This window comes from Mustelus asterias, chromosome 17 (assembly GCF_964213995.1).
Source record: "Mustelus asterias chromosome 17, sMusAst1.hap1.1, whole genome shotgun sequence".
NCBI classification, from domain to species: Eukaryota; Metazoa; Chordata; class Chondrichthyes; order Carcharhiniformes; family Triakidae; genus Mustelus; species Mustelus asterias.
Window position 1 is genome coordinate 29980020 of NC_135817.1, and position 288358 is coordinate 30268377.

The 288358-nt window shown below is 40.9% G+C and overlaps 5 protein-coding genes across 18 annotated transcripts in view; 2 read left to right on the forward strand and 3 right to left on the reverse strand.

Annotated features, from left to right (window-relative positions):
• Positions 1–1343: 1343 nt before the first annotated feature.
• On the reverse strand, positions 1344–122530 carry ltn1 (listerin E3 ubiquitin protein ligase 1). The gene is made up of 30 exons (XM_078232462.1): positions 122405–122530; positions 120506–120709; positions 113682–113780; positions 110141–110371; positions 107433–107485; positions 102914–103094; positions 101878–102051; positions 100020–100210; positions 96471–96618; positions 93663–94454; positions 91339–91380; positions 89911–90097; positions 84193–84438; positions 60244–60397; positions 57367–57517; positions 56236–56437; positions 47570–47726; positions 45293–45400; positions 39300–39442; positions 34614–34764; positions 32132–32276; positions 28614–28827; positions 18238–18475; positions 17896–17976; positions 17020–17206; positions 15307–15478; positions 13915–14135; positions 12649–12843; positions 9101–9268; positions 1344–3581 (listed from the first exon to the last, which is right to left on the reverse strand). Exons 1-30 carry the CDS (start codon positions 122444–122446, stop codon positions 3519–3521), a joined length of 5340 nt encoding a protein of 1779 aa, XP_078088588.1. The 5' UTR covers positions 122447–122530; the 3' UTR covers positions 1344–3518.
• A 1158-nt stretch (positions 122531–123688) lies between these two features.
• On the reverse strand, positions 123689–132279 carry rwdd2b (RWD domain containing 2B). The gene is made up of 5 exons (XM_078232475.1): positions 132169–132279; positions 128492–128727; positions 128316–128383; positions 126815–127177; positions 123689–124922 (listed from the first exon to the last, which is right to left on the reverse strand). The coding sequence occupies exons 2-5, from the start codon at positions 128681–128683 to the stop codon at positions 124670–124672; spliced, it is 876 nt and encodes a 291-aa protein (XP_078088601.1). The 5' UTR covers positions 128684–128727; positions 132169–132279; the 3' UTR covers positions 123689–124669.
• A 2-nt stretch (positions 132280–132281) lies between these two features.
• Positions 132282–174429, forward strand: usp16 (ubiquitin specific peptidase 16). 10 transcript variants are annotated; one of them, XM_078232463.1, is made up of 18 exons: positions 132282–132399; positions 137460–137607; positions 144096–144268; positions 146551–146654; positions 149063–149166; positions 149533–149696; positions 150138–150233; positions 152643–152773; positions 153842–153929; positions 159062–159143; positions 160263–160354; positions 162665–162730; positions 163919–164092; positions 167324–168077; positions 168734–168825; positions 170130–170216; positions 172560–172716; positions 173630–174429. In XM_078232463.1, exons 2-18 carry the CDS (start codon positions 137547–137549, stop codon positions 173752–173754), a joined length of 2550 nt encoding a protein of 849 aa, XP_078088589.1. In that variant the 5' UTR covers positions 132282–132399; positions 137460–137546; the 3' UTR covers positions 173755–174429. The 10 variants fall into 10 exon arrangements, with proteins under 10 accessions (XP_078088589.1, XP_078088593.1, XP_078088590.1 ...); XM_078232467.1 differs by having other exon boundaries at positions 132289–132369; positions 162665–162721; XM_078232464.1 differs by having other exon boundaries at positions 132302–132369.
• Positions 174430–177435: 3006 nt separating this feature from the next.
• On the reverse strand, positions 177436–191010 carry cct8 (chaperonin containing TCP1, subunit 8 (theta)). Its single transcript, XM_078232474.1, has 15 exons — positions 190746–191010; positions 188057–188147; positions 187881–187960; positions 186678–186827; positions 185841–186021; positions 185666–185727; positions 184545–184682; positions 183373–183551; positions 182631–182697; positions 182464–182551; positions 180646–180761; positions 180069–180140; positions 179822–179986; positions 178880–178999; positions 177436–177717 (listed from the first exon to the last, which is right to left on the reverse strand). Exons 1-15 carry the CDS (start codon positions 190803–190805, stop codon positions 177640–177642), a joined length of 1647 nt encoding a protein of 548 aa, XP_078088600.1. The 5' UTR covers positions 190806–191010; the 3' UTR covers positions 177436–177639.
• A 7263-nt stretch (positions 191011–198273) lies between these two features.
• The window catches only part of map3k7cl (map3k7 C-terminal like), a 97114-nt gene continuing 7029 nt past the window's right edge, over positions 198274–288358 (forward strand). Inside the window, exons 1-7 of one of the 5 annotated variants that reach the window (XM_078232486.1) lie at positions 198289–198393; positions 211588–211655; positions 211761–211825; positions 212264–212378; positions 257349–257410; positions 269781–269840; positions 271234–271349. In XM_078232486.1, the coding sequence (XP_078088612.1) occupies positions 211643–211655; positions 211761–211825; positions 212264–212378; positions 257349–257410; positions 269781–269840; positions 271234–271349 (431 nt within the window). In that variant the 5' untranslated portion in view covers positions 198289–198393; positions 211588–211642. Of the gene's footprint in view, positions 198394–211283; positions 211308–211357; positions 211656–211760; positions 211826–212263; positions 212379–257348; positions 257411–269780; positions 269841–271233; positions 271350–288358 lie in introns of those variants that run through there. The other 4 variants (XM_078232488.1, XM_078232490.1, XM_078232491.1 and 1 more) reach the window with 4 other exon arrangements.

The following is a 288358-nucleotide window of genomic DNA, read 5'->3' on the forward strand; positions in this document are numbered from 1 at the left end:
AATCCCACCCAGGCCCTATCCCCACATATTTACCCACTAATCCCTCTAACCTACGCATCCCAGGACTCTAAGGGGCAATTTTTAACCTGGCCAATCAACCTAACCCGCACATCTTTGGACTTCTGGAACTATGGCAAATTGCATTGTCAGTATCTGATGCCATGATGAACTTTCAATAAACCAATCATTATTATCCATCCACAACTTCACTCCATCCTCATCCATCCAACCGTTGTCGTGGACGTGCACAAAAATCCCTGCAGGGAACTTGATTTTCAACATGGTTTTACATTTGAAAATTACCATAGGTTTTAATTGCGCTCTGTTGGCCAAATGGCTTGCACTACAGTGAATCTTGTCTTCTCATGTCCTGTGGTTTTCATTAGAACTGTTTTCAAATCTTCCCATTTCATAGTTTGGTTGCTAGGCATATAGAAATTCATGGCCATTTCATTCATGTTGCCGATGTGGCATAAAGTGTCGTATGATGAATGACTGGAAACTGGTAATTTTGGTATTGCGATTTTTGGTCGTCCCAGTGACCTTGGTCATCTGCTGCAACACTAAACCTTTTAGTTCTGTAAAACAGCTACACCAACTAGCTATTGCTCTGGATCATTCAGAGTTTGATTTGGCCTTATGTATATACACACACATTGTATTTCTGGTGAAGATGTAACCATTCTGATGACTCTCAAGGATTCATTCCAATGCATACTTCTCAAGATCAGGCCAGTGGCTGGTCCCTGTTCTCATGGCGCATTATTCTTGGGCAGTTTCCTCCTTCTATTCTCAAACCAGTTTTTCACTAACACCAAATTCCCTCGCTGTAGCGCAGTTATTTGATGAGTTAGCAAATGTTACAACTTTCAGCTTGAAACCAGCTAGGTACTTCATTCTTTTTGCCAGGAGACCCTTTTTCTGTTCATTTGCCATACGCAATCTGCTCTGTGTGAGAGTGTCTTAAACTCCTGTGCAACGTCTTGGCAACACAGCCTGCATTGCCTGTGTCATCTCATACACTGACTTACAAGGGTAAAAGCATGTATTTCTGAGGTAAAAAAATTGAGGCCCACTCCTCATTTGAGAATAGCATTTCTGAGAATAAAATGGCTATCCTATATGCAGGTTGACTTATGTGCCTATGATAAATGAATGAGAGTTGTTTAATTTTCCATTTGACTGTAGTAAAATTTCCCTTTTATTAATAGAGAATTTGCTATGGTGTCTTCATTCCAGGTAGCAATTGTGATTTATTTTTGAATAGTTTATTTGAGCTATTGTTAAAGGATTTGAGAGTAAATAATTACCATTAATGTATTAGTCCGCCGACACAAATATTTGAGTAACAATACACAACTTTATATGATTCCTCAGTAAGCAGCCAGTGTTACAAGTTTGTCCGAGTAGTTTTTATAAAGCCAGGTTCATTTGAATTAGTCTTGTTTTATCACTCTCTGTAAATACTAGTTTTAGTCTCAATTAATATTCACATATTCACTTGTCATAATTCATACTTTTAATATCACAAAAATCATTTCAAGCACAATGCAATGCTTTATATCATAAAAGTTTATGGTACAGATTCTAGTAGCTCTCTCGCTCCTTTACCAGTGATGACCAGAAATCTGGCCCAGCAGTGGATATGCAGAAGTTAGCTAGCGTCTTATGGGAGATTTCATGGAAGCTTGGACGCTCAATTCACAAATTTAAAAATGGCAAATACTGTGGCAGCTTAGCTCTGTTGATACTCTTTTGCTATTTGTGTCAGATAATTATGTATTCCAGTCCCAGGCCAAGACTTGGGCACACAATCTAGGCCGACCTTTCAAAGTAATATTGAGCAATGCTGCTATATTAAAAGATGAGATGTTAAAACTGTAGCTGGAGGTACTCGAAAGAGCAGTTGTGAATCCTTGTGTTTTGGTCAGCATGTCTCTGGTAACTGGACATAGGTACAATTGTTGTTCATGGGATTTTGCCACATGCAAGTTGTCTGCCAAATTGTCAACATAATGAATTAATTCTGAAGTGAAATTATTTGTGTGAAATGTTTTGGAATATCTGAGAGATTTGAATAGCACTATTTAAATTCAACTTTTGATTCTAAAATCCCAAAATTATTCTAAGAAATAAAGATTTAAAAATATTTTCATGGGATTTCAACACATAGTAGCTTAAAGTATGCATCTTAAGGCAGCATGATGGCACAGTGGTTAGCATTGCTGCCTCACAGCGCCAGGGACCCGGGTTCGATTCCCAGTTTGAATCACTGTCTGTGCGGAGATTGCACATTCTCCATGTGTCTGCATGGGTTTCCTCCAGGTGCTCCGGTTTCCTCCCACAGTACGAAGGACGTGCTGGTTAGGTGCATCGGCTATGCTAAATTCTCCCTCAGTGTACCCGAACAGGCGCCATAGCGTGGCGACTAGGGGATTTTCACAGTAACTTCATTGCAGTGTTAATGACACCTACTTGCGACAATAATAAATAAACTTTAAACCTTTTACCTTTCTCTCTGTGCTAGTTGAAACGCTAATGCATTTAAAATGAGTTAACACTTCTGTTGGAATAGTAGAGGAATTTTAGATGAAAGTTTTAAGCATGTGTAGCCTCACACCCCAGTTTTACCTACAGCCTCATGAAATAGGAGATTGCGCTTGTAAAGTGGCAGTCCTATATATAAACAGGTTATCATGTTGGTGCAGATTCCAACTGACATTTCCACTGATCTGCATGAAAAAGGCTGGGCAGTTTGTTCAGCAATAATCATTAATAGAAATTGGTGGCCATAATTTTAGAATGAGCAACACTCAATATAGATGAATATTGTATGAGGTTGAATAGAGAATTAAAACTACAGGTAAAACAAAATTGACTGGTGCAAGAATTACTCAGTCACATTATGCAGTACTAGTTATTACATTTAAAAAAAAAATGTACTATTGAACACGATTCAGGTCACAGAATATTTTAAATTGCAAGGAAATTATCAGTAAAAGATTTAAAATCACCTTGCTTAATTGGGTGGGTGCGATAGTTTGCATGTTTGATCACCTTCTGCAGAGTTAAAACCAGGCACTATCCCAAAATATGGGAGGAGAAAAAAGGAGAGTATTTCTAAAGTCACTCTCAATCATTTATTTTCCAGTAGCTGATCCACAAAACACCAACAGAGACACAGAAAGAAGTTGCCACACATCCTGAAGACAAATTGGAGCATGGGGGTGGATAGAAGAGGGGCTTTATCTTCAACAATTATATTTATTGCCATTTGTTTCATTGATAAATTTGATTACGGAAAGTTACTGATGCTTTTTATTGAATGTTGACACAAATACTCCAAGATTACAGTTTTGTATTAGAAGTGAACCATAAAAAAAATTTCTGCTGTGATATTCAAATATTGTCAGTTTCTGACCATCATAAAGCCCTTGATTGATGCACTCTGCTTCATGACTGCAATTCTCCTAGACTCCACTACGCAGTGACAATATGAGAAGAAAAGTAAAACTGTTTCAAAAGAATGTCTCTCGACATAGTGGGCACGAAGACTTGTTGCTGGAAGTAAACCATCGGTACTGTAAACATAAAAATTTTAAAAATTAGAAAATGCTGTTAAAGAAAAACAAAATAGAAAAACATTGCCAGAGATTTACTCAGAACTTAAAAACAAGTATTTTGCATGTAAGCGCACAAATTTTTCCCAGTTTTTACCTTTAATTGAAAATTGAAGCTAACTCAGTCAAAAGCAAGAAATTAAGTTTCAGCAACATAATTGTCCATACATGAAAATTCCAGAATGTTCTCAGCAAAGTAGAGGTCAAAGACCATAAGACAGAGGAGCAGAATTAGTCCACTCGGCCCATCAAGTCTGCTCCGCCATTCAATCCTGGCTGATATTTTTTCATCCCCATTCTTCTGCCTTTTCCCCATAACCCCTGATCCCTTTATTAATCAAGAATCTATCTATCTCTGTCTTAAAGACCCTCAATGACTTGGCCTCCACAGCCTTCTGCGACAAAGAGTTCCACAGATTCACTACTCTCTAGCTGAAGAAATTACTTCACATCTCTGTTTTAAAGGATCGTCCCTTTAGCCTGAGGTTGTGCCCTCTGGTTCTAGTTTTTCCTACTAGTGGAAACATCCTCTCCACGTTCACTCTATCCAGGCCTTGCAGTATCCTGTAAGTTTCAATAAGGTCCCCTCTCATCCTTCTAAACTCCGAGTACAGATCTAGAGTCCTCAACCGTTCCTCATATGACAAGCTCTTCATTCCAGGGATCATTCTTGTGAACCTCCTCTGGACCCTTTCCAAGACCAGCACATCCTTCCTTAAATATGGGGCCCAAAACTGCTCACAATACTCCAAATGGGGTCTGACCAGAGCCTTACACAGCCTCAGAAGTACATCCCTGCTCTTGTGTTCTAGCCCTCTAGACAATAAAAGCACTGCTCAATCACCTCTCAATTAACTAGTGTTGTTGCTTTGTGTGCGCACACAGTTCCTCCAGTGGCAGGTAATGTTCATAAATATCAAATGTTTCCTGGAGCAGATTTTGTATATGAATGTCAGAAGAAAAAAATAACTAAGATAACTGGTCAAACATGTCCTTGCTCCCATTACTATCCAGATTTTAGTGATACTTGTCCATGTTCGAAAATTACAACCTCTTTGTAGAAATCAGTGTAATCTTATTCATTTGCTGCAGTATTCCAATCTGAAAAAATGATTTTACCATTATACTGAGCAGTATCAATCAGCTGTAATACTGAATATTACTCACTGATTTTAATTTTAGACAAAACAGTTTGATAACAGTGAAATTGACTTGTTATATTTCAAAACTATTTTAGAAAATGAGAAAGATTAGAAAACAAAACTGAAGGCATATCTACTAAAAAAGTAGGCTATAAGGACAAAAGGCAAAATAAGTTCCAAGGGACATTAGGAAATGTAATAATTAATTAGTGATATTCATCGTGGTTAAGGAACAAGTGGAGCTCCTTAAGGCATTACATTTACACAAAATTTGCACTTTCATAACACTGTTATGGGAGAAAAAGTTAATTTTGTGGTAATTAGTTGGGCATACAGCTGAATTAATGCAGTAGCAGAGCTATGCAATGAAATGATCATTTAAAACTTTCGTATTTTAATATTCATGAGGTATAATAATGCAATAGCCTAAATGAATACCTTTTTTGCCTTAATCTTGACTATCATTAACTTCTTGATACACCTTACAAATCAACCTTTTTACTAGTTAAAATTGAGAACATTATTCACCTTCCAAAACAATAGGCAAGATGGGAGCACTATCTGGAGTTATTTGATATCAAAACCTTTTACATATGAATAAATGTCAAAGGATTTATCAATGTTGTGGAGCAGTTCAAACAGGCGAAATTCAATTTATTGAGAATTTCTCTCACCTCTAAAGCAGGTGATGGAGCAAAAAGGAAGAAGAAATAAGTAGATTTTTGTGTTAGTGAAGATTAAAAAAATAAATTTAAACTTAAAAAATTAGGGCAAGTATATGATGGAGATAGGGGACAACATGGTGCAAGGTTTTTAGTCTTTTTAAAATTAAAATAGCATTTTAAATGTTAAAGTTAAAATAAAGTGGTCATTATTATGATAAAACTACTGATGCTTTTGAGTAACTTTGCTATTATAATATATTTCTGTGTGAACTGAAAGCTTATTAACTCAGCATGAATGTCATTTCTCTGGTTTGCAGCAGTCTAAGGGTTAATAGTTTGCGAGAACATTACAGGCGGTTTTTAAAAATATATCACGAATATCTCCAGTGGACAAGTAACCAGCGATGAGTACTTCTGTTTTCACAAGTTACATGATCATTGCAACTTGGGTTAAAGCACTCACTTACATAATCAAAATTATGCCTCACTAGTCCCAAGGTGAAAAAGCAGTCACAATTAATGAAGTGGTTGTGGGTCAATATCTATAACAATGCTTCTGGAGATTTTAGGATGTAATCCTCAAAGGAAAGCAGTTTTTAAAAAATCATTCGTAGGATGTGAATGTCACTGGCTAGGCCAGCATTTTTTGCCTATCCCTAATTGCCCTTAAAGGTGGTGGTAAGCTGCCTTCTTAAACTGCTGCAGTCCACAGTGCTGTTTGGGAGCGAATTCCAAGATTCTGACCCAGCAACCATGAAGGAACCGCAATATATTTCCAAGTCAAAATGGTGAGTGCCTTGGAGGGGAACCTCCAAGTGGTGGTGTTCCCATGCATCTGCTTCCCTCATCCTTCTAGATGGTAGCAGTCATGGGTTTTGAAGATGTTGTCAAAGGAGCCTTGGTCAGTTCCTCCATCTTGTCGATGGTACATATGGTTGTCATTGTGCATTGGTGGTGGAGGATGTGAATGTTTGTGGATATGGTGTCAATCAAGCGGGTTGCTTTATCCTGGATGGTGTCAAGCTTCTGGAGTGTTGTTAGAGGTGCAATCATCCAGGCAAGTGGAGAGTATTCGTGACCTGTGCCTTGTAGATAGTGGACAGGCTTTGGGGAGTAAAGAGGCAAGTTACTTGTCACAGGATTCCAAGCCTCTGACCTGCTCTTGCAGCCGCAGTAGAAAGAAAGAAGTCATATAGAAACCCTACAGCACAGAAAGAGGCCATTCAGCCCATCGAGTCTGCACAGACCACAATCCCACCCAGGCCCTACCCCCATATCCCTACATATTTTACCCACTAATCCCTCTAACCTACGCATCTCAGGGCACTAAGGGCAATTTTAGCATGGCCAATCAACCTAACCCGCACATCTTTGGACTGTGGGAGGAAACCGGAGCACCCGGAGGAAACCTACGCAGACACGAGGAAAACGTGCAAACTCCACACAGACAGTGACCCAAGCCGGGAATCGAACCCAGGTCCCTGGAGCTGTGAAGCAGCAGTGCTAACCACTGTGCTACCGTGCCGCCCTTATTTACAAGGTTGGTCCACTTCAGCTTCTGCTCAATGGTAAGCCCAGAATGTTGATATGAATGTTAAATGAAAAGTTCTCTTAAAATACCACTGTTGAAAAATAGCTTTCCACTTCCATTTCTGCTATGCTCCTTAATGCTTTAAAGTGACAATTTTTGTGAGGGAGCAAGGAAATGTAATGGTTTGGTTTCAAAAGCTCACGGGAGCAGCTTTCATACTTGCACACAGTCAGATGGTGAAGTTCATGTTTATGAGAGATTAAAAACAATGGGAGGAATCTTGAGCCCTCATTCTCATCTGCGTGATCGCTGGCGGATCTCAAGATCCAGCAAAACCTAGAAATCATGAATCTCACCAGTGAGATTGAGATATCTGATTTTCCCCGCCCCTGGCTGGTGACACAATCAGATTCATGCTGAGAATGGGCGAGAACCAGATTTGTATTCATTTGAATAAATTTCAATCTCATTAAACACTCCCACTGCCAGAGCTTCCCCTCTCACTAGATTTTCAAACTCAGTCGGTGGGATTTATAACAGGTTCGTCCAGACGTGAACCGCCATGGTGGAATTAATTTTTTGTCCAGTAATCCTTTAAAAATGGCGTCCCAATCTCAGTGGAAACGGTTCCTGGCTCTAAGAGTCCCCACTTTGCTAGACTGACGGCACTAACCATGCCCAGCCTTTTTTATGGCAGTTAAAGTGACAGGATCTGGAGAGAAAACTGGCCAGTGGAGCTCGAGATTTCCACGCCAGTTTTCTCGCCAGAACTGACACCAAATTCTCACAAGATTCCATCCTTTGAATAAATTTCAAAACCCAACTGGTTCATTAAGAGCCTCCAAGAAAGGGAAAGTGCCACCCGTATCTGGTCTTGTCTACAAAGGACCCGAGTCCCATATACTGGTTGCCTCTTAATTCCCTCAAAGGCAATGAGGCTGAAGAATAAATGCTGTTCTTTGCATCCTGAGAATCAACGTAAAAAGAAATTCTTGAGCTCTATTCAGTTGCTCCCTATCTTCTCAACCCTTTGTAGCAAACATCAATAATTTTGCTTAGAAGAAAACTAATAATCTCGTTAGTGTTTGAGATGCAATTCATTGCAATAACACAGAAGGTGAAGCACAGCAGATGCTTGCCCCAATAATGGACTATACATAATATTAAGTGATCTGTGAAGCATTATCAGTGAGAGTACTCAGAATTTTAAAAAAAATTCAAAGATATTTCATTGTCCACTGCCCTGTCCATTTTGGACCAAAAAAGAATAGATCAGGGTCCTTTCTATTCGGTACGGAGTTAAATACAGTGGATATCCAAAGACTTGGGGGTTCAGGTGCATAGATCTTTAAAATGCCACAAACAGGTACAAAAATTAATCAAGAAGGCTAATGGAATGCTGGCCTTTATACGTAAAGGACTGGAGTATAAGATGTAGAGGTTATGCTGCAGCTATACCCCACTGGCTAGACCCCATTTGGAAAACTGTGAGCAGATCTGGGCACCACACCTTAGGAAGGATATATTGGCCTTGGAGGAAGTACAGTGTAGGTTTACAAGAATGATACCTGGACTTCAGGGGTTAAGCTTTGAGGAGAGATTATCAGGCTTGTTTTCTCTAGAATTTAGAAGGTTAAGGGATGATTTGATCAAAGTCTTCAAGATATTAACAGGAAAAGACAGGATAGATAAAGATAAACCATTTCCATTGTTTGGAGATTCTAGAACTAGGGCCAGATCATTCAGGAGAGATGTTGGGAAGGACTTCTACACACAAAGGGTGGCAAAGGTTTGCAACTCTCTTCCACAAAGGCAGTTGATGCTAGATCAGTTGCTAATTTTAAATCTAAGATAGATACATTTTTGTTAAACAAAGGTATTGAAGGATATGGGCCAAAAGCAGGTATATGGATTTAGGCTACAGATCAGCAATGATCTCATTGAATGGCATAACGGGCTCGGGGGTCTGAATGGCCTATTCCTGTTCCTAGGTTCCTCCTGATAGCAATATGGAATCTACAATTTTTAAACATAGTTTGAGGGACTAAATGTCCTGACATCAAAATGGATTTGCTCATTTAATCTGCTTACTGACATTGCCTGACAATTCTAAAAATTGTTTTCCTGGTTTAAACTGCTTACCAAACAGGCTGAGTGGAACTTTTTCTTGCAGGTTCTGCAGGCTTTCTTTGGAAGTGAATAGTTAGAACCGTGAATTACTGAAAAGCAGATCATGCATTCCTCAGTTCCTTCAAAACGTTTATCCACATTGCTCTTCCATAACGCAAGTCCTTCCATGATGCTGCCGTTCTATAAAAACAGCAACACAAAACAATAAAATGTGCATAGTTAATTATGAATGTTACAGCAACTACAATAAGTTTAATTTGTATCCAAGTTTTTACACCATTTTAAATAGTTATATTAACATAAAAGTAACCGTTACTACAAATAAGTACTACACTGGCTGATAGATAACCGACAAATTATGTAATTAATTGGGAATTGTCTCATGTTGATCAATTATGTTGATCTTACTTTGCCTTCATTTGGCAGTCAGTTTGCACTGCTTCAACTAAACCAGGCAGAAAATTACATGAAATAAAAATAAAAAATGTTGTAAAAATTTACCATGACAATAACTGATAGATTTGGTTCAGGTGGCTGAGTAAAAAGGTTAGAAATAAGAATCCTAACACTGACCCATCTACACCTGATTTTAATTGAGATGGGAATGGGCAATTGGGGGTGACATATGAGGGCAGTTGATTAGTTGACCAACCTGCTTCAAGAAAATGGGTTGGTCTTTCAAATGTTATGAGGATACAACATTTTGAATTTAACTGTGGATGGCTGGGTTTCCTGAACCTCAGGAAACATGGCAAATATACCAAGGTGTAGACTATCGGACCCAAGAGGGTAAATGCCTTTCTACTTAAATGCTGGATTCTATGTGCTAGCCTAGTCAACCTTCCCAGGCTCCGACAAAACCCCCCACTACTACCCTTACCCCCCTTACAATCCCACCCTGATCTTCCCCCCAGCCCACAACACAGAGGCCTTCCATGGATCTTTCCCATCATAGATCAATTTGCTTTGTTAAGTTTGATCATGGATATATAGCTGATACAGTGCTGCACCAGAAGGTCTCCAAAGAACAGTGCATTGAACAGGCAGTCCTTTATCACAGCATAAGCAGCGTCAACTGAGACCATTATGTCCCCTTTTCCTCCTGACTGTTTTTGGGGCACAATTACATGGATGGCAGCAGCCTTCTTGTATATTGTCTAAAAAGCCTATCTTCGTGTGAGAACCTCAACAGTGAATGTTGGCAAACTGTTTGACTGAGGATCAATCCTGGTCCCATCTGAAGTTTCGAAACTCACACTTTGGAATTAGGGTCAGTGAATAGTAATTAAAACTGCAGCCCCAGTTTATCTTCCCCATCTCTACTTCAAGAGCACTGAGCCAAATACAAATATCTGCAGTGCCATAATGTCTGAGATCTGTTAATTCACCATGGAACCTAATAGCAAAGAAATGTCAATACAATGACACCACAAGGAAATCTGCTTTAATCTCAGAACACATTTTTACTAAAATTATTGAACAGAGTGAAACAACTCAATTTCTCTGTTAAGTGCCTTTACTGAGAAGACCATCTGGGAAGCTAAAGGTCTTTCTTCCATAATTGTCCCAGCACATTATCCAGATGAAAGAAATAGCCTATTTTACAAGCAAACTGTTCCTAAGGAAACACAGGCACTTAGACCAATTAAAAAAAATTAAGTAGGAACAAAGTGTACTGGGGAGGTTGGGGTGAGGAGAAATTTTAAAGCTATGAACAAGTGCTCAAATACATGTTGGCTGCTCACAAAATGCTAAGTGTAGAATACTTATGGGGTGACAGATAGAAATATTTAAAATATTTTTCAAAGAAACTGGTATACAAAGATGAAAATTTTATATTAGACATAAATTAAAGGTTAAAAGAATGCAAGCTCATGTTGGGAAAATGGGCAAGACAGAATGAACAGATGCAATCATCAATGGCATTTTAGCATTACTGAAAATTGATGGACTCTGGAAAATTATTTTTCCAAAGTTGTCAACAATTTAAGGGAAGACTATGAGAGAGGATCCAGATAGGCTTTAATGATTACTTCTTGGTTCTTTTCCTGGAGTTTCCACTTGTTGTTTATCATGAACAGAGGAACTTTTCCCTCCAACCTGTTACCTGAGTGGGTTTATAATTTACTTAATACCCTACAAAAGGTATTTTTCGATCTACTCTGGATCACAATGCATCAGAAGTGTCAAGCCAAACAGCAACAAGGAATGCAAATACTCAGACTTGTCTCTTTTGGGAGGCACTGAAAAAGCTTACACGGCAAAATGGCAAAATTAAACTTTTACTCCTTTTGGGGAGGAGGAATGTTTTCAATATGTTGTTTGATAAATCCAGTTTATTCTGGTGCTTTGCAATAGACATTTGTGCTGAAAGGAAACAAAATAAACCATTTTTCACCCATCTGACTGCACCCAGCAAAGGTAACAAGAGGTGTATTGAACATATACTAAATTCTATTGCAAAATTTCAAGATTTTTCTTCCCTCTATTATAATCTACTAATAGAAAAACATCAACCTATATCTGACTCTCTGATGCACGAGTAACTCCATTAAAAACTCAAGTTTTTGCATTGAAATCAACTGAAATGTACACATTCAGTTCACATAAAAGCTATTCATTTATTCATAAGACAATTATTAATGAAACATAAACTGAAACCCAACGCCAATTGCCTTTAAGACAGTTTTACTATTCACTAGTGTCCCTGCCTCATGCTTCAGTGAATAATCCCCAAAAAACTACTGCAGATAACAGCAAGCCCCAGAGCTGATGTGATAAAATGCACATGCTGCCCATGGAGGTTTGGTCACTGGAGAAAAATGTTAATAACTGAGACAAAAAAATTAACATTCATTTTTAGTAAATTCTCAACATAGTTTCAATACTGATAAATTATTTATTGTAAATCATTTTTTCATGTAACTGTAAAGTTCTGGCATGCTTTCTCATGGTATGATTGAAATCATAGTCACACTAGATTTCAACATTTTAAAAATTTATACTTTCCAAACTGGTATAATCCATGTAGACTGAGGAAATTTATTAGCAGAAAAGTGGTGGGGGGGTAGGTTGATTTACATGTTGAATATAGGCCTAAACGTCCCGTTCTGAGGTGAAAATATGGGGTCGTCACACATGCCTTGTCTACTTATATTTATATAGTGCTATTTAATTTCCTAACAGAAAACAAACGTGTGTGTTACAAGATCCTAAAACAAAAGTTCAGTTGAGATTTTAGGGCCCTCTAAAGTTTCAGGTTTGTTTCAGCCAGCTAAAAGTGGAAAACAAATTCAAGAAAAGCTAACTTTCACCCTGCTTGTACATCTGCAGTGCCCAATTTAGATAAATTAAAATAAACTGAACATAAGAACATGTCTTCTGTCTCATCTCTGAGCAAAACAGATGCAAGCCATAGGAGAAAACAATTCTAAAATATTTAGTGAAACGGGAAGAAATTCTGAAACCAATTTACAGTAAAGTTTATCTGGTTACATAATGTAGGTTAGTGTTTAACAAATGCTGATTATAATATCCCATTGTGTTTAATCTTACAGTACCTGAAGATTAAGAAACGTATTTAACTGCATCATCCAGTTGCGCCACTGCTGAACAGCCACACCAACTCGTTTTCCACTTTCTACAGTAACTGACCCAAGAGGATAGTTTGTTGGTAAATGTATAACAAGCTCAATGAATATGTCATCCACAGAATAGGTAGCAAGTACCTCTCGGGCCACAGGACGGGCTTTCACCTAATATGAAACCAAAGGAAAATGGCTGAAAACATCTGAACAGTGCAATGCCAAGCTTTGCAGCTTTCAGAACAGAGAATTTTGTTACAATAAATTAGTTGCTGCAAATATACCACATGTTCCAATCATGTAATCAATCTTATAAATGTACATGGTAATTGAAAACAAAGGTGTTGCTTTATTGTGCAGCAGGAGCATTACTTGCAATAGTAACTAGAATTATAATAGCAATAACACAGATTTGTGATTTTCATGTGTTTCGAAGCACAAATAATAGGATTAAGAAAGCCTGGATTGGATGGAGTTTGATAAGTGATACTAGCAATGAATATCCCCAAACCTGCGGAAGTACGATTTGTGAAAAAGACAGGACCAGTGTGATACTGTTTTTTGTAACACTGCCAAGAAGGTCTCTTGACATAAGGTATTTTGCAGTACTGAACGTGGTTCTACTGCTGTGCGGATGGCTTATAAAACATTAAATATGATGTTAAACATGATATTAAAAGTGAGAGTGTATACAGTCAAAATCAACATTAGTTGTTCTCTTGTTGCCACAGTGTGTGGTTATTGGGCAAATATTAGAATATAAATTTATTTCAGTGTCAGAGAAATTAGAACTTAATGAAGATAACAATGATAAAAGCAGTATCACGGTATTTAAACAGCTGAGTCTGAGAGAGATAGCTATTATAGTCAGTATCTTAGTAATTGATATCTATGGTTACTGTTAATTGTCCAACATAGACTGTCACCCACTCTAACCATGAGGAATGTAAGAGGTGGAGGCTGTGTCAAGTAGGCTTTCAACAATATGCAGAATCTTTGAAGATATCTGGGAATTAATAATTTTAAATTATATCATTTATTTAACTTCAAATCATATTAACCAAGAAATTGAATAATCTTTCCAAATTTAGCTCAAGCACAAGAATTTCTCCAGTGTTTGTTCTTTACAATTTACTGAAACTAACCCTGCGGAATAAAAGCCATTATTTCTCAAAACAAAATGTGGTAACGAGTTTTCATGCTGCAAAATAGGATTCTGAATACATCAAAATGATCACTAACCACCATGCTCTTGAATGTTTGTGTACTGGCTTGCACAGCTGAAATTTCCTGTGATGAAAGAATGCTGCTGACATATCTGCTGGTGTATTTATCCACTGTGCTGGACACACGCTTGTCTTGATTATTCCACCAAAGGCGAACTGTGGCTGGCAAATCTTCCAAAACGCTATAATATACAGCACAAGCCAACTTGGAAACCTCTGTGTTTAAGGTTTCTGTCTCTAGTAAAAAAAATTTGCATTACTTAATTTGATATTTATTAAAAATTGTCGTCATGACCAAACTTCAAAAATCTAAGTATCAAAAAAGCTCATGTTTTTTAATGAGTACACAATATCATTAAAGCTTCATCAGTAAAATTGACTTTTCAATAGTTGTTTGTAGGCGATGGGAAATAACATATAAAAATACAAAAGTACAAAAAAGTACATTTAAACTTTTTAAAAAATTAATTTCATTTCTGGAACAAAGTTTAAAACTGGGTTACATAGAACCATAGAATCTCTATGAACTCTCCGAAAGAGCATCCCACCTAAGTGCTCCCTTCCTTCCTATCCCCGCAGCCCTGCACATTTATCATGGCTAATCCACTGAACTTGCACATCTTTAGACTGTGGGAGGAAACTGGAGCACTTGGAGGGAATCCATGCAGAATGGGGAGAAGGTACAGATTCCACACAGACAGTCCCCCAAGGCCGGAATTGAATCCAGGTCCATGACGCTGTGAGACAGCTGCGATAACCACTGTGCTACCGTGCTGCCCACAAGTACATCTTTGGTGCAGCAATATTAATACAGAGTTTACTGTGTCAAAGTCTACTGCAGATTGGTTAGATGCAACAACAATTTGCATTTATGTAGCACCTTTACTATGGTAAAACATCCCAAATGGCTTCATAGTTGTGAGATCAGACTAAACAACAGTCACCACGCCAAAGAAACATTAAGATAGGTGACCTAAGGTTTGGTAAAAGGTAACTTTTAAGGAATATCTTAAACAAAAGAAAGAAGAGGGGAAACTGTGTGGGGAATTAGGGAGCTTAGGGCCTATACACCTGAATATTAATAAAACTTTGAGTTAAGGCAGAGGTGAAGAAAAAGATTTGTTGCAGTGTTATGTGACTGTTTAAAATAAATTGAGGATAAAAGTGAGCGTCACAAAATGGAAACAAAAGATGGAGGATAAACTAAGGGCAAAGGAAAAGCATTCACACCAAAGCTCCACAATGCTATCAGCAGTCCAAGTAAAACTAAACAATTCATTCCTCCATATTTATTTAAACATCAACTTTTAGGAAAATCAGAAGAAAATGTCAGTGAGTATGCCAAAGCCAGTGCAGGTTTAAGTGACTCAAGAATAAATTTCTAAATAATCTTCATTTATTTTTATACCTTGGAAAAGAATGACATGTTTCTCACTGAATAGCGTCCGTAGCCCTTTACTAGCAGAATCAGCAATTTGTCCAGGAATAGTTGGATTTTCTGGCATCAGTCTGAAGAGATGTTGCAGTAATCTGTGCAAGCATTTACTCTGACGAAGATAAGTTGCATACACAGCCCGCAACTAGAGAACAGGAAAAACAAAAAAAGGTCATCCCATATACGATATGTGCTATTTTGTTTCCATCATCTTGCTATATAAAGATGCAGTTACAATCATTTCAAGTATGTTAAATTTTCCATTTTATAAAAGTGGTAATGTTCACATTAATTTTTTTACTGGATCATGCTATTTAACCTAAATGACAATGAATATTTTTGTCATTTCAGAGAAATCTCACAGTGATTCAAAAATATTATGCTGCACACTCACAAATATCAACACATATTACAGTCAATAGCCCTTCTGAGAGGGAAGTCAAAAGATTGATTTTTGGAAAGATAATCTTTTGAAATAAAACTCCAAGTTATGGGGAGTGTCTTGGAAATTAGCATTTACTATGCATTGAAGAGTAGAGGAGGCAAATTTAAACTTTTAGCATACTGAAAAGTGTAGACAGTTAAGTTTTAATTTAAAAAAAATTATGAACATTAACAAGTGCCGTAAAATTGGTAAGTCTCTAGCTAAAGATTAGGAAAAATATTGACACCTATTAAAATAAGTTACTGCTACATCAAGTGAAATTAATATATCTTCTTTGCTCAATATACTGCCCATCATGTCCAATTAATTATTTCCAGTTTTTTTTGAAGTGTAGTTACTGTTGTAATGCAAGGAAACATGGTAGATAAGAGATGTACCTCAAGGTTCGAAAAACAGTAATGAGATAATCTTTTTGATTCGTGATGATGATTATGGGATAAATACTGATCAACATTCTGGGAGAACTCTTCTCCCCATCTTCAAAAGTGTCATGATTTTTTTTTGTGTCCACTTGATAGATGGGGCCTTGATTGAATAGCTTATCTGAAAGATGACCCATCTGACAATGGGGCCTTGATTGAATAGCTTATCTGAAAGATGACCCATCTGACAATGCACTGCTCTCTTGGTATTTCACTAAGCCACTTGACTGGGACCTGAACCGATCACCTCTTCAAAGGCATTAATTCTACCACTGATTCAAAGCTGACAACTAAAGGAACATTGTTGTAATACTTCTGTTTTTGGACGTTTTCAATTTTACACCAAAGTATTTTACTTTTATTGGTAAGAAGATCTCAGCTATGTCAATTATTTCATGTGCAATGCACTAACATCAGCATATTCCCAGGTTAACACCTATAAAAATTTGGATGGTGTCAAAGTGTGGTAGGAGTTTTCTTTTCCAGACCAGTTCCTTTGGAGCATACAAAAGTAATCAAATTATAAAAATTATAAACAAAGATAAGATAAAGATGAAAAAACAGGTCAGTCAACAACTAAGAAGAAACAGTTTGGTCACATACTCTTCCAGGCATTATCCTGACACATAGCTCTCTTCATAGATACTGACTGGCCTGGTGTTGGTTCCAGTTTTTCTTCCTCTTCGTTTAATAACTGTTTTTGTAGGACAAATTTTCCATTATCTGTTGTTGCGTGTGTGATTTGTAATTATAAATAATAATAATCTATTGATAAAACATGGTAAACACTAAAAGGCACTCCAATCCACACATATCTACCTCAGATGGTGATGCTTTGAAAAATATGAGAAGCAGCTTCCATGCAAGCAGGTATCCCAGAATGGAATAGTACGCTTCACTTAGTGGCTCAATATCGGTGTACTCTCCAACTGGAATGTTACAGAACATATTCTCCAACTCTGCTTCCTGAGTACCAATTACTGACATAAGTGCTGCAGGTGGTGATCTGAAGGATGAAAAGAAAAGTCTTAAAATAACATACAAGATTGACATGACTGCTACATTGGAAAAACTGTCAATTTGTTCATATGTTCCTTGGTTATTTTTAAATACTTCAAGAGTAATTCCAGTTTAAAAACTTTCATAAGAAAGTAAGGAGTACCTCCAAATTCAATGGACTGGTGCTTTATTTTCACCAGGATTTATATCCTGATTTATTTATAGAATTGAAATTGTAGGCAACAAACTGGTTAGCAGATTCATATGCCTTTGGAAAGCTCTCCAAGACAAGTACACTTGGAAGGTTTATGTATATTAATTCAATGTTCATAAACAAATAGCCAAAATATCTTGTTTCTTTGGATTATCCTTGGCCATAAATTTGATGGCTATTCTTAGTGTTGACAGACAATAATGAGCACGATAGTGAAGCCAATGTGAAACTCTAAGTGAAGAAATATTACAAAGCAGGTTTCACACAGTATAGAAGCAAACTCAATAGCAGTTGTGTCAATGACTAAGATTTGTAGTAATTCAAAGTAGCTCTAGAATAGACCAGGATAAATGGAATGATTTAATACTCAACGGCACTTGCAGTCTAAGCTTTATCTTAATCTATGAGTAGAATGAAGAACAATGAAAGGCATTCAGGAGGTCAAAGTTACTTTGATTAAGAGTTCTTAGGCAATTACTTACAAAATGTGCTCTTCGTCATTCCCATTATCATCATAAGATTTCAGATGTTCATTATCAAAGGCAGGTAACTCCGACATTAACCTGATGGTTACAAATCAGAAGCAATATGGTCACAATGTTTCTTATTTATCCTCAGAAAATATATCGAGGTAGATTATCATCTTCATCACTTGGGCAATAATCTGGCAAGTATTGCAAGTTCTTTATCGTTCCATACAATGAAACTCAGGCAGGTTCTTTACAGGTTATGCAAACAGCCGCTTCACATTACCAAAATTAAAGATGAAAATCTACCCCATAATTCCTATATTTTAGTCTTGTTTAGTCTGTTAATTTTCTTACTTGTGCAATATATGGTAGGTTGTAATTTGCACAGGCCTCGCCTTGCAGAGCAGCAGTGGAGCCAATGTATTCAGAGCTGTCTGAAGTTTGTCAGGTAAATTAGTTTTCTGACCAGCAATGAATTTAGCTGGTAAATTGTGATTCATTAACTGCTTCAATGGAATAAGTGCAGAAGCTTCACCCAAGGCTGTTAACAGACACATCGAGGAGGGGAGAAGAATGGTTCCTTTGCATTCAGCTGTGGAGAAAGTAAAAAAAAATTAGGGGTGTTTTTGAGGAAGCGTATCTTGCAAATTGATTTTCTCTTACTATGGGCAGAATTCTCCCCAAAAAATTCTAAGTGTTGAATTCGTGTGAAAACTGGAGTGGTTCATGCTGTTGTTTTCAGTGGGAGTTCAGAGAAGAATCTCCCACACTCTGTGCACTGCAGAGGCCACCAGCGTGAATATCATTAAATGTCAAGGGGCGGGGCCTATTCCTGCTGGAGAGGCTGAAATCAGTGCGCTGAGTGGGACACTGTGTATGTGCCGATCTGTGCCGGCCGAGATCAGCACATGTGCAGTGCCGGCACATCACGATCTCCAGCCTCCCGCCCGACAGTAACTCACCACCATTCCCCCCCGCAGTCCCGACCTGCCCAGCAGACTGACCCCGCCCCCAGTCCACCCCAATTGCTAGCCTCTCTGCCTCTCCCACCAATCCCTATGCAGAGTGGCAGTGAGACCCGCTATCCCCACCAATCGTCCCATAGGCCCCACTCCCACCAGTCCCTGTCCCCATGTGTCCCGCCCCATGCTCGATGGGCAGCGCCAAGATGCCCCCTGGGCTTTGGCACTTTGCCCCCCCCCCCCCCCCCCAGGGCACAGGCTGGTACTGTCAGGGTACCAATGCCCAGGGCTCCCCCCCCACTGTCATTGGGGGGGGATTGTCCCCATTCACTCCAGTGGGGTTGGGCCGCTAGCTCCCCGAAAGTGGGAAGCTACTGTAATCCCTGCTGAAATGAAATACTCTGGGAGATGCTAGCTGGCCCGGAGACTTCCGGCGCAGGGAGACACAAGCAGGGCACGAACCCCGCGCATCAGCTAATGTGACAATCTCCCAGCTCGCCACGTTAAAAAATTAGCACAGCAGGATGGGAGAATTGCGGCCAATACCTTAAACAGAACAATCTACTGCATGGATGGACAACATACACGGCATGTTTTTGCGGGTTCAGAATTACTGATCACTCTTATAGCTGCAGCTTGCATCTTTTATGATCGCAAATACATATTTTTTCTGTCCAGTTTCGAAGATGAATGATAGAGCACCATTTGCATACATTGTCTACTGGAATATATCACACATCACATTGATTCTCCTTTCTCTTCAGGTATTTGACTGAACAAACAATCTAAACACTCTAATTGTTTTGAGACACAGGATTTTAACCAATAAACAGTTTTACATAAATAAAATAGAATAGGAGACATTTTAATGTTGCATAATGCATTTTCGAACACTGCTTGATATATAAAAGCAGCAAAGATGCAGCTTGCTCTCTCTCTCTAGCTTGTGATCCATGCTTCAAGAGAGAGAGAGACAGTCACTTGCAGTAAACTTGTATTAGCATGACTCTTTCCAATTAACCTGGCTCACCTGGTGGCAAGGCCATGACAGAGGTCTTAAATGAATATTTTGCATCTGTCTTTACTAAAGAGAAAGATACTACCCAGAACATGGTGACATTGGAGAAAACTCTTTCACTAGGAGGGTTCAAAATTGATACGGTGGAGGTATTGGATAGACCATCGGTACTTAAAGTTGATAAAACCGAGATGCATCCAAGGATATTAAACTAAATGAAAGTGGGAATTGCAGGGGAACTGGTCATAACCTTTCAGTCCTTGCTGGACTCAAATGACCAAGGTGACTTTGATTGCCTATTTCTGAAGCCAATGCTATCTTGGTCTCTCCAAATCAGTTGGCAACTGTTGGTAATGATTCCGCATTTTCCCATTAACATCTTGTTGGGACACATCTTTTATTTCTATTCTTGTACCAATACCAATTCCATTGTTGCCTTGCACCCACATTTAATCTCTCCTATTTTACACTCTAAAACTTTCCTTTTGTTCTTTTCCTCCCCGTCCCTACTTTAAACCTGCTACATCTCAAACTTCTTCAAGTTCTGATGAAATGACATCAGCTCAAACTATTTCTATCTCCACAGCTTTTGTCAGACCTGCATTTTCTGTTTGTATTTCAGGTTTCCAGCATTTGCAGTTTTTTAATTAAACTTCTGAAAGTCTCAGTCCAACATGAGGGCCCAACAATGTCCTAGAAACCACTCGGTATTATGAGGTCAGAGGTCACATATTCTGCAGTGAGTAACTCACCTCCTGACTTCCCAAAGCCTTTCCACCATCCACAAGCCAGTCGTGATCACATTGAATGACAAAGCAGGCTTGAAGCGCCAAAGGAACTATCTCTGCTCCTATCTTCTATGCATTTATGTTTCTATGTGATGACATACTCTCCACTTGCTTGGACGAATGCAAGAACATTCAAGCAACTCAACACCAACCAAGACAAAGCAGCCCACAATATTGGCACCCGTCCATTGCACCTTACACATTAATCCCTTCCACCAACAGTGCATCACCTGGTACCATCCAGAAGGTGCACCTCAACAACTTAACTTCTTCAATAGCACTTTCCAAACCCATGATCACCATTGCCGAGAATAACAAAGGCACTAGATGCATAGAATCACCCAAGTTCCCCTCCAAGTCACACACCATCCTAACTTGGAAATATATTGCCATTCCTTCATCATCACTGGGTCAGAATCCTTGAACGTTCTTCCTGACAGCACTGTGAAAATACCTATACCATGCCTTAACCCCATGCAACCTGCAGGGGTTAAGCAGCGGCTCACCATCACATTCTCAAGGACAATTAGGGATGGGCTATAATTGTTGGCTTTGTGATGTCTCTATTCCATGAATGAATAAAAACACTCACTAACTCATGACTGTACTTGCTTACATTATCTCCAATGGGGCAGCAATAGTAAATAGAATATGTGTCCTATAATATAGGACGCTTTGGCTTTCAACACATCTTGCCACATCTTTACAGAGCTTGTTGATACAGACAATAGAACATGTGCATAGAAATTATACACAATCTTTTAAGAAGAGAATGACATGTAGCCAGTACAAGTGAGGTGAATTATGCACTCCAGCTTACAAAGTTTGGACTTCAGCCAAGGCAGACACAGCACTGTTAGTTTCCAATAATTGAAAACATTAAAACTGGGACAAACCTGCTGGGACATGGGAACATAGTAATTATAACCTTTGGCTATATAAAAATTATACACTTCAATTTCTTCTTCAACAAAAAAACCTGTCCACTTTATTTAAATTAAGCCCACTAAATCCAGACTTTGCAGTATCGGTTGTAATTTATTTCATAAATTAACCACCCTCAGGAAGAAAAACACAATTCCCTTTGAGATTCCAGCCTCCGGTATTTCATTTCAGATTAAGTACAAGGTAGCTCTATAATGTTAATACTTTTTTTTAAAAATAGTATATTTCCAATTGTAAGGATAATTGGAAGTTTGTCAGCAGCCCTTTAAAATGCAGCGAATCCACTTTTGCAATAAATTGAATTTTCCAATTTTTACACTTGAAAATACCCTGCACAAGAAAAAAAAATTACAACATGGAAACAGGCTATTTGGTCCAATAAGTCCATGGTAGTTGTTATTCTTCGAGTGAGCAAACAGTTCTAATCACATTCACGCACCCTGTCCCTGTATTCCTTCAACCTCTTTCTCTTCATCCACTTAATTTTGAATGCTGATATTGTTTTTGCTTCAACCCTGGAAGCGAATTTCACATACCCATAACCCTCTGAAATGACAGCTGATAACCATGAAAAACATACAAAGGTCCATGAAAGTTTATTTTCCTTGGTGCCCCTTCATATCAATATGGCATTTCCCAACCAATGAACCAGTTTGCTGCTTTCCACTATTGCTATACTATATCTGGTTTCATTCAGTTATATGACAGAAGCAATTCCTTACTTGGCATGCCTAATGTGTTCCTGAAAAATGGCGCTCAAATTGGGAACATGCTAACCAGAATAACTTGCCCAAAAGAAAGCATGCAATAAGGGTGGCTTACATTCTGGACCTGTAATTTTTAGATTAAAAAACTTATTTTTTGTGTATGAATTGAATGCACTTAGGGTAATTTATTTATTAAACACAAACGCTTGAACATGTAACAAGTGATGCCTTACCAAATGTGCATCAATTCAGGAACTTAGGTTGTTAGTTTCAGGATGACACATCAAATTGCTTCTTAACTGCAGAGACCAAAATTCTTTGGCTGTAATGAAACACTGAAGATGGAAGTTGAACTCCAAGAGACCTGTTGAGTTGTGACTTCACAGGGCCAAGGAATGCTGAGTCTAGCTCGTAATCCTATCTGCAGACATTTTGCACAGAGACCCTGGGCGAGTGTAAATTTTATTCACCATAAAAATGTCAGAAAGGGTGCAGTGGCAGACCTGGTACCTACTTCAGAGTCCAAGTTTGGACCTCTCATCAGAAAACCAACATCAAACCTCTCATCAGAACACCAACATCATTGCCCAACATTTGGGTAACAAACTAATATTGTGGAGGTGGTTTAAAGAGCATCTTGCCTGTGTCATAACACCCACTCTCTCAAGATACTATCCAAATAAGGTGACTGAGCCATGACTCCAGATACTGTAGTGAGATCAAAAGTATGTAAGTAATGACTGCCCAAATGCATTTCTTGGCACACGTGCAGTAAACATGCTACATGAAAAATTGAGGTCATGGTCCGCAGCATCATTTGGGAAAGTTTCCTTATTTGAAAACCACTGAAATGAAAATGCGTTATTACAATGCAGTGTGAATAAGAAAGAGTTGTGCAGATAACTCAGTTCCTTCAGAAATATCGAGACACTGCCCACTCTTTCAGATAAAACCTTAAACAGAAGTCCCATCTTCTCTTTCAAGAAGACTTAAAAGATCCTATTTAACACCCAAAGAAGAGCTGGGGGCCACTCCCAGCACAATGGTTAATATTTAGTCCTCAACCAACTGAGTCAACAAATTAAGAAGTCATTTATCGTGTTATTTTGGGGGCTTTACTCTGCTGAAACTGGCTGCCTCATTTCCCTACATTATAAGAACATAAGAACATAAGAAATAGGAGCAGGAGTAGGCCATCTAGCCCCTCGAGCCTGCCCCGCCATTCAACAAGATCATGGCTGATCTGAAGCGAATCAGTTTCACTTACCCGCCTGCTCCCCATATCTCTTAATTCCCTTATCGATCAGAAATCTATCTACCCGTGATTTAAACATGTTTAACGAGGTAGCCTCCACCACTTCAATGGGCAGAGAATTCCAGAGATTCACTACCCTCTGAGAGAAGAAGTTCCCCCTCAACTCTGTTCTGAACCAGCCCCCACTTATTTTGAGGCTGTGCCCTCTAGTTCTGGTTTCCCTTCTAAGTGGAAAGAATCTCTTTACCTCTACCCTATCCAGCCCCTTCATTATCTTATATGTCTCTATAAGATCACCCCTCAGCCTTCTAAACTCCAACGAGTACAGACCCAATCTGTTCAATCTCTCCTCATAAGCTACACCCCTCATCTCCGGTTTCAACCTGGTGAATCTTCTCGGCACTCCCTCCAAGGCCAATATATCCTTTCGCAAATAAGGGGACCAAAACTGCACACAGTACTCCAGTTGCGGCCTCACCAGTGCCTTGTATAGTTGCAGCAAGACCTCCCTGCTTTTATATTCTATCCCCCTCGCGATAAAGGCCAACATTCCATTCGTCTTCTTGATCACCTGCTGCACCTGCAGACTGAGTTTTTGTGATTCGTGCACAAGGACCCCCAGGTCCCTCTGCACAGTAGCATGATGTAATTTTTCTCCATTTAAATAATATTCCAATTTACTATTATTTCTTCCAAAATGGATAACCTCACATTTGCCAACGTTATATTCCATCTGCCAGATCCTCGCCCACTCGCTCAGCCTATCCAAATCTCTCTGCAGACTTTCCGCGTCCTCCACGCAATTCGCTTTCCCACTCATCTTCGTGTCATCAGCAAACTTGGTTACCCTACACTCAATCCCCTCCTCCAGATCATCTATGTAAATGGTAAACAGTTGAGGCCCCAGCACCGATCCCTGCGGCATGCCACTGGTCACCAACTGCCAACCAGAAAAGCATCCATTTATTCCAACTCTCTGCTTCCTGTTAGATAGCCAATCCCCAATCCACGCCAACACCTTACCCCCAACTCCGTGTACCCCAATCTTCTGCAGCAACCTTTTGTGAGGCACCTTATCGAATGTCTTCTGGAAATCTAAAAACACCACATCCACCGGTTCCCCTCTGTCAACTGCACTAGTCAAATCTTCATAAAAATCCAGTAAATTCGTCAAACACGACTTTCCCTTCGTGAATCCATGCTGCGTCTGCTTGATCGAACCATTCTTATCCAGGTGCTCTGCTATTTCCTCTTTAATGATGGACTCCAGCATCTTCCCAACTATGGATGTTAAGCTAACCGGCCTGCAGTTACCCGCCTTTTGTCTACTTCCTTTTTTAAACAGCGGCGTAACAGTAGCTGTTTTCCAATCAGCCGGCACTACCCCAGAGTCCAGCGAATTTTGATAAAAACTACTAACGCATCTGCTATTACCTCAGCCATTTCTTTCAGTACCCTGGGATGCATTTCATCCGGGCCCGGGGTCTTGTCCACCTTCAGTCCCATTAGTCTACCAAGCACTACCTCTTTACTAACTGTAATTGTATTAAGGACCTCACCTCCCACCAACTCTCGATCTCTAATATTCGGTAAACTATTTGTGTCTTCCACCGTGAAGACCGACACAAAGAACTTATTTAAAGTCTCAGCCATTTCCTCGTTTTCCACTATTAAATCCCCCCTCTTGTCCTCCAAGGGTCCAACATTCACTCGAGCCACTCTATTCCTTTTTATATATTTGTAAAAACTTCTACTATAATTTTTTATATTTTGAGCTAGTTAAGTTTCATAATCTATCTTTCCTTTCTTAATCGCTTTCTTAGTCGTTCTTTGTTGTTTTTTAAAGCTTTCCCAATCCACTAATTCTCCACTATTTTTGGCACATCTGTTTTTATTTTAATACTCTCCTTTATTTCCTTATATTGTTGACCAAGTACTTACTTGACTGTAAAGCACTTTGTGATGTCCTGAGATGGTGAAAGGTGCGACATGATTTTTCTTTTTGTCTTGTAACTAAAAGACAGCTTTGTGACCACTGAAGATTTCAAACAGTCTGAATATTTCATACGAATGATACACCTCAAAAGGCCATTTGACCCGTTGTTCCTGTGCCAGCTCTTTAAATGAGCCATCCAATTAGTCTCACTACCCTGCTCTTTCCACATAGCCCTGAAAATCTTCCCACTTTCCCACTCCACAGAGTGCCTCAGAGGGATTCACACCAGTAACTGGTGGGGTGGGGCCTCATCCTGCTGGAGAGGCTGGAATCAGTGCACTAAGCAGGCCAATGTGTATGTGCCGATTAGTCAGTGAGGAGATCAACGCATACGCACTGGCCCCCTCGTCGCTGGCCTCCTGAATGCCAGTCTGCTTCTCCCGATTGCCAGATTACCAAACCCCCCCACTCCCAGACCTATCTGATCACCCCCCCCCTCAATCGCCGGCCTACCCGACTCCCTTTCCCCTATTGCCAGCCTACATGAGCCCCCCCCCCCCGCCCCCCCAATCGCCAGCCCCCCTGCCCCATGGCACCTCCTAGCTCCCTCTCCCATCAATCCTATCACAGAGTGCGGTGTGGGTCCCCCCCTCCCATGACCACCGATTAGCCCTGTCCCCTCTGGGCCTACCCCTTTGGTGGTCAGTGTCAGGATGCCAGGCTGGCACTGCCCATGGGGCACACCCACTCCCCCCAACCTCCTGTGTGAGTGTGTGTGTGTGTGTGGGGGGGGGGGGGGGGGGGGGGTGCTAACTGGCCTCTGTCCCCGTCAGCAGAGTGATCATGCCTGGCCCCTGTTGATAGGGACCAGTTGTAATCCCTGCTGGTGGGAACCGCTCCTGAAGCGGGGGTAAGGAGAGAGAGAGACAGACACTAGCATCCCGGGCTCACTAATCATATTGAAATCGGAATTTCAATATTATAATGAGTCTCATGCCAATTTCCAGCACAAAGCTGTTACATGGAAGAACATTACCAGGGAATTTTGCAATCGGCCGGATGCCGGTCATGAGTCCTGCTACAGGCCCCCCCACTGATCTGGCCCGCTGCGCTACGCAAGCAGCATTTTTTGAGTGAGTTGATTATTCTCACACACTGCCAAACCAAGGGAAAAAGAAAATGTCTGACAGGGTTCCCACTCCTGATCACTGTTGAGGAATAATTGCTAGAGGCACATATGACTGTCAGGGTACAGTGTTGAACTGGATTATAATTCAACCACTGTCAAAAAAAAAAATCAAGATCCACATAAATTATATTCATTATGGCAAGACATCCATGGGAACATTATCCCCAAAAGCAGTCAATAGCTGGGATTCTCCCCCAAAAAACTAAGTGACCAACGGGCGGGAACATAAGAGAATTTCCTGCTCATTTTTTGGGTGTACTTATCTGAACGAATTTCCGGCACTCTGTGCATCAGAGTGCCTAAGAGAGATTCACACCAGAAATGGGGGGGGGGGCGGGGCCTCATCCCACCCGAGAGGCCGGCAGCATAGTGCTGAGCGGGCCACTGCGGGTGTCCCGATCAGTGGGGAGGTCGACACTTGCTCACTGGCTCCCATATCGCCTGGCTCCTGTTATTCCTGGACCCCCACACTGATCTCTGCCTCCCCTTCCTGATCACTGGCCTCCTAACAATTCCCTGATTGCCAGCCTTCCCGAACCATCCCCCAATTGCAGGCTTACCGGACCCCCTCCTCCTCGGGCCAGCCCCGATCTTCCCACCACCACCACCCACCACCCCACCCCCCGCAAAAAGGTCAGCCTTGACCCCACCTCTCCAGCCTCGATCGCGAGCCCTGACAACTTCCCACCCCTCAATGGCCAGCCCCGACCATCCCCCCATAACCAGCCCCAACCACCCCCCACACTGACGACCAGCCCCGATTGCCTTCCTTTTCCCACTTATCCCAGTGCAGTGGCAGTGGGTCCCCCCCGCTCAACCACCGATCACGCCCCCTCTGCCTCCGCCTCCTTGGCACTGCCTGGTGCCCAGTGGGCAGTGCCAAGGTACCCCTTGGGCAGTGCAGGGTGCTATGCTGGCGCTGCCCAAGGGGAACCCCCCCCATACCCCTGACCTCCTGGGGGGTGGGGGAGGCCTCAATGGCCTCTGCACCAACCAGTGGGATGAGGATGCCTATTCCCCGTTAGTGGGGAACAGTTGTAAACCCTGCTGGTGGGAACCTCTCATGGACGAATGTGGAGATGCTAGCAGGCTCGGAGGCTACCGCCCTGGGCCCACTAATCATATTGAAATTCAGATTTCTGGCACGGAGCTGATACCCTGAAGAAAAAAGGGCCCCGGAGACTTCCAATATCCTGCTAAAGGCCCCCCGCTGTTGTCTCCTGGCCCGCTGTGCTACTTGAGCAACGCAGTGGACTGGAAGAATCCTGGCCAACGTATTTGGGGAAAATGGGGAGAATGCGGCACAAGAAAATAAAAATTCTAAGCACAATTGACACAGGAGAAAAAAAACCCTTTCGTTATGCTATTTAATAGAAAACTTGGTTTTGAGGATAAAATTAGATTGACATGAATATCATTTGTAAGCAACACTCTCCTGACACCTGAAACTAAGGGTGTTATTTTCCAGCCCACCCACTGCCTGGATCATCCAGCCCAGACAAAACTCGATGGACATTTGGCTGGGCCGCTGAATCTCCCACGACAGATCCTGCCAAGTCAGGGCCGGAAAGTCCCAGCAGGACTTCCTTCTTGATCCCAATATTAAAAATGCAGGAAAAACCTGTAGCCTGTAGAAAGTGTTTTTATGTGGTGTGGAAAGAAAAATTACTTGCAAGATTGACATGAAAATTATCTTAAAATTACTGCTTCTTTGCTGGTACTGCAAAATTGTCATCTCTGCATCATGACTGCACACTGCCAACATATACTCATTCTTACGATACAATACATGGAAGAGATTAGACAAGGCAGAATCTAGTAATCCTGCATTCAGTACACTCAACATTTACATAAATCTATTGCTTATCTTTTGATTGAAGTGTTTTGAGTTCAGTCAGTAAATTTCAGAAATATGAGTAAACATCCTTACCTGCAATTTTTAAGAACAGCGGTAACAGCTGTCCATATGCTCCTTCCACAAAGAAGTTGTTCCATTCATTTAAAAGGTTAGCAGGGAGAGTCTTACTTATTTCTGGTGCTATTGTCTGAAACATATAGCAAAGGTTCGACAGCATACCGCAAATCTGGCAAACAAAATGCAGCACCAGCAGCTTGGAATCAAGTGATACAGTTTCACTCATAGTCTGAAATAAAAAGGACATATACAAAATATATATAGTATGGTGAATTGTCATTCAAATCTGAGAAGAATAAGTTTCAGAGACAAACAAATTTAGCACATTGCAAATACCAAGATAAAATAAAGTATCACTTAACAGAATGCAGGGTACTATTTAATGTACTGTATGCTATCCAGTATGAATACTACAGTCTTTATAAAGTAAACATGTGCCACTCTTGAATAGAAATTTGAGAATTCACACAAACAAATAAACATAGTTCGCATGTTTGAAACTTAAAGTGCCAAAACTGTTGATTTTTTTCTCAATTCTATGCTCAAGGTGAGGATCTTAACACTTAGAAACAGAACATATGCCCATTTCAGCGCTCAATGTTAGCATCAAATACTCTTCCAGGAAGCATGGCAAGGTCAACTAAAGCAATAAAGTTCCATCTGTGCTGCCTTAAATTCTGAAGATCATTAATGCATCAGTGTGACAATTTTCCATCTTTCAAAATCGTTCATCTTGTAGCCTTTCAAAGAAACATTTGCCAATTTAGTTTTGATTAGAATTAGTAGCAGCATTAATACAATAATTTTAAACAGGACTTTAGCAGTGGTACGGAAAAATTGTCAACTTTCTACACATCTTGCTCACTGTATAAATAGCCTTATTTTTATTTCCATTGACTTGAACTGAAGAAATTGGAACAGCCAACCTGTATTGCTAGTTTTATGCTTGAATAACAAAGTGACAACATACCCCATGTACTTAATCACAAATTCTAAGTAAGATTTGAAAGATTAGGTGAACCTTTCAGCAGGACAACAGACTTTACCATCCAAGGAGACAGCTACTTTGAATGTTCTATTTTTTCCAATGATGTTAAATCACAAGAAATGAAATGCTGCATTAATCTTTTCACAGATACAAAGGCTGTGCTCACCTTCATCAACAAGTTAAATCAGTGAGGAGAAGATTAGGCCATCAGAGATTTACTTAAATCTGATTAAGTTCAAGTTATTCCATTTTGACAAATATTTTAGATCCTGGCACTAAATGCACGTACATGCAGAAGAGAGCTATCGTGACTTGAATCAAGTGACAGAGTTTTGTTAACAGCCTGAAAGAAAAAGGACAATTCCAAAACAAATTGCTGTTCTGACACTATATGTACTTATGGGCACAGAAGAGCCACTGTGACTGGCACCACAGCAGAGCCACTGTCACTGGCACAAGCCCACTTGCCTCCTGGGACTACTTGACTATTCCTTGTGTTAGCTTTCATTGTCATCATATTGTCACATGATTTTCATGCCAATGTAAATTTGAGGTCATCCAAAACACTGCTCTCCTTGTCTCAACTTGCAGCAAATTCCCGAACACCCTGTTGCTCGCTGACCTAAAGTGGTTCCCAGTCAAGCAACATATGGATTTTAAAATTCTCATCCTCATTTTCAAATTCCTCACCCCACCCTACCTCTGTGATCTCCTCCAACCCACAATCCTCTGAGGTATCTGTGCTCCTCTAATTCTGGCCTCTTGTGCATTCCTGATTATAGTTGCCCCACTATTGGTGGCCACACTTCCAGTTGCTGAGGCCCCAAATCTTGGAATTCCCTCTCTACATCTCTCCACCTCTACCAGGCCTGCCTCCTTTAAGACACTGCTTAAAACCAACCTCTTTCACCAAATTTTTGGTCATCTGACCCAATACGCCTGATGTATCTCGATATCATACTTTGTTTATTTAATGCTCCTTTGAGGCACCTTGGAATGTTTCATTACATTAAAGGCACTATATAAATATAAGTTGTTGCTGTTGTGAATTTAAATGCGAGTGGAGGGATGCTGCACATTGCCCACTAAAATACAATTTCTTTTCCTTTAAACTGATTTACTAAGGTGAAAAATCAACGTAAATAAAATTGAATGTACTGAAAGCCAGTGGGGACAGAATAACTACGTCAGGCAGTCATAGTTAACAGTTCACGTTTATTCACAATTTGGAACCCTAAAAAAGGATGCTAGAATGGAGTTCAGGTTCAACATTCCCTCACAGCTGTTCAGTCCCATGTACCATGCAAGGGTACAGACTGCAGATGCCAGATAGAATAGAATAGAATCCCTACAGTGCGAGAGGCCATTCGGCCCATCAAGCCTGCGCCAACAACAATCCCACCCAGGCCCCATCTCGTAACCCCACGTATTTACCCTGCTTATCTCTCTGACACTAAGGGGCAATTCAGCATGGCCAATCAACCTAAGCCGCACATCTTTAGAATGTGCGAGGAAACCGGGGCACCCAGAGAAAACCCATGGAGACACTGGGGAGAACGTGCGACCCTGGACCCTTGGCGCTGTGAAGCAACAGTGCTAATCACTGTGCCATCATGCCGTTCTGAATGTCTGGAAGGGAAAGAAAGTTTGATGCAATACTTACAAAAAGCAGCTTTCTACACTACCCTACTCGCCACAAAGAGTTTAAACCAGGAAGCTGAAATTAGAATATTTAATTTCATGTAAAGAAAGTGAAGAAGCAAAATATAGGATTGAGAGAGATTTTGAGACAGAAAGAAAAACTTGCACAAAATCTCCAACACTTATTAAAATCGAAAGAAACGAGTCTCCATACTGCCAAAAGGACATTTTCAGTGCTAGAGAGGTTGTGAGGGAAGCAATTATGCTCATCAGGGGATTAAAAATTCACTTACGCTTGAATGGACAAACCCTTGTCAGCTTACTTAGTAGGCATCTCGTGCAGCATCCAGGTGCTGCAACTTCACACCTTTCATGTGTTTGTTGAGTCTTTCCGTGAGATACCATTGTAGCAAAGCTTATGGAAAACAGGACAACAACATCCCAATTTCTATGATAAAAGCAAAATACTGCTGATGCTGAAATCTGAAACAAAAAAAAATGCTGGAAAATCTCAGCAGGTCTGATAGTATCTATGGAGAGAGAATAGAGTCAACATCCTCGAAACGTTGGCTCTATTCTCTCTCCACAGATGCTGTCAGACCTGGTGAGATTTTCCAGAATTTTCTATTTTTGATCCCAATTTCTATGTTTAATTGCACATGTGTAAATGCCAGAATTTGCTGTCCAATTTACCCTTTAATAGTGGTGGGCATTGATGATTTCACCATCATTTTTACCTCAAAATCTGGGCCAGTGTTAATCAAAGTCTTCCTGATGGTTACCAAGAGGTTCGAAGTATCCAAGTCTCAGGAGATATATTTTGTAATAGCCTTGCTAAATCAACTAATGAAAATCATAATTTTCTTTTCTGAGTAGCAGTCAGTGTCCTTGTTCTAAACCTTACCTCCAACCACGTCAAAATGGAGCACATGATGAAGTCCCACTGTTCACTTGTTACTGAAGTTGACAAACGTTTGATCAGCAATCTCAGAAAGTGTAGAATTTCCACATTGAGTCCAAGCAGATAAGACTCAGGAGGCTTTAAAGTGCTGCAGAGAAATTGGAGATGTTAAAACATTCATAAAACTCTCGTTCACTAAACAATGTAAGCCACAGAGTCAAAGTTCCTCCTCATAACATTTTTAAATGATTTGATAATGCTCTCAACCCAAATATCAGGAACCTTCGGCTTGCTTTAATATGTCACTCTTACTACAAAAGCCGATAATCAGACTTTTTTAAGGTGGAATTTTGTAATTTAACAACATTTCTAGCAACATTACCTAGCCTAGAAAATGGGTGAAAGCCATCTGGAAATCTCAATCAATGCTGCTTCTTAACCAAAAGATTAAAAAAAGCATGATAACCACTTGGGTTGAACAACCACCTAGTTCCCATCTATTATGTTAAGTGTTTTTTTTCTGCTCTATGCCTCCTTCAACATTACCTTAAAGGAAAGAGGAAAAATAATTATAAAATAGAACAGAACATTGGAAAAATTAACTGAAGGAAGTTTTATTTTCAGTTGAGAGCTCAGAACTCTTTTGGCTGTTAAAGGTTTACAAAATTAATTCAGAGGATTATGAATTGTCTGACGAGGAAAGATTAAATAGACTAGCCTTTATTCTCTGGAGTTTAGAAAAAAGAGAGGTGATCTCATTCGAACATACAAAATTCTTACAGGGCTTGACAGAGTAGATGCAGAAAAGATGTTTCCTTTGGCTCGGGGGATCTTGAACCAGGAGAAAAGTCTCAGAGTAAGGGGCAGGCCATTTAGGGCTGAGATGAGAAGAAACTTCTTCACTCAGAGAATAATGAATCTTTGGAATTCTCTGCCCCAGAGATGCTGTGGAGGCTCAGTCATTGATTATATTCAAGACTGAGATGAATGAATTTCTACATATTCAAAACATCTAGGAACACGGGGATAGTGCAGGAAAATGGTGTTGAAGTAGAAGATTAGGCATGATCTCATTGAATGGTGGAGGGGGCTCGAAGGGCTGAATGGCCTACTCTTGCTCCTATTTCTTATGTTCTTAAATAGGTGCAATATCAAGATCAAACAAACATTCCGGTTTGTATTAATTTAACTGGATTTTTTAAAAATCCACCTGATGCATATATCGATCACCTAAACCTCTTCACTTTTATACTTTTTATTAGTAATTGCAGATTTTGTGGTTCTGAAAAGGTGCACATTTTCTGAATTTTGCACGTGCATGAATCTTTACTCTGGATGTTGGCAAATGTGGTTCTTTTGGCCAATAATCATGTTCTATTTTCCATCCATGTTTATAGATTACTTGAAAATTTGGTTTCTATGACCAATATAATCAATATACCACTAGTGACCTGTTCTTGCTCCGAGAGTTCTGCACACAAACCAGGCTGACACTGCAAGAAGTGCCATCATTCAGATGAAAAATTAAATTAAGTCTTGTCAGTCTTCTCTGGTGGACATTAAATATCCCAAGGCATTATTCAAAAAGGGTAGCTCTCCAGATGTCCCCAGCTTTGACAACCAAAATCATCATAAACTAAAATCTAATCAGTCATCCATTCCCAGTTGTAGCATTTGAGTGGCACAGGAAGAAAACCTGCATTTATTTGGCACCATTCAGAGCCTCAGGACATCCTAAAGTACCTCACAGTTAATTAAGTACTTCTGAAGTGTAGACATTGTGGCAATATAAAAACCTGCTGCATTCGAAACATGACAGGAGTACATCAATAGAAATCTAATTTGTGAAATACTCTGAAATAATAAATCTTATATAAAATTTCATCAGGAGATTCACTAGGCAGATCTTACATCACCCATGTAAACAGCAGATTTAATTTTCTCCTCCCATGTTTTCCAACATTCTAATCATTAAAATTATTGCTGTGTTGTGGACTAAAGCAAAGTTATACTTCAACATCAAGCTATCTATACCGTTAAGCTCTCTGGTTTTCTAACCACATGTGCTCTATAGAGGTTGAATATCAGTGGTTATTGATCAAGAGTAGCATTACACTTGGCAAAGATTTAAAATCTGTCTCAAATTAAAATTTTATCAGGAAAATACAAAACCACTGCATAACGAGGTATCTGGTATAAGATGGCTCAATTTTCCCAGTTTAACACTGTTGTTGAAATATGCTTTATCTATTTCATGTTATGCCCCTTACTAAATGCTAAATATACACGAAACACACTAACATTCGACTAAGTTCAATTAAGTATCTCAGAAAAACAAATCCATATGCAAAAAGATTGATTTTGCTACCCATAACCAGTGTTTTTTAAAGTGGCGACTATGGGAACTTAATGTTTTCAGGTAGAATATTTACGTTTTGCACAAAAAATAAAATAGAAAAAAATAACAGTTACAAGATTAACTTACCAGTCAAACAAAAATATTTCTTCTTCACAATTTCTCCATTCCATAATTGTATTTAATACATTCATAAACAACTGGTCATCCACAAGATGCTCATCCACATCAGTTTCATTCTGTAGGCAACTATTTATAATGACAAGGCTTCCAAATCCTCCTGTAAATTTAATACAAGCAGTATACATTAGATACATAATTAAGTTATATATACATATTTGTAGCTAAGTAAAATACAAAACAATTTTTGTTTCTATTTGAAACTCCTGGAATGTTCAGAATCAGGAGGAATATGGTAGTTACTCGTATTATGCAAACCTCTTACAACTATTAAATGACATACTTGGCACATAATGAGATTTCAGATCTATGGAGCATCATGAATGTGGCAGGGCCACCAGTGAAATAAACGGAGCGGAAGGAAAGAAATCTGAAACTGTTATAACAGAGGGAGCAGCAGCAGAGCCCATGGAATTTACTATTCATGTTCTCTACCTTTTAAATATAAGCCAATCAACTTTTAATAAATAATTATATAAATAAGTAATCAGAGTAATTCATTACTAATCAAATAGACATTGGATATCCAGCAGCTATGGTGTAGTTGCTGCATGTAAGAATAAGGAGGAAGGCTATAGGTAGGGTGGTCAGAATAAGTTGAGGAACAGATAACACCTTCTGCAACTGGAAATGCAAGTCCAGGAAAGTATGTTATTTATCTTGTGCCAGGGTAAAGGACATCTTGTGAGTAACTTAAAATGGGGGGTGGAAGATCCAGTCACAGCCCATGTTGGGACCAATGACATTGGGAAGAAAGGAGAGGAAGTTCAGCTCAGAGCATTAGGAGCTATGAGCTTTAAATTAAGAGGATTCTCCAGAACTGCTAATTATTACCTAAGCCATAAACTAATTGCATAAGGATAGACCAATCATGATCTGTGGATCATTGGCATATCTTCAGCAATCATGTCATCATTGGCTACATTATTCCACAAAAAGTTGTTTTTTTGTGCCGTCAAGTGCATTGGATTCCTGCATTCCTTAAATGATTTGACAACAATCTCCTGATTTCATCCCAGGCCTCGACAACCCATTCACATAGGGTTGCTAATATCGGAGCTAGTATGCTGCCTCCCTTGGTAAATGATTGCTGAAGATATGCCAATAAATACATGAAAGAGATGACGGAAATTGAGTTTTTGCAATGCGTACAGTACTCCATTCTTATCCAGTACATAATTAGCCCAACAAGAGAGGAATCGCTGATGGAACAGGAAATGAACTAGAGAAGATAAAACAAATAAGTGTTCAGGAGCATCCATCATAGACAAACACAATAAGATAAGGGCCAATGTAACAGATTTCAAAAAAGCTAATCATGACAGAATGGGGATGGCTGTGGGGAAGGTAGACTGGAAAGAATATTGACGAACAAAGAGATAGAATAATGTGGGAAATATTGGAAAAAGTGATCAGAGTTCAGGAGTAACAAAATCCTACTGAAAAACAAGAACTATCTAGCAAATAATGAAAGACTGTTGGTGAACAGAGAGATAAAGGCAAATGTTAAACTAAAGAAAAAGGCAGAACTTGATGACAGGCTTATCATATTTCAGTGGTTTATATAATCAAACATCGACAAAAGAACAGATGTAGATTGGCCTGTAACGGGAACAAGGGTGAGACTCCCCTGAATTATGACATGTTCGCCAGTCAAACTGTGAACAAAGTTGGAGGGAAAACGGTAAATTCAACTAGCCAGGAAAAGAATAGATTCACCATTGTGCTGTTGTGCATGTCGATGGGACAAAGCCTAATTCAAAAGAAAAACGTCACAAAACAACAATTCCAAAAAGGATGAGTTATCCATGTTTATAAAGGATGGATGGATGAAGGTGGTTTTGAAAATATCTCGGTGGTCTAACCAACTCTGTTCAACCTTTGGAGGCTTCTCTAAACAAGCCCTTCAAGACTAACATGAATGTCTGGAGGATTGGAGGAGAGAAGACATTTACCAAAAGAGGCAGCATTCCATCTCCGATATTAGCAACCCTATGTGAATGGGTTATCGAGGCCTGGGATGACATCAGGAGATTGTTGTCAAATCATTTAAGAAATGCAGGAATCCAATGCACTTGATGGCACAAAAAACCAATTATTTGTGGAATAGTTTAGCCAATGATGACATGATTGCTGAAGATATGCCAACAATCCACAGGATGATGCCATTCAAGAAGCAGGTTAGGACATGTTATTGGGTTCAGAAGATGAGGAGGAGGATGATTTTTCATGGATTTTAATACACATTCAGTGCATGCTCTGCTGATAAGTAATACTGTCTTCTGTGTTGTAAAATAATGAATGAAATTGTGTAAATTTGCCTACATGGCTTTTGTTTTTGATAAATTTGGGGGCATTATTTATTGATTAAAAATTCAATGATTAAAAATACTTTTTAGCTCTCTTTGCACTACTTTTGGACGCAAGGTTGATGGGAACAGTCACCGACCTGGTAATTCTGTGATAGCGAGTCAATGGGAGAGGGTGGATTTCAATCTCTCCAGAATATTCTTCATGTAAAAGTTGACTACTTATTTGTTGACTATAAAAACAATTTCCAGAAATTCAACTTTTACGCTAGTAAATGCGTGCTTGTTTCTTTCTAGAAGGTTTTCTAATCCATCAGCAATATCTAGTGAACCTAAAACATTGATTTAATGCACTGTATATCACCCTGCAGGAATTTCTTTGGCATACTGCTTTATTGATGAATTAACTGTTTTCTATGATCAGTGCTGCATTCTGATCCTGTGATGACAGGTAGTTCTGCTCACAAAATCTGCCAAGTCCGACACTGAGAAAAGACCTAGTTAAATCAGATTCTGGTTCGGATTTCTAAATTAGCTGTTTGCAGAAGGAGTCATTGGATAACTAACAGGAATGGAACCAGGGTTCATATCCCACCCTCTACCTAGACATACTGTTGTTAAATGCAGTGCCTCTTCAGTCTCTCCAATAAAAGTGAGACACTGCAGAACAGCATGGGATGAGAGCCTCAGACCTATTGGTCTGTATGGCTCTATTGCATATTGCCTTTGCTAACCACATTATCAGGGAAGCATGAGATAAAGCACTTCTTGGTCTTAATCATTTTAGTTTTTCATTAATACACCCTAATCTGACACCTGATTGTATATGTGAAATAACCAATATTTTGGTCCATATGCTTTGTAAGTATGCATGTACCAACATATCTTTGTATATATTAAAATTCTTGCTTGGTTTGAATGTCCATTGAAAACTGCAATGAGAATGTTTCCTGACAAGATTCTGATAAGGAATTGCCTGTTAAATTTCAATGCTTATTACTTGTCTGCAACAACCCTATTAAACCATCATGTGGTGTAAATTTTACCTTAAAAATGTCTGTGTTCTTCTGGTCTTTACATGGAATGTACAAAAATGCAAATAAGGGTTTAAATAAAATAATCCAAATTATTGCATATTTCATGATAGCAAGATTAAAATTCTCCAATCGGTTCTCTAATGCATTTTAATGCCTCATTAAAGTTATTATCTGAAAGCCTCAGTTTGGGTTGGAAGATGATATTGTTGTTGTGACTCAGCTGAATTTTGATTGTGTAGTCTGAACACGTGCAGTGTATCTAACCTCCCAGCATGCAGCACCACAGTCAGCTGTAATGGTGGAATAATTTCTTCAGATTCAAGGCAATTGTTTTTCAATAGTATTTGGAGGAAAGTTAGGGACATAATTTCAAACTTTTTTCAAGTACAATTTGCATGCACAGGAATATCTTTGATGCTCATTGTATTTTTTTCCTTTTAAAAGATAGAATTTTATAAACAAAGTTTCATAGATGAGAATATGTGGGTGTGCAGGAAATCAGTTGAAGGTGAGAAGTTTCTAATGTCTTGCGAACTGGAATTAGGTGGATGTAAGGAGGGACGAAAGCATTAACAGTGGGGAAGATGGGAGGATATGGAGTCGAGCATATAGTTCAAAGGGTGAAAAAATTCCATAAAGCACACAAGGACACAAATTCAATTAAATAAATAACCAGATCGTCTATTTTCAGTGATATTGGTTGAAGGATAAAGGGATATGTGCCAAGACATCAGGAGAAATCCCTTACTTTTCTTTGAATAATGCCAAAAGATCTTTTATATCCCTCTGAAAAGGCAGATGGGGCCTTGGTTTAATGTCTCATCTGAAAGATCGCTGCAGCACTTTTTCAGAACTGTACTGAAGTGTCAGCCAAGATTATGTGCTCAATTGTCTGTTGTGCAACTTGAAATTACAAACTCAGAAGAAAGTGCTACCATTGAGCCAAAACTAAGGTTGGAACCTTACCACCATTCATGTCGGCGGGATTTTTCCATCCTGTCACAGTGAATGGAGATTTGGCTGGCCGCCAAATTCTCTGACCTCGCTGAAGAGGGAGTGAGGCATGAACGGCGGGTAAGATTGTGCCCCAAAACTTTGGGTGCGACCTTACCAGCCATTCATGCCACGCTCCCATTGCAGCGAAGTCAGAGAATTTGGCGTCCAGCCAAATCTCCGTTCACTGCGGTGGAATGGAAAAATCCCAGCCGTGGCGTGGTCGGAGAATCCGGCCCTTTATTTTTTAAAATAAGGATATTTTGACATAAGAACAAATAACGCAAAACACTGACCATCAACACTGGTGATATCTGTACCCTTGCTTGTAGAAAGTTTTGCAGCGCACTGTGTCACAAGAAGATTTTTATCTTCCCGGAGAAGAAATGGAGCAATGCTCTGAATTGTGTGCAGGCTTGCCTCAGTCAAAGGGAAAAATCTGGAAACATAAATTCAAATTACTGAACAAAGATGGTAGCATACAATTGTCAGGAGATACTCACAGAACCACTTATGTCGGAGAAGGAACTTGTAGGTTTCTCAAACAAGCAAGTAAAAGTGTTACCCCAGATTGATAACTAAGGCCTTTTGATTTGATTATTGTCACATGTATTAACATACAGTGAAAAGTATTGTTTCTTGCGCGCTATACAGACAAAACATACCGTTCATAGAGAAGGAAACGAGAGAGTGCAGAATGTAATATTACAGTCATAGCTAGGGTGTAGAGAAAGATCAACTTAATGCAAGGTAAGTCCATTCAAAAGTCTGACAGCAGCAGGGAAGAAGCTGTTCTTGAGTTGGGGTTGGTACGTGACCTCAGACTTCTGTATCTTTTTCCCGAAGGAAGAAGGTAGAAGAGAGAATGCCCGGGGTGCATGGGGTCCTTAATTATGCTGGCTGTTTGCCAAGGCAGCAGGAAGTGCAGACAGGGTCAATGGATGGGAGGCTGGTTTGTGTGATGGATTGGGCTACATTCACGACTTTTTGTAGTTCCTTGCAGTTTTGGGCAGAGCAGGAGCCATACCAAGCTGTGATACAACCAGAAAGAATACTTTCTATGGTGCATCTGTAAAAGTTGGAGAGAGTCGTAGCTGACATGCCAAATTTCCTTAGTCTTCTGAGAAAGTAGAGGCGTTCTTTCTTAGCTATAGTGTCGGCATGGGGGGACCAAGACAGGTTATTGGTGATCTGGACACCTAAAAACTTGAAACTCTCGACCCTTTATTTCGTCCCCATTGATGTAGAAAGGGGCATGTTCTCCTTTACGCTTTCTGAAGTTGATGACAATCTCCTTTGTTTGGTTGACATTGAGGGAGAGATTATTGTTGCCACACCAGTTCACCAGATTCTCTATCTCATTCCTGTACTCTGTCTTGTCATTGTTTGAGATCTGACCCACTACGGTGGTGTCGTCAGCAAACTTGAAAATTGAATTGGAGGGGAATTTGGCTGCACAGTCATAGGTGTATAAGGAGTATAGTAGGGGGCTGAGAACATAGCCTTGTGGGGCACCGGTGTTGAGGATGATCGTGGAGGAGGTGTTGTTGCCTATCCTTACTGCTTGTGGTCTGTGAGTTAGGAAGTTCAGAATCCGGTCTCAGAGAGAGGAGCCGAGGCCCAGGCCACGGAATTTGGAAATGAGTTTCGTGGGAATAATAGTGTTGAAGGCTGAGCTGTAGCCAACAAATAGGAGTCTGACATAGGTGTCCTTGTTATCTAGGTGTTCCAGGGTTGAGTGCAGGGCCAGGGAAATGGCGTCTACTGTGGACCTGTTGCAGCGATTCACCTCTGCATCAATGTTCCAACACGGCAGGACTTCTGCCTGCAATGGCACCTCCATCAATGTTACACTTTAATCCAGTTTCCTATGTTAGGATTCATCCTCTATATACATTGGGTTCGTGGCCAGGAAGGAGCCCACACATTTCCTGGTCACAATCTCCTAGCCATGCTGAAGTGGGACTAAAAGTAGCCAAGCAATTAAAGGGGCAGCTGTACCCCAAAGATTGGACCAATTACATCCTCTTAGCTTGGTCCAGATTGGAGGGAGAAAAGGCCAATATTAGGCTTTCTCCCTTAATTTCAAAGTCAAATTATTACTAATGCTTCCTAGGGTCTACAACCACCAACTTCCTCATGATAGTTCCAAGAAGTGGCAATACCTATAGATAAGCAGAAAATTCACTAACGAGAATCTGTGCCTTAGGAGTCAAGAGTCATTACTGTAAAAGAGGTGGTCTTCTGCCAGCTCCCCATGAAACAATCCAATTAGTCCCAAACCCAACCCTGCAACTTTATTTTTCTCAAATTCCATCTAATTTTCTTTTTGAAATCATTCATTAGCCCCACCTCCATCAACCTCATAAGCAGCGAATTCTGGCTCAGAACTCAAACATTTTTTAAAAAACCTAAATCTGTGTTCCTTAGTTTTTGTACCATCAGCTAATGGGAACAGCTATTCTTTGTCTACTTTATTTAATCCTGTCATAATCTTGTATAATCTCGCCTCAACCTCCTTTGCTCCAAGGAGAATAATCCTAGCTTCTCCAATCTAACTATGTGTCTAAAATCCCTCAACTATGTAACCAATCTGTTCAATCTACTCTGCACCCTTTCAAGGACGCTCACACTTTTCTAAAGTGTGGTGACCAGAATTGGATGTAATACTCTACCTGTGGCCTAAATGAATAAAAAGGAATATTTATAATGGTTTAGAACACATTTTTACATTCAATATCTCTATTTATGAAGCCTACTTTTTAAAATAAATTCAAGGGATGTGGGCTTCACTGGCTAGACCAGCATTTATGGATTTTGACCCAGCGACAGTGAAGGGACTCAAGATATTTCCAAGTCAGGATGGTGAGTGGCTTGGAGGGGAAGTCCCATATGTAGTAATTAATCTTTCAGTTAGTCCTGCCAACTTCAAAAGATCAATGCATGTTAACCCCAGCACCCCTCCCCATTTGAATGCACTGTGCAGCCAGTAGCAATTCTGGAAGGAAGTAAAACATAAAATTCTAACAGTTAGATAGGGTAGATTCAGAAAGAATGTTCCCAATGGTGAGGAGTCCAAAACTAGGGGTCATAGTTTGAGGATAAGAGGTAAACTTTTTAGAACTGAGGTGAGAAGAAATTTCTTCACCCAGAGGGTGGTGAATGTGCGGAATTCACCACGACAGAATGTGATTGAGGCCAAAACCTCAAGTCTGATTTCAAGAAGAAATTAGATAAAGCTTTTGGGGCAAAGGGATCAAAGGGATAAGGGGGAAGGGGGAGGGAAAATCAGGAATTTGATGATCAGGCCATGATCAAAATGATGGGTGGAGCAGGCTGGAAGGGCCGAACGGCCTACTCCTGTTCTAGTTTCTATGTAAATACCAATTGAGACAGTGAGAGAACAGCAGGCCTCCACGCTCACATTTTTCTTTGTTCTTTGTTATGATGATAACCGGATCAGACAGGAACAGAGAAGAGAATCCTGGCTCAAGTGTTTAGTGCTCAAACAGAAGCAATTAAAATCAATAGCAATACATTAGTATGACAAAAATAGCACACTGGAAATGGGCTCAAAAGGGCAGAGTTTACCGGAACTAGGTGTTATAATTACAAGAAATGCTGTATGGGCAATATTTTTATTATAGGTAAGGAAATATAATAAATAAAAGCTTTGAGGGTGCCTTTGTTAGAAAATAAAGGCAACTTTAAAAAAAGTAGTTCTGAATCTACAACAAACTTGCCCAGAAATAGAAATTAACTAACTTGGCAAAACGATGTGATAATTGCAATTAGATCCTAATTGGCTGCAGGATATTATAACAATTAGATTTAATGGTCTTAAAGGAACAGGTACTATAAACATCAATATCTGTTTTATACTGTGCAATTTTCAAGTCTTTTTTTCTCGATCTTTTGCCCAAGATCAAGCATGAGATCAGGTGTAATGCCTATTCTTGTCAGCTTGGATCTAGTAGGTCTCTCATTGAGGGACCATGCATTGGATTCAAATTTGAATTTGAATTTGGTTTTGGAGCAAGCAAAGAGATGGATTAAGGACTTGCTCTGTCTATTCTGTGAATTGGCTTCATAACTCTGAGAAAGGAATAAATTTAAAACAGTTCAAGCAACCACCATAGAAAATCCACTTTGTGAAATATACAATTTTGAATGTGTAAGGTTTCTTCCAGGTAAATAAGACAAGACAGTATAAAACAGCTCCATCATCAAGATAACAATGTACTAATTCTGCCATGAACAATAAATGTAAGGACACAGTGCAGGAAATTTCAAATAATAATTGAACTTTAGCTTCTTGGAATGAGTATTGTTGAAAAAACTGACAAGCTGTCAAAGACTTTCAACTTGTACTAATCAGGACAGGTTCGCAAGAATATGAATTCTAAAGTGAACAACAATTTACACTTCATGAGATGAGTGCGCTGATTAGTTGGCAAGCGAACTCTGATTGGCAGAGGTGTTGTCATGGAAATGGCATTAGGGAACAGACAACTGCCAAGCTTTTGTTTAAATTCAAACCACGCAGGTCAACTCTGATTGGTCAAGGCATTGCCATGGGGAATGAATCAGGGAATAGCTATCCCCCAAGTTGGCTTGAGGAGAGACTGGGACTAGATTCATTGGAATTTAGAATAATGAGGGAGGATCTTATAGAAACATAAAATTATGAAGGGGATTAGATAAGATAGAAGCAGGGAGGTTGGTTCCACTGGTGGGTGAAACCATAACTAGGGGGCGGGAGCAGATTTAGGACTGAGCTGAGGAGGAACTTCTTCACCCAAAGGGTTATGAATCTGTGGAATTCCCTGCCCAGTGATGCAGCTGAGGCTACCTTGTTGAATATTTTAAAGGAAAAGATAGATAGATTTTTGAACAGTAAAAGAATTAAGGGTTATGGTGAGTGGGCAGGTAAGTGGAGCTGAGTCTACGAAAAGATTTGCCATGATTTTATTGAATGGCGGAACAGCCTCAAGGGGCCAAATGGCCTATTCCTGCTTCTAGTTCTTATGTTCTAAGTTTTTGTTCAGTTGAAAAAGGTGCACTGCGTGGACATGGAGGGATTTTCTGCAAAACCTGCCGCAGAGATGACCCGCCATTAGCTAGCGTCATGATCTTCTGGTCCTGTCGTCAATGGGGTTTCCTGTTGAATGCACCCCTCGCTGCCAGGAAACACGTGATTCATTGTCAGCAGGACTGGACGATCTCACTGGTGTGAAAGGCTGGACAATTCCATTTGGTATTTCTGTTTGCAAAGGACAGGGCCCTGTGTGTGAATCGATGTAGCTTATAGCACATGTAAATGAGCCACAATAAGGATAATCTTGAATTGTGCTAAGAATAATACTACTAACCAATCAGGATTTTTTTTTAAGAAGTACTGTCCAACTGCGGAATCACATCTAATGTTCTGAATTTTGTAAGCACGGACTGGTTTGGCACAGTCAGTACTTTGCCTGGCACGAACAGCTGAAGGGACATGCTGTTTGATATGATTCACCAGTTGTTGAGGCATACAGCCTACACACCAGCACCGAAATTCATACAGCACATTACTCTTTTGTGTGATAGGCAGAACATCGTATTGGCTTGACGGCAGCATGCTGTTAGTGGAGTATACCATTTGTGTTGCTACTGCATGGCAGCAATGCAAAATTACTAGCCTCAACTGTTGATCAAATGTTTGAGAAAACTCACCCTTGCTAGACTGGGCACTTTTCAGGACAGTAGCCTTAGGCCCATTCAAACGTCTGTGCGACATAAAGCAAGAAATGATCGCGGTAGCATATCCTGCAGGATAGCTTTGGTGTGCCCTATTCAGCATCAAGTTTGCACAGTGAAACGATGGCTCAAAATTGCTGGTAAGACCAATCTTTTAGCACATGGAACTGTAGGAATCCTAACATGTATATTGACCAGTGAAGGAAGGCTTGAGGTAGACAGCAGTAGAGAACCCATTGACAGATTTCTCAACCAGCATGTCGAAGAAAGGGGTTAATTTGACTGCTCCATTGCAAAGGTGAATTTGAGTACAGGATGAAGCCCATTAAGATGCTTTAAGAAATTCTTACATGCAGCTGCAGATTCAAATATAGAAAATGTATCATCTATTATCAGGAGGTTAGGTCTCATTCCAAAGCTGGGTTTCTCGTGGAAAACGACAAATCTGTTGACTGCAAGATGAAAAACTCTTTTTTACCTCTTTTTTTCAACAATACACAAGTCCTGTCTGTGCCCAAAAGGCTATTTCGTGACACGGTCAAATCCTTACCTCTCCACTGTAGTGTACAGTCGTTTTAGGTTGCAACCACCATCCACTTTTGTTTGGGTGAGAAACTGAGATGCAGTTAAAGCCCAGAGTAATCCATTCTGTAATGATCTATTTGAAAGAAGAAAAAAAGTCCTTAGAGATTTTTGTTCAGTCAGGCTTCCAAGGAATTTGGAGGAAAGGCAGATAAATTGAGGTAACTGAATGGTGGAACAGGCTCGAAGGGCTGAATGGCCTCCTCCTGTTCCCTCTTCTTTACAAAAAGGATTAAGAGAATTTCCCTCCAATAATTTAATTTTCATCCACTGTTCAAATATATTTGCCTGACATGAAGTAATTTATCAGCAAATGGGGTTTACTAAGATTTGATGCTGATTCCACGGATTTCATACAGGATCATCTAAAGTGTAGTTACTTGTCTTTATAAGGTCAATGCTCATTGTTGCTTCTATTGGGAGTTAAGTGTTACATTTTCTCCTTTCTACCCGAGATTCATTTTTGAAAATCTCATTAATATTGAAACTTCTTTTTTACTGTCAACAAAAATATTCAACAGTAGCCTTCAATAGAAATTAAATAAATCCCTGAAAGAAAAAATAATTTCAAGGATATGGGAAAAGAGCGGGGTTATGAGACTAACTGAATTGTTTTTCCAAAGAGCCACGCAGACTAGATGGGGCAAATAGCTCCAAACTGCACTGTACCATTATGTGATTCTTCTCAAGATGTTATCTCTATAAAAGTAGGAATTAACCTAATCCTATACGCTGCATCCTATATGAGTGACCAAATTATAGTCAGCACCACCACTGAAGCTTATTAAGAATATAGCCCAGTTCAATGTTTTGATTAATCTATTACAAAAATAGAATTTGAGAATGGGGAGAGGAAAGAGATGTTTCATACTAAATTTCCAGTTCCCTTAAATTCCTGTTTCCGCTTTCTCAAGGTATTGTGTAAGCAGCAATAATGTACTCAATAGATCTTTGAGGTCAATCAGACATTGCAATGTAGGATATGTGCAAATCTTGTGTCTGAAAGAAAATGTTCAGAATCATTTGCATTGGTACATGCTGATCAGGATCCAAGATTGTCATTATTTACCCCTTACTGAAGCATTGCAAAACAAAAAAGTTGTTTATTGCATAGTTACGGCTCAACTTGCACTAAAGTATTGACGTACTATACTTATTTTTAAACAATGATATACAAAATTTACAGCAGAAGTCAAGGTTAGTTTTATCTTCCAGCCACTCAATCTCTATGCCTAAGAAGGATCATCATGTAGCAGTCAACATCACATAAGCAGCAACATCATGGGATCACCATCACTTTCAAGTTCCTAAGTAAATCACACTTCATCTGATGTTGACACAGAACTGGAGTATCTTTATTGACGATGGATCAAATTCCTGGAATTCCCTAACTCGTACCATTGTTGCTGCACTTCACCACAAGGGCAGCAACAGTTCAGGGAGAAGGTTCACCATCACCTTCTCAGGGTGTCTCAGGATGGGTGATGTTGCCATCGTTAAACACAGGCAAAACAAGGGGAAAAAAAGTTCCACAAGAATCATATATTACAAAGGGGCACAGGCGTTAAAATTCCAATGAATTCACAGCCGCCCAAGTTGAGGAATACTGACAAATTGAGGTACAGGGTCATAAATATTGATAGAGTGAGTGCTCCATCACTGTAAGAGGATAGCATCGATCTCAAACGAGGTCCAAAATGTCAAGAGTGGTTCCATGGTACTCTGGTATGGCACCACTTCAGAAACCAGCCATAAAAATACTGTGGCTATAACAGCAGGTCAGAGGCTGGGAACTAAGTAGTGGGTACTCACTCTCGACTCCCCAAAGTCTATCCACTATCTACAATGCACAAGTCAGGAGTGTGTTGGATTACTCTCCCCTTTCCTAGATTAGTGCAGCTCCAACAACACTTGAAGCTTGACACCATCCAGGACAAAGTAGTCCACTTGATCGGGACCATCCATAAACATCCATTCCCTCCATGAAGAACATATATCGCTCTTCCTTCACCGTCAATAAACATGAAACTCTCTCCCTAATGGCATTGTGGGTGTACCTGCACCATGTGGACTGCAGCAGCTCAAGAAGGCAGCTCACCACCACCTTCTCAAGGTCAATTAGGATGGGCAATTAATGCTGGCTGATGCCAGCATCCCATGAATTAATTTAAAAAAATGTCATAATACAATGCAATAAGAGTTTACTGAGTTAATAAATGCTCAATCACAAAATAAGTTTGATTACCTGCTGAAAAGAGTTTCACACAGTGTGCTGCAGGCTTTCCTCAGTCTTTCATGTGTAATATCAAATTGAAGAAGCAGCTCATGGTACTTCGAAATAGTAGGACAAAAATCTTTCATTTCTTCACACCATTGCAAAGAGTACAACATCTCTGCAGCAACTAGTAAAAACAAAAACAAAATGTAAGGGTATCCTGAATATCTCCTGAAATGAAACAGAACACTCAGATGTCTCAAGTCTTTTCATTATGTTGCCACGTGTTTAATTATAAACCAAGTCAGATTTGTTTCACAAATCTAAAAAAGTGTAAAGCTAATCGGTCTATTTAATTTGTGCCCTCTAACATGAAATACATATAAATAGTGAATGGAAATTAATATTAACATATTTTTCTCCACCCCACCTCATAGGGATGCATCAGTCACTAATGTGAAGGGTGATGATAGGAGACTGATCACTGAAGCATTGGATGAGGCCAGTGGACTATGAAGGCCTCATGAAGAGTCTTACATCGGTACTTTGAAAATAAATGTAGCCAGGAAAGAAGGTCATTTAGGTTGTGTGTGCTAGATGTTGGACACAGTTGTGTGGTAGGGAAAGTAGTTGGTTGATGGCCTGCAAAATCCCACAGAAAGCATTATTAATCCTTAACATCCATTGTGATGACCATTGGGAAATCAAGAGAACAGGCTCAACACCTGAGGCAAGATACACAAGAGACAACATTACGACACTGCTTTAACAAACCTGGCACTTACTTAGTTTTCACTATAAAAACACCATTATAGAATTGAATGTGTGCTCCTAGCATTAAAATGGTTCTAATATTATTTTCATGATTCTCTTATTTACAGAATAAACATTAGCCTTATGGAAGCAGACAGAAAACAATGACAAAACAAATGAAACGCGACAGAGAGTACTTTAACAGAAGAGTTACACAATAGAATGATGTAATGCAGTATTAAAGGGACATATCTAAGAAAGTTACCATAGAATCTGCTAACTTGATCCTTATATGTTATGTTTTCTGCTTCACATAAGTTAGAAATAATCACACTTTAGATTTAAAATGCCGGAGCTTCAAGTGTATTTCTTTCAGTTTTCTCTTCTGATAGACTGATATGTTGTTACTCAGCATTTGACTGCAGTGCATCAGGAACACCCCGGGATATATACTCATATTACAATTAGCTCCTATCTCTGTACGAAATAACATAACAATGTTGAAGCAAAGAAATGAATTCTATGGGAAACAACTAGAAAGTACAATTCACGAGACAAAAAAACACTTTAACACAAGAACACCATTCAGTACAATCACTGCTGATCTTGGGCTTCAACTCCATTTTGTTGCCACTCCACAGATCCCTTAATTCACCCAGAGACCAAAATTCTGTCAATCCCTACCTTGAATGTATTCAACTATGAAATATCCATAGAATAGATTGAGAATTCCAGAAAATTACAACACTTTGCAAGAAGTAATTTCTCCTCATCTTAGTCCTAAATGATCGACCCCTTATCCCAAGACTCTGTCCCTGTGTTTTAGATTCCTTGGCCAGGAGAAAAAAAACTCTTAACATCTACTCCATCAAGCCCCTTCAGAATTTTGAGGGCTTCAATGAGATTGCCTTTGATTCTTCTAAATAGCAGAGAGTATAAGCCCAATTTATAGCCTATCATCATGGGTAACCTCCTCATTAAGAATTCTCACAACACCAGGTTAAAGTCCAACAGGTTTATTTGGTAGCACAAGCTTTTGGAGCGTCGCTCCTTCTTCAGCTGAGTGGGAGCTGAAGAAGGAGCGATACTCTGAAAGCTTGTGCTAGCAAATAACCTGTTGGACTTTAACCGGTGTTGTGAGACTTCTTACTGTGCTTACCCCAGTTCAACAGCAGCATCTCCACATCATAACCTCCTCATCCCAGGGACCAATTTAGTGAACCTTTGCTGATAATCTTAAAACATTGGAAAACCTTTTTCAAAACAATTAATTAACTGAAATAATTTGCATTTGCAAAAAATTAATTAAGACCTTAGTAAACTGATTAGCAATTTTACTGATATATCATGAGCTACATTGCTACAGGTTGGATGATTCACTTCTTCCAACATGGCAGTATCCTGTGGTTATGTCACCATGTCAACTATTGTGAAAAGGTCCCATATGGTGTAAAACAGTTATTTGATTAACATTAGCCATCACTGAGAACCAAAACTGTGCTGGTAACTTTGGCCACTTGACACATCTGCTGAGAAGCAATAGAGAAAAAAAGACAAAGTTTACTGGATTTTCAATAATCCATAAGGTTAGAAACTCAGTCTAGGCTGCATTACTGGATGTAGTCTGGGCTCTTCTGATATGAACATTTTTATATACGTTTATACCTTGTGCACAAACACAAAGCCATAATTTTAAGACATAATTGATCATGTAGCTGGAATGCTGCAATCAGTCTCAATATCACCGAGTTAAGGAGGTGCAAAAACTGCACCTTGTCCTTGCTTCTGCAATTGCCACTCAATGAATGAGGCCAAGCTGTGTTCAGTTGTAATTATAGGAGAGCCTGCTAGCAATTAAAGTTGTGGTTCACACATGAACAATAACCATGTGATCGATATAGCAGAGGATGATCAGATTTGTGAAAACCCAGCAAGGAATTAAGATAACATAAATTTCATCTGAGCAGGAAGATCAGTCTCCAGCTGTGAGAAACTAGTAGAATGCCAAAGGGAGTGTGATTAGCATCAAAAGGAGCAATTAGGACACAAGTATTTACATGTTAATTTATTTTACTGTATTTTGATTTAATTTATGGCATAAACTCAGCTTTCCATACTAGGAGTTGTTTTAAAATGGTTTATTTGGGTATTTATCTGTATCTTGAATAGGAAATAGGTTAATGAATTAGTTAAAAAGGATGTGTCATTAACTGTCATTGACTTCACCTCCTTTTGGAGATTGTCCCTCCACAACGTCCAATACCCAACCCCAAACAACCCACTTCTACCTTCTTCCCAAAACAGGACTGCCCTGGTAGACCAATCATTTCAACCTGTTCCTGCCCACTGAACTGATTCTTCCCATCTCGACACTTTCCCCTGCTCTTGCCCAGTCTCTTCACACTTTGATCTGGAAGCAATACCATAAAGAAAATTTGTAATTTATTTAGTGTCTGTAGAATGTAATTGTTTTTAAGAATGTCTGAAAAAGACTTTTACGAGTTTGAAACAATTGTAAATCAATCAATTGTAATTTTCTTGAATAATCATTAAAAACACTGGTCCAGGCGACCTGGTGATTTTTGGCCTGGAAGCAGTACCAACAGAGAGGGAGTTAAGACAGAAACTGTGTGACTAGACACAAAGGAAAGCTGCAGTAAAAAGAAAATGGAGAAGGCACAGTAAGAATTTGTGCATATGTGATACAGTTAAACAGGATAAAAAGCTGGAGACAGGGTTAGAGCAGGGATTGTGAATTGGACAATTTTAACTGCTGTTTCTTCAGTTTTGCCAGAGTCAATGAGTTTAATGAGAGTTATTAAAGGGGTCGGATAAAGGAATCTCTGGGGGAAATCTGTGCTCACAAGACTGTCATGAGTCTAGCTAAGGAGCTTTTACAGGAAATCATAGAAATCATAGAAACCCTACAGTGCAGAAGGAGGCCATTCGGCCCATGGAGTCTGCACCGACCACAATCCCACCCAGGCCCTACCCCCACATATTTTACCCGCTAATCCCTCTAACCTACACATCCCAGGACTCTAAGGGGCAATTTTTTAACCTGGCCAATCAACCTAACCCGCACATCTTTGGACTTTGAGTGTGCCACTCAGGTGACAATCATCTCCAGGGACCTTGGATGGAGTAGGGCTGCCAAGTGAATCCAATTTAAGGGCCAAATCAATTGAGTGGGAAAGTGAGAAAGCCAACCCGAGGCCAAGTTGGAAAGACTCAGATAGCAAATGGTGTCACATTGGTGCGAGGAGAGATGCAAATGCTTGTAATTTCATGAGATGGTCTTTGTTATATTTGCTATCCCATGTGCAAATTATAGTTTTTCCCAACCACAATTTATCAGTTAATTTATGTTGATTTAGATTCATGTTAAAGCTACAAAAAGTGAAATCGTGTCAGCGATTTCTATATTTGAGGGTTGTTTGGTTTATAGTTCTCCCATGGGACCATAAGAACACCTGTGACTTTTTGGTGTCCTCAGTCACCTCATCAATTTCCAGCTTTCTGGTCCTAACCTTTTCCTTTTCAACAGGTCTAATCTCCCTATACCTCCATCCTCCACAAGGATGGTCTGAGGGTTCCCTGATTCTTTCTTGACTGGAGGCACATCACCACCACCATGCTCCTCCATCCACCATCGGCTTTCTCCATCTGACTGAATTTGTTCTCACCTTGAACAACATTTCCTTTAAGTATATTCATTTCCTCCAAATAAAAAAATATTGTTATGGCAACCCATATTAGTCTGAGCTGCACCTGCCTTTTATTGTGGGCTCTTTTTCTAGCACTTTGATATACACCACTTTTTCCATACATTAATGAATTGGTGCTCTTTTCTGTTCTTAGTTGAAGTGGAAAATTTCATCAACTTTGCTTCCAATTTCCACCCATCTCTCATCTTCACACTGTACATCTTTGACTCTTCCCGTCCTCCCCCTCCCTTGAATTCTCAAACTCCATTTCTGGGGATAGGTTATCAATCAAAATTCACCACAAGACCACAGCTACCTGAACTACACTTTCCCACAACAAGCTTCTTGTAAGGATTCCATTCCATTCTTCAAGCTTCTCCGTTTCTATGCATTTCTTCTGATGATGCAACTTTCGACATCAGTCCATCCACCATGGCTTACAGGGTCCTCAAGCACGACAATGACTCTCACCCCTTCTCCTCCCTCCCAGAAATGACGTGGTTCCGTGTCCTCACATTCCACCTTAGGAGCCTCAGTTTTCAACAGATCACTTTTCACCATTTTTGGCACTCCATGATGCCACCACCAAATCTATCTTCCCCTCTCCTTTCAGCATTCTGGAGGGATCATTCCTTCTGATCCACTCCTCAATCACTCCCAATATCACTTCCCCTCCCCACAACACCTTTCAATGACTGCCCTTTTCCCTCCTTCCTTCTTACTGCCCAAGTCCCCTAGCAGTTCTTTCAAATCTAATCAATTTATATGAACACGTTTTTTTCCATTTTAATAGAGTGGCATTCATGACTCATGTTGCAACCTCCTCTACAATAGGGAAACCAAACACAGATTGGTGACTCCTTTGCAGAACACTGCTGATCAGTACACAAGTGTGACCCCAAGCTTCTGACTGCCTGCAATTTTAATTTTCCACCTTTTTCCTCATTCTGACATCTGCCCTTGGTCTCTTGAGGTGTTCCAATGAAGTACAGCTTAAAATTTGAGGAACAGTACTTCATGTTATGATTAGGCACTTAAAAGCCTTCCACACAACACGGAGTTCAACAATTTCGGGTTGCAGCCTTTGTCCATTTTGTGCGCTTTTTTGCAGGTTTTCATTTTATTGTCTTACTTTCCTTTTTTTCCTTTTACATTAGGACAGACATTCGTTAATTTGCCATTCACACCTCCTATAGACTTTCATTTCCTTAGACTTTGTACGTCATCTCTTTTGCCATTTAATCTCTCCTGCTTTCCACCCTATCGCAGACCTCCCTTTTGTCTTTTATCCCATCTTCCATCCTTTCACATACTAGGTCATTAATATAGATCAAGAAAAGCAGTGGTCCCAATACCAACCCCTGGGGAACCCCACTATGTAACATCCTCCAGTCCAAAGAACAACCTTTCACCATGACTCTGTTTCCATTCACTTAGCCAACCTCATACCACATTGCCACTGTCCCTTTTATTTCATGGTCTGTTATGTGGCACTTTATAAAACATCCTTTGGAAGTCCATGTACCACATTAACCATATTGTCTCATCAAAAAACTTAATCAAATTAGTGAAACGTGATTTGCCCTCAACAAATCCTTGCCGGCTTTTCTTAATTAACCCACATTTGTTCAAGTGCCTGTTAATTTTGTCTCAAATCATTGTTTCTAAAGTTTGCCCACCTCAGAGATTAAACTGACTGGCCTGTAGTTGCTGGGCTGATCATTATACCCTTTCTTGAACATGGGTGCAATATTTGCAATTCTTTCGTCCTCCCATACCACCTTTGTTTTGGGAAGCTATTATATTTGGACATAATGGCAGCTGCCAGTGTGAGTTTCCAAAGTCCCAGGAAAGTGTTCAGATGTCAGGTTGTAAAGAGTTGGAATTAAATGGGAAGTTTAAAGCACAAGAGGAAAGAGAGTTGGGCTCTCAAGCAGAATTTATCAGTATTTCTACCTGGATACAGAACCGAATCAATCAAATTGCCATGGTGATGGCTTTGAGGTGGAAAGGGTACAGGCATTGTGTATCGTGCATTTCCTAAACTCTCACTGATTATCACAGAGTGGTTAGTCTTCGAGTCAGGCAGAGAGAGAGAAAGGGAGAGATAGAGAGAGAGAGAGAGCGAAGCTGAAAGACTTTATGGCTCACTGTGATAGATTGCGGATGGAAACCACACTAGGATTGAAAAGACCAAATTTGTGAATGAAAAGTTCATTTAGTTTGTGTTCGAGGGAGGATCTCCAATAATACTCTCATCATAAAGGGCTTTTCTGTAGTTAAAAGTTACCAGACTGAGAAAGGAAATGAAGCAAAATCTCCAAAGCCAAGAGTTATTTTGGACAGAATCTTAAAGAATTAAATGTCTACTAAAAGGGCAGTGTAATGTATCCTGCAAAATGCTTTTTTGCTACAAGTAAAAAGGGAAAAATTCTGTTCTGTAGTTTGAAGTAGAATTTGCCAGATAGGCTTCAGTCAGTCAAACATTTCTTTTTTTTGTTACATTGAATGTCTTAAAATATGACATTTGTGTCATTCTTTCACCTATTAACTGGCCTCAATTTCTCTTTTTTTAAACAAAGGTTATCAGTCTCTCTGGGGATCTGCATTTTCCATCCTTACATCCCTCAATATCCTCGATGTCTCTGCTCTGGTCCTGGTGACCTATTAACTTTAACTACAGCTATTTTTTCCAATACTCACCAGCTTTTAGCGCATCCAATGTCTCAACTACCTCCTCTTTTGCTGTCACTTTATTGGCAGCACCTTCTTCCTTGGTAAAGGCAGATGCAAAGCTCTCATTTAGTATCTCAGCCATGCCAGCTGCATCCCATGCTATATTCTCCTTTTCAGTCCTTAATCGACCCTACTCTTCTTTCTACCAGTCTTTTGTTTCATCGCTTTTCGTTGATTGGTGATGTGGGAGTTCAGGTTAATACTATTTATACTTTGAAGTTAGAGTTAAAGGGTAGGTGCAGTACACAGGATCTTCAGTCTATAGGATAGTACAATTCCATTAATCGCTGAAAATATAATTGCTGAAGCACAGGATACAGCATAAAAGAGGGTGAGGTGTTTATGAATCTTGGCTTGCCAATCTGTGGCCACTATTAAAAAACTTGCATTTATATTGCACCTTTAACTAGCTTGGTCAAAGAGATCGGTGTCAGATATGTCATGATATGGGGATAATTTAGGAGAGAACTTAGCAACCATCTACAATGGCAGGAGAGGGAGTTAGGACTCTCAGGTATGTCAAAACCCATGTAACTGGACTGCCCAACAGGTACATAGCATTGGATACATCATCGCGCTGGATAGATTGAGAGGTAAAGAGTCAAGAGAGGAAATAGTGGAGACTCTGGCCACTATTTTTAAATTCTCTTTACTGTGCCACAGAACTGAAGAGTAGCCATCTCTGTTCACAAAGGGAGGATGATAGACCGAGTAATTATATTCTAAATGTTAACAGTAGGAAAACCCACAAATTTCATAATTTGAGCTACTTTGGTCAACATTTAGAAACACGAGGATTAACCAAGGAGAGTCATCATTTTAAGGGAAAACGGATGATGGGGTGAATAGTTATTTTTCAAAAATTCTATTTAAAGTGGTGATAAGTGGCTTCCCACAGCAGTACCCAAGATGAGAACTCCTAATTCTGTCCATTTTAGGGAGACAGATTTTATGGATGTAAAGGCGGTCTGAATATTAAGTGGACTTGTGTAGTTTAAGAACAAAAGGAATTTCATTATTGGAATTGCCTTCAAGTTCTTGTCCCAAATCTGATTCTATCCGCAAATCAAGATGCCTCAGACAGTGTGAACAGCAGTGATAATGGGCAGATTAATCGATTAGAATAAATAAATATGCAATTTAAACACAGAAAAAATAGCTATTCTATAGGGATTGTTCACTGTTAAAGCATACACATTTTCATTTTAGTTACCTTTCAAACTAAAATTCTTCCTATAAAAAAGATTTATATATTTATAACATGTATGGTTCTAGCACCATATTGACCACTGCACTGTTAGTGTTTAACCACAGAAATATCATTCCACAAGCTCCTTGCTTATTGAATTATAAATATTAAATCATTTTCTTAGCTGTGTGGGTCATAAACTATTCCACACGCATCAGTGATTTTTATTTAACAGATATTTATATCTGTAGTTAATTATCTAACAACATGACTAACACCAGTGATTTAGTTTTACTCCCAAGCAAACTTACTTTGTGATGTAGAGATGACTGAATGAATTTCTTCCTGTTCATTAAAGATATCGGCTTCTAGTATCTGTAATAGCACTTGGTTTAATAATGCCGTGGTACACAAATGATTTGGTATCTTGTCAGAAGAGTAAATATCAGTGCCAGCACACAAAGCATCTCTGTTCAGACTCAGCTGCTCCATCAGCAACACTTTACTCAGCCACTGTGAAAAAATCACATGTTAAATTTTGCAAGTTATGTATCATTAAACTTTTAGATGGCATCAAGAAATCCATTTTATTTTTAATTATAAACATTAAAATTACCAGTCATGTTAGGTCACCAAGTGATATTTAATCATTGAATACAGTGGCTGAAGTTACAATTCAATGAATGAAATTTCAAACGATATCGTATCATTGCATTAAAGGATTGCCCAGAAGAAATTCAGAAGCTTACAAATTTACAAGAGTTAAATTATAATTACCAGAAACTTAAACAACCACATAAATACTGTGGCTAAAGAACAGGTCAGAGACTGGGAATTCTGTGGCCAATAACTCATCTCCTGATTCCCAAAGCCTGTCCACCTTCTGCAAGGCACAAATCAGGTGTGTGATGGAATACACCCCACTTGCCTGGATGAGCGGAGCATCAAGACCACTAAAGAAGTCTAATACCATCTCGGATGAAGCAGCCTGCTTTATTGACACCCAATCCACCACCTTAAACATTGGCTCCCTCCACCACTGACGCACAGGGGCAGCAATGTGCACCATGCACAAGATGTACTGCAGCAACACAGTTTCTTTCAACAACACCATCCAAACCCAGATTTCTACCACCAAGAAGCACAAGCATGGGAACACCAGCATCTGCAGTTCCCCTCCAAGCTACACACCATCCTGACTTGGAACTAAATTGTCATTTCTTCACTGGGTCAAAATCCTGGAAGTTCCTTAATAGCACTCTGGATGTATCAATTACACCGGGTGAACTGCAGCAGGTTAAGAAGGTGGCTTGCCTCCATCTTCTCAAGGGCAATCAGGGATGGGGAACAAATATTGGTCTTGCCAGTGACACTCACTTTTCATGAATTAATCAAAAAATAAATGGGTGCAAGTTTACGTTAGGCTGGACATTGTATTTTACCTGTGGAGTAAGTTTCTGCCTCATATTTTCCCATTCAGAGTTGTTTGGAGCCATCCATTCAACTAATGTTATGAGATGACCAAGAGGTTGAGGTTGAGTAGCTTTCAGCTTATCAAGCAACGTGCATGTGCAGGAAAGAAGCACGTGAAGGCTTTACAGGAGAAAAAAAATGAATGAACATCAACCACAAATAATTCTCAAGGAATTAGATAATTATCAATAAAGCAAGTTTTAACACAAACATGATTTTAGATTACTTCCAGAACGAACAAAACAATACGGGCCATTTTTTATTTCAGGTGACTTTCAGCTTCCTATGAGGTCACTTCTCATTCTTCTGTATTCCAATGAATAGAGTCTCAACCTGTCCAACCTTTGCTCTCAAGACCATCCCTCCATACCGGGATCATCTGAGTGAACCTGTTCTCAACTGCCTCCAATGAAATGATTTCTTTCCTTAACTAAAGGGACCAAAACTGCTCGAAGTACTCCAGATGTGGTCTTACCATACCTTGTACAGTTGCAACAAGACTTCCCTACTCTTATACTCCAATCCCTTTGAAATAAAGGTCAACATTCCATTAGCCATCTTGATAAACTGCTGAACCTGTGAGCTAGCTTGTGTTTTGTGCACAAGTCCCCCCCCAAATCCCTTTGTGTTGCAGCTTTCTGCAATTTTTCTCCGTTTAAATAATGCTCTGTTCTTTTATTCTCCCTTCCAAAATGAACTTCACATTTTCCCACATTATTCTCCATCATCAACTTTTTGCCCACCTACTTAACCTATCAATATCTCTTTGTAAACTGTTCGTATCCCTCTTGCAACTTGGCTTTCCACCTATTTTTGTGTCATCTGCAAATTTGGCCACAGTACATTCACTTCCTTCTTCCTTCCAAATCATTAATATACATTGTAAATAGTTGCGGTCCCAGCACTAATCCCTGTGAAACTCCATTGGTTACAGGTCACCAACCTGAAAAAGAACCCCTTATCCCCACTCGCTGTTTCCTGCCCATTAGCCAATTCTTCACCTATGCCAATATACTACCTCCAACACCATGGGCATTTATGATTTAACCTTTTGTGAGGTGCTCGTCAAATGCCTTCTTGAAGTCCAAACACAACATATCCACTGGTTTCCCTCTAAATATTCTGGTTGAGACTTCCTCGAAAAACCCAAATAAATTAGTCAGACACAATTTCCTTTTCATGAAGCCATGCTGATTCTGCTTGATTAGATTGTGATTTTCCAAATGTGCTGCCAATACTTCCTTAATAATTGATTCCAACATTTTTCCAACAATAGATGTTAGGTAATCGGCCTATAGTTACCTGCTTTTTGCCTCCTTCCCTTTTTGAATAGGTGTGTCACATTGGCAGTTTTCCAAACCTCCAGTGCTTCTCCAAAATCCAAGGATTTTTGAAAAGTTACAATCAATCTTTCCACTTTCTCTGCAGCTACTTTTAGGATCCTAGGATACAAGCCATCAGGGCCAGGGGACTTATCCTGCCTTTAGACCCATTAGTTTGTCTAATACTATTTTTCTAGTGATGGTGATGGTACTTAATTCCTCTCATATTCTTTAGTATGAATGGGATGTTCAAAGTATCTTCTCTCGTAAAGACTGATGTAAAATATCTGTTTAACTCCTTTGCCATTTCATAATTATCTCCCCAGATTCGTTTTCTAAGGGGCCTGTGTTCACTTTGAACTCTCACTTCCTTTTTATATATTTAAAGCTCTTGTTTTTATATTCCTCGCTAGTTTGCGCTTATAGTTTATTTTCTCTCTCATTATCTCCTTTGCATCATTTAAAAATGAACAAAAAAATCTATTTTATCATACCTTTAGAAGTCGAGTGTTAAATCACCTGTTTAAATGTTGGAATGAATGCCAATTTTCTCCTGATGACAGAATGGGGCTTTGCGATTCTAAAATCATTGTCAGGTCATTCAGATATTGAATAGTATCAAATAATTTGCATCAGATGAAAGTGTTCTGAAATTATGGTGCAATAAACTGTTGGTTAGTTTTTAGTTTTATTCCCCAATGTGCCACCCTGCTTCCAAATTAAAAACAAAATTAAAAGTGCATTTTTCCTTTCACTTAGCTTTCCCTTGATTTGGCCACCTCACTTGACTACAGCTTCTTAACAAAAGAGGTGCACACTCTGATCTACTTCCAGAGGTATAGTTCATGCGGTTTCTGATTCAAACTTTGAAGTACTTATTTCTGTGCATCAGTCCCTTCTCTTCACTTTGGCTACATGAAAAACCACTGCCCTATTCACCTGCCTTTCCATCTTAAGTACATTTCAAAATGTCACCTGGGACTATATTTTGAATGCGACTCTCCTGATCTCTAAGGCAATGCACTAATAAACCGTATCACTGGATTACTTATTATTTGAATTATATAAATAAATATAATTTAAAACATCGATCTAAAATACTAATGTATTCAAAATCTTTTGAATATCTGACAATACGCTTGCTTGCTGACAGTTCTTTTTTCAACAAAATATTTGTATGCAATAAGAAATCACTTGGCTCTGGGCAACATTCTTATCATCGCACTGCAGCTGGACCTTTCCTACATAATTCTCATGACTGGAAGTTCAAGAAGAGTAATTACAATTGCCAGGAATACATAATGCAAAAAAGCCTCATCTCAAATTTAACTGCATGATGTAATGGTACACATGTCACAGGATATTATAAGACCAAGCGGGTATGCAATATAACCAAGTAGCTGCTTTACACAACAGGTAAACTAAAACTTATTAGGCTGGATAATGGTTAGCTTCTCACAGGAAAACATATTTAGCGGTGAACAAAATATTAGGGAAAGGGTATGTTTATTCATTAAATAATACCTCTTCGCATCCAGAGTTGATGTTTGGACTTGGCTTTTCAACCATGTTGCACAGTTATGAAAGAAGCCACAGTTTCTAAAATTTCTGTCTTGTTGATTGATCAGTGAAGTTAATCCCAGCAACCAAGTTTGTTGCAGTTTATGCAGATCAGCATCTAAAACAGGATTACAAAACTCAATCTTTCAAACAAAAGATAAAATGTATATCAACTTGCTTCAGAAACCTGCAGTCATTCATACATTTGTTCTGAGATTTGGGAATGTTTCCTCTAAAATTACTGCTTGTTTATAAAATTACTGCTTGTTTAAACTGTACAAAGGAATACTCAAGGGTGCATTAATCAAAGTTTCCACATCTGACTTAAAGTATGTGAATATGAGAAAAGAAAATTAAAATGCCACAAGGTTGAAGATTTAGACAAGTTACATATATTAAGTGCATAAGTACTAATAGAATGATCAGTATGAAATTGATATCACAGAATGCATTTTATATAGAAATTAACAATAAAATAGTCAAACTATAATTTCCTATTATTTTGACATTCTAAAAAAAAATGGTGTAATGCAATTTGCAATGAGGTGACAGTTTGTTCATACGAACATATAAATTAAAAACAGGAGTAGGCCATTTGGGCCCTCAAGCCTGCTCCACTATCTGATCGGATTGTGGCCTCAACTCCGTTTTCCTGTCTACCCCTTATAACCTTTGACTCCCGAATCAATCAAGAATTTATCCAGCTCAGCCTTAAAAATATTCAAAGACCTTGCTTCCATTGCACTGTGAGGAAGAGAATTCCACAGACAACTGACCCTCTGTGGGAAAAATCTCATCTGTCTTCAATGCAAGACCATTTATTTTTAAATTGCTTCCCCTTGTTCTAGTTCTTCTCATAAGGAGAAACATCTTATCAGTGTCTACCCTGTCATGTCCCCTCAGTATCTTATATGCTTCAATAATATCACCTCTCATTCTTCTAAACTCCAATGGATACAGGCATATCCCAACATATCTAACCTTACCTAATAAGATAACCTCTTCATCCCAGTAATCAGGTGAGCGACTTCTAAGGCAATTATATCCTTTCTTAAGGAGACCAAATTGTACACAGTACTCCAGAAGCTGGTCTCACCAATGCCCTGTACAACTGTAACATAACCTCCCCCCTTTTATAATCCATCCCCCTCGCAATAAACAACAACATTCTATTTGCCTTCCAAATCTTGCTGGAACTGCATCATACCTTTTTATGATTCAGATACCAGGTTCCTCTATATCTCAAAGTTCTACAATTTCTCACCATTTAGATAACATGCTGCTTGTCCATTCTTCCTGCCAAAACGGACATGTTCACATTTTCTCACATTATACTTCATCTGCCAAACTTTTGTCCACTCACCTAATCCATCTATATCCCTTTGTAGACTCCTTATGCCCTCTTCACAACTCACTCTTCTATCTATCTGTGTCATCAGCAAATTTTGCAACCATACATTTTGTCCCTTCATTCAAATGACTAACACAGATTGCAATTAGTTGAGGTCCCAGCACTGATCACTGTGACACTCCCCAGCTTGCCTACCTGAAAATGACCCATTTATCGCTTTCTGCTTCCTGTTAGCTAACCTATTCTCTATCCATGTTAACAAGTTACCCCCTTCACCATGAGCTCTTATTTTGTTTAGTAACCTTTGGTTTGGCACGTACAGGCTCACCTTTTCCAATGATGCTTGTTATTCCACAAAGAACACTAATAAATTAGTTCAATATGATTTCTCTTTCACAAAGCCAGGTTGACTTTGCCTGACCACATTAAGATTTTCTAAGTGCCAGTCTCTAACCTTGTTACGGAATATAGCATTTCCCCTATGACTGATGTTAGGCCAACTGGTCTGTAGATTCCTACTTTCTGTCTCCCTCCTTTCTTGAATAGTTATATTTTTAATTTTCCAATCTGAGGGGACTGTTCCTGAAACTACAACCAATGCATTTATATCTCAACAGACACTTCAGAAGCAAACCATGAGGTCCTGGGCACCTGTAAGTCTTTAATTCTAATAGTTTTCTCCATACCCTTTCCCTGGTGATGCTGACTGTATTAAGTTCCTCCCTCCCTTTCACCTCTTGATTTGCAATTATTCCTGGAATGTTATTTGTGCCTTTTCATAGAATCATAGAAACCCTACAGTGCAGAAGGAGGCCATTCGGCCCATGGAGTCTGCACCGACCACAATCCCACCCAGGCCCTACCCCCACATATTTACCTGCTAATCCCTCTAACCTACACATCTCAGAACTCTAAGGGGCAATTTTTAACCTGGCCAATCAACCTAACCCGCACATCTTTGGACTGTGGGAGGAAACCGGAGCACCCGGAGGAAACCCACGCAGACACGAGGAGAATGTGCAAATTATTGTGAAGACAGACACAAAATATCTGTTCAACACTTCTATTTACATATTTTCCATTATTAATTGCCTAGAAACTCTCTAGAGAACCAACCCTCTCATTAGTTATTCTTTTCCTTCAGGGATTTGTATTCTTAAAAAATGACTGATCAACAGAAGGGCAGATTTGATTTTTAAAAATTTAAAGTGAAAATATAATTTAATTACTCATTTCCCTTGTAATCTTCTTACCAATGTAAGTTGTATGGATAAATTTGTCATCTGTATAACTGCCTTAGACAAGATTCAAGTAAACTCATGTAATAAGAACAAAATAACATTTCCTAGTGATTGTAAAAATAGATAATGCTTCTTCACAAAAAAAAAGATTTCAAAAGATAATCCCCAGCAGTGGCAGGGTTTAATTTTTAGAAGTGGCAACCAGAATAAAAAAAATTATAGTAGACACAATGTGAACATCCAAAGTACATTAAGAAGTCCGTGTCTTCTTAAACAGCACTAGCAATGAAAAATTAGTTCTCTAGGAACACAAGAGCTGCCTTGAATTGCTCAACGCGACAATGTAAATAAGTGATTAGTATAAGTGAAGTGTAAAAAAGACAAATAGCTCCATCTCATTATAAAATCTAACAACATTGTTCAGAATACTGAAGAAAATAAATTTCCAAAAATGTAGTTACAACAACAAATGGTGAGACTCAGGACAACAGTGGAAAACTGCAGCACTAAGATAGCAATTAGTAATAAACTTGCATTATAGTATACTTAGAATTGTTCCAAAAACAACTGACTATTTTTGACAACAATGCAACTGTGAGGGCAGGTGAGGTGGCAGTGATGAGGTAGTAGGTAGGTGAACAGGTGGGTTGGGGTAATTGGGTTAGGAGGGGTTGTCAGGTTGGGTGGTAGGAGTTAGTGAAGTTGGGAGGGGCAGTTGGATTGCCGGGGAGGGGCAGTGGTCAAGTGTTCTGGGAGGGTAGTTAGGTGGTCAGGGAGAAGCCGAATGAGGGTTGGAGTCAAGGGGTCAGTGAGAGTGATTGGAGAGTCGGCCTTGTAGTTTCCGGATGTTGGACAAGATTTTAATCTGACTAACGTTTTGTGGAACTATCTGGCAAAGTCCCAAGGCCCTGTCCAAAGTCTCTGACTCTAGCTCAAAGTTGGAGATGTTCGGGGAGGGTCCCAGAGAGCAGGGGAATTGCCAAGTGGAAGATGAAACTTCTTGGGCAATGGGGTCAGCATGTCAGGATTTCTGCAGGGTCCTGACACACCGCTTGGGTCATTGGTATGGTCTCTGGCAATACAGTGACCAGATGATCTGGATCAGAGACTGCGATCCACATGAAGGAAACTGGCTGGAGCTAGAAAATGTCTTATTATTCTGAGAACAGCCTAACAAATTCAGTCTGGGACAGTCTAGGATCTCAGATGGAAGATATCTCATCCTAAAAAGCAAAGAACTCTGTCTTGAAAAATTCATAGTAAGGAGTCTGACAACACCATGTTAAACACCAGACAACACCAGACTCCTTACTGTGTTTACCCCAGTCCAACGCCGGCATCTCCACATCTTGAAAAATTCATCGCAGGCACAGAAGTGGAGATTTTCTTATACCTGCAAAATTATAGCTAGAATTGTACGCTGCACTCTCTGATGGGTTCTGAGGCAGAAGGAGCAGTGTGAATTTGTCTGGATGAGACACAAAGACTACAGGGGGTACTATCTACAAGATGCACTACAGTAATTTTTCCAGCCTCCTTTAACAGTAACTTTCAAACCTGCCACCTCTACCATCTAGAGGATCAAGGGCATGGGTACACGACTACCTGCAAATTCCCCTCCAACCCACACACCGTCCTGACTTGGAACTATGTCACAGTTCTTTCACACTCACTAGGTCAAAATCCTATTTTCCCCAGTTGAATAAATTAGATAGGATATGGGGGGGGAGGGGGGTGTCACAATTTTATATTACACAAGACTACAAGACTAAACCTAAGTTGGGTGTTAGATGGTTCTTCTTCCAGAGAATAAAGGAGCTGTCAAATACCGACTCAATGCTCTTGTGAGAGCGGAGTCAGTTTTCTACATACAAAAAGTAGATCTTGCAAGGAAATTATCCAGGGTTTCAATTACCATGGTTGGGAAGGGTCAGTAAAGAATTGCTCCGATTTTTTTCCCCTTGCAAATTGTCTGGGTTCTCACCTTTCCCAGGTTTTGGATGAAGTGGAAAATTTATATATTGTGGTACACAAAAGTTGTGTGGAATATGTTAGTTGGACGAAATAATTATATTTCCAGTTCATTGGTGTTCATATGCTCAGCATTGAATCTTTAAAGGTATTCCATCTGAGTTCTGCTGAAGTGTTTTTGAACATTCTCTACCCAATTTATTTTTAATTATTAAACATTTAAACTGCATAAAAAAATATTTTTGAAGGTGAAAATAGCACTGCAGATTATAACAGTAGTTTAAATAGTTAGAAACATTATCACTGTGACATGCAACCTACTGAAGTAGAGTGAAAATCAAGGTGAATGATACAAACATATCAATCCATTTTCTCTACAAGTGAACAGAAAAACTTTTCTAATTACAATAAAATTACTATCATGTCTAATTTTACAACATGTACAAATGTACACAAAATATAACCAAGGGATTTCTATGCAATTTAGCAACAGCATTTTGTTTCATGTTGTTATCTCAATTATCCATGTTTCATGTTATCTATAATATTTAGACAAATAAATAAGAGTAATAAGTAACAATAAGAGTAATGTTTTTAAATTTATTTTATTTAGGATAACAGAGTTCATTGCTTGTTAAAGGTGGTTTGTGGCATCGTTCTCTGAAATATAACTTAAATAACTGTTGGCATTAAGATGCATTTCCAATGCAGCAAAATCTGGCAAAGCAAAAACACAGGAGTTTTAATGGGCTGCAGTTCCAAAGAAGAACTAAGAGGCATGGTTTAATGTGCATTACACTAATTCAATAGGCTGATCTACGTGGTCTGCATGATTGGCTGCACTGCTATCCACATAATAGTGCAACTGCTTGCAGACCGTTTCAATCAAGACTCAAGTGAAATTTTCTCCTAGTGAGAAGTCACTCAGATGCATTTAAATATGAAGAATGATTTCTTACAGGATTGGTAACTAAAAATATTCATATATACAGCAAAATAATGAATGCCAAATACATCATTGTTCTTCTAATCATATTGATAGCTATGTCTTCAGTATGTGAAGGTAAGTGCTGCATTTTTACAAAGAGTACGTCGAGTGCAAATTATAATTTAGACCAAGATAAACAACATTTTAAACTATGTGCTGAAATCATTTTACTGCGTCACAAAGTAACATCAGTTTTCAATAGCAATGCTTCTTACGTTTAGCTTGCACAGGCTGTAGTTGTTATTAATATGAAGTTAAGTGAATGCCTGTAGCATTCTATTCTGTTACTCTCCGTTTTAGGCTGTAAATGTGTTCTGTTGGGCTTTCAAAGTTGAAAGCAACATATGCTTATTTTATTCTGCAGTAGTATTTAGTTTTTGTTAACATTTTCTAATGGTTGAAACTAGCTGTGTTTATATTTGTTGCTTATTGATAATACGTTTTTAAGAGTCACAGTAAGCCATCAAATCCTGAGTGATTTATTTATTCCTTTGTTAGGGCTCCAGCAGTTTGCACGTTGGGCAGAAACAGAGCCAACAGAAGATGTTAGTCAATCAGTAAACCGTATCATTCGCTGCTCAGGGTGTAAACAGTCTGCTACAAGAGAAAATAAACGCGTACGACCTAAACTCTCTCGCAAAGGTCCACTGCCTTTCTAAACCAGGTAACAACAACACAATATTTCATTTAGCTTGTCTTCCCTGGCTGCTCTTTAGCACACCTTATTACAAATATTGCTGTGTGAAAATGAACATCGGAATGGAATGATTAAATAAACTGGTTCGAAGAACACTGAAATCTCTAGAGTACAAACAGGTGTTTTTTTTTCAGGATCAGATCCATTATATTTCAGAATGAATTGATCCTCATTGACAATATCACTAAAAGCTGATAAAGAGTAGATAGATTGAAAATAAAATACTGGAAGGGTGTTGCTTCTCTCAGATAAAGATGGAGCACATTTGTAGATGTCAGGCTACAAGGGGAACCATATGCCATTTAACCTGCATTCTGATCACTGAGTGACAAGATAACAATTATACATTTGGCCAGGACTGCAAATGCAGTCACAACCACAAATTCACCGAGTCAATAAGAGTTAAAGCTCTATAAAGTAGGGCACAGAAAACATTCAAAGGCCTTTTCAACTGAAACACCCATCCACCAGCCAAAATATGCCATTTATTGTATCTTCTCTGCAAAGAAAACAGCAGAAAAGGAACAGAAATGAATGGAGTTTGAGAAAATGAGTTGAAAGTAATTGCCAATATTAAGTTGTCTATTATTTGAGCAAAGATATGGATATTTGTACTAGCTTTTAATTTTAAAAAACTTTTTAAAGGACCAATGCATGGTAATAGCTAATGTAGATGACAAATAATTTGTTCTGGATTTTAGTTGGACCATATGGAATTGGTATTGATGAGAGGAAAGGCATTTCCCAACAGGAGATGGGAAAATATTGGACACTGATACAACGAGCCCTTTTCATGCATCTCCTAACAGTCTGGTTACAGAGGGGCATACCCTCTTGACCATCTACATACCCTCTTGAACAAATTGGTACGCTATTCAGTTCACAGTGAAGGGAAAAAGTCCAGTAATGCCCGTTTATTCTTGCTTGCATCAATATACTAAATACGGTAAATTAAAATTTAACTAAAAAGTGAAAATAATGTTTGGTAATAGAATCAGAATAGCCATTCATTTTCAATCAGTAAGGTAAATCATAAAGTCTGTGCCAGGAAGACAGTTAAGCAGTGCACGAGCAAACACTCAGGCTCCATAGTAAATCAATCATTTGCCTTTTTCCATCAGAACCATAGCAACCTCTTGCAGTCATTCCTTACTTAAAAAGGAATTTGGATTTGAAATACAGGGCCAGTATTGTATCACTGGGCCTGCTGTCCAGTTTGCCACAGTAACGTAAAAACAAAGCCACTTCTATAAATTCAATATAATTTCTCTTCTGTTTATTTTTCTGCCTTACAGACACTCTACTGCACCGAACACACATTTTCTGCAAAGATCATGTCCTGTGCCATCTAGGAATAGAACTACCAAGGACAAACATCCTTTTATGATCTCTTTGAGGAATACAATCTATATTTCTGTTGGAATGCATAAGATATCAGTTTCAGCTGCTCACTACTGCTGCCACAGAAGGATCCCATTTTTTCCAGATGTGAATGTGCCACTTGAGTGAATATAATCAAAAGGTCAAAAGAAAATGCAACATGCTTTGAGACAGACTGTTCATGACAACCACCATTTTCTCCACATATTCCAGAGGAGACCAATCTATCTGTAAGCAAAAACAAACCCTGTTAACAGCTGTTTCTTCTAAACAAAATAAATGATGTGATTGAGAATTAGTTTCAAAAGTGATAACCATCTGACATTTAAAATGGCAATATTGGGATTTCAAGAAAATTTGTCATTCCAGATGATTTCAAAAGTGAAATACTGCCAATTACAGGGGGTCTACTTGAATTATTCATTGACCACATAAAGAGCTAGATAAATGCTGGCAAATCAGAGCTGAAATATTATCCAAGATTTTGTGAAAGATCTTTAGTTACATTTTAGTATTACAAGACTGTACTTCGCTATTTTCTGTTAAGGAATTTTCAAGAGGGAAAGTAAGATCTTGCCACATATACCCTGAGGACATTGCTTAATGCATCATAAAAAAGCAACAAAATTTACCAAGCATTTGAAAATTTTGTCACACATTAACATTGATGCATATAACAAAAATCAGTTTATAACTGAAGGGAGAATACATAAATGAGAATAGTTATTTCATAAAATAATTTATTTTCAATCACTAAACTGGCCTGAAGCCTTATGACAAAATTCTACAATTAAAATTAAATTTACAATTTTTCTTACTATTTTAAAGTTATTGTGCTAATTCAAATTACTCCACTTCTTAAAAAGTATATTGAATAATTAGCTCTTTCTGCTGTTTTAGACTTAAACTGTCAGTCGTTCTAAAGAATACTTTGCTCTCTGGGCTGGCTATTTCTAAATTTTCAGTTCACAGAATACATAGCAGTTAAATGATCTATTGCAAGAATAATTCAATATTGCAAGTACCTTTGTTATTAAAATATAAATAAAAATATCATATTATTTTACTAAATGAACACTGCTGGTCTCCATGCCCATTCTCGACTAACAATTAATCAGATATGAGACTCCAAAGACCAGCACCAGAGCAATATTTTTTAAAACCAGTGTCAGGGCATTATAGTTTGGCCTGATCGCAACATTAAAGCAATCATGCCAAATTTATGAGGCATTTCAGTACTATCATGGGCACTTTTGTCACATATTAACTGCCACTAACCATAAGTAAGACAAACATCAACAGATAGCTATTTATTTAGCTCTGATACAGACGTTGCCATCTCAAGCGTTTCATTCCCTTTTTGCTCCATTCTTCATTAGCTGTTACAGATTTATAACAAAATAATCCCTCATTAGTTTGCCTGTCACTTCAACCTATGGAATCAAATGATTGCCTCGGTACTCAGATTTGCGCACTTCAAGATTCTATCAAATGGTATCTAAGAACTGAACAAAATTCCCTTTAATACCAAAATAAAATTGTACTTTGATTTTGTCCCTCATGAGGTTCTGCATCAAAAATACAGAATTGTGAGTTGGTGATTTTTAGATGTTTAAATGGGAGAAGTAAAATAATTTATATAGCTATATACATGTGGTCAGAAAGTGCTGGAAAAACTCAGCAAGTTAGTCAGAACCTGTGAAGAGAACTAACAAGTTAATGTTTCAGATAACCTCCAAGAGAAAAAAAGCATAGTAGATCAGCATTTAAAAAGATAGAGAAAGGAAAAAGCACACAAATAAATAAGAAATAGAATGAATTGTAAAATGTTTAAAATGGAAGAGAGGACATGTTTAAATGGTTCAAGTTTCAGCCTCTTTGCATTCACCCATGATCACCAATATCACTGTGATAGTCAATGTTCCTTTAATTACTGCTGTTACCACTTCATGAATTACTGCCTCTGCACTATTACAGAACTGCATGCATGTTCTCTCCAGCAGCACTGTGTGTTTGTACAGGTCCTCATTTCAATAATACATCCTTCATCTCATTCAGCATTTCTTTCAAAAACAATCTGACATTTCTTCAAGCAATGAGGGCCATAATATCAACAACTCTTGGGGGCCAGCCAGGGCAATTAGAAATGGGCAATAAATGATGGTGTAGCCAGCCATTTTCACATCCCATGAACAAATTAAAAAAGCGAATCGCCTAATCCCTGGTCCTCTTCACTTTCTTACAATCCCATTTCTCCTCTATTCTCGCCCCTTGCCAGATTTACACCATCCTCTTCAATGTTCCCCTTTGACTTTAAACAATCCTTTGTCAACTTCAACCCATTCTGACCCTCGGCTTGGTGAACTCCTAGCTTGGCATGGTGCTTCGCACTTTTGCCACTTTCATCTTTATTGTTAATTTTGGTCAAAAGAATTTCCCACCCCTTCATATCTAATCCCTTCTGCTGTCTTCATCAACTTTGATCCATCATGAATCTTTTCTCTGGTCTCTTATGTTCTCAATATTTTCATCAAATACCACTGATGCGTTACGAGGCATCAGTTTTCCACTCCCCTCACTCACCCAAATCTATGTCCCACAAATTTGAAATGCTGATTCTTTCAAGTTTCACCCGTATCAAACCTGCTGCCATGGGACCACTGTTATTGCGTACCACAAAGATCCCCATCTTGATAAAGCCAAACTATATTATACACTGCACTTCTTATCTCCTTTTGGGCTAAGGCCTGTTACTGAACAAACACTCAATTTCCCAAATGGTTGCTACCTCATTTCTTCTTGCAATCCTCCTCCTCACTGCTTCCAACCTGAGTACCACAATCCCATAAGTTAGCCTTATTCTAACTACTCCTCAAGACACACAAAGAGGACATCAGTACATTGATCATTTCAACTTACTTCTGTCCCACCAAACCAATTTCCTCTCATCTTGACATTACTGTATCCTCCCCACCCACCACTGTTCTGGTCAAATTCACCAAATTGAATTCATTTCATTGAATTTGTTCAAATTGACAGATTCACATCTGTCAATCTTCTGATAGCAAAAATGATATGTTTGGGATCAGAAAACCAGTATGTTTTGTGATGAAAACTATTGATTCACAAGTTCTTTACATCATCATCCTTCCTCTGGATGGCCCAGGGTCTTTTCTTTGATAACTGGTCCAGCCAATTCCCAGCCACCATCACTCTACTCAAACCAGCTGAATATGTTCTCACCTTAAATAACTTCTTTAACTCCACTTCGACGAAATAAAAGGTATTAGGTCTAAAAGAAATAATTTGGATCGTGGCACCATCTGCCTTTTTGAAAAGACCATAATTAAAGTCACAAAGGGGACAATTCTCCCAAAACAGTTCCAAGTTCGAATTCGCATAAAAACTGGAGTAAATCCCACTGTTTTTTTTTTAAGCGGGAGTTTCAAATTGAATCTCCCACACTCTGAGCACCGCAGAGTGCATTAGCGTAAATCATGCTAAAAAGCTGTGGGTGGGGCTTATTCCTGCTGGAGAGGCCGGTAACATAGCACTGAGCGGGCCACTACGCATATCCGCCGATCTGTCAGTGCCGAGATCGGTGCGTGAGCAGTAGCCCCGCACTGTCGGCCAGCTTGATCGCTGGCCAGCCCTGCGATCCCAAATCATTGACCTACCGACTCCCCCACGGCCCGATTGTTGGCGCCCTCCCCCCACCAGACATGTCCCGCCAGACTCAATCTCCCTCCCCCAGCAGCCCCAATCTCCCAATCCTCCCCACCCAGATGGCCAGCCGTGATTGCTGGCCTCCCTCCCTCTGTTCGCGATTCCAAATGCAGAGTGGCATCGCGACCTCCCATCCTCACTAATCGCCCCAGAGGCTCCATCCCCAATAGACCCGACCCCCAAAAGACTTCACCCCCTTGGCATTGCCTGGTGTCCTGTGGGCAGAGCCAAGGTGCCCCCTTGGGCATTGCCACTCTGCCTCTTTGGGAATGCCGGGGTCAGGCTGGCATTGCCAAGGTGGCAATGCCCAGGAGACACCCCTCTTATCCATGATCCTCTAGGGGGCCTCGATTGCCTTCTTTAACTCCAGTGGAGTCGGGTCGCTAGCTTCCCGCAAGTGGGAAGCTATAGTAAACCCCGCTGGAGTGAAACACTCATGGCGGGGAGGGGGTGGTGTGTGTGTGCAGAAAAGGGAGAGGCTAACGGGACCTGAAATTTCAGTCCCAGGCCCGCTAATGATATTTAAAATAGATGTAAATGGTCATTTAAATAAATTATGCAGCTCCACGCTAGGAATTGTCACGTAGCTGATGGTGCCGGAAATCTGGCTGCTGGAGACGCGCGGAGGCCGTGGCGTCCAGCGTGAAGTCTCCGAAATGGCCTCCGCTTAAGTCTCCCGGCCTGCTGCGCTACAAAAGCAGCGCTGTGGGCTGGGAGAATCAACCCTAATATCTTCTATGACTGTGACCACATTGAACTATCCCTACTGATCCACTTCGACGTCTGGAGCCTTTGAGTTCTAAAATATTCTTCTCAAATCCTCCACCTCTCATGTAGGTTTGACAGTCTTCACTTTTGGCAACTACCAGCTTTTTACTTCTTCTCAGGTTGCCAGTTGCTCTTGCGTTTTGTTGGATTTTCTTATTTCCATTCCAAAACTGCCTCAGCTATTCACATGTCCAGTGTTTTTTAAATTTACATGTGTATGTATGTCTACCACTTCCTTCTTCTATTTATCTGTTTCTTCAAATATTTTAATCTGTAATTCTATTAAGTTCTGATGAATAAAGCAGTGGAGGAAGGGTCATTGCATTTATTTCAGATAGATTTTTTGATAGACAAGGGAGGCAAAGGCTATGGTGTGGAACGGACAGAAAAGTGGAGTTGAGACCAAAATCAGGTCAGCCGACTGAATGGCAGAGCAGGCTCAATGGGCCAAATGGCCTATTTCTGCTCCTACATCCTATGTTCCTATGAAGGGTTATACCCAAACTGTTAGCTTCTCGGTTCTCTCCATATGTTGACTAACTTGATAAATGTTCCTAGCATTTTCTATTTTGTTTCAGATTTACAGTTTTAGTTTTTGTATATGCATGTGTGGATTTGTGTGAAAAGTACTCTCTTGTACATCATATCATGCTGTATCACTAAAACTAAAGATATTTTAACCCATTTTTTGAAAGACTTTGTTGAGATGTTTTCTGTAACTGCTTTTTAATCTGTGTCACACTAGAATAAAGATTAATGTTTCAGTCTTGCGAATTGTATTAAAAACATTTACAGGAAAATCTCTTGTTATCCAACACACTCCCAAAATGGGAGATGCTCGTTAATCAATTCTGCCTATTAACTGAGATATAAGGTGAATTCTGTCTTTTCATCCAATGAGGAAGCAACAGAGTGATCAGCAGATTTTGAGGTCTCAAAAGGTGTGGGAGTACACAAATCCAGTGGCACCGAGGAGAGATGCTGCTGCACAGCAGTGAGAGGCTGAGACTGGAGTCAGGACAGGTTCTAATAATTATTACCAGTGAGTTTGACATTGCTAATCAAAAACAGACCTGACGCCGGAATTCCTGTTAATAGAGAATTCCGGTCAGCAGAGTGTCTGATGACAGAAGTTTTACTGTATATTTCACTTGTGATAAAAAAGGTCTCAACTGAGGGGGACTAAGTGGGTAAATGGACAAAATACTATTACTGAGAGATAGAATATTCAGAATATCCTTTTACAAAAACATTGGAATGAAAGGTTAATAATGCCATTAAAGTGTTCTTTAAAATGGATTTAAAGACATTAGAATAATGTACAACTAGATTGACGACCTACAGACTGCTTTTAAGAAACAATTTACTTTTTCAACAATTGAAACTTTTCTCAAATGGATTGCACATGTCAACAACGTGATGGACTTTTATAAGGATGACCATTATAGAACACTTCAGATTCACTATAATGCGCTTTTTGGAACCCAGCCAAAGACAAGCATCTCATATTAGCACTGTAATTAATAATGCATTAGGCAACACAAGTACAAATAGTCCAAATAAAATGACAGAATTATACTGTCCAAAGTATTATATTTAAACATTAAAATTTTTTTAATGAAAGCAAAAGGCCAACAGCTACTCGGGACTGCAGTATGTTAGCTTGTGCTATCTGACTCACATACGTGGAAGGCCACTCGTCTTTACTTTAAAAAATTCCAGGCAACTTCCTTTCTCTCCAAGTAATTGAACAATTACTAATGTGAGTGGGTTGCCATACAACATCAAAGCCATAACCTTGGACTGGGGAGGATGGGTTAAAGGGAAAAAGAGTGGCATTTTAATGTGCAGGAAAGACAAGCAAAGTGCCAAGCCATCAAAAGTATGTGAAACGGGTAAGAAATCTAAAGCAAGCCTAAGCGCGCAAAAAGGCATGGCTTAGTCTTTTACATGGGCTTTATGATGAGCAAGTGTCTCATGAACAAAAAAGTTTAAGCCACTCTGGTTTGTAGTATGGCATTAGCTTGTTTCATGTCACCACTCTGCTATTATAATGTTTAAAATATCCAAACGATCTTTGTGGCTTTATATTATTTATTGCATGGAGGTATGCTAATCTTAAAAAATAGTCTTCACGGTGAAGCCAAACAGAGCACAGCATATTGATGTACTAATGTATGTTATCTTGGAAGAGTAATAAAGACTGATTCCCTTGTTGCGCTGAGTTCCCTGTATTAGAGCACCAAGGCTGAGGCACTGACTGAAGTTTGGTCACATTTTTCTGAGTGGGGTAGGGTGGGATAAAAATATAAATCAATAGAAGTCAGGCATATATAACTAAGCTTCTTCACAATAACTGGCTTAACAATACTTTTGAAGCTATCTACTATGTGCTTCGTAACAAAAATTAATAAGCTTAGAGCCTCAGGCTACATCATCTAATTCTCATTCATACTACAGGAGTGCTTTGGGAGGCACAAACTTCATCAGCATCAACCCTCAAGCAGAAACAATTCAATGTTCTTGCTGTCAGGGGCAGCAACAAGCTCTTGAGACTGTTGTCAACTAACCAAACTGCTAATGATGGAAAATACAAACAACAGGTACTCTGACAGCAAATACATCAGGGCAAAGAAATGGGAGTCTGGCTGTGGGCATTACCAGCCAGTCATTTCCCCAACTCTGCAATAACTGCAGCTGCACAGGATTTGCATGGCATGTCAAGACCCACGTAAGTACCAGATAACAGCATTCAACTTCTTTCAGACACAGTAAATGTAAAGAGAAGAGTGTATTTAATAATAGCCAGTAACAATGACACAAGTCAGAAATAGCAACAGCTCTTTCAGCCTCTCTATATATGTGCAGTCACTTTCCCTGCTGTTGCCAAATCCATCAAGCAGTATTAATGTGGGCGATTCAGCTGAACATAGAAACAAGAGTAGCCCATTTAGCCCCTTGAATCTGTTCTGCCATTCACTGGGATCATGCTTAATTTGCAGCCTAACTTCATACACCTTTGCCCCATCTTCTTTGACAAACAAAAAACCCCAATCTAAGTTTTAAAATTAACAAATGATCTAATATTAATTAATGCTTGTGGAAGAGAGTTCCAAACTTCTACCAGTTTTTGTATGAAGAAATGTTTCCTAATTTCACTCCTGGAAGATTCTGATTGTGTCCCCTACTCCTAGACATATCAGAAATCGTTTCTCCCAATCTACTCTATTGGTTCCCCTTAAAATCTTCACAGAGTCATTATGGTGCATAAGGAGGCCATTTGTTGTAGCAAGTCTGCACTGGCTCGCTGAAAGAGAATTCTACCTAGTTCCACTATTCTGCCTTATCCCCTTAATCTTGCAGTCACTCTTTTCAGATAGCAATCCAATTCCCTTTTGAATATCTGATCAAACCTACATCCACAACCCTCTCAGGAAGTTCATTCCAGACTCCAACCATCCTCTGGGTGAAAATATTTTTACTCACATAACTTTTTTTTTGCCAATTATTTTGAAACTGCACCCTCTTGTTGAGGAACGGATATGTAAGGAGATTCTGGACAGGTGCAGAAAAAATAGGGTTGTTGTAGTGGGAGACTTTAATTTCCCTTGTATAGACTGGAAATCGCTTAGGGCTGGGGGCCTGGATGGGTAAGAATTTATAAAATGCATACAGGAAGGTTCCTTGGCACAATATGTTGACAGTCCAACTAGAGAGGGGGCTATACTGGACCTAGTACTGGGGAATGAGCCCGGTCAGGTCATCAAAGTTTCAGTAGGAGAACATGTGGCAAATAGTGACCACAATTCTGTAAACTTTAGGATAGTAATGGAAAAAGATGAGTGTTGTCCTATGGGTAAGGTGCTGAATTGGGGGAAGGCTAACTACAGCCGGATTAGGCAGGATTTGGTGGCTGTTGATTGGGAGAGGCTGTTCGAGGGTAAATCCACATCTGGCATGTGGGAGTCTTTTAAGGAGCAGTTGACAGGACTGCAGGACAGGTATGTGCCTGTAAAGAGGAAGGATAGGAAAGGTAGGATTCAGGAGCCGTGGATAACCGGTGAAATTGTGGGTCTAATCAAAAAGAAAAAAAGAGGCATACATGAGGTCCAGGCAGCTAAGAACAGATGGAGCACTGGAGGAATACAGAGAAAGTAGAAAAGAACTCAAACAGGGAGTTAGAAGGGCAAAAAAGGGTTACGAAATGTCCTTGGCAGACAGGATTAAGGAGAATCCCAAGACATTTCATACATACGTTAGGAACAAGAGGGCTGTTAGGGAAAGAATCGGACCTCTCAAGGACAAAGGAGGGGAATTATGCTTAGAACCAAAGGAAGTAGGAGAGATCCTAAACGAATACTTTGCATCAGTATTCACAAAGGAGAGGGACATGTTGACTGGTAGTGTCTCAGAGAGATGTGTTGACCCGTTAGAAAAAATCTCAATTACAAGGGAGGAAGTGTTAGGTTTTTTAGGAAACATTAAGACAGACCCCAGGGCCGGATGGCATCTATCCTAGACTCCTCAGGGAGGCAAGAGATGAAATTGCTGGGCCTCTAACAGAAATCTGTGTCTCTTCACTGGACACAGGTGAGGTCCCAGAGGATTGGAGGATAGCAAATGTGGTCTCGTTATTTAAGAAGGGTAACAAGGATAACCCGGGTAATTATAGGCCGGTGAGCTTGACGTCCGTGGTAGGGAAATTGTTGGAGAAGATTCTTAGAGATAGGATATATGCGCATTTAGAACTGAATAATCTCATTAGCGATAGACAGCATGGTTTTGTACGAGGGAGGTCATGCCTCACAAATTTGGTTGAGTTTTTTGAGGAGGTGACAAAAACGATTGACGAGGCAAGGGCCGTGGATGTCGTCTATATGGATTTTAGTAAAGCGTTTGACAAGGTCCCTCATGGCAGGCTGGTGCAAAAGGTTAAATCTCACGGGATAAAAGGTGAGCTAGCTAGATGGGTGGAGAACTGGCTTAGCCATAGAAGACAGAGGGTAACAGTGGAGGGGTCTTTTTCTGGTTGGAGGTCTGTGACTAGTGGTGTTCCGCAGGGCTCTGTACTGGGACCTCTGCTGTTTGTGATATATATAAATGATTTGGAGGAAGATGTAGCTGGTGTGATCAGTAAGTTTGCGGACGACACAAAGATTGCTGGAGTTGCGGATAGTGATGAACATTGTCAGAGAATACAGCAGGATATAGATAGGCTGGAACATTGGGCAGAGAAATGGCAGATGGAATTTAATCCAGATAAATGCGAAGTGATGCATTTCGGTAGATCTAATGTAAGGGGGAGCTATACAATAAATGGCAGAACCATCATAAGAACATAAGAACATAAGAATTAGGAGCAGGAGTAGGCCATCTAGCCCCTCGAGCCTGCCCCGCCATTCAATAAGATCATGGCTGATCTGACGTGGATCAGTACCACTTACCCGCCTGATCCCCATAACCCTTAATTCCCTTACCGATCAGGAATCCATCCATCCGCGCTTTAAACATATTCAGCGAGGTAGCCTCCACCACCTCAGTGGGCAGAGAATTCCAGAGATTCACCACCCTCTGGGAGAAGAAGTTCCTCCTCAACTCTGTCTTAAACTGACCCCCCTTTATTTTGAGGCTGTGTCCTCTAGTTTTAACTTCCTTACTAAGTGGAAAGAATCTCTCCGCCTCCACCCTATCCAGCCCCCGCATTATCTTATAAGTCTCCATAAGATCCCCCCTCATCCTTCTAAACTCCAACGAGTACAAACCCAATCTCCTCAGCCTCTCCTCATAATCCAAACCCCTCATCTCCGGTATCAACCTGGTGAACCTTCTCTGCACTCCCTCCAATACCAATATATCCTTCCTCATATAAGGGGACCAATACTGCACACAGTATTCCAGCTGCGGCCTCACCAATGCCCTGTACAGGTGCATCAAGACATCCCTGCTTTTATATTCTATCCCCTTCGCAATATAGGCCAACATCCCATTTGCCTTCTTGATCACCTGTTGTACCTGCAGACTGGGCTTTTGCGTCTCATGCACAAGGACCCCCAGGTCCCTTTGCACGGTAGCATGTTTTAATTTGTTTCCATTGAGATAGTAATCCCATTTGTTATTATTTCCTCCAAAGTGTATAACCTCGCATTTCTCAACGTTATACTCCATTTGCCATATCCTCGCCCACTCACTCAGCCTGTCCAAATCTCTCTGCAGATCTTCTCCGTCCTCCACACGATTCACTTTTCCACTTATCTTTGTGTCGTCTGCAAACTTCGTTACCCTACACTCCGTCCCCTCCTCCAGATCATCTATATAAATGGTAAATAGTTGTGGCCCGAGTACCGATCCCTGCGGCACGCCACTAGTTACCTTCCTCCAACCGGAAAAACACCCATTTATTCCGACTCTTTGCTTCCTGTCGGATAGCCAGTCCCCAATCCACTTTAACACACTACCCCCAACTCCGTGTGCCCTAATCTTCTTCAGCAGCCTTTTATGGGGCACCTTATCAAACGCCTTTTGGAAATCCAAAAACACCGCATCCACCGGTTCTCCTCCATCAACCGCCCTAGTCACATCTTCATAAAAATCCAACATGTTCGTCAAGCACGACTTTCCCCTCATGAATCCATGCTGCGTCTGATTGATCGAACCATTTCTATCCAGATGCCCTGCTATCTCCTCTTTAATAATGGATTCCAGCATTTTCCCTACTACAGACGTTAAGCTGACCGGCCTATAGTTACCCGCCTTTTGTCTCCTTCCTTTTTTAAACAGCGGCATAACATTAGCCGTTTTCCAATCAACCGGCACTACCCCAGAATGCAACGAGTTTTGATAAATAATCACTAACGCATCCACTATTACCTCTGACATTTCTTTCAATACCCTGGGATGCATTCCATCCGGACCCGGGGACTTGTCCACCTTCAGTCCCATTAGTCTACCCAGCACTGCCTCTCTGGTAACATTAATTGTATTAAGTATTTCTCCTGCTGCCAACCCTCTATCGTTAATATTTGGCAAACTATTTGTGTCCTCCACCATGAAGACCGACACAAAAAATTTATTTAAAGACTCAGCCATATCCTCATTTCCCACTATTAACTCCCCCCTCTCGTCCTCCAAGGGTCCAACATTCACTCTAGCCACTCTATTCCTTTTTATATATTTATAAAAACTTTTACTATCATGGAGTATAGACACACAGAAGGACCTGAGTGTACAAGTCCACAGATCCTTAAAGGTGTCAGCACAGGTGGAGAGGGTGGTCAAGAAGGCATATGGCATGCTTGCCTTTATTGGACAGGGCATAGAATATAAAAGTTGGCATATGATGTTGCAGCTGTATAGAACGTTGGTTAGGCCACATTTGGAATACTGCGTCCAGTTCTGGTCGTCACACTACCAGAAGGACGTGGAGGCATTGGAGAGAGTACAGAAAAGGTTTACCAGGATGTTGCCTGGTATGGAGGGTCTTAGCTGTGTGGAGAGATTGGGGTCGTTCTCCCTGGAAAGACGGAAGATGAGGGGCGACGTAATAGAGGTGTATAAAATTATGAAGGGCATAGATAGGGTGAATAGTGGGAAGCTTTTTCCCAGGTCGGAGGTGACGAACACAAGGGGTCACGGGTTCAAGGTGAGGGGGGCAAGGTTCAACACAGATGTCAGGGGGACATATTTTACACAGAGGGTGGTGGGGGCCTGGAATGCACTGCCAAGCAAGGTGATTGAGACGGACACGTTGGGATCGTTTAAGACTTATCTAGATAGCCACATGAACAGACTGGGAATAGAGGGATACAAACGAATGGTCCAGCTGGGCACATGAGCGGCGCAGGCTTGGAGGGCCGAAGGGCCTGTTCCTGTGCTGTATTGTTCTTTGTTCTAGATTTTTATGCTCTGAGTGGGAACAGTTCCTCACTATGTACCTGTCCAAACCCCTCAAGGTCTTGAATACCTATTAGCCTTCTCTTCTCCAAGGAAAACAGTCCCAACCTATCCTCAAAGTTACGGTTCTGTATACCCGGAATCATTCTTGTGAATCTCTTCTGTACCCTCCCCAGTGCCTTCACATCTGCCTCAAGTATGGCACCCAGAACTAGACACAGTACTCCAGACCTATACAAATATCTTATCCAATTTCAACATGACCTCCTTGCTCTTGTACTCGGTGCCCCTATTAATGAAGCCAAAGATATCATATGCTTTATTATATGCCCTGCTATCCTCAATGACTAGTGTACATATACTGCAAGGTCCCTCTGTTCCTGTACCTCCTTTAAAGTTTCTGCCTTTAATTTTTATCACCTCTCCATATTCTTCCTGCCAAAATGAATCACCTCACACTTCTTTGCACTGAATCTCATTTACCACTTGAGTGCCCAATCCACCAACTTGACTATGTACTTTTGTAGTTCAAGACTATCCTTTTCACAGTTGACAATATTTCCAATTTTCATATCATCTGCAAATTTTGAAATCAGCCCTGAACACCAATGTCTAGGTCATTAATATACATCTTGAAAACTTTGATCAAAACATAGAATAGAATCCCTCCAGAACAGGAGACGGCCATTCAGCACATGGAGTCTGTACCGACTCTCCGATGGAGTATTTTACCCAGACCCTATTCCCACAATCCATTAGATTTACCCCACTAATTCTCCTAACCTACATATCTTGAGACACTAAGGGGCAATTTAGCATGGCCAATCCACCTACCCTGCACATCTTTGGACTGTGGGAGGAAAGCGGAGCACCTGGAGAAAACCCACATAGACACAAGGAGGGCATGCAAATTCCACACAGACAATCACCTAAAGCCAGAATTGAACCCGAGTCCTTGGCACTGTGAGCTAACCACTGTGCCGCCCTTTGCCTTCTAAATTCCAAGAAAAACAATCCAGGTTTGCGTAATCACAGCTCATAATTTAACCCTTGCAGTCCAGGTATCATTCCAGTAAATATGTACTTCACCTGTTCCAAGACCAATATATTTTTCCTAAATGGAGCTTTGTGTACCTGAAGCTTGACTTCACCCCCTTATATTCTATTCTTCCAGATATAAAAGCCAACATTCCAGTAGTTTAAAAAAAAGTTATTTTCTGTACCTGTTCATGACATTTTAGTGGTGTGTGTGCCTGGAACCTCAAGTCTCTTTGGACTTTCACCGTTTCTAACATTACACCTCTTTAAAAGTATTTGTTCTATTCTTTTGCAGTCCTAAGTATACGTCCTCACATTTGTCTACACTGAAACCCATTTGCCACGGTTCTGCACATTCATTTAATCATATTAATATCCCTTTGTAATTTTATACATCTACACTATTTACAATGCTGTCTGCATTTGCACATACTACTAAGACATTTTCAGTGGAACCTTAGTTATACAAAAGTGATGGGGGTAAAGGCAATGTCCAATTTGGTACTGAATTACACAGGCTGGAGCATCCGAGTTTACTTTCTGATTTGTGCCAGGTTACCTGATCTCTCCCAGGGTTCCTGTTCCCTGGGCAAAAGGAGGTAGGAAAAAGCAGTCAGAATTCTGATTCTTGTTCACTATCATATTGGTCCCTTGTGGAAATTGTGAGGTTGGGGGATAGGTTTAACACTCTACTGAAGAATGGTATTTGGATGAGGTAACATGTAGAAGCTATGGAAACATATTTGCCATCAGTTAGCATCTTCAGGGGAGCTGGTGAGATAAGAAAGAAAAAACATTGCTGTGTTTTTGTTTCTGCTTTAAATTATTCAGGTTCACTGAACTAATTCAGTAATGCATCAGTTTGAGAACAGTACAGAAGATCACAAGAAAGGAATTGTGAGCAACTCCTGCATTTCATATTATATTCTTAGAACATACCAGGCAATAAACTCTTATTCAAGCATTAATCTCCATTTGTACTAACCATTCTCCTTTGTGCATGATAAACACATGTGCCATCTTTGGTACATTCCAACGAATAAGAAAAAGTTCAAGGCACTGATCTCTGTGGCACATAGTCATTCCATCTTGTCAACCTGAAAAGAACCCATTTGTACCTACGCTCTGCTCCCTGTCAGCCAGCCAATCTTCTATCCATGCCTTTTATTTTCCGTACTAACCTTTGATGTGCCACTTTATCAAATGCCACATAAGTCCAAGAATGGAAGCCAATCACAGATGCAGGCACACTGAATAATACAATATTTCTCAAAATAGAAAAAAGATCCAATAGAAGCTACACTATCTTTGGCTAAGCACAAACGGTAAAGAAATAACTGGACTGTTAATGCCTGAGTGGAATTGAGCTGAACTGAGGATTTACAAAAAACAAAATTCAGGAAAAATTAGAAATAGAAACTAAATAATTAATGAGGCAAGTGGTTTCCTCAGGGATTCAAATAGACTGGTGCTCAGTGCTATAGCCATATTGCTCAGAGCCAGAGCTGGCAGGAGGGGAGGGAGAAATAAGTTTGATCTCCACTTTACATTGTGAACAATTGTCATGTGAAGGTAATCACATCGCGCAGCAACAAAACTCTGCATGGTGAACTCTAACAACCTCCTGCTAGCCATCTTGTATTGTAATAACTACAGCTGCAGCTTGCATCTTTATCGCCTCCTTAGAAGAGAAAAATATTCCAACATGCTTCATAGATGCATAATCAACCAAAACTGGTCTACAATGCAATGAAGGAAGTAAGCAGGAGGGTGACCAGAAGTTTGATCAAAAATGTATGATTTAAGCATTTGTCTTAAAAGAGGGAGATGGCGAGACACAAGAGTTTAGGGAGGAAATTCCAGAGTGTGGGACCTAAACGGATGAAGACATGAATGCCAGTGGTGGAGGATATGTAAGCGGGGATTACATAGGCGGTACTTTAGGGTAAAACTGGCAGCAGCAAAGGCCCTTGTATCAAGTGAATGAAAAATTATGGATATTTTGTTTTTAAAGAAAATAAGTGTCATTTTTTAAAGTCTCAAATCAACTTCCCTCCATGCTGTAGAAAAAGTAATGAGTTAGTTACAAGTCTCGCCCAATTCCCAAAATGCTTGTGAAAACATATTGCTAGAGATCCTTCACAATGCTTAGGTGATAAAGGCATTAATCTTATTGTAGAAATCAGGCTTGTGGTTGCTCATCACCTGATTCCTGATAAATGATAATGCTTTTCAGATAGAGCATGTTAAAATGGCTTATTGCTGTAATTAAAATAGATTTCACTTAACTGCTGAGAGGGAAGTAATAGATTTGGGCAGATAAGAGCAGCTTTTGTGTGGTGTGCATATATGTGTGGTGGTTATTTATGGATGGTGGAGCTTCTCAACGCTTTTTTGTAGCCAGTTTAATTCTTCTATGCCAGAGAATGAGTTTGGTTATTAGAAGTATTAAGGCTCAGCTGGGGGACAATTAGAAAAGAGGGCAAGGGTATGCCCAATGTTCATAACTGGAGTTCAACATGTATTAAACAGTGCATTATTGCAGTTTATTGCACAAGTTCTATATATTGATTCTATTCCACTTCGCTTCAGCAAATGTAATTGGATCACATTTTAAATTTGTTTCAAACTAAAAGTGAAAATACTAAAGAACAACAATTTTGTAAGTTACTTAATTTAAAATATCCATTTCTCTGATAGAAAAGCCACAGACATGTCTCGTAACAGCATAACACCATGCTAACATGTCTAAGGAGCGTGGGTGTGCATTACGTCAATTTAACTGACATAGAAACACATATACACATCTTAAAATTGCATGAGTTTGAAAATAAAAGCTTAATTATATAACATTACACTTCACCTGCAAGATGAGTCTTCTCCTGGCTCTGGGCACAGAGCTGGAAGATTGTATAAAGAAGATCTTCAGCAGAAGACATCTGCAAACATCCCTTGATGGAGCGGAAAAAATTAGATGCCAAATCACAAATGAAGGAAAGCGATGGCTCCAGAGCTCCAGTTTTAGATGGGTCCGTCGAGAGATCCTTAGAAAGCGCATTGTGCAGTCTGTCTATTATTCTTTCAATGTACACCTCATCAATCAAGAACTCTAGATAAAAAAAAATTAAAAGATACAACATATTTCAAGACCATGTGGATTCCTTTGTGATGCTGTAGTCCAATTTTAGCTTATATATAAAATAAACATATGAACAAGGAGCTGGGGTAGACCACTCAGCCCCTCAAGCTAGCTCCACCATTTAATAGGATCATGGTTGATCTGATAGTAACCTCAGATGTGCAGCTCTGATTATGGTGCTGATTGTCTACAACCGGCAGCCGACATGCTAAGCATGCAGAAAAATAATTGCTCCTAATTAGTGGGGTGTTTGTTTTAATCTAAGTTAATGCAGTTTTGTTATTTTTTGGGTTGTCCCCTGGGGTTTCAGAGTAGGGTTGGTTGGTTGACTTGAGTGTCATGTGCTAATGGGAGGAGCTAGGCTTACAGAGAGACAAGCAGGTAGTTGTGCTTGAATTTGAAAGGTGCAACTCTTTCTCTCTGGAAATTGAAGTCTAGGACCAGCTAGAAGTCTGAAAAAAGTAAGAGGTGTTTTTTTCCTCCCTCTCTGTGGAATTCTGCTATATGAAGACAGGTTGTAGGGTCCATTCATTTGTCTGAATAGACGAGGGGATAGCAATTGATATGAGTTTTATAAATGGTTTTCTTTTATTGAACAAAACTTCAAAAATAATTAACATGACAGAAGCGAGAAGAGAGCGGACTTGGAGACTGGCTTCACAGCCAGGCCTTGTACAAAAAAATGTACTGAGATGAGCAAGATCCATTTGGGATGAAGGAGTATAATATCAAGGGTAAGATTCTTAGCAGTGTAGAGGATCAGAAGGACCTTGGGGTCCGGGTCCATAGGACTCATAAATCGGCCTCGCAGGTAGAGGTGGTGGTTAAGAAGGCGTATGGTGTGCTGGCCTTCATCAATCGAGAGATTGAGTTTAGGAGTTGGGAGATAATGATGCAGCTTTATAAGACCCTCGTCAGACCCCACTTGGAGTACTGTGCTCAGTTCTGGTCACCTCATTACAGGAGGGATGTGGAAATGATTGAAAGGGTGCAGAGAAGATTTACAAGGATGTTGCCTGGATTGGTTGGCATGCCTTATGAGGATAGGCTGAGGGAGCTCGGTCTTTTCTCTTTGGAGAAACGAAGGATGAGAGGTGACCTGATAGAGGTGTACAAGATGTTGAGAGGTATAGATCGGGTGGATTCTCGGAGGCTTTTTCCCAGGACTGAAATGGCTGCCACGAGAGGACACAGGTTTAAGGTGCTGGGGAGTAGGTACAGAGGAGATGTCAGGGGTAAGTTTTTCACTCAGAGGGTGGTGGGTGAGTGGAATCGGCTGCCATCAGTAGTGGTGGAGGCAAACTCGATAGGGTATTTTAAGAGACTTCTGGATGAGATATATGGGACTTAATAGGATTGAGGGTCATAGGTAAGCCTATATATAAGCCTAGGTAGGAAGGGACATGACCGACGCAACTTGTGGGTCGTCGGGCCTGTTTGTGCTGTATTTTTTCTATGTTCTAGCTAAGAGCTGAACTAAACATGTACTGAAATGAAAATATATTTCAATCTTTACCTCATTATCGGAAGTGTTTTTCACATGCTGTCTCTGTCTATGAAAGCAGCTCTTGCAGCTGCTATTATGAAAAGCTTGTTTTGCCTGCATTGTGTGCGCTTTAGGAATGCAGTCAACTTTTGGCTAACCCAGCATGCCTTCTGAGTTTTAAAATGTAGTCAAGTTAGCAGTGTTAGTTAACCCTACAGTCTAGCATTTAAATGTAATTGCATACGCAGAAATATCTTTAAATGAACTATTTGCATGGATGAAGCAAACAGGGTTAAGCAGACATAGGATCTCTCAAGTCTGAGAGACAGAAGACAGGTATCTCTCTGTATCCCTGTCCAGAGATGTTAAAAAGCTGGAGACTGGCAGCTCACGTAAAACTGAGAGTTTTCTCTAACTGATTCTGAAGAGGAGTTTACATTTATGAAGAATATTGCTTAAATTGGAACCAACAGAGATGGCTAGCAGTTAAGAATTATTCCTTGTCATGTTTAAGTATTTCAATTCGTAAAAGTTATGATAATTCTTTTTGCTATAGTTAAACTGCACTGTTATATAATGTTTGTTTTAATAAAATATTCCTAGTGGGTCAATAGAATCACACCTGGAGTGAAACACCTTATGCTCACACTAATGTCAAAATCAAAAACAGTTGGGGTCTAGACTAACTTGATTATATACTTTGGAGTTTCTGATCTGGTCCCTAACACTTACCAATAATCTATCCACCTCTGCCTTAAAAATATTCAAAGACTGCGGTTCAATAACCTTTTCAGGAAGAATTCCAAAGACCCTTGATCCTCAGAGAAATAAATTCGCCTAATCTCCGTTTTAAATGAGCAACCCTTGCTTTAAAATAGTTACCTCTAGTTTCTAGATTGTCCCACAAGAGGTAACATCCTCTCCACATCCACCCTGTCAAGATCCCTCAGGATCTTATATGTTTCCACCAAGTCGCCTCCTACTCTTCTAAACTCCAGCAGATAGATGTCTAGCCTGTCTAATCTTCCCTCATAAGTCATTCCCTCTATTCTAGGTATTAAGTTTGGTAAACCTTCTCTAAATTGCTTTCAATACATATACATCCTTCCTTAAATGAAGTGAACTATATTGTACATAAACTCCAAATATGGTCTCACTTGTGCTCTGTACAACTGAAGCATAACTTCCCAACGTTTGTATTTAATTCCCCTCATAATAAATAATAACATTTCATGAGCTTTCCTGACCTGCAAACTAGCCTTTTGTGAATCACACACTAGGATACCCAGATCCCTCTGCACCTCAAAGCTCTGCAATCTCTCACCATTTAGATAATATGCTTCTTTTTTATTCTTCCTGTCAAATGGACAATTTCACATTTTCTCACATTATACTCTGTTTGCTAGATCTTTGACAATTAACTTAAACTATCTATATATTTTTACAGCCTTCTTATGTCCTCCTCATAACTTACTTTCCTTGCTATCTTTGTATTATCAGAAAATTTGGCAACTATCCCTTCATCCAAGTCATTGTAAATAGTCACGGTCCTGAATCAATCTCTGTGGCACACTACTCATTACATCTTGCCAACCTAAAAAAGACCTATTCTCTCTGCTTCCTGTCCGCCAACCAATCTTCTATCCATGCCAATATGTTATCTCCTATAGCATAAGCTTTTATGGTCCGCAATAACCTTTGATGTGCCACTTTATCAAATGCCTTCTGGAAATCTAAGTGTAGTACATCCTCTGGTTTCCCTTCATCCACATCACGTTATTTCCTCAAAGGACTCCAATAAGTTGGTTAAACATGATATTGCTTTCATAAAAACATGTTGACTCTGCCTGATTATCTTGAACTTATCCAAGTACCCTGATATGACTTCTTTAATAATAGCTTCTCACATTTCCTTTGCTGTTCCTTATATTCCTTCCACCTATCTTTGCATAATTATATGCTTTTCTTTAACTCTGATGCTATCTCGAATCTTTCTAGTTAACCACTGATGGTAGGTCCATCCCTTGGACTTTTTCCTTACTCGTTGGAATGTATCTATTCTGTGCATTCTGACACATCCCCTTAAATAGTTGTCATGGCATCTCTATTGACCCATCTCTTAATGTTAAGCTAACTGGCCTATAGCTTCCCATTTTTTTTCTCCCTCCCTTTTTGAATAATGGAGTTACATTGGCTATTTTCCAATCTAAAGGAACCTTCCCCAAATTGAGGGAGTTTTGGAAAATTAAAACCTTAAACTTATCCTTTCCCTCATCCCTCGGTGGAGGAAGCACCTTGTCCCTGCCTGCCTTCACTATAACAGATCACAATATTGGTGATCAAAGCTTCTATTGGTCCTCTAATGCACAGCAAGACTCATTTTTACTACAACTTTAGAATATGCTGTGAGGAAAGTTACAACTTGTTTTCAATCATGCTTCAAAGGGAGTGACTAAAGTTTCATTCTTCAAAAATGATACGTCAGCACAGAAAAGTGACCACCAGATTCTTCAAAGAGGGAAAATACTGCAAAAAAAAATTTCACCTTGTATATTTGTGTTACAAATGTAAAGAAGTCTATGCAGGCAAGATTTTTCTGTATATCTGTATGATGAAAAGTGAAGTCTTGCTATCTCAAGATGGGAAAGGGAAATAAATTCTACACATGTTTAGAAGGGTTCAGGATTTTACAAGCTAACACTGCATACATGAAAAACAGTATTGCAAATTATCCATGAGTGATAAAAATAAAGAATTTATTCACATCAAGTCAAAATGACTCTTTCAGTACCCATTTTTGGAAACAAATTAGGACACAAATCATTGTATTAAAGAAAATTGTGAATTGTCGTCTATTGATAAGCAGGCTCGTTTAACCTTTCCATGGCTTCCAAGACCACAATCAGGAAGGTTAAGCAATCTGAGTGTTCTGTTTATGCATACACACAGAGGTGAATGTTCCAGTCCTATCTGCCACAGGACTTGGACGGTAAATTTGGCAGACCATGTAAAGGTCCGCTGACCTCAGGTGGGAATTTCTGGTCTTGGTGCAGGTATAAACAGTAAGTCCCATCCATAAACTCAAACTCAACAGCAAAACAATCGCAATAAGACTCCCATATGAACTCAAACCTAAACAAATCATTGCAAAATGTGTTTATTTAGCATCTCAATTGCAGATAAACAGTCAATTATTTTTAATATAAAAAATACACTAAGCTTTTTCAATGTTAAAGAGGAATTAATTTTCCAATAAAAGCTAATAAATAACAGAATATCAACAAGTATTTTTCCTTTCACTATTTTTACTAAAGTCAGATAGAAAGAATCCTTTGAAACAGAGTAGTCAGAATAGTGGCCTATTCAGTCCCTCAAGCATGTTCTACCATTCATTTAGATCATGGCTGATCAGTACCTGAATTCCCTTTGGCTCCCTTTGATTTACACCGTTATTACACTACCTTTACAAACATCAATCAATCCCAGACTTTAAACTGTCAACTAGCACAGCTTCCACAACCTTTTAGAGGAAGCAAGTTCCAGTTTGTCAATGCACCTTTTGGGAAAAAGGGGTTTCCTGGTTTTACTCCTAAAATGTCTAAGTTCAATTTAAAGATTGTGCCCACCTGCTCTGGATTCCTCCACCTGAGGAACTGTTTTCTGATTTTAAACTCCTCAATGAGATCATATTTCAATTCTGAGAACGTGGAACTTGCTACCACAAGGAATGGTTGAAGCGAATAGTACAGTTGCATTTAAGGAGATACTAGGCAAGCATATAAGGATAGAGAGTTACGACCTGCTAAATGTAGATGAGGAAAGATAGGAAGAGGCTTTAGCACAATGCCAACATAGATTGGTTGGGCTGAATGGCCTGTTTCGTGCCATATATCCTATGTAGTATATAATTACAAGTGGCGTTCTGAAAAGTTCTTGTATGAAACTTCTGCACGTACCATTATTGATGTGCTTGGACAGAGCTAGGCTAAGTAGCACCCAGCTCTGAGAGTGAACATCTTTTGGCCAATTGCTTGTTATTCCAGTTGTACAAAGCTTGTCGGTTAAAAAGACCAGCTTCTCTCCCAGTATTTCTCCTTTCAACCAATCAGAAATAGCAGCATATTTAACTGGATCCACACATGCCTGAAAGAAACAGGTTGGAAACGGGTAAGGATAAATATTATCATGGAATATAACTAGTGTAATTAGTTATTTTGAAAAAAGTAATGTTTATAAACATGAATATTGCTGAAGAGAGAGACATGCTGCCATTGCTTTTCATTTTGCACGCATCAGAGCAAATGTAAGTTTCAAATGATCCCAACAATTTCTACTACAGGAGAAAGGGGCAAATAAACTCTGATTGGCTGAGTTGTTGCCATGGAGAAAGGATTGAAGAACTATAGGCTTCCCAAGATCCCGGATTATGCAAAAACATGCAAGGGCTTAGAATATTCCTTTTGTTTGCAGAGAAGGGCAACTAGGGATGGGCAATAAATGTCGGCCTGGCCAGCGACGCCCATGTCCCGTAAAATGAATTTAAAGGAACTGATCCCTGCATTTCCAATCAGCACTTGTAGTATAAAATGTTGTGATCATTTGAAATTTTACATTCCAGCAATTGTCCTGATAAATATAAAGCAAAAAGCTTCAGCAATATGTCTCCTTCAGCAATTTTCCAGTTCTGTACTACCAAGCGATTGTTTATAAACTTCTGAATATCTTGTTGTAAATTAAATCAAATAGTTACTTAAGTTTAGTTTCTTGGTTTTGATGATCAAAAAACACATTACCTACGGCACCAGTTCCTTCTACCTCTAAATATTCAACATTGGCACAGAAATAATACCATCTTTTTTACGCAAGTTAAAATTGTTGAGTGCGTTGCAAGATTTCATTTCATCTCTATCAATGGGGAAAACCATAGTAAAACTGTCAACATGTGCTTGTAATACCAGTTATGTCTATAGGGATTGATGAAAATGGCCAATTTCCAACTTAAATGTGTCACATGTTAACAAATGAAGCAGATGTTGAAGACAAACAGCTTCTTCGGTCCTCAAAGTACAAACCAACTACAAAGAATTTTAATTAAAATTCCCTGAATTCAAATATTTTTACACAGTATGCTACGTACATAATCAAATGACTTAGAAATTTTCTGAACCTTACATTTTGAAAGCTGAATGAATAGCAGCAGATTCAAAATTAAATCAACATTACCCAAATATGATACTGTTGGACATGGAAGTTAAATTTATGATCATGCAAGAAAATCTGCACTTCTATTTTCAATGAAGTGAGAAATGTGTGAACTCCCAAAGAACGAGTGTTTCTGACACTCTTAAACTCTGTAAATAAACATCAACAGTATGAAAAATTACCTTTTGTATAATGAGAGACAAGATGAGCCATCCTTTTTCCATCTACAAAGAAAAAAATAATATTCTTCAGTGAAGGGGTAACATTATAACCAACTTGCATTTGTATGGCACCTTTAACACCTGAACTATACCATGGTGCTTCACAGAGATGTCAAACAAAATTAGATGTTGAGTCAAAGTATTTATTAGAAGTTGTGACTAAAAGTTTGTGGTGTCGATGTGGAGATGCCGGTGTTGGACTGGGGTGGACAAGATGAGACAAGATAACCTGGTGTCATGTGACCACATGACACCAGGTTATAGTCCAACAGGTTTATTTGAAATCATAAGTTTTTGGAGCACTGCTCCTTCGCCAGGTGAAGTGACGAAGGTGCAGCGCTCGAAAGCTTGTGATTTCAAATAAACTGGTTGGACTATAACCTGGTGTCATGTGACCTCTCACCTTGACTAAAAGTTTGTTAGATTTAAAGGAAAGTCTTGAAGGAGATGAGAGAGGCAGAGGGATGCTGAGATTTAGGGAGGGAATCCAGAACTCAAGTCCAAGGCAGCTGTGGTAGGGTGAACAAGATTGAAGAGTCCTGCCCGATATCTTCTGAATGTTTAATGAAAAGAAATAGGAGCTCATCCAAAACTCTATGTTGGACAAGCAAATTGACAACACAGAGGCAGCAGAAGGATTTAGAGGTTCTCGAGAGATTTAATTAAGTGCCTTTGTAATTTTGGTAAGTACCTTGGAAAGGAGAGAAGCGCAGAAAAAGATGATACATAAGCAGAAGCTCAGAACAGGTCACAGTACTGACTTGTCACTTGGGTACATGATAAGCACTGTGAAGAGTGGGAAATTAAATAATTCAAATAGGGTAGAGGAAGCAAATAACAATGAAGATAGAGAAATTAAAGGTCAATATTAAAGCTTTCACAACTGAGAGAAGACTTGATAGAAGAACATCCATACTGTTTCCAGCTAGAACCTCATGTCACCGTATTTGGACGAGCCAGATTTCCACTACATACAATAAGGACACTACTACATTAACATCTCCGTGGCTCTGAAAGCTCTGATCTGTACTATCCTGAAGCAATTCATTCATTGGAACTCAATCCTTCTGCATCTCTGAGCCAGAACTACAGAAGACAGGGTTTAAACTGTGACCTGTAATTTAGACTCAAATTATCAGATGCTGGGATTCCACTTTTACTTTGAATTTGATAAGATCTGGTATTACTATTGCTAATATAGTGGGCTCAATTTTACAGCTGGATTTGGGACCTCGATGTTCCCATGTGCCAGGAATTGGAATGGATCAGCAATTTTCCTGGAGGCCATTTTCTAATTAGCTGCTTTGGGGCTTGGTGTCCAATTAAGGATGGCAGGCATGATGGAGAGGCTGCAAAACCAATTTAGAAAGTTGGAAGCTCTAAAACATCTTCCCCATTAACCCAGGTGGAAGGAACTTTGCTACAAAGCTAAAAATGAAGTTGTACTGTCAACCATTAGAGAGCACAACTTGCATTTGTTGCAGTTGATTTAATCCCATGGTCCTTAATTTATAGACATGCCTCAGTGCTACGTTATTTTAGACTTGGCCAGATGGGCCACAAGACTGGGAGATCCAGGATCAACAATTTATGAACCTAAACACAGATGGTACTGCAATGTTTTTTTCCCTGTTTGACTATAAACCACAGTAATTACACATAGCTCTTATTTTATAACTCAACTTTCCACTTATTTCAAACACTCTGAGCTCCAATAGCAGCCTGTTCCTTCCCACCTCTGTTGCCCCTTTCGTTCCAACTCATTTTACTTGTACTCTATATTCACCAGTTTTCACAATTGGCACCATGAAAGCTGCAAGAAGGAAGAGGATAATTGTTGCAGAAACAAACCGATGTGAAAATAAAGGAAGTTACGGAGAAGTGGGAGAAGAACATGGCACTCTAACTGTTGCAGATGTGAAGAAGAACTTTATCCACACACTGAGTGTTCATGATCACGAAGGTGATGGAAATAGAGATTATAACTGATTTCAAAAGAAAGTTGGACGGACGCTTGAAGGAAATAAACCAGTAGAGCTTCGGGGATAGCGCTGGGGACTAGGTCTGATTGAATTGCCCTTTGGAGGGCAGACATGAAGTTGATGTGCCGAATGCCCCCCTTCAATGCTGCAGTGGCTCTATGTTATGCTGGGATCAGAGTCCATTGCAGGCAAAGCATGAACAGCTGCAAAACTGTCTTGAACATGTTTCAGAACTATTGATCGAATGCTTTAACAACAGTGGTAAACAGAATTGCCGTTTATTTATTATATTTATTCACCTACCTCAGAGATTTGATTCAGTATTATTTTCCTTTCATTGTTATTGCAGCAATGAAAAACACTGTAGAGCATATCAACCAAAAAACTTAAGTCAGTTCTAGATTCTTGCACCCAGATTAGGAGTTTGTGAATCAGAAACTGTATAGCAGGGTTACTTGCTATCGCTTTCACTTCATTATTTGTTTCAAGGAAAGATACAGCATTCGCTGGGTTGTCATTTTCCAGCAAAATAGTAAATAGCTTCCTTGATGGAAATGAGCTAACCAGTGTGGACAAGAATGTAAGATGCATTTCAGAGTTCTGTTCATTAATAAAGGTCATGCTCAGTTTGGCAAGTTCACAGACAAGGCCTTCCAAAGGCACTGTTCTGGCAGGATGGTTGTCCCCCAAATATTCAGATTCCAATGCATTCTTAGTTCCGAAAGTTAATTCTGTCAGATGATTGGTAACATTGTTATCACGATTCTCAGTTTCTTCTTCGTCAATAAATCTGATTTTTCCTTTCTTTTTCACTGATTGTTTCGTAGTGCTGTCAGGCTTTCTCAAGAACTTGAGCAAAGATGAGACTCCTTCCAACAAATTTTTGTCAGCTTCTGCACTGCCTACCCGAGACAGGCAGGCTTGAGAAAGACCAACCCAAAAATCAGATAACAGTCTTCTGTATGCATCAGCCCACTCTTCTATATCTGAATTATCAGTTCGTTTTTCCCACGAGGCAAGAGTGTCTGCGAGTTGGGAGAAAGTGCTGGCTTGCAGTTTGGGATACTTCCAAGCAGAATGTATAAGAGGTAGTAGCTGAAGGAAATAAGAAGTTCAACTTTATTCTTTCTGAAATTACACAATGTAAAACATTTTTTCTTTATTCTATATACTCTCAGCCTGTATCTGTTCATGTTCTCCTTTCCATATGTCACATACATAACTTCAACTGTTTAAAATATCTGACAAGCAAGCTATAGCTTGGCTATTTGCCAAGCTGTTGGCAATCACAAACCCGATATTCAGGCACTCTAATGTGTAAAATGTTAGCTATTAACAAATAAAAAGACTAAAAATAATGTTACAAAAACAAAAATGCTGGAAAATCTCAGCAGGTCTGACAGCATCTGTGGAGAGAGAACAGAACTAATGTTTCAAATCTGAATGACTCTTCATCAGATAGATATAATAATGTTGCTATCTCCACAAAGGCTCCTAACTTTGACAAGGATACTTAAATTTCTAGTAACTGAAAAGATCGCATGGCAAAAGTTCAAGTTTTAAAACATTCACTGTAACAAACAAACTAAAAGCAACATTGAACTAAACACTATTTGGTAGACAACTTGTACTTTAAACTACAGAAAAGATCCATGTGCTTACGGCCGAGATATCCCCGGCAATGGTTATACTGCAAGCTGTTCTTTAAACGGACACTTTATTCTTCTGGAGCCAGTCTGAAGTTATTCTCCAATCCCAATGGCCTGTTTCCATTATTTCTTTTGCAGCTTGTAACATCTAATCCCAAAACTGATTTGTACTGAGGGTTATGCTGGAAATTCCATCTCTCTACCCAAGGTGAGGCAAATCTATGAGCCTTTCTTAAATCCTCACAAACTTAGTCTCTTTAATCTGAGCGCAAGCTTCCACCTGCATTGAGAGTAGTGAACAATAGAAGCCATATTTTCCCTGCTTTCGATGCTGGAATAGCTGCTTCTATCTTCTGCTCTCTCTCAGATTCTTGCAGACTGATGTGTCCATGAGGTTCAGTGATATCTTAAGAATTCTTTGACTCAATACCATAATGGCTTTCTGTGGATTTGCCTTCCCAAAGCCCATCTCTATGACAATATAAATCACTTGGGCCTTCTATCCAGTTGGAAATGTTAATTCGCTATTGTCTAGACCGCTAACTTCGTTCTGCGCTGATACCTCAAAGTATAGCCTTTTATAAAACATGGCATTCCTAACACCTCCCTGTGATTTTACCCAGTCACTGCTCTTACCAATGTTTACAGATGTGAACATCGAACAATTTCTTCTTACTAAGACAACCTGAGCTTGCCTTTAATCTTCAATAACCAAGATTTGTTATTGGGCATAATTCAGAGCAGATCACATGACAACCTTCATTCTTCCATTTTATCTTAAAGTAAAGAGACAGTCCAAAAACATAACAATCTTGCAGCCTTTGTATTTGTAACAATAGTTAAAGTAAATGATGACTTGCATTAAAGCTAAATTCAAAAGGCATGATGGTGTTTGTTATTTCCTAAGCATGCTATACAAAAGAGTGATAGGATGAAGATTTGTGTCCACAATTCTCCACACAGCAAGTTACCAATCCCATCTTTTGAACAGAACTACCAGTGGCCAGATACTCTGAGCAGTTTTGAATCAGCAGGGAAATTAAGGGTTATAGCAAGAAGGCAAGAAATTGGACTTCGAGAGTGTTAGATCAGCCATGATCTTATTAAATGGTGGAGTAAGCCCAACGGGCTGAATGGCCTACTCCTGTTCCTATTTCTTATGGTCTTATGGTTTAATGGAAGGGAAAGATGCCATAGCCTGTTCCTTGTGTATATGCATAACTATTCTCTTAGACAAGGATATTACACAACTCAAGGAAATTCCAGAATGGGAACAGAATGAGAAAAACTCTCAAAAAAAGAAAACAAGGAAAAATCATCACTGGTGAAATGGTACCACAGTACAATAAAGTGCATAATGGTGTTGATTAATGGGCTAGATTCCCAGACTCTTTTGAGTTTTCAATTTTAGCATGCAAATTCTCAACATTTTAATGAAATGTTAGCGTAGCTTTTCATATACCTGTTCATTTATGAGCATTTGTTGGAGTTTCTGCTGATCCTCGGCCTTTCCAAGATTCTGGTGTAGAGTGAAATGCAAACATTCCATAAAAGCTGATACAATTGCTGAACTTTCAGTGCAGCTCATCAAGGCACGCTCACTCAGTATTCTAAGGAACAATAAAAGTACATTTTTTTAAATCACTTGAGAAATTAGTTCTCAAAATTATTGCTACAGAAAAATTGTAAACATTTTGTCCTCAAAAAGAGTTTATATATTCAATAATCTAAATTTTCCAAATAATTTTTTGCACCACTTTTGGGTCACATGATTAAAAGGGTAACAAAATGAGGTTTCTGAGACATGATAAGGCAGTTTTCAAACTCTGCGTCAGCATTAGAAAGGGGAAAATATTAAAAATTCACACGGTGTCCTTTGATGAATTTATTTTTGAAGCTACATTCAATTACCCTTTGATCACAATCTATTTTGACCACTTGCAGCAAGTAACAATCATACAATCTGGGGCCAAAGCCAACCTTATTGCTTTAGAAATAAGAGAGTTGGACCATTTTTAATAGAAGCAAATATAATCCTACCAAAAATATAAACCTTAAGAAAGACTTATGCAGTACAATGCAATGTTCAGAAACCAATGGAGAAGCTTTGAAATCAGAGTCACAATTTATGTGGTCAAGAAGTGTTGATTTCCAACATATAGCTCCTTTGTTATAAGAGGACTGACCATTCTTAGCAGGGGGAAGGGGTGGGAATAATACAAGTTAAATGCAGGTGACTCCAAGGTGCAAGCACAGCTACAGAAGATAGCAACACCAACTTTCTGTAATAGACCTGGTCATCTGAAACAAGCTCACAACTCAGTAATGGTAGACTTTCCACGTGAACAGGTACTTTTCTCACTTGGCTCCAGATAACCTGTAAGCTAACATTTTAACAAGTTGTGTGGTTGTATGTGTGGATCAGCAGTGGGGAAATAGTCAGTGGTATGTAGCAGTATGGTGTGTAGGTTTAGCTGATTCAATTCCAGCAGCACCCCTGCACACACTTGAAGATGCCTAAGCCTTGATTATTGTTGAAACATGCTTAAGATGACATAAGTGCAGTATATGTACTTCATACCAGATAAGCTGAAATTTTAATGTTGCAATAAAGATCTATGTAAGCTAGATAGTAATAAATATATTTAAACAATTTCTTCACCATTGTGTGCATATGCATCTTTTCACTGCATGATTTATTGTTAAAATACTTTCACTATTTCTGAAAAAGCAAAATTGCTTTAATTAGCTAAACTGGCCAGGTACTGCATTGAATTTCTATTTCACACATTTATATACTGCTCTGGAGTTTATTCCACATTAAATAAAAGTGACAGAAAAAACACTTTCAAGGCTCCATATGCTATAGAATACAGCTGAAGTATCCGTTTTAAGTAAATCCCTAATTGAAAAGATGATTTTCTGTTTTACTGTGAAGAGAAACATCCTGGAATAAAACTGTTAATTCTATATTGATCAATCAGATTCCAATCGCTCTTTCAAGATTGTTCTAGTATAATAAGCCCATTAAAAATCTGGACAGGAAAATTCCTAAAAACAGTATATGAAAGGAACAGATTGGATAGCAGTGCAAGAAAATTAGAGTTTTTTTCTATAACCTCCCCCACCTGCCCAACGTTGTTTCTATTCAGGCCACTTCCAAACACTCCATTTCTTTAACTTTGGTATTTTGTACATATCCTTTACCCTTTGTTCACAGCAGAGCTCTAAGCCAACTGGATACAACCAGCTGAAAAACCTTTCCACCACTTCAGCTTCTTCTGCTCCTTAAAAACTACTCAAAACATCTCTCTGCTACATTCCAGACATGCAAATCCATTAAGAAATTCAGGAGTGGTCAGAATGGGGGAGCATTGTCAAGTTGGCAAGCTGTGACCAGTGCAGTGCCGCAAGGATCAGTGTTGGGCACTCAGCTTTTTGAAATCTATTTTAATGACTTAGACTGAGGAGACAGAGAGTAGTAATGTATTTAAGTTCATTGGTGATACAAAGCTAGGTGGGAATACAAGCTCTGGGGAGGACACAGAGATTTAGACAGATTAAATGAGTTGACAACAAGTTGAAAGATATAATGTGGGGAAGTGAGGCTAATCATTTTGGTCACCAGAATAGAAAAACAGAATACTTTTTAAAAGGCATGAAACCCGTAAATGTTGATTTTCAGATAGATGAGTGTACTCATACAAGGAACACAAAAAGTTAACAAGGGGGTACAGCAAGCAATTAGGAAAGCAAGTAGCATGTTGGCCTTTATTGCAATGAATTAAAGTCCAAGAATAAAGAAGTTGTGCTACAATTGTACAGGGCTTCGACGAGGCCACAGCTGGAATACATTGTGCAGTTTTGGTTTCCATATTTAACAAAGAATATTGGAGGCAATATATCAAAGGTTCACTATATTCACTCTTGGGATGAAGGGGTTGTCCTGTTATCAGAGGCTGAGTAAATTGAGTTTATATTCTCATGAGTTTAGAAGAACAAGAAGTGATCTCATTGAAATATTCAAGATTAGGTGAGCACTTGAAGTGCCATAGCATACAAGTGAAGTGCTGGAAAATGGGATTAGGACAGGTGATTGATGACTGATGCAGACACGATGAACTGAAGAGCCTCTTTTCATGCTGCAAAACTCAATGGGCAGGATTTTCCGCCACATTCGCCCCAAAATCAGAAAATCCTACCTGCGGTCAACAGACATTTGCATGGTCCACTCCCTGCCCACTACGATTCCCATGGCAGGCGGGACAGGAAAATTCCACCCTTTGACCCTATGATTATGAAGGGACTTAACAAGGTTGGTACAGAGATTGTTTCCCCTGGGTAGGGAATCTAGACCAGGGGGACACAGTTTCAGGATAAGCAGTCACCATTTTGAATTGAAATGAGAATTTCCTTCAATCAAAGGGTTGTGAATCTTTGGAATTCTCTACTCCAGAGGTTTGTGGATGTACTATCATTTAACATATTTAAGGCTGCGATAGCCAGAATTTGGGACTCTCAAAGGGTCAAAGGATACGGGGAGTTAGTGGGAAATGGAGTTGAAGCCCAAGATTAGCCATGGTCATATTGAACAGCGGAGCAGTCTTGTTGTGTGGTCTTCAACTGCTCCAGTTTCTTATGCAGTCACAAAGATAATTTTGAATAGCATATATTAATCTTGTACATTCACAGTTGTCATTTTTTATACTGGGGTTGTCCTCGCCCCTTTCAGTTTGGACTCTTACAATTCAGAGTAATCAGGGTGGAATGGACTTTAACCTAGGAACTAGAAACAAAATAGCAGCATGCTATACCATTGATCCACTCAATGATCCCTTTTTAAAGATTTCTCTTGTCTTCTCTAGAAACCTGTATTCCAGGACATTATTTTTTTTAAAAATTGAAACACCAAATTATGTTATGAAAATTGCCCCAGATCACCATATTCTCATTAATAGCTAAATAACATCATAGAGTTTAATAGTGATGGAAATGATCAAACAAATCATACCCCTTGCTAAAGGTACTGAAGAACAAGGTGAAGAACTCTATCTTTGATCCAATTATTTCTTCAGGTAACCTGCTGATAAATGGTAAAAGACTTGGATAGACAAAAGTTGCCAAGCCACAGCCACCTTCTTTAAGAACTGCCCATAGTTTTGGCAAAACTCCTTTCTTCGCATTCACATGGGTCCAGCAATCCTAACAAAAACAGAAATAAAATAGATCAGTGTTACTAAAATTTACAGTACTTGATGGAAAACATGAAGTTGGTGAAACCGAAACCTCTGTATGCCAAATAAATTATGGAACCAAATTAGCTACAGTATTACGATATAGCACCAATCTTAAATGGAAGATGCTATTAGAATCTTTATGGATGCAATTTCATGATTTTTTCACAGCAACTACAGAATTTCAAAGAGTCTCTCCTATCTTCATTTATTTGTATTTCTAATAACATTTTAATAAAAACAATTATTTGTATTATGATGGTGACCATGAAAATTGTTGGTAACAAAGGACTGTGAGTAACTCAGTGGTGCAAAATCAATATAATGTTCAAATGTGCAAAATTATAAACTCTAATACAAGAGTGTAATTGAGGTTGTAAACCATTCCACTGAGCCTAAATCAGCAGCTAAGAACAAGGATAGATAGGGGCATAGGGTGTGGAGTTTTGAGTGTAAACTGAACAGATTTATACCCACAAGGCATTTCACTCGAAATGTTGTAAGATGGTGCTCATCTATCACTGCTTTCAAAAATTCTAATAAAAACCAAACCCTGCATCTGTGGCTTCAGTGTCCTCTGCTGTAAACCACTCAGTCTACTTCTTTTACTAATTGAATAGCCAGCTATGCCTTAAAAGGACTCTGACTTTTTTGACACAATTTGTTTCTATTACTCAAGACTGTCTGAGGAACATTTCCACTTCAGGCAGTGGCAGCTGGAACAGATGGAAAGCAAAAATAAATACATTTTGTTCCAGCAATTTTCCCCTGCTCCTCTTCTCACCTCCTCTAGCTGTGGTTAATGTTCACCAGACATCCTACTGCTATCTATTGAACAATAGACATCTATAAATGGCCACTGTTTATATGAGAGTTCGATTAGGTGGCAATAGCCTACGCACTCAACAGCAGTGCCACAGTTGAACACGTTACTATTGTCATCCGATACTCTCACAGATATAATTCTAGAGCAGGGGTCACAAGACAATGCTCAGAAGCAGATAGCCTGGCAAACTTCCCCTCCTTACCCAGGGGTAACTGAGGTATACAGCAGCATCTCAACTGGTATCCCAGCTGAAATCAACTGACTCAGTACAGATCAAATGGTGATGGTGGTAGCCGGGTGGGGGGGCTTCCCGTGGCTCAACTACTCAGTACTGTAACCCAGTGCCTACTGAGTGTTCCATAGATTCAGGCTGTCTATGTACCTGATTTAAAATAAAACACCAATCATAATTTAGGATGGCATGGTGGCACAGTAGTTAGCACTTCTGCCTCTCAGCACCAGGGACCCGGGTTCAATTCCAGCCTTGAGTGACTGTGTGGAGTTTGCACATTCTCCGCGTGTCTGCCTGGGTTTTCTCTGGGTGTTCCCGTTTCCTCCCACAGTCCAAAGATGTACAGGTTAAGTGGATTAACGGGGCAAACGTGTGGGGTTACGGGGATAGGACGGAGGTGGGCCTGTGTCAGATGGTCTTTTGGAGAATCGATGCAGACTCGTTGGGCCAAATGACCTCTTTCTGCACTGCAGGGATTCGATGATAACTTCACCAAAACAATACAATCAACTAACTTTCTTCAATGTTTTTTTAATCTGATTTGTGTCCGAATCGTCTATTTCAGGCTTCACTTTACCTCAATGCAGGTGAGCACGTAAAGTGCTGCTGCCCAGACTGGAGGGCAGACTACTGGATCCATATCATCTATGCTCAGTAGCACAGCGGGACACACTCTTGCAGCTTCAATCTTCATCAGCTCAGGCAAATATTGGCAAAAAGCAATAATTAATTCAAAGAAAGCTGAACGGATCTAACAAATGAAAGAACAAAAGCTGTAAGTGTTTCTGATTCTCACCATTTTGATCAAGATATTAACATTTATACTTTGCACTCAGAACAGTATGTGGTTGAATCTGATGTGCAAAGTTCAAATGATCAACAAAATGTACTGTGTAGTCATCAGGTTATATTATTTTGAATGAAGGTTAAAAAGTAAGGAACAAACTCTTCTATACAATTAATTTTCCTGTATAAAGGAATCAAATTTCCCTCAATTGTCCTACGCTCTTATTCTGCATTGAAAGTTCTAAAAGTAAAGTTTTAAGTTCGGATAAAATTAAGCATTAATTTTGGTGAGGTAAAGTCTATGCAAGACAATGTTTTGATGTCATGTTTGAGATAAAAATGTATCTATTGATAAGAAATAAAAAGTACACATTCTTCTTAAGACTCAACTAGAGTCACCATGCTTCCTCCTCCAACCAAGAGGCCCACACTGTCTGATTTGGACTTTGAACATTGGTAATTGCAGACCTGTGGGCTGAACTAATCCTGCCATTATTCATTCCTCTTCCCACAGATCCTGAAGTCTTCAAACATGACACATTCAATGAATGGACTATAATATATCTAACATAAGGTAAATTCAAAGTTAGGAACACTGATCAGAGGTCCAGTGTTTTACTGCTTTAGCTTCCCAGTATCCTCCTATCTTCAACAAAATTGTTGAAATAAGTACTTCTATGAACATTAATTCCGGTACATAATGAAAATGTGGAAAACATTTAAATTTGAAAGCTTTCACTGTTGAGGAGCTTGATTTCTTGTGTAATAGTTGAATTACTTATTGTAATATGTCTTTTTTTATATATCAGAGAGTGGTTAAGTCAAACCTGTGGAGTTTTATGTCTGCTGTATTTCCAGAACTTGGGCTGTGATACAAGTTCCATCAGTTTGTCTTTCAGGGCAGCGTTCTCATTTTCAGGGAGAAGATCAAGCAGCTTTTTCAGAGCCAATAGCGAACTTGTAACAACCCTCAAGTATTTGCCTTCCCTTTCTTCCTCAGGCACACTTCTAAGTTTCAACGACAAGTTAGAGTTGTAAATTTACAGTGGTACTGGTAGTATTAAAAGTCATTAACTCTGAAAAATAATTCAAAGATCTCCACATTTTTCAAAACGTTTTTGCAGTAGCAAAAAGAATTACAGTGGTAGTAGGCAATCCCCCTTCGGGATTCTCTATGGTTATTTGACTTCATCTTCCAACCTCCATGGCCAGTAGTCAGGGATCAAAATAATTTTATTTTCTCGAGGGTTCTTTGAGATTTTCTGGAGGCCTAATTTTTGATTTTCGGGGTCTCCTTTTTTCCTCCATTCTCATTAACTCCATTATTAAACGTTGCAGTCAAGTAATAACATCACCATCTGTATTTGTGCCTTTTTTTCTTTAGAAAGACAAGATAGCACAAATACAAAATGGAAAGAATCTACAATATATAGCAGCTCATCTAATCTAAAGCCAAAGATCAATTAGATCTAAATAATACGCTAGCCACATGTCAATGCTATTGTTATTGCCCATTGTCATGTTATTGCCCATCCCCAATTACACACAAGAACCTTGGTGAGCCACCTCCTAGAATTTAACTGAGTGCTTGCTAGGCCATTTCAGAGGGCAGTTGGAGTTAACAACACTGATATGGGTTTGGAATTACATATAGGCCAAGCAGGGTAAGGATAATTTCTTTCCCTAAAAATCATCAGTGCATCAGATGTTTTTTATTACAACAATCCAGATTAATTAACTGAATCTAAGTTCCCTTGTGGGAAGGGAGTTCCTGCCTTCCTTTCATTAATTCAGGTTTCTGTATTACTAGTTGAATAAGGTGACCTACTCTGCTACCGCTCCCTGTCATGAACTGAACTAGTGTCAAATGTAAAAGCATCTTAGCACATTCTTATCTTCACTACTCCAGGTCATATGTCCTGATACCCACTTACTTTAATGCCATATCAAATCAGGACCCAGGAGCCATTTACTCTTCAGTACTCTCCCCAAACATAGGCTTCATTCACAGTGCAAACTGGAGTCAACTTGAAGGGATTTGGACACGAGTCACAGCGCAAGATATAGCTCAAAGTTGAGCTGACACTGGCACAAAGTGTGGTGAAGCATTCTGCAGGAGGGAGTTTTGCTCCCCATTCAATCTGGAGGCAATGTGGACTGCAGATTTTAATCCATTGAAAAATGGAAACTGCTTTCCAAAAATATTACAGTAGTAAATACAAATACAATTTTAGCAGCAACATAACTAAGGCCAGTAACACGCTTAGGGGTTAATGTAACAGGTATAAATAAAAAAGTTTAGTGGTTTAAAGAATGTAATCTGCAAGCATTTCAAATTAACAGTTCGAAATGATGGGGCTGAAAGCTTTGAAACAGTTCCCTGACAGGAATTGTGATGTGGGTGTATTGCTCACATAAGCTCTTAATCTTCGTGGCCTCTCACTTTCTTCCCTGCTCAAGCTTGGACTCATGACTGCCGTAAGTTCCATAATGAAATCTGTTTACCAGGAACTGGGCCTCACGTGTGTGCCATCCTTGTTCTGTCTCTCTCATATAAGAGGGCGACCTTTTTTTCATTTAGAATCTTAGAAACCCGACAGCATAGCACAGTCACCCCTTTTCCAAGGGTTTTGATGGCAATTTGCATGTTGTCTCCATATATTTTGAACCCTGCCACTAGTGTACTAAGCAAAGGCATTTGCAATTATCAAGTGATGTATTTCTGAAATTAGATACCTTTGAATAATTCCAACAAATATCTGATTTGGTGGCTTATAATGGTCCACCAGAGAAAATAAAAGCTCAATGAATTAAAAATGTGGTTATTGTAGCAAACCTGTCCAAGGGGTCACTGCATCTCAAAGTCCATCATACAAACAGGAGAGGCAGTGGCATAGTGGTATTGTCACTGGACTAGTGATCCAGAGACCCAGAGCAATGCTCTGGAGACCTGGGTTCAAATCCCACCATAGTAGATAGTGAAATTTAAATTCAATAAAAATCTGGGAAAATTAGGGATGGGCAATAAATGCTGGTCCAGCCAGTAATGCCCACATCCCTGAACAAATAACATAGCCGCAGAGGTGTGGGTGAAGTAAGGTGTATAACCCACAGGATAAAATGTAATTGTCTCGATTAGACAGATTTTTAATCTAAAATGCAAATTGGAATATGTTTTAATTTTAGTCTATAGATTACTATATAAAATTCATCACAATAATGTTTTTTAACATAAGAAACTGGAATTAGGCCATTTGATCTGTTGGGTCTGCTCCACCATTCAATAAGATCATGGCTGATCGGATTGTGGCTTTAATACCATTTTCTTTCCTGTCTGCCAGAACCCTTGTTTCCCACATGTACCAAATATCTGTCTAATTCAGCCTCAAATCAATAACCCAGCCTCCACAGACGAACAGCTCTTGGAGAATAAATTCCTCATCTCCATTTGTATGGGAGATTTTTTTAAAAAACTGTGTCACCATGTTCTAGCTTGTTCCACGAGGGGAAACATCCTTCCAGCATCTACTGTGTCAATCCCCTCAGAATCTTACGTGTTTTAATTAGGTCATAAATAATTGCAACCTCAGCACTGTTCCTTGTGGCATTTCACCAGTTGCAATTTGCCAAGCTGAAAATGACCTATTTTTCCCAACTCTGTCTCCTGTTAATTAGCCAATCCTCAATCTATGTTAAAAATCACCCCACCACCATGATCTATTTTATGCTGCAATCTTTTATGTGACATCTGATCAAATTCTTTTTGAAATCCAAATACAATACATCTACTGGTACCCCTTTATCCAGCCTGCTTGTTACATCCTCAAAAAACTCTTAACGAACCATGTTGAATGTGCCTGATGCTATTATGATTTTCTAAATGTCCTGCTACATCCTCCTTCATAATGAATTCCAGCATTATCCCAATGACAGCTGTTAGTTAGGTTAACTGGCCTGTACCTTCCTGCTTTCTGTCACCCTCCTTTCTTGAGTAGTGGTGTTACATTTGCAGCTTTCCAGTCCTCTGGGATCTTTCCAAAATCGACAGAAATTTGGAAGATTACAACCAATTCATCCATGATCTCTGCAGCCAATTCATCTAAGATTCTTGGAAGCAGGCCATCAGGTCCAGGGGAGCAGTCTTTAGTTCCATTACTTTTACTAGTACTTCCTCGCTGGTGATTGTAGTTGTTTTAAATTCCCCTCTCCCTTTTTACCACTGATTATCTAGTATTCTTGGATGCTTTAAGTGTCTTCTACTGTGAAGGCAGATACAAAATACTTGCTCAAATCCTCTGCCATTTCTTCGTTTCCCATTATTAATTCTCCAGTCTCAATATCTATGGGCCCAATGCTCACCATTGCCACTGTTCCCTCATGAAGCTTCAATCATCTGTTTTTAAATTTCTTGTTAATTTTCTCTCATACTCCAATCTTCATTTTTTTTTAGTTATCCTTTTGTGGTTTCTCAAATATTCCCAATTTTCTGACTTACAGTTAATATTTACAGCATTGTATTACTTTTCTTTCAATTTGACACCATCTTTATTTAATATGCCATGGAAAGCATTTCTCCATGTGATATATTTTACTTGAATAATCTTAAATGTCTGCCATTGTTTTCTACCATCCTACCTGTTAACTTATTTTTCCAGTCCACTTTAGCCAACACTATGTTTATACCCTTTTAAAGGCCTTCATTGAAGTTTAAGATGCTAATTGCAGACTCAAGTTCCTCACCCTCACTGTAAAGCACTGCGGATTACACTTCGATATTGTAATCATAGAATCCCTACAGTGCAGAAGGAGGCCATTCGGCCCTTTGAGTCTGCACCGACTCTCCGAAAGAGTATCTTACCCAGGACCATCCTCCTCCCTCCATCCTATCTCCGTAACCCCACGTATTTACCATGGCTAGTTCACCTTACCTGCACACATTTGGATGCTAAGGGGCAATTTAGCACGGCCAATCCACCTAACTTACACATCTTTGGACTGGTGATGATCTGGTCAACAGAAATTGACATGCGCATTCACACCGATGTATTACGATCACAGATGAACCATTTGGGCAAAACATGAGATGGGTGGTACATTCTGAAGTGTATCCCAACAACGGTTCTACAGCAACATTGGTACAGACAGACTTAATGTTTTACTATAAATGTAGCAGTTGGCTTTAGCAAGAACAACACTGCAATTACGCTCAGGGAGTGTTTCTAAATCACAATAATAGAATTTAATGCATCTGGGAGACTGCTTATATAGGAATACATCTTTAATACTATTACTGCTACATTCCATGACTATTTTTTAAATAAATTGTCTGCAAGCTAAATAACCTACTGTGGATCACTGAGAGTCTCTGGAGTTTCCTTCAAGATGTAATCATATAGAATCTGTGAAACAGAAAAATTACAGCTACGTCATGCATCAAAAATAACTAAAGTACAATATCACAAACACATCAACAAAAGATTTATTGTTGGAATACAGCAAGTTTTAAAAACTAAGCTGAACAATTACATATTTATTTTACTTTCCTGCCAATAAATTTTAATTGTTTTACAACTACTAAAATGCACATACACTTAAAAACTGTGCTTAAAAGACAAGTCACTCTCCTTTGCATTTTTATTCTGAAATATCATATCCTGCTGACACTAATGACAGAATACATTTAGAGGAATTACATAGACAGATGAATTGAATGCATCCCAATTTAGTGGCATTTCTATACATGTTAACTAATGGCTTTCATATTGCTTGGCTCAATGATTTGTATCGAATAACTGTATAATAATGTAAAGATGTAAGAAGAATTTATTTCCATTTCCCATTTGAAAGCAGTATCAATAAGATTTCATTGGCAGAGGTCACTGCTGCGCAACTCATAGGACACAAGTTTGCTTTTGTAGTTCCTCACATAGCAAGTTCAGATCTCTACCATGCACCAAATGGAAAGGAGACATTTTCTCAAGACAAAAAGGAAACACAACTGGTTTAAGTTATCAATTAACAAGTAGTCATAAGCTACTAGTATAGACCTAAGCGAACAATTATATTCATAGTTAAAAACAGAAGAGATAGAAAACTTAATTTGTCTCTTTGTCTAAGCATTCATTTTTGACTAATTTAGTTACACCCCTGAAGTACATTGGGATGTTTATGTTACAGGTGTTAAAACAAATGCACGTTGTTAATGACTTGTCAATCATTGTTCAGCTGTAATATATAATTTTGCCAATAGATGGCACTGGAATCAAATGTTTTAATGATAATTAAAAGTGAAACTGGAAAAGGGAAGGAGTTTGGCATAAAAACAATCTTAAAATATGTGTACAATAGAAACATGGAATGAATCAGTAGATCTGAAAATAGTTAAGATTTCTACACAGGACATTGGGTCGGTACTGAGGAATAGTACATTTTGTAATTTTTGCCAATATGTCAGCATCAATTGCTTTCAGCTCAGCTACAGCACACTTGGATGCAGGGAAAAATTCCTGCTGCCATGAGGCTATGCCATCAGCCAAAACCACATTAGAATACTCTCAATTGCATTATAGTGATATTTTTAATTTTCCCTTTATGGATTCCCAAAGATTCATAACGTAGAGCCAATTTGTGACCTCACACCCACAAGGACTTCAGTTGTCAATACGCAAACATATTTTGCAGAGAGCTTACCAGCCAATAAAGCAAAGAGACTTTTAAGCCATTAGGGTGTGCTGGATTGAAACACAGATGTCAGAGGCTACATCAATGGACAATCCAGCGCCAACTCCCCAACTTCCCTCTCTCTCCATACACCCGCCACCCCATGTTCTGGATCAATTTTGTGATCTGACATTTTGGGATGGGTTAAAGAGATAAATGCCCAGCATTTAATAGTTCGGTCAGTTATGCTACATTAATGGGCTTATTTTTACAATATGCGACAAGGGGCGGTACGGTAGCACAGTGGTTAGCACTGCTGCTTCACAGCTCCAGGGTCCTGGGTTCGATTCCCGGCTCGGGTCACTGTCTGTGTGGAGTTTGCACATTCTCCTCGTGTCTGCGTGGGTTTCCTCCGGGTGCTCCGGTTTCCTCCCACAGTCCAAAGATGTGCGGGTTAGGTTGATTGGCCAGGTTAAAAATTGCCCCTTAGAGTCCTGAGATGCGTAGGTTAGAGGGATTAGCAAGTAAATATGTGGGGATAGGGCCTGGGTGGGATTGTGGTCGGTGCAGACTCGATGGGCCAAATGGCCTCCTTCCGCACTGTAGGGATTCTATGATCTATGCACAAGGCGGCAAGTGAAAATGAGCATAAACAGTCAGCGCAGGGTTAAATCTGGCAATTTCTGACAACTTTATATAATGAAATAAGAAAATAATTATGTGAAGTTGTACGAACTAAGGAATAGCACGATGGGGAAATTGGTCAGCTATTTGGTACAATATAAGCAAGGCTGACTCCGCATAACTTTAAGACTGTATGAGTAAATAAAACAAGATAAGGTCAGGGATGACAGAGTCACCGACCTTCTTCTGTTACATCAAAGGACAAGCTAAGGGTATGAATGATGAGACAAAGAGTTCTAGGAGGTCAGCAAGTTATGACATGATTAATGACATTGCTTATGATTCTATTACTAATCGAATTCCTGAATATGCTCTGGTCACGCAAACTGATAATGATTATGTATAAATACTGAACTGATTCTTTGTGTAATTGCGGACTTGAGGAGGAATTAGCAAGTTGTACCAACTGCTCTCTGAACTCAAGTTTTCAGCCAAAACTGCATGCAGTCTTTCATAAATAAAGACTAAGTTATTTAGTCGGAACAAATTTTGTTGAGTCTTTCTATCACAGTCAAGAAGCAGGAAAGTTTCCACTTCAACAATTGGCCTGTGGCTGCCCAGGAAAAGCACAACAATGCAGCTCATGATGTTGGCTAAAATATAGAAGCCACATCAAACTGTCAATAACACAACTTTTTATATAACTCCTAAAAGGTCGGCATGCAAAATCTAACAAGAAATACCAAAGAGAAAGTCAGTTTAAAACTTACATTCATAATTTCTTCTTTACAAAAAGCCACAGCCTCTGGCTGTTTATTTAATGGAAAAGCAACTTGAAATGCTACTTTTGCTGCAGAGGCTGCTGGATTGTAGGTATCACACTGAGCAATAAGCCAGGGCCCCATAATATTCTTCAAATAAGGTGCTAAGTTTCGCTTTACTTGAAGGATGAGTAGTTCAAATGCCTGCTGTACTGCTTCTCGAACTCGACGGTCATGGTCCTGAAGTTGAGCAAACAGGAATTAATACCAAGCAGAAATTGCCATTCCCAAGTTTAAGGATGCTGACATTTTTGATAAACAATGAATAACAGCTGGCAGTAAGCAATAAAGAGTGAATGATTTTTCTTCTGTGCCTTATGCATTATCTAACTAGTAACATGTATTCAGTACACATGGATATTGTACAAAGTTTCAACCTCACCTCACTGACCAAACTGAAAATATAAAAATGTTAATAAGTGTGGTGCTATTACTTAAACCTAACTTCCTTCCATGCACCCCTCTCAATAGGTCATCAGCAGGTTTATCCAGTAGGTAAATGAACCCAAACCAGGAACATCCCAGATGCAATCTGTGCATGGAATCATCTGAACTCAATGGAAGCATTAGGGTTGGGGATAGGGTCTTGGAGCCCTGAATTAGCAAGGGAGCAATCACCCATAGTTTCCCCTTTTGATTGCTAACCGGGCATATCTGCTCAGATATAGTGTGAATGTCAGGATTAGGATGACCAAGTTATCCCGGGGTTGAACACATTCAGTATTCAGGTTCACACGTCAAGAATATCTACTTAAAGTAAGTACTAAAAGTTACTATGGCACAGTATCATAGTAAGGAATAGAAAATTGGACGGGAAAAAATTAATGGAGCAAATTTAAGTTTTAAAAAATTATGAAGTATTCAAATATGATGAAATTATACATGGTGCCCCGGGCCCATTTAGGCCTCTCCACTTTATGCAATAGATTCAGAGAGGGCATGCAGATTACTTGTTTCAATCAACCACCAAGAAATGTGTAAGAACAGGAAAAGGATTTGCCATCCTTTTAGAAAGCAGCAAATCTCAGAGCCAAGATCGACATCCTGCTACGAATAAATTGCTGATCGACTGTACCTTGATTCAAGGTACAACATCTTAAAATTAAAGTGTATTGAAAATCTCTTCTGTATTGTATTTTTGAAAACAAATACATTGACAATCTGCGCATTTATACACAAATAGCAATAACCCTTTTAAAAAGGTTGCTACATCAATCCTTTGCATCAAGGCAAGTTAACAGACAGTGCAATCCAAGGAATCTTTCTGTTACGAGTTCAGCAAATTTGTATTTTGGAATGCATAGTAAACATTGAAAATTTCAGCATTTTAAACAAAATGACCTTTAACAAACAGTGTCAATTTCAAAGAAGAAAAATCTTACAGTAGTAAGATCCAAGATTTAAGGTAAATGGTATTTTAATTATGTTATTAAGATACACAGGTGAACGGCATTGTTTAATTAAGTACTTTGAGCACTTCTAAAGATAAACTTTTTCATTTAATTATGTAAGGTTCTTTTAAAATTCTGTTTTGTTACAATGTCCTTTAAGGGGCTATCAATTGGTTGAATTAGCTGTTTTTAATTTGTTAAATCGGTACTCAAAAAAGATGAGAGAGAAACTATTGGGATTAGTAGGTAGGAAGCAGATATATGTTGTGCTGCATTCTGTGAATAAACACATTGTCAAGAAAAGTTTGTGCGTTTGGTTTCATACTTCGCCAACTGGCTTTGGATCAATTTAACATTTATAAGTGTAAGTGCTAAATAAAGGAACAAAAGCACGCTAATTGTTTTTAAAAGGGTTATCGCTGTGCGTGTATAAAATGTACAGATTGTCGATGTATTTGTTTTCAAAAATACAATACAGAAGAGATTTTTAATACACATTAATTTTAAGGTGTTGTTTCTTAGACAGTGGTAACTTCTAAGTTTGCTGATAAAGTGATTAATGTTTAAGCATGCCAATGTGTAGAAGTGAATATTGAAACACAACGATGCAGTCAGTGATTTGTAGCAATATTAGTGGAAGCTTAAAACAAATCAATTGTCTGTACTTCTGGCTACAGATAGTGCACAGTTGTTGTTTTGAGAGAATGTCAGTTGTAAAATTGCATTTAGACCAAGAGTCAAGAATATTAAGACACTAAAAAACACAGGAGAGGAACTAAAAGAACACAACAAAAATTCTCAAAAAAATAAAATTAAGAAGCCTCCTTCTGATAAATTAAATACAATGAAGGTAGGAATTATTTTTAAAAACAGATTTATTACAGATAAAAACATCTGTATTCAAGAGACTTCAACAGAATTGTGGAGAATAAAACCCTGAAAACTCAAAATGGATCAATAAATTTTGGTCCACATTAAAAAATTGCAACTATATGACATTTACATAAAGGTTTATGAAGAGAAGTAGTTATATTCTGGAATCTTAATACACCACTAGACCCAAGTGACCACAAGATATCTAGACTTTGTTCAGTCACATGAAAACGCATGGCAGAAACTCGCAACCTCAGTAGATGTCATCCTCAAATCAAGCGACAGCCAATGACAACAATAACTAGAGTTAAATATGACAAGTATTGAGAAATGAAATATGTGAGTTACAGGTTAGTAATTAGAAACAATGTGGTTACAAACATTCTTAAATTGGGTTAAAACTCCTTTGCACGGTGGATGTGAACTATGATAATACTAGACATTATTGGTGTTGTTTTCATGTTTATTGATTTGCAGACTCTAACTACAATATTAATGGTACTCCACTCCCCACCCCCATCTAATGACAGTCTGCAGAGGGGAGGGTTAAATGTTTTAAAATGGGGAATTTATCCCCAACCTGGTTGCATATGCAACCTTTATCAATTTTACAGCAGTAGGTTTTATGTTGACTGAGCATCTCTCTCCAGGACACTTCATAAACATATTTAAATCAGGCTCCCACAGTACAATGCAAGTCAATTTAATAGTTGCTACCTGGGTTCCCAGTGCAGCAAAGAAAGAAAAATGGGAGCTTCAAACTCAAGGCGATAAATGTCTTTTAACAGCACTTCTTATAGCTCAAGAGGAGCAGTACCCTCTAGGAAGCCTTTGGCCTGCCGATAACAGCCTCTCTCTTCACCAAACTACCCTACCAAGCCCCAACTTCATACTTCCTCCCTCCTGCAAAGGCCTCCCTCCACCCCAATCTCTCACTCCCTCTCCCCTACTAATTGTCAGGAACTGGCCCCAAGGGTCCCCAGTTCTGCAACTTGTTTTTCATACTCAACAACTCACTTGGTTACTGCCAGGTGGAGAATGGGAAATAAAAAAATTATAAGGTTAAAATGCAGAAGGAACGCCACACCCCTGGCTTTGTCAGGTTTCTATTGTTACCTTGTAAATATTGAACCAAAGTCTCAGTTGTAGGCACAAGAGATATCACTTATTTGTTTGCATCCATTCAGTTTAAAACTTATGGGAATAATGAACACAAAGAAGCTTACCAAGGAAATTTTGCAGTAAATCCTTGACCAATAAGGAAGAACTCCTTTAATACTTTCAGGGTGTTTCTCTTTGCACATTGTCCCAAACTCTTGCGCAGCCTTAGAAGAAACAGTGATTGAGTATTTGATGAGTAATTCAAGCATTAGTAAAATCAAACCTACTCCACACTGAAAATAATGTTAGTGAACTTCATAATTTCACAGAATACAATTCTGTTCTATCAAATTTCACATGTTAATTGAACTCTACCTTCTATACACTGTACTTTTTAAATGATGGGTAATAAATAATTCTAGAATAGCTTGAATCAGAACACTCAATTTACATTTATCTAAATAATTCACCTTTGATGCACTGCAAGACAACTTAAACCACAAAAGTAAATACAGCATTGTTGTTTCATTCAAAACTCAACTGAATGCAAGACTAAAAAGAACATCCAATATGCAATTTAATTAAAATAAAAAGAATTAACATTAAAGAGAATATTTCATAACCTCAGGATATAGAACTTCAATTAAAGTACTTTATTAAAATGTAGCCACATTTGTAATGTCAGAAAACATGGCAGTCAATTTGCACATAGCAGGATCCCCCAAAACAGCAATGATACAAGCAGCCAGATAACCTGTGCTCTATAGATGCTGTAGGTGCTTTCCAAAGCAGAGAAAAAATACCTCCTCTTCTAATGGTGCTACAGGACATTTTACATCCAACTGAGTGAGCTGACAAGACCTCTGTTTAACATCTCATCTGAAAGATAGTATTTTAGACAGTGCAATATTCCCTCAGTGTATAGATTATGTGTTCAAGAGTCTGGAGAACATGCTGAACATGATGTGGAGATGCCGGCGTTGGACTGGGGTAAACACAGTAAGAAGTCTCACAACACCAGGTTAAAGTCCAGCAGGTTTATTTGGTAGCAAAAGCCACTAGCTTTCGGAGTGCTTGCTGCTTTCATCAGGTGAGTGGGAGTTCTGTTCACAAACAGGGCACATAGACACAAACTCAATTTACAAAATAATGGTTGGAATGCGAGTCTTTACAGATAATCAAATCTCAAAGGTACAGACAATGTGAGTGGAGAGTGCGTTAAGCACAGGTTAAAGAGATGTGTATTATCTCCGATGTGTATTGCCTCGGATGTCCCGAGGCATGGTACATTGGGGAGACCATGCAGACGCTACGACAGCGAATGAATGAACACCGCTCGACAATCACCAGGCAAGAGCGTTCTCTTCCTGTTGGGGAACATTTCAGCGGTCACGGGCATTCGGCCTCTGATCTTCGGGTAAGCGCTCTCCAAGGTGGCCTTCACGACACACGACAGCGCAGAGTCGCTGAGCAGAGACTGATAGCCAAGTTCCGCACACATGAGGACAGCCTCAACCGGGATCTTGGTTTCATGTCACACTATCTGTAACCCCTATGACTTGCCTGGGCTTGCAAAATCTCACTAACTGTTCTGTCAAGAGACAATACACATCTCTTTAACCTGTGCTTAACGCTCTCTCCACTCACATTGTCTGTACCTTTGAGACTTGATTATCTGTAAAGACTCGCATTCCAACCATTATTTTGTAAATTGAGTTTGTGTCTTTATATGCCCTGTTTGTGAACAGAACTCCCACTCACCTGACGAAGGGGCAGCACTCCGAAAGCTAGTGGATTTTGCTACCAAATAAACCTGTTGGACTTTAACCTGGTGTTGTGAGACTTCTTATTAAACATGCTGAATCCATAGTTGAATGATTGAGAAGCAAGAGTGCCACCACAAAGGGTCTTTGACAAAGGGACATCTGGATTCGAAACGTCAGTTCTTTTCTCTCCTTACAGTTGCTGCCAGACCTGCTGAGATTTTTCAGTGTTTTCTCGTTTGGTGCCACCACAAAGCCAAGTTTAAAATCCAATGCCAAGATTGAACTTGATAAAACCACACCCAAAAATCAATGTTAGCGGGTAGTCTAGCAATTGATCTTAATTGGTTTGGCATATAAAGAGGGTGGGAGGGAATGCCATCTTTGACCGGCAATTCATAAATACATTCAATCATATCAATCAGCAAGTTTGATCCCTGCCTGCAGCAGCTTGGCAATAGTGTGATTTCACCCCAAGTCACAAAGTTGTTCAATAGGTTCAAGGCCCGTTCCAGATGCTTTTGAGCGTATAATCGGAGCTCCAGTAATGAGTAAATGTATTGTTAAAGATTATATATTTTGAAGGAGAAGTTAAAGCGAAATCCTGGTTGTCTGGTTAGGTACTTGGGAACAGATATAGGTCATTCAGCCCCTCGAGCCTGCTGTGCTATTCCATTAGCTCAAAGCTGATCTGTACCTCCACTCCATTTGTTCCATATCTTCTGACAGCTTTTACAAAAAATCGATCAATTTTAGCCTTTGTCAATTTACACAACATTTTTTAGGGACCGGATTCTAAATATCCATAATACCTTGTGAAAAAGTGCCTCGTATTTCACTCGGAACTGGCATAGTTCCAATGTTAACAACATGTCCATGCCCCATTGTTTTATTTATTCTTTCATGGAATGTGGGCGTCACTGGCTAGGTCAACATTTGTTGTCCAACGCTAATTGCCCTCGAGAAGGTAGTGGTGAGCTTCCTTCTTGAACTGCTGCAGTCCATGTGGTGCGGGTACACCCACATTGCTGTCAGGAAGTGAGTTCCAGGATTTTGATCCAGCAAGAGTGAAGGAAAGGCAATATAGTTTCCTGAGGAACGCCACTTGTCACAGCCCTCCATTCAGAAATGCACCCTTCCACTACTACCCTTTGTCTTCTTTGACCGAGCCAGTTTTGTATCCACCTTGCCAGCTCACCTCTGATCCCATGCGACTTCACCTTCTGCACCAGTCTGCCATGAGGGATCTTGTCAAAGGCCTTACTGAAGTCCATGTAGACAACATCCACTGCCCTACCCTCATCAATCATCTTCGTCACTTCCTGGAAAAACTCGATCAAATTAGTGAGACACGACCTCCCCTTCAGAAAACCATGCTGCCTCTCATTAATACATCCACTTATTTCCAAGTGGGAATAAATCCTGTCTCGAAGAATCCTCTCCAATAATTTCCCTACCACTGATATAAGGCTCACCGGCCTGTAATTACTTGGACTATTCTTGCTACCCTTCTTAAACAAAGGAACAACATTGGCTATTCTCCAATCCTCTGGGACCTCCCCTGTAGCCAGTGAGGATACAAAGATTTCTCTCAAGACCCCAACAATTTCCTTCCTTGTCTCTCTCTCAGTATTCTGGGGTATATCCCATCAGGCCCTGGGGACTTGTCTACCTTAATGTTTCTCAAGAACTCCAATACCACCTCCTTTTTGATCTCAACATGACTCAAACTATCTACACACCCTTTCCCAGACTCATCATCCACCAAGTCCTTCTCTTTGATGAATACTGACGCAAAGTACTCATTTAATATCTCGCCCATTTCCTCTGGCTCCATGCATAGATTCCCTCCCTTGTCCTTGAGTGGGCCAACCCTCTCCCTGGCTACCCTCTTGCTCTTTATATGTATAAAAAGCCTTGGGATTTTCCTTAATCCTGCTGGCCAATGCTTTTTCATGACCCCTTTTAGCCCTCCTTACTCCTTGCTTAAGTTTCTTTCTACTTTCCTTGTATTCCACACTTGCTTCGTGTGTTCCCAACCTCCTAGCTTTGACAAATGCTTCCTTTTCTCTTTGAGTAGGCTCACAATATTTCTCGTTATCCAAGGTTCCCAAAACTTGCCATACTTATCCTTACTATCCTGACTTGGAAATATCTTACCGTTCTTCCACTTTTGCTGTCCTAAGATACTTTCATGTTAACTAACGTAATCGAGATACATGTTACAACTCCTTTTGCTATGCACCACACTTCTGTCAGACGTATGACTTTACAAGATCCAAACCCAATTCATTCTCAGCTTCCAGCAGGCTCATTTCTCCTTTTCATACCAGGGTCCTATGAAAATCACCCCACTCCCTCCATCTGAATAAACTGACTTCCACCAGCAAGGCCCACCATGGCAACTCCATGTTCCATAAATCGCCAAAAGTCTTGTTTGTTCTGCCTTCTTTTTGAACAGAGAATCAAGTCTCACTAGCATCCTGCTTGACAATTAACACAAGCATCATCTTTCCCTGCTCGTCACAGCAGTTGCATTGCTTCTCTCACTGTCTATCTCAAAAAGCAGCTGCACCTTTTTTGTGTCAAGGTTTGAAAACAGTCACTTGATTTTCAATAAGTTTCACTTTGGGTTTCTTTCCCATGAATAACAGATCACATGGGCCTGTCTCCGGGCAGATGCTTAGTATAGATATGATCCCTCTATTCAGAGCACTTTGTTTCACCTCAAGTGAAAATATAGTGAGATTTAAAACATAACTGTCTCATAAAGTTCCACATTTTTAGCAATATTTTTCAAAATTTATAGTATATTTACAATATATTCCAAAATTTACAATATGTTCCAAAATTTACAATATATTTACAACATATTATAAAATTTACAATAAATTTGCAATAATGTCTAACATTTTTTTTCTTTTAACTGTTTATCTCTCAGTTGAAATCTGGATTTCACTTTTGCCACCAGTGTAGTCTACATCATGAAGAACCTCAAAATCCTGTAATCTGGAATTATAACTGATTTTAAAATGCACCTGTATAGGCATGATGAGCTGAGTGGCCTTCTTCTATGTTGAACGATTCTTTGGTAACCGTATAAAATTAAGCCAAACTTAACTCCTATTAGCAGTTGCACATAGGAAGACTTACTGTAGCTTGTAATTTAGAATAGTTAAAATGAAAATCACAGGCAGGTCACCTTCAATCACAGAGTATCATCAATTCTCTGAAACTTATAGCATCATTATTGAACCACTTGTTCAGATTTACCTTTGTTTCGTCTCTATTTTAACTAGTATCATTGATTTTACCTGTTGTTAGTACAGTGCTCACTATGAGATTGCACTGATGCGTTTTTTCCCTGCAAGCTTTATGTTGGGGGAGAAGACCACCATGCACTAATCACAAAGAAATATTAAAAATTATATCACTCTTCTGTTAATTCTATGAAGATGCACCAACTCCACAGAGTTTATGAACCAGTAAATCTAATTGTGAGGGGGATTGTTGGATTGGGAGAGTTCAACAACATTAGAAAATATGTTTAATCAATCAAAATTCAGTATTCTGAATATTCATAATTTAACTATGGGCACAGCATGCATTTTGTTCACCTTATTTATTGAAGTAGATTACAAAAAAATGAGAACAATTTATTTAGTAACTTAGACATTTGTCAATACAAGTATTTAAATTGTATCTCAAAGATTATTTTCTATTTTATTTTCATGATATTGGTCAATTAAAATTACATTACAAAGCACTAATAAAACAAAACACCACCTGTTAAAAATAAAGTTAACTAAGATGCAAAAAAAACTGAAGATAAATACAATAATTATAACCTCCCAGCCATAGCTGCATCAGTATATCCTTGAATTCTCAACCAAAGGACGAGAGTTCAGATTCCAGAGCACTTGCTTTGGCAATTACTTCCTTACAGTTGTAACACAGGATGAGTTAAAAAAACTAGTCAACTAGTGATTTTTGTTCATAACAAACAAGCAGTGATGTTAAAAAAAGACACGCAACAGTCTAAACTGACCTACTCTCCTAAAAAAAAGTTATGGAAAAAAATGCCATAAACAGTAACTGCATCTCTTCCTCTCCATGTCATTGACAGTTGCAAATAAAACTGTAGAGTGTGCTTACAATGTAATGTCTTCTGCAGAAGATGATAGTGTCACAATGACATGAAATTGCAACTAAGTGAGATCTACCTATCACTTCAACAACTAGACAAAAACATACTGAACTGTTTAAAAGAGGACATGTTTTGTAAAAAAAATGCTGACCAAAGATGGTACCATCAGTCACCTGATGTCTGGTGTTGTAACTTGACTACGTAACTAGGAAGTTCTGATACAGATTGCACTGTAGAACTGCTCTAATGTGTTGCATAGCATTTCACACCTTGGAGGAGGGGGTGGTGATGGCAGTGTCAAGGTCTACTTCAAACCGGGACTTTTGAAAAGGAAAGCACTGAAAACGCAAAATGACTTTAATCAATTGTACTTCTGCCATGAAAATGGGAACTGCTAACCAGCCAGATACAATCAATAGGGATCCCAAACCCCCTGTGGAGGATGAAATAGCTCCACCTCCTGTTGGTTTCTGCTATATCAAAATATGTCAAAAGTGTCTGAGATGAAAGATCAAAAATTTGATTGTTTGACAACAACGACTGCAAATCTTGTTAATCAAATTCACAAACAGAAGGCTTAAGAATTGGTTTTGCCAAGCCAAACACAGAAAAATCAAAGTCATCTGGAAAAACTGCTGAAGGGAACAGTAAACAATCTTCTACTCTCTCTCTGAAGACAAAATTGACTCCAGTAAAGTACTATTACTGAAATTCAATTCAGCTCATAAATTTTAAGGAAACGAGCTAACTTCAGATGACTGCAACATTCAACAATCTACATCTCAAGGACAAACAAGGGACTTGATCGTATATTCTATTAACTTTTCTTAAACATATCTCAGAAGTAGGAAAAGTGTCTAATGTGTGTATCACCACGTTTCATTTTTCATCAGGTTTAGCACTCTGACTCAAAAAAGCCTGGTTTTATTGGCTCCTAATTAAAAGAAATGTAAAAAACCTTTGTTGCAATCAACCAAGGGGACTGAAAAAAAGGGGAGCCAATTCACTCTTCACCCGGTTATAAAATAGCAAAACATACTTTTAGTTTTGTGGTTGCATCTCTCTTTGACATTTTGCGTAGGACCATTCGGAAGTCAGCATCCACCAAACTGTCCACTTCTTCTAAACCTTGGACTGCAGGAACATAACCCAGTTCATTCTGGTTGGCTCCAAATCCAGTAAAGCCTGGAACTGTTCCCTTGTCTTTAGCCAGCAGCTCAGCTGCTTTACCACTGCTGGATGGCTGTAAACAAAAACCAAAGCAGATCAAATTAGTCTTATATGAACTTCCTTAGGAGCCAAACTAAGCCTGCACAGTGTTTTGACTTCAATTCATTGCAACTGTTGGAGAAGATTTTAAAACTGTATTAGGATAAAAATGGGCACTTGATTTATCAAGAAGTCTAAAAGTTTAGGGCGGTAGCACCAAGCTCTAGGCAAATACAACCTTCAATCTCTGCTCAATTCCCAACCTGTGATTTTCTAAATGCGGGCTAAAATATCTTGGGAGAACAGATTAAAGGACGGTTACTAATAAGCCAAAGCCTTGTACCCTCAAAGTAATGTGAGAATTTCTAACAAAAACATCTACAAATGGACGGACTGCAATTAGAATTGTCCAGCACTAGTGTTAGCATTCAGAAAATCAGAAGCAGGAAGTGGCAAAGACATCTGCAGGAAACAATGATGTCTATGATGGGATATGGACAATGTGGAAGTTTTCAGGGCATAAAACAGGTATACTGAAAAACAAGAAACATTCTCCCACTGACTCCCTCACGAGATGAAGTCAGTCCAACTCGAATAAAAGGGGCTGCAAATCGTCCACAATGCGCAGGGTTTTAATAACCACTTACCACAAAGCAGCCCAGTATAAATCCCAGCAAAATAGGTTCACAGTTGAAAAGTTTCCTAGTGGCTCTAAGAAATGTGCATCCATTTTTGAAAGTGGATGATGGCAGTATTTGCAGTTACTCCAGAGCCTTGAGCATATAGACTAGGCTGACATTCAGTGCAATACAATGGGAGCACTGCACAGTAGAAGTGAGACATTAAAAACGAAGGCCTGGAGAAATAATGCCCTCTCTGGTGGACATAAACAATTCCATGGTACTTTATTCAAAATGTGGAGATGCCGGCGTTGGACTGGGGTAAGCACAGTAAGAAGTCTCACAACACCAGGTTAAAGTCCAACAGGTTTATTTGGTAGCAAATACCATAAGCTTTCGGAGCAATGCTCCTTCGTCACTTAATTCAAAGGCAAGGGAGTTCTGGGCATTATTTGTCCTTCACCAACAACACTGAGACATGTTAATGGTGATTATTGCATCGTGGTGCACAGATGGACTGTGGAGTTTACTGCAGTCATAGAATCCTACAGCGCAGAAAAAAACCATTTGGCCCATTGAGTCTGTACTGACCACAATTCCATCCAGGCCCTATCCTCAATACCCCATGCAATTACCCTAGCTAGTCTCCCTGACACTAAGGGGAATTTAGCATGGCCAATCCACCTAACCCAATCCACACAGTGGCCCAAGGCGGGAATCGAACCCAAGTCCCTGGTGCTGTGAGGCAGCAATGCTAACCACCGTGCCACCCCCCCACTATTCAAATAGTGACTCTTCAAAAGTACTCCCAGGATCGTGAAAAGTGCGACAGAAACCGACACAGGAGGCCTGCGTATGGCTGGGTGACAAGGTAAGTCCTTGAAAGGGGAGAGGATTTGACAGGGTTACATTGAAAGGCTTGGGATGGCGGGGGTCAAGCGGGGCTAATTGGATAGCTCTTTCCAAAAACGCCGCGGGCCGAGTGGCCGTTTCATGTGTGATTCCATGGAGAGCAGTGCTCCTGTCCGAGGGCGTTTGGTACAGAACGGGACTGAGCCCCTCTCCCTCTGTGCCTGCCAGCCAGGCACTGGTCACATTCAGTCCCTTACCCGCACATTGCCTTTGGTTCGCTGTTTGTTTTTCCCACCCATCGCGTGCCCACTTCTCCAGCTCGAGACACTTCCGTTACTTTCAAACAGCCACGACACTCCCCGCTCACTGCGCCTGCGCTCCCTGTGTGCACTCCTCTTGAAACGACCGGCCAGAAACAACAGCCCCGTGAGGTGAGTCTTCTTTCCGGGTGTCACATCCCAAACAGAGCAAGTGCTGGCGCGCCACACACCATTCTGCAGTGATGGATTTGACCTTCTTTGAAGGCGGGTAGTGGCTGGGTAAACCTAGGTGGCACATCACGGCAAGGAATTTAGATTTTTGTCACGGTTTTGGTGCATTTTCACAGTAACTTCATTGCAGTGTTAATGTAAAAAAATAGTAATGGTCTCAACAGTAGTGAGCCCTGGAGCACCCATTCTGTACTTCTTCACCATTCCAACCCCAACATAAGTCCTTTAGCCTGTACCCTTCAGCCATGAAACAGATTTTAAAATAAGGCTAATTTCCAATTTCTAGTTCACAATGGTTCTATTTATTCTGAGTAAAAACAAGGGTATCTGCCAGTGGATATTTCTCTTCACTAAACTTATGCTTCAGTTTATTTTAGGCTATTTTCAGTAAATATGAGCTGCTCTTTCCTTTGTAATGTAAACTTGACACACAGAAAAGGAAACTTTGCTTTTAGATGTTTGAACTATTGGCATAATTGTAATTATGCTAACAGCAGTCTCACCAACACAAATTGTTGATTATTGTTGAATTGGTACATATTTACTCCCTAACTCTTTTTCCTTCCAGAATCCATCAATTACTAATATAATGTCTCTGACATTCAAGAACAGTAGCAGAAGAGGAAACCCAGAAATCCCAGGGATGCGATCATAATGCTAAATTTAATGACAGGATTTAATTAACATTTTTAAAAATCCTGTTTCCAATTCAGCAGTTGGACATGTTGACAGATTGACTTTTGTCAGTGAGAAAGACAACAGTGTAAGACTGCAGCCAAGGGTGGGAGGGTGGGAAATTGAAGCCTGGCAATTAAGAGAGAGTAAAAGATGGACTATGAAAGCAGGGTTGGGAGTCAGACCCACAATTGGGGGTGGAAGGAAGATAGATTAGGGGTTGGCTGATCTTAGGGCAGGAAGCTTAGGATCTCAGTAGATCAGGCCAGTGAGGAGGCAGATGATTTGCATGAGGGGCAATTGGGAGCACAGAAGAAACATAGTTTACTAAAATAAGTTACTTCTTGGGAAGGCTAAAAAAAGCAAATTCAATATCACCTTTGTTCCACACTATTTATTTAGAAACATAGAAAAATTTACAGCACAGAAAATGCTGGATATACTCAGCAGGTCAGGCAGAATTCTATGGAAGTTAACATTTCAATTGGTCATTCAGCTCATTGTGTACAGACCAGCCGACAAAGAGAAAAAAAGTTAATCCCATTTTCCAGCTCTTGGTCTGTAGCCCAGTAGATTACAGCATCTCAAGTGTGTATCCAAATGTTGTTAAAATATGATGACTGTTATCAATCTATAGGTTCTACAAGTGGTTTTGAAAAATAGTCCCTAAATTGATTTGTTGATAAATAATAATGTAATTATTTTATTTCAGAGTAGCATTATGTCAAATTTCTTCATAACCTAAACATGTGTTCTGGATGATGAAACTAATGGGTTTTTTAATGATCATTTGAGCTTTTCTTCTAATTGTTACTACTCACAATATTACTGTCCTCAATGTCATTTAGTTGAAGATAGAACTGGTAAAAGGTATTGAGAATCATCACTATTCACCCATTTAAGTTTGCTTTTAAGTGGTTTTCTTTGGTAGGAACCACATTTAGTGTTTTTAATACATCTAACTTCTCTGGTTAATTCATTAACCATGCACCCATTATTGTCATTGCTGGATACATCTGATCATAGGAACCTAAAGATTACAATTAGAATATTGCTAAATTGATACAAGACATATAAAAGCAACATAAAAAGTTGAGGATTGAGATTCCTAGGTGGAAAAATCAAATTATTTTAAAAGCTATTTAGCCAGCACAGACATGATGGACCAAATACCCCCTTTTCTACTGTAACCATTCTATGATTCAATACCTAAGTTTTTAATAAATCTAATTAGTTTTCTAATTTCTATAGCTGGATAGGACACTGGAGTGCACTACTGTATTGTATGACATTTAGAACGTATTTAAACATTATTTTTCTGTTACAATAAAACAATGATGTGAACACAAAAATAATTTAAGGCATTTTCCCTTCAACACCAAAGTACAATTGAAAAATGTCTCCACATTCCTTTTCATTTAAGAATTGGTACAACTGCCCCAGATCCATATGATTTCCCTTGGTACCATGTGCATCAAATATTTTTTCTTCAAAGTCTGTAAATTTGCGAAACATTTGCATTGCAGTATCAACATCAAAGTTTGGAATGTCCAAGGGAGCATCCTCTCTGTGGCGGATTAGAATCCTCTTCCAGGTCAACCGCTTTGCTCTGTAAGGAGATTAGAAAAATGTTAGAAGGACGTGGAAGAGGTGGTGCAGTGTGTCAGTACACAAAATTGCAATTTTGGTATGGTGTATGATGGCACAATGGTTAGCACTGCTGCCTCACAGCTCCAGGGACCTGGGTTCTATTCCTGGCTTAGGTCATTGTCCATGTGGAGTTTGCACATTCTCCCCGTGTCTGTGTGGGTTTCCTCCAACAGTCCAAACATGTGCGGGTTAGGTTGATTGGCCATGCTAAATTGCCCCTTAGTGTCCCGGGATCTTTAGGTTAGAGTGATTAGTGGGGTAAATATGTGGGGTTACGGGAAGAGGGGCTGGGTGGGATTGTTGTTGGTGCAGAACTGATGGGCCGAAGGGCTTCCTACAGCACTGCAGGGATCCTATGATGATGGTTTGTGCCTATGATGACCACAACACTTAGTTCCCAGTGTTAGCCATATCATTCTGGGAATGCATCAAAATTTAGGTCAGGAACTACGCTCTTTAACTTAGTCAAGTTAGTCAAGGACTATTTACCTTTACCAAATCCTTACCGAGATTCATTATTCGCCCCTAATTTTTCAAATGCCAAAAAATTTTGTCCTGGATTAAAGTCTCTAAAATGTTGTCCACCATTGTCATTGTGCTGACTTGGCCCGTTATTGACAGATTGATGCCTCAGTCATTTTTGCTTGAATTGAGCTGCAACATTTATAATCCCCCGGTCCTCTGGCATCACCCCCATATCGAAGGAGGATTAGAGTATTGTGGCTAGAGTCTCCACAATTTCCACTCATACTACCCGCAGTAAAGTAGAATGCATTCCACCTGGACTGAGTGACTTTTCTATTTTAAGGATTGTCAACATTTCAAGTCCTCTTCTTTTAGCCAATCTATTATCACTATTCCTATTCCTTTATTGCCACACCGTCAACATCCTCTCTTTGAGGGAAAGATGTAATAAAATCATTTAGCACCTCAACCATGCCTGCTACCTTGATGGGAATATATTTTGGTCAATAATTATCAACCCCCACTCTTCCTTTGAATAGCTTTTACCATTTACATATTTATAAAAGTCTTTTGAATTCCTTTTACCCTCTGAGGAAAGCAGAGGATTCTGTTCTGAGATAAAAGAGATACTACGACTGCATGGATCCTGCTGCAGTGTCAAAGGCTGCAGACAGGCCAACAAGCACAATGAAGAATAGTATGTATACCTTTGTCACAGTGGCATAGGATGTCATTGTAACTTTAATAAGAGCCATTTCAGTACTATGGCAAGGACGGAAACCAGATTAGAGAGATTGAACATGGAGTTTAGGGAAAGATAGGCATGGATTTAGGAGGTGACAACATGTACACGGGCTTTGTGGAGAAAAAATAGGTTGATGATGGGTTGGTAGTTTGCAAAGAAAATTGTGTCAAGGAGAAGGATAATTATGATAGATGTAGAAGAGAGAGGGACAAAACCTGAAGAAAGAGAACTATTAACAATATTGGCTAATGTGGGGATGAGGAAGGCACCTATCTATTCTAATCCCATTTTCCAACTCTTGGGCTGTAGCCTTGTATGCTATTGTGTTTCAAGTGCTCATCTAAATGAACTGGCAATTTCTTGGGAAGGAGTCATGGGACCTTGGAGAGGGCATAGAGGAGATAGAGATGCAAATTCAGGGCTAGGGCATATCTGATATATGTATATTGTCTGAATACAATAAAAATTAAACGCAACTTCGTGGATAGAATCCACACTGGGAAAATCTGTTGGCACCCAGGAGTGCAAATTTAATAATTACAATTCTGTTTACTTAAACAATGATGAGGAATATAAATTCACATTTTATCCTATGCTCCATGGCACTTCTTGGTGATACCAATAGTGTACAAAAGTCAAACCTTGTCCAGTATTCTTCACATGCACTCTGTGGCCCTTCCACACAAATCACTCCAGGTTTGCCAGGCATACTGAACCCAGTAAGTGAAAGCTCTTTTGCCCACTCGAGAATATTTTTTCTCTTTTCTTTGTTATAGATGTGGTGGCTGTAGATCCAGAGGCGGGTACAAATTACATCTTTGGTTCTGTTAGCAGATAGTCTCCTTTCAATTGGAACAGTTTCTCTGCTCATGTATTTTGCTGCATTGTCCTTGATCCATTCAATTGCATTCAACACGCATATCTCACCACAACAGTTCTCTCTTAGATACTCATGAAGATCCATATTTAATTGCCCTTGTTGTGTTCTGTGTATAGCATCAGATCTGTAAAAAAGAATGTCAGTACTTTGAACTGTCAGTTACTCTGCACAGAAAAATCACCTGAACGTATGCTTTCAACTCAACTCTGAGGATTTATGTTTTTTTTAATACAGAACTTCTTCTATAATTGTAGAAAATGCTGAAATAGCTGGTATAAAAACATTTGGAAAAAATAAATAATTGGATAAACATTTTGAATGTAAGTGCTTTAAATGTTTACCTCTGTTTTGGGCTTCCAGATGCTGACAATCATTAATTTTTCATCATTTTCAGTTTTTATTTCAGTACCTGCAGCTTTTCTTTTTTAAATCTTCCCCTGATGACAAAACCACTTTTGCTGTACAGTGGAAAACTGCAACTGCAAGTTCTCGTTGGAAATCAAAAAGGCAGATCAGGCAACCATCAGCATTTTTCTATTACTGGAATCCAGAGAAGCTGTCCCAAGGAGGGCTTCGCTGCTGACCTATGCAGATTGTTTATGCTACTACTCTACTACCAAGATCAACCCTTGAAGGAAAAGAGGGGGTTAAACATCGACTTTCAGCTACTGGAACATTGACAGTGTCCACATCTGATAATATGACAACACCCATGTCCCAATACTTGAATTAAGAAAGAAATTCTAGATCTATCCCACTAACTTCTGGTATCAACAATTCCCTTCCCATCAGAGACATCACAATGGTTATTGCTTCTCAATACAGACTATACACATGTACAATCAAGGCGCTGTTTTGCTGGAATTTTCCAACAATCCTATCAGCCTGAATATCTGAGGCACCAAAGTGCATGCACTTCTCCTAGAGCGGGGATTCTTTTGAGGGCAGGCCACTCACTTATTTACACACAGTTTCTAGCTACCTCCTAGCAACATTTACAATTTACTTACCCAAGGTATGGGAAGTTACAAGACAAGAACAGATAAAAGAAGAAACAAATTAAATGGTGAAATTTAAATAGCTTGTCATGTGAATTATGGCAACCCAAACATTTGACACTGAAGATTCAATTTCTAGTTATATTATAATTTGAATATGCTTTGTTTATAATGTTTCTTTTCCACCAGCTAATTAGAATGATGACTTTATTTTTGCTTAAAATAATCTATTGCACAAATCTGCCTTAAGAGCATATACTGTACCTTGTTGATATTTCTGGTATCACTGCTGGATAATTTGGAGGAAAGGCACAAGATAATGCACAAACTACCTGTAATAAAAGAAGTAATTCCATTGGAGCAAAGGAAATTACTTTCACATACAATTATTCAAAACAGTCAAAAAGATGTACATAAACATTTGCCAATGCAGTACTGACATTAGGAACATCCAGCTGGAGGTGTACAGTGAACTGAAGTCTTGAAGTTGGTGGGTCCAATAACTTCCCTTGTGTGTAGTCTCTGAGATCTGCTAAAGCCAACTGATCATCCACCTGAAGTTCATTAGGAAACATACTGAACAGAAGTTCCAGTTCAGATATCTGGGCCTCAGCATTAGCAGGACTGGTCATTTTTTAATGAATGGTTCCAAAGAGTGTGATAACCCAAAGAAAACCTAAAAAAAGAAAAGTTAACATTTGGCCCTTAATGTGCACAGTGTGTAAAACTGATATGGTTAAAATGGCATTTTGTTTACATTTCTTGAGGGAAAATTCACTAAAGTTTTTCCTGTAGAATCAGTTTGGAGATGTCCATGAGTGGTTTCCTCATTCCTGGTGGTGAATGCATATAAGTAAATTATAGGGGAATTATATAAAATACTGTATTTACAGCCTGTCATCTAAAGCATATTCTAATCCATCATAGAATCCTACAGTGCAGAAGGAGGCCATTTGGCCCATTGAGCCTGCACCGACAACAATCCCACCGAGGCCCTATTCCCGTAACCCCGTGTATTTACCCTGCTGGTCCCCCTGACATGTAGGGTAAATTTAGCATAGCCAATCAACCTAACCTGTACATCTTTGGACTGTGGGATGAAACCAGAGCACGTGGAGGAAACCCACGTAGACACAGGGAGAATAAGCAAACTCCACACAGTGACCCGAGGCCGGAATTGAATTCGGGTCTCTGGCACTGTGAGGCAGCAGTGCTAACCACTGTGCCATTGTGCTGCCACGCAAATCTTGCCTGTAATCTATAATGAACTGGAAATTTGACCAATTTGTATTCAGTTTGCCCATTGAACCTCAGGTATCAGAAATTCATCAGAATTATGCCAGGGCTTAAAGGGTTCAATTATTAAGTCAACTTTCATAAATGTGTCTCGTATTCTCTTCCATTGATAGGTTGATGGATAATTTAATCAAGTGTTTAAAATGGTAAAGGGATATGATATGGTAGATGCAAAGAAGCTATTCCCTCTGGAAGACAACTTCAAAAAGTCAGTGGCAGTTATAATGTTCCAGCTCAAAAAAAAATGTCTCGTTACACATTCGAGTCTGTCATAAATACCTTCTTAGTTACAGTAACACAAGTGGTTTGTGCATCCACTATTGAGGTCTAATCCTGATAATATTATCAGAATAACTTTTTTGATTGTATTTAATTTAATTTCAGCTCCATCATCAAGACTTACAGCTCCACAACACTGTCCAACTCTTCTGAAACATTCATCTGTGGTTTTGTTACTACTGGATCTCCTGGAGGCCTCCATCAGCCGCACATGCTTTTGTGATATCTGCCTCTAACTCTGGCTCCTTGTGCATCTCTGATTTTAACCAATACATCACAGGAGACTGTACGTTCAGCTGCCTTGACCCTAAACTCTGGAATTCCCTAACTAAACCTCTCTGCCTCTCCACCACTCTTTCTTCTAAGATGCTCCTTAAAATCCTGTCTCTTTGACCAGACATTTGGTCATCTGCTCTGATATCTCCTGTGGCTTTGGTGACTGTCTGTGTGGAGTTTGCACGTTCCCCCCGTGTCTGCGTGGGTTTCCTCCAGGTGCTTCAGTTTCCTCCCAGACTCCAAAGATGTGCGGGTTAGGTTGATTGGCCATGATAATTTGCTCCTTAGTGTCAGGGTAAATTAGCAGGATAAATATGTGAAGTTACGGGGATAGGGCCTGGGTGGGATTGTTGTCAGTGCAGGCTCGATGGGCCGAATGGCCTCCTTCTGCACTGTGGGGATTCTATGATTCCAAGAAAAATGTTTTCATTGATATTGCTTCTGTTAAGAACCTTGGAATATTTTACTATAAAAATGTGAATTGTTTGAAGGCTGCCAGTAAGAGCAGAAGAGTTACTTAGGGTTTCTGTTGCTAAACTATTTTTTTCTGGGCAAAGAGAGAGACTTTTTGGCTTACTCATAAACTGATCTGTTCCAGCAAGGAGGTTATGCTTGTGGAATGAAAAGTGATTGATTTTGTATTAAACTGCAGTGCACATTTGTTCTAAACTTGGGAAGTAGAGAATTAAGTATAAGCCTTAGCAGTGCAGTTTTAACAGGTATGTATGTCTGTCAATCCACCTTTCAAAAGCCCATCTGTTGAGAATACTGTCAAAGTTGCTGCTGCTTCTTTTACAGTTAAACTTCACCACTCAATTGGATATTCAAAATACTTTTCATTTCTCAGAGTGCTTAACGAATTTACAAATACATGTGATAATGTCATTTATACAGTAAACGGCAGAACCTTTAAGAGTATTGCCAAGCAGAAGGATCTGGGTGCACAGGTACACAGGTCACTGAAAGTGGCAACGCAAGTAGAGAAGGTAGTCAAGAAGGCATACGGCATGCTTGCCTTCACCAGCCGGGGCACTGAGTTTAAAAATTGGCAAGTCATGTTACAGCTTATAAAACCTTAGTTAGGCCGCACTTGGAATATAGCGTTCAATTCTGGTCGCCACACTACCAGAAGGATGTGGAGGCTATGGAGAGGGTACAGAAAAAGATTTACCAGGATGTTGCCTGGTATGGAGGGCATTAGCTATGAGGAGAGGTTGGAGGGAGGTTGGTTTGTTCTCACTGGAACGACGGAGGTTGAGGGGGCGACCTGATAGAAGAGTACAAGATTATGAGGGGCATGGACAGAGTGGATAGTCAGGAGCTTTTTCCCAGGATGGAAGAGTCAATTACTAGGGGGCATAGGTTTAAAGGAGATATACAAGGCAAGTTTTTTTACACAGAGGGTGGTGGGTGCCTGGAACTCGCTGCCGGGGGAGGTAGTGAAATCAGATACGACAGTGACTTTTAAGGGGCGTCTTGACAAATACATGAATAGGATGGGAACAGAGGGATATAGTCCCCGGGAGGGTAGGGGGTTTTAGTTCAGTCAGGCAGCATTGTCGGTGTAGGCTTGGACGGTCTGTGCTGTAATTTTCTTTGTTCTCACATTTTTGATTTGATTTATTATTGTCACATGTATTAGTATACAATGAAAAGTATTGTTTCTTGCGCGCTATACAAAGCATACCGTACATAGAGAAGGAAAGGAGAGGGTGCAGAATATAGTGTTACAGTCGAGTGTGGAGGTGTAGTGTCGAGAAAGATCAACTTAATAGAAAGTAGGTCCATTCAAAAGTCTGATGACAGCAGGGAGGAAGCTGTTCTTGAGTCACATAGTGAAATGTGTCATCACTTCACTTACAAGTAATAATAGCCCTTTTCATTCCACAAGCAAGACCTCCTTGCTGGAACAGGGCAGTTTGTGAGTAAGGCAAAAGTCTCTCTTCTGGCTGCCGTATTTTTTTACTCCTCAAATTCTATAATCGAGGAACAAAGCTTGGCCTGTTAGGATACTGTACACAGATGTGGACCTGAATGGAATATTATACACAAATAAATACAACAATGATGCAAAAGACAGAGGAGGCTTAAATTGATCAACATGAAACGGGTCAACATGTCAGCATAAAAGTAAAACTGCTCTAATTCGGTGGGGAGGGCTGGTGATATGAAGATAATGTCACCGAGGCCTTCCCGGCCGATTATTGGCCATTTTCTGTGGGACACATATCACATCGAGAACACAAAATTCAATGTTGTCATGTACCTGCTCTTCGGCATTTGTTCTCCACGTCCGGCTCCCACAGGCCTCTTGGTGAGAGACAGGGACAGACTGAGAGCGCGCCAACGAGCTTTGCCACCTTTCGGCCACCGTCTCCCGGGCTGAGCCACGCATGCGTGCTGCTGGACGCCATTGGTGACCTGGAGGCACGGCGCGGTGGCGGCTCCCGGGAGCGGAGAGTAGCCGGTGAGAGAGAGTCAGGCAGCGAGAACTCCGGTAGGGACTGTATGTGAGTGAGAGAAACAGGGTCTGGGTGAGGTCGGCTTCAGCAGCACTTCGGCATTCCAGTTCGGCTCATTTTTACTAAATATTTATTCACATATTTGTAAATTCGGTTCATTTGCGACGGGAACTCTCAGCAGTGCCTTCGTTACCTCCAGGCATGACTAATCCAACACACTCCTAGCTGGCCTTCCATCCTCAGTGTGTGTGTCTTACCTGGCCTTCCATCCTCCATATACATGTACTGGAGGTCATCCAAATCTCGGTTACCTGTATCTAAGTCGCACCAATTCCTGTTCATCCACCACCCTATGCTCACTAACATAGTCGAACAGCATCTTGATTTTAAAATTCTCCTCCTTGTTTTGAAACCCTCCCATGTTCTCATCGCTCCCTATTTCTTAATCGCCTCCAATTAGTCCCTTGAGATATCTATATTCATCTAACTCTGGTCTCTTCCACACAAGGGTGGCACAGTGGCTGGCACTACCTCAGTGCCAGAGATCTGGGTTTAATTCCAGCCTTGGGTGACTGCAGTTTGCATGTTCTCCCCGTATCTGCGTGGGTTCCCTCCAGGTGCTCTGGTTTCCTCCCACACTCTAAAGATGAGCAGGTTAGGTTGATTGGCTATGCTAAATTGCCAGGGGGACTAGTGGGGTAAATAGATGGGGTTATGGGGATAGGGCCTGGGTGGGATTGTTGTTGGTGCAGGCTTGATGGGCTGAATGGCCTCCTGCACTGTAGACATTCCATGATCTAATTTTCATCATTCCACCATTGGTGGCCATGCTGTCTGGGCCTCTGGAATTCCTTCCCTAAACCTCTTTGTTTCAATTAAAACACTCCTTAAACTGAACCTATTAGAACATGCTTTTGATCAACTGCCCTTTTACCTCAGGAGGTGGTCACACCTGGTAGATTAAGTACCTCTAATTTGGTCAACTGAACCCAACTGTTTGGTCAGCAGGGTGTGACTGCAAGTGAGGCAGGTAGAGGGATCCTGAATTTAGGAATGGAGGAGCCTCAGCTCTTGACCTTGTCCAACAGGTAGGAGGTATTTGCTTCCTGTGTGGATGAGGAAAAGGGCTGTACGGAGGATGAGCTAGCTGACCACTGCACAGTGGTACAGGATGCCATTCAAGACGGGAGAGCAAAAGACAAATGGTAGTTGTGGGAGATTCTATAATTGGGGGATTGATAGCATCCTTTGTCAGCAGGATCAAGAGTCCCGTATGGTATGTTGCCTTTCCGGTGCCAGGGTGAGGGACATCTCTCACCAAAAAGGATATTGAAGTGGGAGGGGGAGGATCCCATTGTTGTGGCCCATGTTGGGACAACATAGGCAAGACTAAGAGAGTTTGGGGATTATCAGGCACTAGGAACTAAATTAAAAAACAGGTCCTCAAGGATTTATATTCTCTGGATTGCTACCTATGTCATGTGTGAATTGGCGTAGGGATGAGAAAATTAGAGATGTAAACATGTGGCGAAAGGAGTGGTGCAGGAAAGAGGGGTTACCACCACATCTCTCGACTCCTCAGGCATATCTAAATTGTCATACTGACTAGATGAGCAAAAAATTTCTCCAAATAAATATCAGGAAGACTGAAGCAGTTATCTTCTGTTTCCAATACAGACTCCACTCCCTAGCCACCAATACGATCCGCCTCTCTGACAACCATCTGATGCTGAACCCAACTGTTCGCAACCTTGGGGTCATATTTGATTTTGTGAGTTCTGATCACGTATCTGCCCCATGAGCTGGAACTGCTCATTGCCATCTGTGCAACATCTCACAACTCAGAACCTGTCTCGTCTTATCTGCTGCTAAAACTCTCATTCATGCCTCCCTAATCCTCTGTCTCTCTTTCCTCCTTTAAAATGTTTGTTAAAATCTATATCTTTCACCAAACTTTCTACTCCAATATCTCGTGGCTCGGTATCATATTTTGTTTTCTAACGCTCCTGTGAAGTACCTTCTGACTTATGTTAGAAGCACTATATAAATACAAGTTGTTGTTGAAATTGAAACTCAATTTCTCACTCCACCTGCTGAGAGTTTTCTAATATTTTCTTTTTTTAGTTTCACACTTCCAGCTTTCACAGTATTTGGCTTGCTTATATGTACAACTACTCGCATTTTGGATCTTAAAAGCACAATAATTCCTCCTCTACAAAACTCTTCCATGGGAACTTTATGGATGGAAATCAGAAAAGCAAAATCTACATTATGGAAGGAGGATAAGATTATAAAATGATGAAACAAAGTGGTCTGTGAATCACACATTAAGAATTAGTCACTCATAAGTTTGAACATATAACTTACTGGCAATACCAATTGATTAAACACCACCCACATATTGAGAGGGCTGCAATCCATCTCAAGCCCTGATGACAAACTTGATGCTCTTTATTACCCAAAATCTTTTGTAAACACTTGAACAAGGCTAAATTGAATATGGATCAAAGACTTGCACACCAAGGGCACGGTAGTCCTCTGTCCCAAACCTAAACATTGGGCCAAACAACTTATACTTGTATAGAATCATAGGACCCTACAGTGCAGAAGGAGGCTATTTGGGCCATTGAGTCTGCACTGACCACAATCCCACCCAGGCACTATCCCCATGACCCCATGCATTTACCCTCGCTAGCCCCCCCCGACACTAAGTGGCAATTTAGCACTGCCAGTCCACCTAACCTGCACATCTTTGGTCTGTGGGAGGAAACCGGAGCACCCAGAGGAAACCCACGCAAACATGGGGAGAATGTGCAAACTCCACACAGACAGTGACCCAAGCCAAGAATCGGAACCCAGGGACTGGGGCTGTGAGGCAGCAGGGCAAACCACTGTGTCATCGTGCTGCCCCTGATATAGCAGAAACATTATCAAAAATTGATACTTAGCTACATGAGGAGATAAGAACATAAGAACGAGGAGCAGCAGGAGGCCATCTGGCCCCTTGAGCCTGCTCCGCCATTCAGTAAGATCATGGCTGATCTTCTTGTGAACTCAGTTTTGTCTCATCAGCATTCATGTGGAAACTAACGTACTATTTCTGGACGATGTTACCAAGGGACAGTTTTTGTTTTTGTTTCAGATTTCCAGCATTACAGTATTTTGCTTTAGGCACAATGAGCGTTCAGCAAATTAATGAAAATAGGGTTGAGAAAGCAGGAAGTAAGTCTCCTGAGCAACATGACCGGATAAGGGGAGATAGAGACTAGAGTAAGATGCAAATTTAGGGCTAGGACAGGGAAATGGAGGAAAGTGGCAGAGGCAACTGATCGGATTATCTCAAAGAAGCCCACAAACTATTTCCACATGTTGGAGATGAGGGTATAGAAGACAAGGGGGATGCACAGTGGGGAAAAAAGGGGCTGGGTGTTACATTTGCATTCCATCTTGGAGTAGTGCTCAGTTCTGGCAGATTAGAGCATGATACGTTAGTGCTTTATGTGGGTCCAACCAGATTTGGTGTTGAATGGCTAAAGCTGCTGTCTGTTCAAATCTGCATCTCTTGGACATAATGGAGTAGGATGAGGGCCATACTGGGGAAATAGCCATCTCCTCAAAGATCTTTAATATGAAATGTATATTAGCTCTGTTTCTCTCTCTCCCACAGACAGTGATTGAGTTCCTGAATCTTTCTAGCTTTTCTGTTTTTATTTCAGCTACATACACAGTTTTCAACAGTTTGAGCAGAACCGCACACATTGTCTGTCGACATGCAGATGGAAGCTGAACTTTTGAATGGGAGGGGTTTGGAAAATTACATTTAGTTATTTGTCCATCTTGTTATGATCCTTGCAGAGACCAGTAACTTTTAAAAAAGAGATGAATTTTCCAGTGGATCAAACAAGATTTCACATCTTAAGACTTTTACTGTAACAAACTAAAATCAACACCAATTAAATTACAGAAAAGTATTTCCCTTCAACTTACAATAGAAACCCCGATCATGTTTATACATTATACCGCACTCTCCATAGAGCGTAGGTTTAAGTTTAAAGTCCAACTCCTTGCAGCATTAACAAGATCCCTTCTTCATGCACTGCCAAGGTGAATCTTCCAGTATCCTTTTAAACAAGGTGGTCTTCACTCAACCCTTTGAACAGAGTCCTCAGTGCAAGGTTCCATCTGGTGATTCTGTAAACTCTTAACATTTCACAAGCCTTGTTTCCTCAAATATTGGCTCCTTCCTGACTACCTCCTCCTGCAATTCTTTGAAATTGTGTCATGGAATCTTTTGCATCCACTTGAGAGGGAGGATGGAAGCTCTGTTTAATATCTCATCCAAAAGATCTCCGTAGACTCCCTTTGCACAATTCATGTCAGCCTCAATTGTGTGCTCAAGATGTGGAGTTGGACTTGAAACTGCAATCTTCTGACTCAGAGGCAACAATATCACCACTGAGCCGCAGCTAATGTCATATTATCAGTAACCCCCACAGCTTGCCTCCTAGACTTGCAGGCTGTCCTGTCTGGAGACAATACACATCTCTTTAACCTGTGCTTAATGCTCCCTCCACCCACATTGTCTGTATCTTTAAGATCTGGCTGGCTGTAGGGATTCGCATTCTAATCAGCATTCTGTAACTTGATGTTGTGTCTCTGTGCACTGTTTGAGAGCACATTTCCACTCCATCTGACGAAGGAGCAGCGCTCCGAAAGCTAATGGTATTTGCTACCAAATCAACCTATTGGACTTTAACGTGGTGTTGTTAAAACTCTTACTGTGTTCACCCCAGTCCAACGCCGGCATCTCCACACCGTAGCTAACACACAGAGCACAGGGTGTTGGGAGTTTCGAATGAATTTGTGAGGATACTGGGGAAAAATTATTTCCCCTAGGGGATGATAAATATAGTGGGGTTTTGAAGATAATATTGCATATAAGGGAGATGGGAAGTTGGTTTAGATGCGTGCTGATTATTCAGATGTAATCAAGGTTTGTTTATTCCTGTAGATCCTATAGTCATTTTGTTCGTAATGCATGTTTGTGAAGTTAGTTTTAACACCATTGCATGTTGTTTTTATTTACTATCTTCAGGCGCACAATTTTCCAGATGCTTGGTCTTGAAGTTGCCTTTCTTTCTTTGTGGGCACTATAGTTGAAGAATACTGAGAGACCATTGAAATGGGAAAGAAAAAGGAAAGACAAAATTCTCCACAGGTCGCTGAGACCTCTGACAGCTGTGGTAAGAAAATGTTTCTTTGGTTACAAATTGTGATGTGAGGGCAAGTGAAACTAACAGGAATGTGCTTTGAATGTGCCAGCATAGATACAATGAGCTGTCTTGTGATGTACTATTCTGTGAACTACGCTTTTTCTACAAAAGTATATTCTTTCACCTCATTTCAGTTTTGTTGAGAATTTTTTTAAACTATCTTTCATATGTAGAGAGCTGTGGCTCAAATAAATTAGGGTCAAATAAATCAGTAGTCAAAACTATCAAAATAAAAGTTGATTTGATTTATTATTGTCACATGTATTAGTAAACAGTGAAAAGTATTGTTTCTTACGCGCTATACAAAGCATACTGTTCATAGAGAAGGAAAGGAGAGAGTGCAGAATGTAGTGTTACAGTCATAGCTAGGGTGTGGAGAAAGATCACCTTAATGCGAGGTAGGTCCATTCCAAAGTCTGATGGCAGCAGGGAAGAAGCTGTTCTTGAGTCAGTTGGTACGTGACCTCAGACTTCCCATGTAAAAGTTACATGGAAAAAGAAAACTGCAAATGTCTGATGGCTTTGGGTGGAACCTTTATTTTACTGTAAATGCTCAGTGTTTTCTAAATAGTTATCCATACAAGACATTTATTTTTATTAGTACCACGTAGAGCAAAATGTGTGGGAGATTGACTGCACTAGTTTTAAAGCACATTGAGGACTCCTTCATGCAACAAGCCTAATTTTGGTTGGTAAATAGACAGCTAGATGTAGCAGGGTAGATACCCGGGTGGTTCTGCATTAAGCAGGGGAGCATTATTTTATTTCTTGTGCAATATCACTTGATTTCTTTAATTGGTAGAATGCACTACCCTCCAGCTTATCGACCAGGACCCAACTGATCGCAGTTAGGTCGCTAGCCAGTTTAGAAAGTTTGAAACAAAAGATTTCTAAATTGTGGATGATGCCAACTGCAACAAATTGCAATATGGCATGAATAAATTGGTAGAATGGGCACATCGTTGTCCAATTTCAACATCATTAAGTATGAGGTATAACGTTTTGAACGAAAAAGGAGGATGTCACATATTACTTGGAAAATAAGAATCTGAACAGGGCAGAGGAACAAGGGGATCTCTGAGTAGAAATTCAAAAGTCACAACATTACAGCGTTCAATGAGGCCATCAAAAAAAGCAAACTAAGTACTAAAATTTATTTCCAGAAGGATTGAATTGAGGAATAGAGATATTATGTTTAAGTCTGTATGGAACCTTGGCTAGACCATACTTGGAGTACTGTCTTTCTTGAAGAAAACCTGAGAGGTAGCTCCAAGAAATAAAACAGAGAATTCGGAAGAAACCTCCAGAGTGGTGAGAATGTGGAACTTGTTACCACAGAGAGTAGTTGAGGTAATTAATGTAAATCAGACTTGCCCACCAAGGGTGTCCATTCAATCAGTTTTCAAAATACACTAATAAATCTATCAGCAATAAACATGGAAGGGTAACAGTGGGAAGGTGAGTGGCAGCCCTCAGCCTGAGACCTGATGACCATATCTCTGAAGGTGGGACAGAGAGAATGTTTGAGTGTTTGTCTGCTGAGGGTTGGGGGAAATGGAGTGTTTGTCGGCCAGGGATGAATTGAAACTGATCAGTTACCGTGGGAGGCAAGGGGCGAAATAGCTGGGGTCTTAACAGATATCTTCACGTCCTCTTTGACCACAGGTGAAGTCCCAGAGGACTGGAGAATAGCCAATGTTGTTCTCTTGTTTAAGAAAGCAGGCAGGGATAATCCAGGAAATTATAGGTCAATGAGCCTCACATCTGTGGTGGGAAAGCTTTTGGAGATGATACTGAAGGACAGGATATATGCACATTTGGAAGAAAATGGACTTGTTAGTGACGAGCAGCATGGTTTTGTATGGGAAGGTCATGTCTCACTAACTTGATTGAGTTTTTTTGAAGAGGTGACAAAGATAATTGAGGGATAGGTGGTGGATGTAGTTTATTTGACAAGGTCCCACATGACAGACTGGTACAAAAGCTAGAATCACATGGGATTTGGGGCGGGCTGGCTAGATGATACAGACCGAGCTTGGTTATAGAAGACAAAGAGTAGTGATAGAAGGGAACTTTTCATAATGGAGATCTGTAGCTAGTGGTATTCCACAGAGATCAGTGCTGGGACCTCTGTTGTTTGTAGTGTATATAAAGGGTGGAGTTGCTGATAGTGCCGGGGATACACAGAGAAATTCATCAGGCGAATGAGGCTGTGGGAGTTCTTCCACAAACCCCAAGAGGCCAACAGCGAACACAATGAGACAGCCAATGAACCGGAAGAGCCGACTGTGTTTACCCCAGTCCAACGCCAGCACCTCCACATCATGAGTGCCGGGGATTGTCAGAGGATACAACAGGATATAGATAGATTGGAGACTTGGGCACAGAAATGACAAATGGGGTTTAATCCGGGCAAATGCGAGGTGAAACATTTTGAAGGATCAAATTTAGGTGTGAATTATACTATAAATGACAGAACCTTTATGAACATTAACACACAAAGATCTGGGTGTGCAGGTCTACAGTTCCCTAAAAGTGGCAACACAGGTGGCCAAGGTGATTAGGAAGGCATATGGCATGCTTGATTTCATCAGCCAGGGCATTGAGTACAAGAGTTGGGAAATCATGTTGCAGCTATATAAAACCTTGGTTAGGCTGCATTTGGAGTATTGCGTACAATTCTGGTCACCACATTACCAGAAGGACGTGGAAGCTTTGGAGAGAGTGCAAAGAAGGTTCACTCGGATGTTGCCTGGTCTCGACAGTCTTTGAGAGGCATAGACAGTGTGGATAGTCAGGCTTTTTCTAAGGATGGAAGTGTCATTTACAAGGGAGTACAGGTTCAAGGTGAGAGGGGGAAAGTACAAGGGAGATGTGCTGGGGAAGTTTTTCACGCAGACATTGGTGGGTGTCTGGAACGCGCTGTCTGAGGAGATGGTGGAAGCAGACACATTAGCAACATTTAAGAGATATCTGGATGGGTATGTGAAAAGGGAGGGAATAGAGAGATACAGACCGATTAAGGGCAGGAGATTTTTTTTAGTTTAGTTAAGGCACCGTGATCAGCACAGGCTTGGAGGGCGGAAGGGCCTGTTCCTGTGCTGTACTTTTCTTTGTTTTGTTCTAGTAATTACTCTAGCAAATCTAGAATTATTCTGCCAATTTCCTGTAAGCAACAAGCACTGAATTGAAATATCGAGTGTCAGAACAGCAGGAAATTCATAGATTTGTATCAGAATTGCTGCTGTTTATGCTGTTTGCGTTGGAATTGTGTATGACTTGTGCCTTTCTTTGCTGTTAGAAAACGATGTAGGTTTGCAGCACTGACTCTGGGAGATGCTTTGGGTCTGCTGTACCATTTCCTGGCTGAATGTGCTCTCACAGATTCACAGACAGTGGTTTAGTTCTTCACCTACTTAATTCCCATTGACGGTCACTGAACGTCAGTTTGGGCTATCAGATGTAGGTCAACAACCTTGAATCAGCCTTAAAGACACACTCTAGGCAGCTGTTGCAAGTGCTAAACTTGGCAGCAGTGAGTAGGGTGTTAATACAAGATATGTCTGCTTTAGGGCAGGAGCTTCATTCCATTTTAAAAGCCCTTGAAGAATTAAGTTGGATTGCAGTTGGACTTGATTCCACTGTTAGGTTGCTTCAATCTTTAGAGCAGGAGAGAGAGAAAAAACAAGAACAATACAGAACTTGCAATCCAGCGCCTTTTACCATCTCGGGACTAACTTGTACGAATCCCATTCACCCATCACCTCCTGTGCTTGGTGACCAATATTGGTCCTTGGTCAAGCAACTCCTGTTTCTAAATTCTCAGCAAGTAAGCTAATAAATTAGTCTTCTCCTTTGAAGCATGCACATTTTTTGCTTTTATTAATAGCAAGATACATTTCTACTGTCTTATCTTTCACTCACCCTGTGAGTGAGAAAATAATTGAAATATGGCCCCTGACCTAAGAAAATTAAACACCTCTGATGTAAATGCATTTAAAGGGAACCAAGGTAAGCAAGTGGGTGAGAAGGAAATAAAGGGCTATGCTGATAGATGAGGAAGGCTTGAAGAAAACTGCAGTAGAGTTGGATGGCCCCGTTTCTGTGTTGTCATATTCTGTGTCATTCAATATAACAGTGACCAGTGATATAAATGCACAAAACACAGGGCCACTGTAAAGAAAGAAGAACATTAAGTTATATTAGAGCTTTCCACATCTTAAAAGTACTTCACTGTCAAAAAGCTACTTTAGAAGTGTCATCATTGCAGGCAAATAGAAATGCCTACTTCTGCACAGCAAGTTCCCACAATAAAATAAATGGTTTGGTAATCAGTTTTACTATTTGGGATCAGAGTATTAGGAAAACACGTTTGGCCTTCAGATAGCTACACAGGACATTTTATGTACACCTGAATAGACGAATATTGCATCTGCAAAATGGCACTCCTTATGGTGCAGCATTCTCACATGAACTGTTGGCCTAAATTTTATTTTCAATTTTTTTGGATTGGGGCTTGAATCCATGACCATGTGATTCAGGTGAAAGTGCTGCCCCTCAACGAAGACTGGAACCGACATTAATCTAATAAGACATTATAATTTAATAGAAGAGGTATTTTAGTTCCTGCAAAATCGTGATAAAAAAGTAATTGTGGCAAAAATGTGAGGCTACATAGTTTTTAATTAAAAATGTCTGCCTGACTGCCCCCAATTAGTGTTCTGTATCTCCAATCTCATAGTAAGATAAGCAGGTGACCTGCTTTCAGATTATTTAAAAGTTGCTGTAATCAACCACTTAGAGGTGCACATGATCATAGCTATATCGGCCAAGATTTGATAGTCAAAAGTGAAGTGACACTGTTTGCCACTGATCTCAAAGAATGTTGCCCACAAAGAGCTAATGATCATAGGTGTAGATTTTACCTTCTTGACATTAATTCCATTCCAGCATCAGCTCTAGCATCTAACACCAATCAGTCCAAGTAACTAATTATAGAATCTACAGTGCAGAAGGAGGCCATTTGGTCCATCGAGCCTGCACCGACAGCAATCCCAACCAGGTCCTGTCCTATCGCTATAACCCCACATATTTACCCTCCTAATCCCCTGATGTTAAGGGGCAATTTATCATGGCCAATCAACCTAACCTGCACTTGAACTGCGGGAGGAAACCGGAGCACCCGGAGGAAACCCACGCAGACACGGGAAGAATGTGAAAACTCCACACAGTCACCCGATGCCGGAATTGAACCTGGGTCCCTGGCGCTGTGAGGCAGCAGTGCTAACCACTGTACACAGTGCCGCCCCACAATCACAGACAGCAAGCGAAAGCACTGATTTTCCTTTACATTTAAATCATTTTGCAGAGAAAAGTAAAGATTGGGATATGCATGTGGGATCAAGGTAGAAGACGAAATATCATAGAAACCCTACAGTGCAGAAACAGGCCATTCGGCCCATCAAGTCTGCACCGAGCACAATCCCACCCAGGCCCTACCCCCATATCCCTACACATTTACCCGCTAATCCCTCTAACCTACACATCTCAGGACTCTAAGGGGCAATTTTAGCATGGCCAATCAACCTAACCCGCACACCTTTGGACTGTGGGAGGAAACCGGAGCACCCGGAGGAAACCCACGCAGACACGAGGAGAATGTGCAAACTCCACACAGACAGTGAGCCAAGCCGGGAATCGAACCCAGGTCCCTGGGGCTGTGAAGCAGCAGTGCTAACCACTGTGCTACCGTGCCGCCCCTACGTTATGTTGAACGTTAACAAGAAATTAAAGTCTATGGGATATTTAAATCATAATTTAGAAGTTTAACATTCCACAGATACGAAATCAGTTTTGCAGGCACAGAGAGGTTGTTCAGCAGTAATTATGGTATGATATGCTGTTTAAAAATCCAGTTACACCTCATTCAAGGTATAGGATTTTTGCAGTGCGACACATGGTGTGTAAAGTGAAAGAGCAGGTAATCATTGGCAGCAACCTCCAGATTTCCAGGTTTAAATACATATATGAATTTGCCAGGAACTGCTGTCCATTTCAGAGTTGTAATGATGAAAAACACTGACATTATAGCTGCAAACTCCAGACCAGTAATTTATGTCAACTTCATGGGGCAATATTTTCTTTATACTTGGTGCACCAACAAAGACCAAGAACTCAATGGGAATATACAGGTATCAGTCTGTCGTCCTCCTACTCCAAAGTATAACACAATGGCACTGCAGCTTTAACTTTCCGCCAATACATAGCATTACTCTATATTAATATCAGAACATGCTCATCATACGTTTTATCATGTATTTGTATTAGGCAGATAGCACCAGTTCAAGTTAAATCTTCCTTTAAACTATTTGAATTTAATCGATACCTTTGTGTGTATAACTCGATACCAAAAATGCATTTTCTAAACAACCTGTTGCTTCATTTCTGGTTTATTGCAGTGACACAATGTGCACATACTCGTAAGGGACTGAACCTAAACCAGATTAAAAAACAATTACATCAGCGCTGTTGGAATGCTTGTGAGGACTGCAAAACAAATGTCAAAACAGAGAACAAACACGAACTTGATGACCATCCAACTGTCTGGTTATGTTTAAAATGTGGGCATCAGGTAAATTGCTATTGTTTTGAACTATTACTCTGTGAAACACATTATCCTGAGATCTATGAAAACTTTTGTCCATCTATTTCAGGCTGCTAATTTCCTTTACTTGATCACGTCTTCTAAAGAACTTCAAACCTATTGAATGCATTTCATGTTTAGTTTACTTTTGTAGCTAACAGAACAACATTTTTAGAATGATCTGACAAATGCTGAAATTTATATTACATGAGGCACAGAGGTAGATAATTGATTTTTTTGTGTGCGTGTGTTGCCTACAATCATAAGATTCAGTATCTGTCATTAAAGACATGTTCAAAATGCCAACTAACTACAGGGGACTAGAATCTGAATCACAACAATAACAAATGTAACATTAAGCATCACAGCAGCACAATTGCACAGTTAAGGAGTACAATAGTGTAACTGAATAATATTCAGTGTGGAAATTCACAGTACAAAATTGTTGTGATTAAGCTCAAAGTCTATACTGTGAGGTGGCATTGATGGCCTTCCATTTTGATCCTATCCCTTATGTAACAGGATAAAGGCAAACAGACTGTATCAGGTTAATTATATAATTAACCAGTATTGTATAGCTCCATCTCTTCAGTGTTGCAACAGATCTTTTTAAAGTCACTTTTGATGGGCACTTCTATATTTTTTTTTAAAGCCTTCAGCTTTCTTCCTCTTATTTTTCTTTCTAGTTGCTGTCTTGAACATACTGTTATTTTGTACCCCTGGGTGATGAGGAAAATTGAATGAGTAGAATTTTTTGGAATATTATTCCCAATTAATACCTGCACCAAGAGGAAATTGGGTGCTGTGGTAGTTATATCCATTTTCTGTGGCACGTTACCAAGTGGTCTAGAAAAAATAGACATTAAAAATCGAACCGTTCCATCCACAAAACTATGTTGGCATTTAAAATAAACTTAATGTATAACCATTTTGTCAAAAATCTCCTGTAATTGGTGAGCCTTTCAGCAGCAATCACAGACTCTGAAAAGCTCACGTTGATGCACCCTGCAACAACAATGGAGCGGTGACTACAGGAGTAAGTCAATTTATACTACAGTTGCAATTCATAATTCTATTAACCTGCCTACCTTTATCTACCACCCTGCTATTTGACCAGTCATCATGGATGCTGGAGACCTGAAATAAAAACAAAAAATGCAAGAAATACACAGCAGATCAGACAGCATCTATAGAGTGAGAAACCATATTAACATTTCAGATTGATGACTTCCTGACAACCGCAATGCAATTCAAGTATTGACAGTGTGGTTATACATGTACATACAGTAATTTAATTCATTTCAGGACTGAGGCAAGCTGGCATCACCTTTTCTAACTATTTTCTGTTTAGAGTCTCTCGCTGTACAGTGCGATCTGGTTGCAGATATTAGCTCATTTCTCCAGACTGCTTAATACCTTTCTAGTTCAGCATTTTGTGTGTGGGAATATTGTTCAAATTACATTGTAAGTACATATTCTGGTGGGGCGGGAGCACTTGATATGCCATCAGCTGTAAGATTAGTTCAGAACAGATCCCCTTTAGATGTTCACACCCAATGTTGTTAATGTCTGCGGAGAAAACTCTTCTCTCTCTACTACCTAATCCTCTATGCAGGACTTGTATGAATTTTATATACTAAATTCTTGCAAGAAAATTGAGCTCTTCGATTCTGAAATAGAGCATTTTTAAGTTATGTCCATAATATTCGCTGGTCATATTTATTTGGTAATCAACTACAAATTATTTCTTTGAAAATTTACAATCATCATACTACAACAGTTAATTCTTCAGTGTGACATTCACTGAAGTGTCCTAACAATTTACCGCAACACACTAAACCCAAAATTGAGTAGCCCTGGAAAATTAATGTGTTGTGTTTGGACTCAGCTGAGGAAGGAGCAATGCTCCAAAAGCGCATGATTCCAAATAAACCTGTTGGACTTTAACCTGGTGTTGTGAGAATTCTTACTGTGTTTGGAAAAAACAGTTGTTCAATGTAGTACTCTAACTTCAAGGAACAGATGAAGTGTTCAAAAATCTCAAATGGTTAATAGTGCCTGAATTATTCAATTGCGCGATGCTCTTGTCATCCTCGAAGGCATTCTCCATATAACTTCAACTAAAATAATTGTTAGTCAAATTATGTGCTTGAAAATTATAATTCAGTGAAACCTTTGGCCTGCTGCATGTTTCTGTTGTTCCCTTTGTGTAGTATAAAATGATTTGTTCAGCATTATACAAATGTCCTGGCTTGCTTTGTATTTTACAGGGCTGTGGGAGGGATTCAGAAGAACAACATGCCCTTAAGCATTATGAGAAGCAGCATTCAGAATCACATTGTGTGGTTCTTAATTTAGATTCCTGGAGTGTATGGTAGGTTCAATATCTCATATACGGTAGCATATTCATGGATTATCAATGGAATAAGAGCATGGAATTTAATTAGTTTTTTGAATCAGTTTATGACGTGCTCTTGGTACTCTGATGGTGGATACTGTAATTGAGAGTCCTCATTGAACAGTCTGAAACCAAATATCCAACATTAATGAGAATTAGTTACATTTTTTGATGTCTCTAATCCCTGCTGCCTAATAAATATGATGTGGAGATGCTGGCGTTAGACTGGGGTAAACACAGTGCGAAGTCTCACAACACCAGGTTAAAGTCCAACAGGTTTATTTGGTAGCAAAAGCCACTAGCTTTCGGAGCGCTGCTCCTTCATCAGATGAGTGGGAGTTCCGTTCACAAACAGGGCATATAAAGACACGAGCTCAATTTACAAAATAATGGTTGGAATGCGAGTTTTTACAGGTAATCAAGTCTTAAAGGTACAAACAATGTGAGTGGAGAGAGGGCTAAGCACAGGTTAAAGAGATGTGTACTGTCTCCAGCCAGGACAGTTAGTGAGATTTTGCAAGCCCAGGCAAGTTATGGGGGTTACAGATAGTGTGACATGAACCCAAGATCCCCGTTGAGGCCGTCCTCGTGTGTGGAACTTGGCTATCAGTCTCTGCTCAGCGACTCTGCGTTGTCGTGTGTCGTGAAGGCTGCCTTGGAGAACGCTTACCCGAAGATCAGAGGCCGAATGCCCGTGACCGCTGAAATGTTCCCCAACAGGAAGAGAACACTTTTGCCTGGTGATTGTCGAGCGGTGTTCATTCATCCGTTGTTGTAGCGTCTGCATGGTCTCCCCAATGTACCGTGCCTCGAGACATCCTTTCCTGCAGCGTATCAGGTAGACAACGTTGGCCGAGTTGCAAGTGTATGTACCATGTACTTGGTGGATGGTGTTCTCACGTGAGATGATGGCATCCGTGTCGATGATCCGGCACGTCTTGCAGAGGTTGCTGTGGCAGGGTTGTGTGGTGTCGTGGTCACTGTTCTGAAGGCTGGGTAGTTTGCTGCGGACAATGGTCTGTTTGAGGTTGTGCGGTTGTTTGAAGACAAGAAATGGGGGTTTGGGGATGGCCTTGGTGCGATGTTCGTCTTCATCAATGACGTCTTGAAGGCTCCGGAGAAGATGTCGTAGTTTCTCCGCTCCGGGTAAGTACTGGACGACGAAGGGTACTCTGTCCGCCGTGTCCCGTGTTTGTCTTCTGAGGAGGTTGGTGCGGTTTTTCGCTGTGGGGCATCGGAACTGTCATTCGATGAGTCAAGCGCCATATCCTGTTCTTATGAGGGCATCTTTCAGCATATGGAGGCGTCTGTTGCGATCTTCCTCATCCGAGCACATCCTGTGTATACGGAAGGCTTGTCCGTAGGGGATGGCTTCTTTAACATGTTTAGGGTGGAAGCTGGAGAAGTGGAGCATCGTGAGGTTATCCGTGGGCTTGTGGTACAGTGAAGTGCTGAGGTGACCGTCCTTGATGGAGATGCGTGTGTCCAAGAATGCAACCGATTCCGGAGAGTAGTCCATAGTGAGTCTGATGGTGGGATGGAACTTGTTGATGTCATCATATAGATGTTTCAGTGATTGTTCACCATGAGTCCAAAGGAAGAAAATGTCATCGATGTATCTAGTGTATAGCATCGGTTGAAGGTCCTGTGCGGTGTAGAGGTCTTGTTCGAACCTGTGCATGAAGATGTTGGCATATTGAGGTGCGAATTTGGTCCCCATGGCTGTTCCGTGTGTCTGGATGAAGAACTGGTTGTTGAAGGTGAAGACATTGTGGTCCAGGATGAAGCGGATGAGTTGTAAAATTGCATCTGGAGCTTGGCAGTTCTGAGGCAGTTGCAGCAATGCCATCGTCGTGGGGGATGCTGGTGTAGAGTGCCGAGACATCCATTGTGACGTGGAGTGCTCCTGGTTCAACTGCTCCATGTGTGCTGAGTTTCTGTAGGAAGTCCGTAGTGTCGCAACAAAAGCTAATAAACGCACAGGGCAGGATCTTAGGGTTAACTAACATCACTGAAGTCAGATGTTTGAGCTTCAGTGTTATCTGTCACTAAATTGTTTTCCATCAACCAGTGAACCATCAAGGTACTAGATAAGAAAGTTTGTGGTATGATATTGTAAGCAGCAATGAAGTGTTGATTATGGTTTTAGGAAAAATATTGCTAATTAGAGGAGTGGGTGCAGAGATAGTAGTGGTTGTGAGGTGGGATTGAGCGAGAGGGAAGGGTGGAAGCAGCTGTATAAGAATACTTTTTTAAAAGTACTGCTGCAAGAATTTGTACAAGATTAAAAGGTAGGAGGGATTTTGGAAAGAATGGTTGTGATGGACGGAGTGTTTGCATTGATTTTTTTTTGTTTTGATTAACTCGTCATTATTTTGATACAGGTGCTACTTGTGTGATGATGAAGTGCGTTATGAAGTCAAAGATCAGTTAGGTCAATTTATAACTTATATCCAAAAAAAGACAGCTGACAAATGCGCCAAAAGAGGTGAGTTACCAAGAGGTTGTTTGAGTTAAATAGTTATATGAATATATATAAAGTATACATCATTAAGTGCTATTTAATTCTCACTTTGCTGGATGTTACAGTGCAGTTATTACATAATGCTCTAAGTTCTCCATAGATTTAACACACACCGATGTAAGAACATAAAGCTGATTTGTACAGTTCCAGTTCCAAAATTAGACTGCTTATCTGACAAAATCAACTTGAAATGTGTGCAGATATATTGGCATCTGTGGAATTTGATTAAATTGAGTGCAGTAGCAGGTGTGGTGGTACTTGATGTTCAAGTGATTAATGTGAGTAACACAGATGCATCTAGTTTAAATTGTGCTATATTTATAATTACAGCTGGACTGCCTGAAACAAATGAAAACGGTAAGGGAATGGAAGATAACACAACAGAAACTGGGAAACATGAGAAAGGAAAGACTGTGGCACAAAACAGCCAACTGATATCAGTGAAAGGACTCAGCAATCTTGGCAATACCTGCTTTTTTAATGCTGTCATGCAGGTGATTATAAAGCCTTAACATGAAACACTGTATCGCGTGGTTACAAAATATCAGCTAACTAGCTCACATTTTATTTAGTTAACATTTTAAATTGCATACTAAAAATTGCACTAATGGGAGAACTCGAGACAGTATTGTAATAAGTTGTGGATTTTAATCATAGCACAAAAAGACATTATTGCACTAAAATGTACAATAACTTGTTTCCTCTATTTTCATTAAGGGACGGGAAGACTAGCCTATAAGAGAATCATTATAAACAGTCATTTACTGCTGCTGCACTCTTCTATTTAAAGACTATTCTCTATCCTGGTGCTTTATATAGGAATATTTTTGAATGTTATCTGATTGAATTTTGCTCATTGAAGTTATTTTACTTTCTAATCACTTCTGATAATTGTAAGAAACAGACGGTATAGTTATCTTTATTCATTAATCCAGGTCTTATCACAGACTTACGTGCTGAATGAGTTGATTCAGGGGTTAAAAATGAATGAAGCTACGATGACCGTTATAACGCCTGACTCTCTAAATCTGGTAGGTGAATATTTGTGACAAAGCACTTGAAAGGCTTCTATTTTATAGTCTGTAATCTACCATTTTATGAAACTTAACCATTGTATGAAATTAATATTAAAAACTTTTAAGCTTTTATATGCTACCTGTCCTAGTATCTGGAAACCTTTGAATGATTTACTCTAAGGAACATTTTACAAAGGCTAGCAAAAATCATGATGGCGATTCTCCCCAAAAAATCCTAAGTGTCGCATTTATGTAAAAACTGGAGTAAATCCTGTTTTTTTTCAGCGGGAGTTTAAAAATGAATCTCCCACACTCTGTGCACTGCAGAGTGCCTCAGCGTGGATCATGCTGAAATTCAGTGGATGGGGCCTATTCCCGCTGGAGAGGCTTAACAGCAAAGCGCTGAGCGGGCCACTGTGCATGGGCCGATCTGTTAGCGCCGTGATCGGCGCATGTGCAGTGACCTCGTACTGTCGATTTCCCGGTCGCTGGCCCTCCAAACATGTCTGGGCTAGCCTCAACACCCCCCCCCCCCCCCCCCCGGCCGTCACTAGCCCGATAGCACAGTGGTAGCAGGGCCCCCCACCAATCTCCTCTTCCCCATCCCCACCTGAAGCACCCCATCCCTTGGTACTGCCTGATGCTCAGTGGGCAATGCCAAGGTGCCCCTGGGCATTGCCACTTTGCCCCTTGGGCAGTGCCAGGGGGCCCAGACTGGCAATGCCCAGAGGCCCACCCCCCAAGTCTAATGGGGGCCCTTGATTGCCCCCCCTTCACTCCAGTGGGGTCGGGCCGCCAGCTCCTCCCAAGTAGGGGGCTATAGTAAACCCCGCTATAATGAACCACTCCTGGGGGGGAGCACTAATGAGATTTCAATTATAGGGAAATAAAGATTACCATAATTTATTCAGCCGTGCGCCAATTTCTGGCGTGGAGCTGATGGCACTGGATATCCGGCTGCCAGAGACTTATGGGGGCCGTGGCGCCCAGCGGGGAGCCTGCAAACCCGCATCCGCTTAAGTCTCCTGGCCCGCTGCGCTACAAAAGCAGTGCAGCAGGCTGGGAGAATCGTTCGCTCCATATGTTATAAGACATGTGAATTGTAGAATTATCTGTAGAAATTGAAGTATCTTTAACCCCTTACACAACCTTAATTTCAACTTCTGGTCCAACAATGAATGGCTGTTTATTGGAGGTGACAGTCTAGTTGCACCTCAGAATTTAGTTTTTCTATAAAAACGTGTTAGTAGTTCATGCCTGAAAGTGGATGATTTTCATTTATTAACTGTTACAAAATTGTGATGTTGAATTTATTGTAAATCTGATAATTATGCAATTAACTAGTGGACAATTTAGGTTTGATTTCCAGCTTATCTCATGAGGTAGCTTTTCGGCCACTAATTTACCCATGTGTCTACGAAGGCCATGAAAATAAAGTCACTTTATCAGAAAAGAGCTCAGTCAGATCCTGGTGTAGTACCCACTAGTTGATCAGATATGCAAAATAGTAACTTCTCGAATTGTTTTTAATTCTTTTATGCTGAAGTAGTAGTCACATCATCTGATAATTATGTTAAATATGCATGTTTCAGACAATTAGCCTCTTATCCATAAACTCTATTGTTATGCTTTGGACTTCATATCGGAATTGGAAATTTTCTTGTATTCATCACAGTTGGATATGGCCAAATGTAACTTGCAAGTAATTATAGCTCAAAGGAGTGCATATGTAATAATTTTCTAAGTCTGCTCCTCCTAAGTCTCAAAAACATCATCTTTCAGCAAATGAGTTGCCATTTATTCTGGCTGTAAGCGTAGGCTCTTTCTGATGTCCTGGCTAACATTCCTTCCTCCGCCAACACAATGTCAGAGAATAATTGCAGTGTCATTTGGGGACCAAGTTGTGCAAAGTAGCTACTGCATTTGCCCACCTTATAACAACAATGGCATAATGCGATGTGAAGTGCTGAGATGTTTCTGACCAATAATTTCAGTTTTTCCTTTTTCTCTTTTTGCCTTTCAAGACTAAACATTACACTTTTTAAACCAGAAGAAATTTGCAGGGCTATGGCAAAAGAAGAGAGAAATGGAACTAATTGGATAGTTCTTTCAAAGAACATACAGATACATTGGGTTGAAGGGCCACCATCTGTTATATGATGCAATGAAAACGAAAGTAAGGGTAAAGATTTCTAGGCATCAGGCATCTTTTCTCTGAGATTATAGTGTCATGAAATAATGCAGCACAGAATTTCACTTCTTTTTTTATAGAACCATAAGACAGGTTGAATGGTCTACTTCTGCCCCTATCAAGTTTGCAAGTAATTATAGCTCAAAGGAGTGCATATGTAATAATTTTCTCATTGAGAATATATAATTTTGTTTTATATAATTTTGAATTTGAATTTTACTTTAAATTATCAGGGACACCTAGAGATTCACCTTGACCAACCAGGACCACTGTCTTCAGCAATGCGCCAATTTCTTCTTGATTTTCAAGATACAAAAAAGAATGTTCTCACCCCGAAGGAGCTGTTCACTCAGGTCTGTAAAAAGTGAGTATCCACAGTCATTGCTGTGCAGGTATGAAACCAATAGTATTCAGACTAAAACATCTGAGTTTTCAGCACAAACATGACAATTTGAAAATTGTGTTCTCGACTTGAGAAAGGTAGCCTTACACTGACTAGATAATTCATAGAATCCCTAAAGTGCAGAAGGAGGCCATTAGGCCCATTGAGTCTGCACCGACCACAATCCCACCCAGGCCCATAACCCCACATATTTACCCTGCTAATCCTCCTAACATTAGGGTCAATTTAGCATGGCCAATCCACCTGACCTGCACATCTTTGGACTGTGGAAGGAAACCGGAGCACCCGGAGGAAGCCCACGCAGACACGGGGAGAACGTGCAGTTCCACACAGACAGTGGCCCAAGGCACGGGTTCCTGGCGCTGTAAGGCAGCAGTGTTAGCCACCGTGCCACCAATTTATTCCATTTATTTAAATGCCCACACCGACTTGCAATAAATTTTGTTGTTTTGTATGTCAGTGAATGGACCTCCTTGACCTTATTGATAACGTTCCTTCATAATGACAGCATTCCACTACTATCTTATTTAATCTCTTCTACAATTGAATTATAACTAATGGTGAAAAGAACAGAAAGATTTGCATTCATTTGGCACTTCTTATATTTGTCAGTATTCCAAACTGCTAATTGAGTTTTTATTCAAATGTAGTCACTGCTGCAGGAAATGTGGCTGCCAACAAGCAGTTGAACAAGCAGCAAGGTGTAAATAACCTATTTTAGTGTTGATTGTGGGATAGTTGTTTGCCAGGAATATACTTCTCTTTTTCAAGAAGTGCTTTGGGATATTCTTTGTTTACCTGAGAGGGCCGGCAGGACCTCAGTTTAAAAGCTTATTCTGCTTATGTACTGCAACAAAGTCTTGGCGTAGATTAATGTGCTCAATTCTCGAGTAGCGCTTGAGCAAACAACCTCCTAACTCATTGGTGAGAACACTAAATCGAGCCTGATTTTTAAAAAATGAATGTTTTATCTATAGAATATCGGTGTTGCAGATCTGTAAGTTGCATTTTTTATAACTTCTTCCTCAGAGCTGTACGATTTAAAGGATTTCAACAGCAAGACAGCCAAGAATTGCTTCGTTACTTATTAGATGGAATGAGAACTGAGGAAATCAAAGTAAGTGGACTTCGACGTGTTATAAATTAAACTAGATTAGTGCGGAGGATAAATTAGACAAGCAATTTAATTTTCATCACCCAGCCAATGTAGTACCCATTTTATGAAAGCTAATGGGATGGAAGGATATGCATACAACCAGAACAGCATTTCTCCACAGATTTTTTAGTGCAATGGGAGAAGCTTCGAATTTATGGTGACTAGTTCTGACCGCTGCACCATAAAAATAGAGGAAATGGAAAGGGTACAGAAAATACAGAGAGGCTAACTACAATTGTAAAGAAAATAAGTGCTAAGAACAGTAAAATTGCGAATGGAATAACTATGAGGAAGGACTGGAAAAATAAATTTGACAGTCTAAAGAAGAAAATCATTAAGGAGAGACTGCGTTATGTGAAGTATTAACCTGGATCCACCACACTACGAAAACAAAAAGGGACGGTCAATAGGGAATTAAAGGTGCTATATTTAAATGCCCGCAGTGTCCGGAACAAGGTAGATGAGCTTGTGGCCCAGATTGTGACTGGCAGGTATGATGTGGTAGGCATCACAGAGACGTGGTTGCAGGGGGTTCAGGACTGGCAGTTAAACATCCAGGGATTCACAACCTATCGAAAAGACAGAGGGGTGGGTAGAGGGGGCGGGGTTGCCTTGTTAATTAGAAATGAAATTAAATCAATAGCACTAAACGACATAGGGTCAGACGATGTGGAGTCTGTGTGGGTAGAGTTGAGGAACCACAAAGGCAAAAAAACCATAATGGGAGTTATGTACAGGCCTCCTGACAGTGGTCAGGACCAGGGGCACAAAATGCACCACGAAATAGAAAGGGCATGTCAGAAAGGCAAGGTCACAGTGATCATGGGGGATTTCAATATGCAGGTGGACTGGGTAAATAATGTTGCCAGTGGACCCAAAGAAAGGGAATTCATTGAATGTTTACAGGATGGCTTTTTGGAACAGCTTGTGATGGAGCCCACGAGGGAACAGGCTATTCTGGACTTAGTGTTATGTAATGAGCCAGACGTGATAAAAGATCTTAAAGTAAGGGAACACTTAGGAAGCAGTGATCATAATATGGTAGAATTCAGTCTGCAATTTGAAAGAAGGAAGGCAGAATCAGATGTGAAGGTTCTACAGTTAAATAAAGGTAATTACAGGCGCATGAGGGAGGAACTGACAAAAATCGACTGGAAGCAGAGCCTAATGGGAAAGACAGTAGAACAGCAATGGCAGGAGTTTCTGGGAGTAATTGAGGACACAGTGCAGAGGTTCATCCCAAACAAAAGAAAGGTTATCAGAGGGGGGATTAGGCAGCCATGGCTGACAAAGGAAGTCAGGGAATGCATCAAGGCAAAAGAGAGAGCCTATAATGTGGCAAAGAGTAGTGGGAAGTCAGAAGATTGGGAAGGCTATAAAAACAAACAGAGGATAACAAAGAGAGAAATAAGGAAGGAGAGGATCAAATATGAAGGTAGGCTAGCCAGTAACATTAGGAATGATAGTAAAAGTTTCTTTAAATACATTAAAAACAAACGGGAGGCAAAAGTAGACATTGGGCCGCTCCAAAATGACGCTGGTAATCTAGTGATGGGAGACAAGGAAATAGCTGAGGAACTTAATAAGTACTTTGCGTCAGTCTTCACAGTAGAAGACATGAGTAATATCCCAACAATTCAGGAAAGTCAGGGGGCAGAGTTGAATATGGTTGCCATCACAAAGGAGAAAGTGCTAGATAAACTAAAAGGTCTGAAAATTGATAAATCTCCGGGCCCAGATGGGCTACATCCTAGAGTTCTAAAGGAGATAGCTGAAGAAATAGTGGAGGCGTTAGTTATGATCTTTCAAAAGTCACTGGAGTCAGGGAAAGTCCCAGAGGATTGGAAAATCGCTGTTGTAACCCCACTGTTCAAGAAGGGAACAAGAAAAAAGATGGAAAATTATAGGCCAATTAGCCTAACCTCAGTTGTTGGCAAAATTCTAGAATCCATCGTTAAGGATGAGATTTCTAAATTCTTGGAAGTGCAGGGTCGGATTAAGACAAGTCAGCATGGATTTAGTAAGGGGAGGTCGTGCCTGACAAACCTGTTAGAGTTCTTTGAAGAGATAACAAATAGGTTAGACCAAGGAGAGCCAATGGATGTTATCTATCTTGACTTCCAAAAGGCCTTTGACAAGGTGCCTCACGGGAGACTGCTGAGTAAAATAAGGGCCCATGGTATTCGAGGCAAGGTACTAACATGGATTGACGATTGGCTGTCAGACAGAAGGCAGAGAGTTGGGATAAAAGGTTCTTTCTCAGAATGGCAACCGGTGACAAGTGGTGTCCTGCAGGGTTCAGTGTTGGGGCCACAGCTGTTCTCTTTATATATTAACGATCTAGATGACGGGACTGGGAGCATTCTGGCCAAGTTTGCCGATGATACAAAGATAGGTGGAGGGGCAGGTAGTATTGAGGAGGTGGGGAGGCTGCAGAAAGATTTAGACAGTTTAGGAGAGTGGTCCAAGAAGTGGCTGATGAAATTCAACGTGGGCAAGTGCGAGGTCGTACACTTTGGAAAAAAGAATAGAGGCATGGACTATTTTCTAAACGGTGACAAAATTCATAATGCTAAAGTGCAAAGGGACTTGGGAGTCCTAGTCCAGGATTCTCTAAAGGTAAACTTGCAGGTTGAGTCCGTAATTAAGAAAGCAAATGTAATGTTGTCATTTATCTCAAGAGGCTTGGAATACAAAAGCAGGGATGTACTTCTGAGGCTTTATAAAGCACTGGTTAGGCCCCATTTGGAGTACTGTGAGCAATTTTGGGCCCCACACCTCAGGAAGGACATACTGGCACTGGAGCGGGTCCAGCGGAGATTCACACGGATGATCCCAGGAATGGTAGGCCTGACATACGATGAACGTCTGAGGATCGTGGGATTATATTCATTGGAGTTTAGGAGGTTGAGGGGAGATCTGATAGAAACTTACAAGATAATGAACGGCTTAGATAGGATGGACGTAGGGAAGTTGTTTCCATTAACAGGGGAGACTAGGACGCGGGGGCACAGCCTTAGAATAAAAGGGAGTCACTTTAGAACAGAGATGAGGAGAAATTTCTTCAGCCAGAGAGTGGTGGGTCTGTGGAATTCATTGCCACAGAGGGCTGTGGAGGCCGAGACGTTGAGCGTCTTCAAGACAGAAATTGATAAATTCTTGATTTCTCGAGGAATTAAGGGCTATGGGGAGAGAGCGGGTAAATGGAGTTGAAATCAACCATGATTGAATGGTGGAGTGGACTCGATGGGCCGAATGGCCTTACTTCCGCTCCTATGTCTTATGGTCTTATGGTCTTATGGATTTGCCTTATTTGTTACACTGAAATAAACCAGGAAAATGGGACTATCGTGAAAATTAAATTGAAAACATTCGGGGAAACTTCTTTATTCAAACAATGATAAATGTTTGGAATAATCAGCCACGTTTTATAGTAGAGGTAAATATATTGGCTTTGTTCAAAATATAATTGGATGCAGTGATGGGAGAGTTTGTGTGTTAATTTTTAATGGAAAGGAGAACTTTTGAGTGAGAAATTTGTGATGCTTCTTGCCTTTTTTATCTTTCAATATATGCTTTCTTTGAGGGTACAATAAATAGTAATTGGTACATTTAAATGGTTTGTTTTTATCTATGATGGTTTACCCATTCAGATATGCATTATAAAATAAATTATCTGAACTATTTAGTTATCTAACCAGCTTAAGTATTGCTGTTATTTTAATTTGTATGATGTTGTACAGTACCTGGACAGCTGCCTATATCAGGAAATGGGCACAAACCATTTAGCATCTCCATAGGTACCAATTACAAACGTGCCACTTGTACCATGTTAAGCAAAACTGCTTTTTCAGGTAGTTCAGCAGTTGCTAACACCTTGATAAAGTACGTTATTAAGTCTTGTGGTAGTTGGTTATTGCTGTCACACTGCACCTTATTTGACCTATTGCTCAAATTTTAAGTATTACAGAAGAAAACCACACTGATTGAAATGACAATTCTCCATCAATCTTTTTGTTAAGTTTGATGATGATTCTGGCAGACAATTCCGTGCTATTAAAATTTACTGATCTTGATGGAGTCAACCCCTTGTAATACTTGTGGCTTTCAATCTCGCTCACTATCTGCCTCCTTTCTCTTTCTACCTCTCCCTCCCTCTTTCTACCTCTCCCTCCCTCTTTCTTGCTCACTCTTGGCCCCACTTGATCTCAGATTTCTGCAGGAAGAGCGATACATGATTAATGCAAGTGGTTATTCACATTTTTGGCAATTCCACACCCAGTTCCGGCAGGTTGTAAACATTTTCAATTAAGCTTTTATCCATGTGTAGGGAGTCCTATAATGATGACACAATCATCGGCATTTCAGAATTATGTAAACTTGTTTGTCGCGTCTTTGGAACAAAAAAAGCCGGTTTCTCCAGTACACTCTTAAGGCTCCCTTTCCTTATCTTCAGTTTATTGAACATAGGTGAAGGAGAGGCAATGAGACCTGGGTAAATAATTTGAGAATCAAATTGGATTACATGGTGAAAAATCTCCTTGGTGTTTTAAATGTACAGTCCCCACTGCTTACAGTAAGCACATTCGTGTTAATGCTAGAAGGGATAAATAAGAATTTTTAAAAAGCACAAGAAAAAATTTTCATCCTCTTTGTTTCTGTTTAGCAACACCCCAGTGCTGTTGCTCACATTGCACAACTAAGTTGAAGCAAAAAGACAATTATAAAGCTCACTTTTCATAACATATAGAAGCCTGCTTTTAAATATTTATTAAGACTGTAGTTATGCAATGTGAGCAACAGCACTGGTGTGTTGTTAAACAGAAACAAAGAGGATGAACATTTTTTCTTGTACTTTTTAAAAATTCTTATTTATCCCTTATAGCATTAACACGAATGTGCTTACTGTAAGCAGTGGGGACTGTACATTTAAAACACCAAGGAGATTTTTCACCATGTAATCCAATTTGATTCTCAAATTATTTACCCATGTCTCATTGCCTCTCCTTCACCTTGGATGTTTGAAACTTTGCTGAATTGTAAAATCAAGAAATATTTTCAAAAAGCATTTTAAAAATATATTTAACTCTCAGCGTATAGGTGTCGGCATTTTAAAAGCCTTGAATTACTCTTCAGAGATGATGGAAAATGAAGAATCCAGGAAAACCATGAAAGGTAATACCATAGTATCACCACATACTTTTGCTATAGAATATGGGAACCCCCCCAGTGGTTGAATGTGTTGAATGCACTGTCAGATATGCTGCTTAAAGGGAACCCTGAATGGGTGGCAGAGCTGTTGCTGTTTGTGTTGAGGTCTTGAGGGGTGGTGGAGGAAAGATGAGATTGACCAGATTATTGAATGATCTTCAATTAAGAGTAAGCCTGGATGCACCTGTGATGCACCAGATGGTCAAACCATCTTATTATCACATGGATTAGTATACAGTGAAAAGTATTGTTTCTTGCATGCTATACGACAAAGCATACCATTCATAGAGAAGGAAAGGAGAGGGTGCAGAATGTAGTGTTAAAGTCATAGCTGGGGTGTAGAGAAAGATCAACTTAATACGTGGTGGGTTTGTGTTTTAGTTTGAGTCATCAACAGATCAACATATTATGTAAGCAACTTAATTGAATTTTTAAAAAAAAGGATCCCCTTTAGTCTCGATACATGAGTACAAAGAAATTGGATGTAACAAGTATGTGGGCACATTCACAGTATTTAAGTGTTTAACAGATTTATTTGTTTTCAGCCATCATTCTTCTTATGCTTTTTGCCCATTTCTATTTGCCTAAAATATATTAGTGAACAATAATTATTCATCACTGACTAACTTTCAATTCCAGATTAATTAATTAATTGAATTTAGTGTAATATGATTTCAATTCCACCAACTACCACGATGGTACTTGAACTGTTGTCCACAGAGCGTTAGCCCTGGTCTCCTAGTTACTAGTCCAGTAACATTACCACTATGCCACCATCTTCCTTATGCTTTCAGGTTACTCAGTCTTTGGACTGGAAAGAATTACTCAGCATCAGTGGTTGTGAATTCCTTTGGTTCGAAATCTGGATTACAGAAAGCATTTTAGTTCAACAGAGTTAATAGGTGTTACTTCCATGTTACTCACAATTTCTGCTCGGCTCATTAGCAGCCCCTTGTGGTTGAAATCAGACACTGCAGTACTGCATGGCTTAGGGCCTGTAGTTTGGCTGATTCTGAAGTTGCATGTTAATAATTCCATGCTTGTTCATGCAGAATAATTGAATACGTCGGTTTTCTTCCTCAGTGTATGAAAAAGAGGGGTCCATGTTGAACTTTGTTGACCAGGTATTTGGTGGTACATTGACAAGTACAATCATGTGCGAGGAGTGCAAAATGGTGAGATTAATTCCTGTTGATCTATTAAAAAGAATGGATGCAGAATATTAATGGAAAAGCAACTTTGTAAATGATAACATGTTAACTATTGTTAAGAACCCAGCTGATGTTAAATCTCAGGTATTCTAAATCCCAGAAGGGAAAGATGGAATGCTGGTTCCTAACGTTTTTTTTGCAATTTGGTATAATCTGAGGAAAGATCATTGAGGAAGCTTCCAGTCTTGTAATAGTTAAGCAAAATAAATGTTTATTAAACAGTAAAAGACACAACAAGAAACATACGCTTAACTACAATGATAGCTACACACAATGTAATTAAATTGACCCAGTTCCAAACTATTTTCCTAAACTCAGAGCTAAACCTCCCCAAACAACATCCCATCAGTATTAGGACTGTAAACAAAGTCCAGCAATACTTACCACACTCTGCGCTTACATCTGTTTTGAGAATTGCTTCTGGTTGAGGATAGCAACAAATGGTAGTTCAAACAGGATTTCCCAGGAGATGCCTTGTTTGGAGTGAACACAGTGTGGCTATGACCTTGGACCAGCTCTGCTTAACTCAGCTCAGCTCATAGGATGAACCCTGGCACTGATGTACTGCTTTTCCTTTTAATGTTTTCTTATATGAACTATTAATCTTAGTGGTCCCTCTTTATGACATTTCTTACATAAACTCACCCTTTTAGAATGTAAGTGTGAAATTCACCCTCATCTTCTGTTTTGAAATTTACTATCAGTGCTTTAATTCCTGAAATTCTATGTCCTATTGTTATCCATTTTGCATGGGTAAATATATGTTTATGGTGTTGCTAGACTAATCTGCATATTAAAGACCTCAGTTGCTCTGTCTCCCTAACTAATTCCCATTTATTAGTTTCCTTTATTTCATTTTAATGCAACGTCTTGACACTATTAGGGATTTTAAAATAATTTAATTTTGTTACAATGCATATTTTTGATTCAGTTAATTTGTAAACCAATGTTGTTTTGTTTCTGTATACTCAACCAGTTTTCTCCTCCCTTCCCCTTCACTCTTGTGTTGATTTCTTGTTGAGTTACAATTCCACTGTGCCAGGTATTCTCCAGTACTTTAACCATGTGTTCCCACTTGTTCGTATATGAGTCTTAATAACGAGCATCAGCAAGTTATCTGGATATAGGCGCATCACAACTGAATCTGATCCTGATCTCCAGACAGGTGAACTTCCAGTAAGCAACCTTGGGCTCTGTTCAAATTTGGCCCTTGGGCAAATTGCAGCACTTCTAGTCCTGTTCTAGCTGAGGTCACCTAATTAAAAAGAAGCTGGCAATCAAACCTTGAATTTTCCTAATCATATGATGGAACTGCCAGCAGAACATTGAAGCTCTTGTATCAGCCCTGCAAAACCTGAATTGAATAACACAGGAGAATAGTACGGTTTATAGTCCCTGTCTAATATGCCATTGTACAAAGGTGGTTTGTGCAATTTGTGTCGGCTCCTTAAATTATTTTGTTTTGAAAACAAAACTGTAGGCTTGCCTGATAGTTTAGGAACTTTATATCATGCAGACTCAGGTATGCCTGTCATTCTACGTTCTGTTCAGGTAACTACCTACCAACATGTCTGTGCATGAACTTAATGTCATCATTTCTGTATTTTGTAACTTTTTGCATGGAGCTTTCTTTGAAAAAAAAGTTTTCTAAATTCACAGTTTCCGTAGACTAGGCACTAAAATTTATTTTTTTGAAAATGATAACATTTTAACTACTGAGGTACTATTTTTGTTATTTTCAGTTTCAAGTTGATTATTTTAATTATTTTCTTCAGGCAATTTGGAGCACAGTCTATATTTAAAACATGGGTCTGACCTGATTTTACAGGATGTACACAAGTTTAAAACATTTTAAGCAGAGATGTGATTTCATAGGCTAAGTATACTCGAGGTGATCTGTAGTAGTTGTCAGGTTTTATTTAAATACAGATTTAACTCTGATCTAAACCAGCGCAGCAGTTAGAGGGTTACCATTTGTGTGCAATCTACGAACAGCAGAAAATAATTTAATGTTTATGCTCCTGGCCGCTTTGTTAAAGTGCATGTGTATACCTAGGTTAGGACCATCATCAGGCTCAGCTGTACCATCCTGACTGGTAAAATAGCCTGGTGACTCATTAAGAATAGCCACTTGGGTAACATATCAGAGAGTTTTCATTGCCAAGAAACTACTTTGGCAGTGGCAGAAGAAGGAAATATCTGTTGCTCATCTGCAAATTCAACAGTAAATTACCAAAAAAAGTAATAGAAATATTTTGTCTGCTTTGTTCTCAGATTACATTAGTAAAAGAATCTTTTTTAGACTTGTCGCTTCCTGTTTTGGATGAGCAGGTAAAAATGGTACTGTGGACTCTTTCATTGTTTACATTCTACATTTTTTCCTAGCTTTTTCCTTTCTTTTGATTCCAAGGGCAATGCTTGGAAGCTCATTGCTGCAAAGCCCAAGCTGCATAACAACTGAATTGGCACTGTTGGCAACAATGTCCCAAAACTTATTCCTGCGGAATATTGTTTGATGTGTAATGTTCTGAGTGTTAAGATAGTTGCTCAATGTGTGATTTGTTTTTCACAATGGCACAGTAATTAAGTGAGCCATGAACAGGAGGGTTCCATATTTTGCACACCGCTGTGCTCGTCATTGATCCCAACCAGAGTAGCCATAGGAGTCGTTATAATGACCTCAGCCTCTTAGCGTTGTGGAGGGAAGGTCAATCAAGGTTCCCAACCTCACTACCCAACAACCGCAGCTGGAAACATGTTTGTGTAATTGTTGTTGGGTGTTAATTTGGTAAAGGCCTATTCAGTTCGATATGGCAGTGACTGGGATTGTGGTCAAAAGTACATAAGAACAGCTTTCTCGAGTCCATTCTGCCGTTTATTTAGGTCATAACTTCTGCCTCTTAACTCCATTTGGCCATTTTCTCAAGAGCATTTTGGGGGAGGGAGTTCCAGATTTCCACTTCCCTTTCTGTGCAGAAGAACTCACTGAATGGCTGAGCTCTAATTTTAAAAAGGTTATTGACTCCCTTCTTCTGGGCTCCTCCATCACAGAAAATAATTTATCTCTACCAAATCTACACCTTTAAAATTCCCTCAATAAGACCATTACCCATCAGTAAAGCTTGCTGGACTTTGCTGCCAATATTCAAACATGAATCTTGGCCACAGAGTCAGTTTAAGAACGTTTCTTAAGACCTTGGAATTTCCCTGTCCTGAAGGAGTCAGTACTTTCTGACTGAATATACTATTTGATGTGTACATTTATTAATATAACTTTAATTGTTCTTGGAAAAATACCAGTGCTTTATCAAAGAATGACTGTTTCTGAGCAGAGATCTGTTTGGTCTGTATCAAAATCACAGCACCCAAACCTTGCAGTATTTTGATGTTTTTCTATGTTGTTCATCTGTCTCACAGTAATGTGGCAAAATGCATGTGACCTGGTTGTATTGCAGAGGCTATTTGTAAAAACTATTTTGCATTCGGGGTTATGATTGTCAGTACATTAATTGTGATGTTTAAATGCAGAGTGATAAAAAAGCCTTGGGAAAAAGTGGAAGAAAGACGAGTGAAGATAATCAGAACGATAACCATGGGAATTGTGATGGAAACTTTGTTTCCAAGAACAGAGGCGATGTCTCAACTGGTGTTACCAAATACCAACAAAAGAAAGCAAAGAAACAGGCTAAAAAGCAAGCCAAGGTAAAGCACACCTTACTGTAATCTAAACAAATGTGATCAACTAGTTTGTCATTTGAATCCCCAAAGGTTATGGCTCAGAAACAACCAGTTGGACTATTGGGTCTGTACTAACACTTTGCCCACGCAATCCAAATTAATAGCAGTGACCCATTCTCAACTCTCCCCTTAACCTTGTTCTGTTTTTCATCAACATGCTATTCCTTAGCAACATCATCCAGCAATGCGTTCTCAGGTCCCATGTGAACACCGACGACACCCAACTCTAACTCACCAGCAACCCGTCGACCTCCCCACTCTCTCTCTAAATTGTCCACTGCTGGTCTGACATCCAGTATCAAATGAACAGAAATTTCCTCCAGCTAAATGTTAGAAAGACTGAACGCATTGGTCCCCTCCACAAACTCCACTCCCAAAACATCAACAGTCTCCCCCTCCCTGATAACTATCTGAGGCTAAACCAAATCATTTATAACTTTTGCATTCTATTCAACCTCGAGATGAGTTTCTGATGCCACATCCTCTCGAACACCGAAACTGTCTATTTGCACCACCGTGACCTCATCTATTTCTACCCCTGCCTTGACTGATCCACTGTTGAAACCCTCACCCACACCTTTGTTACCAGTAGACTTCACTATTCCCCTGCTCTTCTGGCTGACCTTCCATATTTACTTTTGTTTGATATCACTTGCTCCTTTTAAGTTTTTAATCTCTATCTCAGAATTTCTTTCTTACTTTCTCCTCGGATGGAACTTTATGTTTATTTCAGCTAAGTTTTCTGCTTCTTTTCCAATAACTTTACTAATGCTGCTCTTCCTTTTACGTGTCAAACCTTAGCTTCTTCCTGTCACTATCATATTTTAAATCCCTCTTGCGTCCACCCCCTGCCTTGCCTCTGTGCAATGGTGACATTGGTGCCATTTCAGTGTTTTAGGATAAGGAAATCCCTTTTTCCAGAAGTCACTGCAATGCTACAAGGATATCATTTCTGACCACCTTATCCATACGTGGAATTTCTAATCTTTTAAAGTGCTGAGCAGCGCAGGAAGGAATGTGAAGATTGGGCTCCTGTTTTTCAAACTAGCGTCTTAACACCTTAAACCCCTTCTGCAAGACTTCAAGCGTCTGTGTCATTGGTTCCAGTGTAGATCATAATTCTTGGCTGTCATTCCCTCCTGTTTCGTTTCTAATTCTTTCCAAGATGAGTGTTCGCTGACAAGGCCACTGTTTATTGTACATCCGAGATGTTCTCTTTTTTTTATTCGTTCATGAGATGTGGGCATCGCTGGTTAGGCCAACATTTATTGCCCATCCCTAATCGCCCTTGAAGGAGCAGTTAAGAGTCAACCACGTTGCTGTGGCTCTGAGGTCACATGTAGGCCAGACCGAGTAAGATGGCAGATTTCCTTCCCTAAAGGACATTAGTGAACCAGGTGGGTTTTTAACGACAGTGGAAATTGGTTTCACGGTCATCATTAAACTTTTAAAGTCCAGATTTTTTTTATTGAATTCAAATTCCACCATCTGCCATGATGGGATTCGAACTCGGGTCCCCAGGGCATTACCCTGGGCCTCTGGATTGCTAGTCTAGTGACAATACCACTACACCACTGTCTCCCCTAAGAACTGCTAATCACAGTCAAATACAACAGGATGGCTTGCTAGTTCACTTCAAAGAAGGGTTAAGAGTCAACCACGTTGATGTGGAACTGGTGTTACGTATAGGCCAGGCTGGGTAAGGACAGTGGGTTTCTTAAAGGACATATCATTCACTCTGGTGCCAGAGATGCAAATTGCCATTCAGGATGTCTGGTCCAAACTTCAAACAAAATGCTGTTTCTTAGCACAGTAATCGTCCAATCCAAAGACTCAGCTTTCCGACACTCAGTGTAAATGTGCTTCCATTGGATATACTGAGGGTCACTGATGGTCCATGTGTTGCCACCCACACGTTTACACTCACACTCAATTGCTTCATTAAACACGTTCCTCAGTTTAAAAAAAAAATTAATTTTAGAATCCTAATGTAATGTAGAGTTTCCATTTCCAACTTCCTCAGCAAAGATAGTCAACCAAAATTCACTGGATACAATCTTTAGTTAAAATTAGCTCAAAATGAACTTTGGTTCTTCTGGTCTGTGACCATGTTTATTTGTAACTTCACCCACCAGAGTGTAAAATAACATAATTTATGAATCAACTTGGCATTCATAATGCTCACATGGCCTCTTATTCTGCAAACCGAGTGCTTTATCCAACTGAAGTAAATTCCGTTTTGTAAGTCTCTCCAAACTAAGAATCCCCAAGTTCCATAATCATTGAATCACACTATTCATCATATACATCTACCCCCTTGCAACAATATTGCAAGGAATTTATGCACGTACATTGTTACTGGTCCACTCTATATCTCCACCATTGCTGCTATATTATTCAACATCAACTTGAGTAACTTCCCATAGCTCATTATAGGCAAGCTTGAATGCACCTTGTTCATTTTGCATTTGCCTCAAGCACTGAGTCCATCAGGCTGTCCAGCTGTAACTGCTTCTTTGGGCAGGTCTTGGTCATGCATAATCTCAATGTTGTAGTAATTTTCTACCCCATGGATCATATTTCAACCCTGCACATCCCTATTCTCTCCCACCCTATCTGGGTACTCTTCTCAAACCATATATCTTAGTTCACACCCTCCACTCTGAACCAGCTCTCTTGTTCCACCATCGGAGAGTAATCCATCAGTATTTCAGCTAACTACAATTAATTTACATCTCAAAAAGTGTGCCAAATGAGTATTTATTGGCATTATTATTAGCAATTATTTATTGCTAATATATCTTACATAATTAAGCTTATACTTCAAAATCTTATCCCTGTTTGAATCTTCTATTTTATACTTTCAGCACATTGTCTCCTTTTATGCTCACTATGTCCTCACTAGGTATACTTGACAAATAGTACGATTGGATTATGGGAAAAAATCTTACTTGTGTTAATGCATTGAATTTTTGTACTGAAACATCCTAATTTGCTGATACCAGTGACTTGTTTTGCTTTGCTGCACCCTGTACAGAAAGAAATTTCCACTAACTTGATCTGCATGACATTCTTGGTCAATGTCATTGCTGTGATATTCTGAGCCATACAAAGGTAGATGTTTGATGTTTGCTGCTACTTTTGTTACTTGAATTCTCCTGAAACTGCCATTTTTTTGTTTTTGTTTATTTGTAGAACCAACGTCAACACCAAAAGCACCAGGCAAAAGTGCTTGATTTGGAGAACTCCCCTGTCAAATGTTCCATAGATGAAGTACAGAATGAAATAGATGCTGCTGCTCCAGAAAACAAGGCAGACCTAGAATCAGATAACATTGTAGAAGAGGTTTCTCCAGAAGAGGGTCTTTCTGATAGCTTGCTTACTGACCAATGTCTTGGAACCATAAGAAAAGAGTCCATGGAAGAAAATGGCCAAGAACTGAGCCAAGACAACACTGATGTAGATAATGAGGAAAAGGAGTCTAGTGAAATTTTACATAAGGAAGAGCACTCTGATCATTCCCACAGCTCGAAGAACTTTGACTCTTCAGATATATTTGAGTCAAACACGATGAATGGAAACCAATGTAATACACTTTGCTCCAGTGAAGATGAAGAAAATATTATCAATAATATGAATAAATTAAATCTGAATGCGTGCACAGTGAATCACGATGAAATAACTTTAACCCTGGAGGAGTATAAGAACTCTTCTGGAACTACAAATGATTTGCTTCCTCCCACGAAAGACAAACAGGTGGTTTTTCTGGACCCAGAAAAAGCATTTTGCACCCTGACAGACAATGAACCGTTGAGTGTAGAGGACTGTTCTATTGGGGCTTGTTTACGTCAGTTCACTCAGATAGAAAAACTCATTGGAGCAAATAAACTGCTATGCGAAGAATGTACCCAAAGGCAGCACAAAAATGGATCAAAGACCAATGCCAATGGTAGTAAAATATCAAATGCCTTGTATTATGGATGCATAGCATGGGTTTAGTATAATGTATCTTAAATCGTTTGGGATTGGTATGTTGTAGCTCTTAAATGTTGATTCCAGAATTTGAACCCAAGTTTAAACACTTGCTACCAATAATATTTGAGCGCAGTGAGAATCCCCATTTTGACCAGCATCCCAGGAAGAACTTGGATTTCTATAATGTCCTTAACATGGTAAAATTTACCAAGCTACACAGATTACACAGAAGTGTGATCAGTCAGAAATTTGATGCCAAACCAAAGGAGGAAGACCTTGAGACAGGTGACCAAAAGTTTGGTGAAAGACATAGGTTTGAAGCAGTACCTTAAAGGAAGAGAGAAGAAGAGACAAAGGTTTTGGGAGGGGAATTTCACAACTCAGAGCCTGGATGGCTGAAGGCCAGTCACAGGGTTACCACAAATCATGATCAGGGTTAAGAGATGTTTGTAGTGCTGTATATGTATCTCCTAATTCACTATGTTCAGTACAAATCTACAGCACCTACAGTTTTGCAGAGATGTTTGAGGGACAAGGTCCTCTATGACTGAAAAAAATTAAATTTCATTGGAATATAATCAGACACATTTAATCTTACCTCCTTTTAAAAATATATGTATATATTTGCAGATGAAAAGAAAGTGTACACGAATGCCAGAAAACAAATGCTTATTTCATCTCCGCCTCCAATTCTTACACTTCATTTGAAAAGATTTCAGCAGGTAATCATTCAGAATTGCTTTTCACCTGATGGGATTCTATGTTTCTACATTTTTGTTGCATTTTCCAGTGAATTGGTGTGACTTGCATAAAATGAACGTGGAACATGTCTAATGTCCGGACTTTTACAGGCTGTAAATGCAAACTTGAGTATCATCCTGTATATTAATGCATATCAAATGCATATTGGACAATAAGGTCTTTTTGTTCTGTGTGTATAAATGTAGTAACTTCCTACATTACAAGAGTGTCTAAAACTTCACGTACCTTGTTGGCTGTGAAGTGCTTTGAGACTGTGAAAGATGCTACATGTTTCAAGTTCATTTTAATGGAAAATATTTTTAAGGACTTTATTGGATACAATTGTTCAGTTTGAAAAATAAAACCTAGATATGCTCACAAATTCCATGCCTGAAATAAATCGTTTAATGATCTCTGATCGAAGTTATAAATAATTTTCAGCTGGCAACCACAATTAAAGAGCTTATCAGAATGTAGTTTCTAAAAAATTATTTCATGGAATGTGGGCATTGCTGGCAATGCCACCATTTGTTGCCCATCCATAACTGTCCTTGAACTGAGTAACTTGTTAGGCCATTTCAGTGGACAATTAAGAGGCAACCACCATTGCTGTGGGTCTGGAGCCACATGCAGGTCAGATGGGTAAGTCTGGCAGATTTCTTTCCCGAAAGACCATTAATGAACCAGGTGGATTATTACGACAATCAGTGATAGTTTCATGGTCACCATTACTGAGATTAGCTTTTTTTAATATTCTAAATTTATTAACTGAATCCAAATTCCAACAACTGCCATGGTGAGATTCGAACCCATGTCCCCATAGTATTAGCCTGGGTCTCTGAATGACTAGTCCAGTGACATTATGACTACACCACTATTTTCCCTGTTTTGAAGGACAAATAATTACTTCTGCAAAAATTGGCATAAGAAAGTAAGTTTATTAAGTTTAAATGCAATTTTTAAAAATATATTCTGACTTATATTGGCAAAGTGGTTAGTTTGTAATATAACATGGACTTTTAAGAAACCATTCTGTGGGCCTAACCATTAGTAACAGTTGAATATTTACTCTTCTATGATGAGATTAAATGAAAACCCGAATTGCTAGGATTCCTCATGGTTTATCAACTTATTATTCACTTCGTAAAATATATTTTGCAGAACTATTGCTATAAATTTTAGATTATTTTGGTACATCAGTGAAAGACCAGCTTTATTTTTTGTTATTAATGATTGAGATACGCACAAACATTGCCAAACTAAAAATGTTTTTTTCTCCCTGTAGTTAGGGTTCAATCTTCGCAAAATAAACAAGCATATCCATTTCCCAAAAGTGCTTGATCTTGCTCCGTTCTGTGCACTAAACTGCAAGGTAAGATTTTTTAAAAACATATAGTTTCACCCATTGTTATAACTTTGCAGATGAGGCAGTGTATGCTACTGGTGTCATGAAGTTTTGTTACCTTATACATCTAAACCTTTTCTGTCCCAATTTTCCTCTCTCCCTCTCCCCTTTTCCTGGCAAGTAACTTATGCTAGGAGCATTTTCCAAATGAGGTATGATATTGCTGGCAGTAGGTTTGTTTCACTGCATATCCAATAATTCTAATTTACGTAGAAAAAAGGAACTGCTGCATTCTATTTAGAATAAGTATTTCAAAGGATATATTTCCCCCTTTACCGCCGCGTTCGCCGATCCGGATCTCTGGGGGGGGGGTCAGATGGATCTCTGGTTTGGGGGGGGGTGCAGGGGGGTCTGCTGCCACTCTGCAGGCGATCGGTGGGGGGACGGGGGACGGACAGGGGTGGCGATCGGTCTGGGTAGCGGGGGGGGGGTGGATAAGGAGGACAGTGATGTGTCTGGGTAGCAGGGGGGTGGATAAGGGGGACAGTGATGTGTCTGGGTAGCGGTGGGGATGGATAAGGAGGACAGTGATGTGTCTGGATAGCGGGGGTGTGGGTGGATAAGGGGGACAGTGATGTCTGTGTGCACCATCGCTCCCGCTTTTCGCTCCCGGGCCGCTTTCTCTGCTTTTTGCGGCCCGGAAAATTCAATTTAAATGCATGCAAATCGCCGTTGTGCCTGTTTTGGGCGCGAAGCGGATCACCGCCATTCCCGGGTTTCGGTAAAGTGGCAATCTGCACGGGCGCGGATCGTGTTAATGGCCTCACACCCAACTTTACCACGTTTTTGCGCCTGAAAACGGTCACGGCGCAATGGTAAAATCGGGCCCATAATGTTTTGGCCTCAACTGTTTTCTATGGCAGCGAATTCCACAGGCCCATCACTCTTTGGGTGAAGAAATTTCTCCTCATCTCAGTCCTAAAAGGATTTTCCCCTTGTCTTTAGACTGTGACCCCTGATTCTGAACCCTATCCTAAGATAAAAGCAATTTGCTAAGGATGCTGGAATCTGAAACAGAAAATGCTGGAAAATCTCAGCAGGTCTGACAGCATCTGTGGAGAGAGAATAGAGCCAATGGCTCTTTCTTGTTTTGGTCTATCCCTATCCTCACTATTTAGAATACAGTTTTGTGTCATCCACAAATTTTGAAATTATGCTCTGCCCACCCAAGTCCAGGTCGTTAATATAGATGAAGAAAAGAGGTGTCCCTAATAACCCTGGGGAACTCCACTTTAATATTTTTCCTGTCTGAAAGACAACTGTTCACTACATTGTTTCCTGTCACCCAGTTAATCTCCATATCCATACTGCTAGCGTCCCTTTATTCCATTAGTTTTAATGTTGCTGGCAAGCCTATTATGTGGCAATTTTATCAAACACCTTTAGGAAGTTTGTGTATGTAACAATCACATTACCCTCAACAGTCAAAAGCTCAATTGAATTAAACACAATGCATGCTGGCTTTCTGTAATTAACCCACATTTGTCCAAGTGCCTGTTAAATTTGTCTTGGATTATCATTTCTAGAAGCTTTCTCACCACGAAGATTGAACTGACTGATCTGTAATTGCTGAGTTTATACTTGCATCTTTTTTGATCTCCAATCCTCTGGCACCAATCCTCTGGTATCGAAGGAGGATTGGATGATAATGACCATTGCTTCTGAAATTTCCACTCATACTTCCCCCTCAGTGTCCTTGGATGCATGTGATCTGGTCCTGGTGAGTTATCAACTTTTAAGTACTACAGCCTTTCTAATACCTGGTCTTTATCAATTTTTACCCCATCCAGGATCTCGGCTACCTCCTCTGTCACTGTGTTTTTGGCAAGGACATGCAAAGTGCTCATTTAAAACCCCAGCCATGCCCTCTGCATATGTAAATCCTCTTTTTGCTCACTAACAGCTCCACTTCTCTTTTCACCATTCATATGCCAACATGTTAAACATTTGTGATTCATGCCATATCTTCAGAATAGGAAAATCCATTTCATGTACGTGTCACGACATAAAGCCTGAAGCTGGCTACAGGATGGTGTGACAGCTGCCTGGTGATAATTTTCCTTCCCTTCTGTTGCACCTTAATTTCCTTGCTGCAGTGTGCTGCAAAACAGTCAGTCTGCACTTAATTTCTTAGCTGGCTGTTTATCCTGTTATTTAAAGGTGCGAAGATATGGCTACATTTGAATAATTGTATTCAATCATTTAATGCTAATGAGTACAACAATAAATCTTAAGAGTTTAATATTTTCCTTGCAACTCAATAGTAACTGTTTTGAGTTCATTGCCATCCCTTTGTGTTTTGTTACACAGAATGTGACAGAGGACTGTACAAATGTATTCTATAGTCTATATGGAGTTGTGGAGCACAGTGGCACTATGCGATCTGGACATTATACGGCTTATGTTAAGGTGCGAACTCCCAGCAGCCACCTTGCTGAATACGTGATGACTAGATGTACACTGCCAGGTAAGTGTTATCTATAACACGTTATGAATATCACTGCTGGCCAAGTCCATATCATAATTCTGATTATCATTGTTTGAGATAAATAATTAGAATAGATTTAAAGATTAAAAATCCATTTTTAAAATTCTTGTTTATCAAAGTAACTCTGGCCAGAATTCTCAAATGTCATTCACCCCGCCACTGCATGCCAGCGGGAACGGAGATTGTGGCGCTCAAATAATCTCCATTCACTGTAGCAGGACCAGAGAATCCCAGCTACAGTCAAGGTCCGGCCTCTTTTACTACAAAAGTAAAATTTGTAGTTGCTGAAAATTTGAAACAATGCTGGAGTTAGTCGGCCAGTCTGGCAACATCTGCAGAGAGAGACAGTGGTTTCCAACATATTCCGTTTTTAACTCTGCTACTAAATTGATCCAGATTTTAATACCTAAGCAAAGGTAGAAAGAGTACTTATTTGGGGGGGAAAGCTGCAGAAATTTTAAACTGTACTGCTTACAGGTTTGGAATTCATTTTATCATGTTTATCCATTTCACCTAAAACAATTACAGGTCTTGGCAAATTGAATTTAAAGATTGTTCCTTCTTTTAATTAGGACTTTTTAGAAACAGAAAAATAGGCACTTAGCCTATTACTCTCTTTGGTACATTAGAAGAAGGTTTACAGTCACAAATATTTTCGAGCAGTGCATTCCTAAATACAACCTTTGGATAGTCCCTGAAGTTCATTTTTAAATTGAATGTCAAAATGATACAAGCCCATGTGCAGTTAATGTATTGGAACACAGTGCAATTTAAATAAATTCTGTTTTTCAGTAACCTTGGGGGAACGCTGTCTGTAAGCCTTTAATGTAATTACCTGGCTTTTTAATTTTAACTGCATGGTAATTGACAATTCTGTTTATTTTGTTAACAGAAAGCAAAGCAGAGCCACCTATGGGTAACTGGTTCCATATAAGCGATACTCGTGTACAGGCTGTGCCAGAGATGAAAGTACTGGGTGCCCAGGCCTACTTGCTATTTTATGAGAGAATTCTCTAACTGTCACCTATGAAAGGACATGATCAATTTGTCTCATTTCTGAACAGACCACTTGTTTAATTTCTGGCAGAAAAATGGAAAACGGTTAAGGTTCTAAATCTATGCAACATTCAGTGAAATTAAATAATTGTCTACTGTTCAACAAGCTGAGGGAGGAAATGGCTTGTGTGATATAAACCCTTATGTGCTACTGTAGGTAAAAACAAATGCCTTGTATTTTGCCTGGATGTTTATTAAACAAAAAAATATAGTAATTTTGAAAGTAAGCCATACAAAAACTTGAGAATAAAATGTATTGACCCACTTTTGATAGCAAAATATACTTCTGACTACGCCATTTAAAAAAATGTTCACAGCCCTCATTTCTTATCCTAAAAACATGTGAGCATTTCAAAAATTTGAAACCCTAATATTCATGGGAGTCAAAGGGAAGATTTTTTAAAATTAAATTATTCTACTCATTTAACTGTTGTGAAATGATATTTCCAAGTTTGAAAGTGAGGAAAACTACATCTGTTGATCAGACCAATTAGCTTTCACTCAAAGCAAGCAGACACCAATAGTTAAAGTTTAAAACTGATAATTTTGAAACAAATGCATAATACAATGTTGTAAAGTTTATTGATCAAAAGTCACAGGCAATCACAACTGGAATAAAACAAGTTTTTATATTCACTTTGTAATTTTTTGTCTGGTAAATTTGGTAGCACCATAGAGAATAAGATCTTTCAAATCCAGCTTCGTGGTTTTGACAAGCTTGCCTACCCTCAAACTGTTGGCGGTGTGGTCCTTAACAGCACATCATGGTCTCCAACAAATTACCTCCCACTTTCTAAATCTGAACTGCTTAACTGTTGGCCCTCATTTCCCACAGTACTACTACAACCATCAATTGCCCACAAGATTTGTTCATGGCTGCTCTTGATGATGTCCCAGTAAAAACCATTGACCCCATCATTCCAAGTTGAAAGGGTGCAGCCTTCAGTTTTTTTAACACTAATTTTGGCATCCATGGAGCAACAGTCAAGGGTATCTTTAAATACTTACTGTTGGGTTCACTTTTATGTTTTAGATATGAAAATGTTTCAAATTCAAACAGAAGCTGTATATAATTAGTGAAATGTACAGAGGAAAAATAAACATCTCTTTGCAAGGAAACATTTTAAACTTTGGCATGCACATTTAAGACAGCAGCACTGCCCCCTGGCCGAAAGCTGTAATTACTTGAAACTAAAGCACTTGTTCAATTTGCTTTTGGTAATGCATTTAAGTCTGGGTTAAATCAATTTCTAATGCACAAAATGACAAGGAGCAAGTATTACCTTCAACTCATTCTGCCAAACGTCTCCGATTCTGGGTGACATGTAACCACGTCAAAGCTACTTAGAATGCAATGAGACCCCAGGTGTTTTTAGATCACATTGCTGTAAAGATTCACCATACAGAAGGATTACTGATTTGATTTATTATTGTCATATGTATTAACAGTGAAAAGTATTGTTTTTTGCATGCTATACAGACAAAACATACCGTTCATAGAGAAGGAAACGAGACAGTGCAGAATGTAGTGTTACAGTCATAGCTAGGGTATAGAGAAAGATCAACTTAATGCTTAAGGTAGGTCCATTCAAAAGTCTGACAGCAGTCGGGAAGAAGCTGTCTTGAGTCGGTTGGTACGTGACCTCAGACTTTTGTATCTTTTTCCCGAAGGAAGAAAGTGGAAGAGAATGTCTGGGGTGCGTGGGGCCCTTAATTATGCTGGCTGCTTTGCTGAGAGGCAGCAGGAAGTGTAAACAGAGTCAATGGATGGGAGGCTGGTTTGCGTGATTGATTGGGCTATATTCATGACCTTTTATAGTTTCTTGCGGTCTTGGGCAGAGCAGCTGTGATACAACCAGAAAGAATGCTTTCTATGGTGTAAAAGTTGGTGAGTCATAGCTGACATGCCAAATTTCCTTAGTCTTCTGAGAAAGTAGAGGCGTAGGTGGGCTTTCTTAACTAGTGTTGGCATGGGGGGAACCAGGACAGGTGGTTGGTGATCTGGACACCTGAAAACTTGAAGCTCTCAACCCTATTTCATCCCCATTGTTGACAGGGGCATATTCTCCTTTACGCTTCCTTAAGTTGATAATCTCCTTTGTTTTGTTGCCACTGAGGGAGATTATTGTTGCCACACCAGTTCACCAGACTCTGTCTCATTCCTGTACTGTCATTGTTTGAGGTCTGACCCACTAGTGTCAGCAAACTTGAAAATCGAATTGGAGGGGAATTTGGCCGCAGTCATAGGTGTACAAGGAGTATAGTAGACGACTGAGAACACAGCCTTGTGGGGCACTGGTGTTGATTATCGTGGAGGTAGTGTTGTTGCCTATCCTTATTGATTGTGGTCTGAGTTAGGAAGGTGCTGAGGCCCAGGCCACAGAGTTTGGAGACGACTTTCATGGGAATAATACTGGATTCTTCACATTTAGAATAGTTCCATAGTACACTACAGGTGGGAGTTATTAATCTTTATTAAAATGTTGTAGCAGCTGTGAAATACTTGTAGAGTTTTCATTTCATGTGCCTGGCAAAATGTTAGGTGCCATATTAAGGTAGTGTGATTTCAACTGCTAAGTAGTTAACACAGTTGAAATTGAAAGTAGAGACAATATTTGTCAAAAAAAGACAATTTCGTCTCTGACGGGCCAGAAATGTTATTAGACATATCTTGAAAGTGCATTTTGTTTTAAAACAGGAGCAAGTAGATGAAAGCAGCAACAAACTCGGGACCTCTATTTACATCAGTGAAAAGCCCAAGTCCTTTTAATACCCTTTAACACAACTGATCCCAAACCACACATCAAAACAAAGGGAATTTAAGGCTCTAAATTACTCAACTTTTGAAGATAAAGAAAACTTGGCAGTTTGTTGAAGAGGGTAATGCTGTTGTTGCGGTGTACATGGATTTGAAAAGCATTTGACAGTGCTACACAACAGACTTAAGAAAATTTATAGCTCATGAAATAAAAGGGGCAGTGGTAAGATGGATATAAAATTGACTTAAGTAATAGATAGTTTTTGGACCCTTGCTTTTTGTGATATATATATATATATAGACATTGGTGTGCAGAGAACAATTATAAGGTTTGCAGATGACAAAACTTGCAAGCATTGTAAACTGAAGAGAAGAACTTCACAAGGATAAGTGGCAGATGAAGTTCCATGAAATGTGATACATTGTTAGGAAGAACATGGATAAACAAAAATAAGGGGTATAATTCTACAGAGTACAGGAGCAGAGAACATTGCAAGTGGCAAGAGCAGTTAATAAAGCATATGATATCCTGGACTTTATTAATAGGGGCAGAGTACAAGGGCAAGAATAAGGGGGCACAAATTTAAAGTGATGAAAGGAAACAGTCGTTTGGACGTGTGGTTGAGGCAGATTCAATCAAGGCATTCAAGAGACCATTAAATAATAATTTGAATACAAAGTGTACAGGCTTGGGGGAACAGGCAGGAGAATGGCACCAAGTCATAATGCTCATTTGGAGAACCAGTGCAAACAAGATGTACCAAATGGCTTCCTTCTACACCGTAACGTGATATTTCATTTTAATACTCAAACTGAGCACTAATATTGAAGATTGATTTTCCTTATCACTTACAAATTAACAAAGTAAACAAAAGACAAGCGTATTTCGGTAGTCCAAAGTCTTTTATTAGACAGAACAGTACCAGTATTTTATGACCCTTCAGCATAATACCACAATTTTGTATCTCATAAGTAAACAAGCTGCATAAATAACAAAACTTAACAGGTCCAATTTGTACTACAAAGTAGGGCTTCTGCTCGGTACGTACATTAGTTGGTAAAAATTAATTCCTAGGTGTTAAAATTGTTCAGTCATTTTGATCATCATCCCAGTCTTTCTTCTGTGCTGGAGGTTTGGGTCCACCTGCCTGTTTTGCCATTATTATCTGTAAAGAAAAAAAAACCATCACGAGGATACTGATAAAAACCAGCAGCAGAGTTTGAATCATGCAGCTATCCAACAGAAGAGCAAATAAAAGCTTGTAGAACAGCTGATGAAAAATTGTTTTTTGGGTGGAATGCAAGATTTTTGCATGGCATACGCTGCATTAATCCAACCAGTTTATGAAGCACCTGAAAGTTTCAGATATACTTAATGAAATACAAAAGTAGAGACACATGGGAACAACACCACCTGGAAGTTCCCCACCAAGTCACTCACCATCCTGACTTGGAAATACATCACTGTTCCTTTACTGTAGCAAGGTCAAAATCCTGGAACTCCCAACAGCATTGTGATTGTACTTACACAACAGGGACAGCAGCAGCTCACCACCACTTTCTCAAGGGCAATTAGGGATGGACAACAAATGCTGGCTTAGCCAGTGATGCCCACATCTCAAATGAACAAAAGAATGTTTAGCTTTCACAGATCAGAAAATAAACCAATAGCATCTAGAATTTGCATTTGGTTCCAAAGAAAGAGTTAAAAATTAACAGATTTCCACTCCCAACTGCAATCTACTGCATCCAGCTGGAAGTCTGAATGTTAGACAAGGACACACAATAACTTGGGGACATTCTGAAAAATGGGCACTTGGGCAAAGTTCCAAAGATACCTATGGAAACTTTTTACTACAGCTAAACAAAAACTCCAATGTAATTGCACACATTATCCTTCTTCAACTTTCTCTCAGTGGAAAACCTATAAGGAAATGTTTTAAAAACATTTATAATACCTGCAAAACATGAATAAAACTGAAATAGCCATTTTGTTAAATATCTAACATGTCTTCTCCACAGAACTCTATTCGTCAACTAAGGATACATTTACACTGATGCTGTTCCATGCAATTCAGAACCATTCTGAGATACACTTAAATTATAGAGAGGTTAATATTCTCCAAACTCACAAAGTGCCGCAAAAGACTTGAATATCAGCATTTCAAAAATAGTTTATGGGATCCAGGCTTGTTTGCCACATACTTTCAAAGCTGCCAAACCCTATGACGCACAGTAAAATCTAAAACCGAATATCTGCATAACAGAAGCAACAGACATTTAAAATCTTTCAAGTAAACCAACATCATTCTGGGAGCCATTACTCACCTGGTCTACTCTCAGAACAGTTACAGCAGCATTTGTAGCAAGCTTAATACCCCAGTATTTAACCAAGTATGGGTCTAGTATTCCAGCCTCAAGCATGTCCTTTAGGCCTGAACCTTCACCCTGAAAACAAGAATATGATGGAAAAAAATCAAATCAAATCATCCACTCAACCAATTTAGGAAGATAGATAACAATTATTGGGATTTATTTCTGAAAGAAAAATAAATGATAAAACATTGACCAGGTTTAGTGCAAAAACTGTGTTAAGATATGCCCTCTGGAGCAACATCTTAGCACATATTCAGTTTTTGGCTTACAATACCAAATCAAAATGGTCACTTGGAGTAGTTTTGGTCAGTAAAAGTACTGTGACTACCTTGACTTCATGGAAAGACTGATCACAAATGTCTGGTGCCAGACACTCATCATTCTTATAATACAGAAATAGCAGTTCCCATGCATTAAAATACAGTGAATTGCTTTGAGTTAAACCACTTAAATGTAAAGTTCTGGTCAATATTTTGGAGTTAATGTTCATTAAAATGAAAAATGCAGATAAAGAAATTTAGCCACCACTTAGAGCACTACATAAAGCAGCAGTCAGGTGAAGAGTGAAACTGCTTTAAGAGAATTCACAATTGTATCATGAATTTTCCCATTATCAGCCCACTTTTCTTCAGCTCTGTTTTGGTAGATGGGAATTGGCATCATAAAATTAATTGGAATTGGATTTGTTAAAGCAGCTGAATTAAATTCACATAGGGCTTTTACACCAGAAGTGGAGATTTGTAATCCATCTATATGCGCTAGATATTAGCCAAGGTTCCAGAGGCAAAGACAATGCATCTACTTCCTGGTGAGGATGAGAGACTGAAGACATTCAATCCAGAGCATCGGTAATTGTTGCAATGATTAGACAAACTATTATTGAGGATTAATTACCTCAATATCAAATCCGATGTTTTTGTTTCCTTCCTGATGTACTGCATACAATTTTGAAATGATTTCAGTAGCTCGAACACCAGAGTTCTCAGCCAAAGCTCGTGGAATACTTTCAAAAGCTTCTGCAAATTTCTTGATGCCATATTGCTCAAGACCAGGACATGACTGAAAAGAAACAAAGAAATCAATTATTCATTCCTAACTGCAAATTTCTTTAAAATGACAAACTGCGAGTTTCCTCCCATACCTCTCCATAAGTTGTGATCCGCTTAGCCAACTCAATCTCGGTTGCTCCTGCACCTGGTACACAGCGTTTATCCTGTTGATTATATATTTGGTTAATAAGAAAGTACAACTGAACAAGTTATAGACTGTGTAATACGCATTAGGTGAAATATAAGGAACTACGGCATTACAGTCCTTTATCAGTTATAAAGGAATCATTCATCCAGTCAAAACAAGGAAGTTATAAAGTTTATACTCAGTTGCCCCCACAGCTGAAACAAAACTGGTCCAGAGATTAAAACTTAATTTGTAAACCTTAAATTCTAGAATACTTGGTCAACTCTCAAATGATACACAAGTGGAGATAGTCTTGCATGTGTTCCATACACGTATGTAGACATACAGCTGAAGACAAAGGAAATTACATGCTTGCTCGTCTCAAGTATCAATCCACCAACTTGAACAATAAGTTTCAAGTCTTCAACATATCATGTGAACCTTAGATGATCACACACTGAAAATCAATTAACAGATCCAATATCTAGAGAACCAAAAGTAATATCTTTCATTAGATTTGAAATCTAATCAGTATACAGTACCTTTGTGAGAACTTTAAAAATGTTGACACCATCATCAATTGCCCTCTCAACATCATCCATTATGTTATCTGTAGAACCACGGACTACAACTGTGGAGATTGCACCATCTTCTTTCTCTGCAATAAGGCATAATCCAGCAATTAGGGTTTATATTGCAGTAAATAATGATTTCATTTTTGCCCAGTCGAAGTAGTAAAAGACAATTTTAAGCAAATGCTTGCGTGATGTGTCCATAAAGACATTCTATTTCAGACATCGAGTCTAGAGTGGAATTTTGGACAAAAAAGATTAACTGTGCCATCGCTATACATCATCTATAAAACATGCCAGGTTATTAAAATTGGCAATGAACACAGTATCACGTCCAAGGTACAACTACATTTTGTTGAGAAAAATTTCTACAGCTCTCAAGCTGTAGTGGAATTGTAAATACACAAATAAACGAGCACGACAAAACTTAAAAATGAAAGATAATGCATGACCAACCAACAGGAACAAAAAAAACTGTTGACATTTTAACACTCCAGTGCAGTACTGGGGTGGGAGAAATAAAGAACAGCGCTGTCAGAGGTGCTATCTTTAGAATGAAATGTTCATCTGTCTGCTCAGGTGGATGCAAAAAAATTCTTCGTTACTCCTTTAAGAGGAGGGGAGTTATCCCTGGTGTCCTTGCCAATGTTTATCCCACAATCAACATCACAAAAACAGATCTGGTCGTGCCAACACTACTGTTGTTTATGGGATTTCACGGAGGTCAAATTAGTTACCGCATTTCCTACGTTACAACAGTGACTACATGTCCAAAAGTATCGCATTGGCTCTGAAGTGTATCGAGAGGTCTTCAAGTGCTATGTAAGCTCTTTTTTTGTTTTTAAGGTTAAAGTTACTGTTTCAGACTTCGCCAGAACTGAAGAAAAAAAATGGACCAGCCTTCTACAAAATCGAGAAAAAATGTTTTGGTGGGCAAGGGGGAAAGGTTTGGTAGATTCTAGCAAAGTGCCCGTTTATTTTTTCTCAGCTGTTTGTAACTGCTATGCCTGTACCACTTACCTTTTTATTTATTTACAGATTCTGACTGACTTGCTCTGCTTAACATTTGCTGTTTATGTTCCTGTTTTTCTCAGCAAAAATCTTCTGCTTCTCTACCCATTCTTTTCATAGAATTAAAGCAACCAAAGATTTTATATAGCCTGGAAAGTAGCCTCAGAGCACAGGTTACATTAAGGGCTCCCACACATCTCAACAGCCTAACACACTAATTTTTATGTCACTTGTGTTTCATCTAAAAGTATATTTCATTGCAGTTTAAGCGATATTTAAAACATTGTAGACATTTAAAACAAAGCTTTGTTACCTATTTAATTGGTTAATTTAAATCCACAAACTTGAAAAGGACGATTTAATTACCATTAAATACGTAGAATACACAATGCAGCACGTTCACTCACTTCAGAGGAAGGAGGAGGATGAACCACCTCGATGTAGACTACAGTTTAAAACAAGTTTTCATTTGAAGTGGCAAACATACAATACTAGTGACATGACAAGATGACAGAACTAAGTCTCCTGTGATTCTTTGTCCCATCAGCCTACAAGGCACTCACAGATGTGTCTGAATTAAAGAGGTCTAAAGAATATAATACTCAAGTGAGCTCATCAGGAGAACAAGCTTATTGTTGACCCAAAAACATCACCTCCCATATTTCTGCTCATAGGAAGCCCAGACTTCCACATGGAAAGATTTTTTCCCCCAGTAGATTTCAGGGAAAATTGTACTTTGAGCATATCAAACATTTATAATCCATACTAAAAACTCACCATGCTTAAATATCACCACCTGTGTGTCTCCAACTTCTGACAAATAAACACTATCACAGTACCCCATTTCTTCTGGAGTAGGTGGTGTCTGAAAAAGAAAACTAAATTTAAAAACTGTATTTAACTTTTCAATGTTGTTAAGAAATTATATTCACTATTCTACTTACCAATCTTGGAAGGGCTGTAGCTCCTACTGTTTTGCATAGTCTTCTTAAATCCCATTTAGAGTTTAACCTGGAAAAAGAAAATGGAGACCATAGATGAGGTCATGAAAATAAGCCATTTAGACTTATTTTGACTATAATTTCAAACCTTACATGAACAGACATTTTGGAATCAATAGCAAAGCTAATCCACTCATCATCAAATAAAAAGCTAATTGATAGAGTACTAATAGCCACAAAATTAAAATAACCCGATCACCTCATTCTTGAATGCTGATTTCCCCACCTCAATGTTTTCCCTCCTCTCTAAGATCAGTGGTTCCTGCCATTGTACCACCCCACAAGGGCCTTCATTTCTGATCATTCATCCAAATGGTTTTATGCATGTTAACGTGCTGCTGGCTATGCTTTTGTTATCTGACTGACAGCACTGCAGCCTTACCTAAACCCATCATTCACATGCACACACTTGCCTCAGTAGACCTTTAAAGATCCAAAAACTTCCATACTAATTGAAAATTAAAAGTTTCACCAGATAGAATTATTTCCTTGAAATACTGAATGAATGGCCTGGATGCATAATACACAATGATTGGTAATGACACACTTAGTAAGCTAAGCTGATTTTTTTTAAAAATGATCAATATTAGCAATCACTGCATCCTAATGGAACACTCAGATCAGCCTCAGCACGAAGCAAGGAGAAATTAACGTGGTCCAAAAATGAATTTATAAAGTCACTTGCCTAACCACCATCAGCTGATATTTGTTAGCATAATGCAAAGCCATGTCTGCTACTTTCCCTCCAGTTATGATTAGATTAGCACCAGCTTCTGCTATAGCCTTCACTTGAACTTCCATGAGATCCTCCTCTCCTTTGCTGAAAGTCATCAGTTCATCTGCATTCTTTAACAAAACTGTACCCTGCAAAAAAAAGTTTCATATTGGAAAAGATTGTTCACTCCTTATGCAAATTAAACTTGACTGCTTCCAGCGACAATTGTGCTCAAATGCAGCTTGGAACAGAAAATTCATACAGAATGTGTCATGGGTCTTTGCATAATGTCAGATGAAATTTAACAAATTACCCTTAAAATTGCTCCTAAGAAGGGTTTAGGTTATCCACGAATATACAATATGAATACTGCGAAATTAAAGCAAATATACTCCAGCTCTCAATTTCCAGTTTGCAAAATAACCAGAGCAGAATCAGAAGACTTTGAATGAAATTACTTGTGAAAAAACAAATCACATTCACTAAGATCACTGCTGCAACTCAAAGTTTGCAGAACCATCAGAACTATTTTCTTTTAAATGGGGAAATTATATTCCCCAAACCCAAATCCTCTTACCCGAAGAGAGATAGTGGCAGCACTGATACCCAATATAGCAATAATCAGATAAACCGTGCACAACAGATAGTAATGCAGGAAGTGACCAAAATAGGAAATATGTGTCGTACTTCATGAAGGAATAGGCTGCTGGCCACCAATGGGATTGAGCTTTTTGATGGAAGTTCTGGCTGCAGACCCCTTAACAGGTGCTATTATGAAACAACTGGAGAACATAACACCCGCACCACTATGTGTGACACAAAAGACATTCAGATAGTACAAGATTGAATCTAGGAGAAGAAGCAACAGAACTGGTGGAAATGAAAGAAACTTACTGACATCAGGTTTATTTACAGCAATTCTACTTTGACATTTAAACTTAAAAGTTCAGATTAAACAACTCACTTTCTGAGCATAACATACATGATGTAGCATCATGATCCGAACATTAAAAACTAACAGGCCGCCAATGTCCCATGAGCAGTCTTTTAAAATAACGGTATATCTTGCATCTAGTAAAGAAATGGTTTACAGTTCATAAATATATGGGGTTTGAAAGGTTATCAAACAAAATCTATGGTACCTTTGTCTCTGTTACCATGCAGTCAAAAGGACAAGAATATATCGCTATTTTGGCATCTTTGACAGAGGTAACATCCCCCTCAGTTTCTCGTTTGAAAACCATTCCATGAAGCACTGATGAAGTAAGCACACCAGATCCCTAAAAAAAAACAAAGTATACATCAACATCACACCATGCCCTTTCCAATCATGCCACTGTGATGTTGTTCAATTAAGCAAATATTTCTGCCAACAGCCATGAACGTCTCTAAAATCCATTCAAGCTTAAATTAAAAATGTTAATATTCTGCAAAATTCCAACAATTTCATTCAACAAGCTATTTACAATGTTACAGAAGCAACAACTTGCATTTGTACAGCACCTTTAAGGTAATAAAATGTCCCAAAGAACTTCACAGGAGTATTATAAAATAAAACAAAACATGAGGTTGAGCCAAATAAGAAGGTATGTCAGATGTCCAAAAGCTTTGTCAAAGAACAGGTTTTAAGGAATGTCTTAAAGCAGGAAAGCATGGTAGAGAAATGTAGAGGTGTAGGTAGGGAATTCTAAAGCTTAAAGCCTGAACAACTGAAGACACGGTCAATTAAAAATCAGGGATGCACAAGAAGCCAGAATGAGAAGTGCAAATATCTCAGATTACAGAAATAAAAATGGGCAAGACCCTAAAGTGATTTGACAATAAGGATGAAAATTTCAAAATCAAGATATTGTTTGAGTGGGAGCCAATGTAGGTCAGCAAGCACAGGGGTGATAGGACCTGGTGAGGCTTGGACCGGCAGAAGAGATTTGGGTGCCCCCAGGTATATGGAGGGCAGAATGTGGCAGACCTGCCAAGTGACAGTTGGAATAGTCAAGTCTCGAGGCAACAAAAGCATGAAAAGGGGTTTCCGCACCAGATGAACTGAGATAGGGGCAAAGTTATGGGGGTGGAAATAGGCTTAGAGAATGAATGAGGTCAGAAGCTCACCTTGAGATCAAATGTGACAAGGCTGCAACAGACTAGCCGATCTCAGACCGAGAGCAACCAAAACCTGAAAGCTTTGTTATTCCTATTTAAAATGTAAATTTTAGCAAGTTTAATGCTGGAATAATAAAAGTTCTATTTCACCCATGTGACTCACCAGAATTTTGCAGACCCGAATATTGTCCACATTAAAATGTCCAGATTCTGAATAGATAGATACTGAAAGGAAAACAAAGTAATTACTATACAGGCTTTCAACAGAATCTGATAGGGTTCCTGACATTAAATTGTTTTATTTAAATATGTATTATTGTTCCCAACCAAACACATACCACACGCTTGTGTAATTAGCTTGGACAGGAAATCGTCGCTGCCATATTGTTTGCTCATTACAGCACTTCGAATGACAGGCAATGCATCTTCTGCATCCCGCAGGTTCTTGACTGAGGAACAGATCAGGTCTGGAAGGATCTCCAGAGCCTTTTTGGCCGCTGCCTCATAGCCTTCTATTACCTGCATAATAAAAATAGCACAAAACAAATGAAAAAACTTTTTTTTCTGTCCAAGGCATTCTTAAATGCTGCATCTTCCCTCAACAAAAATAGTAATCCCACTCAATTTTAGTTAACTTCTAAATCTCTGCTTATTGGCCACAGCAGTAATCTACAGCACCTTCAAGCACAGATTCTTACACTTCCTCTGGAACAGATACTAACTGAACCAAGAAGCATAGCTTATGTGGGAGTAGGGCCTGGGTGGGATTGTGGTCGGTGCAGACTCGATGGGCTGAATGGCCTCCTTCTGCACTGTGTAGGGTTTCTATGATTTCTATGATTTTATCCAGCAAAGGCACCAATGCCTCTCGGCTAACAAAACTGAATCAAGACAAAACCGGTGAAGTAAAATTTGGACCACCCTGAACCAGACTGTCAGCAATTAGGAACTATCTCACTATTTAAGGACCCCAAACTTAGAAGGATAAATTATAGAAAGACATTCAACATGTACTTTGGCCAGAGCCAATTAGACATATTTATGACAAGTGTCCTGTGAAAAAACAACATACAAGGTTCACTGTTTAATATCCATTCCTCAAGCTTTGAACATTACAAAACATACCTCAAAACTACGAAAGGAAAGTTCCAGATTTTTTTTTAGAAACTACCCACCTCGGAGACCGAAAGACCCATTCGCAGAAGTTCCTCAGCTAGTTCCAGTAGAGCACCAGAAAAAACTAGCACAAAATTTGTTCCATCTCCAACTTCTTGTTCTTGCATATGGGAAGCCATTACCAACATCTTTGCAGCAGGGTGCTGAACCTGTATCCAACAAACACAATAATTCATTGGAAACATCAGAAGGGAGAATCACCAAAAATCGAGATGGATTCATAATTGTTTAAATAAGTTTGTATACTGTGGGAAATTAGGGTTATGAAGAATGGTTCAAGTGACTAGACTTACTATTGCGACAGAAAAAAAACTGAGGGGAATACATTTAAAAGGGTACAGAAGATGTGAAGAACAGCTTGTATTTATACTATGCCTTTAAGGTAGACCTCTCAAGATACTTCACACAAGGTGATCAAACAAAATTTCACACCATGCCACAGTGATATTCGGCAGGTTTGGTTATTGTGGCAGGTTTGGAGAGCGTGTTAAAGGAGAAAATAGTGCAAAGAGATTTAGGGAGAGAATTCAGACACTTATGACCCAGGAGAGAGAGCTGTCAAAAGTGGAGCAAACACCAGAATTGAAGGAACAGAGACATACATATGGGAAGTTACTGAGAAAGGGAGGGGATGAGAATTTTAAACAAGTGGAAGCAAGCAAATTATTTATCATGGGCTTTGATCATAGGACTAAGGAACACAAGGAACATAAACAGACCTAGTGATCAAATCTCCCCACCCGAGAGGATAGTGAATGTATAGAATGAAAAGACTGTTGATTCAGGATCAACTGACATCACCTACTGAAAAGCAGGAGAGAAGGACTCTCTTCAAATGGAAAAAGTAAATTTATATGCCTTAAAGAGAGCATCAACAGATGGAATGCTTTGGACTTGATCAAGAATTCCACATGTTCTTCTGAATGGAATGCAATGAAAACATTACTCATGCCAGCAGATATCATAATGCTACTGAAGAAAATATCCAAACTTGCAGAGATTGCAGACTCAATACACGCAGAATTCTTTCAACCAGCCTTTGGAAGAAGAACTGTCACTTTTCTAATGGTTCTCTAACTTTTGTGAATTACAGATGTACTTTGCAAACAGAAACAGCTGGTGTTAGTATGAAATTGCCAAATTGAAATTAAAATGTCATTAAACAGGCTCCACTCATTGCTAAAAGTAACTTGACCACCTACCTCTAATTCACGGAGTATGGTAGCAGCATCATTGGTGACAAAAAGCTTCTCCACGTGATTGATGACCATTTTATTCATTCCTATGAAGATATTAAGTCTATTAGTATAAAAGCATCTATAATAAAAACAACAAGGAAGCACTTTTCCTAGAATTGTATGAAGTGACATAAATGTACCGTTTGGACCATAAGCTGTACGGGTAGTCTGAGCCAGCTCCTTGCAAGCTTGAATATTCCTGTAAACAGCCTCCTCCAAGCCTGAAAAGTGCTGAAAATATACAGAGAAACAGAATTACTATATATTATGAAAGATTATGAACCTGGGTGAAGTTAAATGTAGTGAACTGGTGGTGAAATAACTTTCATAGAATGATATGAAATGAAATACAAGCACCCCACGTATTATGCATGCTGTTAGGAAAGTACTAACTTAGTTCCCCTCACTACAGATGCTGCTTGACCTGCTGAGTAATTTCCAGCAGTTTCTATATACTGTAAGCAATCATAAGTCAGCTACAAATATATAAAGTCAATAAAGGATATTAGTTCCTTGCCCATTAGTTTCTAACAAGGTCCTCTATGATTTTGCTCCCTCTACCTTACTAGCATCTCGATTTTCACCAGTCCTCGTAATCACAACCACTTCCTCAACTAGTGACAGTAGCTACATCAAGGGTTATTGACAAGATAAAGTATTCAACTGCCAACATGCCCTCATGATCTCATTAATAATTACACATCTTCCAAACACCATTTACTGTTTATATGTCTGTTATATCCAAATAGGACTGCTTCAAATCCAGCTTTGATAACCTCAATTCCAACTCTATACAATCTCCAAACATAACAAACTCTAGCCTGTATCTTGGCCCATATCCATCTATCATCCCATCGTCCTTTATCTCTATCGGTTCCCATTCCCCGACATGCTGATTTCTTCATTCGCACCCTCGCTGTAGCCAACATTGCTGTTCTCTTCTGCATTCCAATTTCCCTTAGCACCAACACTGTTGGGGTCACACCACCCTCAACACTTGAAAGGATGCAGAGGAGATTCACCAAGATGTTGCCTGGCTGGAACCTTTCAGCTATGAAGAGAGCTGGTTAGTTTGAGGTTGTTCTCCTTAGATCCAAGATGATTTGATTAAGATGTACAAAATGATGAAGGACATAGCTAGGGTAGACAAGAAGAAACCTTTTCCCCTTCGTAGATGGGTCAATAACCGGGGGTATAAAGTTAAAGTAATGGGTAGGAGATTTAGAAGGATTTGAGGAAACTTTTCTTCACCCAGAGGGTCATGAAAATCTGGAACTCACTACCTGAAAGGGTGGTAGCGACAGGAATCCTCACATTTAAGAAGCATTTAGATGAGCACTTGAAACGCCATAGCATACAAGGCTACAGACCAAGTGCTGGAAAATTAATTAGGATAGATTGGTGCTAAGATTGCATCTAAGATTGGTGCTTGATGGCCAGCAGACGCGGTAGGCCAAAGGGCCTCACTCTGTGTTATAAATCTCTATGACTCAACTCCCACTGATCCCCACTACCTTGCTACTTATTTCTCTGCTTTCACTGACCTTCTGCTCAGTGTCTGTTTATCCTCTATAAAGCAATTTACAATGTCTCTCTACAACAATATGGACAACACAAAAGTCAGTTGTTTGCATATTTTGCACAGGTACAAATGTATTTAAGATTTTTATGGCATGGGGCGGCACGGTAGCACAGTGGTTAGCACTGCTGCTTCATAGCTCCAGGGACCTGGGTTCGATTCCTGGCTTGGGTCACTGTCTGTGTGGAGTTTGCACATTCTCCTCACATCTGCGTGGGTTTCCTCCCAGTCCAAAGATATGCGGGTTAGGTTTGGCTATGCTAAAATTGCCCTTAGTGTCCTGAGATGTGTAGGTTAGAGGGATTAGTGGGTAAATATGTAGGGATTTGGGGGTAGGGCCTGGGTGGGATTGTGGTTGGTGCACTGCCGAATGGCCTCTTTCTATACTGTAGGGTTTCTATGTTGGACACAAGAAAAGTTGGTGACAGACCCCTCATGAAGAAGCTGCACCACTAATTGACAGGTTAAATCAAATGAATATCAAACCATAAACTTGCAACTAATCCAGTACCTTGCAGCCATTCCAAACTCATCCACTTCATCGCTGACAGTGCAAAAAAATTTCAAATGCAACTTACGTTGCTGTACACTCTCATCTTACAACCTAAACTAAATAACAATTCAGCAAATGCTGCCTGGCATTAGTCAGGAGGATGAACAGTACTTGTTAGTGCTTCTGACAACTAACCAACATCTCAACTTTAATAAATGAGATCAGTTATAATTCCAGCTGAAATATGATCCTAATTCACATAATAGATGAAGTGCATCCACCCATTGCTGGTGTTTTATTAAGATCCCCCGCAGTGTTCTGGTTATAAACTGGATTCACGGCTTAAGCCGTGAATTTGTCAACCCAGCACCAACACTGTCCCTTTTCCTGTTGCCTTCCCTTTCCGAGCCTCCTGGTCTCAGGGTAAAGGAGCCGCCTCCCGGCACTAGGCCGCGGGCAGCCCCGCGCACATGCAGCAGCCGCCGCCCCCCCGCCCCGGCCTCAGCCAGAGCCCCGCGGCAAGAACGGACCTCGGCTGACGATCGGCCCCGAACAGATTATGGGTCCCAGCCCGAGGGATCCCGGCTCCTGGGCGATGCGGGGGGAGGGGGTGGGGGATGAATTGCCGCCGATATTTCTCGGTCTTTCTGGAACTTTCTCAGCACGCGCTTCGCTGAAAAGGCCGGTACCCTCCCCCCCCCCCGGTACCACACCCGTCCTTTCCCCTCTCCACCCATCGACCACCTCAACAACGCACCTTCGCGCCGTCTTTTAACATCTGGGCAAAGCCCGGGGCTTTGGGTAAATGCAACGCCATTTTCAGTTACTTTGTGTCGCCCGAAACCTGACCGAATCTAGAGAAGCCGGAGAGAACCACCCAGAACACAACGCTGCTCGCCAGCCACCCCCTCTTCCTCCTGGCGGCCACTGCGTCCACACGCCCTTCTTCCCAGCAGCCACTCCGTCCACACGCCCTTCTTCCCAGCAGCCACTGCGTCCACACGCCCTTCTTCCCGGCAACCACTATGTCCACACGCCCTTCTTCCCAGCAGCCACCGCGACCGCACGCTCCCCCTTCTTCCCAGCGGTCACCGCGGTAAAGGTAGTGCTGTGACCGGGCAGGTCTCACACCATTGCCCTCTTTTTAGGTCAAACCAAACAAACAAACTCAGATTAAGTCAGGACAAAGTAAAAAGGGCAGCTCCCCCCAAAAAAGGAGGGGGAACAGCCCGAACAGAAATCAAAGTACAAAGGAAACTTAAAAACATCAAATTAAAATGTGATTATTAGGGTCGATAACGCACCCCAACCCCTGCCGTGCCCAGCGGGCAGGTCTCACCATTGCGGGAAAGGTGGACATTGTTTTTTTGCTTTCTGTTCCCCCACCCCCCGCTTCTAACCGACTGCACTTGCTGTACACTATCGAGATATCAAACGGAAGGCAAATAGCCACCTCAGCCCCCATCAGCACTCCTTGGACTATTATTCATCCCATGCACCAGGATCTTACGATTTTGGGATTAGCTTCTGCAGTCGGTGCAGAGATCATCCAAAATTAACTAGTGGCTTCGGTTTACAATTTTCGGTTTTACAAACGTACAATAGACTTGGGGACAAAACAGAAAATGCTGGAAAATCTCAGCAGGTGTGACAGCATCTGTGGAGAGAGAGAATATAACCAATTTTTCATCCAAACTCGAAACATTGGTTCTATTCTCTCCACAGATGCTGTCAGACCGGCTGAGATTTTCCAGCATTTTCTGTTTTTTTCAGATTCCAACATCTGCAGTAATTTGCTTTTATTTTAGACACTTGAAAGGATGAGCTAGTTCATCAAGCCCCTACCCTTCAATCAAATTGAAACTACAACAAATTGCATTTACCAGTAACATGATTAAAAATATTCCAAAGCATTTCACAGGAATGTCAGCAAACAAAATTGGTGACTGAGCTATGGTCACTTGGCCATAAGTTTGGTGAAAGAGATCGGTTTTAAGGAGTGTCTAACTCTAGCCATTCGTTAGGGCAGAATTGATGTTCTTAAGCTAGTGCAGACATGATGGCTGAATGGCCTCCAGCACTGTAAATCTTCTGTTGCTTAAAGCAGGAAAGTGAGGTAGCTGAAGGCATACCAGCGGTAGAATAATTAAAGTTGGAGATTCTGGAGACCAGAATTAGAAGAGTGCAGCTCTCTCTTAGGGACATGGGCTGGACAGAGATGGGGAGGGATGAGGTGATGGAGGGATTTGAAAACTATGATGAGAATTTTGAAATCAAGATATTTAATGTCAGTTTGGAACAGTGAGCACAGGGTGATAGGTGAATATGATTTGGTTAGCTTAAGGTGTATGGTGGTAGGTCAGTGAGGAGACCTTTGGCATAGTCAAGAGTAAAAAAGATTTTCTCCTTTTATAAGTTTCTCCAACCCTTAAATTTTAAATGTTCCAATCCACGATGAACAACTCACGCAGCAAACTTGAGAATAAGATAAAATTGGTTTATTTCACACACATGAAACACGGGAATGAGGTTTCACAATGTCTCCCCCTTCTGCATTCATACACTAAAAGAGGAATAAGGGAAAGAAAGGGACAGGCCACAATAATAATTCAAATTATGGTTTTACGTGAGTGTTTCCTCCAAGCTTAGGTTGATTAACTTGATAGCACAGTGGTTAGCACTTCTGCCTCACAGTGCCAGGGGCCCGGTTCAATTCCTGCCTTGGGTGACTCTGTGGAGTTTGCATGTTCTCTCCATGTCTGTGTGGGTTTCCTCCAGGTGCTCCGCTTTCCTCCCACAGTCTGAAAGACATGCTGGTTAGGTGCATTGGCCATGCCAATTCTCCCTCAGTGTGCCTGAACAGGTGGCGGAGTGTGGCGACGAAGGGATTTTCACAGTAACTTCATTGCAGTGTTAATGTAAGCCAACTTGTGACAATAATAAATAAACTTAAAATTACAGATATTGAATCTCTCTGATCATTTGAAATTCCTCTTCGATGATTCATGGCTAATCATGGAAAGCCTTGTCAATTAAAAAAAAGATAGTTTTTGCACAATAGTCTAGGTGATGTAGATTTGTATTTATTTTCCATCGTGTCTCAGCCAGGACAATAAACGAATGGGAAAAATTGTGACAATGGATTGAAATGAGAGGTCATCCACTCAAGATCTAAAAGGAAGAGCAGATCACTTTCGAAATGGTAGAAGGCTAGAAACAGTGGAGGTCCAAAGACAGAAAGTAATCAAAAAGCCTAATAGAATGCTGGATTTTATATCTAAAGGACAAGAATAAAAGAGCGTAGATGTTATGCTACAGCTGTCCAAAGCACTGGTTAGAGCACACCTAGAGTACTGTGAGCAGTCCTGGGGACTGTGTTTTAGGCATGTCTTTTGACACCAACCAAGTAAACGAACTCAAATTAACTTAGGGACAAATTAAAAGGGGCAGCTCCCCAAAAGGAAGGGGGAACAGCCCGAACCAAAAACAAAGTCGAAAGGAAACTTAAAACATCAAACCAAAAGGTGATTGTCAGGGTCGATAATACACCCCAGCCCCTGCAGTGCCCAGCGGTCGCGGAAGGCGTCAACTGCGCCCGTGGACACTGCATGCTCCCTCTCCAGAGACACCTGGCCGCGAATGTAGCCGCGGTAGAGGGGCAGACAGTCAGGATGGATGGCCCCGTCGATCGCCCGCTGCCTGGACCTATTGATGGCGCGTCTCGCCAGGAGCAGGTTCACGAGGAGGTCGGCATCCCGACCCGCCCCTCTTCGCACCAGGTGCCCGTAGATTAGGAGCGTGGGGCTGAAGTGCAAACAAAACACCAGTAAAAGGTGTTTCAGGAAACTAAAAAGGGTGTGCAATCTAAAACACAGAACGTAGACATGGTCCACGGACTCCACGAGGCCACAGAAAGGGCAGTCTCGGGAGCCCGTGAACCGGAAAAACCTACGGTTGTACGGCACTGCTGCGTGCAGCACCCTCCACTCCAGGTCCCCGAGATAATTGGGGGAGATCCCTCTGTAGAGGGACCTCCACTGGGGACCTCCGCCGCCCGGCGGCAACAAGGCCCGCCAAGGTGGTGTTTTAGGCACTTTATATTGGACATGGCGGAAGTGCAGGATAGAGTTAACAGAATGATACCTGGAGGCCAAGGGATATTATAAGGAGAGAATTTAGAAGTTTAAGGGATAATTTGAACAAAATTTTCAAGATATTGAGGGCTACAGGCAGGGTTGATAGAGTGAAACTATTTCAGTTATTTGGGAAATCTAGGATTGGGAGGGGGGGAGGAATAGTATGAAAATCAGAGCCTGTCCTTTCAGGAGTGAAATTAGGAAACACTTCTTCACAGAAAGGATGGTTGAAGTTTGGAACGCTCTTTCATAAATAGCAATTGATACAAGATCAAATGTCAATTTTAAAACTAAAATTGATAGGCTTTTGTCAGCCAAAGTTATTAAGTTGTATATGGGACAAAGGATGGAGTTAGGTCACAGATCAACCATGATCAACCAATGAATGTTGGAACCAGCTCAAGGGGCTAAATGGTCTCGTTCTGTTCTTAAGTTCCTATATTTGTTGGTAGCGAGAGGTAGAAAGCTTGCCAGGTTTTTGATTCATCCAACCAATATGTCCCTTTGCCTCCCTATTGCCCCGACTGAGATATGGCTCCACAGGCACCTCCCTCAGGTAACCATTACATCGGCTTCAGCCTTGATAATCATGATTCTTCATACTGTTATAGAAAGACATGACAGACAACTTGTATTCTGTCCCCACATATGCAACTTGGAGCCGTGGTCAATTCTTCATCACTTTAATCTAGGAATGCCAAAGTGAATTGTAAAGCACTGAAAGTCACTTGAGAAGAAATTATCCAATTCAGAGCAGATGGGTATTGAACATGGGACCTTGCAGGTCTGCATGATTCAGCAGCTCATCTAAATTTCCTGGGTTTTCAAGGTGCCACACTACATTTTTTTCACATACTATTATTCAACACTCAGTTAATTCCTTGTTTATTTGGCCAAATGACTGGGTTATTACTCCATTTGTTTACTATGTGACACTCAGGTTTTAACTAGATTGATTGAATATCTTCCATGATGTGAATAAGTTATTTGGTTTTGGCCAGTTTTGATTTGTAATAACAAATGACACAGATTATATCAATATATAGTGCACTGCTTGTCAATGTGTCATATATAGAGTTAGAGTCAGCCTATTGCACAGAAATAGGAAATCTAATCCAATTGCTTCATACTCCACATGATCATACTCTATTCCTTTTCCCTTCATGTGTTCATCTGGCTTCCCCTTAAATGCATCTATCTATTTGCTTTAATTACTCCATGTGCCGGTGCGTTCCAGATTCTCACCACTCTCTTGGTAAAAAGGTTTCTCCTGAATTCTCGATTAGATTTATTAGTAATTATCTTAGAATTATGATTCCCAAGTTTTTGTTTCTCTCACAAATTCTCCCTATCCTATCAACCTTTTCATAATCTTAAAGACCTCTATCAGGTTAGGCCTCAGCCTGTTTAGCCTTCCCTGTTAAGTCTCAATTCCTCTCAGCTATGGAATTTAACTTTGTGTAGATATTCTTTTCCTAATTGTTCTAGTTCCAACAGCATTTCCAAACTTCATTTCTCAGAAGTAAATCAAATTCTAAATCAAACAAAAGTTTGTGTCGATTAAAAACGCACATCCTGCAAGGAGATCTCCAGATCGCAGGTTGTTAGTAGTATCTGCAAGCATGCATATGAAAGGCCTCAGATTGCGATGGAAGCTACAGTGCAGCCATTATATGATAGGAATGGACCTGGCTTCAGAATCTACCTTCAAAAACACTGACCCACACAAGCCACAAACTCACCACAAAAAAACAGCGCCAGCTTTTTTTATCTCTCAAAAGTTCTAAGTCCATTTTTTTCCTTTCCTCTTTCTACTTGTTTATTTCTGCAAAACTTACATTTATTCCAAGAATTTCCATTATCCTGCTCTGACTGTGCAATCTCAAGCCTAGAGTTTGCTCAAGATGTTACATATTACAGTTGCTTAAATTCATCACCACTGTTCTATTACCCACTTGGCAAGGACCATACATACTCATGTTAAAAAGATAAATTTTGAGACCAATTTTTTGGGACTAAAAGTCATGGGATCAACATTTACATGGGTGATGTTTTCAATGGATTGACAATATATTTTCTTGATTTGGGCCCAAGTGAAATCCAAAAAAGACCATCACAATGGAATAAAGTAAAAAAAAGTAAAGAATTAATTATATTAATTATATAACATTTTATAATGTTATTTTATAACATTACAAACTATATACATTGCATTCGTATCAATTATCTAATGCTTATTCATATTGTTACATTACACACTACATACATTTCCTTCAACACAATATATAATGGATTTTCATTCATTCATAGAATTCATTGAAACCCTACAGTGCAGAAAGAGGCCATTTGGCCCATCGAGTCTGCACCGACCACAATCCCACCCAGGCCCTACTTCCATATCCCTACATATTTGCCTGCTAATCCCTCTAACCTACGCATCTCAGGACTCTAAGGGGCAATTTTTAGCATGGCCAATCAACCTAACCCACACATCTTTGGACTGTGGGAGGAAACCGGAACACCCGGAGGAAACCCGCGCAGACACGAGGAGAATGTGCAAACTCCACACAGACAGTGACCCAAGCCGGGAATCGAACCCAGGTCCCTGGAGCTGTGAAGCAGCAGTGCTAACCACTGTGCTACCTGTTTAGTCTTTTATAATGAAATCGAACCATTAATATCCTCAGGATTATAATTTGACTCTGAATTTTTTGGGTTTCGGTCACTGAAAAACTAGAGTTGACTTTTACACGAGGTATATGAAAAATTATGGATTTCAGAGTTAAAAATTATGGGTTGATCTTTACACGAGTATAGAGGGTACATTGATGTCACTTTTCCGCAGCTGAAGACTATATCTATAGAACAGCATTCCCTTGTTTTAGAACCCACCCCAATGACTGAAGACTATGGACTTTTTACTCCTGGGCTAGGCCTTTCTTCAACACACTCCAAGGAACCTGTATGTAAAGTCTCAGGTTTGACTTCTGTTCAGCAATAAATTTCTGATCTTTGTGGGAGTGGCAGCAGGAAGTATTACATATGGCAGGAACACACCCAGGTTAGTAAGCGGAAGAAACAGCAAGGCCTTTGTACTCGTGATCAGTAGCAGTGACTTTTGTTTGGAAAATGCACGCATGGACATTGGGTGGAAACAGGATTGAGCCTCGGTCCTGATCTTTCCACCAATCAAATAAAGTTTACGGCACTCAATTTCTACGATTTTGCATGAAGAATGATCACATGGGCAAATACTGAAGGGCTTCTGAGGAACCTCTCACTTTATGCACCTTAATTATGTGCCTTTAGGGCAGAATGAAAGTTAATTGATGAAATATGCACCTTATTTATTTTGTAATTTATTAATATTGTGATTCTTTTGGTTAACATTGGTTAAGTACGGCATGCTATTTGACTACAGGGAGGATCATGGATAAAACATGTTAAAAGCACCAGAGGAGTACGTGATACAATATAAAATGTACAGCACAGAAGGTTGCCATTCATCCCATCGCATATGTGTCACAAGAGAGTGGCTAATCCCACTTTCCAGCTCTTGGTACAATATTTGGCCATTGCGTTAATGGGATATTACTCTATTATTTACTGTGTCCTGAATGAGAAGAGGAAATCCTTATGTCTAAATAATAATAAATTCAAATCATATATAATCTTAAAGGGAATTAACCGGATCATGCTTCAAAAAGAAAATGGTAACAGGCCAGTTTGGGAATTAGCAGCACGGTGGCACAGCGGTTTGCACTGCTGCCTCACAGCGCCAGGGACCCGGGTTCAATTCCCAGCTTGGGTCACTGTCCGTGCACAGTCTGCACGTTTTCCCCGTGTCTGCGTGGGTTCCCTCCGGGTGCTCTGGTTTCCTCCCACAGTCTGAAAGACATGCTGGTTTAGGTGCATTGGCCATGCTAAATTCTCCCTCAGTGTACCCAAACAGGCACCGGAGTGTGGCATCTAGGGGATTTTCACAGCAACTTCATTGCAGTGTTAATGTAAGCCTACCTGTGACACTAATAAATACACACTAGTTTTGTTGAATATTGGCTGTGCAGTTTTTGGGTATGATGTTTAATCTGCCACAAGAGGGCAGCAAGCAATGATGAGCTCCCTCACCATGTGATCATTTGGTTCTCTGATTCTCTCTGGCCGTGCCCTGATTGAGACCTTTACAGCTCTGCCCTCCTAAGATCGGAATGAGAAAAAAAAGCACATGCAAGCACTGAGAACATAAAACAAAGCAGAAAAGGAAGCGAGGTAAGAAACATTAAATAACAGTGATTTATATGGGGAATTCTGTACATCTTTTACAGTATCCACAATAGAAACTGGAGTTACCATGTACAGGGGTGGCCAATATTTACTATTGGTCTTCCTCATGGTTATAATAAATCCTATAAATAGTGCATAGCTTTACTTTATGGTGAGCGATTTGCTCATGCTTTGCATGCTGTAATTGGGATTATTTACAAAATGTACTAAGCCGTGTTGAGTGGCAATGGATAGATTTCAGCATACTGAGCTCTCAATCCAACCAGTTAAATAAAAACTGAATTGCTGTTTCATAACTGGAGGTTGATGGGGGTCCAGGAAATAATTATGGACTGGTTTCAGGTCTATGCAGCTTTCAATTAATATGAGGGATAGAATCCATAGCGTGGAGAAGAAGGCCATTTGGCCCATCAAGTCTGCACCGACTCTGAAAGAGCATCTTATCAAGGCCCTCCCTGCTCTATCCCTGTAACCCTGTGTATTTACTGCGGCTAATCCACCTAGCCTGCACATTTTTAGACACTAAGGGGCAACTTAGCTTGGCCAATCCACCTAACCTGCACATCTTTGGAGTGTGGGAGGAAACTGAGGAGACCCATGCAGACACGGGGAGAACATGCAAACTCCACACAGACAGTCATCCAAGGCTGGAATCGAACGTGAATCTCTGGCACTGGCACAGTGATAACCACTGTGCCACCATGCCACACTTGAAGCCATTGGTATAGCAAACAACAATTCTTCACATTGTTAGACAAATCGCAGTGTACACTGGGCTGGATTCCTGGTCAGCCACCTGCGGAAGCAAAGGCCAATCACTGCAGTACCTTGCCAAGCATAATGCTTGACCAAAACCTGGAAGTCCATGGTCACCAACACCCTCTTAGGAAATAGTACCTGAAGAGAGAGAGAGAGGCACTGGGCTGAAGCACCTTGAGTAAACCTCAGAATATTTACACAAGAAAAACATGCACTTGTATAACACCTTCAACATAGAAAATGTCCTAAGGTGCTTTGAGCTGTGAGGAAAAGATGACACTCAGCCGAAGAAGGAAAGTTTAAGAGGGGTGAGTAAAATGTTGGGCTTTTCAGTTGATGTGTTGGGGATCTGAGAATTATTGGATGTCAGCGGGCCTGGTGATGATTGTCATGCAAGACCTTGTGCTGGATAAGGTATGGAAAACAGTTCTCTGGTGGTTTTGAAGAGTTGAGAAGGGGAGGTCCCATGTGTAGGTGGCAATGGTATGAATGAGGATAGGTTGAGGCAGTGCACATTACAGAGGTGAAAACGGCTGTTCCTGGAAAGGACTTGGGGATTGAAACTCAGCTCAGTGTTGAACAGGAAACCAAGATTGTGGACAGTCTGGTTCAGCCTAAGGCAGGGCCCGGCATGGAGGAGCCACAGTGTGTAGTGGGGGCAAAACATGATGGCTTCAGTCTTCAGATCATTTAACTGAAGGAAGTTTTGGCTTCTGCAGACGAGATGTTGGAAAAATACTGTGACAAGGAGATGGTGGAGAAATAAAGGCAGGTATCATCAGCGTATGATGTCACTAAAAGGACAGTATGCATATCCTCTGATAAAGCTTCCAGTCCTACAATCTCTACCACCAAAAAGGAGTTTAGGTAGCAATAACAAGGAACATCATAATCTCCAAATCATCCTCTGAGCCATATGGCATCCTGGCTTGGACATCAATCGATTCCTACAGAGAGAGATGATGGTTCTGAAATTGTGGGAGAGGGAATGGGGCCTATTTGTCTTATTGAGCAAGGAAAGTAGAAGTGCATTGACAGTGGGCAATGTGTGGTCTCAATCTTTATTACAGGTAAATCCAGGAGCTTCTTCAACCTATTAAAGCAGGAGTTGATAGGGAGAGAAGAATAGGAGGGTGGTTTGTTATAGTGAAAAGAAGCTTGATGTAAGATTTGCTCTCCAGTGTGTGAGATTTTGCAGGGAAGATCAATCCTGAAACCACAAGGTAATTAAGCCAGCTGTGGCATTGGATAGCTATAAGCCAGCTGTGTTTCAGGTTTGCTTGTGTGGACACGAGGGAGCAAAAAATGGACACTTAATATATCCATGACAGGACTAGCACACAGTGACAGCTTTGCAGGGAATAACATGATTAGAATAGGAATCAATCAGCCCTTTGTGTCTGCTCTGCCATTCAATGAGATCATGGCTGATCTGCAACTCCATATCCTTGCCTTTGCCCCATTTCCCTTAAAACATTTGGTTAATAAAAAGCTAACAATTTCAGTTTTACGTTTAACAATTGATCGAGCATTAATTTTTAGAAATGATGATTTAGAACAAAATTAACAGTCTCTTGGACAAATGTAGGTTCATGAAGGAATGCCAGCGTGGATTTGAGAGCAAATCATGTTTAACTGATTTCTTTGAGTTTTTTGATGAGGTGGAACAGAGGGTAGATGGGATTAACGCAATTGATGAACTTCTAAAATACATTTGACAAAGTGTCACACTGCCTATCAACAAAGTTAGAGCCCATGGCATAATAGCATGGATACAAAGTTGGCTGAGTGACAGGAAAGGGAGACCAGTGGTGAATGGTTGATGTGAATGGTGGAGTTCCTCAGGTGTTCCTCCATTGCCCTCCTCCAGCGAGTTCACTCCAGCGAGAGACTACTCACCTGCTCCACGTGTGGGAAGGGATTCACTATGCAAGAATTGCATCCTGGCATGTTTTTTGCACTAAGTGCTGCCTGCCGAGAAAACCGGCACGATTCTCTCACATCTTCTCACTCGTCCAACACTTAGGCGATGATTGTATGACTTTGTCCTGCCCAACTTTCTGTGAGGCGTGGTGGTGGGATCAGGCGGGAGACGGAAAATCAGGTTCGCGCTGGGGTTGTCATCTGCCAGCAAAATTGGCTTCCTGCCCAGAAAGGACACAAAGCTAATTTAAATGTCATTAACGAGTCCCAGATGCTATCGTCTGGGCTCACTTACCTATTCCATCTGTGATGTTAGTCTACCTTTAAGAGATGTTTTTTTTAAATCATGTTCTCTGCAGCTCAGTGTTGCCGAGTTGTCTATAGCAGCCCTTTTATTTCTCCTTCAGTGGTTTAAATGGGGTTTGTTTATTTTTACTCTGGGTTGTTTGTGACCCTGCATTGTCAGGAGGAAGATTATGCGTTCTGGACATTTTTTTTTCTTCCTAATGAATTCAAGGTTTAATTTTCTGTTTGGCTGCAGAGTTCATTTTCGCAGGGACATCAGACTGAAAGCTGTGTTTCTTTCTCTCTCCCCTTGGTTTTGGAAGTTCTGCTGGTTAGCTGAAAGTAAGGCTATTTGCTTTCCTGGAGTAGAGAACCTGCTATTGGTGGCTTGATCAGAGTCTCCCCCTAGTGTTCTGGGAAGCTGTTCTGACTTCAAATTGTTCTGAGTGTATCCAGAGGGCTGCTAGCAGTTATAAAGCTGAGAAGTCAGGATTTTCAATTCTCTAACCAAAGGACTCAATTCCAGTACTACGTGAGCATTAGTCTTTCCTATGTTAAACTCGTGGAAGGGTTTTGTGTTTGGGTTTTGTTTGATTGGAACATCTTAGATATATTTGTTGAGGGTTATACATTATGGTGGTTGTTTTGTTTTTGTTTGTAATTGATAAAAGTTAATTACAAACTTTCTTAAATAAACTTTGTTTGATAAAAGCTCCCTAGTGGGTCATTTGAATCATACCTGAGGTGAAGCATATCATTGTTATCCTAGCCAAATTCAAGATGCAAAACTTGATCCAGGTGGGTTCCATAAAACACTTTGGAGTTTCTGACCTGAACCATGACACACCTCACCGACAGATGTTCTTTCTGACAAGAATCATGTATGGTCCCCACCAATAGGGACCAGCCTGATGAGGAGACCATGCAGATGCTACGACAATGGATGAATGAACACCGCTCGACAATCACCAGCAGGAGTGTTCTCATCCTGTTGGGGAACACTTCAGCAGTCTCGGGCATTCAGCCTCTGATCTTCGGGTAAGCGTTCTCTAAGGCGGCCTTCACGACATACGACCACGCAGAATCGCTGAGCAAAAACTGATACCAAGTTCCGCACACGTGAGGACGGCCTCAACCGGGATCTTGGGTTCATGTCGCACTATCTGTAACCCCCACGACTTGCCTGAGCTTGCAAAATCTCACTAACTGTCCTGGCTGGAGACAATGCACATCTCTTTAACCTGTACTTAACCCTCTCTCCACTCACATTGTCTGTACCTTTAAGACTTGATTACCTGTAAAGACTCGCATTCCAACCATTATCTTGTAAATTGAGTTTGTATCTATATATGTCCTGTTTGTGAACAGAACTCCCACTCACCTGATGAAGGGGCAGTGCTCCGAAAGCTTGTGGCTTGTGCTACCAAATAAACCTGTTGGACTTTAACCTGATGTTGTGAGACTTCTTACTGTTCAAGTAAATGCACAGTCCTTGTATACTTGCGGTCGGACACATCACACTCTGAAACCAGGTTACCACCCAAAACAATCTCCACAGATTCCTCATCAACTTCTTCCCAGATGCTAGTCAGATTGTGAGCCACCTGGTCTCTCAGAAACTTGCACTTTTACGAAAACAATTCTAACGGCGGAATTTTACACTGAAGTTTTGAACGAATGAGAAAGTGGGAGAGTTTCAGACTCGTTCTTTGGGTGAGTTCAAAATGCAATCGTATGGCACTTACTGCAAAAAACAAGCCAGGATGCGATTCTCGCCAGCAAGGGGGAGGGGCCTCAGCTCACCGGGGAAGCCAGCTGCTGAGCTCTTGGGGTGCTATTGTGCAGGCGCCGTGATCTCCCAGTGTACTGGGATATCTCCTGCTCCCAGCCCCACCTCTCATGGTCATCAGGAACCCCTCCACCCTGCATGGATACTGGGAGCCTGCCTCACCCACGGACATCATCTCCCCCCACCCCATGCAGATTTCCCTCCCTCCCCGAGTGCAGATTGCGCGCCCCCTTGAAGAGCTCCCTCCCCGTTCACAGATCATGCCCCACCACCATGCAGAGTTCCCTCCTCCCTCTCCAATCGCTGATCACCCCCCGGCAAAGTCCTTCCTGCCCACTGTGGCAGAGTTTCCATCCCACCCCTGAGGAGCTCTCTGCATGTGTCTGCCCCCTCCCCCCCGCCATCATGGCTCCACCTTTTGGCTCTGTCCCACTCTGACTCCACCCCCTTGGTACTGCCCCAGCACAGTAATGGTGCCAGGCTGGCAGTGTCAGGATGCCAGACAGACACTGCCTATTGGGCACTTCTCACGGGTGATGATGGCATCCGTGTTGATGATCCGGCACGTCTTGGAGATGTTGCTGTGGCAGGGTTGTGTGGTGTCGTGGTCACTGTTCTCCTGAAGGCTGGGTAGTTTGCTGCGGACAATGGTCTGTTTGAGGTTGTGCGGTTGTTTGAAGGCAAGAAGTGGGGGTGTGGGGATGGCCTTGGCGAGATGTTCGTCTTCATCAATGACATGTTGAAGGCTCCGGAGAAGATGTCGTAGCTTCTCCGCTCCGGGGAAGTACTGGACGACGAAGGGTACTCTGTCCACCGTGTCCCGTGTTTGTCTTCTGAGGAGGTCGGTGCAGTTTTTTACTGTGGCGCGTTGGAACTGTCGATCGATGAGTCTAGCGCCATATTCTGTTCTTATGAGGGCATCTTTCAGGGTCTGGAGGTGTCTGGTATGATCCTCCTCTTCTGAGCAGATCCTGTGTATACGGAGGGCTTGTCCGTAGGGGATGGCTTCTTTAACGTGTTTAGGGTGGAAGCTGGAGAAGTGGAGCATCATGAGGTTATCCATGGGCTTGCAGTACAGTGAGGTGCTACGACATCTTCTCAGTGAAGTGCTATGACATCTTGGGTCCATGACATCTTTGTCAATCTCTCTTGAGCTACCACCTATTCCTGACCTCCTATTCTGCTGCACCTTCTCTACCCCCCTCCAATTATATAATTCATCACATTTTTACCCCTTTTCAGCTCTGAAGAAGTCATATGGATTCAAAAGATTAACTCTGTTTCTCTCCGCATGATGCCGCTAGACCTGCTGAGTTTATCCACCATTTTCTGTTTTTCATCCAAAAAAGCAGCCTCAGTTCTTATAAGTATGCTGATAACACCCAGTTCTACTTCATCACAACCTCTCTCAACCCCTCCACTTTCTTTAAGTTATCAGACTGCTTCTCCGATATCCAGTACTGGATAAGCAGAAATTTCCTCCAATTATATATTGGAAAAACCAGAATTAAAAGTTAAAGAATTATTGACTTTGTTCCCCACCATAAGCTCTGCTCCATAGCCCATCCCTTTCCCTGTCAACTTTCTGAGGCTGAACTATAGAATCCTACAGTGCAGAAGGAAGCCATTTGGCCCATCGAGTCTGCACTAACCACAATCCCACCCAGACCCTATCCCCATAACCCATGCATTTACCCAGCTAGACCCCCGACACTAAGGGCCAATTTAACATGGCCAATCAACTTAACCCGCACATCTTTGGACTGTGGGATGAATCCGGAGCACCCAGAGGAAACCCACGCAGACACGGGGAGAACATGCAAACTCCACACAGACAGCGACCCGAGGCCAGAATTGAACCTGGGTCCCTGGTGCTGTGAGGCAGCAGTGCTAACCATTGTGCTAGCGTGCCACCCAAAGTAGACTGTTTGCACGCTGGTGTCAATATCTGATGATGAAATGAGCTTTTAATTAAGCAATCAATCTATGCCAATGCTAAGAGCGCCAATTTCCACTACTGTAACATTGCTTGTCTCTGCCCCTATACCAACTCATCTGCTGTTAAAACCCTCACACATGCCCTTGTTACCTTGGGTCTTGACTATTTTAACACACTGTTGGCTGGTTTCCCACATTCTACCCTTTGTAAACTAGAGGTTATCCAAAACTCTGCTGCCTGTGTCCTAACTTACACTAAGTTCCATTCCCCAATCACCTCTGTGTTCGCTGACTTACATTGGCTCCTCTCAAGAAACACATTGATTTTCTCAACCTTGTTTTGAATTCCTTCCTGTCTCCATCCCTCCCTATGTAATCTCTGTAATCTCCTTCAGCCCCAATTATCTGAACTCTTTGAATTCTGCCCTTTCGCTTATCTCCCAATTGAAGTGCTTCATCACTGTTGGCCGCACCTTCCGCTCGTTGCTAAGTCTCCAAAATCGGGAATTCTCTTTCTCAACCTCTCTTTCTTCTTTTAAGAAGCAGCTTAACATCTACCACTTTGACCAAGCTCATCTGCCTTCATATCACCTTACGGGACTCGGCATAAAATTTTGTTTTGTAATTGTAATAAGTCTTCGGAGGCAGAAGTTCCTTCACCAAAATTCCTTTATTTACAATTCCAATAGCAGTATAGAGTGCTATCAGTCAGCAGTCTTCCTTTGAGAGTGCCAGAGGAACTGACACTCCTGGTTAAATACAAGGAAAAGACTCCCTGATTGGCCCATCAATTGACTCCTTAATCAGGGAGCTCATATTCCATTAGCCCAACCTCAATGGCCTGATTGAAGTCATTACAATAATGTTCTTAAGGAGTACTTTGGGACATTTTATTACATTAGAGATATTATATAAGTACAAGTTGTTATTGTCACAGAAACAAAATCCACGTTTGCTGTGATCTGGAATGCGCAGTCTGAAAGGATAGTGGAAGCAGATTCAATGAATTAAATCAGTAATATTTAATGTTCGATCATAAAAAGTCATTTGTGTGGATATCAAATTCCCAGCAAGCACTATATAATTTGGTAGCAGTTGTGGGTAGCAAGGTAGAACTTCTTACAGTGAACAAGGTCAAATTAAATAAAATCGGCACCATTTGCGTGCAACACAATAGCACTGAAATTATTCCGCCTTTTGCACTTTACCTTCCAATATAAAATGTTTGGTACCGTCGCGAGGCTTCAGCTGGCTTTATGCTCATCAGTTCTCACGCTATCATTTAAAATATATCCTGTATCAATTTATTTTTGTTTTGTGAGCAGCAGGAAACAAAAATAGCTATCAAATAAATATATTATTTAATAGGTCTCTGATCCTGTTCCAACGATGGTGACCTTGGATTATTATCACTGAATTCCTTTCATATCACCGAACACCACATATAGCCCTTGAGCACTGCCAACAGGAATTTGAGCATTATCCAAACACTAATTAATTACTGGACACTTGTACTTTTAACCTGCACATTGAAGATCCTGCATTTGACCAACATATTTTACCTGCTGATCCTTGCTGCTGAACACAACACATGCCACAGCGGTTTAATTCAGATCTGCCAGGCTGACCTCCAGTCTTCCAAAGCACACCATTCAACAGCAAGCCATGGAGCAACAGCTGTTTCACACCCTGCCCAGGCCAGCTGGAGATGAAAAGTTGTTAGTGGGAAATAGTGGAAGATTTAAAAACTAACACACAATGCTGCATCTGGTAACTTTCTGCAAATACATGACTCTTTTAGTTAAGTTGATGGAGCTTAACAGCAAAGAAATGAAATGATCCAGTGATTTACTTCATGGTGACTCTGCTCTGCTCCACTCTGCCTTTAGAACTATCATTCTCTATCATTCTTTACTGGAGTTGGGCCTCGTTCTCATGTCTCTGCTCCTAGTGTCACGTGCCTCACTGCCTACTGCTACTCAGACCATCTTCCTCACCGGCACCATCTCTTTAATGTGTTCTTCACCCTGCTCTAGTTTCCCAGTTTTTGCTAATCTTGGCTTCTGAGTTTCAGTCCCATTGCGTTGTGCCAGTATACCAGCTCTGCTAATGTACACCGTTAGCCCCTTCAGCCACTATGTGGCTGGAGATTAATGTCTCCAGTTCCTGGGTGACTCTGTCCTGAATTTTCTAATTCTGAGGTCTCAGTATGTCCAGTATGATTAGCTCACTGGAGTTGACTGCACCAGCACGTCAGCTATTTCTCCGATCCTCCCACAGCTCTCAGATTCATCACTTCCATGCTACTTGCCTTCAATCTGGTCTTTTCTCCCACATGGGTTAATGGCTGCTCCAAGCTGCCCCTATCACCTTATCAATGGATTTCAGACTTCAACTCAAGCCTATTCATTGTCCCTTCCCACTTTAACATCCAACCTTTCTCACCCTGGTCACGTCTCTTTTCTTCCCCTCTCTTTACCTGGCTCTTTACCTCCCCTCCAATCCCTAAACTATTCCTCCATCTTGCTATTGCAGACTTGAAACTGAACATGTTTATGGTTACCTACTGTGGGACGCTTTGCTTGGATCTGACCAACTGAGGCACTCATTGTTGCCTCGAAGAGCAAAAAAAAAATTCCTACTCCTCCATTTCTCCCAGCGCACATGCTGGAAGCTACACTCAGCAGCCTCCTTTAGGAGAGCAGTGGTGTAGTAGTATTATCATTGGACTAGTAATGCAGAGACCCAAGGTAATGCTCAGGGGACCCAGGTTTGAATCCCACCATGGCAGATGTTGAAATTTGAATTCAATAAAAAAGTCTGGAATTAAAAGTCTAACAAAAACCTTGAAACCATTGTCATTTGATGTAATAACTGATCTAGTTCACTAATGTCCTTTAGGTCAGGAAGTCTGACCTACACATGACTCCTGACCCACAGCAATGTGGTTGACTATTAAAATGCCTTCTGAAATGGGTCTCGCAAAGCACTCAGTTCAAGGACTATCATGGATGGACAATAAATGCCGGCCCAGCCTGCGACACCCACATTCCATAAATAAAATCACAATTACCCCATGTATCACTTTGTTCCTTGTTACTAGAAGCAATCACCGCCCCTTCATATTTTCCTCCAGGATGTTAGTTCACTCACGAGCCAGACCCTTGGCATCTGCAGATGATTGGATTGCTATCCTGGCTTTCCCTGAATCTTGGCTTATGGATGGTAACACCTTACTCCATATTGAAGCCATTCCATTTGGCTATACTTTCCACAATCTGATTTGTGTTATGAATCCAGCTGACTTTTTTTAAATTCATTCATGGGATGTGGGCTTTGTTGGCTTGGCCAGAATTTTCTGCCCATTACTAATTGTCCTATAGATGGTGGTGGTGAGCTGCCTTCTTGAACCACTGCAATCCATGTGGTATAGGTACACCCACAGTGCCGTTAGGGAGGGCGTTCCAGGATTTTGACGCAGCGACAGTGAAGGAACAGTGATATATTTCCAAGTCAGGATGGTGAGTGTCTTGGAGGGGAACTTGCAGGTGGTGGTGTTCCATGAATGTGCTGTCCTTGCTCTTCTAGATGGTAGTGGTTGAGGGTTTGGAACGTATACATTGCTGGTATACTGCTGTTACTGTGTGTTGGTGGTGGAGGGAATGAATGTTTGTGGATGGGTGTCAATCAAGCAGACTCCTTTGTTCAGGATGGTGTTGAACTTCTTCAGTGTTGTTGGAGCTGCATGCATTCAGGCAAGGGGAAAATATTCCATTACACTCCTGACTTGTGCTTTGTAGATTTTGTCAGGCTTTGGAGAGTCAAGAGGTGAGTTACTCACCACATGACCTCTAGCCTCAGATCTGCTCTTGTGGGCGTAGTATTTAAATGGCTATTCCAATTCAGTTTCTAGTCAATGGTAACCCCCAGGACGTTGATTGTTGGGGATTTAGTGATAGTAATGCTACTGAACACAGTCACAGAGGCTGCTGATGAAATAGCAACAAAAGAAAAAAACATTTATTAAACAAGAAAAGATGAACTCTATTACAATGCTCTTTCACCCACAACTACAACTTTACAGATATGTACAGCTTCATAAGGATAGTGCAAATTATAAAATCTATCTTATACTCTGATGTTCAAGTAAGTGTGATGGGAGATGCGGCGTTGGACTGGGGTAAGCACAGTAAGAAGTCTCACAAAACCAGGTTAAAGTCCAACAGGTTTATTTGGTAGCACAAGCCACTAGCTTTTGCAGCACTGCCCCTTCATCAGGTGAGTGGGAGTTCTGTTCACAAACAGGGCATACATAGATACAAACTCAATTTACAAGATAATGGTTGGAATGCGAGTCTTTACAGGTAATCAAGTCTTAAAGATACAGACAATGTGAGTGGAGGGAGGGTTAAGCACAGGTTAAAGAGATGCGTATTGTCTCCAGACAGGACAGTTAATGAGATTTTGCAAGCCCAGGCAAGTCGTAGGGATTACAGATAGTGCGACATGAACCCAAGATCCCGGTTGAGGCCGTCCTCATGTGTGCGGAACTTGGTATCAGTTTTTGCTCAGCGATTCTGTGTGGTCATATGTCGTGAAGGCCGCCTTGGAGAACGCTTACCCGAAGATCAGAGGCCGAATGCCCGTGACTGCTGAAGTGTTCCCCGACAGGAAGAGAACACTCTTGCCTGGTGATTGTCGAGCGGTGTTCATTCATCCGTTGTCGTAGCGTCTGCTACGGGGATGTTAATGGTGGAATTACGGATTGGAGAAGATTTTTGGATGATGTGGCTGGGGCATAACATGTAGATGAGAAAGTGCAAGGAAAGATCCTTAAGAACATGACAGGAAATGTTGTGGGAGTGGAAAGGAAGCACCTCTGGTTCTTTTCCCAAAATCCTTAAATCCCTGTCCTCCGGTTATTGTACCTTTCTGCCACTTGGAAGTTTCTTATTATTTACACTATTGAAGCACTTCATGATTTTGAATGCCTCTTCCAGACTTCCCATAATCTCTCTACTGCAAGGAGGACAAACCCAGTTTCAGTCTCTCAACATAACTGAAGTCCCACATCCCTGGTACCATCCTAATAAATTTCCCCTGCACCTGCTCCAAAGCCTTAATATCCTTCCTAAAATGCGATGTCAAGAATGACCAGTTTTACAAATTAATCACTAACATTTTGATATTTGATTTGAATTACGTTTAGTAAGGCATGGATCAAGGAAAAAGGAAAATTTATGATCCTATATAGTGCTTGGGCCATGTACTGAAACATCTTCTATACCATAAGAGTTGATTTGATTTGATTTATTATTGTCACATGTATTGGGATACAGTGAAAAGTATTGTTTCTTGTGCGCTGTGCAGACAAAACATACCGTTCGCAGAAGAAAAGGAGAGGGTACAGAATGTAGTGTTGCAGTCGTAGCCAGGGTGTAGAGAAAGAACAAATTAATATAAGATAGGTCCATTCAAAAGTCTGATGGCAGCAGAGGTGTGCCTTGCACCATGGGTTTTTAATATGAAGCAGTCAGGGAAGGGTGCAAGGAGATGCCAGGTGTTTCCCCATGGAGATGGAAGAAGAGTTGAAGGGCAAGTCAGACGAGGTCACTCTCATGCATTTGTTAGCAGCCAATTTCAGAATGGCATTGGGAGAAGTTTTATTGCCTGTCCAATTTGCTAGGGAATGGCACGTGGCTTGGGACAACCTAAAAGAAGAGGTGATATAATAAAAAAAGGGAGGTTATAAATAACTGCTGGGGCCCTCAGCAGATTAATTACTAATCTACCCAGCCAGCTTTAAATCTACATTTGTTTTAAATCTAAGCTAACTCCATGCCCATGTGCAGATTCTCTAGGGAAGGCATTCATTGCCAGACTCGTGTTTACTGTGAAACTCCAGCGGTCCTCCGATTCTTTTTGAAAAGAAAAGGCGTTGATTTTACTGACAAATCATGGGTGGAAGTTGACTGTCAAATTCAGCAGGCTGTGCTATAACGGACTGCTGCATCTGAAAATGTGGTTATCTGATATGAGTTGTAGAAAACATGCCAAAATATGTCGAGGATTTTCATGTCAGATGAGGCTGACACCTGTCATTACTGTCATTCAAGTGTTATTCATTTCTATTGCACATACTACCATTCTGTCATATTATGCTGAAGAATAGACACAGAGCCTCAGTTTGGAAAACTGCATCATGGTACATTTACGCACTGTTACAGCTGCAGTCCAAACTGGCTATGTAACCCTGAGCTAATTGGGGTCACAGGCATTTTTACTGACTGGAGTCATGTTGTTTAAAGGAGTTTGCTGTGGCAGACAGGGGTTGTGTGCTGACAATATTTTTTTTTCTCTAGTTTAAAGGCAGTTTGTTTGTGCTTCAGGAGTTTCTAAACTGTAAAACAAAATGCTAGGGGAGGCTTCAGAGAGAGAGAGGAATTCCACCCTGTGTGAATAAAGTTCTGTGCCTTTTTCCCTAGGAGAGGAAGGGAAAGACCGCCTGACAAAAAGGAGGCCCGGGGGAGCCCAGAGCCCATGGGAAGTGCAGGTAACAGCATGCTGTCCTAGCAGCTGTTTCAGCGTCTATTACTCTGTCAATTTGTGCATGCAGCAGATGCTTTATCTCACATTTAATCTTTAATACTCTGCAAAGGCAAAGACCAGGCAGGACACAAGTCCGTTCAGAACATTGCATCGGCAGGTGTGGAATTGTGCAAGGTAAGGCAATGGGTGCAATCTATCTGGTTTTATATCAAAAAAGTGATACATTACATTTAAGTTTGTAAAGTTTCTTTGCCTATTTGGAGTTATCCTTCTGATGACTGGCAATTAATTTTGCTCGCTGTGAACTTGTATGAAATATTAAGTTAAATAGAACACATGATCCAGTGTTCTGGATTCTGAAAGTTGTTACCCACAAGGAAGACAGAAAATCCAGTGTACTCTTCTGCTTTGTATCCCAGCCTAGTCGCTTGAGATTATTCCTTATGATATTTTTTATTTCACATTTGACATTGGAAGGGGATAGGGAGCTCATTCTGGAGTCCATTTACGAGACTTGCTTCAGTTGAACATTGCTATTTCTTTACATGTGGTGCTAAAAAGGTTTTCTGTTGGAAAATGACAATGATTCGCAATACCAATCTTTCCTCCCAGCTAAAGAACAGAAACTACAGCCGGACCTTTAGTCCCATTGACCATATGATTACCACAAGGAGGCTGCCTTCGGATAAACCTGTCCACATTTCCTTGAGCTTAGATGACCTTACAGGTAAGACAACATATATCAGTTACAAAATGTGAAGATAAATAGGTTGAGCTATAATGTGGCACCCTTTGGTTAATATTACTATTTTAATGTATCTAAACATTTGTAAAACTAACAAATTATTTTTTTAAAAGAAACAGGCTGCACAAGATTTCACTTTTAGGAAATGAAAGAAATTTGAAAATGTTAGATTTTTTTGTAGGTGTAGGGAAGAGGAAAATTATCAAATATAATTTATTTTGTTTTACTGTACTCCAATGACTGATTTACTCCAGCATTTTTTGAATACATCCCAGTGACGATAACTTTTGAAGGTGCAACAAGTAACCGTGTGTGATGTTTGACAATGAGTCCAATCATCTAAGTTTTATCTAAATTACTTTTCTTTTTCCAGAAGCTATGTACTGTATTTGTTAAGGCAATCCAGGTTAGTCATTTAATCAAAACCAGAAAATGCTGGAAAATCTCAGCAGGTCTGACAGCATCTGTGGAGAGAGAATAGAGATAAAGTATCGAGTCTGGGTGACCCTTCGTCAGAGCTGAAGACAATAGAAAATAGGATGAGATTTATACTGTGGTGGGGAGGAGGGAGCTGGGGTCGGGGTGGGGGGGGGGGGGGTGGCGGGCAGGTGGTGGTGTTTGCTTTTGGGGCTGGATAGAGAGCCAGTGGTCGGTGGAGATGGGAGAGATTGACAAAAATGTCCTAGACAAAAAGACAAAGGGGGTGTAATTGGTGGTGATCATGACTAAGAAAGGTGCGGATAGCGGCCATTAGAATATCAGAATGTGTAAAGAGCAAAACATAGGTAAGCAGTATGTTAAAGAACAACCTGAAACATGTAACAGATGGCCCTAGTGGGTGGTGGGGAAGGGAGCCAATGGTAAGGGAAAATAGATTAAAGCAAGATTTTAAAAATTATTTCATTGAAAATAAATTGATGGAAATGGGGTGAAGGTAGGGGGGAGAGTTCATGGTCTGAAGTTGTTGAAATCAATGTTATGTCCGGAAGGCTGTAAAGTGCCAATCGGAAGATGAGGCTGCATTAGGCTTCACTGGAACATTGCAACAGGCCAAGGACGGACATGAGGATACAAGAGAGCAGGATGGTGTGTTGAAATGGCAAGCAACAGGAAGGTCTGGGTCTGGCTTGTGGACGGACTGAAGGTGTTCAGCAAAGGGGTCACCCAGTCTACGTTTGGTCTTTCTGATGTAGAGTAGACCACATTGGGAGCAGTGAATGCAATAGACCAGATTACAGGAGGTGCTCATGAAGCACTGTTTCACCTGAAAAGAATGTTTGGGCCTTAGGATGGTGAGCAGGGAGGAGGTAAAGGGGCAGGTATTGCATGGAAAGGTGCCGTGGGAAGGGAGTGAGATGTTGGTTATGATGGAGGAGTGGACCAGGGTGTCCCGGAATGCTAACAGGGGAGTGAGGATATGATGTATTTGGTGGTGGCATCATGCTGGAGTTGGCGGAAATGGTGGAGGATGATCCTTTATATGCAGGGGCTGGTGAGGGGAAGAGTGAGGACAAGGGGGCCCTATCCTGGTTCTGGGAGAGAGATGAGGGGCTGAGAGCAATGGCCCGGGGGATGGGTTGGACAGGGTTGAGAGCCCTATCAAACATAGTGGGTGGGAGACCACAATTAAGGAAGATGTATCAGCAGCCATTTTGGAAAGTGGCATCATCATTGGAAGAAATGCGGTGGAGGCGAAGGAACTGAAAGAATGGGATGGAGTCCTTACAGGATGTGGGGTGTGAAGAGCTGTAGTCAAGGTAGCTGCGGGAGTTGGTGGGCTTGTAACGGATACTGGTGGACTGTCTATTACGCAAAATGGCAGCAGTGAGGTCAAGGAAAGGAAGAGACATGTCAGAGATGGACCATGTGAAGGTGATAGAAAGATGGAAATTGGAAGTGAAGTTGATAAATTTTTCCAGGTCCAGAAGAGAGAATGAAGCGGCACTGAAATAGTTGTCAATGTACTGGTAAAAGAGTTGTTGGAGGAGGCCAGAGTAGGACTGGAACAAGCAAAGTTCCTCATTCCTCATAAAAAGACAGGCATAACTAGGACTCATATGGGTGCCTGTAGACACACCTTTTATTTGGAGGAAGTGAGACAAGTTAACGGGAAAATTATTCAATGAGAGAACAAGTTCAGCCAGACGGAGGCGAGTGGTGGTGGATGGGGATTGTTCAGACCTCTGTTCAAGGGAGAAGCGGAGATGGTGGGGGCTGGAGGTAGAGGAGGGATTGGTTATCCATGGTAAAGAGGAAGCGGTTTGGGCAAGGGAATTGGAACTTGCCATCTTTGCAGCACACCATCCTTCTCTCACGTCCATCCTTGGTCTGTTGCAATATTCCAGTGAAGCCCAATGCACGCTGGAGAAATAGCCCCTGATCTTCCGTTTAGGCACTTTACAACCATCTGGAATTAACATTAAGTTCAACAACTTCAGACCATGAACTCTCTTCCCCCATATCCACCCCATTTCTATCAATTTATTTAATTTATTTTTAAAATTTATTTTCATTTCTTCCATTGTTTCATTTTCCAATTTTTAAAATCTCGTTTTCCATCTTTTTCCACTTAGCACTGGCTTCCCTCCCCTACCCCACTAGGGCCAACTGTTACCTGTTTCAGGTTGTCCTTTGACATACTGCTTACCTTTGTTCCGCCATTTACTCATTCTGATCACTTAATGTGCCGCTATCAGCACCCTTATTAGCCAAGATCACCACCATTTACATTCTCTTTGTCTTTTTGTCCATGATAGTTTTTCAATCTCTCCCATCTCCACCATCTGTTAGTTCTCTATCCAGCTCCACAGTATAAATCTCATCCTATTTTCTATTGCCTTCAATGGTCGCCACACTACCAGAAGGATGTGGAGGCTTTGGAGAGGGTACAGAAAAGATTTACCAGAATGTTGCCTGGTATGGAGGGCATTAGCTATGAGGAGAGGTTGGAGAAACTTGGTTTGTTCTCACTGGAGCGACGGAGGTTGAGGGGGGACCTGATAGAAGTCTACAAAATTATGAGAGGCATGGACAGAGTGGATAGTCAGAAGCTTTTTCCCAGGGTGGAAGAGTCAATTACTAGGGGGCATAGGTTTAAGGTGTGAGGGGCAAGTTCTAAAAGAGATGTACGAGGCAGATTTTTTACACAGAGAGTGGTGAGTGCCTGGAACTCGTTGCCAGGGGAGATAGTGGAAGCGGATACGGTAGTGACTTTTAAGGGGCATCTTGACAAGTACATGAATGAGATGGGAATAAAGGGATATGGTCCCCGGAAGCATAGGGGGTTTTAGTTAAGTCGGGCAGCATGGTCGGTGCAGGCTTGGAAGGCCGAAGGGCCTGTTCCTGTGCTGTAATTTTCTTTGTTCTTTGTTCAACTCTGATGAAGGGTCATCCAGACTCTAAACATTGGCTCAATTCTGTCTCCACAGATACAGCTCCGAAAGCTTCTGTGGCTTTTGCTACCAAATAAACCTGTTGGACTTTAACCTGGTGTTGTTAAACTTCTTACTGTGTCCACAGATACTGTCAGACCTACTGAGATTATCCAGCGTTTCCTGTTTTTGTTTCAAATTCCAACATCTGCAGTAATCTGCCTTTATCTTAGTCATTTAACCAATTCAGAATCATGCATGATCTTTTCTATTGTCTGAGGTGATGGGAGATGTGAGCATATTTTCTATTCCACATAGTTTATGGCATCAAGCACATGAAATAGTGCAGAGCTCCATAGTGCCAGATTTCTGTCCAATGTGCCCAGTACACAATCTTTCTTTCGGTTTGATCTGAAGTGTTTTTGCACAAAATGTCCAAGAGTTTCATTTCAAGCTATGGTAATTACAGAATAACCAGCATGTGCTCTGTTCCCTGATAAATGGGTGATGAAGCTTAGGCCAGTTCTGATCCAACAGCCTATGACTGATTGAAGGGAACCAGCTAGATTTTCGACAAGTTCTTTTCTGACAGTGGACTTTGAATGTTGATTTCTGAGAATTGAATTTCCATGATTTTTGCCTGCTTTTTGTTCACTTTCTTTATCAAACAGCAGATTTTTGGCAACAATGTTTTTGACTGCTGCAATTAAAAATCAGAATATGGGAAATTACTTAAGTTCTTCCATTCTGTGTTATTTGGAGACAAAAGAAGAGGATGAGAGAGATGGAACATGAGAAAGGTTTGCTTGTACTGTACCTGAGAAAAGCTGACTGTAATCGTTATCATCCATGCAGTCATGTATACAGAGCCAGGCACAAACTACCTTGATTGTCTGAGGAAAAACAGCCTCTGCAGAAGTTCTCATGTTGGTGAGGGATATAAAAGCATTCAGTTTGCTGATGTCTGAATACAAACCAGTCACTATCAAGGCCACCATAGTTCTGTGCTTCCTGCTTCCAAGTTACTGCCATGCACAGTTGCATCAAGCAGGTAATTGATGCATTCTTTACCAGCTCAAGCGACTTAATCAATTTGTCTGTGACAACCACTGGCAAAATGAGATGAAACTGCAATTTAATAAAATCTGGAGCATCATTGAGCTGACTATTTGGGGCCCAACATTGAGTTCCATTGCTTTCAAGAGCAGCAAGGATTTCCACAAATGAACAGTGATCAATGACAGCAACACAGAATGACTTATGTCAATACCTGCTTCCTAGGCAGCAGCCAGACCATTTTGACTTTTTGAGTGCTAAATTGGAGAAGGAGGAGGTTACCTGCAGCCAGTGACAGCGCAGGACTGTTTAAATGGCCTGGACAACATCTCTGCTAAATCTGCAGCTGGAGCCATATGCTAGGTTCTGACGGATAAAGATTTTAGCTCAATGCAGCGTATGTGAACGGCTTTCAGGCACATATCTTCTGCAGCAGTTGAGCTACTAAGACTTAGCTCTTACAGAAGAAAACTGTCTGGATGTAGCTGATATAAACTGTGGTCAAATCTACTATCCTGAAAGTGACGAATGTACGCACCATGTGCATTTTCCCCAGTGTTTTCCTGATTGGAATAGCCTTTATTTTCTGATGTTAGTGCAGTTCTAATCTGAATTGTCTAGTTTACACATACTGAGGTTAATTCATTGACACATCTTCACTTATGGATTTGAGTGGATAAAGAGAGCATGCTTGAGGTGGGAGCAGAAAATTCAGTGCCACAGGAACATAAGAACAGGTATATGCCATTCAGCCACTGAAACATTCCATTCGATCGTGGCTGATCTCTATCTTAATTCCAACTATTTGCCTTTGTTTTGTAGCACTTAATATCTTTGCCTAACAAGAATCTATCGGTTTAGAAATTTTAAAATGATTATTAAATCCTTTCATCAACTTAAACACCTCAGTTAGGTCATCTTTAAATCTTCTGTGAAGTTGGGAGAATTTTAAAGTCTGGAGGACAATTGGAGTACTTCTGTTTCGTTCACTGATAATTGATTCTGATCACTTTCTGGAAGGTGTACTAGGGATTTGAGAAAAGGGACCTTGTTGGTCTCAATGTTGCATTGCCCTTGCAGACATCATCCTTGTTGGTGCTTGAGCCAGTCTTAGCTGGCAGCTTCCTGCTTCTCCACTGCCTCAACTGCATGTTCCTGTTTGAAAATCCACGCAGTGCAGTCTCCTCCAAGTGAGGCTGGGTGTTTTTCAATGGATGGAGTCATTAATTGATCCAGCTCTCAGTGCAAACCCATTTGAGAGGTTTGGCCTCAAATTCCAAATTAAAGGCCCTGTTTCCCTGTGGACCAACTGAAGAATTTTGCATTGCTATTGGAACAACATGGTTTGATTTGATTTGATTTATTACTGTCACATGCATTAGCATATAGTGAAAAGTATTGTGTCTTGCGCACTATACAGACAAAGCATATCTTCATGGAGAAGGAAAGGAGTGCAGAATGTAGTGTTACAGTCATAGCTAGGGTGTAGAGAAAGATCAACTTGGCATATGCTGAGCCTGATTTTCATGAACATTGCATTTAAAAACATGTAGTGTTTTGAAATGTATGCATGACATAACAACACAAAATAAGACAGAAACTGACTGCGGCCTGTCCTAGTCCTATTCCAATTCATGGTTTGATTTGGTGCTCTCCACAATGACAGGACCTTAGTTTAGTACATGCAAGTGGCATTGAAGTTACCTACTTGATTTCTAGTGGGGAGGAGTGCTGAACACAAAGTCGAGCCCATAGCCAGGTTACCTGGAGTGTATAGCAATGCTAGGAGCCAGCCTTCAGGTCATAAAGAAGTGCAGGGATGTTGAAAACAAGCGCTCTTCAGCCACATCTCATCAGATTTGATGAATTTATTTTTCTGCTGGTGCTGTCATTCTCGTCTGCCTTGGTGTCACTTTTTCTTGTTTTTGTGTCAGAGGTAGCTCAGTTGGTAACATTTTTGCCTTTGAGTCAGAAGATTGTGAGTATGTATCCCTCAATCGACATCATAAATAGCAGATTATCTGGTCATTATCACATTGCTTTTAGTGGATGCTTCCTGTGCACAACCTGCTGCCACATTTCCTATTTAACAACAGTAACTGCAATTTAAAAATACTTTATTGGTTATATACACTTTGAGATCATGAAAGGTGCTGTAGAAATGCAATTCTTTCTTTTTCTTTTTGCTCCCAGCATTATTACTGCAGTCAATGGGTTTTCCAATGGGAATCATCTAAGCTGAGGTGTTTGGAAGAGGTACAGGAGCTGTGGCGGGATAACAAGAATGTCAGGCTGCCTAAGGGGGGCACCATGCTCTCTTGCTTATACCTGCACACCTACAGTTACAAAGTGAGATGGAATTTCCACACTTTGGCCTTGTGGAAGTTCATCTTTTAGAAGTAAATCTCTGATGGTGTTACTTCAATCTGTGAATGCCCGATTCATTGTTCTGTTGGACTGTTGTTCAGTCATTACATTATGCTTTACACAACATTGCTTTTTTTCATTCGTGGGACATGGGCGTCGCTGGCTGGCCAGCATTTATTGCCCATCCCTAGTTGCCCTTGGGAAGGTGGTGGTGACCTGCCTTCTTGAATCGCTGCAGTCCATGTTCTGTGGGTTGATCCACAATGCCATTAGGGAGGGAATTCCAGGATTTTGATCCAGCGACTACGAAGGAACAGCTTTGAAAGAACAGTGCTTAGTAGGCCACAACTCTTGACATACTACTTATCCATTTCTTTTGATACTAACTCATATGCCTGGCAAAAAAAATGGGTCGTTGAGTTTGTGTCAGTAACAAGCAAATGGAGAGATGTATGTCTGCTCCACGGACATCAGTGGCTTGCATGCAACATAGGCTGGCGTAAGTAGTGTCAGCAAGGTCAGCTTGGCCTGAAACGTTCCTGCATTTCCTTGCAGAATTGAAACATTGTTGACCCATGGGAATGGAGGCATTGAGTGGCATAGAGGAAGCTTCTCACGCCTATCTCATGTGTGCCCCTCCAACATCCATCAAACAAGGAGCCAGGTCCTTCATCACTTGTCCTCAAACTCATGCCTGCACTCACTAACTGCATCATTTGAGGTGAATGCAGGTAGATGGCATTGATCAGATGATTACTTGAGCATATATAAAGTGCTTATTGTCACAGGAATGGAGAGGAGTAAGGCGATATAAAACTGCAATGTTTCACTCTGAATAAATCCAATCTAGATGAAGACTGCCTCTGGTTTCTTCCTTCCACTGCTTATCAGGCGTACAACACACTTAGGATCCCCATCCCCTTCAATTGGTTTTATTCTTAATTACCTGTTCCTTCAGTTTTGTTGAGCATGCTAATGGTTTGAAATATCCTTTGAAGCTCTCCAAAGACTTCTGGAATCTTTGTTTCTGATATGAGGTTTTCCTTTGATTGCCATGTCCCAGTAAGTTGACTTATATGCACATTTGTTCTCCTGTCAATAGTATTGTCTCTACACTTTGTGTCTGCACCCCATCAAATAAATGATTATGTCAATGAGTTTATGTTGGAGAATTGAACTCTATTTGTAAATTATCTTTTGAGCGGGATTTGCATCAGTTCTTAACTATTTTGAGTCAACTTAGATCCGTAGGTGGAAATTGATCTCTCTGTTTCCATTTGTGCCTGTATCTTTTAGTGCTAAGAGGCAAGCTGTCATTACTGATTACTGTCTCCTAATTGTTAAAATACAGGTTATTCTAGAACCTCCATTGGAAGTTCAGCAATCAGGTTTGTAGATTGAGTAAAGGTAGAAAATATGGGCAAATAAGGAGGCAATCTTACAGAAAGTGGGGTGTGAGGAGCTGTGGTCGAGGTAGCTGTTGCTAGTGAGAGTTTGGAGTTAAAGCAAGCTTTCAAAGTGGTAGAATCAAGCTGAATATTGTGCCTGGTTCTCATTGTGCTGGATTTGGAAAGCTTTACAATGTTAAGTTACTAATCTTATGAGATTCTGCTGAGGGATTTTGAAGAGTTAGGCTCCAAATTTAAAAAAAAACGAAACCTCAAGATAATGTCTCGAGTGCTACCTGAACCATGTACAAATTTGCATAGGGTCAGACAGATCAGAGAATTGACTGCATGGCTCAGAGTGATATGCGAGACAGGAGTTTCAACTCATGGGCCATTGGAAAGAGAAAGCTGTTTCATTGGGATGGGCTGCACTTAACCTGGGCTGGGATCAGTCTGCTGCCAAATTGTACAACTAGAGCTGTAGATAGGGCTTTAAACCAGAAACGTAGGGAGAGGGTTTAAGAGAGGCTATTTTTTAAAAAAAATTTAAATAAAAAAGGCAAGGCCACAAAGCAGCACATCCCATTTTGTTTAAAGATAAGTGTGTAACAACAAGATGTTTAATAGTACATTGTGAATAAGGCCAAATGTGGGAGAAATGGTTAAAATGTTAAAATTTAAGATGTTTTCTCTGGATCCACAAAGCATTTGTAACAAAATAGAAAAAATGACGACAAACTGGTGACTAAAGTCAGGGAATGTGGAGTCAAGGAGCAGGTGGCAGAATGGTTTGCGAGATGGCTTCAAAACAGAAAGCAGAGAGTGGCAATAAAAGACAGTTATTCAGAGTGGCAGAAGGTGGGAAGTGGTGTTCCACAACGACCAGTGCTGGGACCACTGCTTTTAGTAATTTAGGAAGAAGTGGAAGAAGGGAATCGAGGGTTACAATGATGGATTTAGATGAGGAAAGATGGGAGCAGGTTAAAGTGGATGGGATGAATGGCCTATTTCTGTGGCAGGTATGTTATGTAGTTCTCTGTAAACAGAAATCAATGGGTTTAATCTGATAGACATTAAAGAGACATGGTTTCATGGTGATCATGATTGGGGAATAAATGTTAACATTTTGAAAAGACAGACAAAGTGGAAAAGTGGGTTGGTGGGGGTGCAGTGGGGGACAGGGGAGTGGGGGAAGGCTTGACAACAAAGGATGGCTCAAGAATAGTGGAAGGATCTTGGCTCTAAAGTCCAAGAAGGTGAATTAATATGGGTAGAAGTAAGGAATAACAAAGATCAGAAAAGGATGTAGGAGTTTATAGGCCCTCGAACAATAGCTACACTATTGAATAGGCAATACATCAAGAAATAAGATGGGCTTGTAACAAACACAATGCAATAATCCTGGGGAATTTAATTTTTGAATAGACTGGACAAATCTAATTGACAAAAGTAGGCTGGAGGTTGAATTCATGAAATGAATGATACACCATAGAACCAACTAGGGAAGAGGCTAATTTAGATCTTTAGTGCAATGAGGCTGGATTAATTAGTACACTTACTGTAAGTGATCGTCTGCTCGGAAAGAGTAGTCATAATAAAAAAGAAACAAACATTAAGTTTGAATGTAACGTATGTGGTCTGAAATTAGAGTATTCAACTTGAATAAAGACAATTACATAGATATGAGGGTGAGTTGGATATGGTAGATTTGGAAATTAGACTAAAAGGCACGATTACAGATGAGCAATGGTGGACATTTAAAGAAATATTTCATAATTCTCAATGAATCTACATTCCATTGAGAAATAAAATCTCCATGGAAGAAGAGAGCCATCTACGGCTGACTAAAAAGGTTAAGGAAAGTGTTAAGTTAAAAGAATAGGCTTCTGATATTGCCAAGAAGAAGACTTATGCAACCTTAGGATTGCACAATACTAACAAAGGATGACCAAAAATTCTTAAAGCGAGAGAAAATAGAACAGATAGTAAATTGCACAGAAATATAAAAAAGAATTGTAAGAGTTTCTGCAAGTATGTAAAAAGGAAAACAGTAGCCACAGTAAATGCAGGTCCCATTGTTTCCGACAGGAGAAATTATAATGGGCAGTGGCACTAAATAAATATTTTCTGTCTGTCATCACAGTAGAAGACAGAAAAACCACTCCAGAAATAGTAGGGAACCAAGGCCCAATGAGAGAGATTGATATTGGACCTTGCATGGAGACCTGTCCACTTTTTAAATTCTTAAATACGTTGAAACAAATATTGTTTGCGATATCTCATGGTAATATTTTGAAGTTGCATGTTGTTATCCCTGCAGAATGAGGAAGCTATTCAGCCTTCCCCTTTGTGTCTTTCTAATTCTTGGGATGTTGCTAATGGCACAGTGGTTAGCGCCAGGTCACGTTGCCAGAGACCTGGGTTCGATTCCCACCTCAGGTCACTGTCTGTGTGGAGTTTGCACATTCTCCCCGGGTCTGTGTGGGTTTCCTCTGGGTACTCTAGTTTCCTCCCACAGTCCAAAAGATGGATTGGCCATGCTAAATTGCCCCTTAGTGTCAGGGGGACTAGCTAGGGTAAATTCATGGGGATAGGGCCTGGGTGGGATTGTGGTTGGTGTAGACATGATGGGCCGAATGGCCTCCTTCTGCACTGTAGGATTCTATGATATTAGTAAAGGTACTGGAGGAATGAACAGGATGGAAAGCTGATAAATCCCCTGGACCTGACAGTCCTAAAAAAGGTGGCTGCAAAATTAGAGCCATGCATCCATTGCGATTTTCTACAATTCACTAGATTCTAGAATAGTCCCAGTTGGAGTTAAAGCAAGAAAATGTAATGCCGTGATTCAAGGAAAGAAGGAACAAAAACCAGGAACCACAGGCCAGTCAGCATGATGTCAGTCAATGGAAAATTACTGGAAACCATTCTTAAGCAAGTGGCAGCATTACACTTAGGAAATCATAATATGATCAGCCAGAATCAATATATTCTTATGCAAGGGAAATCACATTTGACAAATCCATTAGAATTTTTTTGAGGATATAACTGGTAAGATAGATAGATAAAGGGAATCCACTTGGTTTTAGTAAATTTGGATTTCAAAAGGCACATCATAAGGTGCCAGAAGAAATGTTGTTAATTGCATAAAACTAGAACTCATAGAATGGGGTGTGGAGGGTATAATACATTAACATATGTAAGAATTAAATAATTGGCAGAAGGACAAAAAAACAATAAGTAGTAAAAAATGGGTTATTTTTAGAATGGCATGCTGTTACTAGTAGGGTGCCACAAGGCTTAGTGCTGGGGTCTCAGCTTCTTACAGTGTACATTAATGACTTAGACAAAAGAGACAGTAAGCAATGTATCCAAGTTTGCTGTTGATATAAATCTAGGTGGTAATGCAAGATGTGAGGAGGATACCAAGAGTCTGCAAAGGGATGCAAGTCAATTAAAAGAGTACGTAAAATGATGGCAGATGGAGTATATTCTGGGGAAGTTTGAAGTTATTCACTTTGATAGGAAGAATAGAAAAATTGACTTCTTTTTTAATTGGTAAGAAACTAATAGGTGTCGGTGTTCAGAGGGATTTGGGTTTCCTTCAGAAACATGGAAAATTAACATGCACGTACACCAAACAATTAGGAAGGCAAATGGTATGTTGGCCTTCATTGCAAGTTGGATTGGAGTAAAAGAGTAGGGAAGTCTTGTTACAACTGTGCAGAACTTTAGTGGAACTGCACAGTAATACTATGCACAGTTTTGGTCTTCGTGTCTAAGGAAGGATAAACTTGTTTCGGAGCAAAAAATTTGCTAGATTGATTTCTGGGCTGAGAGAGTTGTTCTCTGACAGCGATTGATTAAAATCGGTCTATATTTTCAACAGTTTAGATGAACAGGAAGTGATCTCATTAAAACATGTATAATTCAGGGAAGGCTTCACAAGGTAGATGCTGGGAGTCTGTTTTGCTTGGCTGGAGAGTTCAGAACTAGAAGTCAGATAGTCAGGATAAGGAGCTGGCCATTTTGGACTGAGGTGAGGAGAAATTTCTTCACTCAGAGTTGCAAACCTTTGGAATTCCCTCTCGTGAGAATATTTGAGGCAGAGATCAATAATCTTTTTGGACTATAAAGGAATCAGGTGAGAACATGTAGTTGAGTTTAAGAATCAGTCACAATTTTATTGAATGCCAGAGCAAGTTCAAGAGGCTCAATGGCTTACTCCTGCTCCTATTCTTAGGTTCTTAAGTTTTTATGTCAACTTGTGCAACAGAGGAAAACAATTGTATTGGTAACACTGAGTTCTAGAGCTATCATGCAAAAACATAAAGAAATAGACATAAAAAAGGAAGATATGTAGAAGAAAATATTAATGATTCCCCATAGTGATGTCAGAACAAAATCACCAATGCCAATCCTTGTTGTCTTCCCAACTAGGTGCCCAGCTGCCTTCACTTAGTTATAAGATCTTTCTCATTCAGTGCAAAGTGGGCGGCATGGCTGCACAGTGGTTAGCACTGCTGCTTCACTGCACCAGGGAGCTGGGTTCGATTCCTGGCTTGGGTCACTGTCTTTGTGGAGTTTACACATTCTCCCCATGTATGGGTTTCCTCCGGGTGCTCTGGTTTCCTCCCACATTCTGAAACATGTGCTGGTTAGGTGCATGGACCTGAAGAGGCCGGACTGTGGCGACAAGTGGAATTTCACAGTAACTTCATTGCAGTGTTAATGTAAGCCTGACTTGTGACTAAGAAATAAACTTTAAGATCTGCCTCACTCATCACTAATTAAGTTAAATATAGATTAATTGACCACACAACTAATTCTTTGAAACCTTGCTTCTATAAAATGGCTGCTGTTTTTTCCTACCTAACAAGTCATTGCACTTAATTGTTTGCAAAGAGCTTTGGAATGTCTTGGGAGTTCTAATGAGTTTTTATTTATTGCCCTCTAGGTGCTATTGTGCCTTTCAACATCTGTGTCAGGGTCTCACTCACTCAGGGGTGTATACCGGAATTTTACCACCTTGTCTGCCTGAGGCTTGTAAGATCCCGCTCATGGCCAACGGAGAATGCCATTCTGCGAGCCTTGCCCGCCCCAATTCCGAGGTGGGTGTGCCGGTAAAATTCCGGCCATAGTTTCCCTTATTCAAAACATAGCCCTCTCTCGTTCAGTGCCAGGATTTCTCCACTTAGCATTAGTGTTTGGAAATCTTAAATTCATTGTCTGAGATTTCAATTTAACTGTTTTCTGTCACTCAATGACAGGGTGTTTCTCAATCTCAGTGTCAGGATCTCATTCACTCAATAACAGGTCTATTTCACCCAGTGGCATAGTCTTTGTTATTCAGTGTGAAGGTCTGTCTTTGTCCATGCCAGACTATTCTCCTTGAATCATCGTCAACTGACCCTAGAATCAAGGGTTTACTCAGGGTTGCAAACTTCTGGAAAATATTGGCTGATGAGGTGGATTCACTGTTGAGGAGTTGTTCAACGTGTTCTCTTAAGGGTGACAAATGGCACTGTCACCCTTAAGAAGAGAAACGCCATCTTGTGAACGAAAGGGATTTTCTTTCCATGTGACATTGGTCTATAAGTGGCCCTGGTGGCTTCAAAAAAGCTTTGCATATCATGTTGATCTGCATGTTGTTGGATCTTGTGGGATTTCTCTTTGCACTACATGTTCTTTATCTTCTAGATTTGTCTTTGGGTGTCAACCTTGAGCTGACAGAATGCTGCCTTCTGAAGTTCCGACCTTGGCTTTTTCTGCCAAGCAATGAAGGCTCTTGTTTTTCTTCCAGGAGGTCACATATTTGAGCACCATTTTCAATAATCCAGTCCTGGTGTTGACAGTGCTCGAACCCAATAGTCTGGACACAGGAGGCCAGTATGGCTGACTTTATTTGATCCCATTGTTGTGGAATAGAGTTGGATGTGTGAATGTTTTCCAGGTTGACTGTGGGCTTCACTTGGAATTCCTCTCCTTGATTGGGCTGCTTTAGACTGAAACATTGACCTTTTGAGCCTTTCAATGTCTTGGTGCTAGGTGGATATTCATCACTGATTGAACAAGTTGATAATCTGTCCAGCAGGCATTAGTCAACCTGCGTGCATCGACATGCATAGACATCACTTAGAACTTTGATTCAGACAATTACACTACCCAGGAGGTAAAAGTGCTTTGATCTAGGATGCCTTTTTAAAAAATTATCCTTCTGTTTCAATAGGGCATTTATTATAATGAGGCCATGCTGACACACTTCATCAGTGGGTGGATGCCACTTGCAATGGCTTTTCCCACCCCGTTTTTTCCAACGGTTCTGTTCACAAAACTGAATGGTAATCCAGAAACAATAAAGCAAAATGTGACTCAACAATCAGAGCACCACCATATTTGGTAAAGAAAACACAATTGTGAAGATGAAAAGGTCACATGGTGGAAAAGCCATACTTGTTCTTTTAAATCTTTAAGTAAGAAATGCAGTCTGTAGAATAACCAGAGACAAAGAAAATGAAGCAACATCTGTAGCTGAGAAAACTGTGAAATCTGTGGCTTCTCGGCCTTTTGGCTAAGATTAAGTGTAGAAGTTTGATCCTACACTTGATAGAAGTCAATGAGGTTACACTGAGGCTTCATTTGAAACAATTTTTAAAAACGCCATCTAGGCCTTTTGGTTAAGATAAAGCTCAAATCAGGAAGGTGTGTAATGCCTGCTTCTATCAGCTGGATCTTGTTGATTGAGCCCAAGACAGGAAAAGCGGGGCCTGTTTTGTCAGCTCGGATCTGTAATATCTCCCTTGTAGGGACTTTGATTGGATCAATTTGGTTTTTGATTGGATATATTAAAAAAAAATCTGTGGCTGAGAAAGATCTGAAGGCTGTAACATTTTGCAGTCTCCAAGTCTGTTTCATTTTTGGTTCACTAAAACAGCAAACTGACCCCCTGGTAATGAGGCTACAAGAAACTGGCTTCCTAAAAGGCTAAACTTGATCTTCAATTACATCAGACAAGTGATAGATGAACATTTCTATTTTTTCTATTTAAGCTGTAACAGCGCACTACTCTCTTCAGCTGTACCTTCCTTGTGTGTGCCAGCATTCAATTTTGGGAAAAGTGCTTAAATAACCAGCCCAGTCATACCTTCATTTAAACCCATTGCCACAAACTCGGTTGACATTATCTGTGGGGGTGTCCCAATTCAGAACACCGGTTCATGATGGTGGATAATTTTGTTTACTGGAATGATGTGAGAGGTCACGTGGAAAACCCAGTGAGAAAGTAATCTGCCCAATCATAGTATAACAGTAAGATTATTTATTACAATAAAGAAAAGACACATTTACACAAACAAGACCATAATGATCTATGATAGTTACGTACAGGAACTGCTAACCACATCCACGCAGTTTATATAAAAATTATTCTTTTCGTTCCAAAAAAATGAAGAAATCTGAACTTTTTCAGGACTTCCCTCTTCCCAAACAACATCTACTTCAATATATTTATAAGTAAAGGCCAGCTTATAGTTACCACACTGTACAGAATTGAGGAGTTATTCTGGGAAACTTTATTCTTGGTTTCTGATATGATTTAAACTGTCTCCACAAAGGTTTCTGCACTCTTGCTTCTTTTCTGCTTTCTCGAACTGGCTTCCAGGTTGCTAACTGGGATCTGCCTCTCTGCTTCCTCAAAGGTTGGCAATTATACTATTTTCTCTTGGATTGATCTCTCTGTGTATTTGCTGTCTGTCCCCTCAGCTTCTGTGGCTCTAGAAATTAACATATGTCTGCCTCCCCTTGATGGTTCAATCATCTAACTAAGGAACTTTCTATTAGCATGAAAATGTATTCTTCTGGTCTCTCCACAGTCTGCTAATCTCGGTATTGGGAGATGCTCATCCTGTGAAATGCCTTTTGAAATGCTGGTGGCTTCTACCTGTTAGTTTCGTTACATTCTTGGTATTGCTTATTATAGACACCCAAGAAAAGTCTGCTGCTTGCTATTCCAAATCATCCACACACACTTGGTTATTCCAGTTCATTTCAACACATACATTTTCCTCAAAAAAAGCTCACTGATTACAAACAGATGAGAAGGGGACAAGGATTTCAAAGGTTCTCTGTCACCTTGTCCCTTAACAAATTTTTCATTTATAGAATTGGAAAAGTTTGCTAGTGCATCCAAGATTCTATTTTGGATGGCAAAACCAACCCCGTGCACATGGGGGTGATTGTCAGCCTTTTCTTTTCAGTATAAGGTGTATCCCAATGCTTTGGTATGTTAGCTGCCCCTTCCCAAGAAGGCAGTCTCACTGAGGGTGGTACTGCCAATTTGAAGCCTTAATAGCTCACATGATATGATTGCAGTTATTCTTTCTGGACGGTCACTCTTGTGGTTATCCATGAGTGCTCTAACATTCCAAGTTGCAAAATTTAGGGCTTTCTTTCTTTGACTACAAAGATGGTGATCCCACAGGGTGTGGTTTCCCCAGCTAGGAGAAGGCCGGAAAGCTTACTTTTAGGGCATCTTTTCTAGCCCCCTCCCCATTTGGGGCGAGCCAAAGAGGATTGCTCAGTCAAAGATGATGCTTCCTAAAGACATCTCTATCCCAATATAGGTGTCTAATGACCTTCATGCAGCTGTCATCTATATGAAGATTCTTCAATTTTTCCAAAAGGGTGGCACGGTGGCACAGTGGTTAGCACTGCTGCCTCACAGCGCCAGGGACCCGGGCTCAATTCAGCCTTGGGTTACTGTCTGTGTGGAGTTTGCACATTCTCCCCGTGTCTGCGTGGGTTTCCTCCGGGTGCTCTGGTTTCCTCCTACACTTCAAAGATGTGCAGGTTAGGTTGATTGGCCATGCTAAATTAACCCTAGTGTCAGGGGATTTGTGGGGTAAATATGTGGGCTTATGGGCCTGGGTGGTATTGTGGTCAGTGCAGACTCAATGGGCCAAATGGCCTCCTTCTGCACTGTAGAGATTCTATGATCCTAATAAAGGGTCCCAAGCTCACAATCCCAATCCCTTCCCCAATTCTCTATCGCCACAGAACTTTGGAGGTCTTAAAAATGCACTCAGAAAACTATAGTATGACTTGAAAAAGTAAACCTGGTTTTAGTAAAGGAAATCCTCTTGGACAAATTTATTGAGGATGTAACCAGTCGGGTAGATAACAGGGAATATGTAGTAGACGTAGTCTATCTAGATTTCCAAAAGGCATTCGATAAGGTGCCACCCAAAAGGTTAACAGGCAAGATAGGGACTTATGGAGTTGGGTGTTGGGTGTAATAAATAATAATGGATAGAGGATTGGCTAACAGATAGAAAACAGAGTGGGCATAAACAGGACTTTTTCAAGTTGGCAGTGGAGTGCCACAAGGATCAGTGCTGGGAGATCAGCTATTTACAATCTATATTAATGACTTAAATTAAAAGACAGTACAATGTATCCAAGTTTGCTGATGAAACCAAGCTAGGTGAAAGATGAGCTGTGGTGAGGAGAGAGAGAGAGAGACTGCAAAGAGATGTAAACACATTCAGTGAATGGGCAACAAAATGGCAGGTGGAGTATGATGAAGGAAAATGGGAAGCTATTCAGTTTGTAAGAATAGAAAAGCAGAATATTTTTTTAAAAGTAAGAAACTTGTAAGTGTTGATCTTCAAAGAGACTTAGACATGCTCATGTAAGGAACACAGAAAGTTAGCATGCAGATGAGCAAACAATTAAGAAAGCAAACGGCATGTTGACCTTCATTGCAAGGAGTTTGGAGAATAGGAATAAAGACGTTTTGCGACAGTGCGTTTTGGTGAGACTGAACCTGTAATACTGTGTGCTGTTTTGGTTTCTATTTTTAAGAAAGGATATACTTGCATCAGAGCATCATAACAAAGGTTCACAAATTGATCCTTGGAATGAGGAAGTTGTCCTGTGATGAGAGGTTGAGTAAACTCGGCTTATTTTGACCTCTACAAGAAGGACGGGTTGCATCTAAACTGGAAGAGCATAACTATCCTGGCCGGGAAGTTTGCTAGTGTCAAACGGGAGGATTTAAACTAGTTTGGCAGGGGGGTGGGAACCAAAACAAAGGTGAATTAACTGAAGGGGAACTAGAGAGTAGGACCAGTAAGACTCAGAGAAAGAGCAGGCAGGGTCTGGTTGCTAAGAGGGTCTAGTGGACTGAATTGCATTTGTTTCAATGCGAGAAGTTTAACAGGTAAGGCAGATGAAGTTAGAGCTTGGATTAGTACTTGGAACTATGATGTTGCTATTACAGAGACTTGGTTAAGGGAAGGACAGGATTGGCAGCTTAATGTCCCAGGATACAGATGTTTCAGGCGGGATAGAGGGGAATGTAAAACGGGTGGGGGAGTAGCACGACTGGTTAAGGAGAATATCACAGCTGTACTGCGGGAGGAAACCTCAGAGGGCTCATACAATGAGGCAATATGGATAGAGCTCGGGAATAGGAAGGGTGTAGTCACAATGTTGGGTGTTTACTATAGGCTGCCCAACTGCCAGTGGGAGATAGAGGAACAGATATGTAGGCAGATTTTGGCAAGGTGTAAAAGTAACAGGGTTGTTGTGATGGGAGATTTTAACTTCTCCTATATTGGCTGGGACTTAATGCTAGGGGCATGGATGGGGCAGAGTTTGTAAGGAGCGTCCAGGAGGGCTTCTTGAAACAGCATGTAGATAGTCCAACTAGGGAAGGGGCCATGCTGGACCTGGTATTGGGGAATGAGTCTGGTCAGGTGGTCAACGTTTCAGTAGAGGAGCAGTTCGGGAACAGTGACCACAATTTTAAGGTACTGATGGATAAAGATAAGTGTAGTCCTCAAGTTAAGGGGCTAAATTGGGAGAAGGCTAATTACAACAATATTAGGCAGGAACTGAAGAATGTAGATTGGGGCAGATGTTTGAGGGCAAATCAATATCTGGCATGTGGGAGGCTTTCAAATGTAAGTTGAAAGGGATTCAGGACTGGCACATTCCTATAAGGATGAAGGATACATATGGCAAGTTTTGGGAACCTTGGATAACAAGAGATATTGTGAGCCTAGTCAAAGAGAAAAAGGAATCATTTGTCAAGGCTAGGAGGTTGTGAACACATGAAGCAAGTGTGGAATACAAGGAAAGTAGAAAGAAACACAAGCAAGGAGTAAGGAGGGCTAAAAGGAGTCACGAAAAATCATTGTCCAGCAGGATTAAGGAAAATCCCAAGGTTTTTTATACATATATAAAGAGCCAGAGGGTAGCCAGGGAGAGGGCTGGCCCACTCAAGGACAGGGGAGGGAATATATGTGTGGAGCCAGAGGAAATGGGCGAAGTATTAAATGAGTATTTTGCGCCAGTATTCACGAAAGAGAAGGGCTTGGTGGATGATGAGTCTGGGAAAGGGTGTGTAGATAGTTTGAGTCATGTTGAGATCAAAAAGGAGAGGTATTGGGGTTCTTGAGAAACATTAAGGTAGACAAGTCCCCAGGGCCTGATGGAATGTACCCTAAAATACTAAGAGAGGCAAGGGAGGAAATTGCTGAGGCCTTGAGAGAAATCTTTGTATCCTCATTGGCTACAGGGAAGGTCCCAGAGGATTGGAAAATAGCCAATGTTGCTCCTTTGTTTAAGAAGGGTAGCAAGAATAGTCCAAGTAATCCAGGCTGGTGAGCCTTACATCAGTGATAGGGAAATTATTGAAGAGAATTCTTTGAGATAGGATTTAATCCCACTTGGAAATAACTGGACATATTAGCGAGAGGCAACATGGTTTTGTGAAAGGTAGATCATGTCTCACTAACTTGATCAAATTTTTCGAGGAAGTGACGAAGATGATTGATGAGGGTAGGGCAAAGGATGTTGTCTACATGGACTTCAGTAAGGCCTTTGACAAGGTCCCTCATGGCAGACTGGTGCAGAAGGTGAAGTCACATGGGATCAGAGGTGAGCTGGCAAGGTAGATATAGAACTGGCTCGGTCAAAGAAGACAGAGAGTAGCAGTGGAAGGGTGGAATTCTGAATGGAGTGCTGTGACAAGTGGCATTCCTCAGAGATCAGTGCTGGGACCTTTGCTGTTTGTAATATATATAAATGATTTGGAGGAAAATGTAACTTGTTTGAGTTTGCAGATGACACAAAGGTTGGTGGATTTGCAGATAGCGATGAGGATCATCAGAGGATACAGCAGGACATAAATCGGTTGGAGACTTGGGCAGAGAAATGGCAGATGGAGTTTAATCCAGACAAATGTGAGGTAATGCATTTTGGAGGATCTAATACAGATAGGAAATATACAGTAAATGGCAGAACCCTTAAGAGTATTGATAGGCAGAGGGATCTGGGCGTACAGGTACACAGGTCACTGAAAGTGGCAATGCAGGTGGAGAAGGTAGTCAAGAAGGCATACGGCATGCTTGCCTTCATCGGCCAGGGCATTGAGTTTAAAAATTGGCAAGTCATGTTGCAGCTTTATAGAACCTTAGGCTGCACTTGGAATATAGTGTTCAATTCTGGTCGCCACACTACCGGAAAGATGTGGAGGCTTTGGAGAAGGTACAAAAAAGATTTACTAGGATGTTGCCTGATATGGAGGGCATTAGCTATGAGGAGAGTTGGAGAAACTTGGTTTGTTCTCACTGGAACGATGGAGGTTGAGGGGTGACCTGATAGAAGTTTACAAGATTATGAGGGGCATAGACAAAGTGGATAGTCAGAAGCTTTTTCCCAGGGTGGAAGAGTCAATTACTAGGGGGCATAGGTTTAAGGTGCGAGGGGCAAGGTTTAAAGGAGATGTACGAGGCAAATTTTTACACAGAGGATGGTGGGTGCCTGGAACGCATTGCCAGGGGAGGTAGTGGTAGCAGATATGATAGTGACTTTTAAGGGGCATCTTTACAAATACATGAATAGGATAGGAATGGAGGGACATGGCCCCCGGAAGGGTAGGGGGTTTTAGTTCAGTCGGGCAGCATGGTCGGTGCAGGTTTGGACGACTGAAGGGCCTGTTCCTGTGCTGTAATCTTTTTTGTTCTTTGTTTGGCGTTTAGAAGAATGAGAGGTGACCCCATTGAAACCTAAACAATCCTTAAAGGACTTGACAGGGTGGATGCTGGGAGATTGCTTCCATTGGTTGGGAAATCTAAAACACAGGAACAGTCTCACGATAAGGAGCCAATCATTTAGGACTTTGATGAGGAGAAATTTCATCACTCAAAGGGTGGTGAATCTTTTGGATTTCTTTACTTCAGAGAGCTGTGGATGCTTCATCTTTCAATACATTTAAGACTGGCATGGACAGGTTTTTGGTCCCTCAGCGAATCGAGGGATATGGGGAACAGACAGGAAATTGAAGTTGAAGCCCCCCAAGATCGGCTATGATCGTACTGAATGGCGGAGCAGGTTTGACAAGTCAGATGGTCTACTCCTGCTCCTACTTCTTGCGTTCTTGTGACTTGGTTGATGGACCCTGGTAGAAGCCTGCGTATGACTTCATTTAACATGGGCACATTGGAGCATGTCATTGTCCACACAATCTTAATCAGCTGGTGGTCAGATCTCAATGAAATGTCAAACCAAAAAGCCCTGAATGACAAAACAAGCAAAGGAAGACTTTGCTCCCACTCTTTCTCGCTCTCTCTCTCTCTCTATCTCTCAGTTCAAAGGTTTTATAATACAGATGCTGGAAATCTGAAATAAAAACAAGAAATGCTGGAAATATTCAAGCCTGACAGCAACAATGAAGTGAGAAACAGAGTTAACATTTCAGGTAATGACACTTCAGAACTGGGAAAGATCAGAAATGTAACCGGTTTTAACCAAGTGAAAGAGGGAAGAGTGGGGAAAAAGAACATAAGGGAAGCTCTGTGATAGAGTGATAGACAGGAGACAGTACTGAGTGAGTGAGATCCTGTCAGCAGCACATTGGCCCTATACTAGGCAGGAGATAGTAAGACAATGTTCGAAAAACAGAAAATGCTGGAAAGTCTCAGCAGGGCGGACAGCATCTGTGGAGTGAGAATAGAGCCAACGTTTTGAGTCTGGATGACCCTTCGTCAGAGCGACTTTCGTCAAGGCTCTGATGAAGGCTCATCCAGACTCGAAACATTGGTTCTATTCTCTCTCCACGGATGCTGTCAGACCTGCTGAGATTTTCCAGCATTTTCTGTTTTTGTTTCAAATTCCAGCATCCACAGTATTTTGCTTTTATAAGAGAATATTCCAATCCAAATAAGGATCTCCAAATAAAATGTGTTGCTATGGGAATCCATTTGGGTCCTAACTAATTTTGTGGATATGTGGAACAGGCTTTGTTGCAGTCCTATCCAAGTTCCCTCTCCCACCACTATTTTCAGTGTATTAATGACTGTGTCACTTCCTGCTCTCTGCCGAACTGAAAAAAATCACTAACTTTGCTTCCAATTTCCACCCTTCCCTCTGGACATGCATCTTTCGTTTCTTTACTTCATCCCATTTTGCCTTGCACCATCGACCCTTTTGTCATTTAGTTTAAAGTGAATTTATTAGTGTCATGAGTAGGTTTACAATAACACTGCAGTGAGGTTACTGTGAAAATCCCCTAATTTAATCTCTTCAGTCTCCCACCCTAGTACAAACCTTCCTGTGTGTTCTTTCCTCTCCGTCCTCCCTTCCCTGCCTCTATGCATGCTTAAAATGCACTACACCCTAACCTCTCGCAAGTCTGATAAAAGGTCATGGACCTGAAACATTAACTTGCCTTCTCCCTCCATGGATGCTGCCTGATTTGCTGTGTATTTCCAGCCTTTTTCTCTTTCTATCCCCGTGGTCACTGTCGGACAGATGTACCAGAACTCGCAGAGATGTTTATTGGCATCTTGGCGAGTGTGATCGATCAGGTAGTATTGCCTGTCAATCTTCCTGCCAGACATTCATTCTTCCATGTATTGCTGTGTTGCTCAAAGCCTTACTGTGATTGAGCATCTTCAGGATTCACCAATAAGTGTTGGGCACTCAGATATCTTAGTGATGGAATTGGATCCATTATCCCTACTTTATTATGGGAACAAGAAATTCTGCTCACACTAATCATCTGCCAAAGTGAGCTATGATGCCATTCTCCCCATATCATTGTACAGAGTCCCTCCGATGCAGCTGGTCTTGCCTGATATCCTTTATTGTTGGTCCTCTTATTCCAAACACTTTGGATATTCATGTCAATAATAGTAGTGGGGATTTGAGAACTGAAGTGTCAGCAGGAAAAAAGAAATAGTAATTTAGAAATTACCCATGACAGTGCTGTACCCTTTCCATGATTTACACAATGCTTCACCATCTACCATCCATGGCCACTAGTCTCAACTGGATATCCTGTGCAACAAAACCTCAGGAAATGACCTGCAGGGCAGACACGTTCACAAATTAAATCACGCTCGCGTCTGTTTGAGGCAGGAGCTTTGACACAAACTGGTTCTGACCACAACAAATTACGTCAATATTTTGGAGAGGTGGGACATAGTTGACTCTGCTGAGACAGATCAGGTTTCAGATGACTACACCAAATATACATCAAGTATGCGCAACTGTGTAACATTCTGACTTGAGAAAATGCAAATGGAGACTATGCCAGGGGAATGGCAAGGATGGGAGATGATGAATGGTTGAGAGGAACAAGGCTGGCAAAAGGAAGAAGTGAAGTGTTAGACTCGCACCAAATGCTCACTGTCTCACTCAGTCTTAGTGTCTGGATCTCTCAGTCATTGCTAGGAATCCCATCTTCCTTGTTTGGGCCTGAGCTCCAAAATGCATCTGGGCTCATCTGTGTTCAGGTCAGATGCATGCAAAAGGCTGAATGCCTGACATACACTGGAAAGATCAGGGAGGCGAAGTGACCATGCTACTTTAATTCAGCGCTAGTATTTTTCTCAGCCAATGCCAGCGCCAGTTCGAGTCTCACTCAGATTTTAGTGCCAGGATCTATCTGACTCTATGCCAGGCTGTCTCTGTCTCAATGCCAGTGTATCGCACAATTGCAGGGTCACCATGAATTAGTATCAATTTCTATTTGAAATAATGCCAGAGTTTCTCTCACTTGCTAAGATTTCTAGGATTTCTCTCACTGTCAGTACCAGAGTTCCTGACTTAGTGTGAGCTTGCCTCTAACTCAGTGCCAGGATCTCTCATGTTCAGGGCCTGGGCCCCTCTCAGTCAGCACCAGTGTCACTCTCACTCAGCAACCGGGTCATTACCATTCAGTAACTTTGTCAAGGGATGGGATTTTACAGCCTCCTCACAGTGGGGACGGGGCCAGGGCAGGAAAATGCAGCGAGCTGTTCAAAAGTCCATTGACTTTGGTGGGACTGGAAGATCCTGTCAGTGGGAGGTTCTGTAAAATTTCACCCATGGCCTTGTTCACTCAGCACCACAGTTTTACTCATTCCTAAGATCTGTTTTAATATCTGCTAGGATCTCTATCTTGCAGAGTGTTAAGTTTTGCCGTATCCAGGTTATCTGACTCAGCGCCAGGGTGTTTTTCACCTGGTGCAGCGCTCACACTCTGCCTGGAACTTGCCAGCTGTTCAGGCCAGCAGGATCTTCCGGTCCTGCCAATGGCGCAGTTTCCTGGCAGGGAGGGGTACATTCATTGGGAAACCCCATTGACAATGGCAGGGCCAGAAGATTCCACTGCCAGCCAATGGCAGGTCGCTTCCTGCTGCCACAAAACAGCAGGTTGTGTGGTAAATCCTGCCTACTGTGTCAGGATCGCTCCACGTCAGACTCTTTTTTTCATGTAGTGCCAGGGTGTGTGTGTGTGTGTGTTTGCCTTTTTCTTGCTGTCACTCTTTCTCATTGCCAAGTTTATTTTTGCTTAGCGCTAGATTCTTCCTCATATTGTATCAGTGTCATAGTCTTTTACTCAAGACTTATTTCTTTGGCTGCCATGGTCTGTTTCTCATCTATTGTGGCTGGTCTCTTTCTCTCAGTGCTTCTATCATAGTGTTTCTCTCTTGCTCGGTGCCAGATTTTCTCTCTCTACATCACTCTCTCAGTGCTATGGTTTCAATCAGTCAGGGTCCAAAGTTGTATCTCATTGTCTGGTCTTTATCACTTAGTGCTTCTGTCATGCACTTTCTCTCTCTCTTTCTCTCTCCCTCTCTCACATGCACACACTCAGTGCCACTTTCATTCATTGCCAGGTTTTCCCGGAGTGCCAGTTTGTGTCTCTCTCAGCAGAGTCTGTCTGTCTGTCCCTTTCTCTGACAGGAACTCTTTCACTCTGTCACTGTTGAGGGTAGCCATGATGTTGGGAGGTCTGTAGCTCTTAGGGATAAGGGTTGAGAACAAGGGGACCTGGCAAACCACTGCCACCTTAAACCTTTGAAGTCCATGTTGTGTAAGGTGCACGCCCAGTGTTGTTAGGGAGGGGATTCCAGAATTTAGATCCAGAGACTGAAGGAACGGCGATATATTTCCAAGTGATGATGGTGTGTGGCTTGAAGGTTTCCTGTGCATCGGCTGCCCTTGCCCTTCTCGGTGGTAGAGGTCATGGATTTGGAAGGATTGTAGTCGATGTTTCAACAGTAGACAAAGAATGTGTCCTTGCATTAAGTTGATCTTTCACTATACCCTAACAATGACTGTAACACTACATTCTGTATTTTCTCATTTCCTTCTCTATGAACAGTATGCTCTGTCTATGTAGCACGCAAGAAACAATACTTTTCACTGTATACTAATGCATGTGACAATAATAAATCAAATCAAATCAAAAGTAATTAAAAGACGCTTAAGCAGCACTGGGCTCTTGTCTCTTTATAACTATTAACAATTAAAGGAAGCTTAGAATTAATGTATTTGTTGAACCCATGGGTATAGGATCTTGATTAATGTTACATAGACCCACAAGTGTAACAGAACTTTTTAGATTCTTAAAACTAGTAGTACTTAGAATACTTGGGAAAGTAGATATTAAGGATGTGGAGAAATGCTTGGCAACTTTGCTTAAAAAGAGTTACGAAGGCTAACAAAGTTGCATTGGGTTTACACCAGAGAAATGGGCTATTCAGCCCATATGTTGACAAGGTTTCACATGAGCTTGCTCCCATCTCTCTTCATCTAACCCTATCAGTATACCCTTCTATTCCTTTGTTCTCCCTGTAAATGTGTCCATGCTTTTTGCTTCAACTACTCCTTGCAGTAATGCATTCCACATTCTTAGCACTCTTTTGGTGAAGGCATTTCTCCTGAATTCCCTATTGAATTTACTAATGACTATCAACAGGTGCTATCTGATGACATTGCCCCTTTAAGATTTGTAGACACGTAAGTAATTTCAACATCAAAGAAAGATTTGCATTTTTCATAACCTCAGGATGTCCCAAAGCCCTTAATAGCCAATAAAGCTATTGAGAGCAGCAGCCACTCTTGTGATGTAAGCAATACCACAGCCAGTGTGGGCAGAGGAAACTCCCACAAGCAGCCAACTGATAATGTCCAGATAATTTGTGTTTTTGTGATTACTGGTTGAGGATATTGGACCGAACCCCAGGGAAAACTCTTCGGCCATTCTTCAAAGTCACACCATCGGATCTTTTACATCCACCTAAAAAGACAGAGTCTTGCTTTAATCCCAAAGATGGCATTTCTGATAGTGCTGCACTTCTTCAGTATTGAACTGGACGGTTAGCCTATAAGTGGCAAGGTAGACTTCATATGCAAAATGGCTAAATGCTCATAGTTCTTATGCATCTTTTAAAGGAAAAGTGTTTACACATATATGAAACTAGAGAGTGAGAACAGAGCAGTGAGAGTCATTTTGGTTGTTTTAGGCAAGAGTTGGCACCATTATTATGAGCTAATTAGCTGCTTTCTGAATTGTAAACCTCTGTGATTGCATGGAAAGTTATTAAGAATCAAAATTCATATTCAGGAACTTGCAAATGAAAGGAATAAAAGTTCCATTCTTCATCATCATTTGATGTATTTGTGGACAGGCCTATCTAACCTCATGAATCCTGCTTATTCACACCAAAAGCACAGTTTGGAATTTTATATAGGGGTACACAACATCCCACCTGGCGAAGCCGTTTTGTTCACTTCTTAAAAGCTGCCTGGCTTATCAATCCCTGGTTTCAGATGGAGATGTGTGAATTTGTTCACGTCGTGTTGCTTCAAAAATTTAATTCATCTGTTTATTTTGTTTATTTGTCTTGACCATCTTCCATTCAAACCACAAAGCACAATGATTAAAGCCTCCATGTGTAGAATGTCTTTAGTCTATATGGCTGTAGTTGCAGAGGTGAGGTGAAACAAGATGGCTCGCACTTCCAGCCAATGGAAGAGGTGAACTTGGACTATTTCCAAATAAGAGATTCCAGAATAATGAGAAGTGGGGATAAAAGTTGGAAAATTGGAATCTTTGTTGACAGCGTGTTAACATGGTTTCTGGGGTATGATTCTTCTGGACACAGTTCAACATCACTTCAGAAATAGGAGAAGAATTGGGATGGCATGGTGGCACAGTGGTTAGCACTGATGCCTCACAGCGTCAGGGACCCGGGTTCGATTCCCGGCTTGGGTCACTGTCTGTGTGGAGCTTGCATGTTCTCCCCGTGTCTGCGTGGGTTTCCTCCGGGTGCTCCGGTTTCCTCCCACAGTCCAAAGATGTGCGGGTTAGGTGGATTGGCCATGCTAAATTGCCTCTTAGTGTCAGGGGGGCCTAGCTACGGTAAATGCATGGGGTTAATTCCTGGGTGGGATTGTGGTTGGTGCAGACTCGATGGGCCGAATGGTCTTCTTCTGCATTGTAGGATTCTATGATTCTAAGAGAAATACATTGTCTGTGCTGACAACACTCGAAATCCTGGGAACTTGAGAGATAAGAGATTTCCATGTTGCCTTCACTGTTTCTGGTTAAGTATATGTTAACATCTTGATTCATAAATACTTATTATTCGTATCTTGTTAGGCCAGGCACAACTGAGCAACCTTGTGTTAGAAATGAAGAGCTCAGAATTTAGGAATTTTAATTAGAAGTGTTTTATACCTCGAAATTCTAAAACCTCAATTTCACCTCTGTCTTAGCTTATATGCTGTTGTAACCTTATATATCCGTTTGTTGCCTCTAAACTCGGTTATTCCAATGCACCACTGGCTGGTCTCCCACATTCTATGCCCCTTAAATTTGAGGTCATCCAAAATTCAGCTGCCCATCTCTTAACCTGCAGCAAGTCCCTTTCCTCTATCAGCTCGGTGCTCACTGACCTATGTTGATCAGTCAAGCAACAACTTGACTTTAAAATTCTCATCCCTGGTTTCAAATTCTTCTCTGTAATCCCCTCCCAGCCTCACAACCTCCATGATATCTGTACTCCTCTAACTCTGGCCATTCATGCATTCCCAATTATAATTACTTCACCATTGGTGATCATGTCTTCAGTTGACTCCTAGTCCCAAGTTCTGGAATTCCCTTCCTATACCTCTTAGGATATTTCATAATGTTAAAAGTGCTTTATAAATATAAACTGTTGTTGCCATTCATTTTCCTGCTTTTTTATGTTTGTTTGAATCATTTCTTTGTTCCCCTGTCCCTTTCTCATGCTCCATTAATTTGTAATTCTCAAAACAGGACAAAGGGCAATGGTAAAATATAAGTAATATTAATGGATATAATAGGAACCACAGTGCCATTCTCACATATTGTTTGTCCCCTGATAAATATTTGAGGAAAGGACTTTGTTATAAGAGCTATGCCTGTATTATGTGTAAAATATTTATACCTTCCTTGTTTGCAATGAAATGCAACCTCAAAATCCAGAAAGCCTGTCTAAAGCAATAAAACGAATGAGTAATGAAATAGTACAGATCTTTCCCATCTGCAGGTCTTATTTACAGCACCCTCATTTAGAACTGACATAAAGACATTTATTAAATACATTGGCATTCTATTAAAGACTGATTTTCTATTAATAACAGTCATCTTGAAAGTGCTAGACAAGAAATAGCTGGTAATCATCCATGTGAGTGGTGGGATGCAGTAGTAAAAAAAAAACATTTATTCACCAACTTTAGTTTGAAGAGTAAAAGTCAGAACGAAAGTCTCAATCAAATGACCACATATCATTTTTGGATGTATTATATTGCAACTTCTGTACATTTCATTGAGTCAGTCTGGTACAACTTAAACATCATGTAAAAGTGTACCAGAGAACTAGCCTCAAGATGATTTATCATACCTGTGTCATTTGGTTTGGCAGTGGGTGGTTAAATAGTTAGATCATATACAAAAAATATTTTTCAATTTATTTCAATATATGATGTAAACAGAAAGCATTAAATTCCAAAATCCTCTCTGATCAAGTCTTTTGGAATCAGAAAATTCATATTGTTTAGCTGGGCTTTAATTAAAACTCATCAGGTACAGTTCTGGAGCAACACATTCTGTGACTTTTACTATAAAGATTGGGCACAGTAAGAAGTCTCACAGATACAACAGTGACTTTTAAGGGGCGTCTGGACAAATACATGAATAGGATGGGAATAGAGGGATATGGTCCCCGAAAGGGTAGGGGGTTTTAGTTCAGTCAGACAACATGGTTGGTGGAGGCTTGGAGAGCCAAAGGGCCTGTTCCTGTGTTGTAATTTTCTTTGTTCTTTGTTCTAACGCCAGGTTAAAGTCCAATAAGTTTATTTGGAATCACGAACTTTCGGAGCGCTGTTCCTTCGGCTGATGAACCTGGTGCTGTGAGATTTCTTACTGTGCTCACCCCAGTCCAATGCTGGCGTCGCCACATTATAAAGATTGCATTTTATTCTTCCCTAAATAAAGTTTAAAAACTGTTGTAACCCACATTTGCTGAGCATGTTTCAGCACTTTCTCTGGTTCTAACTCCTTACTGATAACTCCCAGCTCTGAAACAATGTGTGCCCAGCTTAGCTGTGGGAAAAGTCTTTTTATGTCAAGGTCCATAAGCCATACCAGTGCCAAATTAATTTCCTATTACCTGTATCCAGAAACCAGAATTGTCCCTTATAAGAAGTAGGCAAGCATACGTTTCAATGATCAGGCTACCTTTTCAGTTCCTTGGAAGCATCCATTAGTTTAATAACCCAGAAAGCAGAATTATTGAAGATTTCATGTCAAACATTAATCGTAATGTATTTTAGAATTGTTGCAATTGAAATAAAATAAGATTGTCATCATTAATGTAAATAAGTTAACCTTTTAAGACAAGTTCCATCCAATGTCCAACCTTCAGAGTAATTCGCTGGTCCTCAGTCTTGCACTAGTGTCGACATGTTTTACAATTAGTCTCTAACATTGCCACAGCAACTGTGGTGTTGTCATTACAGACCTTCATTATTTTCACCATACTGGCCATCTGGACTATGATTCATCCATCTGTTTTTAGACTACTGATCTATTCTCAGCATCCAGTAAGAAAATCTGTAATTAGCTAACAAGTAAACAAATTGTGTATTTGAGACTGATATTTATATAAAAAATGTGATTTATTGCTAGATATTAAGTCGGATTTGGTTTTAAAATGCTGCAAGTTCAATGGTTAGAAATCACGATGTGACAGTCTGTTGTGAACTGAAGTCAAATGCTATCCTGAATTAAATACATGCCCTAGCAGAATAGGCATCAGCTATTCATTGCTACATTGCTGTTGAGCGATGTGTGACTAACCGTTCAGAAATGACCAGCACCTGCAAAAAGTATTCCTGTAAGATGTACATCATCACCAGAACTTTTTTCTCGGGTTGGGAATTGCATCATTCTTCAGAGAACATATTTAAAAATATGTGATCTAACTTGTGTGATTAAGTGAATGGATTTCCCCTGGAGTAATGAATTCTATATGGTATGTTACTAAGGGCAATAAAATGAAAGTCTTCCCTGATGCCCAAGTACATAAGTCCAGTGCAAGGTGTGGCACTGAGCTATGGATGGCAAGAATGTCAAATGTTTGATTTCTTGTCTTTGCTGAGTTGGCTTGTCTCTGCTATCGAAGCAACAGGGACACTACAATTGGCTCAGCATTCCAGGCTGAGAAAGAGAAAACAAATCGGAAAGGATTTACACTCTTCTTTGCCATCGAGTGACGTCTGCTGGAAATGTCCCGGGCTGAGGGAAACTAGAGTTAGTCTCTGTGATGGTGCCCAAATAATTGATTGACATTGCCTGACCAGAATTAAGCATAAAGGTCATTTGACCAAGTTACTATGGAGCTGCTGTATGCGAGTCGCCCTTCCGGAGAATTGAATGAATTCAATGGTGATCGTCCTATAATTTTGTATGTGTGTGTGTGTAGTTATTTATTAACTTTAATAATTTAAACTTGAGGCAGTTTCACCCTCTTCTTTTCTCTTCACCCTACCTCCTCATACTTTCAGGAGAGACGGTGTAGATAAATTATAGAGAAAGTTTACATTCTTAGGGGTACTTAGGCTTCAGTGAACTGTAAATTGTGTATATCATTTAGTGATGACTTCAGCCAGGCTAATGAGGTTGGCTTGCTAGAGTATGAAGTACCTCCCTGTAGAGTGGGCACCTGGTGCGGAGAGGGACGGGTCGGGATGCCGACCTCCTCGTGAACCTGCTCCTGGGCCTGGCGAGATGCACCATCAATAGGTCCAGGCAGCGGGCGATCGACGGGGCCGTCCATCCTGACTGTCTGCCCCTCTACTGTGGCTACATTCACGGCCAGGTGTCCCTGGAAAGGGAGCATGCGGTGTCCACGGGTGCAGTTGACGCCTTCCGCGACCGCTGGGCACCGCAGGGGCTGGGGTGTATTATCGACCCTGATAATCACCTTTTGGTTTGATGTTTTAAGTTTCCTTTCAACTTTGTTTTTGGTTCAGGCTGTTCCTTTTGGGGAGCTGCCCCTTTTATTTGTCCCTAAGTTAATTTGAGTTCATTTACTTGGTTGGTGTGAAAAGACATACCTTCCTGCAGAGTATGAGTCCTCCCTAAGTTAATTTGAGTTTGTTTATTTGTTTGGAATGCAAAAGATATACCTGATGAGTCCTAATTGATGGTTAAATCAGGGAGCCTCATGCTCCCTATTTAAAGCAGGTGTGTCAGACTCCCAGCCTACATCCAGCAGGGAGCAACTGAAGAGCTGGCTGTGTACAGATGTATGGTGTAAATAAAGTAACTTGGTGACGGAACTTTTGCCTCCATGGAGTTATTACTGTGGCAATGAGGAAAAAGGAGTGACTTGAAGGAACTTGCTGAATCATCGCACATATTGAGGGAAGCCATTGTTGAGAAAACATGCCGCTGTTTGGAAATTGGACTCTTTTGACCCCGCAGTGGAGGACTGGGCCAATATGTGGAAAGGATGAAGTATTTGTTCAGGGCAAATGACATAACCTCAGATGAGAAGCAAAGGTTATCCTGCTGACTGCGTGTGCACCAGCAGCTTTTGCGATTATGCCCAGTTTAACTTTCCTGGAGGCATCGGACACAAAGTCCTTCCAAGAGTTGTCAAACTTAGTTCAAGAATGTTATAACCCTAAGCCACCCCTGATCCTGTGGAGGTATCTTTATAACTCCACATTTAGAGAAGCGGTGGAGTCAATCACCAGTTTCCTAACAAGACTAAGAAGTCTAGCGGAGGCTTGCGAATTCGGGGGGACACTAAATGAGATGCTCCAAGACCGGTTGGTGTGCGGAATTAATGATATGACTATACAGAAACGCCTGTTGGCGGAGGCCCAGCTGGACTGTCAGGAGGCATTACAGTTGACTTGGTCGTTAGAAAAAGTGGCAAGGTATCCCAATGGAGGTAGAGGCCAACACCAGGGAGACTGGGTTAGGGGACTACCACTACGGGGCAGGCCACTACATAGCGGCCCTCCGGAAGGATTCGGATATGAGGGAGCCCAAGACCGTGCATAGAACCGCACCTAGCCAAGGTCAGGTTAAACCCAGAGAGCTTCCTGTAGAGCCCTGCCCGACACGATATTGCTATGGTTGCCAGTGTCAGGATGCACAGAGGAAAAGCAAGTCTCCTAAACCAACATGGCCAAAAAGAACACGTAGGCCAAGGGACAGGAGAATGCACAACTTGGAAGCTCCCCCTACCTCTGACGAGGAACAGCTACTGTGCGTAGTGATGTACAAAATCAGAGCCCATCAAATTGTCAGCGAGACTGAATGGACGTCCCATTTTAATGGAGATCAACACGGGCACAGCCATATTGGTCATAGGGGAGACAGGATACGTATTGGACTCAGCCCTTAGCCCTGACCAAAACTTTGGTAAGGCTGAGGACTTATACGGGGGAAGCACTGAAAGTGATGGGTACAACCCATGTGCCAGTTGCTTACGGGAAACAATTAGTTAGGCTCCCATTAATGGTAGTGGAAGGTTCGGGACTGAGTCTATTAGGGCGAAATTGGCTAAAAGAGATCCAGCTAGATTGGACAAATATCTTCCAGCGGGAAAATGATCACCTGAGTGAGGTCCTGAGCAAATATCTGGAGGTTTTTCGGGAAGGCCTAGGGATAATCAAAGGAGTCAAGGCACGTTGATCCAGAGGCTGTCCCAAAGCTTTGCAAAGCCTGATGGTTACCATTTGCGTTAAGGGAAAAGGTCGATGCGGAAATCAAAAAATTACAGCACGAAGGAATAATAAAACCGTGGAATGGGCAGCACCCGTGGTTCCTATCTTAAAGCTGGATGGCTTGGAGCACCTTTGCGGCGATTTCAAACAGACAATAAATCATTACTCTCAGCTAGACAAATATCCAATTCCCAGGATTAAGAACCTGTTTCCAGGAGGACTCCTATTCACAAAACTGGACATGAGCCACGCATACCTGCAACTACGGCTGGACGAGGATGCGCAGAAATTTGCCACAATAAATATGCTGAAAGGCCTTTTCCAGTATAAAAGATTGCCTTTCGGCGTTTTGTCAGCTTGTGGCATATTCCAAAGGACCATGGGGAGCATCCTACAGGGGTTATCACAGGTTGCCATTTACATAGTGATGCACCATCAATCAAACAAAGACTAGTTTGTATGCAAGAACAAATAGGCTTTTATTAGCAAAAGACTTGGAGCACACCCATGCCGATGAACTGGTCCAGAGACTGAGGCACGGGGGTGGGGAGCAGTCACCTTTATACCTGGACCAGGGGGGGAGGAGTCCCAGGCAGGGCCGGCAGGGACGTGTCCAGGCATGTCACACACACAGGCAATAAGCTAACAGTGGTTTACCACACATAGACGATGTCCTCATTACGGGTAAAACAAGGATGGAACATCCGCAGAACCTGGAGGAAGTTCTCAGGAGATTTGCAGCAGCAGGAGTGTGTCTGAAAAGGGAGAAATGCATCTTTTTAGCACCACAAGTAACCTCCTCGGGTACAAAGTGGATAAGTCGGGCCTACATCCTCTGGAGGATCGGACGTGAGCAATAAAAGACGCCCAGCTCCCACAACCATCCAGGCGCTATGGTCCTTTTTAGGACTGGTAACATACTACGGGAAATTCATACAGAATAGGGCCTCCATTCTGCGCCCTCTACCAGTTGCTAAAAAAGGGACAAACTTGGGAATGGTGAGCCCACCAGGACAGGGCCTTCAAGAAAATTAAACAACAACTCTCATCCGAAAATGTATTGGTACATAATGACCCCAAGCAGGAATTGGTACTCACCTGTGACATGTCCCCATCTGGAGTGGGCACAGTCCTGGCACACAGGTGGCAGAATGGACAGGAACAGTCAATAGCGTATGCCTCCAGGACCCTGGCAATGGCAGAGCGAAGATATGAAAAGGAAGGGCTGGCGGTAATCTTTGCAGTCAAAACATTTCGCCAGTATTTATATGGGTGAAAATTTATGATCGTAACAGACCATAAACCCTTGCTGAGCCTACTGAAGGAAGACAAAGCAGTGCTGTCAATAGCGTCAGCCTGGATCCAGCGTTGGGCATTATTGCTGGTGGCATATCAGTATCGATTGGAGCACCGACCAGGGACTAGAGTGGCAAATGCCGATGCCTTAAGCTGACTACTGTTACCGGACACCCACCAGAATGGAGGAGACCGTGATGACGTTAAACTTTCTAGATACCCTCCCGGTGGATGCACACAATATACGCCAGTGGATGCAGATAGACCCTGTATTGGCCAAGGTAAAGCACCTGGTGCTAACAGGGCAGCTGGAAAGACCGGTCCATCCACAGTTCCACCCATACTGGAGCAGGAGGGAGCAGATCACGGTGGAAGACAGGATACTGCTGTGGGGAGCTGGCCAGGAGCTACATCTGGTGGCCTGGTCTGGACGCAGACATAGCGAAACTGGTAGGACAGTGCAGGACTGCCAACAGGGGCAGAAGGCACCACCGGCAGCCCTGCTGCACCCGTGGGAATGGCCAGGCAGACCATGGTCGCGACTCCATGTCGATTTTGCAGGCCTCTTTATAGGATCCATGTTCCTGTTGATAATAGATGCCCATTCCAAGCGGTTAGATGTCCATAAACTGAACTTGGCAAACACGACAGCAACCGTTGAGAAACTGCGAACCTCATTCGCTGCGCGCGGGATCCCAGAGGTATTAGTTTCCGATAGTGGTTCAGTGTTCACCAGCCTAGAGTTCACAAAATTTATGAAATCAAATGGGATCGGGCACATCAAGACGGCACCTTATCACCTGGCATCAAATGGGCTAGTGGAGAGAGCAGTCTAGACGTTAAAGGCCGGGTTGAAAAAACAGCCAGTGGCCTCATTAGAGACGAAACTCTCAAGGTGGTTATTTGACTATAGGACCACACCACACACCACCACGGGAACTGCACCAGCAGAGTTACTGATGGGCAGACAGCCTCGCACCAGACTGAGCCTGTTGTTGCCAAACCTGGGAGGAAAGGTGGAAAGACACCAGGAAGCCCAATACAGGGGCCATAACAACAGTCGCCGAGAGAGGCACTTTGAGCGGGGGAGAGAGTTTGGGTCAGAAATTATGCAAATGGACCCGCCTGGGTAACCGGAACAGTCGGGTCCAGGACCAGACTGGAATCCTACCGAGTACACGTAGGCAAGACAGTGGTAAGAAAACATCCGGACCAGGTATGGGCCTCAAGCACTCCAACCGTTCCGGAGCCGAGTCCGCCCTGCAGCCCTAGGGACGAGCAGAGTCCCTCTCGACAAGTCAGCACCGCCTCCCCTGCACCCTTAATGGGGACGTCAGGGTCCGAAATGGACACAGGGGACGAAGCTGCAGCGATTCCCCTACCACCTGAAGTGGACGAGGAACCAGACCTCCGGCGTTCGCGGCGGAAGAGACGGGCGCCCAGCCGTTACACACCGCCAACATCAGAGGCCGAGTTGGAGGATCCGGACCCGGCGCTCAAGCGGAGGAAAAGGCCCCTGAGGGAAGCAAACTGAGGGGATTCCTCAGACTTTGGGGGGGAGGAGTGTGATAACTTCATCCAGACTAATGAGGTTGCTAGAGTATAAACTACCTGATGAATCCATATATTTGGTTGGTATCAAAAGAGATACCTGATGAGTCCTAATTGATGGTTAAATCAGGGAGCCTCATGCTCCCTATTTAAAGCAGGTGTGTCAGACTCCCAGCCTGCATTCAGCAGGGAGCAACTGGAGAGCTGGCTATGTACAGATGTATGGTGTAAATAAAGTAACTTGGTGATGGGACTTTCGCCTCCATGGAGTTAATACAATTTACCACTTGTTAACTGACAAATATCTTTGCTTTTACACGTAATAAGGAAAAGAGTTTAGTGATAGACTTAAGAAGCTCACTCCACAGAATCAACTTGGGCCAGAACCTCAATCTATATTGTGACAGTTGACATAGAGAAAGTGTTACTAAAAATTCTTAAGATCAGTTATTAGACATGGAAATGTGCAGCATCCATGAGACTTGTATTAAAATATAGATATAGGTACACAATAAATGATTTAGGACACTATATAGGATGACTTCATAAAGTGCTTGATTCAATTACTGTATTATATCTCTGTTGCCAAATTTTATCTTTTGTCATATATTACTGGATCTCCTGCGACGTTGCTGACGGTGGATTGGAGGATACACTGCATTTTGAATGCTCAGAATGTGGCAAGGCCAACATTTATTTCCTATCTCTAGTCACATTAGTGAAGGTGGTGGGCGGGACTGCCATCTTGAACTTCTGCGTTGTGCATGGTGATGATGTTCTTGCAATGCTGTTCGATAGGATGTCTTGGAAATAGCCCAATAACACTTAATCAAGAATGATATACGTCTGACGCAGGATGGTCTGTGAATTAGGCATAACCATTTTCCATGCACCTATTACTCTTGTTTTTCAAGATGGTGGAAGTCGCAGGTTTGGAAGGTGCTGCTGAAGAGGCCTTAATGAATTACTGCAGTGTGTCTTGTAGATGGTACAAATTGCAGCTATTGTACACTGGAGATAGATAGAGTGGATAATATATCACATTAACCGCCCATGAAGGCTGAGCTTCAATACACGGATTCAGATAAATGCTGATTGAACTAACATGATTTTTTTTGTATTTTTCTGACTTCCTTCTTTGAGAAAATAATCTTCAATGCAATCAGATTGCAACAATCATCCTTACAAGGTTTAAAAATAGGTTCCGCCCATTTTAAGAAGGCTTCATTTCTCACGTTGCTTTCCAAAAGTTGCAATTTTAAAATTATCAATGTGAATCTGATATTAAGTTGTCATTCATACATTGCTATTTCTCTGTACAAACTCTGTAATCAGCATTTACTCAAATATGGATTCTGGAATGACAATTGTGCCAATGACACTTGTTCAGAGTTCCTGATTCAGGCAATTTGCATAATGGTGCCAGGTACCTGCATCATTATCAGCATATTCTGGTCACCCAGCAAAAGATTCAGGTACCATGTTTGGTCCCTTTATAAAAGAGTGAAGCCTATAAGCCAGAATTGTATTATTAGAATGTTTCAAGCCCAGGTCAGACCAACTGAGGTGCCATGCAACCAGTCCTGTCTGTGTTTAATACATTAACCACAACATTGTGATTGACTCTTAACAGCTCTCAAGGGCAACTAGGGATTGTCACCATCACCCATATCCCATGTAAGAATTTTCTGGGGTTCCCTGCGGCAGATGCCCCGAGCCATTCAAAGCTCCGTCGATCTCAGCAGGACTGGAAGATCCCACTGGCAGGAAGGGCTGGAAAATCCCACCCAAAATGGCTGCTCAAAGAAATTGGAAAAAAGTTGCTTGAACAATGAGGTTTGATCAGCATCTTTGTAAACGGAAGTTGAATAATTAAAAATGCTTTTGTCTGCATTCCTGGCCCATAATTAACAACAGAAGCTTTGTTATCTGAAAAGAGTTGGATATTTGAACAAATCAATATGGCTAACCAAACGGATCGTGATTATTTACACCTTTCAGAATGATGCTGCATACATATACATGTAAAATGTGATGGATTATGCTGTGATGCCCTATAGCCTAGCGTATTCTTTCTTCTGCATTTTTATAACTTGTGCTGCTTAAATTATGTGAAACTGATCATGACTACCATCCGCTTTACTGTGGAATAAAGCAGCTTATTGATGCATACTGTCTCACAAAATATTGGTTCCGTCTGCCTGCTGGGAGATTGAATCATGGGTTTAAAAGATACAAGTGCTTTTTCAGACCACAGGGCACATGGGGGTGCCATTGTGGTGTTTGTAAAGATTACATTGTAAGACAAAAAGGTCATGTCCAACATAATGACATCAAGGTCCATGACCATATCCTTGAAACAAATAATAAGCAAGGCAAACTAACACCCCAATTCACATCACTAATCTACATCCTGCTGTAGAAATTTGGGTGTACACTGTCCATTTTTCAGGTGCTAAATGGTCTCCCTGCGCTTCAGGTACAGTTGATAACCAAACGATCATTATGAGCCATTAATGTATCATTTGCCATATTGGTAGAAGTAAATAATTTGTTGTCCGGGGGCAATGCCTGAAACAGGTGTTTGACCCTTGACTTATGCAAATAAGGAGCCTGTCAGCAATGTTAGTTTGCCCTGGGACAGTTGGCACTGGCTGTATACAGGAAAAGCAAGTTCACATGTCGAACAGGTGATCCTGTTAGCAGTATGGCAAGATTCTAAAATATATTTACATGAACAGGTGCTTTCATGAAAAAATACCTCGTCACACCTGAAAGACAAATATATGTGAAATTTTGTTTTATGTTTTGCAAAATCTAGTTACTTGTTTTTGAAAAATGAAAGTACATCAAAGCGAAGGATGTAGTGCATTTATCATGAGACAGAAGCAAGGACAGTGCTGTGTTTAAATAGCATGGAGTAGCCATAAGTTTGTAAAGACAGCACCAAAATAAATAGGACAAATATTTGCCATGGTCAATGTCATTCTCCTCCAGGCTCCTTTGTTCTTGCTGTCACTGCTCTCTGTTCTTTCTTTTTATCCATTGTAATGGCACCCTCAGCTATCTTGTCTCTGTCATCCCACATTGGCTCAACTAGGGTCTTAATCTCAAGAACATTTATTTTAAACATTTGTTTGTAATAACATACAGCAAGGTAAAGAGGCAGACATACTGGTTTTATTCACAGTAAAATAAGATGAGGAAATTAATGGCAACAGTGCCAGTATTTGCGAATTTGCCAAGATTTCGTAAGCTCACAATTCATGTGGCAAACTTAAATATGTAGAAGGCAATGTTTAAGTTTTGTGTCTGAATCATGAATATTACGAAACCTTTTCAAATTGAGTGTTGCAACATGATAATTTACTGGAGGGTTGAATATCAGAGAAACAGATATCTGGTCATTATCACTTTGCACTTTGTGAGAGTTTACTGTGTGCAAATTGTGTCTTTCCTACATTACAACAGTGACTATACTTCAAAAATATTTCATTAGCTATAAAGTTGTTGTCCTTTTTTTTTTGCAAAATGACTTTTTCTCATTGATTTTCAAATTGCCTATCTCACTATTTCATGGTGTAATTCTTACAACATTGAGGGATGTACCACTGATCCTGGATATATTTAACAGAACTAAAATGTACATATCTGTGTTGAATGAAATTTGAAGATGCTGCAACTTTTAAAGTTGATGAACACCTTTAGGCAAAGAAAGGTGGTTCTTATTAAAATAATCTATCCCTATTTGTGATAAATATAAATGACCATGGAATTGATTGCAGTGTTATGACTAAATTGATTTCTTCACTGAATACAGCAGAATGAGTTGCTTTTGTTCACCCTGTGTATAATTATATCAAATGCCATTTTAAAACCTTTGTTTACTTATTTAATTGTAATGTCCTAATCTTTGTTTTCAAATCCCACACCCCTCTCTATTTCTGTAACTTCCTTCTGCAACCTCCGAAGTACTTGTACCCTTTCGATTTTGGCCTCACCCCCCCCCCCCCCCGCCCCCCCCCCCCCCCGCCCCCCATTCTAATTGCTTCACCATTGGCGGCTGTGCTTTCAGCCGCCTTGACTTTGGATTCTGAATTTTCTTCATTAAACCCCTCGACCTCCCTCTCTTCCTTTAAATGCACTGTAAAATCTACCTCTTTGACCAAGGATTTGGACATCTGTACAGATATCTTAATGTGTGTCTCCATGTCAAAAATGCTTTATTATTGTTAAATGTCTTGGGGCATTTTACTCCATTAAATCCGCTGATGCACTAAGTGAATGAAAGTTATGTTATGCCAGAACAATGCTTTTAGTTATCTAGAATAGTGAAAGGTGTTTTACTTACACTGAACTACATACATTGTATACTATGTCAGTGATGTGCAATGGCATAACTGCAATTATTCTAAATGAGTTCTGCTGCACCTGCCCCTAAAGAGGTCCCAAATTACAGAAGTAATTTAACAGAAGATATTCTTTGAAGACAGCAACTGATGAAGAGCAACCTGAGTGTTAACATGATAGAAGGAAGTAAATAGGAGAAAGAGTTTCACTATTCTTGAAATCCATCGTAAGCTTCAAAAACTGTTGTTACTCATATTAGACCAGTAAAAAGATGTGATTTATATATAAAAAGGTATTGTGGCCCTGAGTGCCTGTAATGCAAAAAGAGGGTATGTGTAATGGTGGACAATATTCCACTCCTCCAGTATTTAACATGCATTTATTGAACAGTTTTAATTGTACAGTCTGTTCAGCATTAATGTTTAAAAACGATTGCATGCTGACTGACATATGTGGTATTATTTTCAGTATCGAGGTGACAAAGGGGCAATTTGTAGTAATGAAGTTTTTGCAGGCTTCATTTTTGTTTAAAAGCTTATTTTTCTATTTTTATTTTGGGTTTCCACACCACATGGCATGCAGATGACTTGTTCTCGGGTCTGCCTTTCTTTACATTCTAGTAATCCGGGTAGCTGTACAAGAATGAACAACATTCTTCACTGCTGAGGGATTGGAGCAGGGATCAGGGATTCAGGTTCCTGGATCATTGGGACCTCTTTAGGGGCAGGTGCAACCTGGACAAAAAGGACGGATTTCACTTAAATCCCAGGGAGACCAATATCCTAGCGGGAAGGTTTGCTAAGGCTACTGGGGAGTGTTTAAACTAGAATGGTTGGGGGGGTGGGAATCAAAATGAGGTGACTGGGAGAGAGGAGGTTAGCTTAAAAATAAAAGGGGCTTGTAGACAGTGTGAGAGGGAGGATAGGCAGGTGACGGAGAAGGGGAGCGCTCAGAGCGAAGGGTTGAGATGTGTGTATTTTAACGCAAGGAGTGTAGTGAACAAAATGGATGAGCTTAGAGCGTGGATCACTACTTGGAAGTGTGATGTGGTGGCCATTACAGAGACCTAGTTATCTCAGGGACAGGACTGGATACTTCAAGTGCCGGGTTTCAGATGTTTCAGGAGGGCCAGGGAACAAGGCAAAAGAGTGGCACTGTTGATCAGGGATAGTGTCACGGCTGTAGAAAAGATGGATGCCCCAGAGGGATTGTCTACGGAATCTCTGTGGGTGGAGGTTCGCAACAGGAAGGGGTCAATAACTTTACTGGGTGTTTTCTATAGGCCGCCCAATAGTAGCAGGGACATGGAGGAGCAGATTGGGAAGCAGATCCTGGAGAGATGTGATAATAACAGAGTGGTCGTGATGGGAGATTTTAATTTCCCAAATATCGATTGGAATATCCCTAGGGTAAGGAGTTTAGATGGGGAGGAGTTTGTTAGGAAGGCTTCCTGACACAATATGTGGATAAGCCTACAAGAGGAGAGGCTGTACTTGATTTGGTATTAGGGAATGAACCTGGGCAGGTGTCAGATCTCTCAGTGGGAGAGCATTTTGGGGATAGTGATCATAACTCTACCTCCTTTACATTAGCATTGGAGAGAGATAGGATCAGTCAAGCTAGGAAAGTGTTTATTTGGAGTAAGAGCAATTATGAGGCTATTAGGCAGGAAATTAGAGGCATAAACTGGAAGGAGGTTTTCTCAGGGAAAGGTACAGAAGAAATGTGGCAAATTTCAAGGAAAATTTGTCTGGAGCTCTGCACAGCAACGTTCCAATGAGACAGGGGAGTTATGGTAGGGTACAGGAACCATGGTGCACGAAAGCTGTAACGAATTTAGTCAAGAAGAAAAGAAAAGCCTACAAAAGGTTCAGGGAGCTAGGAAATGTTAGAAATCTAGAAGAGTATACGACTAGTAGGAAGGAACTTAAGAGGGAAGTTAGAAGAGCAAGAAGGGGTCATGAGAAGGCCTTGGCAGACAGGATAAAGGAAAACCCCAAGGCATTCTACAAGTATGTTAAGAGCAAGAGGATAAGATGTGAAGGAGTAGGACCTATCAAATGTGACGGTGGGAAAGTCTGTATAGAACCGGTAGAAATGGCAGAGGTACTCAATGAATACTTTGCTTCAGTATTCACAGTGGAAAAGGATCTTGGTAGTTGCAGTGCAGACTTGCAGTGGACTGAGAAGATTGAGCATGTGGACAGTAGGAAAGAGGATGTGTTGGAGCTTTTGAAAAGCATCAAGTTAGATAAATCGCCGGGACCGGATGGGATGTACCCCAGGTTACTGTGGGAGGCGAGGGAAGAGATTGCTGAGCCTCTGGCGATGATCTTTGCGTCATCAATGGAGACGGGAGAGGTTCCGGAGGATTGGAGGATTGCGGATGTGGTTCCGTTATTCAAGAAAGGGAGAAGAGATAGCCCGGGAAATTATAGACCAGTGAGTCTAACCTCAGTGGTTGGTAAGTTGATGGAGAAGATCCTGAGAGGCAGGATTTATGGACATCTGGAGAGGAATAGTATGATCAGAAATAGCCAGCACGGCTTTGTCCAAGGCAGATCATGCCTTACGAGCCTAATTGAATTTTTTGAAGATGTAACTAGACACATAGACGAGGGAAGAGAGGTAGTTGTAGTTTATATGGATTTCAGCAAGGCGTTTGATAAGGTGCCCCATGCAAGGCTCATTGAGAAAGTGAAGGGGCATGGGATACGAGGGGACATTGCTTTGTGGATTCAGAACTGGCTTGCCCACAGAAGGCAAAGAGTGGTTGTAGATGGGTCTTTTTCAGCATGGAGGTCGGTCACTAGTGGAGTGCCCCAGGGATCTGTTCTGGGACCCTTGCTCTTTGTGATTTTTATAAATGACCTGGATGAGGAAGTGGAAAGATGGGTTGGCAAGTTTGCTGATGACACAAAGGTTGGTGGGGTTGTGGATAGTGTAGAGGGATGTCAGCAGTTGCAACGAGACATAGATAAGATGCAAGACTGGGCGGAGAAGTGGCAGATGGACTTCAACCCAGATAAGTGTGTGGTGGTTCATTTTGGCAGGCCAAATAGGATGAAAGAATATAATATTAAGGGTAAGACGCTTGGCAGTGTGGAAGATCAGAAGGATCTTGGGGTCTGGGTTCATAGGATGCTCAAAGCAGCGTCGCAGGTAGAGGCTGTGGTTAAGAAGGCGTATGGAATACTGGCCTTCATCAATAGAGGAATTGAGTTTAGAAATCGGGAGATGATGCTGCAGCTGTATAGGACCCTGGTCAGACCCCACCTGGAGTACTGTGCCCAGTTCTGGTCGCCTCATTACAGAAAGGATGTGGAAGCCATGGAAAGGGTGCAGAGGAGATTTACAAGGATGTTGTCTGGATTAGGTGGCATGCCTTATGAGGATAGGTTGAGAGAGCTAGGTCTTTTCTCCTTGGAGAGGCGAAGGATGAGAGGTGACCTGATAGAGGCGTATAAGATGTTGAGGGGTATTGATAGAGTGAATTCTCAGAGGCTTTTACCCAGGGCTGAAATGGTTGCCAAAAGAGGTCACAGGTTAAGGGTGCTGGGGAGTAGGTACAGAGGAGATGTTAGGGGTATGTTTTTCACTCAGAGGGTGGTGGGTGCGTGGAATCGGCTGCTGGTAGTGGTGGTGGAGGCGGATTCGATAGGGTCTTTTAAGAGACTTTTGGATACGTTCATGGAAGTTAGTAAGATAGAAGGTTATAGGTAAGCCTAGTAGGTAGGGACAGGTTCGGCGCAACTTGTGGGCCGAAGGGCCTGTTTGTGCTGTAGCTTTTCTGTTCTATGTTCTAACATTCCTATTCTGTCTTTCTCTATCGTGAACTGGCTAAAAATTCTACCACACCACATTGTACACTACAACACCATATGCGATTCTTTGTCTAAGTTCATTATATAAGCATTAGAATTTATAGAACTATAGTGACAATATAAATTATTTTCTTTTCTTGGTTACTTTTGTTTAAATATGACTTTATTTACCTAATATATTAATTTCTCTTTCTTTAGAACTGAATATCCCTGATGATTTTATTCCAAACGTTTACCTCCAACTTGATCAGCACCTTCAGGTAAAACATGTCGAGTTGTGTTTAATTTTAGGAGCAAGGAAAATAAAATTGTCACCTCAATAAATGACATTTATGGGCCAATTTCAATTGAAAGTACAAAATATTAGCATTTTATACTACCAAAATACTGTGGTTTGAATTCAGAATATATCTAAAATTATTAAGATTCCTTAATGTGATTACACCCTCTTTGCTGTCATGGAGAAGGCTGCAAGATTTTGACATCGTGACTATAAGGGAATGATGATGTACATTTTCAGGTTAGGGTGATATGTGGCTTGGAGGGGATCTTGCAGTTGTTGGTGTTCCCATGTTTCTGCTAGTATTGCCCTTCTGGTGGTAAAGATCAAGGAGTTTGGAAGGTCCTGTCAAAGGAGGCTTGGCACTTTGTTGCGGTGCATCTTGTGTATGCTGCACAAAGCTGTCACTGTGTGTTGATGGTGGAGGGAATGAAAGTTTAAGGTAGGAAATGGGGTGCCAGTAAAGCTGCTGCTTTAGCCTGAATAGTGTCGAGCTTCTTAGGTGTTGCTCAAACTGCACTCATCCACGCAAGGAGAGAAAAATCCACTACACTCCTTGGCTCAAGACTATAATGAGATCTGGAGTCACGTGCTCCTGGTGGAATCCAGCATTAACAGATTATGGGTGTCTAGATGCTGCTTGACTGCCCTGTCATTGACATGTTCATTACATTGCTAATGATTGAAAATAGATTGAAGGATGGTAATTAGCTGGAGTGGATTTGTCTTTTCTCGTGGACAGGACATTCATACCCAGACAATTTTCCACTTTGTTGGGTTAATGCTGGTATTGTAGTTGTACTGGGACACCGTGGCTCAGGCTGCAGCTGGTTCTGGGAAACAAGTCAGGGTGTTGCCAGGATGTTGTCGGAGCCCATAACCTTCTCTGTATCAAGTGTATTCAGCTATTTCTTTATTAATCAAATTGGCTGAAGATCCATATCTTTGATGCAGGGGACCTCAAGAGCAGGCCAAAGTGACTCATCTACTCAGCATGTTGCAGACATGTCTTTTGCAATGTGGTGCTGGACTTAGCCATCCATGGGATGGTGGTGTTCATGGAGCCTCTTCTTTCTATTGTTGACCACCACCATTTACAACAGGATACAGCAGGGTTGATCAGTTCTTTGGTTATGGTATCACTTAGCTCTGTCTAAGGCACGGTGCTGCCACTATTTTGCATGCATGTATCCTGTGGTTTCAGCAGGTTCATTTTTAAAGATGCCTGTTGATGTTCCCAGCATGCTGTTCTTTGCTCCTTATTGAACAAGGGTTGGGCCTCTTGCTTATTGGTAATGGTCAAGTGAGGCACGTGCCAGGTAATGAGGTTATTAATTGGTGGAATACAATTCTCATTTGCTGATGGCCATGGCACTCATGGATATCCAATTTCGATCTGCTAGATCTGTTCTAAACCTAACCCATTTAGCATGGCAACAGTGCCTTGCAGTACAATGGAGAGTGTCCTTGGTGTGAAAGTAGGACTTTTTCTCCACAAGGACTATGCAATCGTCACTTCTACCAATATTGTCATGGACAGCTGCATTAGCGACAGGTATATTGGTGGGGATGAGGTCAAGGAGGTTTCTCCCTCATGTTGGTGTTCTCAACATCCGTCACAGGCCCAATTGGATAGAAATGTCCGATGAGCTCAGCCAGGTTAGTCAGTATTTGAGCGACTTTTGGTGATGGAAATTGAAGTCCCCCACGCAGGAGTACGTTCTGTGCCCTTGTTACCTTCAGTGCTTCTTGTGAGTGATGTTCAACATGGAGGAGTACTGATTCATCAACTGTGAGGGGGAGTAGGTGGTAATCAACAAGATGGATCCTCTTCCCACCAGTGCTTTGTGAAGGGATCACCAACTGCTTTCATATTAGTTGTTGATTTATTTCGACTGGTTGTTACTATGATTGTACAAGGGTTTAGTGCTTTCTGAAGTTCGTTAAAGTTGCTAATGATTTATGCTGTTGGAAGGTGCTGAAGAATTTTGTCCTGACTCCCAGACATGGATCACTAGTAAGCATTTCCTTTGGAATACTGGAGCATGACTTGGAGAATGAGCTAAGGGCAAGCGACTAGAGAAAGGGAGGGGAAGAGGAGAGGGAGAAGTGTTCTCAGCAGTGGGTCTGGAGTCACACATAGACCAGACTGGGTAAGGACAGCGAATGGGTTTTACGGCAATCAATAATGGCCATCATTAGATCTTTTAATTCCAGATTTTTATTGAATTCAAAACCACTGTCTGCCGTGGTGGGATTCAAATCTGGGTCCCTCGATCATTACCCTGGAGTTCTGGATTACTAGTGACCATATCACTATGCCACTGCCTCCCACGTGGTAATTAATTTATACACATTGGTATCATTCCAGGCAAGAGAAAAATATATTTACATTGCTTTGCAGTTTACCGTCCACTGTTGTGTAAGGGAAGTCACTGACTTTAGTCGGAGGGAGATAGCTGCAGGCTTAACAAGAATGGCAGAATTCCCCATGATGCAGGTTGCCATTAACTGCAAACTTTGAATTCAGAGTTTCCATCTCCTGGATGGTTGCTGACCAAGGCTTGAAGGACCCTCCTTTCCTTTGCTATTTTACCCATTGCTAGTGTATGAACAACTATACTCCACATAATATGGTGTGGCATGCCCTTGGACCAGAGCGTTTAAGCTGCATGGAATCCTTCTGCTCTGGCCGTCATCTTGGTCAAGGAAGACATCTGCTCAGGTGGTGACATGTTGATCAGTTCTACTCACTACGTTTTGCCTGTCAGCTGAGACGGTGCCAGGGCATGGCACTTGGAACCAGCGATGAGAATTCGGTGTCAGTGAGAACCAGTCATTTCAGTCCATCTTACAAGTAGAGCGCAGCTGACTGAAAATACAAAGATAAACACCTACATACCACCCCAGCATTAACATTATTAGTACATGGACAAATATCTTATATTTCATAAGAAAATGCAGTTGAAGTAGAGAGTAACATGTGGTGTTTGGTTATAAAAATTTTAATTTATTCTGAAACATTGTTTATACATGGATAAGTACACTAAAGACTTTCATAATTAGTTTGTTAAAGTTCACTCGGTAGCTTCCCCAACCCCCGCCGCCACTCTCCTGTCACACTATCTCCTTCATCTTGGCCACTTAGTCCAATATCATCTATCTTCTGCTCCATTTGCTGCATTCCATCCCAGCAAGGTTCAACCTTCCCTACCCCCAATTTATTGACTTTCCATCCAGCACAGTGGCCTCCTCCTCCTCTTCTTTGACCCACCTCCTCTCCTCCACAGCCTGTTTTCCCTCCTCTCCTACTTTCCTCCCCTCCCCCCCTTTCTGCTCCTCCTCCCCTCTTCCTCTGCTCTTGCCTCCATTCTGATCAGACTTACCGACTTGCTATCACTATTTACAGCATTGCAGTCACTTACTCGGAGTTTCAGTTTAACTCTGGTATCTTCCACTAGTCCCTTTGATTCTCGCTCTTTTGGGATCTCTCTTTCTAATCCTGCTCTAATGCTCCCACTATCCTCTCCCAAGCCCCCCACCAACATCCACGCCCACTCATCAGGCACCCTAACCCTTTTCCTCCCTCCCCCTCTTCCTCTCCATTTCAGCTTTCAACTGGAAAGGATTCCTGGATATATCATGATGTCCCAATATAGAATAAATACAGTAAGAAGTCTCACAACACCAGGTTAAAGTCCAACAGATTTATTTGGTATCATAAGCTTTTGGAGCGCTGCTCATTCATCAGGTGAGTGTAATAAATACCTTATTAAACTCCAACTTAACCAATATTCCTGGCATTTACATGTATCCATACTGAATCTTTTTGGATATTTTGTCACAATGGAGTTTGTCACAATGTCTATAACTGTGTTAGCATAGCAGGGACCAAAATTAGTATTGAAACGGAGAAGTATTCTTTAATTCATTCCAGGAATTAGATTGACTGTTAATATTGGATTATACGCAAAATAACAATTTAATGCAAGCTATTGTTATCATTAAGCCAACTGCAAAAAGCTACTTCCTGTCACTCCTGACGCATTCATAACCATGACTCATGCATGCAGGATGGAAACAAGAACTAGAAATAGCAAAGCCCTGAATAACTTTAGAAGCTTAAAAATTGAGCTGACTGATAGCTGGATACAATAAGGCTATTCAGAATGTACCTCACTCAACATGGCTTACTCAGTATCAAGCAAAGTAAAGAAATAAAAAGCTATGCGACAGAACAAGAGAACAAAATTAATTACCAAGTATGAAGCCTCCAGGGTATGTAGCTGACATATTGGAACCATTACATTGTGGGCTCGCTTCCTAATGTTTCTCAGTAACGTTCACACTACAGATATGCACTGTCTTATGCATTCATGTAAGTTGTAGTCACAGGCGAGGCCAGCATCTGCCCTTGAGCTGTGATGCGCTTCTCAAACACGAGGCCAGATGCTCGGGAAATAAAAGGCTTTTATTTACTGTAATGAAGCAGCCAATAATTATATACACTATCCCAGACTGAAGGGGTCCCAGCCAGAGCAGGGACTTTTATACCTCTCCCAGGAGGCGGAGCCCAACTGGGATGTACCACAACACTACAGTACAAAGGTGTAACAACCCCACCCTAACCCCAACAGCAACAAGTAGCACAACCCAACAGTAACATATGTACATCCTTGTAGTACTGGCCAGCCCCTGGCTCAGTACTATCCAGTGGGAACCAACGATGGTTCACCACATTCACCCCTCCTTTGAGAACAAAGGCCGGCGGGGTACAAAACAGAATAAAGTGTCATCAGTCTATAAGTTCAGACGGTCAAGGGCACCGCACCGTTGTTGTGACCTCCTCAATGCCGGCGGTGACACCGGAGTAGGCACTTGCGGTGGCGTTCTCCCCAAGGCGGCGTCCTGCTGTTCTTCCACGGACTCACAGGCCGGTTGACCCTGAGGTGACGGTAGTCCATGGGGTCCTGACACGCCCTGCAGTGGCGACCATCTTCTGGGCTCAGGTAAGCTGTACACGGGAGTAAACGGGTTAAGCAATGGTCCCGATGCTGCCCACGCCGTGTCCGGGGGAGAAACAAGAGTTAAGGGGTTTGTAACAGGGGGTATGGGAGCAACAGGGGTTGCTACGTCCCCTGCTGGCGCCAGGTCTCGGATCGAGACCGTGTCCTCTCGCCCGTCAGGGTATGCCACATAGGCATACTGAGGGTTGGCATGGAGGAGATGGACCTGTTCGACCAACGGGTCGGACTTGCGGGCCCTTACATGTCGCCGCAGGAGGACGGGTCCTGAGTACGTCAACCAAGACGGTAATGAGGTCCCCGAGAAAGACTTCCAAGGGAATGAGAACATCCTCTCGTGGGGAGTAGCATTGGTTGCCGTACACAGGAGGGAGCGAATAGAATGGAGCGCATCAGGGAGCACCTCTTGCCAACGGGAGACTGGAAGACTTTTTGACTTCAACGCCAGTAAGACAGCCTTCCAGACTGTAGCATTCTCACGTTCCACCTGTCCGTTACCCCTAGGGTTGTAGCTCGTGGTCCTACTGGAGGCAATCCCGTATGAGAGCAGGAATTGCCTCAAGTCATCGCTCATGAACGACGAGCCCCTGTCGCTATGGATGTAGCCGGGGTACCCGAACAGGGTAAAGAGATCACGGAATGCCCTGATAACCGTGGCAGCAGATGTATCAGAGCTGGGAACAACAAAAGGGAACCGAGAGTACGCGTCAATGATATTGAGGAAGTACACATTCCGATCTGTTGAGGGAAGGGGGCCCTTAAAATCAACACTCAGTCTCTCGAAGGGACGAGTGGCCTTGACTAAATGTGCTCGGTCAGGTCGGTAAAAGTGCGGTTTGCATTCCGCGCAAACCCGACAGCTTCTTGTTACTGACCTGACGTCCTCCACCGAGTAGGGCAGGTTGCTCGCTTTTATAAAGTGGTAGAGCCGAGTGACCCCAGGATGGCATAGGTCATGATGGAGAGCCTGCAAACGGTCCTCCTGTATACTGGCGCATGTTCCACGCGAGAGGGCATCCGAGGGCTCATTGAGTTTCCCTGGACGGTACATGACATCGTAGTTATAGGTGGAGAGTTCAATTCTCCACCGTAAGATCTTGTCATTCTTGATCTTGCCCCTCAGCGTGTTATTAAACATGAACGCCACGGACCGCTGGTCCATGATCAGGGTGAACCGTTTTCCCACCAAGTAATGGCGCCAGTGCCTGACGGCCTCCACAATGGCCTGGGCCTCCTTTTCCACTGCTGAATGCCGAATTTCGGGGCCTTGGAGGGTGCGGGAAAAAAATGCGACGGGCCTGCCCGCCTGGTTAAGTGTGGCGGCCAGGGCGAAATCAGATGCATCGCTCTCCACCTGAAAGGGGATGGACTCGTCAACAGCGTGCATCGTAGCTTTCGCGATGTCGGCTTTCAATTTATCGAAGGCCAATCAGGCCTCTGACATTAGGGGAAAAGCCGTGGACTTAATGAGCGGACGGGCTTTGTCCGCGTAATTGGGAACCCACTGCGCATAATAAGAGAAGAAGCCTAAGCATCTTCTCAGTGCTTTTGCACTAGCAGGCAAGGGAAGTTCAGAAAGGGGGCGCATACGGTCTGGATCAGGGCCAATGACCCCGTTTTCCGCCACGTATCCTAGGATGGCTAAACGGCGCGTACGAAACACACACTTCTCCCTGTTGTAGGTCAGGTTCAGGCGAAATGCAGTGCGTAGGAAGTTCAGGAGATTCGTGTCGTGGTCCTGCTGGTCATGGCCGCAGATGGTGACATTATCCAGGTACGGGAAGGTAGCCCGCAGCCCGTTTTGGTCCACCATTCGGTCCATAGCACGCTGGAAGACCGAGACCCCATTGGTGACACCAAAGGGGACCCTGAGAAAGTGATACAAGTGACCATCCGCCTCAAAAGCCGTGTATTGTCGGTCCTCTGGGCGAATGGGGAGTTGGTGGTAGGCAGACTTGAGGTCTATGGTGGAGAATACCCAGTACTGCGCAATCTGATTGACCATATCAGATATGCGCGGGAGAGGATACGCATCCAGCTGCGTATATCGATTAATGGTCTGACTGTAGTCAATGACCATCCGGGGTTGTTCCCGCTCTTGACCACCACGACCTGCGCTCTCCACGGACTAGCGCTGGGCTGTATGATCCTTTCTTTGAGGAGCCGCTGAACCTCAGATCTAATGAAGATCCGATCCTCAGCGCTGTAACGCCTACTTTTAGTCGCGATGGGCTTGCAGCCTGGCACAAGATTCTGGAACAAGGAGGGTGTGGTGATCTTCAGCGTCGAGAGGCTACAGGCCTGCGTTGGGCAATTTGGAGGCTGCTGCCATTTTCCCACTGCCAGTGAACGGAGTGGCCCACCGTACTGTAGGGTTACACTCCTCAAGTGGACCATGAAGTTTAGTCCGAGAAGTATTGGCGCGCAAAGATACGGCAACACTAGGAGCTTGAAACGCTCGTAAACTGTGCCTTGCACCTTCAAGGTTACCACGCAACTCCCTAGCACGGTGACAGACCGGGACCTCGATGCCATAGAGATTGTCTGTTTGGCAGGTTGAATCCGGAGTCCACACCGCTTCACAGTGTCTGGGTGGATAAAGCTCTCAGTGCTCCCGCTGTCAAACAGACAATAAATCACATGGTCATTTACCTGGATATTCATCATAGATTTGTCAAGTCTATGAGGCTTGGCCTGGTCCAGGATGATCGACGCCACCGTTGGTTCATGAGCGCCGCCACTGCAGGCAGCTGAAATCGATGAGGAGGACCCCTGCTGGTCGTTCGCGGTCAGTGCCGACCAACATGGCCGCTCCCATGAGTCGCACGTGGGTGATGGCGCCAAACTCAGCGAGCCCTGGTGGTCACACACCTCCGACTCCGTCGACCGTAATGGCGTCGTCCTGGCCTCGCACGTGGACGAACCCCTCGATGACTTCGACGACGAAGACCCGAGCTCTGAAGAATCGCAGGCCGCACTGCCGTTCCTAGGTTTAGATCGGCACACTTTCGAATAGTGCCCTTTCTTACCGCATGCGGTGCACAACACAGCCTTACTGGGACACCGTTGCCGAGCATGCTTCGCTCCCCCACAGAAGTAGCACCGCGGGCCGCCCAGAGCTGCTGCCGTCGTCTGGCCCGAGTGTGAGCACGCCATTACGGAGCATTTCGAACCCGAGGGACGAGGAGGGATTGGCGACTGCTCCTGCCACGTTGTCTCCACATGGTCCTCCGGATATAATACTAAGCTTTTGGAGGCCGTCTCGAGCATCTCCGCTAGCTCGATTGCCTGGGTAAGGTTAAGGTTACCCTTCTCCAATAGTTTAAGTCGAATGTACGATGATCCGACTCCCGCCACAAACGCATCTTGGGCGAGGTCGTTCATGCTCTGCTCAGCCGACACAGCTTTGCAGTTACAGCCCCTGGCTAGCTGTAGGAGCTCGTTCGCATATTGCTCCATCGTTTCACCAGACTGCCGTCGTCGAGTGGCTAGGAGGTAACGAGCGTGTATTTCATTGGGTGGTTTGATATAACGCTTCTTCAGAAGCTCGAGGGCCTTAGTATAATCGGTGGCCGCACGGATCGCGAGGTAGACAGTGTCGCTTACCCTCGCATGGAGGACCCGGAGTCTGTCATCATCTGTGGTGACCGCTGCGGAGGCTGCCAGGTAGTCTTCGAAGCACTTCAGCCAGTGGTCGAAGGTGTTAGAAGCGCCCACCGCACGTGGATCTAGTGTAAGGCGTTCCGGCTTCAGGATCTGCTCCATACTCTCTTTTATTTTCTTCGACGAGAGTTTAACAACAGTAAATAAAATTGATGCGATTCTCAAACACGAGGCCAGATGCTCGGGAAATAAAAGGCTTTTATTTACTGTAATGAAGCAGCCAATAATTATATACACTATCCCAGACTGAAGGGGTCCCAGCCAGAGCAGGGACTTTTACACCTCTCCCAGGAGGCGGAGCCCGACTGGGATGTACCACAACACTACAGTACAAAGGTGTAACAACCCCACCCTAACCCCAACAGCAACAAGTAGCACAACCCAACAGTAACATATGTACATCCTTGTAGTACTGGCCAGACCCTGGCTCAGTACTATCCAGTGGGAACCAACGATTGTTCACCACAAGCTGCCTTCTTGAATCTCTGCTGTGTGTGGGGGTGTAGGTATATCCACAGTGCTGTTAGGTGGGCTGTCAAGAATTTTGACCCAGTGATGATGATGATGATGATCCAAGGCGCAATGGTGAGTGACTTGGAGGAGGATTTGTAGGTGGTAATATTCCAATGTGCATGTCTGCTCTTGTTCTTCTAGGTGGTAAAGGTGACAGGTTGGAAGGATATGTCAAAGTAACTTTGGGCGAGTTGCTGCAGTACCTTTTGTAGCTGGTGCCTACAGCTGCCATGGTGCACCAGTAGTGAAGGGAGTGAATGTTTAAGGTGATAGATGGGATTCCCATCAAGCAGGCTTCTTTGTCCTGCATAGTGTCGGCTTCTTAAATGTTAAAGGAGCAATGTTTTGACTCTTGTTTATAATAGTCTTTGCCTGCCACTTGTGTGGCATTAATTTTACTTGCCACTTAACAGCCCAAGCTTGGATCTTGCCCACGTCTTGCTGCATGTGGACATTATCTGAGTTGTGAATGAAACTGGACATTGTTTTATCATCATCAAACCCCTCACTTTTGATGAAAACAAAGTTATCAATGCAGCAGTGGAAGATGGTAAAGCCCATGACACTGCCCTGAGGAACTCCAGCAATGATTTCCTGAAACTGAGGATTGGCCTCCATAATTACAACCCTCTTCCTTTGTGCAAGGTATGACTCCAACCAGACGAAAGTTTCATTGAGTTATAGAGCTTTACAGCACAGAATGAGGCCCTTCGGCCCATCATGTCTGCACTGGCCATCAAGCATCTATCTATTCTAATCCCATTTTCCAGTAGTTGGCCCATATCTTGTATGTTTCCCTCTCATTCTCACTACCATAATTCTTGATGCCACAGGCTGTCAAATTTCTGATTTGAAGTCAAGAGCAGTCACTTTCATCTCACTTTTCAGCTCTTTTGTCCATGTTTGAACCAAAGTTATAATGAGGACTGGTACTGAGTGTTCTAGCTGGAACGGCTTACTAGACCGTTGCAGAGGGCAGTCAGCCTTATTGCTGTGGATCTGGAAACAGACCGGCTAAGGATAATAGATTTCCTTCCCTAAAGGACATTAGTTTTTAAAGTTTATTTATTAGTGTCAGAAGTAGGCTTACATTAACACTGCAATGAAGCTACTGTGAAAATCCCCTAGTCTCCACACTCCGGTGCCTTTTTGGGTACACTGAAGGAGAATTTAGCATAGCCAATGCACCTAACCAGGACTGTGGGAGGAAACCGGAGCACCCGGAGGAAACCCACGCAGACACGGGGAGAACATGCAGACTCCGCACAGACAGTGACCCAAACCGGGAATCAAACCCAGGTCCCTGGCAGTGTGAGGCAGCAGTGCTAACCATTGAGCCACCGTGCTGCCTTAGCACATTCGTGAACCAGATGGATTTTTATGACCATCCAATAGCTTCATAGTTCTCATTCTTCATACTAGCTTTTTAAAAAAATTGCTTTCATTAATTAAATTAAAATGTCCCCAGCTGCTGTAGTGGGATTTGAACTCTTCTCTTCAAATCATTGGCCCTGGCCTCTGGGAAACTAGCTCTGTAGCATGACCACTATGCTACCATAATCCTTAAAACATCTTTTTTGAACTGAAATGTGAATGGATTAGCATGTCACATGACCATTATCCTTCTTGGTATCTTGTCCTGAGATTTCTTGTTTTGCCAACAGGTTCTCCCCTTTGAAAGGGTCAAAACCACTCTTCCCCAAGTCATTCATTCAGGCTAAAAAGATAACATCAACTTTAATTATCTCCAAGTAAAGGATTCCATGGACCCAAATTAATACAATGTATCCAGCAGCCTGAAACTGTTTTGAAAAGTAATAATCCAATATTTGAAGTTTTTCTCTAAGAATATTTGAACAGAATCTCTGATGAATAAGGCATGGCCTGCTGACTTTCATTGTTCCACTTTTCATCACATTGAAACAGACAGTTAAGAGCGAGACTATAGACTCCAGGAAAATCATGTCACTCTTTGACATTTCTCCTGGATTTCCTCAGATAGTTATCTTTGATACCAAAAATAATCATGATATTAATTTCATTTGACTACCTGAGGTGGGTATGGCAGGAATAGCATTTGCCTCCCTAACTTTTGAGTAGTTTGTTCATGATGTAATATTGCATTGGATATGGGCCATGGGGCCCAGTCTGTCTGTGCTGTTGTTTATCCCGAGCACAAACAGATTCCCAAATCATTCCCCTTTCTTTCAGCCACCTGGCTGACCTATTCCTGACCCATTCCGAAATGTTCACATAGTTTCTGCTTCAATCACTCACTTCACAAAAGTGTTGTCCTACTCTTTGTCCTTCATATCTTAAGTTAATCGTACGTTCTAAGTTCTTTCATTCCAGATTCATCAAGCACTGGGAATAGGGGATATTCCATCCTTATCGATTCTATTCCATCCCTTTACAATTTTAAATATCCTCTTATAATTTTACCTATCTCTATCAAACCATGCTCTAATTTTCTCCAACAAAACAGCCAGACATCTAACCAATGCCTTTAGTAATGCATATTGAAATTTCCACTGGTCTGAAGCTTTTTTGGTGACGTAGCTTTCAAGTATAAAAGAAGTGCTGTCTTTTATGGCCTTGGGCAGCAATATTACTGTGGAGTGTTAACTCACCCAGAGAAATATGATTCTCTCCAGCCAGTTTACTATTCAGTATGTCCCAGATATCTAGACAAAGAAAATACTTTTTAAAAATGTCTATCTCTTTCTAAAGTCCCAACAGCAAAATAAAACCCTGTAATTTTAATATATGAGGCATAGCTGACCTCCGATTTCATGAGAGGGACACGATTCGATAGCAGACTAAATAACATTGAGTATGATTTGATATGACTTTTTGATATATTGTATGGCAAGCAATTTGTGACAAAAACAGATGGACAGAAGTAGAACTTGGTGCAGTCTTTAATTAGTGTGAGATATGTTAATTAAAATCACAGCCAGGCGTGACAATTTGCTGAGATGATATTTGTATATTATTCAAAACATCCTGAAACTTCAATTATGTCAAGCTGTTTATCTTTATTGGATTATTGTAAATTGCACAGAGGATAAATGCTAAATATCCAGGTTTTTTAAAAATCCTATAGAAGGAGTTAGAATTACATGTGACTTTTTGGTTGTTTCCAAGTAGGCAGATAGAAGAACTGCAATATCTGGTACATTAGATAATGGACATTGGAAGACACATGAGGTATTTTCTATTGGTACAAAGGTGCCTGACCTTAACCCACTGAAGCATGGTCATTTTAAAGTTGCTCCCCTGGAAAATATATTTGTTTCTTTCCCATGTATTTTTAAGCTCTTTGTATTGTATTTATTTACTCCTTCAGGTTTCTTTGTCTCCACCAAGAGTTGTACGAGACTTACTCCGAGATCTCTGTCAATGCCATGCTATAGTCAGTTGCCTAAGTGCGGCCTTGGGATGACTATCTTTCTGACTTGATTTTCCTTCCTACCTATTGGGAATAGCTCTGGCCTCTGTTTGGATCTTTGTTGTGACTTTGGGATCAAACGGCATGCTGGAGACCCAAAGCATGGCACTAATATGCTGCTGCACTTACTTCATTGTTGCTCTTGGCAGCCTAGGAACCTTATCCTGCCTCATGTACCATCTCTTTTATTCATTCGTGGGACATAGGCACCGCTGGCTGGCCAGCATTTATAGCCCATCCTAGTTGCCCTTGTTCAGAGGGCAGTTGAGAGTCAACCACATTGCTGTGGCTCTGGAGTTACATGTAGTCTAGACCAGGTAAGGACGGCAGATTTCCTTCCCGAAAGGGCAGTAGTGAACCAGATGGATTTTTCTGACAATCGACAATGGTTTCATCGTCATTACTAGATTCTTAATTCTAAATATTTTTTGTTGAATTCAAAATCCAGCATCTTCCGTAGCGTGATTCAAAAGCAGGTCCTCAGAACATTAGCTGAGTTTCTGAATTAATAGTCTAACGATAATACCACTAAGCCATTGCCTCCCCTAACCAAAAGAGATGGCAGATGGCCTTTCTGATTAGGAGATGCACTAGAACTGCTCAGCCTGATATTCTTTGGTTTTACCAATTTTCTTTCGAGAATTGCCCATCCTACGGGGAGCTTTTATTAAAATGAGAACTGGCAAATAGTGAACCAGAGAAATAAACCTTTAAGTTGAAGTTTATAGTGTCACAAGTAGGCTTACATTAACACTGCAATGGAGTTACTGCAAAAATCCCCTAGTCGCCACACTCTGGCGCTTGTTCGGGTACACTGAGGGAGAATTTAGCATGGCCAATGCACCTAACCAGCATGTCTTTCGGACTGTGGGAGGAAACCGGAGCACCCAGAGGAAACCCACATAGACACGGGGAGAACGTGCAGACTCCGCACAGTGACCCAAGCTGGGAATCGAACCTGGATCCCTGGTGCTGTGAGGCAATAATGCTAACTACTGTGCCACCATGCCATCCTTCTTTGATCCAAGTACATCATGGCAGACTGTGTTAGTGCAGGAAGATGCTGCAGCAGCATGATATGATTTATAACTTAACTATGCATTAAAAAAATGCATTGTTTGCATCAAAATTTTGATCTCTTTTGTTTGTTAGCCTCTGCAGCCATGCCTCAACTCCAAGGAGTCTATACTGGTGTTTCAGCAGCACTGCAGGATAGCTGAGGAGTACCACAAAGTGCGGAAAGAAATTGCGCTGCTCCAAGAACGAAAGTAAGTGAAGTTCCACAATTATAAGTTGATGCTTTGTACAAAATACCTTCATGTATTCCATTAAGGATAGTTTCTGCTCACATCTGAGGAACCAGAAAACATTGCGTTACACCCCTGACCACTTAATTCTGTGTTTAGATTACACAAACTTCAAAGCAATCATTAAAAAAAGGCTCTAAAACTTAAATCCGGTGACAATATATGTTTACCCCAGTCCAACGCCGGCATCTCCACATCATGACAATATAAGTGTCAGACCTGCTGAGATTTTCCAGCATTTCTCTGTCTTTGTTTCAGATTCCACCATCCGCAGTATTTTGCATTTACAATTTAAGTGTTTTAGGCTGGCCTGATGGCTCAGTGGGTAATTGTTGTATGGTCTTGAGCCATGCAGAACAGGAAAATCTCAGCTTTAATCCCTGATCGGTGCTGATTTCCAGATGTCCTGGAACTAAGTTCACCACCTCTTGGCTGGAGGAAGAAATCAGCCAAAGTTCTTGCCCCTGATTACTTTTCACTGATGCTTTCTGAAAAGTATATGTGATTACAGATCCAAGTTTAAATCTAATGTTCCTCCTCTGCCAAAATCCGCAAGGTACCAAAAGGCAACTAGCACCCATGGAGTCATGCTTCAGCATCAGTCCCCATCTTCAGAAATGGAGGGATAGGATAAGGAAAATAAATAAGGATTTTTCTTTCCTAACTTTCAGAATATTGCATGTTCATTTGTCTAGTTGTGAAAGTAGAGTCAATTGCTTCAATCTATGCAATGAGTATCACATGAAGTCTGATCTTTAAACTTGAAGAGTGAGCACCAGACTCGTGCACAATTGACTCTGGTGAAAACACTCTGTATGACAGTTGCAAGGAGCACATTTGCTCTTATTTTTGTTGCTAACAGGTATCTTTTGTAAGTGGAAAAATACTAATAGCACTTTTGTCAAAATGTTATTGCTACCATTTCTCTTGCCACATTTCTCTGCTCTGCTTTTTGACTCCCTGCCAAGTTATAGTTCCGTGGACATTGGCCATACTTCAATGTCTCAGCAATTACGATCCTGTTTTTTCCAAATGCGTCAAAACAAAGATAAAGGCCTGTAATTTGCATCAAGGATAACAGTGAGAATAAAGTGCTCATTGTTATTGTGGTACAAACTGAACAGGCCATTTCTGGAGTGTGCATGCAGTCAGAAATCCAGAATTTGTGACTTGAGTTATCCTGTTCTTCCCCATGGTGCCCTGAAACAGTACCTCACCAACAGAACTGATATCAATGTAAGTGCACAAGGTTGCTGCATTCACCCAGCCATTTGTAAAAGTTAGAACTGGTGCACTCTGGTGTAAGTGAATTTTTACCAGCATCACCAGTTATTGCCAAACAACTTCACTGGCTCTGTAAATTTAATTTTAACATATGTGTGGTTTGCAGCTGCAACTGTGACCAGGCAGAGAGTGGTTAGGGGGCTTCCTCAAAGATATCCTGCACCACTGTCCAACCCCACCCTCCCCATGGTCAGTCATCAGGTGGCCGGCTCCAGATAGCTGCCATACTGTTGATGCTGCAGCAATGGACGTGGTTAGCTTTTTAGTGACCTCTAATGGCTCCCTGCCCCAATTTGTCCTTTAGAAAAATGATCTGGCGGCAGAATGGTAAATAGACACGCAAGCTGAAGGTATGAAATGACATACCTGTCAGCCTCCATTCCCACCCTCATACCAGCGCCTTAAGTTCCTTCTCAAAAGCCCATGAACACACTGTGGACAGCTATCAATCTTGTGCACGGTGAGCTTCATTTCTGGAATAAAGAGACTAAGGATTTTTTGTTATTCATTCAAGGGTTGTGGGCTTCACTGGCTAGGCCAGAGTTTATTGCCCATCCTTAATTGCCCATGAGAAGATGGTGGTGAGATGCCATCATGAATTGTTGCAGTCCATGTGGTGTAGGTATACCCACAGTGCTATAATAAGAGCAAAATACTGCGAATGCTGGAACGCATCTGTGGAGAGAGAAACAGTGTTAACATTTCAAGTCATCAAGACACTTACAGGATACTGTGAGGCCTGGATAGAGTGGATGTTTCCACTAGGAGGAAAAACTAGAACCAGAGGGCACAACCTCAGGCTAAAGGGAGGATCCTTTAAAACAGAGATGAGGAGGAATTTCTTCAGCCAGAGAGTGGTGCATCTGTGGAACTCTTTGCCGCAGAAGGTTGTAGAGGCCAGATCATTGAGTGTCTTTAAGACAGAGATAGATAGGTTCTTGATTAATAAGAGGATCAGGGGTTATGGGGAAAAGGCAGGAGAATGGGGATGAGAAAAATATCAGCCATGATTGAATGGCAGAGTAGACTCGATGGGCCGAGTGGCCTAATTCTGCTCCTATGTCTTATGGTCTAAGTCCATATGACTAAAGAGAAAGAGAAATGTGACAGATTTTATACTATTAGAGAGACGGTGCAGCAAGTGGAGCAAAGGTCAGTAATAAGCGTGATCTAGGAGAGATTACACAAATATGTTTAGGGCAAAGGATGTGTTAATGGTTGTGTTAAGGACCGTAGAAGGTGCTGATAGTGACATAAAGGTAAGATAACAGAATATGTTATTATGTTATGTGAAAAAGGGTCAATGCTCAGTGGGGTTAAAACATAAGAACAAGTCACAGCCCTGTGGGGGAGGGAGGGATTGCATTGGGGACAGTGCTGTTAGGGATTTTGACCGAGCAACAGTGTGAAGGAATAGCAAGATATTTCCAAATCAGAATGCTGAGTGGCTTGCAGGGGCACTTACAGATGGTCATGTTCCCATGTGTCTACTGTCCTTGGCCTTCTTGATAGCTGTGATCAAGAGTTTAGCAGGTGCTGTCTCAGGAGGCTTGGGGTTTTGGTGTGGAGGAATTGAATGTTTGTGGATGGGGTGCCAGTCAAGCCGGCTGCTTTGTCCAGAATGGTGTCAAACTTCTTGAATGTTAGACCATAAGACCATAAGACATAGGAGCGGAAGTAAGGCCATTCGGCCCATCGAGTCCACTCCACCATTCAATCATGGTTGATTTCAACTCCATTTACCCGCTCTCTCCCCATAGCCCTTAATTCCTCGAGAAATCAAGAATTTATCAATTTCTGTCTTGAAGACGCTCAACGTCTCGGCCTCCACAGCCCTCTGTGGCAATGAATTCCACAGACCCACCACTCTCTGGCTGAAGAAATTTCTCCTCATCTCTGTTCTAAAGTGACTCCCTTTTATTCTAAGGCTGTGCCCCCGCGTCCTAGTCTCCCCTGTTAATGGAAACAACTTCCCTATGTCCATCCTATCTAAGCCGTTCATTATCTTGTAAGTTTCTATCAGATCTCCCCTCAACCTCCTAAACTCCAATGAATATAATCCCACGATCCTCAGACGTTCATCGTATGTCAGGCCTACCATTCCTGGGATCATCTGTGTGAATCTCCGCTGGACCCGCTCCAGTGCCAGTATGTCCTTCCTGAGGTGTGGGGCCCAAAATTGCTCACAGTACTCCAAATGGGGCCTAACCAGTGCTTTATAAAGCCTCAGAAGTACATCCCTGCTTTTGTATTCCAAGCCTCTTGAGATAAATGACAACATTACATTTGCTTTCCTAATTACGGACTCAACCTGCAAGTTTACCTTTAGAGAATCCTGGACTAGGACTCCCAATGTTGTTGGAGTTGCACTCATCCAGCAAAGTGGAGAGTATTCTATAATAATCCTGACTTATGCCTGTCATTGGTGGGCAGGCTTGGGGAGTCAAGGGGTAAGTTACACGCACAGGGTTCCTAGCCTTTGACCTGCTCTGGTAGCCACAGTACTTATATGACAAGTTCAGTTCAGTTTCTGGTCAATGGTAACCCCAAGAATGTCAAGGGGCAATGGTTAGATTCCCTCTTGTTGGAAATGGTCATTGCCTGGCACTTGTGTGGCATAAATGTTACTTGCCACTTGTCAGCCCCACTTCTCACCTTATGATGCAGAGAATATCATTGATGAGGCAGCTGAAGATTGTTGTGCCTAGGACACTACCCTGAGGAACTCCTGTAGTGATGCCTGAAACTGAGATGATTGACCTCCAACAACCACAACCATCTTCCGTTGTGCCAGGCATGACTCCAGAGAGGTTTTCCCCTGATTCCCATTGACTCCAGTGTTGCTCGGGCTCCTTGATGCCCCACTTGATCAATTGCTGCTTTGATGTCAAGGGCAAGCTCTCTCACCTCACCTCTTGAGTTCAGCTCTTTTGTATGAACCAAGTCTGCAATGAGATCAGGAGCTGAGTGACCCTGGTGGAATCCAAACTGAATGTCTGTGAACAGGTTATTGTTGAGCATGTGTCACTTGATAGCACTGTTGATGACCCCTTCCATCAGTTCACTGATAATCAAGAATAGACTAATGAAATGGTAATTGGCAGGGTTGGATTTGTCTGCTTTTTATGCACAGGACATACCTGGGCAATTTTCCACATTGCTGGGGTAGGTGCCAGTGCTGTAGCTGTACTGGAACAGCTTGGCTGTGGCATGGATAGTTCTGGAGCACAAGTCTTTAATACTATTGCCGGTATGTGTTAGGGTCCATAGCTTTTGCAGTATCCAGTATCTTCAGCCATTTCTTGATATCACAGCTGGAATTGGCTGAAGACTGACATCTGTGATGCTAGGGCATCAGATGGCTTCCAGAGGAGGCCAAGACGGTTTATCCACTCAACACGCCTGGCTGAAGGTTGTGTGAATCCTTCAGTCTTGTCTTTTGCACTAATGTGCTGGGCTATGGGGGATATTTGTGGAGCCCCATCCTCCAATGAGTTGTTTCATTGACCACCACAATTCACGGCAGGACTGCAGAGCTTAGATCTGTTCCATTAGCTGTCGAATAACTTGGCTCCATCTGTCACTTGCTGTTCATGCTGTTTGATCCCCTGGCTTGGTGGTAATGCTAGAGTAGGGAATATTCCAGGCCATGAGTTTACAGATTGTGGTGAAGTACAAATCTGTTGCTGCTGATGGTCCACAGCAACTTATAGTTGCCCAGTCTTGATTTGCTAGATTTGTTCAAAATCATTTACAAGGTGGTAGTGCCGCAACAGGATGGACAGTACCTTCAATGATAAGGCGGGACTTGGTTGCACAGGACTGTGCGCTAATCAGTCTTACCTGCACTGTCATGGACAGATGCATCTGTGCCAGGTAGGTTGGTGAGGATGAGATCAAGTATGTTTTCCTCCTTGTTGGTTCCCTCACCAATAGCTGCAGTCCCAGTTGAGCACCTATGTCCATTAGGACCTGACCAGTTCAGTCAGTAGACGTGATACCGAATCACTCTTGGTGATGGACATTGAAGCCTTGCCCAGAGTACATTCTGTGCCCTTCCCACCCCCAGTGCTTCCTCCAAGTGGTGTTCAACATGGAGCAGTATTGATTCGTCAGCTGAATGGGGCGGTATGTGGTAATTAGCAGCAGGTTTCCTGATGTTTGACCTGATGCCATGAGACCAGAGTTGATGTTGAGGACTCCTAGGGCAACCTTCAGCCAACTATATACCAATGTGCCATCACTTCTGCTGGATCTGTTCTGCCAGTGGGACAAGGCACACCCAGGGATAATGATGGTGGAGTCTGGGACATTATCTGTAAGGTATGATTCTGTGAGGATGATTGTCTCAGGCTGTTGCATGACTAATCTGTGAGACAGCTCTCCCAATTTTGGCACAGGCCTCCCAACGTTAGTAAGGAAGACTCTGCAGAGTGGAATGGGTTGCGTTTGCCATTGTTATTTTTGGTGCCCAGGTCAGTGCTGAGTGGACCATTCGGTTTCAGACTTTTAGACTTTGTAGCAGATTGAGTGGCTTGCTCAGCCATTTCAGAGGGCATTTAAGAGTCAACCACATTGCTGTGGATCTGGAGTCACATGTAAGCCTGTAGCAGGATTCGAACCTGGGCCCCCAGAGCATTATCCCGGGTCTCAGGATTATGAGTCTGGTAACAATTCCACTGCCTCCCCATGGTAGGATTTGAAATAGAATCAAAATCAGCAAAAAAGAGGAAGGATTAGCTCCACTTTATCTATTTGCAATACAATTAGTACAGAGTACTTTGTGAGAAGAAATGAATTAAACATTTGAGCAACAACTAATTTAAAATTTCACTTCCTGTTCCCAGGAACACAGTAGCAACGTTCTGCTGCTTAAACAATTACAGCAGTATTCACTATTTATTCAAGAAATAGAAAAGGAGTACATATTTCAAAACATTTCCTGTGCAGTCTCGATTCGCTATCTTGCTGTCATGTCCTTATCAAACTGTTTCTGCTTGTCACAGGTTTTTCTGTATTACCTCATTTGTTTTTCTATATGAAAATGTGAGTGGTAATAACAGGGAAAAATACAGGCACTAAGATAATTGGTGCTGAAAATCTAAATTAAAATTTCGATGTGCTCTTTGACATGTGGTAACTGTCTCTCTCCCTGGTGTTTCTCACATTCCCGGAGTTATTCAGCAAAATGTGCCACATTGGAGATGGAAAGTAGTTGGTGAGGACTGAAGAAATGAGGATGGCGTCTTTGCTAATGATGCCTGTATTGAAGAAATGAGGAATCGTGCCTGAAGAGAAGGAAGCACTGATAATATGGGAGCCAGGAAGGGGCGGATGGTTAGTCAGCAGCTTAGTCTAAAGAGAATTGCGGAAGCAGGAAGAATGTCTCATTGGTTAGATGACAAGTATATATCAGGAGAATGTGATTTTGTAAATTAAAAATAATCAAGACGATACTCCAAGCACAGAAATAGCACAGAATTTATGAATACCTCTACAAATTTGTGAGACTCACAATATTTTCGATGAGATTCTAACAAAATTAGTATGAACAATTCAATTCAGAGATAATCAGCAAGGCATTATTTGGTAATTTTGACTTTGAGTGAACTTGCAATGAAAATCAGCGGAGTTGTATAACAGGAAGCTGAACTGATATCATCCATTTTCCACTACCACGCAAAATGTGTCCAGTGAGTTAGGCAATAACAATATTATTGTTTCAGTGACATTTCAAAGTCATGATGAATTAACTCGAGTTAAATTGGTTTCGGCTACATTTTGATGCCTTGTTTTCCAAACACTTCTGTTCCTAAAATCGAATTGAGGTTAGTTGGGAGACTGCTATTAACAGTCGGGCATGTTTGCACACACAACTAAGGTGACTAGATTGTGAGTGAGTGCCATCTGCTGACCAAACACAAATGATGTATTCGCGGAGTATCAAAAAGCAAGTAAGTGACTTACACCAAGCAATAATTTATGTTCAAAAGTAGAAGGTTGTTGAGAAGTAGTATATTTGTGAACTTTATGTATTTTGTTCATAGATGAATTATACAGTTCACATAGACTGCAAAGAAAATTGACACAGATACAGATCAACTAGTGATGGATCCACACCTCCAGCACAAGAAATTAGTTAGCAATTAGAACTGAGAACTTTTGCTAATGTTTTTACCCATCCTTGAAACCCATTGAGATGTTCTTATTGAAGCTTAATTAAGAAGCACTTAGATGAGCACTTGATACACCATAGCATTCAAGGCCAGCATGGGCACAGTGGGCCAAAGGGTCTCTTTTTGTGCTGTAAAACTTTATGACTATGAACTGTTCATCACAGACAAGGAGTTGAATTTGGCTTGTTTCTGATCTCTGTCAGCACAACTGAAGTAGTGACGCTGTTACCTCTGAGTCAGAAGGTTGTGTGTTTGAGTCACACTCACCAACTTTAACATAAATTCTAGACTCACACTCCATTGCAGTGCTAAAGTCTTATAATAAACAGGGACCTACTTAGTGGACATAAAAGATCTTATTTCACTACTTGGAGAAAATAAGAGATTGCCAACATTCCTCCTCCAAACAGCACTATCTCAAACAAATCAATTGCTTTTTCAGATTTTTTTTGTTGGACCTTGCGATATGCAAGTTGATAATAACACTTGCCACATATTAAGATAATAATAATCCACTGTCTGAGAAGCATTTTGGAACATTTTTATAGGATAGAAGGCATTATATAAATGAAGTTTCTTTCTTTGGAAGCCATTTTAATCAGCTAAGTGATTGGAAAGAGCTTTCTGTTGAGAAACTGCTTAAAGATCCAAGGCTATACATTATCAAGGTCTTAACAAATTAGAGTAAGATGTGGGTAAGTCAACACAATGCTGGATTGGCCTTATCAAATTTAGGTTTTAAAAGTTAAGTTTTAAAGTTTATTTATTAGTGCCACAAGCTTACATTAACACTGAAATGATGTTACTGCGAAAATCCCCTAGTTGCCACACTCCACTGCCTGTTCGGGTACACTGAGGGAGATTTATCACGGCCAATGCACCTAAGCAGCATGTCTTTCGGACTGTGGGAGGAAACCGGAGCATCCAGAGGAAACCCACACAGACACGGGGAGAATGTGCAAACTCCACACAGACAGTGGCCTGAGGCTGGAATTGAACCTGGGTCCCTGGCGCTGTGAAGCAGCAGTGCTAACCACTGTGCCACCCCTAAGTTAGTAGATTAGATGAAAAAGGGAAAGCTAAAGGAAGAAATATTTTGGATAGCTCAAGAAAGATTGTGTAGGAAACAGAATAGTCCTAATTCCAACTTTGTGTTCAAGGTGATCAGAAGGATGACAAGCTATTGGAGCGTTTTCTTTCAGTGACAGTTACTTTAAAAGCACAGTGTTCCTTTTGCAAATATTCTTTTCCTCTTTCCTGAAAGCACTATTTACAATGGAATACAGTTCCAGAGATGCCAGAGATCCTTTTTGACCTCAGCTAGATAGGTGTTCTTCACTTGAACCTAGCCAGTGAGCATTGAAAGAGTCAGTTATTACAATCAGGAATAGAGTTACTCGATGAGGATTTCAACCATGCGTGCATGAATCACTGGGTTACTAGATCAGGATCATAATCATGTAAGCATGAGTCATTGTTCCATTGATGAGAACTGCAATCAGGTAAGCATGAATCACTGTTTAGTAGATGAGAATTGCATCAATATGTGTATGGATTATTCAGTGAAAGTCCATCAGCATGATACCATGATTAGCTCCACATGATGTGAGAGTCTGCAACTCAGGGACTAGAGTGCATCACCCCCAGAAATGTATTTATTTTATTTATTTGTTGCAAGTAGGCTGACATTAACATTAATTAAGTTACTGTGAAACCAAAAGGGAAAATGCTGGAAAATCTCAGCAGGTCTGGCAGCATCTGTAAGGAGAGAAAAGAGCTGACATTTCGAGTCCAGATGACCCTTTGTCAAAGCTGTTACTGTGAAAATCCCCTGGTCGCCACACTCAAGTGCCTGTTTGGGTACACTGAGGGAGAATTTAGCATGGCCATTGCACCTAACCCACACATCTATCGGACTGTGGGAGGAAACTGAAGCACCTGGAGGAAATCCATGCAAACATGGGGAGACGTGCAGACTCCACACAGATAGTGACCCAAGCCAGGAATCGAACCCAGGTCCCTGGCACTGTGAGGCAGCAGTGCTAACCACTGTGCCACCGTGCCGCCCTGCCATTTTAATCTGATTGACAAAATTTCCTTTAAGTTTTGGTTTTTTGTTGTTACAGGACATGATGCCCTTTCAAAAGGGCACTTAGTTCCTCTATATTGGCAAACCTCTGGATCAAAAGTGGTATAATTCATAAATGAGCAATCTATGAATGCCAATCATTTAGATCAAGATAAGAGGTTATAGCACTGACCTGGCAAAAGGAGTGATCCCTGCATTTGAATAGGTAGAAATAGGTGTACTCAATATTAGGCCTCATATCAAATTCAGATGAGACCAGCGAGCTTTGAATGCAATCCGAGCATCTCCATACATTGCCAATTGAGAAACTTTGAATCTTGATAAGTGGGTAAAAGGGAAGGAAGGGAAATCGGTAGGAGGAAAATTGGGGAATGAGGATCATTCCAGACATTGAGACAGGGATTGAGGTGGTAATTAAGAGGGCAAAAGTAGTAGTGGCCAGTGGTTTCAAAGGGATTGGGAGGAGTTCTGCTTCTCCTCCTGGTTCCACATTCAGCAGTTATTTTTTTTCACGCTTGCCATTCTGGTGGTGATATGCAGCAGTCCCTTTAACCTGCATGTAGACCAGCAGCCAAATTTGTACAACAAAAAAAGACAAGATGCTTGTTGTCATTGTAGGCTGTCCCTCAGTCCCACTATTCAAGCAGGACCTCAGGGTCATGAGTTTCTGCCAATGTCTTCCCGTGACTAAACAGGCCAATTCTTGACCTGCAGAACTTTGGGCACTTCCCACGAGATAATAGGACCCAGAGTGCAGGACTCACTTTCTTTCCTTTCCCTCTCATCTGCTGCTCTGCCTCACCATTAGAGCTTTTGGACTCAACACAAAGTAAGCCCATTACATGCATGCACAATTCCTATTTCAGGTGCCTAGAATGACTATATTTTTGCCGATGCAAATATGACATTCAGGGCACTTCCAGCTTAAAATCGGTGTGCTTCATGCTGGACATAGCAGAGACTTAAATGTCCATTTAAACCGGTGCATCACCATGAAGTTTCTAGGCCTATATTCTGAAGCACTGTCAACTGTACTGATAATAAACTCTTTATGGAACAAATGACCTAACTGTCCTCGGAGCAGGGGTTCAAATCCCACCATATCAGCTGGTGAAATTTAATTTCAATTAGAAAAATCTGGAATATAAAGCTAGTTATTAGTAATGGTGACCATTAGATATCATCGATTATTGCAATAATCATCTGGTTCACTAATGCCTTTTAAGGAAGGAAATCTGCCATCCTACATATGAGTCTAAGTCTACATATGACTCCAGACCCACAACAATGTGGTCGATTGTCAACGTCACTCTGAAATGACTAAGTTCAAGGGCAATTAGGGATGGGCAACAAACGCTGGCCTTGTCCACATCCCATGAAATAGTATTTTTAAAATTTCAACAATTCTGTAATCATGAAGTTAACAATCTGTTTTGAATTGTGATGTGTGACTTGACTTGAGTTTTAGTTGCGTTTACCAGCGCATTACCATTTAGCTAGTAAATGCGCAGGATTATGGGGATAGGGTGCAGGGAAGGGCCTGGGTAGGATGCTCTTTGGGAGAGTTGCCCAGTGTTTGAGATAGACAGTAGAAGCAACCCATCATGCCAAACCTAACCGCACATTGCCCCATCCATGATTCTCAGACCATTTCCTGAATTATAATTGAACTTGTACTTGGTGTGCTACTTCGGATGTGAACCTGAGCTTAGACAGACGGCTAATGTGAAAAAGAGGATCGTGATCCAGAGACTGACTGTTTCCTGTAGCTGAACTGAAACAAACATTGTAAATAGATATAAATTTAATAAAGAGGAAGTTTCTTCATTCAGGGCCCTTTTTGAAAGCAGACTGTTGAACTAAAATTAAAGGTTTTTTTTTAAGTTCTTTCAACTTTGTTTATTTTTCAAATATATGTACATTTATCATTACCTGGGTACAAAATCATAGAATGATACAGCATAAAAGGAGAGCATTCAGCCCTTCGGGTATGCAACATTAACATGAGCATCAACGCTGCCAGATTCCAGGATGCAAGTAAAACTCACTGACTGAAGTTTAGTTTCAAAACAAAACTCACATGAAGTTCCCTACAAGTCTGGTGTTCAGATGATCAGCTCTGTTTTTGAGTGGGGTGCCTGCAAATTTACATCATGTAAAGTTAGACACCGAGGGATAAATTCCCCCTATTTCTTTTACTGTGGAGTGGACGTACTGGCCTGGTGGAAAAGTACACGATGGAAAAGTGTAAGGGAGGATTCTCCCCACATAATGGAGTCAACATATTTTCTGCCCCTTTAAATAAATCCTGGGGGAAAAAAAATCTTAGAATTGGCAGCTAACACCAGAATCTAGTGGAATAAGTCAGAGTTGCGATAACCATCCCAGCTCTTCTCCACCTCACATTGTCTGTTCACCTTTGGGGGCTAGAATCAGAAAATCTATCCCATATTACATCCATTTTTAATCTTTAAAGAGATAATCTTACTCTGTGTCCATGTGTTGTCAACACCTATCCTTTTAGGCAAATATTGTTTGGATGTCTAAACAGTCATTAATGTTAGATCCCCATGATATTCCAAGACAACGTTAAAGTTCTAATTCTCCTAATGTTTTAAGCTTTAAAAATAGAATTATGAAAGTGCACAAGGGAGAAGTGTTTTGTATCATAATCACTTCCCAGTAGAATATGGTTCCTCTTTAACGGTTGACATCTTTGTGTGGCTGCAAGGGAGATGAGATCAATTCCATAGAATCCAAAGTGACTGAGCCTGTCACTGATATTAACTGATTCACAAAATGGACCTCCACCTGAACTGAACTGTAAGGTCTCCATAGGAGTTGTTGTTGGGAATGATTTCCCTCTGTTTTCTCATCAGTTATGGAGCTGAGATATAGAAAATAAATACTTTGTATGAAATTCTATTTCTTTAAGCATATTAGTGCCAGTCATTGATTTCATTACAAGGGAAATCACCAAGGAGGTGTAGCAGCAGAAAACAATAATATATCAAGTAAAATGATGAATTGAGAGTATGAATCGTTCTTACTACATTGTTTTATTATAGCGCCCCTGATGGCTCATTGAGAGGTACATCGGCGTGAGCATGAGGTCCCAAGTTCAATGTCTACACTGTGCTGGGTTGCTGATCTCAGCAAGCCAAAAGTAGGCCTTAGTCTTGCTCTTGTTTCCATACAATTGGTTTAAACATACCTAATTTATCAAAGTCTTTTCTATTTCTTATATGTATATGTTTTCTATAATTAAAATGTTCTCTTGTTAAAAAGCATATTTAGGTCTTACCTTTTCAGCATATTAATGGGAGAAGTGATGCTGCTCCTTTGATTCAAATGGGAAGAGTGCTGCTGGAATGCTGGATTTTCATATTGGTCACAAGCGCACACACGCACACACGCACACTCGCACACACCCACTCTCACGCACTCTCACACACACACTCACTCACACACACTCACTCTCACACATACTCACTCTCACACACACACACTCACTCTCGCGTGTGCACTCTCACACACACTCTCTTGCACACACACACTCTCGCACACACACACTCTCTTGCACGCACACCCACTCACTCTCACACACGCACACTCGCACACACACTCTCGCACACACACACTCTCTTGCACACACACTCATTCTCACACACACACACTCTCGCACATGCACACACACTCTCGCATATACACACTCACACACACACACACTCATTCTCGCATGTGCACTCACACACACACTTTCTCGCACACATACTCTCTCGCACGCACACACACTCACTCTCACACACGCACACTCACACACCTACACTCTCGTACACACACACTCTCGCATACACACACTCTCTCGCACACACACACTCATTCTCACACACACACACTCTCGCACATGCACACACTCTCACGCACACACACACTCTCTCGCACACACACTCTCTCGCACACACACACTCTCACACACATGCACTCATTCTCACACACGCGCACTCACTCACACGCGCACACTCTCGCATACACACACTCTCGCACACAGACACTTTCTCACACACACACACACACACTCTCTCGCACACAAACACACTCTCTCGCACACACACACACACTCGCATGCACACTCTCGCACGCACACACGCACTCACTCTCACACACACTTATTCTCACATACGCACACTCAACTCTCACACGCACACTCACACGCACTCTCTCACACACACAAACACTCTCTCGCACACAAACACACACACACACACTCTCGCATGCACACTCTCCCATGCGCACACGCACTCACTCTCACACACACTTATTCTCACACACGCACACCCACTCTCACACGCTCACTCACACGCACTCTCTCACACACACACTCTCTCTCGCACACACACACTCACTCACACGCACTCACTCTCACACACACACTCACTGTCACACACGCTCACACACATACACACGAGCTCCTATACTCTCTCTCTCACTCACTCTCTCTCTCATCTCTCTCTCTCTCTTACACACACACTTTCTTACTCTCATCTCTCACACACTCTCTCACTCTCATTTCTCACACACATTCATCTCTCGCACATTCACTTACCTTCATCTCTCTCTCTCTCACATGCACGCATTCACTTCCGTCTCACATACCCTCTCAACATCTCACACTCACTCACTCTCAACTCTCACACTCACTCTCATCTCTCATCTCACACACTTGTACACACTTACTCTCATCTATCTTACACACTCGCTTCTCTCCAAGGCCCAGCCTCTGCTCCTTGCCTGAGGCCCATCCCCACTCCTTGCTCATCCTGATTTATACAATTTGAGTTTCGTGCTGTGTCCAATTCGTCCATTCATAGGCTGGATTCAGGAGAATAGATCAGCCATGTCTGCCGTGGAACCCCTGGGATGCTCCCACAGAACCCTTGGGTTCTACAGATCTCAGTTTGGAAACCTCTGAGCTAGATCACAACTGACCATCTACCTCAATGCTGTTTTCCTGCACTGCCCCCCATAACCTTTAATGTCGTTTGCATCTATAAATCCATATGTCATTGTCTTGAACGAACTGAATGACTGATAGTCTTGATACCATGAATATGTACTTGTTGAATTATCATTCCTGCAATCTATGACAAAGCTATTTGGAGCCTGGTCTGATTTCTTATCCAAAACTTACCTTGCAATAGTTTACTTAGTGTCAGTTATGGTACAATGACAAACCATCTCATTGGTGACATATTTGATCCACATGAATATGGAAGGAAAGGCTTCAATTACTAATAGATTATGACTGGAATATCACAATAATTCTTCATATTTAAATCAGATCACTGTGTTTGTGACTGTAAAATAATTGAAATGTTTGACTTCCGAAGGAGATTGTTTAGACCATTGGATGAATGTTTGTGCTTATCAATTTGAGTGTTGAGCTGGAATCAAAAACACATTACAACCTTTGACACCCAGTATTATCATTTCCACGTGAAAACACAAATTGGTTGCAAAATGAAACTCCTTCCAAACAGTCCCATCGGTGTGACATAGAAACTTAGAAATAGAAGCAGGAGTAGGCCATTTGGTCCTTTGAGCCCGCTCCACCATTCAATATGATCAAACGGATCCTCTATCTCAGCGCCATACTCCCACGCTCTCACAATACCACTTGATGCCTTTAGAGTCTAAAAACCTAATTCCTCCTTAAGGATATTCAGTGACTTGGCCTCCACGGCCTTCTGTGGTAGAGTATTCCACAGGTTCACTGCCCTCTGAGTGAAGATGTTTCTCCTCATGAAATTGTGTCCCCCTGATTTAGACACTACAGCCAGAGGAAACAGCATCCCTGCATCCAGCCTGTCCAGCCCTGTCAGAACTTTATACGTTTCAATGAGATCCCCTCTCATTCTTCGAAATTCCAATGAATAAAGGCCTCGTTGACCCAACCTTTCCTCATGAAAAAGGCCTGTCATCCAAGGAATTAACCTTTGCTGCACATCCTACATGGCAAGTATATCCTTTCTTAGATAAGGAGACCAAAACTGCACACAATACTCCAGATGTGGTCTCACAAAGGTCCTGTACATCTGCAGTGAGACATCCTCGCTCCTGCACTCAAAACTTTTTCACAAACTTGTTACAATGCAGAAGGAGACACTCAGCCCATTGTGTCTGCACCATCTCTCCAAATGAACATTTCATTTAGAACAAAGAACAAAGAACAATACAGCACAGGAACAGGCCCTTCGGCCCTCCAAGCCTGCGCCGCTCATATGCCCACTAGACCATTCTTTTGTATCCCTCTATTCCCAGTCTGTTCATGTGGCTATCTAGATAAGTCTTAAACGATCCCAGCATGTCCGCCTCAATCACCTTGCTTGGCAGTGCATTCCAGGCCCCCACCACCCTCTGTGTAAAATACGTCCCTCTGACATCTGCGTTGAACCTTGCCCCCCTCACCTTGAACCCGTGACCCCTTGTGTTCGTCACCTCCGACCTGGGAAAAAGCTTCCCACTGTTCACCCTATCTATGCCCTTCATAGTTTTATACACCTCTATTAGGTCGCCCCTCATCCTCCGTCTTTCCAGGGAGAACAACCCCAGGTCTGAAAATTGATAAATCTCCGGGCCCAGATGGGCTACATCCTAGAGTTCTAAAGGAGATAGCTGAAGAAATAGTGGAGGCGTTAGTTATGATCTTTCAAAAGTCACTGGAGTCAGGGAAAGTCCCAGAGGATTGGAAAATCGCTGTTGTAACCCCACTGTTCAAGAAGGGAACAAGAAAAAAGATGGAAAATTATAGGCCAATTAGCCTAACCTCAGTTGTTGGCAAAATTCTACAATCCATCGTGAAGGATGAGATTTCTAAATTCTTGGAAGTACAGGGTCGGATTAGGACAAGTCAGCATGGATTTAGTAAGGGGAGGTCGTGCCTGACAAACCTGTTAGAGTTCTTTGAAGAGATAACAAATAGGTTAGACCAAGGAGAGCCAATGGATGTTATCTATCTTGACTTCCAAAAGGCCTTTGACAAGGTGCCTCACGGGAGACTGCTGAGTAAAATAAGGGCCCATGGTATTCGAGGCAAGGTACTAACATGGATTGACGATTGGCTGTCAGACAGAAGGCAGAGAGTTGGGATAAAAGGTTCTTTCTCAGAATGGCAACCGGTGACAAGTGGTGTCCCGCAGGGTTCAGTGTTGGGGCCACAGCTGTTCTCTTTATATATTAACGATCTAGATGACAGGACTGGGGGCATTCTGGCCAAGTTTGCCGATGATACAAAGATAGGTGGAGGGGCAGGTAGTATTGAGGAGGTGGGGAGGCTGCAGAAAGATTTAGACAGTTTAGGAGAGTGGTCCAAGAAGTGGCTGATGAAATTCAACGTGGGCAAGTGCGAGGTCTTGCACTTT

Coding starts and splice junctions, on each gene's coding strand:
- ltn1 (XM_078232462.1), bottom strand. CDS start 122,446: ATGGGTGGGAAAAACAAACAGCGAACCAAAGGCAATGTGCGG. Junction 94,455..96,470: donor AAATGCTCATAAATGAACAG/GTATATGAAAAG, acceptor TATTTCCTTCAG/CTACTACCTCTTATACATTC. Junction 9,269..12,648: donor ATACGTTTCTTAATCTTCAG/GTACTGTAAGAT, acceptor CTGTTTTTATAG/AACGGCAGCATCATGGAAGG.
- rwdd2b (XM_078232475.1), bottom strand. CDS start 128,683: ATGACCAGTCCTGCTAATGCTGAGGCCCAGATATCTGAACTGGAACTT. Junction 128,384..128,491: donor TCCAGCTGGATGTTCCTAAT/GTCAGTACTGCA, acceptor CTTTTATTACAG/GTAGTTTGTGCATTATCTTG. Junction 127,178..128,315: donor ATACCAGAAATATCAACAAG/GTACAGTATATG, acceptor TCTTTTTTACAG/ATCTGATGCTATACACAGAA.
- usp16 (XM_078232463.1), top strand. CDS start 137,547: ATGGGAAAGAAAAAGGAAAGACAAAATTCTCCACAGGTCGCTGAGACC. Junction 137,608..144,095: donor TGAGACCTCTGACAGCTGTG/GTAAGAAAATGT, acceptor GGTTTATTGCAG/TGACACAATGTGCACATACT. Junction 144,269..146,550: donor GTTTAAAATGTGGGCATCAG/GTAAATTGCTAT, acceptor TGTATTTTACAG/GGCTGTGGGAGGGATTCAGA.
- cct8 (XM_078232474.1), bottom strand. CDS start 190,805: ATGGCGTTGCATTTACCCAAAGCCCCGGGCTTTGCCCAGATGTTAAAA. Junction 183,552..184,544: donor GCATGGTAACAGAGACAAAG/GTACCATAGATT, acceptor TTTTTTTTGCAG/GGTACAGTTTTGTTAAAGAA. Junction 180,141..180,645: donor TTTTTAAAGTTCTCACAAAG/GTACTGTATACT, acceptor TATAATCAACAG/GATAAACGCTGTGTACCAGG.